This window comes from Lonchura striata, chromosome 3 (assembly GCF_046129695.1).
Source record: "Lonchura striata isolate bLonStr1 chromosome 3, bLonStr1.mat, whole genome shotgun sequence".
Lineage (NCBI taxonomy): Eukaryota > Metazoa > Chordata > Aves > Passeriformes > Estrildidae > Lonchura > Lonchura striata.
Window position 1 is genome coordinate 53,192,760 of NC_134605.1, and position 237,979 is coordinate 53,430,738.

The 237,979-nt window shown below is 40.7% G+C and overlaps 5 protein-coding genes across 10 annotated transcripts; 3 read left to right on the forward strand and 2 right to left on the reverse strand.

Annotated features, from left to right (window-relative positions):
- Positions 1-28,261: 28,261 nt before the first annotated feature.
- On the reverse strand, positions 28,262-39,005 carry ADAT2 (adenosine deaminase tRNA specific 2). Its single transcript, XM_021540413.2, has 6 exons — positions 38,916-39,005; positions 38,627-38,731; positions 32,998-33,148; positions 32,349-32,455; positions 30,594-30,666; positions 28,262-30,478 (listed from the first exon to the last, which is right to left on the reverse strand). Exons 1-6 carry the CDS (start codon positions 38,970-38,972, stop codon positions 30,438-30,440), a joined length of 534 nt encoding a protein of 177 aa, XP_021396088.1. The 5' UTR covers positions 38,973-39,005; the 3' UTR covers positions 28,262-30,437.
- An 11-nt stretch (positions 39,006-39,016) lies between these two features.
- On the forward strand, positions 39,017-59,847 carry PEX3 (peroxisomal biogenesis factor 3). The gene is made up of 12 exons (XM_021540412.3): positions 39,017-39,158; positions 47,056-47,187; positions 48,513-48,594; positions 52,225-52,268; positions 53,421-53,545; positions 54,864-54,930; positions 55,030-55,084; positions 55,350-55,506; positions 56,391-56,461; positions 57,266-57,388; positions 58,570-58,666; positions 59,046-59,847. The coding sequence occupies exons 1-12, from the start codon at positions 39,086-39,088 to the stop codon at positions 59,127-59,129; spliced, it is 1,110 nt and encodes a 369-aa protein (XP_021396087.1). The 5' UTR covers positions 39,017-39,085; the 3' UTR covers positions 59,130-59,847.
- A 796-nt stretch (positions 59,848-60,643) lies between these two features.
- Positions 60,644-70,646, reverse strand: FUCA2 (alpha-L-fucosidase 2). 2 transcript variants are annotated; one of them, XM_021540410.2, is made up of 7 exons: positions 70,432-70,646; positions 67,833-68,020; positions 66,107-66,446; positions 65,286-65,496; positions 63,713-63,903; positions 62,458-62,566; positions 60,644-61,132 (listed from the first exon to the last, which is right to left on the reverse strand). In XM_021540410.2, exons 1-7 carry the CDS (start codon positions 70,629-70,631, stop codon positions 60,992-60,994), a joined length of 1,380 nt encoding a protein of 459 aa, XP_021396085.2. In that variant the 5' UTR covers positions 70,632-70,646; the 3' UTR covers positions 60,644-60,991. The 2 variants fall into 2 exon arrangements, with proteins under 2 accessions (XP_021396085.2, XP_021396086.2); XM_021540411.3 differs by lacking the exon at positions 70,432-70,646 and adding an exon at positions 70,094-70,333.
- Positions 70,647-74,421: 3,775 nt separating this feature from the next.
- PHACTR2 (phosphatase and actin regulator 2) lies at positions 74,422-208,632 on the forward strand. Of its 5 annotated transcripts, none has more exons than XM_021540414.2 (13): positions 74,422-74,595; positions 159,875-160,042; positions 166,949-167,029; positions 169,808-169,966; positions 180,002-180,235; positions 183,782-184,331; positions 185,575-185,774; positions 187,645-187,801; positions 189,860-189,915; positions 196,165-196,226; positions 197,216-197,353; positions 199,606-199,682; positions 203,241-208,632. In XM_021540414.2, the coding sequence occupies exons 1-13, from the start codon at positions 74,451-74,453 to the stop codon at positions 203,254-203,256; spliced, it is 2,043 nt and encodes a 680-aa protein (XP_021396089.2). In that variant the 5' UTR covers positions 74,422-74,450; the 3' UTR covers positions 203,257-208,632. The 5 variants fall into 5 exon arrangements, with proteins under 5 accessions (XP_021396089.2, XP_021396094.2, XP_077638277.1 ...); XM_021540416.3 differs by lacking the exon at positions 74,422-74,595 and adding an exon at positions 102,365-102,837; XM_021540415.3 differs by lacking the exon at positions 74,422-74,595 and adding an exon at positions 132,450-132,613.
- Positions 208,633-213,147: 4,515 nt separating this feature from the next.
- LTV1 (LTV1 ribosome biogenesis factor) lies at positions 213,148-221,432 on the forward strand. Its single transcript, XM_021540420.2, has 11 exons — positions 213,148-213,253; positions 213,933-214,064; positions 214,593-214,781; positions 215,831-215,918; positions 216,820-216,940; positions 217,606-217,855; positions 218,531-218,658; positions 219,077-219,216; positions 219,416-219,468; positions 220,162-220,362; positions 220,941-221,432. The coding sequence occupies exons 1-11, from the start codon at positions 213,251-213,253 to the stop codon at positions 221,052-221,054; spliced, it is 1,419 nt and encodes a 472-aa protein (XP_021396095.2). The 5' UTR covers positions 213,148-213,250; the 3' UTR covers positions 221,055-221,432.
- The last annotated feature ends 16,547 nt before the right edge of the window (positions 221,433-237,979 follow it).

Genomic DNA, 237,979 nt, shown 5'->3' on the forward strand with positions numbered 1-237,979 from the left:
GGAAATAAGTGACCAGATGAAGAAGGAGCTCCTCTAGTGATCCTACAGAGGGAGAGGACAGGACACACAAAACCAGTAGAATTTGGAAGCAAATGGCCACAGTCGTGTGGCCTTGCATTAAGGATATTATGTTCAGCTGTTCCTGAATTCCCCATTAGATGTGCACGATCTTATTTGCAACAGGCTTTTAAAACTCAGGAAGGAAAGCAGGCATGGCTTCAGTCATGTTCAGTGAGCTAGGAACTGTTTAAAGTCGCTGCTTCTGAAAGCTGTGGTAGCACATGAAAGTAGTGGTGGACAATGAATGTTCTGGGGGATGTGGCTGTACTTTCCAACAGCAGCAACTGTGGCTTAGGGCAGGAAGCCTGAAGCACAAATCCTGTTTACTTTTTTTCATATGAAGAATTTGCATAACGTATACTCTACTGTTAAGTCTAGGACTTTTTTTTTTTTAATTTTATTTCATGGGTATTGTTTCCTTCACAGAATTCCAGAATTCATTCTGATTGGAAGAATGTGTTAAATAAAAATAAGAAGTGCCAAAATGCCACACAGCTGTACCCATTCTGCTAGAGCACACTCTGATCGTGTCTACTATATATATGGCACCACTGAGCACTGAATGTCTGAGATCTGAAAAACTGACATTGAAGGAATGATTCCTCCTTTTCAGCAAGTTTTGTACCTGCTCAAGATAGGCTTTTCTTCTAATACCATGTCATTATATGCAATATAGGAAATGTACTAAGAATATAAAGAGAACAGAACTGTCAGAGATCAAGATTGCATAGATGAATCCATAGGTAGGTGTCCAAGTGAAAGAAGGTTCCCTTTCAGAGGTATAGCATAGGCATACTTAAAGTTGTCATCCCTCATATCTGTGAATTTGTGAATATTCAGCACCTGAAAAAAATAGACACCAAGCTTAGATCTCAGTTAAGCCCCTGAGGTTGGCAATGTTAGCCAAAGGCAATATATGTGACACAAAACATGGTGGGTTCCATTTGGTTTAAGAAAATTTATAGTATTCCAAGAAGGTTTGAACTCAATTTGTCTTCTCACATCTCAAAAAGTTCTCCACCTCCTGTGAGCTTTGAATCATCATACTTAAAGTCAAAAACATTTTAGAGCATTAAATCCAGCCTCTGATGTATGAACTATGATATAAATAACTTGGGGGCCTGTGTACCCAGAGAGCACTCTTCTAGCCTGTGTTCATTCCCTTTAGGATTACACAATCCATCATTCTTAAAAAAGATGATGGATGAATGATGACTAAAATAAAAGTCACTTGTAAACTTGCCAAATTTCAACCATCTTGGCTGAAATTGTCCCTGAAAGGTATTTCTCTTGGGGGAACTATTTTTTTGGTGGAAAGCTTTTTGTCAGAACAAGTAATTTATTTCCAAGTGAAAGTCTATGAAAAAAAGTCTAGAAAACTTTTCTGTTGCTTTGCTGTGGAACTCAGTCTGAGGACAACATTTATGTTTGCAGCATTTCTGAATTTATGGGGAATATCTATTTGTCTTTGTCCAAATAATAAGCCTGCATTTCCCTATAATGCACAGGTAATTCTCCAGAGTGTTTATCAACTTTGGGAATAATTAAAGTTCTGGCAGAATAGGATTTTCCCTGCCATCCCTGGTCTGTTAATCCTCTCCATGCCTTGACTACCTAGGACACAGACCAGAATGGAGAAGCCACTTTGCTTCTCATGTATTGTCAATACTTCCCCAGAGCTGATGCAAATAAAGCTGCATAGAAACGTGAGGGAAGCCAAACTTTGATGACAACCTGAACAATGAGAATAGGTTCTAGAGGGATGAACTAAGTGAAAAAAAATAGCTCTTCCCTTGAGGACTGCAATAAAATTAGTAGTTTTGTTATGTTGTAGCTGTAATGATAAACCACATAGGAAACTAAAACTCTGCAAAGGAATCATTAGTTTTGTTGTCGGAGAAGAGCACAGTGTGCAGTAAATAAGGAAGGCTGCCACACCTTGAACCACAAGGAAAAAACAAAATACAGTTTCATCATTCAGTGAGCACCATCCATCAAGTGCTACAAATGAGGCACAGGAAAAATATTGTGTTATCATCTAATTAAAGGCACTGTCATTATTCATACTCACAAGGGGCCAAATTAAGGTTGAGCATTCAGCCTAAATGCAATTACCTCACTCTTCAATACCCAACTATTCAAACTTAGTAATATCTTTTTTTAGTAATAGAACACAAAATAGGGGGTTAGAAAAAAGGTTGGTTAGAAAGTGTAGCCACCATGTTGTCATGAATTTCATTGTGACTATTTACCCTATTTGGCTTTAGAAAGCTCATTCTTACTTTCTGCCTGCATGTAGCTGCCCCAAAACATGTATTCATAGTTCCCATACCATTCTGTTACAAAGGCTTTGCCATAATTTGCAAACTTGTGCCACAATTTCAACATTAAATTTCAATCTGTGATTTGGCTTGTGTGGGATAAAACTGTAATTTGCTGTCTTTGTGTAGTAACCATTGCCTTACTTTAAAGGAAAATGACAAATATTTTCTCTAATTTTCCTTAGTCTTTGCTTCTCTGCCCATGGGAGTAATATTAGCAAAATCACCCCTAGTGCATGTCAAAGCCACTTGGACACTGAGTAGACTGACAAATACCTCACCATTCTGCAGGCTGCAGGGAGCAGTTTGTACTGGCAGTGTGTAACTCAGGCACTTCTCAGTTCATTCTTCCTATTGAATTTGCTTTTCAAAGACTACTTCAAATCCTAACAACAATTTATTCTTCACCTTTTATTTTCTATAACGACTGGTCAGTCTACTCTGATTCGCACTTCAGTAGCCTTTGAAGACTCAGATACCATTAGACTAAACACTGGAAAGATTCATCATCTAAAATGTGAGCTGATGCATAGTCCCAAAGAGACCATCAGCCTGAGAGGAGCATCACCAAGGTTTGGTGTTCCTGCCCTGGGAGTAAAGAAGTGAACAGCAGAAAAAGTGTAGGTGAGGTTGCCTCTGAATGCAGACTTAGAGACCTGCTACTAATCCTATCTTTTAATGCCCTCTGTTGTCACGTGAGTAGGGTCAAACGTTGGTGATAGGTGTCTTCTGTTTGCAGCAGCATAAGAAAGCTCCTGATCAAAGCCTGGTGCATCCTAGTAGAGGAGGTAATCTCCACCAGCTGCTCTACTCACCTGCTGCTGTGGCCAGCTGGTTAAACTGGGGTCACAGGTGTTGCTGGGGAGGACAGAAACATGGGAGTTTGACTACTGCCAAAGTCCCAGGGAAGAAAAGAGCAACTGGAAGTTTGGCTGGTCAGCTCTCTACAATAGCAATGATCTCTCTCACCTCTTTTTAAAGCAAGAACAAAGAGAGAATGAAACTAAACTGGAAAGTAAAAGGATGGAGCTGTTGAAATCTGTTTAGAAAAGTTCTTGGGCACATCCTGAGCCCACAGCACATGCACCAGTGCTTTTGGTTGCAGGGGCTTTGCTGAATGAGGGGGCAAGTGAACTGGCAGGTGGGGCATTTTGTGTAGTGCTTCTAATGATGTAATCACAGGGGTTTGGGCTTAAGAGTGAAAATATGCATTTTGAGCATAGCTACTTCCTCTTGCTTGTATTATTTAAGTAACTAGGCAGAACTGCCCAATTTGCAGACCACAAACGTGAAATATATTTAGCGTATATTCTCCAAAATGAGCAATTTTATTTTTATCAAAAATGCACTCTGTTTTGTTCAAGTAACAGATGGAAATCAATAGGTTTTAATGTAACCCAGAAGAGCAAGTTGTCGTCTTATTATTCCCTTAAGTGCTCTTTTGTTGTTCAGACCACAGCTGTAAAGGGATTTGAACCTCATCACAATAAATGCCAGTACAGAAATTTGAAAGGTAGGCCACAGACTTTGTGGCCCACTGGAGAAGATATCTGCTGTTCCTTAGAGTTGTGTAAAATGAGACAGAAATGAAATAGCATCTTTTTCATGTTATTAATGTCATAACTAGCTATGGAGTTCAAATTCAGCATTTTATATATAGCTTATGTATTAAAAAATAAGTATCTACCATTAGGCCGGAGAAGTATCTCTGCAGTGTACATTCTAAATGTAGAGATTGCTATAGTGCAGTCAGTTCTAGAACTGAATTTCTCTTTGCTTTCTATTACGCAGATAAGCCCTCTGTATGTGTACTATGTAGATAGAAGTTAAACACACACGTGGACACATATTTATACACATATGTATACACTCAGGATCTTCTGCAGGGTCAAATGATGACAGTCGTATGTTAAATGGCAGTTACTTAGCATGGGAAGAGATCAGGCACTGTGGAAGGCATCATTCTTGACAGGGGTAGTAATGCCACCATAACTCCAAACTGACAGCCCCTTGTCCTACTTTTCTCTTGGGAATAAGGCTGGTCAGCTGCTGGCCATCCTGCCCAAAGCAGCAGTGACAGTCTGTGGCTGCAGGACTCTGCAGTTCCTGCATTTCTGCAGGCAGAACAATGCCCAGCTAGCTGTCTATATATAATTGTCTTAGCTTATTTACTATGCACAATACAGTAAGTTGTTCTTATATAATGGTTCTCAGTTTGGCTCTGAAGTTTACACCTGACAAATGTAATGGGATAAAAGAGAGGGAGGTCACCCCTCTTCTGTGACTGGTATTTAAGCTGAAAAAACATTCCCTAGAGAATGGAGTAGCTTAACAGGAGTGCTGTTAGTCTTAGAGTAGGGAGTTAGTCACACAATACTTAGTGAGGCGGCAAAATTACGTTAATGGAGGACCTCAACATGAGTATTCTGGCCAGGACTTACCATGGAACAAGTTATGAAGAGGGAATTTCTTCACTCTTCATATCTTGGAATGGGCAGGTGTGGAGTACACCAAGGCAGGGAGGGCTTTCAAACGTGGTTGAAGCTCAGGAGATGGCTCACTGGAGATGTAATCCTAGCTGAACCACTAAGCAAAACTCACCACACCATAATTACATTCACCCTGCCTGGGGTGTGATGAGGTCCTGCTTCCTTTGGTACCATGTAAGGTACCAAGTTTTGTACAGTAACCCTAAACATTGGGGAAGAGTGATGGAGAGGACAGGAATGTGGGTGGGGGAGAGACAGAAGAAGCTGTTACCATCCAAAGGTTACCTACCTCCAGCAGACAGTTGTACAAAGGAGCCCCCTTGGCACAAACAATGGCAGCTTTTGCCATCCATCAGGAATGTTTTGTAGCGGATGCTTATGAGGCAGCTCTGGGGAGCTGTACAAGAAGGCAGGCAAGACAGGATAAAGCAATATGGTTAGAAAAATTACCTGGCTCAGGTGTAGCCCACAGCTAGGTGCATACAGCCCAGGGAGAGCACTCAGTCAAAATGGGTTTTGGTGTCTTTCTGCCAAGGTCTTAGAGTTATGCAGGATTTTGAGCCCATTCCTTGGAGAAGGGGTTTACTGAGGCCAACCTGTATGCAGAAATGGTGCAATGGGCATCCTGCCAAGGACAACACAATGTGCAAAATCCCAGGTCTGAAGGGAAAGTATGCAGACATGTGACAGTATATTGTGGTACTTTTAGAACCACTGGTAGGATAGCTGTAGTTTTAGACACACATAAATACAGTGGTATCGTTATATTCCATCTCTTTCTAGCATTACAGAGTTTTTGAAAGGAGCCACAATACTGACTAGGCAGTAAGCTTAGAAAGAGGTCCACTGGATGGACCTATCATACAATTAAACCAAGAGCACTTGCAAAGTCAGGTACCTGGCTGTCACTGCTGTCAGGGTTACAGACATGGGTGGCACTGCACAGTGTTGCAGCATCCTGTTTGTAGTGGCCCACAGCTCAGCCCTGTGTGATGTGCAGTAGGAAGTCCAAAAAGCCAAAGCCATCCCAGGGGTTAGCCAGACCCTGACTGCAAACAAGTATTCTGCTCTGCGTGTGAACTCAGCTCCCACACAGAGTGGCATATATACTGGCATGTGCCATAGGAATGGTTGATGTGTGTGTCTGGAGATTTCAGGCTAACTCAAAGGAAAAATAAATAAATAAAAACCCCCAGAAGAAAAGAGATGTAAGGCTTTGCTTAATAGAGCATTAATTATGCAGGTACTGAAAGATTTCTAGTCCCTTTCAGCACTCAGAATTTAGATTCTGCTGGATATACTTAATTTTTTAAAGCCCTCTACATTTTGCAGTTTACACATTTGCATAGCGTAGGACTACTGTCAGGAACATATATCTACAGATCTGGGGCAGGATCTGTTCTCATCATTTCAGTGGGATGGAAAAGAGAAAACAGTTCAAAGGAGGAGCATGGGGGAAGGGAAGAATTTCCATGTATTTTTTAAGGAATCATAAAGACACACAGTCAAGTGTGTCAATCATGAGACACAGTTCTCTCTTTAATATTGTCAGGAACACAAAAGTTCACAGAGCACATGTGTGAGAGGGTGCTGCGCTGCCTTGACTACATGATCTGCATGATACATGTCAGAAGATGGGAATGTTGCTATGGCAATTCTTCTCTCTCCTGAATACTAAGTTGCCGAAGAAGCCAGTTCACAGTCAGGCAGGCTCACTTCTGAACTTGCCTGCTTGAAGATGCTAAATACTATTTATAGCTTCTCTTGAAAGGAGACAACATTGTTTTCTGCCCCAGCCTCTTAAGACCCTGTGCCCCAGCCCTCCAATATTCCTGATGTTTATGTGATTTGGAAGCTGCTGAGGGCAGAGATTTGACTGAATTTTGTGCTGGAGAGTGTTGGAGTTTTCCTTCGGCTTACACAGCATCCTTCAATTTTCATCTTGCTAAGAGGACAACAGACGGATGGGTCTTTCTGCATTTCCAAAAGTCATCTTGCTGGTTTTATAAAGCTCTGGATTAATTTCTCTTTACTTTCAGTCTGCAGAGGAGTAGCCTGTTCTCACTAATGCTTCTCGCTGGCAGGACAGCAAGAGGACTGGCAGCCTGTTGGCACTACCAGTTTTTTCACTGGGTGACCCTTAAAGCCCAGCCTGTCCTTCTTCTTCTACCGAGCCATTCCCTCTGTGCTGTGTGGGTGCTGCGATAGGAAAGGGATGCCTTAACTGACAGCTCTCCTATTGCACCTGTGTTTTCCCTTAGAAATAATGCTCAGTTCTGCTTCTTTCCCTAAAAACCTGCATAGCACTGCTTCATGGAAGCAAAGCAGCTTTGTTGTAGAGGTAGCAAACTTCAGTAGATGCAGGGATTCCTGTATTCCAGTGTTTCCCAATGTCTGTGTTGTATCATGTTTTCTGGTAGCAATCTCTGTTTTCAGCTATTTTCCTTTAACCAAATTTTCATTTTGTAGATTGGAATATTCCTCACTAGGAGATTCTACATGTCTGATTCATGATAAATTTTTTAAGATTGCTCAGGCACTCCAAAACCAAAGATAAGCAGAAACAGACTGCTATTAAAAAAAAAATATATATATATATCTTTCAAATTAGTAGATCATACTGGTTTTATCTTGGCCTTTTTGTCATACTTTCTTTTTTTTTTTTTTTTTTTTAATCAAGGTGATACTGCTGTAGCAAACTCTGCAGGTAGGCAGAATGTAAAATCCTGATCTTATGTGCTGTAAATCTATCAGGACAACATTGGAAGCAAAAACAGTTGCTCTGCTTAATTTTACTGGCCACCTCATAGTTGGCCAGTAATGTTTTTTATAGTTTGAAGTGTTTATTTAGCACCTCCCATGGGCTCTAAAGGTACTAAAACAAATGAGTTCTGCAAGAGCAAATGATCAAGGCAAAGATGCCATTGAAAATGATGACAATCTGTATACCAAAGTACTCCAATACCCACCTCAAACAGAGAATGTACTCGGAATCTGGATTTGGTCGTTCAGTGATCAATTAAAGAATAACAAAGCCAGCAGAAAATATAATAATCTGTCACAGAAAGAAATGTGACCAAAAGAACAGTAAAAGATAATTTTAATGTCCAATTCCAGTAAGACAATGAAACTCGCAGACAAATCACAGGTTCACGTCCAAGAAGAGACACTTGCAAATACAGGATGTCTTTGGAAACTGCAGGAGCAGATGCTCTCCAGAGAAATGTGTCTTCTTGATATAGCATGCATTTGCACCTGTAAGAAGAAATAAGTGGAAGAATTTCAAAATCAAGCCTTGACTCAGTAACGCATATACAGGCATAATTTACATCGCCCAAAAATGTCAATGACTTAATGATTTATGTCTTGTTTCTGCTGTGCTCGTCAAGAGAGCATTACTTAGTCCAGCTGGTCTGAGGATTTTGATACCCATGTGACTCAGAGGCAGGGATTCAAACCACATTGGCCAGTACAGAGATGTCAAAAAGTTTCCATAGTGCAAGGGTCACAGAAATGAAAAGTATTTGCTGGTTTAGAGAGATTAACAGAGAGAAGTCGACTAGCAGCTTGCAGCTACCCAGACCTAGGATTCTTAAACTACACTCTCCCTTCTTTCTTCTCCATCTGAGCTCATTTTGTTTCCAGGGATTTAAGGGACAAACTTGAGAAGCCACTCCTGCTGCAGGTACTTTCCATGTTTCTGAGTGAGCAGGCCAAGGAAAACAGCAGACCGAGATAATTTTCCTACAGAGTTCCACACCAGCTAGAGAAGGATGATGAAGTGCAGAAGATTTGCTGACAGTGCAGCTCTCTCTGTTGAAGGGGACTGGCATGTGCTGCTTTCTTATGGGTAGGACTGCCATACCCCCAGGTTGGAGTGTTGTGCTGTAGCAGCTTGCCCAGAGCAGCTGTAGGTGTCATGTCTGAAAGACTGAAAAGCTTAAAATTCCCTGCTCAAAGAGCAGCTTTTACCTCGTGCTGCCAGAAGCTGTCCATGACCACAAAGCCTCATCTGGGATGTGACCATGAGAGCTTCCTGAAACAGCCGTGCTGTTTGCAGGCTGCCTGCCTCTAGTGACCACAGTGTGATCCCTTTGCTTTCCCCACTGAAGCCAAGAATCACTTGCCCATCCCTGGAACAGCTCCTCTGCATTCACAGCCATGAAAAACTGCAGGAGCTGGAGTAAACCGAGATTTATTCAGAAAGAGGGTCTGAATCCAATTAGAGCAAAATAAACAGTCAACATGACACATTTCCTTCTCACCTCTGCAGAAGCTAATCTAGCTGATCCCTTTGTGTTGTAACAGGAAAATCCCTGATACCTTACAGCTCCACAGGCAGTTCTGGAGCACACGGCACAGGCAGCAAGCACCAGCTGGGCCTCCAGCCCACCCCGCTCTGCCTTTGGAGCTGCGAGCCAGCAGCTGCCTCTGGTGCCTCCTCAAACTTTCTGCTATGCTGCCTACAGGCAAGCGCTGACTTGGGGCCACATCTCATTTTCTTTTCCCAAATAAGCATTCTGCTTTGCTGCTGTGATGCAAGTTTCCTAAATAAGATATTCTGGGAAAGAGATCTTCCTGTGTGCTTTTGAGAGGAGACAGCCTTTTCTTTCGGGAGGCATGGCGTTCTCACAGGCTGCACTGACATCCTGTGGCATGACTTCCCCGCCTGGAAAGAGCGTGAAGGGACAGCTTTGTCCCCTCGCTGCAAGTCACTCTTGCCTCATCCAAACCCTTTGGGAGGGGAAGGTGCACTTAAGGGGGTCCAGCACCAGCTCCTGCCCACTGTGCCTGGCAGGCACAGCTCCTGATGTCACTCAGCTGCCACTCATCCAGCCACCAGCAGCCTGGAGCGAGGGACCGGCCCCCGCCCCTTTCTGGCGTCTGAGCCGCTGCCCGCAGCATCCGCGCTGTGCGGGGATGAGCTGTAGTGACACAGCGCTGGGTGCGGTGCTGCTGGAAGGGTGGGAGCTTTCTGAAAGGAAAAAATGATGAAAATCCCTCACACCCCACACGCCCAACCTCTGCCCACAGGCACTGAGCCCTGTGGAGTGGCCAGGGTCTGCAGCAAGCTGCATCCATCAAGCCCAGGCTAAGGCGCTGTGCAAAATAGCACCCAGCCCCTCAGAAGTCGAGTTTAATTTTACTTCCCCTTGGGGAATAGCGTTAATCCGTAACTTTTTAGGCATCACTCAATCAGCTGAATTACAGCTATTAGCTTTGGACTCTAGGCATTTTTATGAGATATTAGTTCCAGGGCTTGTGGTTTGGCATAGAAAGCATATTATTCACACACAAAACAACTGCATTAAAATAACATTAGAAATCTGGCTTAAACTGACAAAACCTAGGAAACTCAGAATTAAGGCTGAAAGTATGTCCTTAACTCACCCGCTGCGTGCCCGGTGTGGCCGCTCGGGTGGCGTGTTGGCCCCACTGCCTCCAGCTGAGCCATACTCCCATCGCTGTTCCAGGAGGGAAACTGGCTGCACCTCGACTGAGGTCCTACCACCCCTGGGAGCAGCAATCCCTCTTTGTGCCTTACAGCCCTTGTCCAGACAGACTAGTTTTAGGACTTACGTGTAATGCAAGGTTTTTTCTGCACATCTCTACCTAGAGCCAGGTTTCCTCCCCTTTCAGTGGCATCACTGTGGTCAGAGCAAAAGCTGCACGCAGCTGTGGAGGCTGGATGGAGGCAGCACCAGCCCCAAGAGAGGCAGATGGGCCTTTCTACAACCTGCCAGGGGAAAACCCTTGGCTCAGAAAATGCTTTCTTATGTTCACTTTGTAGATCACTGAGGGAGCCGAGGCCAAGAAGTAGTATGAAGACACAGGATGCTGTCACTGGAGCTGGGGAGCAGTGGGGGAAACTTGTGCAGGAATTGTCCCAAATGTCTCCCCTTTTGCAGGGCTTTTGGTCATGGGAAGTGACACTACACCCAGAGAAATTTGTGTCATAGCATCCAGTAGCTGAAAAATAAAGGAAAGTCACTAAAAGGGTCACAGGGTGGGTCAAAAAGAAGCAGTGCTGTGTGGACTCCTGGTCTGAACATCTGCTGTGCTCTGGTTTTTGTCCGAGAGCCCTGCCCTTGATCATGGGACACAAATATCCCTGGCTTTCTGGGAGGTGCATCTGAGCTGTGGAAAAGGTGATCTCAGCTGCAGCATGTTCGCTGCAAAAGCAAACAAACAAAAGCAGCAGCCGCGGCAGAATCACAGCTCACATCATCCAAGAAATAATTACCACAGGCCTCTAGGAAGGACTGATCTGCTCACTCGTGGAGCATAGCTCATTTTAAGATGTTCTTCCTCCACAGCCAAATATTTGCCTCCACATGGCAGCAAAATCAGCTGCTCTAAAGCCATGTTTGAAATAAGCTTCACTATTGCCCTACCCATTCCTTTTATTTAGGAGATCTGTTGTAGGAAACAATCCAAGATGCTCATGTGTCAGGAATCTCTCAAGAATAAACCACATTAAAGAGAAAAAACCCAGAAGGCAGCAGCTAAAGAAAAAAAACATTGTGTTGAAGTTGCAAGGTTGTCACATTGCTCTGTAAAAGGGGGTGCACCTTAACCATATTGGGTGTGATTTTTTTTCCACTCAGCGAGGTGAGAAATACATTTACTATTCCCATCTTGGAAGCAAAATAAATAGAATAATTATTTCTTTTCCCAGGGAAGGAAAATGAAGCAGAGCTTTTAAAAGCTGTGCTTTTACTTCTGTGCCTTAAACTGACACATTTTCTCACTGTCTGGCATTTGCAACAGACCACAAACACATTGCTACACGTGGCACCAAATTTGTGTTTCAGGTCAGAATTGAGATGTTCTGGTGATAAATGAGGGATACTTGTTCTGTGGACATCTCGTCCCAGAAACACTGTAGCTAAATTTACCATAGAACACTACCAGTTAAATTCTTCCTTAAGAGGTCTTTTAATGAAAAAAATGTTTTGATTGTTCTGGAATCATTCTCTAAACACAATTTGGGACCTCATTATCAGGCCACCTTGGTCTTCTTTAAAAGTTGCTGAGTGTCTCTGTGTATCTCAGAGTACAGACAGTGCTATGGATGTTTGCCACTTTCTGAAAGATGAGCCTGAAATGAGCAGGTGTTGCACAACATAGAGGTTGTGTCACTCTCGTCCTTTGGATCTCATGAGACAGACAGTCAGAGCTGGGCCAGTGTGTATAGATGCAGAGCTTTTCCAGAAAATGATGGAATATAGGCAAGGATGGGTTTTCAGGTGTCACGGGGAAGGGTCTCTTATCATATCCATGCACATCTGCAATTCCCACAAAAAAAATTTTTACCAGAAAATGAAAATAAGTTGACACTGCAGGTGTGTGCATTTTACTAATCCCATTGTGTCCCTTGCAGAAAATGGTTGAAATGGCAGGTGATTGTTTCCATATTAAGGAAGCTTTAAGCATGACTGACAAGATCCACTTTTGCAGTTCTTATTTCTGCCAATCAAATCACTGAGGACAACAGTGAATAGTACATATTTAGAAAATGTATTTTTAAAGTTGGCTCTTCATGTCTCTACTTCATGAGAAACTGAAATCTTCCCTTCCCAACAAGTTCTGACTTAAAATCAGCAAGTGAAAGAGGAAAAAAACCAAAGGTATAATGAAGAAACAAAAGTATAAAAACCCCATGGTCTTGCCAAATGGGCACCAGCACCCTACATCCTCTTTTTAAGCTTGGGAGCAAACTCGATTCTCATATGTGAGGACACAGATCAGAAGGAATAGGCGAGGAAGAAGAGACAGTGTGGTAACCCTGTACATTAGGGAGTGTTTTGATTTTCTGAAGCTTACTGATGGTGACAATAAGGTTGAGTGTTTATGGATAAGAATCTGTGTAAAGGCCAACAAGGCACTGGGCTTTTGAAAAGCAGACTTTGACCTTTCTAGGAGTCTGGTTGACAGAGTCCCATGGCAGTCAGCTCTCAAGAGCAAAGGGGTCCAGGAAGGCTGGACATTCTTCAAGATGGAAATCCTGAAGTCATGGGGGTAGGCTGAAAAATGAGCCAGTGGGGAAGAAGTTAGCTTGGCTGAGCAGAGAACTTTGGCTGGAATTTGAGGATGAAAAGAGCATTTATGACCTTTGGAAGAAGAAGCAGGCAACTCAGGAGGACTGCAAAGATGTTGTGAGGTTATGCAGGGAGAAAATTAGAAGGACCAAAACCCAACTAGAACTTAATCTGGCTACTGCAGTAAAGACAATTAAGAATGTTTCTATAAATACATCATCAACAACAGGAGGGCTAAGGAGAATCTGCAGCCTTTATTAGATGTGGGGGGAAGTAACAAAGGGTGAGGAGAAGGCTGAGGTGCTTAATGCCTTCTTTGCTTTAGTCTTTAATACAAACAGTGGTTGTTGGGGCACCCAGTGCCCTGAGGTGGAAGACAGGGCTGGGGAACTGAATGAAGCCCCCATGATCTAAGGGATACTGGTCACCATTTAGACACACACAGGTTTATAGGGCTGGATGGGATCCACCCAAGGGTACTGAGGGAGCTGGCAGAAGTGCTCACCAATCCACTTTTCATCATTCACTGGCAGTCCTGGCTGAGGAGGTGCCAGTTACCAAATGTGAAACCCCTCTACAAGAATGGAAGAGATGAGGATCCAGAGAGCAACAGGCCTGTAGGTCTTGGTCCTAAAGAAGCTTATAGAGCACATCATCATGAGTGCCATCACAGGGGACACACAGGACAACTGGGAAATCAGGCCTAGCCAGGGTGAGTTTATGAAAGGTGGTCCTGCTTGAGCAACCTGATTTAAGTTTACAACAAGGTGACCCCACTTAGTGGATGAGGGGAAAGCTATTTATACAATCTACCTAGACTTTAGTAAACCCTTAGACACCATTTCTACAGCATTCTCCTAGAGAAACTGGCTGCTTACGCCTTGGTCTGGTGCACTGTTCACTGGGTTAAAAGCTGGCTGGATGGCAGGGAGTGGTAGTGAATGGTGCTGCATCCAGCTGGCAATCTGTCCCTTATGTTCTCCAGGGATCAGTGCTGGGCCAGTTTAGTATGTGCATTGATGATCTGGATGAAGGGATTGAGACATCAAGTTGGGTGGGAGTGTTGATCTGCTGGAGGGCTGGAAGGCTCTGCAGAGGGATCTGGACAGGCTGGACCAGCAATGGTGTGGCCAGCAGGACCAGGGCAGGGATTGTCCCCCTGTTCTCAGCAGTGGTGAGGCTGTGCCTCGAATCCTGGGATCAGTTCTGGGCCCCTCATTACAGGGAGGACATTGAGGGGCTGGAGCGTGTCCAGAGAAGGGCAACAGAGCTGGGGAAGGTCTGGAGCACAAGTCCTGTTAGGAGCAGCTGAGGAGCTGGGGGTGTTTGGTCTGGAGAAAAGGAGGCTCAGGGGAGAGCTTATCACTCTACAACTATGTAAAGGAGGTTGCAGCCAGGTAGGGGTTAGCCTCTTCTCCCAGGTAACAAAAGACAGGACGGGAGGAAATGGCTTCAAATTGCACCAGGAGAGATTTAGATTAGATATTAGGAAATAAGTTTCTTCACTAAAAGGCTTGTTAAGCATTGGAACAGGCTGTTCAGGGAAGTGATTGAGTCCCCTCTCTGGCGGTATTTAAAAGACAAGTAGATGTGGTGGACTTGGCAGTGAATAGCTGAACTTGATAATTTCAGGCATCCCTTCTGATAAACAATTCTCCATTCTAACCCTTTTCTCCAACCTGGCTACCACCCACATCTCATCTTCATCAGTCCCCTCCCTTTTCATCTGCTCTTGCTGCCAGGTGGTCTGGCATTCCCTTATCACAGCCTCAAAGGACTCTGCAGTGGGGGAGATTGGAAAGACAAACCAAATTCTTCTCCTGAGATAGGCAGGTAGGTCCCCAGGTGCCTGTCCTCATTACAGATTGTGCTTTGGGAGCTGGATCCAGCTGGCAGAAATTTCTCATTAAGATGGCAAGGCTCAAAATGTGAACCTGGAGGGAAACTATGTAGTTGTGGAGCAAAGGTGGCCTTGAGGTTAGGGTTAAAGAGGTGGTGATAAGACTATTCTATTTTTATTTTAGCTTAGTATTGTGGGATTCTGTTAGTTATGGAAGTGGCAGCATATTTTGGGTATGTTCTGGCTTATTTGGATTTCCCACCCTTAAATCCTCTGCTCTAAAAATGTTATGATCTTGCAAGTGTTAAATTTTGACTAGTTCTAGCATAGGCTTGGGACAGGAAAAAGCTTGTTTTGGGACTGCTAAAGTCTGGATCTTGTACAGTGAGTGGGAGTTGTGCTCCAGCTATTTTTCTGGTACATATTTGAGGAAAAGCAGGAAGAGTAGGCAGAGCTCAGGCTCTGCTTATTTTTGTGCTAGCAAACGGCATAGCTCTGGCAGAGGAAAAAGGATTTAAAGTGTTATCTGACATATTAAAGCCACGGGCAGTTCCTGACAGCATCTTCAGACAGATGAGGTGGTCAAGGGCATGTGCTGCTACTGCCCTTTTTTACTAGAAAGAGTAAATACTAAACAATACAAACAGGAGGGGAAAAAAATAGATGTAGGGCAATCATGGAAGCTTTAAGAGTCTCAGGTGTTTGAGGTTTGGCAGCCCTGCAGACTCTGTCTCTTTTAGACAGTGCCCTACATGACAGCCCACCTGTGTGGCTTCTAAGGAGCTTTTACAAAAAGCACTTTCCATGGCCAGCCCTAAGCTCTGCAGTGCTCTTCCAGCAGTGCAGCCTGTGCTGGTTGGAAGTGTTGGGAGGCTGGACCATGGTGTGTACAGGCACACACCTTCCCAGCAGTGGGTGAGGCGTGTGTTTGCACGTCCAAGGAAGCTTTACTTGGAGCACAACTCCACTGTGATTGTTTCAGTGGCTTTTCTCCCCCCTGATTTTGTGTACAGGAGAGGTGTTCCAAGTAACTCTGCCAAAATTCATCAAACTTTGCTCCACACATGTTTCAAAGGATCAGTGGGTCTAACAGCTGCACTTTTTTAGTGATAAATGGTGATAAACACTAGCTGAGGTAGCTATCCTCTGTTAAGAAAACATCCCTGTGTCTGTTGACTCCTGTTGTCTCTTGTTCTGCTCCCTGCACTGGTGGCATCTGCCACATCCAGCGCTGTCCGGGTGCCAGCTGACCGCATGATCCAGCCCTCCAATTGCTTTTCAGTGATGAATGGCTACAGCTGCTACTGGCTGCATATGGCAGTTCAGTAGCATTGCCTGGTTACATGTGGTGAATCTGCACTGCAGCTACTGCTTGCTAAAGAATGTAGCTGAGGACAGCTCAGAAAAAAGAGGAGAGACTGAAAAATATGTGAAATAATATAGGGGAAATCTAAAGAAGTCTTTCAGTCCTCAGCTCTGTAGCCTAGTTCAGCTGAGGGCACAGGAAAGCTGGGTAAACACAAATGGACTGCCAAACTTCAAAATTAGCCCACCTAATCTGTCTCTATTTCCTTCCATTGCAAGGAGGTTTAAAATCTCCATGAAGAAAAATTACAATCATTGAGTCACTGCAATAGCAGTGATCTGGCTGCCTGCCCCTGCCAGCCTGCTACACAACTTGTGTGCTAATGTTTGGATTTTAGTGGTGGGAAACGAATGTCAGGCTGTACTCCCTCCATGCACCATTGGGCTATGCTTATGGTTGCTCTTGGCAGCACCAAATGATTAAACAGATAAAACCATCAGTCTTGTTATTTCCAAACATTAACCTAAGTGCTAATAAAGCACAACCCGCGTCTTCCTTATGGACTCTGCAGAGCTGAGTCACACTAAAAACAGGATCTCAATGCTGGAAAAAGCCTCATGCTTCTTTCCTGTGCTGAGAGGCAATACCTCTCTGTGAGCAGAGCTTGCCTTGGAGAGCTTTGCTGGGAGAAAGGTGATGGAGCTGGGCTGCCAAGGAAAGCAAGGAGGCTGTGAGCCCCACCCTTAAATGTGGTGACAGGGGTGTGCTGTGCTGGATGGATGGATGGATGGATGGACAGATGGCCATGTCCCTGCCCCTTCTCCTCCCTTCCAATGCTCAACAATGATCTCCCCTCAGCCCCCGTGCTGGGTAGGGAATCTTTCTCAGGCCCCAAGGCAGAGGAAATAAAGTGATTCTGCCTCTCAGTGGACTTTATCCTCGGTGGCTGAAGATTTTTTTTCCCAAAACATCCCCAGCAAAACCAGAGGGCTTTGTAAATTCATTATGTCACTGAGGAATCTTTTAATCAGCTGCCTTTCCCTGGAGGCACTTTACACTTGATGAGTGACATGATGGAAGGAATCAAAACTGGTTTACAAGAGTTTAGCCTCAAACCCCTCAGATGATGTGTTACTGACTGTGCTGTAATTCAGAGGAGCAAATGAAGACACTGAGTATCTCTCACCCTGTCTAGAGGGATGGTGGCAGAGGCAACACATGAAAGCCTCGAGCTCTGTATTGCATCATTCCTTTCCTAGGTGTCATCACAATGAATAGCCAAAGTCTTCCTGTTGCCAGGAGCCTGATCCATGCTCCTGGTACTACTTGGCAAGCACGCTTATTCCCCAGTTCACTGTGCCAGTTACATGATAAGGCATATCCTAATTTAGCTTATTTATATATGAAGGTACTAATTCAAAATGCAGCCAAATGAGAAACATTGCAAATATGTGAGAAGGAACTTTGTAAATGAGACGAACAGTGGGAGCACAGACATGGAATATAGAATAGTTTTCAACTTCAGATTCAAAACTCATTTTGCACGTAATCTTAACATGAAAACAAAAGGTACTTAGGTAAAGGTAGTTTTCTCTGCCTGCTTACTTTCCCCAGTTGCACATGCTATGTCTAGTTGTTTCAATTTATTTGCACCCTGCCTTCTTATTGTGATGGGATGTGATGATGGACCATCATCTTTCCCATTTTAAAGTTATGTGAACACATACAAGGTCCTCAGGAAATTTTGCTGTGAAGGACTCTCTGTGGACCTGTGTATGATGTTGTGGCCATAGAAACATGCCAGCTATTTTATTCCTGTAAAGTAACTCCCATACCCATATTTCATTAGCCTTTATCTTGTAGCTTTTAAATTTTTTCTTCTGAGTAAATAAAGACTAAGTTATTTGGAACAGGATTTTCCTGCAGTGTAATTGTGCTAGCAGCAGCTGAGGATATTCCATAGATGAAGGGAGCGGCACTCTCTGCCAGGAAGGAACAGTGATTTCATAGGGAATGGTTTGGGTTGCAAGGGACCTTTAAAGATCATCTAGTTCTAACCTCCTGCCATGGGCAGGGACATGTCTCACTAGACCAGGTTGCTCAGAGCCCCATCCAGCCTGGAATGGGGCATCCACATTTCTCTGGATAAGATATTCCAGTACTTCACCACCCTCAAGAATTTCTTCCTAATAGCTGCTCTAAACTTACCGTAAGCCATTCTCCATTGTCCTGTTAGTACACGCCCTTGCAAAAAGTACCTCTCCAGCTGTTGTGTAGCTCCCTTTAAACACTGGAAAGCTGCTGTAAGATCTCCCCAGCACCTTCTCTTTCTTCCCTAGGCTGAACAGTCTCAGCTTTTTCACCCTGATTTCACAGGAGAGATGCCCAGATCTCTGATGACTGTCCTCCTTGTGACCCTCCTCTGGACTTACTCTAACAGGTCTCATGTCCTTCTTATGCTGGGGGGCCCAGGTGATGCTCACCAGAGCAGAGCGGCAGAATCACCTCCCTTACCCTTCTGGCCACACTGGTTTTGATGGAGAAGTTTGGCTGGGCTGCAGGTGCACATTGCTGGGTCTTGCTGAGCTTCTCCTCCACCAACACCCCCGAGTCCTCCTCCTCAGGGCTGCTCTCAATCCATTCTCTGCCCAGTCTGCATCTGCATCCTGCACCTGACCCAGGTGCTGGACCTTGCACTTGGCCTCACTGAGCTTCATGAGGCTCACACAGCCCCTCCTCTGAAGCCTGCCCAGGTCTCTTTGGATGCCACCCCTTCCCTCTGTGTGACAACTGCACTGCACGGCTTTGTGTCACGGCAAAGCCACTGGGGTGCATTCAATCCCACTGTCTATGTCACCCACAAAATGTTACACAGATTTGCTCGGTTCTGTCAAGCAGTGGCTGCCAGAGCCAATGCTCACTGCAGAGATGGGCTCCTGGTGATTCCACCCTGGGAGCTGGGAAGGACCAGCACCCTTTGGCTCTCATGCACTTATTGAAAAGAGAGCCAAAAATGTGAACCTTTGAACTGTCTGATTTTTTTACCCACTCTGGGTTCCAGTGGTCTTAATGTTGAGTTGCCCTAGATTATCACACCCCAAAGATTCATCTTTGTTGAAAGAAATGCAATTTAGTGTGGGTGAGTCTATTAATTTACCTGCAAAAACATGATAAATAGAATTACACTGAGAAAAGGCCTAAAACTAATGGGTTTTATTAATTTATATATAGTTTATACTTTTTGTATACAAAAATAAATACTCAGAACACTTCTCCTTCTGTACAAAAAGTGTAATTGTGCACATTTTGAATGTAGGTATTTAGATTTTATTATTGCTGAAGTGTACAGTTTGTGATAACTTTATGAGGTATATAGCTTGGAATCACAATACCATTTCCTCAAGATGAGATCTAATACGTAGTAAAGTATATGTACAGTCATGACATTTATTTTACTTACAGCCATTATAATTGATGGTCTATATAATGTACACATATGAGGTTTTTTAGTATAAATATGGGTTTGCAAGAGTGCCGTTTACCATCAGTCTGTAACAAATTATTTAGAGATTGACTATGGGCTGTTGGTATCTTTCCCACTTTTTTTAAAATTAGCTTAAAAGGATCAAAGAGGAAAACACAATTTAGCATGGAATTGATTTTTGCATCAGCTGGTTTTACATTAAATAATAATACAGTATTAAAAATTTGCATTGTCATCTCCTCCTGTGAAGCTGCATCATGTTCTGTAGCATTGGCTCACTTATTAATCCTTCAGTAGCACGCACTTAATTGTTCAGCAAATTACACAACACGTGAAGAAATAATACCAACAATGTGATTTATATCTCTCCAGGCAAATCCATTGAGGACTGGATCATCTGCCTTCGCTTATTATACTGCAACACAGGAACAGCCTGATCTGAAAATATGTACCTTGGACACAAAAGGTAAGTCTGCTATATGAGCCAAGCACAAGTCTGAATTGCTCTTAAAACTAAAGACGTGTGGTGGTCAGAATGTTTGAGGCTCTGAGCCAGTGTGTGCAGAGCAGAACAAGCACAGTGGGACCACTAAAGCTCAGCCTGGCTGCTGGACACTCACTGGAGGGACCTGGGGGATGCAACCAAAAAAATGTGTCTGACTCCAGTGGGATACAGATACATTGAGCCTGCACGACTTCTAGGGGGAGACAGAAGGGAAAAGTGGGGAGAGAGAAGGAATTTTTATAGCTGGTGGAGCTTCCACTGAGTCCACCTGGAGTAGCAAAGCCCCTTTGCCAGCACAGGTACCAGCTCACCAGTTTCTAGGCGATGGCTAGAAGTGGTGGAGAGCAGAGTCTGCTGGACATAGTTTTCAACATCTACCTCTGCCACAGCAGAAAGATTGCCTCCAGTCCAACCCCAAGCTTTGGCATGTCATGCTCATGCTTCAAGTCTTCCAAATGCAGCATGTTTTAAAGATGAAGTAAAAAAACTGGTGTGTGTAGATTGTGTGGCTCATTATGTTTACATCTCCTTGTGTCTTGCTTTGTACTGTGGAGGATAAAGTATACAGATCCTCTGGTGCAACCAGCTATGAAGGGAAGAACCAGTTTGTTCTCCTTCAGCCTACAGAAATCCCTGAAGAGCGGAAATCTGGTGTCCACCATGTTCTGTAGGCACACAGTTAATTTTTTCCAATTGGAATTTATTTTTCCTCCAAATCCACTGCTCCCATTTCTCTTGCATTTTACCAATGTAATTAATTTAAAAACAAATATGTTTTTAGCAAAAGGAAGTTAGAAAATCAATGTATTGAAAATAGGACTGTTTTCTTTCCTTGTGAGTAAAGCAGGCTCCCATGTATGTCCTACACATTTCACAGGATCAAGGCTTCAGGGATGTTGCATATTAGCATTTTGCATTGTGGCACTCTGACTTGCCCTATATTTTGCATATTTATTTGGATTTTTCTATTCTGTCATTTTTTCCTATTCACTTCTATTTCTGACCTTTTTGTTTTGTCAGACAGAAGACAAACACAATCTACAGGCCAAAAAGAAGCATCATTTATATATTTTGTGGGTTACATGAAACACTACCCCTGGAGAGCAGTAGCTGAAAAGAGTTAAGGCAGTGGTAGCCCAATTCAACCACGTTGCTAAGAGGCAGAGTCCTCACACACAGGTGTCTGTAAGGGGGAGTCTTGTGCTGATTCCTGTTCAAACTCCATGTGCCACCTGCACAGCTCAGGGCAATTCACTGCATCCTGCCCACTGTGCCCTGGAGAGCTCTGAAGGGAGAAGCCCAGGCACACTTGCCAGCTCAGTGCCTGTCCCAGATCGTCTGGATCAGCCAGGCATGGTCAGAACACATCTCAGCCCACGAGGAGGGGCAGCAAGGCCTGCTCTTCATCTGTAGAGTGTGGGTGGCCCAAAGCACCCAGAAGTTGCACAGTGGAGTTGGAAGAAGGTGGCATAGAAGGAAGGTTGGAAGGGTGAGTCACAGAACTTGATGTGCTTTTCACCTCATGGTGCTTTAGGACTTAATAGCACTTAAAAACCTTTCCAGGATTCTTGCTTCAGTTTTGGAGAGTGTCTGAACCCCACTGAGAATCCCTTATACTGCTGAATTTGTTGTTTAATCTGCTCAGGTCCTAAATGTCCCTGTTCTAACTTTTCAAGCTGTGTGGATATGCAGAAGCAATAGAGTGAGGGTCTCTTGCTTACTGGGGCTCAGATCATAATTCCAATTCCATATGAATTAAAAGTGGATAATCCTTTGCTTAGAAAATAGTGGAAAAACAGAAAATAAGAGCCATGAGGAAAGGTCTGTGAACTGCTGGCCATACAATTCAGGAAGGAAAGCAAGCACAGGGTTATATGATTGCTGTGATGGTCATCTGTTATACAAGCTACAAACACTGCGGACCTTAAAGACATCTCTCTTGAATTCTAAAATCCCTTGACTAGTCTGAGTCATTTGTACAGCTGAACACACTCAAGGTCTCTGAAGTAAATTGGAAATACCTGTAATTCTGCAGAAAATTAGGGAAGAGTTATGTAGTCTTAAAGCAGAGGAAGAAATAAAAAGGAGTCATAAAACCTCTGGTCCCTGGGAAAGCTCTGGGTCAAGATGACTTTCTAATAGAATTTTCTAAACTCTCTCAGTCTCACTTGGCTTCTGACATATGGAAAAATTTTCAAAAGGCCAAAGCAAAAGGGTTCCATTTCAGCATTAATTGCAGCATTGGGTTTTCTTAACTCTCTCTCCTAGGAAATAACTCACCAATGCACCATTTTCAATAATTAAATTACAGGCCAATTCTTCCGACTAATGTGACTCAGAAGACGCAGGTTAAAACAGCATCTAGAAAATGTCTGAGCAGCATACCTTATGGACAAGAACTCAGCATATAACTTGAGGTTGACATTAATCAGAAAGCTGCTAGAGAGTCTTATAGGCCTGTTATTATAATTTGCTATTTTTAAATTTCTCTGAAGTAATCAGAAAATCAACCAGCTCAACATCCCTAAAGAGAGCTACTTCCCACCCACCAGCAGTGGCTGACTTCACTGTTGACATAAAAACCATGAAGATCTCAGTCTAGTATTCTGCCATGTAATTGTATCCTTAATTTTGGCCTTGTTGAAAGTCTGCTGGAAAACTGAACTTGTGTGTCCTCATTAGAAGCAATTCATATGTAAATCATTTAAGACTTTTTTTTTAACCTAAAGAAAGAAAACATTCTTGTGACTCAAACATTCTGCAGGCTCTTGCTCCTCTTGTGGCTCCTGTGTGACTGTGACTCCTAGGAAATCTGCCTCCTGGCAAATCAGAGTGAGAAGGTTCCTGGCTAGGCTCTCACCTTCTCTTGCCCTAGCTGCTGGAAAAGGCTTTATCAAGTCAAGAGACTTTATCTTTTCCCAGCCTTGGATCAGTCACTGAAGGGATGTGAGGTAAAGCTCTGCTCTCTTCTACACTGTTCTGCCTGGCATAGACCCATGGAAGGCGCTTCACTCCCTTCAGCCAATAGTAGCCATGTAATTACCAGCTTTTCTGCATATTGGAAGGCTTATTTTGCTCCTTTATGTGCAAAAATAAGTTGAAGTGGTAGTAGAGGAATGACATCCTAGTGTTAACATGGAATGACATTGAAAAGATATTAAATAAACAAGTCGGATGACTTCTCTGGGCCTTTATCAACAAAACTGATGAGGCAGTATATGAGGTAAAAGCCAAGTTCTTGTCTAAAAGTACAACTTTGATAAAGTATGAGCACCTATTTCTTCTGAGAGTTTCTGGAGCTGGAAATGGAAGTCATCATGAAAGTGTTGACAGCAATTTGAAGGTGTAAAAGAATACTGCATCTTTACCATGATTTCTATGTTTTTGATTTGGATGAGCTGAGCCCTTCACACTCTTAACTCTTCCTAAAATACAATGTCTGAGGTATTTGTCTCTAAGAAAGCTGTGTTTTTGTTGCTTAAAAAGAAATTTTCAACCACTGCTGAAGGTGTTTGGAGCTTCTCTTTGGCACCTTGTTATTATAGACACATAAAAATGTAGACGAGTGGGACTTGGTAGCAGATTATGAAATTTAAGTTGATTAAAATCTGTTTGTCAAAACCCTGTTTTTTCCCATGTAGAAGGAGTTCTACATGAAAAGGTATGAAGAGAAAAATAAAGGTAGGGTTTGAGGTAATTTGGGGTATCCTGTTCATGAATGGTCCAGTTCAATACAAAAGAAATCTTACAGCTGCTAGGAGTCTGACCTGGTGCCCAGAAATGTATAAAAGCACAGCTGGCCCTGTCTGGGCTGCAAATCAGCTTTAACACTAATGGCAACGACTTTATTTCAAGAGAGTATTTAGCTTAAAAAAATGAATTGGGGCTGCATGTTCCAAATGTCATCTGTCAATTTAACAAATGGCAGCTATATACACATCTTAATGCCAGATTGCTGTTTCATTAGGCTCCTTGTGAGTTATTCCTTCTTGGTAGCTGGCATTATTCTAGCTGGAGCAGCAGAAAGGCAGGAGGGAAGAAGCTCCTCGCCACTGCGATGCAGGGCAGTTCCTGGCTGCTTTTCAGGGGGCAGCAGGAGAGAGACGAGGGCACAAAATGAAAATATGCTAGAGGAGAACAACAGGGGGGCGAGTTCTGCGGTACAGCCGAGTTAAGCTGGTGACAGGAGCAGACACAGAGATATCTTGGAGCTCGGTCTGTGACTGAGCAGACTGCCCGAGGGCGGTCTGAAAGCTGAAGCGGCAGGCAGGTGCTCCGAACGGGAGCACTCTGCAGCTCTGTGGCAGAGTATAAAGGCAGATCAAAGGCTCGCAGGAGGGAGCAGATCAACTCCCAGTACAATATGCTGGAGTGAGTGAGTGCTGAGGGAACAGCAAAGGCACAGGGCGAAGGTAACACGGGCAGGAGTCCGAGCTGTCCCACTTTGCCCAGCTCCGACCCACTGCAATGCCATTTCCGAACTGTCCTCTGTGGCACGGCAGCACCGCAAGGACTCTCTGCATCTATAGGTCAATCCATAGGTTGACTTTCCCTGAGCTGCAGTTGCCCATACCAAAGTTGTCAGATTTCCCATGCAGTGGAAATGCTTCTGAAGTATCCTACTTTGTAAGTGATCAGGGTTTTGTGGCTACCGTGGCTGCGAGCTTTCAGCCCTCCCCCTTATCACTGGTAACTCAAGCATCCTTATGGAGCACCCTGACAGGATAAACACATTGAAATATTTAAAAGTGCAGTAAACTTGTATAATTTTGAATGATTCATTCAGGCTGCTGCCAGTACAAGTGCTGCACAGCATGACTGGAAAGAGGTTGCAGAGGGCAAGAAAAGACTTATTTTCTGTCTCTAGGGCCAGGTAATAACAGGCTGGTCAATACGGGAACAGCGGGCTCCCTTGCCGAGCAGCTCTGAATGCAGAGGTGCGACAGAAGGGCAGCTAGGTAACTGTTCACAGGATAAACTGACTTTGCTTGTACCTCAGCATCCAGGGCATTTCATGCTAGGATTCATAAACCAGAGGTAATGTGAATCACTCTCCCCCATCCCACAGTATTCCCACTAGGAACCTGCTTCTCCCCAGAAGAGTCTTGCTCGCTCAAGGGTGAGTGGCTCAGCAAATGAGCTGCTGCATTCAGCACCTTGCTGGAAAGCTTTTGAGAAGGGAAAATTGTGTTGGATCCTGACAGAGTGCTGGCGCAAGTGCTGAGACATCTGTGCATAGGCAGTGGAGGGTTCTGCTGGAGAGTTAGAAAGTGAGTCCAGCCTCCACCCAAAGCCCTCATGCTCAAACTAGTTAATAATCAAATTGTCCCCTTTTTTTTTTTTCTTTCTTTCAAGAAAAGCAGGTTTTGCAGGGAGATGGAACAGAGTTACTTGCATTCATTTTACTTTAAATGCATGGAAAAAGTTGGCAAGCTTTTGAACTCAGTGTCCGTATGGCTAGATGTTGAAAATCTTGCCTGTTGTTTCCGAGTCATTTGTTTCAATAGAAGATGTTGCCCCTCCATACAAACCTTGTTTCTCTTTTGCAATGTGACTGCACAGATAATGGCTGTTGTTTATATCCTCCCAAACTAATGTGGCTGTGATGGCTACCTCTAAGGTTTGAAAGGAGAAAATAGGAATCGAGTCACAGGAAGCATTAATTTTTATTGCACTGCCTCCTTGCATGCAGAGAAAGCTCTCAGGGTTAGAGAAGTACCATGGCAAACCTTGCCCCACAGGTAGATGTGAAATGCTGACACCATAAAAATCAGTGCCCCTCCAAGAACACTACAATCTCAGTCATAATTTCAGAAGCTGTTTCTGCTTTATCCAGCAAGACAGCACACACAAGCACCACAGAAACTGAGGAAAGTGCATCACTGCTCAGGCAGAAATCAGAGATGAGCCCAAGTTTCTGCCCCTGGCAGAGCTCTTCATTTTATTTTACCCCCCACCCTTCCCCTACCTCCACGCCCCCTGTTTCTTTTTTTAAATCACTTAGATTTTAAAAAGACAAAAGGAAGGCACCATGTGAAAACATCACTATGGAAACATCACAGGCTCGCTTGCACTTGCCTGCCAAGCAACTACCTAACTGAAGTTTTACATCCTTTTGGATCACTGTTGGCCATCTGCTCTCCTTCAAACTTCTCTGAATTCCATATTTTCCTGAAAAGTTCAATTTTAGAAAGGAGGGAGGAGGAAGCAAAGGGAGAATCCAGTATTCTTGGCCAGTGCAGAGCTATTGTGAAAAAGGAAGATAACTTACTTTGGAGCAGCCTCTTAAAAAGACAAAGATCAATGTTTTGTGAAGTAATTTCATAGAAAATACCTTGTTTCTAGATGCACTTTAATGATAAGAGTATATATTGGCAGCCACAAGGCAAAACACACAAACAGCTGCTTCTAGTAATCTTGCACTAATTGTCATCCTCGCCCTTTCTCTCATTTAGCCTCAAATGTATTTTCTTCTAAAATATAACAGTTACTGCCTACACTGGAGTTGTTGGCTGCAGGCTCCACAGCCTTGCTCCAAATAAAACACAGAAACAGATTTCCTGCCAAGCACTGAGGAAGTTTGAAGACTTTAGTTTTCAAAAATACAATCTTTTTATCAGTGCCCTAAGCCTGCCAAAGGTAATTATGGGCCATGGTGCATTTACATTAATGCATAGGACCTACAGACATTTCAAAAGCCTAATGGAGAAACTCCATAAATGTACGTATTGAAAAACAAATTAATTAAATTAAACTGTCATGTAAAGATATCACTTAATTTTGCAGAGCGGAAGGCACTCTTAATGGGAATGGAATGGATCAGTGAGCATTTCAAAACCCAAAGCTATAATTTAAATTCAGGCTCTCCTCTAGTGTGCAAGTCACAAGACATATTTATTATAGCCTTGGATTGTCAATTGTAATTGGTTTAGCAGAGACAAAGCTGTATTGTTTTGCTTCCTGCCCTCCTAGCTGGTTCAATATATTTTGATGTCAGACTATTGACAAGCAAACCAAAGGCTGAATTAAAATTATGTTTACCTGTAATGAACTGGCAAAAATGCAGTCCAAGGTGACTGAAACGCTGAAGCATAAATGCTTATTTATCAAGCAGCAAGGGGAAAATAGTAAAGCATTTGAACTTCTTTAAATAAACCAGCTGAATATATTTACTGCTGCTCTTTGAGTCCTGCTATGTGGCAATCTAGAAACAAATAGATAAAATAAATAAAAGCACTGTGAAAATGAATAGCACCATTTATATGCTGCTGTTCTTGAGTTTCCAGGTGTCAGTAACAATTAAAGTAGTTGCTTTTGACACTCCTCTAAAGCTAGAGCCAAAGCCTGACACCAGGTCCCCAGCAAACAGACAGCAATACTTCTTCCAGCATGTGCAACCCAGTTTGCTGCAGGATTTCACCTGGCAGCAGCAGTTCCAAACCCAGCCTATGCTTCTGCAGCCATGAGCAAACATCTCATTGAATAAGCCTCCAAGAATGGTTTGATTATTTTCCTAACATTCTTTCTGGATTCTCTAATTCTCTTATTAAGTTCACATTCTGATGTAGAGCACTAAAACTAGTCAGTTCCTCAGGTTATAATTGTTATGGCTTCCTCTTGCCTTTTTTCCAGCCCTTGCATTGAGCTTAGTCATGGAGAGGCTTCTCTGAGCCTGAACTTAGAACCTTCTACCCAGCATCTCTGTAATTTCTTGTGGATCTCTCAAGTTTGCAAATCTGACTCTAAAACATGCTGACAAGCTCAAAACCCATGGTTAGGAAGAGCCGTGGCACAGCAGACTGGGACACGTGTGTGAAGCACACCTCTGAGGGCAGTGGCACATGGCCGGCCGGGCTCCTGCTCTGCTGGGAGGGCCACTGGCAGCGAGGGAGGAGAGCACTGCATGGCTCTGAGGAGCAGCTGCTGCTCACACAGGAGCTGATGTCTTTATTTTATAAAAATACCTGCGTAGCTGTTTTTGTTCTTACTTGGCTAAATAGTAGGATTTTCAGGTGAATGGGTTCTGGTTTTGCTTCCACTGTAATCCTTCAGAAGTTTGTTCCCCAAACTAATTATTATGCTAAAAAACCCCAAACCCAACCAACCAACCAAAAGAGCCAAAACAAACCCCTCCCCCGATCCGAATCTGCCTCAATACTATACCATTGTTCTTTTGATTACACATTACAGTAAACAGAAGTATCTTTTATAGTCTTTCTGTAAAATGACAGTTTTTATTGTACTACCCTATTTTTCTTCCATGCCCCTGTTCCAAAATGCACATTATTAGCCTTGATTGTTCTCAAGAAAAGTTTTTGCTTTTCTCACCCTCTTCAGTCTCTTTTGGCTTTGCACAAGACTTGAACTGTTTATTAAGTGATAGGTTACCACTGACAAAAAAATTGTGTTCCAATTTAAGGGTTGAAAAATTGAACAAAGCTTTTAAAATGTGTTTTGTCCTCCTACCAGTAATCTTTCTACTTATTTACATGGCTCCTATGTCACACATGTTCCAATAACAACATCCTTCTTTGAAAGAAGGCAATGGGAAAAGAAAGTGTTCATAGCCCCTCTGAAAAAGAAATTATGTTGAGAGATTGAGGTCCTGGTTCAAAACAGTATGAAGGCTCTGATTTCTACTGTCACTGATGTCTGACAAGCCAGATGTCTGATGTCTTTAATTTGGACTTCAGTGATTTCTTCAAGGTATAAAAAAATTATGGTTCAGCTGAGATGTGAATATATCTGTAGTGATAAATTGCCATCTCCAGCTATCTCCAGCTATCACCAGCCAAATCCCATAAACATAGGCATGCCGGTTTCTTTCCAATAAAGCCATCCCAGTCATTAAAAATGGTCTTTTCCTAAATAGATTTTGCAGCTTAGCTGTATGATTCACAAGCCCTTTGAGCTCTGAAGCAGATTAAATCTACAAACACAGCCATAACTTTTGTTTATGAAATGGGAAAGACTCAAAGAGAGCTCTAAGTAATGGTCAGGAGAATAGGATAGGCTACTGACATCAGTTAAAAGGCTTAAGTCAAAGAAATATTATTTCTAAACTCTGAAAATAGCTATTATGATAAAAACATTTCTTTTCCATGTCACTTTGTAAACATTAAGTAAAAACATAAAACGTTGGAATTCCCAAAATAAAATACAAATTCTAAGTTATTAAGAGCAATGGTGACAAATTAATGCTTTTAATATTCTTCTTAAAAACACTTTTGAAAGTATTTATTTGAAATATCTAAGAATGTAATTGTATTCAGTTTTTATAGTTATAAAATTTTGAACACACTTCTGCATAAAACAAAAAAAAGCTAAATTTCTCAAATTTCTGAATAACAGCCAAATAAACTACCAAAAATTTCAACCTTCATGTAAGTATCCACTAAGAGGTATGCAATCAAGATTGAACCATACTTGTATTCTTAATTCATTAGTGGAACTTGAAGGCCCTCTTCTGGATTATAAATTACTGCATGGCCAAGCAAAGTACATGGAAATCACAAATCCAACCAACTATGAAAAGATAAATATCTTAAATATATTTTACTCATGTTATTACCAACTTCATTTCTGGGTTTTCACTTGTATCTGCCCATCTTGGTTACTATAATTTAGGAGCTGAGAACAACTTCTTAGTGGATTCTTAAAAATAAAGTATTTCTTATACTGATATTCACAAGAATGGACAGTCTAAAGAGAGTTGTGGAGGGTTTCTCCAAACTTTGTATGAAGCTGCTGTGCACCCAAGTGATATTTTCTTATTTTACTAAGCAACAGCACACACAAACAGACATGTGATTGTGTGTATGTCCCTGTCTACACAGGTATGTGACTTTCAGAAATTACCTCTGGAAATCTGGCTTGTGCTAAAGTACAAAAAAACAAGGAAACATTTGCAATGGTCCTAAGTCTTCAAGGACTGTACAATTTCTTTATATGCCTTTTGAATAAATATACACATACAGACTGTAAAGGACATACAAATGTAACCTTATAAGAGAGTTGCTTGCTTGCCTAAGCAAACATTTGCTATTGAAAAGCAAGATGCTTCTCCACACACAGAAGGAAAAAAATATACTAGAATGTGCTGTACAAAAGCACCATTTTAATGGATCTGTCTGTAAATGAGTGGACTTGAACCACGAATTTTCCTCTTTCTAAAAACAACCATTTACTCTTTTTTTTTTTTTTTGTCATGATAACAAGAAATCATAAATACAGAAATGCAGGAACAGGTACTAAGTATCCTATTAGTAAAAACTTTGTGGAGAAAATTAAACATAGTTTGATTGAACTGCACATTTTTAAAAAAACAGCTTGCTGAAGAAACTTTCACATATCATTTTTTGGTTAGTTTCTGTGTCCCACCAGTGTAGGGCTACTGACGATGATCCTTCTTCCGTACTTTTGATTTTGGTGCTGCCAAGAAACAGGAAAGGAGAAGAATCATCAGAAGTGAATTACAGTAATTCCAGTGCCAACATTCTTTTAAATTAGGTTGGGATCAAAATGGATGCATTAATGTAAAACCTACCATTGGGATTTTCTTGTCTGTAAAAAGCTTTTAACAATTCCACTGCTTCTTCAGCACGATAGCCAGAAGAGCACTGTTCAAATTAGAATGATGTTAGTGAGCACATCTGAGAATAACCTATTCCATGCTTCACAATAATGCCTTGAGTACAGAATAATTTTAAACAACTGTATTGTCAGCTTGGGGGTGAAAAAAATCTCCTTTTTAGGCTCAATACCTAATACATTTGAAAAACACTATGTTGAGTCTTAATAGAATAAGGAATTTCCCTAATAACTTACTATTAGGTAAAACAAACTTTCTTAGTAAATTATGTAAAATTTTCAAGCAATCTACAATTTCTTTCTTACTAGTGTTTCCAACCTCCCAGACTCCTCAAACACTTGGAAACATAAGAGACATACACCTATCTTATTTGCAGATAAGATTCCTGAGAGAAAACACTCATCCACATATCTATTTTTTATTCCTAACAGTCACCTTTCAGATCTTTTTGGTCCTTCTAAAATACTTTTCCATGCCATGAACACTAATGACAAAGCATTTAAATGTCACTCACAATAAATAAATCTCTATTCATGCTAGAAAATAAGTAGTTACTCCTATACATTCCACTGCAGTTGCCTACAGAAATAAAGGATTCATAGTATCAAGAACCTTCTCCTTTCTGTCTTCTGAATGTATAAAAAAACAAAATACCACATGCCAATGTTAGTAAATGAACACTTTTCCAGTACTGACTACACCAATTAATTCAGATGTTAGTCTCACTGACACACTGACAGAAAGATGCCTAATATGTTTACACTGGAGTGCCAAACAGTATTGTTTTCTTGACTGAAATTCTTTGAGCTTGAGTCTTTAGTGCTTATTTACAGCGCTGAAACACATTATTTGTTTTTTACATTCATTAAATCATTAATGTGAGATGTGGAAAAAGAACTCCAGGAATCAGTATCACTGTATAAGGCAAGATCATGTACAACTGTGAATAATGTAATAAATGAAATGCTATAAATAGTCTCCAGAGGTATGTATGGGTACACAGGTAGTATCATGTAAAGCACCTAGATTTATTTATACTCTACCTCCACTGAATGCTTGTCCAGCCTTTCTCACATGACAAAGATGCCTAAATCACCCCAGACACTGTTCAGTCTTTCAGTATCCCTACTATTCAGAAAGCTTCTTGATACCTAAACTAAATTTCCTCTGCTACTGTTGCAGTTCAGATTTGTTTTGGGATTTGCACTACATGAAGTGGGTCTAAGCTAATAGATTTTACCTCATAAACACACAGACAAAAAAAAAAAAAAAAAGAAAAAAAAAATCATTTCCAGTGGCTCAGCTAAAACCAAGTAATTTTGTAAGTTGCTGTTACTTGATATTTATTGATTACGTTTGTACATTCTGCAGCTTAAAATAAATTTCCCTCATCTCTTCCTGCAGCATATACTTACTGTTCTAAGTATTACACGTATTTTAGATATATTTAATTCTTACTTTCTTCCACATTATTCTTTCCCTTTGACACATCCTTTTAAATAATTTAAGACTGTCATCAGGGTTTCCTCAGTTTTCTTTTAGGACCTGATTTTTTTTTTACATTATTTTCTGATTAGGCCAAGTTTATTTGACTTTGATCATCTTCCATCTAAAAGCCTGGTAGCAAAGCATAACATTCTAAAAGCCTGGTAGCAAAGCCAGGCACAGTATCCCAGCTGGAAAACAAAAGGGAAACATTTTACAGCCTACTTCAAATGGGTCTCCTGAGTCCACCATATCATCAGACGAGATGCTCAAAACGGAGCCACAGCCTCCAAATCGCTCATTTCGACAGCCATACACGACCCGTGGAATTTATGGGAGTGAGTCAAGGTATTAAGTGAAAAACAAGCAGGAAGTACAGAAACCTGATCTAAGCAGTCATCAAATTTCCTTAAATGTGCTTGCACTCTTCAAGCTGAATTTGCTTGAGCTACAATTCCTCCCTCACAAAACCAGAACTTACTTTTGAATGGGGTAAGATGGTATTGCTGAGGATGCACATCCAGCCTTTCTCAGAAAAGGGGAAGCATGGGTCCCCAAAGCAGGGGCATGCAAAGACATGGTTTACTGATTGATAAAACATTCAAAACTGAACACTTAACTGCACTTAGCTCATTTCACATCCTAACAAACACCTCCAAAACATATTTTTAATCTCGTAACAGTTGTTTGTTGTAACTGAACCATCTCTTTTTCACTCTTGAGCCTCTCGCTATTCATCATGGAGGTGGGTGCAGACCCTCAAACCACCCTTCATGGCTTTCCCTGACACTCCCATGCCTTTCTTTGTGGTCTCACTTCAGAAGGAGTAATGGATCAACACAGTTTCCCAGTGTGAGTCAGCATGAAAGGATACTCATCAAGCGCACAGCAGCTGCACACATGATACAGGGCTCCACAGTTACGTACAGCACCAGCTGCGGAAACACCTCTCTGTAATCCCTCTTGTGTTGCTTGCACCAGTCAAGGACCTGGTCGATTGCCACCATTTCTGCATGCCGAGTAGCCTAGAAGATAAAAATCAGTATTTCCTTAAAAATTTGCATTTATTAACTTTTGTTGTAGAAGTAATGCTCTTTGCTGGTTTAAGTTGCAAAAGAAATTTTATAGCACCCAGACTGCAGAAAAAAAACTCAACACAAGACAGAAAACATTCAGCCACAACCTCTTGTGTGTAGCACACAAGATCCACAAGTGGCAGTTTTTTCTACTTTTTCCATGGCAGAGGAGCATGCTCAGAAGTTCTTCTCTCTCAGTCATGCCAGCACAGTGAGGCAAGACATGAAAGCTCTGCTTGTAGCTTAAGGGACACACAAAGCACACTGGCACAACTGATGTAGCCCGTAGAGTGCTTTACTTCCAAAAGCAAGAATACAGGCTGGATTACTTTCTCTGGAAATATTAACAAAGTGCTCCTCGCTGGTACCTTTATCTCTCTCTGACAATATTCCTGTGCAAGGAATGAATACATTATGAACATGCAACAATTTCAGTATGTTTCTACAACTGCCTGGTGTGCTCTGTACACACACTTTCAGTTTGCCTCAGGTGTAATGCCTCCTGGGGATACATGTACAGTAAGTCCCTCAAGCAATAGACAGGGATTTCAGTATATGACTGATTACAAAAAGACAAAGAAATATGAATTTCTCTTTTTTTATCCAAGATAACTCAATGATTAATATCTCAATGTCTATAGCACAAAAACCTGAACAAAAGTGTTTACTTTTGTGAGACCAAATCAATCAGTAATGTCCCAGTACTGCTCTGAAATGCCTGCAGCACCGTGTTAAGCCAATGAAATGTCACAGCAAAAATTTCAGGGAGTACTAGTTTCTTCAGTTAGAGCCTGATGCTTATTAATACTACTAGTATTTTCCTTCTTTTTCTATCTGTTCTGAAAAAATAGGATGTTTTTGACACAAGCATTAGAGTAAGACTTAATCAATCCAGATTATACTTGTACTTCTGTTTCATATGTGCTTATATGGCCCCTTATAGCTTCTCTCAAAACATGAACTTTTATATAATGTTTATAATGGTTTTAATGTTTTAGCATGTGAAGATCTGTGCTGATAACACTGAGATGCTTTGCAATACGTGGTAAAGGACTCATAACTTATTGCTATGTTTAATACTATTCAAAAACATTTAAAAACTCCTAAAAAGGCCATGCAGCTGGTGCAGGTGCTACCAGCTTCTGCAGTCATAGAAGACAACTGCACAAACAAGATTACACTAATATAGAACATTACTACACACCAGTGTACCCATATCTTAAGTAAAACACACTGTTTTGGTCATGTCATGTCTTGAAGAGACAGGAAAATCAGGACAAATTTACCTCAGTGTGAGAAAGGATTATCCAAGTTACAGAACAGTCTTGATTTAGAGACTAATTAGACTGTGGCTCTTAACAGATATAGTCATTAAGTTTTCCAAGTTAAGAGGACTACAGTAGAGGTTTCTAAAATAATAAAAGTGGAAAAATCACAACTATAACTGTGATTTATTATTTCTCATAACAAGTGAGCACCCAATGAAATTATCAGGCAGCAGATATATGACAAACAAAAGGAAGTACTCTTTCACAAATTACATAATTATATTGTGAAACTCATTGCCACAGGATGCTATGGAAGCCAAAAACATAAATGAGTTCAAAAAAGTTTTAGACAAATTCATGGAGGATATGTGCATGGATAGCTATCAGAAACAATGATCCAGATATAGTCTTGGACTCTGGAAGTCCCCAGGCTATTCACTTTCAGAAGTGGAAAGGATGTGCAAGGGGAAGGTTTATGCTTGTGTCTTGAGCTCCCTCCTTACACACCTATTAAAGGCCCATCTTAAAGACAAGATACAAGGGGAAAACTGACCTTCTAGGTCTGTCTTAATATTTTATTTTATATTAAGCTATGACTAGATAGTCTTTGACTTGCTGTGTATAAAATAACATGAAAGAGGTATTATTTTAATTTTGAATCACCGACTCAATTAATAAGCTTAACTTGCCAAATATTACATACTATTTTAAAGCCAAGAAAGCAAAAGCAAGTTAAGAGTAGCAAGGGAAAATGAGAATTGTTACATAGTGGCAAATGGTGTACTAAGGAAAAAAGTTGACTCGGTGGGGTAAAAGCCTTGACAGTGTCCCAAACTGTGGCAAATGTTTCACAAATAAAGGTATCATTACAGCCTTAAAAAGCTTACTTTCTACATTTTAGACCGTAACTAACAAGTGAGAGTTAAAGGAGTCCAAAGCTCAAAGTTCTGTGTAACCTTGTGACTTCATTACACAAACAATACTTCGTTTTCAATTATCCCATTCTGTGCCTGCAAGATATTTGTTACAATGACCCAACAGGACAGAACCAAGAGGAGATGTCTGTGTATATCAAAGAAGCACCTAAGACAGAGAGCATTTTACTGGGAAGTGAATGATTTTATTACATATTGGAATAAAGATGCCAAAAAAAAAACATTTCTAGATGGGAAGGGTCACATATGCTGTAAGGCAGAAAATTTTCAGGTTGGTCTGAGGCAAGACTGTGAACAAGCAAATTGGGGGGGAAGCTGCCAGAGGAAACAGCACTGGCACATGCTTGTGAAGGAATCACCAGGCTGTCTAAACCCAATGTCTTACACAGGCATTTGCAGCACTGCTGCCCAAGGAAGACAAGTAGTGTCATGCCTATTTTGAAATGCTGATGCCACAGCCATTCTCATAAAAAAAAATAAAATAAACCAAACATAGCTGTATACAAACGTCCTTCTCCCAAAAACAATTTCTGCCAGAAGAATGCAATGATCAAAAATTTTGCAATTAACTTCCATAGAGTAAGCAGCAGTATTTCTGAAAGTAATGTCCTCTGCTGTGGACATGGCAGGCAAAAAAAAAAAAAAAAATAGATGGAGGGTGACAAAAGATATTAGCCTGAAAACACTGGAGGTTTTGCAACAAAATATTTTGCCAAAATGAGCAGTCTGAAAGAGGACATAAAGAAGACACTACCTGCCCTCACTTTAGCCCATTACATCAGAGGACGCAGGGACCTGCTTAAGGAGAAGACAGAATTTATTTGACAAAAGGCTCAGAGTCATGCTGATTCCTGAGCAAAGTCAGAATTGCAGGGAAGAACTGAAGATTTAATTGGATAAATGATCACTTTCACAAAGCAGGAAAAAAGTTTTCATGAAGTTAAAAAAGTCAGTATGTTATAAAGCTGCATTTTGGAGGCCAGAAAGCTGCCAGTCTCATAGCAATCTTTTAATGCATTAAGGCAGTGTTACATGAGTGAAACCTTCAGAGGAAACAGAGTCACTGTAATAAAAACCAGGAAAGGATAAATGTCACACAATCCTGACACCTATATATCCAGGAGGGTCTTAATAGTAAAGCAGGCAAGACAACAAACCTTTAAAAGTAGTGTTATAAGGACTAGTCCTTATAAAGGGACTTAACTTTTTTGTTTAGTTTGCCCTTATAAAGGGCAAATAAACCAAAAAAATCATTAAGGTAGCTGAGACTAAATTAACCTAGTAACTTTCTTTGACAAATATTATTCCTGGACAAGAGAAAGATCAGTCTCTCTGGACATCTCCAGTGCATCTGGCACAGCACAACCTGTGAAATTATTGTGAGTGGGGAAAACAGCCTAATGCAAGAAATGCAAGGTGAGCAAGTAAAGAACAGATATTGCATTGACAGAGGAAATATTTGTCCAAAGGGAACAGACATTCAAAGATCATTTGGGTTAAATGTTTTCAGTTGTGTCACTGGCATTAACTGGAAAAACCCCTACGGAAAACAGCTGATGATGTGATGTCTTTTGTATGATGAAAGGCATCATGAGAAGTGACAGGGTGAGAGCGTGTCTTTCAGGAGGTGGATGCCCTTCATGACAGGAGTAAAAAAAAAAAAATTCAAAATAACAAATTAAGAATAACAAAGCAGCATAAAAGACCAAGGAAGCTCCAGAAAACATGGGTAGACTTTCTTCCAGGGAGAATGTGAAGTACTGTTATTATCAAACAAAGCACAAGTCCATCTGGAATACAATTCCAGTTAAGTGTTCTTAAAAGTTCTGGTTAAGTGAATTCAAGAAAAAATGAATCAAAACTGGAATGGCTATATAAAAGAATTATTCTAATGAACACAGAAAGCAAGCCCGTCTTCTGAGAGGAAATTAAATAGCTAGCTTGAGAAAAACAGAAGCTGAAAAGGAATAAGATTTTAAATACATCCAAGCTATGTAAAATAATGGATGGTGCTGGCACAAGAAGAGGGAAATATAAACAGAACATAAAAAGTTTGAAACTGGAAATCAGACATTTTTTAGACATCTGAGGAATGATGTTCTGGAGAAGTCCTTCAGTATAAGGTGGGACAATAAATCAGTTTTAAAACAGACCTTGACATTTATGATGTCTGCTGGAATACCTCAATGGCTCAAGAGGATTGTTTTTTTTTCCTCCAGGATGGTCCCTAAATAACGCCAGAAATCGTTAGGGGAAAACTGAAAACAATTTCCTATGTTGACAGTTCATAACAAGTTCTGCTTCAAGCTTAGATATTTTTTTTAGACTACATGGAGCAATTACGTATCTGATAAAAAATTTAGAAGCATTAAGTACCCAGCATTTCCAATCACTATAGTATAAACATTTATGAAAATTGAGCCACAAAAGAACTGAAACTTGAGCTGAGCAGCAATTCAAAAAAAGGCTTGGCTTTCAGAGATATTAACAGATTACTGTTTCCAAAATCCAGCTGATTTTTTTTTTAAATCAGGCTACTCATATTTTAGTATGTACCTTTAGACAGCCTTGACACCAAAAATGCCTGAAAGCTTCCCTGACATTTTTAGGTTGATTTTGATTTTGTTATCAGTCTTGTCAGTTATGTTCTGCCTGTCTAATAACATGTGATTTCTACACAATATTACTATCTCTGGCATGATTTTCCCAAGAAGGGTCTACTTCCCTAGTGTTTGCAGTGGTGTAAGATGAGACACCTAACTTCTCTGTCACCTGGCTTTCCTAAAGCTGTATTAGAATCCTCTTAATACATTACAGATTGTCCTGCAGAACAAATTATTATAATGATTCGTCTTTACTATTACATTTTTCAGCTCAGAACAGCTGAAATTTTAAATTTTTATTATGTTTTCAGATTTGAGACAATCCAATATAAATTACAGCCAGATCCTGCAGTCAGATTAAGTTATATACAACTTCCAGTTGTACAAAATCCCTGTTAGCATTAATGGGTCTCTCGGCACCAGATCTTATAGCTGATTTGATGGTTGAAGTCGCAACGGGTGTAAAATGTGCAGGAAATAGCTCTTTGTCCTGGCCCGTGCACAGAAGTGGAGCAGGAGGCCGCGCAGGCGTTTCTCGCTCAGGTGGCTTTAGGAGAGCGCGTCTGACACCAGCAGCGGGGCAGGCGCGGGGCAGGGGCTCCCGGGCCCGCCTCAACTCACGTTCTTCGTCTCGTTGACCTCGTTCCTGCCCCTGCCTATGACCTCGCCGTTGTAGACCAGCAGGCAGCCCACGGGAACCTCCCCTTTCTCCAGCGCCTCCTTAGCCTGCGGGACAGACAGACAGACTCGCCAGAGGCACGGCACAGCGGGACAGCGGGACAGCGGGACAGCGGGACAGCGGGACAGCGGCGGGGAGCTCCCGCCGGCCCCGTTCCCCCCGCGCTGCCCTGAGGGCTCCCGGCCCCCCGAGGATGCCCCGCGGGGCCGCGGCAGCCCCGGCCGCACTGACCACGTCCAGCGCCTGGTCCATCCAGCCCAGCGCGGCCGCCTCCGCCGCCTGCGCCATGCCGGCCCCGCCGCTGCTTCCGGGGCACCGCGGGCGGAGCCGCCGCCGCCGCCGCCCCTTCCGCCGCCGCTGGACCCGAGGGGCGGCCGGGCCGGGGCGGCCGGGCTCGCAGGATGCTCCGGTCGCTCTGGAGTTTCCTCAAGCGGCACAAGAAGAAGTGCCTCGTCCTTGGCACCTTTCTTGGCGGTGAGTGCCCGGTGGAGGGGCGGGGGCGATGGCGCGGCGGAAGGCGGTGCTGGCCGCGGGCCTCCCCGCGGGGCTCCCGCCGCAGAGCCCTGGAGCCCCTGGAGCCCCTGGAGCCCCTGGAGCCCCTGGAGCCTCTGGAGCCCCTGGAGCCCCTGGAGCCCCTTGAGGCCCTGGAGCCCCTGGAGCCCCTGGAGCCCCGCGGCCCGGCGGGCCCTGCCCCGCCCGGGACACCGAGTGCTCCCAGCGGGAGAGCCCGGCTGCCGGCAGGACCTCCCCCGCGGCAGGCAGGGAATCTAGCCCCGTCCCTTAAGCCCTGGAAGACTGGAATCGGCTTGCCCGGGTGCTCCTACGGCGGGTGATGGCGTTACTTTGAAACAACGTTGAAGCGCGCAAAGCGCGGGTGATGCTGCTGTTGTTTCTGGGATGGAGGCTGAAAACCTCCACTTTCTTACGTGACTTGTGCGTTGAGGTGAATTGCCAAATATCACAGAATCAATTATGTTGGAAAAAAGATCAAGGAGTCTAACCGATGAACATCACCTTGTCAACTAGACCATAGCAATAAGTGCCACATCCAGTCTTTCCTTAAACACCTCCAGGGACGGCGGCTCCACCACCTCCCTGGGCAACCCATTCCAATGTCTGATCCCTAATGTCGTACCTGAATCTCCTCTGCTGCACGTTAAGACTATGTGCTCTTGTTCTGTCGCTTGTTACCTCAAAGAAGAGAGCGACTCCACCTGGCTACAGTCTCCTTTCGGGTATTTGTAGAGAGTGATAAAGCTCCCCCTGAGCCTCCTTTTCTCCAGGCCAAACACCTCCAGCCAGCCGCTCTTTACAGGACATGCATGTGCTCCAGACCCTTCAGCGCTTACTTGCCCTTCTCTGGACAAATACAGATTAGTTGCAGACACAAAACTTTCAGAGAGAGGATTTGCATTAATTATTCAAGCAATTTCTCCCTTCAGGCTCTTGTTGAACCTGTAGGGCGGTTATGGTCTAGTAAGCTCCACCTTCCTTTGAAGTTATTTTTGGGTTGTTTTTAGTTGGAAATGGATTTAAAAGAGCACATTTGATCTGTCTCTCTGTTTAACGATGAAGTGCAGAGCTGTGCAGCTGGAGGTTAGATACTCCTCAAAATGTGCAGCCATGTCTTTGTGCACTCAGTCTTCAAGTATTCTTATATCCAGTGTAAATGACACAGAACTGGAACTTGCCTGAACAGTTGAATGTTCTGAGGGCTACAGGCTTTTGTTGTATATTTTGTTTTATATTCAGGTGAAGTCCCCTGTGAAGATGAACTGTATTTACTTACGGCTTGCCGTGGTTCTTGTGTTGTCTGCATTCCTTCATCATTAATTCCTTCTGGGGTTTTCCAAAGAGTGCCAGTTGATCCATGATAATGGGCTGGGCAAAGGTTAGTGCAGTACTGGTCAGACTGCTTCTCCAATTCACCCCCTCACCTGCAGGTTCTGTGGCTCTGTCATGTTTACCACCACACTTGCAGCCTACCACATTAAGTGAACAGATGTACTTTTACACACCAGGTTGTCACCTGGAAGATGTTCTCCCTCCCCTTCAACTGTCTGTGTGAAAATGGTGGGTGGACAAATGGGAATAGTAGAAAATCACTTCTCCCAGTTTCAACAAGAAAACATGGATCAATTCTCAAGTGGGAAAACAGGTATCTGGGAACTTGTGGCTCTCATAGCCTGAAATCTTAAATTCCTCATGTATAAACAGCCTTCTGCCTGCAAACCAATCTAGCATAACTGAGTTTGCAGTTTTTTCTTTATGATTGGTGTTGTTTATATACAGCTCAGTGAGTCCCTTTCACTAAAATGCTACTGACTGAAGTGCACTTAAAATAATAGCTATACACTAAAATAATATTATTTAAAGAATTACCAAACCAAAAAAAAAAAAAAAAAAAAACCACCAAAAAAACCAACCAAACAAAAAAAGCAACCCAAGATGCTCTTTCTCTAATAAGCATGTCAACTGCTGACTGAAAATATTAAACTATGCTATCATTTCCCTCAGCATGGATCAATTATCTATTTCTTCAGGCCATGTAGTATTTGAGGACTGTAGAGAATTGCTTTTTATGCATTTGAGGTTGAAGTAAATCTGGGCTTCTACCAGTGGCAAATTTGCAGCATGGTATTTTAAGGGAGGGAGGGAGATGGAGTGAATTACTGCAGAGTGCTGCTTTATAGGTGTTCAGCAGCTGAATCTCGAGTGCTTTGGTCATCTACCTAGGTATGGATCAGACCTTAAAAAAACTCCACGAGCTACAGTAATGCCACCACCGGTGGAAAGATGGAATGCAACTTTACACACTGCTTTTAAATGAAGACAGAATCTTTGGAAGTGGCAGAATGATTTAAGGAAAGCATCCAAATCTGCTGATTTAATAGCAGAGCCTGGAATTTACATTTCTGTGATGTATTTTTAAGAGCTACGGGTGCATATTTGGGGAAGGATGGTATAAAAAAGAAAAGAGGACATCACAAAATTTAATGATTTTAAGTCCTTAACTGGCACATGGTCAGAGATTAATGTGAATATTTAATGATTCATTAGACAGTACAGAAGAGTTTCTACATTATTACTAATACAGTATTGTATCAGTGTTGTGTTACTGAATTACTGCACTAAAATCAGAGTTGGTTGGTAGCTTTTCCTCTCTTTACTGAAGTGGATTCCATGTATGTTATCAGTGGCTGTTGTTCATGCATTTTCTTTTAATCCCAACACTACAACAGATTTTACTGCTTATGAAGATACAAATCTCATTAAATAAGAGCTCAAATTGAGGGGAAAAAGCAACTGAAAAATATGTGTAACTCCCCCTTAACCACAGAGCAGGGTTGAGAAGGCCTCACTTTAGTAAAGACCCTGTACAAACCCTTTCTTTAGAAGTTTTTTCTTTAACAATATTAAATACATTGCATACTGAAAAGACTTAAATCTCTTCTAGCAGTGGTCTGGGATCAAACCCACTGGAAATATGGAAAGTAGAGAGAGAGCATGATGGAGCTGCAAGGATACATTAGGTTCACGTGTTTATTGATATTTGATTAAAGTAGTTTTTACCTTGATGTTCAGCATTCAAGGTAGATTTCAGTAGATATTACAAAATTATTCACCACTGAAATTCTGTTGCTGCAGTGGAAGAACAAGCTCAGGGTGTGTCTGGAATGTATGGTTCTGATTTCAGTGGTGAATTAATTATTGCTGAATTTAATCTGTTGCAACCTTTGGCTTGCAGAAAAAGCATTTCAGTTCAGAAATCTCTCTGCTTAGCAGAGAAAGTTGCTTTGTGAGTAAGCACAGGGGCATTAAATATGTTCTGGTGAGACTCAGTGTTACCAAGAGAATAAGGCTTTTGTGCCTGCATGTTTTAAAGATGGTTTTCAACCATAACAAGACAATTATATGTCCCTTGATGCATGGCTTGCTTAGACATAAGGACAAAACACAACTTACAGAGCTGTTTGTGTCCTGGAAGGATACAAGCTTCTGTGTGTCAGCACAATTGCTACATAATAAAATTCTTAAAACTGAATTTTTCCCCTTTTTTAATTTTTTTTTTTCCCTGAGGTAAGTATGGCAGTGAGGGCAAAGGTTGGTTAGGGTTGTAAAAGAGGTTTCCTGAAAACTTGATCCTCCTAATTACCTATCCCATTCTTCTGCTCAGCTCTCCATTCCACCTGTGAAGAAAGGAAAGGGCTGAGGGAGAGGGAAGCCATAACGTATGAGATGCGAGGCCACTAAAGTGAGCATGTAAGAGCCTGCAGACTTTGTAAACTTCTTGCATTACTTACATTTAGGTGGGAAGAGACTATACAGTGCTACAGCCAAAGAGGGATATGGAGACAAATCAGATCATATTTATCTCAAATCAAAGTGTTGCTTCCACAGGTGCTGTAGATCCCAGGGTGCTTCCCAGCCAGCAACTAAAGCACCACAGAGCCACTCACACACACACACACCCCTTCTCCAGTGGGATGAGGGAGAGAATCAGGCCTGACCAATGCTTAGCAGCCCCTGAACAGTGCTCCCCCTTCCCCCTGTATTCCCCCCTAATTTTACTGCTCAGATGGCATCCTATGATTTGGTGTGTCCCTTTAACCTTCTGGGATCAGCTGTCCTGGCTGTGTCTCCTCCCAACTCCTTCTGACCCCCAGCCTCCTTGTGTTGGGCAGAAGAGGCCATGTCTTTGTGTAAGTCCTGTTCAGCAGCTACAAAATGTCTCTCTACTACCAACACTATTCCCAGCTGCTTCGAAGAAAATTATCCCAGGCAAATCCAGCACAGACAGCCAGTACATATGCCAATATGTTTCACTTTCTCGATCAGTTGTAAAACAGTATCAGTTGTAGTTTCAGATCCTTGCTGAGGTTCCTGTTCTTGAAGGATCTGATGCCAGGTGATGGTTTTTTGGTATCACTCTTATGTTTCTGAACCCTCCAAATCAGATGTGTTGGGACTATAGTATTTTCTATAGTTCACATTTTGATGAAGGTAGAAAAAAGTTTCAATAGGAATTACCTCCTGCACAGCCTCACTATTTCTGAATTTTCTTAATTCCTGGTTTTGTGTGAAACATGGGAAGATTCAGCATGAAGTTCCATCTATACAACAGTTTAGGTAATTAGACATAAGTATATATGGCTACTGCCACTTTTTGCAGACCTCCTATCCCATGCTGAGTGGTAAAACTAAGTTATATTAGTTATTATAAAAAGCTTATATTGGCTTTGCATGTTTATAGGAAGAGGCTTTCAAAATGTCAGCTTAGTTTTTTACAGGTTTGTTAGCTGACTTGACATCATGGCAGTTTTTGGATGTGGCTTTCTCTGATCCTGCTTCCAATTTCACATGATGATTTTGTGTGATTGTATTCATTCTAGACTTCTAAGTGCAGAATTAGTCTGGACTTAGAGTCTGTATTATTGTCAAGTCCTCTGAATTAATGCAACATATTAATATAGATACACATGGTTGTTCCTGAAGAAAAATGCAACCATCCCTGCAAGCCACCCACCCAGCTGGCAGCTCCTTGAAATGTCTCATAAGCCAGAGACTTACAGAGGCTCCACTGCTGTTCTCAGGAATGAGTGCAGTGGGCAGAAGTTCATTGTCACAGCTGAGACTGGAGTTTCACAAGTGACTTGCTGTGTCCTCCAGGCAACTTAGAGCACTCACAAGCCTCTGTGCAGTTGGTAACAGAGAGTGTCTGCTGCTGGCAGCCAGACCTCAAACTTACTGCTGTTTGCTGGGCTTGCTTAAGGTGGGCAGGTGGGTGGTGCAGCTTTTACTTGTGTTAACTTCTAATGCATCACATTCCAGAGAAGAGGATGATCCTGGATTAAGCAACGTCTGTTAACAGTGGGTTAAAGTTACACCTTAGTTCAGGGAAGGGAGGGAGAAACAATGTTGTATTGTATTGCATTGTGTAAACAATCTGTTGCATTGTTTTGGACAAGTGGTTTTATCTGGAGACTGCTTTTTAAACCTGGATGGCAGCTGCTGGGACTTTGTACCCTCCCAGGCCACAGCAGCTCTTAGTACAGAGTAGGTGCACAGCCCTAACAAGCAGGAGTTAAGCAATTAGCTGTCTCAATCTCAAAGCTGCTGCTCCTCTATAGCCCTCCAAGGCACACATGATTCTTCTTGAGCTGTTTGCATGTCTGCTATGGCATTCATGTCTGTCTACATTCTGGAAGGGTCTTTTTTTACTTAGGACTTTTCTTTTGTACAAGACCTGGAGATAAAAGGATTTATTTTGGGGTGCAGGGAAAGTAAAAAAAAAGTAGTAAATGACAAATGACTATATGTTGATGTAATGTGAAAAATATAGTGGGGTAAAATAATTGAAAAAATCTTGCATTCAAGAATTGATCACTAATGCTAAAAATATTGTTTCTATTTCAGTATGTTAGCTGAAAAAAATCAGTAACCTGAAAGTTTTATTCTAAATAGATATCCTTGGCAGGGATTGGTAACATTTTAGATGAAAATAATCTTGATTGTGAAGTCTCATTTTTGATTAACAATTAATTGGTGGAATCGCATTTTTTTTGTATATGGACCCATAATATTAAAGTTTGCATCTAATGAAGTGAATATTTCATATGGCAAATGGGCAGTCTGCCTAAAGGCTGAAGTGAGGGAGAGACTTACCCATTTCTATTTTATGAGGCTTTTTGGAAATGGAAGTGACTGTGGTGTCCCAGACTGGTCTGGCGTGTAGTTGCCTGTGAAGAAACATAAGGCCAGTATAAATAGCTGGATTTTTTTGCAGCTATGGACATTGGGGCACAAAGTTGACAAGGCTTTTCAAACACTGATTATAGTTTTGGGGAATATTTTTGAAGGTTTTAATTACCTAAAAAATGTAGCTGAATTCAATATCTTGGGAAGTGTGAGTTTGTTTATGGGATTTTGTGTTTGTTTTTGATTCGTTTTGTTTTGGTTTTTTTGTTTGTTTTTTGTTTTTGTTGGTTTTTTTTTTTTTAGTTTTTGTAGATGTGGTTTATAAAATTAGTTTTGAAACTTTCAGCTTTCAGCAACTGTTAAATTCATCATTTGTTCCGGTATTGACTTCTAAAAGTGAAAACTGGACTTTGAAGAAAACTTTGTGTTTATAACTTCAGAAAGTACTTTGAGGGAAAAGAATCAAAAATACTTGATTTTTTACTTGCATTTCTTTTGTGTGCTGTTATTGACCTGACAGATCTAGAGCTGACCCTCTGGAGAGGAGATTCAGTAATTAAAGTATTAGTCCACACAGACCGCAGATGATTAACTTGTACAATAGTCTTTTTTTGCATGAGTTTGTTCCTCCCTTATCTCTGCCCCCTCCAAATCTTTCATGAGAGATAACAGGAGGTGCTTATTGCACACCTAAGTAGGAAACTGCTGCTGCCAGTGCATACAGGAGGCAGCAGATGAGCCTGACACATGGTAGGAGCTGTAAGAAGCCCTGGGTGGAGGGGAAGAATTTAATGGAAATCAGCTTATAGTGGGAAAAGGTGCTGAGGGTAAGCCTGGAAGGTTTAGTGGAATCTTGAGGAATGGCTTAGAAAAGGGGGTAGAGATGAAGAAAGATGGGAACAGAGCTGTGGGCAGCCTGGATAGATATCTGAACCCCTGGTGGTGTGGGACAAATAGTTGGGGGAAACCTCAGAGGGATGTGTGTTGGAAGAGGTGAAAATGCAAAACAAAGATTTTTGTTTTGTCTTAATGGAAATGAAGATTCATAGTGAGAGTGATGAGGGATGGTCAGACTCTCAAGAGAAGAGTGTGGCTGGAAAGTAGAAACTGGGTATGGTAAAAAAAAAAAGAGGCACAGTCGAGCCCTATTGAAATGAAGGTTCTTCCTATGGAAGTTTCAGGACCAAATGAAGGAAGTGTTGATCTACAACATTTTTCTCATATGTGCTCTTTAGTACTTGAATTTGATTTCTTACTTCTAGTTTTAGAAAGATATCTTTTAAAAAATGTAAATTTTAATCCATCTCTAGACCTATGAATTTTTGTTTGTCTTCTCTCTTTGTTTTTCTTACCCTATGTTGCTTCTCTTCTTTCAGTCTCTTCAGTACTAGTTGTTCATATTGCAGTAGTATCAAAAATGTCTTCTCTGAATAGCAAGATACCTCTTCTCAGGAAAGTTTCTTCTACTGATTCAAGTCATAATCCTTGACATTTTAACTAATTTTGAAAACATTCTTTCTGAGTATTGCTTTGCCAATAATTATTAAAATACTCAAGACCCCCATATAAAAAAAAACCACTATACACCCTCATGCTTTAAAATTAAATAAAAGGGTTAAAGAACTGTTCTCACTTTTTAAAAGCATCTTCTAATATGCATATTTCTCTGTAGGAGTCTATTTACTGGGAAAGTATGGGCAGAAGAAAATCAGAGAAATCCAGGAACGAGAGGCAGCTGAGTACATTGCCCAAGCACGAAGGCAGTACCATTTTGAGAGTAATCAGAGGACGTGCAATATGACAGGTAAGATAAGGAAATAGCTACTGGTTTAGATAAGGGGGAGGTATTTGGGTTTATGCTACATATTGTCAGGATGGAAGAGGAATAAGAAATGTAGGTAAATTCAAAATCTTAATTAAATATTGGTTCATAAATAGAGTTGTTTGCAAATAAGGAGAGTCTGAAGAGTAGAGGATTAAAGAGATTTTAGAGGGCATCTGAACCCTTACCATCAATAAATCTACAAGTATACATGCAGGTTACAATTTTTTGTCATTCCAGGACCCTTTTGCCTTAAACTGCATGTGGTGTTGAGGTGTGAAACAGCATTTAGATTTAAACAATACTGAATTTACAGCAGGATTATTTTATTAATTATATCACATTGTTAGTAAGCTGCATGGAGAACTTGGTGGGCAATTTTTAATAAGAAGTACATCAGCCCATAAGTTTCCTACACAGTTAGGAGGTACCTGACTAGCTGGAGAGCAAAAAGCCAAAGTACTTTTTCTTAGTGCACCAGCCTTGAGATTTTTGCAAATGCAATGACAGAGAAGAATTTTAACAAATTCCTTGTCATTGTAAATGTAGGCCATTCAACACTATTTTTATTAAACAAATTAGGCAGTATTTTCTTTTTCTGTTGAAATTTGTAATGGCTTCTTGGGTGGCTGTAAGTCTAACCTGTTTACCTTGACCAATTGATATTTTATTTTCATCTTTTCCATTTTGTACTTCTGTGAGTGATCTTGCTGCAAGGATTAGGTTTTTCTTTGCCCTTCTTTGTGCAAAGTATCTTATGTTTGGCAGCGTGCATTCCTGACAAGATTTTTCATACTTTGTTCTTAGTATTTATCATGTTTTCCATTTCCTGTTCCTGTCAAGTAACAGCAGATCAGACATTGTTCTAAAACTAAAGGATCTTTTCCTACTAGCTTTTTCTCATTTATAACATACCTTTCTCCAGTTCTCTTGCTAGAAAAAAACGAACTTCAGATATTCTTCTCCCTGGGAGAAATGCAGTAGTGTAGATTTTTGTCAGATTTTCTTCTGGGGAGTTGGAGGCATGTACATAGAGGATGTGAATGCACATCTGCAGCTGGAGCCAGTAAAACCGCATGGTCATGTAAGGGCAGCATTGTGCCCCAGCTCCTGAGAGGCTCACAGGTTATTGCCCTTCTGAATACTCTCTGGGTTTCCTAATTTGTTTGTCCTCCCAGCTTTGCCTGTTGAGCAATGGGAAGTACACTCTATAGCAGCTATTGAGTGTGAGCTGAGGATGGGTTTATAATGGATTTTTTGTTGATGTTGACAGGGTTTGTTGTTTGGTTTTTTCCTTTTAATAACAGTGCTGTCAATGCTTCCAACGCTGAGGGATGCCTTAATGCATCAGTTAAACTCTGAGAGTCTCACGTCTCTTCTTAAAAATAGGTAAGACTGTCTGAAATGTGTTGAACTCCACTTGTTTTGATGACAGGTTTTTTTTAAATTATATAATGTAGAGAGTATGCAGAATTTTGGTTGAGTGTCCCATTGAATCATTAGTCTTAAGGTATTTTTAAATCACTATGTAAATATTTTGTCACATTACATGTATTTTGATATGCATGGCATTTTCCAAAAATTACAGGAAATAATAGTTCCTTTAAGGTGCTGCAGTGAGAGCCATGTTTTTTGTTAAAATGGTTATAAGATAGGTAGGTGAAAGTACTTAGAGGATCTGTTTCTCTCTTAAACAGAACAGAATATTATGACTGAGCTGTTGATGTTGTGTTTGTAAAAATGTTTATGTAATCTTACCAAGTTTAGATGTGAATAGTACTGGAAAGTATCCAAGATGAGATTGCAAATGCATGTAAGTGATGAGAAGTATTTTTTTTTAATTTTATTTTTGGAGCTGAACAAATAGGGACATGTCATACATTAACAGAAATGCTTCCCTGTCAGAAAACACCTTGGAATTCCCTACAACTGCCGGAACAAATAGGCTGGTTTTAAATACATAAGGTGCATAATAAGATATCTTAAACCTAAATTCCTTGGCATATGTCACAGAGTAAAAGTGTTATGTAGACAATTAGCCACAGGATTTCTGAGTCACTCTAGTCTGTCTTTCTAGTTTACCTGCCACTACTTTACTATTACAGCTATAACTTCAGCTGTCCAGCATTTAATAGGTTACCTATTCAGTCACTGCTTTTTTCAGTCCAAAAACTTCCACAACAGAGCAGCCTGATTTAAAGGGGGAATTGCAGCCTGAATTATCTTTTGATAATAAACTCTGAGTATTTGCAACTGTTATTGCATATTACTTACCCTAAACAGCAAGAAATTGGGTAAAGTTAATTTTAATGGAATAAATGTATTTATCATAATATAAGTCTTATTCAATGAAAAAATTAAACTAAATGAACAAAAGAGTTTATGGATCACCAGATATGTCACCTGAACTGTGCAGCAAATAGTCTGCAACAGTTTGTAATCCTTTGGTCAGTAGGGAAGACAAGTAATACCTTAGTTTGTTCTCTGTAGCAAGCATTCTTTTATCAAGACACGCCTGCTGTATCTAAATTGTTTGACCAGTTGAAACAGTGTAGGGATGTATCGATGCACCTCTGCGTTCCAACAGTCCTAGTGAAAACAGAGATAGGCATTTTTGTTGCTATTGGTATGCACTTATGAAAACAATTTTTTTTTTTAATGCTTGCCATTTGCAACATTCTGTAAGCTTGGATGGCCATTTAGAGTGTATCTTACAGTGGAATTTGTGTCTTAATACTTCTTATTTTACTTACACTGAGGATATTTTAACTGGATGCTTGAAAGTTTTGAACTGAAATGTAGGGAAGGGGTTGTGAAGGCACAGATAATTGAATCAGCCATCAAAGCTTGCTCCACTTTGAAGTGATTCTTTGAAGAAGTTCTGCTATGAATGGAGGCATAGATTTCTTTGCTTTCTACTTCCATTTGAGAAGATCAATCAAACAGCTCTGGACCCTTGAATGCTGTTGTTGAGTATACAAAAGAGCAGATGTGCAGATTTACCTTTCTTTCATGTCCCTGAAGATGTATTAGTTTTCTCACATAATCTGTGTTGTGGCTTAACATATTATACATCTATGTTATCATATGTTACAGATCATATTATGCCTTTGGTAATCTCCTTTAACTTGAAATCCACTCACTTCCCTAAATTTGAGGTGGCCAGTGGTACACTGGGAGTGTAAGGAGGCTGAAGTCTTCAGACCTCCAGAGAAATTTTTGAAGAGGGAACAGCACCCAAGACCACACATGTTCTTGCTCAATCTGTCCTCTTTTTAAAGCCCACTGATTGAATAAGATAAGGTAAAATCCCTGTTTCTGCAGCCTTGCAGATGTTGCACATCTTCCACCTCTTCAGCACTTAGCTTTATTGCAAACCTCTGGTTTCTGTTTGCATTGCCCTTTGCTTCCATAGTGAGAATGGCCTTCCAAATAAATAAATGTGAAGTAAAAGTTGAGTTTTGAGTAGCAGCTGAGTCTTAATAAATTGCAGGAGATTAATTGCAGGACATGAAGAATTGATTTCCACTCTTAGGCTTAGTACTTGCAGACTTTACTGTTATTTGGCTGCTGCCTTACGTTGTAGAGAGAAGCTCTGTAAGTATGATCTCTAGAAAATGTTTTGATGTAATAGGTGCAAGTGTAGTTGTCTGATGTATTGGCTTCTCTATATCTCTTCATTCTGCATAAAGAACTTAACCCTGATAAGTAGCTTTGAGTCCCATTATATGTTATATGTGTAGAAATACTACAGTTTTTTTTTACAAAGTCCTTTGTTTTGTTTTAGCAAAGCTTTAAGAACTTGCATAGAATAGCTTGCAAAAAGTATGTGATTTGGTTATGTTTGCCATGGATCCGTGTATCTCTTTCAGCTACTGTTTATTTAATCTGTCTTTTTAACTTTCAGTGTCGTAGATTTTAAATAGTCTATTGTATCAGTTTATTTGCATTATTTGATAGTGGTGAACATTAAAAATTTTATATATGTAAGTGATAGAATGTTCAAACTAATGCCAAAGTGCATATGTTGTGCCTGCAAAGAGAAATTTTTTCTGGTTAGAAGTGCTAGGTTTGGGTGTTTTTTTAAAAAAACTAGGTAAAGTACAGGTTAATTTGAACTCTTGGCTCTAAATATTTAAGTATTAATTCTGATCCTAAGAAATTACCAAATGTTTCCCTAAGTGACTTCTACAGTATCTATCTTCCATAATAGATATGCAGTAGCCATTCTTTACTGACAGTGCTTAACAGGTGAGAATAGCTGGTGAAAATTTTGAATGGTTTGCTTGCTCTTATTCCTGCTACTGCTGTTGTATTGCTAAGATTACCTCTGGATAGTAGTTATAAATATGCAGTGTACTTCAGGCAGTTCAGGTGTATCTATGCAATCTACAGTCTTGCTTTGTTGACTGCAGAATATAAACTTCTAGGAGTTGTCAGGTCAAAAAAGTGAACACGCCTCAACAAAAGATAAAAGATCAACATGTGTTCATGTGGATGGTGCAAGACTTCTTTTCCAAAGACAGTTGTGATCTCTTTGGTTTTGATGACCAAATATGAACTTTAAACACATCAGGCAATGGTAAATCTTGCAGGAAAGTAGGACAATGGCATTCTGATCCTGCATTTATTACACACAGAAAGTCCTGCTGAACTGAGTCAACATTAAATATAGAGAGTCAAGGCCCCAGAAAAGACCACTTTGTACCATCAGTGGCTTTTTCTGACTATATATGCTGTAGTAACTCAAAGGTGATCATGTAAGTGTGTAATTGACATCACGAAACACTACATTTATGCATTAAACTTTGAATGTCTTTTCTATGCCTTTACAATGTGATCTTTATATACTGCTTTCTTGAAAGAGGCCTTTCTTGAATGAGATATAGACCTGGGTATGATTTGAGTAATTATGGTAGCTAAATAAGTTTGCCTTAGAGCACTACTATATCATTTAACATACTTGTTAATTTCCAAGTAAAATATAATTCTTAATACTTCCATTTATTTTTTCCACAGGCCAGCAAACAAGTTAGAAATCTGGGAGGATTTAAAGATAATAAGTAAGTGGAAATGAAAGATTACATCTGCATAATTATTTAGTGTAGATTTATAATGTTTTTCACACAATTTAAAACAAACTTTACGCTGGGTTGTTTCAGTAGATATGAAGATAGTGTAACACACATGGCAAACCTCCTCCCTGCTCCTGCAGCTTCAAAGGCTTTTCATGAAGAAACTTTCCTTAGCCCCATGGGAAGTTAGAAGCTCAGAGAGCAAGATGAAGAATTTTATTTGCCTTCCTGATACTTTGCTCAATAAAACTTTGAGAGACCTTTTTGTGCCATCACAATAAAATGAAACTAGTTTCAGAGATTCTATGCTGAACGTAATGGAAATCCATTCAGAAATGTAGGTCAGCCTTTACATGGCCAGGAGTTCCCTCTTATTGAGCCTGTTGGAGAGAACCACTATAGCAGTGATCATGAAGCCTTTGGATCATCATCTTATTTGTTGGCTGATGGAAGCAGTGGAAAGGACGAAAAAGTAAACCCAGATAATTAAGCAGTGAAATTCTACCATTACTTCTTTGCTTCCTTTTTTTTTTTTTTCTCCTTTTCAAAACACCTTTACAGATCCTACTTTTGTTCTGACTCCTTTCTTCCATTCTGTATCTATTCATGATGCTTCTTCTACACACCCTCATTGCCTACTGGCTGGTATCTGATGCTTATTTTCATTTTCCTTCTTTAGATCTCAGCTACTTCTGTCTTGGGTAACACTTTTGACAAGCTGCATTTGTGTCTGAATTGCATGATGAGGACTAACATGAGCTGTGTATTTCCTGGCCTAATGAAGAAAAATTATTTGACTCAACAAACATTGGTTGAGTTTGTTGAGTCAACAAATTTTCCTTCTCAACATTTTCCTTCTGGGACAACTTGTACGATTTTTATTTTCTCAAAAATAACTTGGGTAATGTAAAATGATATTAATATAGGACTTTTAATGGGACACTTTAGATATAAGTACAGCATGTTAGACTCACAACTATCTTGGGTATGTGTTGTGAAAACACCTTATGACAACCAGTGAGAGAAATGTGACTGCATATTTAAAAGTAATCAGCACTTCTGAGTCTTGGAGAGCACTCTCTCCCCTTGACTCCTCCTTATTTCCCTGACTTGGCAGTCCCTCTGTTCTGTCTTCCCAAGGTTTCACACGCAGTATTGTTGCTGTGTACAGCACCTGCATGCTGGTGGTTCTCCTGCGAGTCCAGCTGAACATCATCGGCGGCTACATCTACCTGGATAACGCCGCGCTCAGCAAGAACGGCACGGTAAGTGTCTTGCCTTGTTTCAAAGGTAGGACTTGTACTTCCTTGGAAGGGAAAGGATTATTTGGTGAGATGGGAAGGGCATAGTTTTGGACTATTGGAATGAAACCAAGGGTCCTTACAAGAGTGTGTACATGGAAGCATTACTGGCAGTGCAATATATTGATGTCCTTTAATAGCATCTAAATTTGGATGATGTGGTGATACTGTTGCTTACCTGAATACCGGCAATATTGGATAATGCCTTTTGTCTGCATTTGTCTTCCCTGAAGAGGGCTTCTTTTCTAAACAGCAACATGAAATTACTTCTCTGCTTTGATTTTTTTGTGACATCATAATACCATGTGAATGATTCAACCTATGTAAGCAAATGTATATATAATGTTAGGTCTTCCTAGTACATACATTAATTTCTCCACTTAATTTTTTCTGAGATTAAAGAAGAAAAGTGCTGTCTTTGAAATTTTGTCTGTTTGGTTTTGCTTCAAAAGACCATCTACCTAAATGTCTGTTGGTGGGGTCAAGCAAGGTGGAAGAACTGGTTTTGGTTGATATAGTGTATCACTGCTCAGTAAAAATAGATCACTCCCACAGTAAACAAGTACCCATTGTAGAGAGTGGGACCTGCAAATTGCTGGATGTCTCATCTAAAAATAATGGATACAAGTTCTCATCTGCCCCTCTGTGATAGCTCCTGCTGAGAGTCAAGGAACAGCATGTCAATGCAGGATGGAGAAAAGCTTTCAATAGGAAGGCCAGAGTTGACTGAGGTTGTGCTTTATTTTGTAAAAGCTGAAAAAGCTGTTTTAGAATGGCAGAATGAGTTTGAGCTAGAAACATTTCCTCTCTGTTAGTTTCTCATAGAGAAGTGGGTTGACAGGGCCAAGTCTGAGACATTCCATTGGGACTAACTGGAATCCTGTCTTGGTTTCTGAAAGCTTCTTTTCTGTCAGATAAGCCTTTATTAGATTTCAGCATAAATAACTTACTCCACTAGATTTAATTTCTGGGATGGTGGAGAGTCTAGTTTCACCTGCAATGAAGGTTTTTAAGAGAGTTTCTTTTAGGTGAATGAAAAGTGAAAGCTTTTTCTATGCCACTGAAGATGGAAGAGAAATCTGTATAGGTTTGAAGAAAAGAATGCCAGAAGACTTATGACAGATCCAGGGGTTGATGGGCAAGAAGAGTCAGTACAAAGTTGAAGAGAGTGGGAGTCTGTTTGCTGAAGAGTATTACAAAGATTAAGAATTTTTGAAATTTTTTTTGTATTGTTCTCTACTGTTGACATGTTACAGAACTGTTGGGTTTTTTTCCCCCACAGACACCACTAGCACCCCCTGAAGTCCAGCAGCAATATTTATCAAGCATTCAGCACCTTTTAGGAGACGGTATGGTGCTTATTAAGAGCTAACTACACTTACAAAATTCAGCTTTTTTTTTGGGACTTGAACAAATCATTAGAATAATTTTTACTTTCTTTCTTTTAGGACTGACTGAGTTAATAACAATTGTTAAACAAGCTGTGCATAAAGTTTTTGGAAGGTAAGAGCCTGTATTTCTCTGTGGTTAGCTTTTAAGTTTTATTGTGATGACTGTTCCCAAAATAAAGAGTTTTATAAGAATTAGGGGGAAACAAAAGCAGGCATATTGACTTTTTCAAAACAATGCTTTTATTGTAGCAGGCTGTGTCTGCCAGTGCAAACCCATGTAGCTGATTGGAATTTTGTTACTTGTAAACATGTTATTGGTAGAAAGAGAAAGCAGCATTACTCATTTTGCAATCAAAACTAGTCTTTTTCCTTTCCAGTATTTCCCTTAAGCAGACGCTGTCTCTTCTGGAACTGGAACAGAAACTTAAAGATATCAGGGAAGTAGTGGAACATAAAGATTCAGATCAGATTGCATCTTATTCTCCCTTATGTCATTATCTGATGCCAGATGAAGAAAACCCTTTGGCTAGCCAGGTATTTAATTCAATTCCTTGCACCTTTTTTCATTCTGCTTTTGTGGGGCTTTTTTGGAGAAGGAAGGGTGCATAACAGTCCTCTTGTACCATGGCATCTGTGTCTTTAATAAATGGCAAAGCCTCTTCCATCATAAATCAAATGTCCTTATCTCTTTAATCTAGGCACAGCTGCATTTTCTTCAGATTTGATAGAAAACAAGTGTCACCCTCAGAATGTCAGCTTTGTGCTCAGAAATGCAGCCCAGTTACTGCCTTTACCCTGTGAAAGAAGCTGTGACTCAGCACAGTTTATCTCAGCCCTAAGATAAATTGTGTTGTTTGCACTTGTGTACCAGCAATATTCATGGAGTGTTGGAGCATCATGTTGGCTGGTGCAGAGAATGGTGTGCTGGAGTCCTTTGATGCTCTGGGCTTAAAAATGAACAGGAGTCAAGATAAAAGTGTATCTAATCTCAGTTGCAACATAAATTTCTTAAATTTTGTGAAGGTGTTTGTCTCCATCCACACCACAGGCTGGAGAAAACTCATTCTTCACTTGGCGTTACACTGGTGTAATGAGGAAACCTGGGCTTCAGCATGTGGCTACATGCATTTACTGCTTTAACTTTATTTGATACACTGGGATAATTTCAATATTGAAGGTCAGATTGGAAAAATTTCTTCCTCAAATAGTCTGGTATTTCCTGCTAGTATTGTTTTTAGTTAAAAATCCTACAGTGACCATTTAAAACACAAATTAGAAAGAATCTGATTTACAACAATATTTTCTTTTATATTTGACTTGTACCTCTTGACTTAATTTCATGATACTCAACTTTCCTATTTCTGCTCTTACGGTTGCTGATGGCACTTGCTTATAGTTGTCTGTCTTTGGTTTTTTAGGCCTGTGGACTCACAGAAAGAGACATTGCTACGATTAAATTACTGAATGAAACTAGAGATATGCTAGAAAGGTATAGAGAAATATACTGTGTTCACATTAAACTCCTCCTCAAAACTATTGTTTATGTAAGACAATTACTTTCATACAAAAAGCTGACAACTTTTCCTTTGAGAAATGTAACCATTCTCCATTAAATTTTTATATTTATCAGTTGTAGGCTGGGATTTTCAAAATTTGTGAGCTCTCAAACTTTTAAAGAAATAATGCTGCCTTAATGAGATACCCAGAATGTCCTTGGCAATCAGACCTATTATCTCTTCCTCACCCACTCTCTAGTAATGTAGGAACAGAGGAGTGCTTCTTTTCTGCTAAAGCAGGGTAAATTGAGAGTAATTTTATTGGATTTACTTGCTTTGATAAAGTGAGCACCAGTTTTAGCTTATTGGAATATATTTTTAATGCATGATTTTGAGGGTGGTTTTATGTGTCCTTTTACCAGAGAGTTGGTAAAAGTGAGGCTCCTATAATAAACATAAGATATGAGGGAATTAAAGCAAATGTCTATCTATTCTTACAGTTCAGCTGCTAGGGATGTGAGGCACTTCAAGGTTAAGTCCCTTCTATGTTATTACTTAGTAAGAAATAGAAGTGAGGAATGCTTCAGGTTTATCTGGGTTTTAGTAATCTTGGGGTAGAGTTCAGGTCGTTAAGGGAGCTGGTGTTTCAATGAGGTGGCAATGCTAGTGGCATTTGTCTGGTTCACACATCACCCATGAGGGGAGGCACACCTGTAGCACTGAATACTTGCAGGGCTTTTTTTGAAAAAAATTAAACCTAGGAATAAAATATTCTTTCTATTTTTCTTTCTTTTCAGTCCAGACTTCAGTACAGTTTTGAGCACATGTTTAAATAGAGGATTCAGTCGACTGCTGGACAATATGGCAGAATTTTTTAGACCTACTGAAAAGGACCTTTCTCAAAACAGCTCTGTAAATAGGTAAATGTTTTCTTTTGTTGTGGTTCTCATGTCAGTAATGCTTTGGATTCATAGCGAGTTCCAAAAAGGCTCTTGATTTTCCTACCTTCTTGGAGTTCTCATGCTGGAAATATTATTCTGCTTCTTGCTCTTCAAGGATCACTGGGTTCTCCTCACTTTGGCTATGTAGGCAGCTAGGAAGACTCGCATTTCCTTCCACCCTGAAATCACTAGAATTAGGTGACATTCTTTCCCACCTTTACCTGCAGACCTAGAAGTAGAGGTCAGATGACCCGTACCCACTTCTTGCCTGAACTCAGTACAGGCAGACTGCCTTTTGGGCTGGGGAGAGTTTCCCTTCTGGTGGTGACTCCTGACAGATATGCCCAGTGAGGCTGTGAGAAGGAGAGCCCTCCTTCCCCTGCAGCCCAAGAGCTCCAAGCACCCCAGCCTCCATCATTTCCTGTGGCTCTCAAGGAAGTGGGTGCAGGCATTGCCCTGATCCTCCAGTGACAGGGAGCCAAAGCTGCCATGGAGCTTTAGGTTTCACTGCTATGCAGATAAAATGCAGTAACATGCAGGATTTTCTACATCCCTCTAGAAGAATGTTTAAAAATAGCTTTTAATATGAAATTAACTTTGATTTTAAGCAGTGTGGTGAGAACATTACAAATCCAAAATCTGAGTTAAAATTCTTGAAATATTCTTTCTCAAATATTAAAATTAAAACCTGGAATGATAACTGGGTTTATATATGTTTATTGTAGTGACTTGGCTTTCAGAGAGTTATGTTTTAATTTTTTAATTTAAATATATACTATTTACATAATTTAAAATATCTCAATGTCTGTAGTTTGGCTATCTGCCAAAGCCTGGTTTAGTTTGAAATAGCATGAAATGGTAGACAGGCACTTCTATGACCTGTCTATTACATACACATGCAAAGACTGACTAAACCATAATACTCTTGCACGAGAAGCAAGTGTGAAACTGTGCAATAGGAACACAGACTGGAATTGAATTTGTACTTCTCTACATTAAAGGAAAGCCTTGATATGGAGAAAAAAAACCTTCATCCATACATTTTAGTTTGCAGTCTTTAAATTCTTACTTTTTAAGTGGTAATTATTTAGAATTCTATAATCACACTTTAGTGGCTTCATCTGTGTCTGAGCAGGTCAATATTTTTTGTTCTTTCCTAGTCTTTCCAGTGTCAGTCTTCCTTTAGCCAAGATAATTCCAATAATAAATGGACAGATCCATTCAGTATGCAGTGAAACACCCAGTCACTTTGTTCAGGTAAGAATGTACCTTATTTACAGTATCCCAGGCAAAATCTTGAAATTAATGTTGTATATTTCTTTTTAATAATTTGTTTAATTTCAGTGGCTTTAAAAAAATAAATTGAAAACAATTGCCATAACAAACTCTTTGTCAATTGGTATCTTCCAAAAACACGCTACTTTTTTAGAACTTCTTCTGCTGAATTGTGCAGAAGCACAAACTTCTGGCCTTGGTTCTACTTGCAGGTCTGCTCCTAAACCTTTCTAAAGCAAGAAGTTTGAGTTGTGCCTATGGGAATGCCAGGTGCTTTTCTTAGGAATTCTGTACTACAGTACGGGCAGAATAGCAGGGAATGTGTTTGATTAAGGAAGTTTATTTTATACATTTCTTCCAGGACCTGTTGATGATGGAACAAGTGAAAGATTTTGCAGCTAATGTTTATGAAGCTTTTAGTACTCCTCAGCAACTAGAGAAATGATCTGCACATTTTTACAAATGGATGGTGTATTTATAACAAATCCCTGGTGACTACTGATGAGACTTGGGTTAATTTTATAATGGCGTAGGAGTGGCAGACCAGCAGAAAGAGCTCTCTGAGGAAAGTGGGAGTGAGCCCCTATTTTCTTCTAACCGAAGCATACTTCACCCAGTAAAAATATCCTTGTTGAAAGAAACATTGTAAGTGAAGACTTTTCTATTTCAAAAGTGGGTAAACAATTCTGTAATTCCTTGGGTTGTTTTTTATTGCATCAAAAAGGCATCTGGTGGCAGTATTACAGCAAGGTACTAAAAAACCCTTTTTTTTTGCCTGGGGTGTCTAAGTTTGGGGAAGAGCTAATGATAGTAATCTAAGAATAGCATTGAGCAGCAGAATGAAGTAATGCTTTTTTCTTCTTCTGCTCCCAGATTTTTCTTTCTATAAAGTAAATATTTTTCTCCTTAACTTTACAAATCTTGTTCCAAAGTCTCTCATTCTTCAGAAAGCCTTTGGCAATGGATGCATGTTCCCCTTGAACAAGCTGGGGGTCTGCTCTCTCTGTTACTTAATACTAAAGGAATGTGTTTTTTTAGACATACTCTTGTTTATGCTGTTCAAACAGCTACACTGTACACATTACCTTGTAAATATTTTATCTTAATTTGTATTAATTTTGAGCCCAATTGTCTGTACTGTAATAAAATATTTTAATGTATAATTCGTGTATGTATTAACATTACTAGGGAAGAGAATAAGTTGACCTGGCCAATCAACTCAAAAACCTGACAGAGTTGAAAGAATAAATTTAATTTATACAGTACGAATTTTGCACTCATGAACATACTCAGGGAAAAGAAAAAAGTCTCTACACTGAAACAGAAATAATTCATGCTTTTTGTTATCCTTTATCTCCTCCTCTTTGCTAGTTTCACCTTGTGTCTATCCCTACAAACCGTGACACATGATGAGTTTGTAAATTTTTCAAGTTGAAGGCAGTCTACTCTCTGCTTAAAATGTTGTCTCTGCCAAAGCTGAAGATCCCTAGCAACTCCTGATTATTTCTCTTTTTCAAGAGTTAGTCACTGAAGTATATGTTTTGTTCAATAGTCCACAGAAGGCACCCTGGTAACTGTATATAAACAAAGGCTGTAAACAAGAGGCAAGTTTTACCCATGTAAAATTATACAAAATATAAAAACCTAACCCTCTCCCAGTTTACCTGTGTCCCAATAATGGATGGAGTTACTCAAGAATAGGAACATGTAAAATCAATGACTTCCATGATGAGAAATTAGGATGTACATATGCACTGCCTGTATGCATTTATGATTAATTCCTAACCTTTACAGGCCTGTTCTTGCAGACATTACGCTATTCAGATGAAATTGCCAGCTACCACTAGTTAAACACACCTGGAAAAAGTATATTCTTTTCTCTAAAACTGTCCATTTTTACTGTGCAGTTTTGTGGAAGGTAAATTTCTTGCATTAAAGAGGGTGTACAACTGACTTACATGCATTTGAACACTGGCTTGAGCTTTATTCTTTCTTTTGTCTCTGAAAGTCTAGTGCCTGTTCCCCCCCACCTCATTCTTCACATAACTTGGCCAGAAACTGACTAAACCAAGTGTAGAGGTCAAGGTAGCTGCTCAGTATTTCACACAAGTTCAGATAAACAAACTGTGTGCAGAGGATCAATTATCTAGTGCTAGACTTCGTGAGGTTTGTTCCATTCCATCCTTTAATAACAGCCCACCACTCATAGAAAAAGTGAATTGATTGGTTTTCTCAGTCAAACAAGTTTAAAACCAGTGATAAGAAAGAGCAAAAAACATCAGCACTCCCTGCTAGCCAGAGTATGGCTCAGTCTACGTCCGTCAGTTGTAAGGTCCAGCCCCACTGACATGGCATTTGCTGAGGAGTCAATTGAGGTAGAGCAATAACCATTCCCTTTTCTCCCAGGGCAACCCATTTCAGCAGTTCCCTGTATCCAGCCAGCTTCACCTGAAATAGAAACACACACTATAATTAGAACAGCACCTTTTTGAAGTACATATAAGTGCAATATTGACAAAGTAATTATTGATCCATAGCTACCTTACTCACCAAGTGTCCTAAAAATGCCACTTACTAGCCAAATGAGTGATAATTAAAGGCAATGGGGAAACATTTGCAAGTAGATATGCACGTAAAAAAGCTACTCATGTTGGGTCTTGAGAAGGACTTGGGGCTGTAGAAAGTGAATATACACCTTTTGTAAGCATTTGGAGTAGGATTTAGGTCTAAGCAGAGATCTAGCAGCCACAGTACAGAGCTTTGCATCCCATGTTTCCAAACTGCCTGCTTCCCACAATGAAACTTGTAGTCTTGAATGAGCATGACTGTTTCTTGCAGAGGGCAGCCAGGTATCTCAGCGAAAGCTGATCTGAAGAACTAAAAACCACAAATAGGTTGATGTTGTCACACCAGCTGGTGACCTGTTGGAGCGGCTGCAGACCAGTTTCTGCTGCTGAGAAACAGTACTTTCTAGCACACATAGAGTCTAGCTATCCCCCAAAAATTCCTGAGGCATGTCCATCACTTCTGAAATTGCTCCTTCTCCCATGTCATGGAGCTGTCTTGGCACCAGTCAGACTACTTTCATGTGGAACTAGACCAGAAGGGGCAGTCCAGAAACACTCCTAAATGCATTTCAGCAGCTAATGGACATGCATGAGAGCAGAACTAAGCCAAAGTGAATCCCCCCTTAAATGCACAGAGTCTGCTTCCATTGGGTTACTTGCTACTTGCAAGTGTAGGTGTGGCATCACTATCCTCAACTTCTGACCTCCACTTGGTATAAGATGCACATCTAGGGTAACACTGATTGCTCTTCAGCCTCCCTGGCAACAAAAACCACTGTGTTACGTCCCTTTCTTGCAAGGCTTTGACTTCAAACAACTGCACCACTACAGCAACTCTGGTATCACCAAAGTCATGACGATGGCTACTTCTAAAGAAAAGTCATGCTGAGTTGGGAGTCTACACAGGAAACAGGAGGGATGGTGCAGTTTTTTCCCCTGTTCCTTGGCCTCTTTGTGATTCCCAGTTTGCAAGCTAAAACATATCCCAGCAACATCTCAGTCTAACTTTGCTGGATAAGAAACATGCCACTGAGAGGACTATGACAAGGAGGTCCCAGAAAGAAAACAAACATTTTGCTGGGTCACTTCCAAAGTCCTAACAGCTATGCATTCCCAAAGATGCCAGAAACTTAAATAAACAAGATGGAACATGACACATCCTGGAAGGAGGGGAGGGGAGGGTGTGTGCATGCACTCTTATTTTACCTGTGTTTCTCCAAGCTTAGCCCGTGGCTCACCAAGTTCCAGAATCCCAGATACTGGCCAGTTAAGGAAGATAGCACTGACTTTCCCTTCTTTAGGGCTGAACGTGTACCTGGTTGGAAATGGGGACCAAAAAGGCATGTCAGCTTTTCCTTGTAAATCTTTAGAAGTGATAGATACATAAGAGTGCTTTCAAGACTGGAAAAATTGATTAGAAAATTCAGGATTAATTACATTTTCACACACATAACCACCTGGTCAGATAAATTATGCCCTTTAATAATGTGCTGTTCCTTGCAAATTTGTTTCAACAAACTAGAGGTAATGAAAACTATTAAAGAACTGAATTCAGAGGTAAACACTTGTAACTTTAGTACACTGTATCAACTCAGCCATATAGGAAGGTGATACTTGCAGGATGGAGAATCATTAACAGATAACTGTAGGTTTTCTTCAGAAAGACATGGTAACTCCCATCTATACACTAACATGCAGACTAAAAGAATTTTAAAATAGTATGAGTGACAGAGCTTCCACCTTGCATAGCTAGTTTTTAAAAATACTATTTTCATCACTATGCCAATGGAAATCTTGTGGTATACCCCTGAAACATTCCTCCCTCCTTCCTATTTAGTTACAATTTTTATTGCTCTTGAAAGGGATTTTACTAAGCAGTCAACAGTCCAGCATCTCCAGGCCAGATGGTCAAATCTTACTAGGAATGGGAGTAAAAACACCCACTGAGATAAGAGGGTCAAAACCAAAACCCTGATTGATCATGAAGGTGCTACAAGTAACAGTGGCAGAGGGGAGGGCAGAGACTGACTGTATTTAGCAATCAAATAATTGCTGTTATCTTCCCATTTTATTTCTAAACATCACGTGACATTGAGTATTCCTTTGTTCAGATAAACACTTAATAGCAATCTTGTATTTCCAGATTTTTTTTTTAATTTCTGTTGCCCACTAGAAGCAAATAGAATTACCTAACAGATTAGCCTACACCAAGAAGTAAAAGATGACCAAGGAAATGCTTTCAGCTTTCCTTTCAGCCTCAGTATAATCCCAAAACTAGTCTCTACCTACAGCTTTATATACATTTTAGATGCAGTTACTTACACTAACAAAGGCATTAATTCCTTCACCACAGACAAACCAAGATGGTGATTTCTCTAGTATCAAGTCATTAGGGATTTCAAAGCTTCGCATAACATTGGTGCTGCTTTCCAAAGCCTGCATTTTGGTTCAGTAGACTTACCAGACTCCAGGTGTGACTGTGTCGTTCTGTGCTCTCCATGGTTTCGTTCCATAGATGGCCTCTCCATTGACCTTCAGCCATGAGCCCACCTGCCTCAGGCGCTCCTCAAACACAACAGCGATGCGACCATCGTGGGTGGGCCCAATGTTCATCAGGAGATTTCCTCCACAAGACACTGTTTCTACAAGTTGCTGAAGTGTTTTTAAACACACAGAGCATACAGTTATGAGTAATGAAATCACATATCTAAAGTACTTTCTAAAGTCTGCTGTACTCCTTCAGAATGATGAACCAAATGAGTTATGCTGCTGCTGTATGCTAAGACTTTGAGGTTCATCCCTGAAGTTAATACAAAATTCAATCTCCCATAAAACAAAGCTCTGCTGTCAATTTTTACATCCAAAGAGAGACACAAATACCTTCTTGCACCAGTCTGTCTGCCTGAATCTACATTAAAATCAGACTCCACAACTCTTTTATCATTTCAACTTCTGCAAGAATGTACTGAGGGTTTTACCAATAGGACAGATGATTTCTCTGCACCAGAGTAGAATAAGGAAAATATTTGCTACTTCACCTTTATTGAATCTTAGAAAAGTAACTTCCTCCTTCCTCCTGCTTGATGATTTTCCTATTTTACAGAAACATCTGTAAAACACAAGGAAGCCTCCTACAAAGCTTATAAAATTTATGTTCACATCCACACTGCCCTCCAGATATCACAGATTGAGATGCGTAAGTGTGAGAAACAGCTGCAGACATGCTGCTGGATTAATTCAAACCTTCTGCCTCTGAAAAGAGGTTACTTCAATTTCAAATTGTCTTTTGTGAGGATAGTACTAGAAATAACAAATATTAAGCAACAGTTACTATCTTTCCCTCACTAGCTGAATTTTGCAATTAAGTACATTATTCTAAAAGACTGATCAGTCTTCCTTTCATTCCGGTTTCCTAAGCTTCAAATCTTTTTTAATACCTCAGTCTAGTAAGGGAATCAATGTTCTAACAACACCAGCTGTCTGCTTCTGGTAGTGTTTACCTGTCTGTAGGGAAAGTTTCTCACTACAAAGTAAAACTACTGCCGAGTCATAAACTGTGTTTGTCTGTAAAGGGGAACAGATGTAGCCTTGCAGCAGGAGTTCCTAAACAGGAGCTAAGAAACTGCAACTGTTTGCTTCTCATCATCTTGCATATGCAGTTACCAGAGAAACTTAGAAAAAAAGGTAATTATATTATAAGATGGTCGAGATCAGTCCGTGGCCGGTTACTCACAGGGAAAACGGCTTCTAAGAAACTGACCAAATTTTTACTAGAAATTCATTCTACAGAAACAACTGAAGAGAAAGATTAAGAAGTACATGGATTTTCCATCCTGTCAGGATTAAGGCTGGAAATTAACAAAATTATTTATTATTTCATGGATTCACTATTGAATTAAAATCATCTTATTCATAAAAATAGATACATAACCAAACAGCATAAAAATAGATACATAACCAAACAGTTAAACAGCACAATATAACAGCCAGAAGAGAGAATGGGGAGTGGCAGCAGCTCCCGTGGCCCACGGTACCTTCACCAAGTCCTCGATGGGGAGGTAGTCCCGGAGCCGCGCGTCCCTGCGGTAGCCCCAGGAGCTGCGGTCGATGGTCATGCAGTTCTCCCACTTGTGGGGCAGGAGGTGCCCGGGGTTGTAGCGGTCACTGCACGTGTAGAAGCCGCCATGGGCACAGATACTGCCAGCTCCCCAGCGGTCATTGGTCACTACTGTGTCCCGGACCGGGCTGGGAACAGAGGAGCTTTATTACTTCTATTCTATAAAACGCGGTCACAGCCAGAGTAATCCCTTCCCACACACATCCCTCCCAGGAACTAACATTTTGGATTATTTCTGTACTATTAATTTATTACAATAAGATTAAGTGCAATGCCAGGAATTCTATTCTCATGCTTTGCTAATAAAAGGTCCAGACCAGAATTTCTTAGGGAAATCAGCCCCAGACTTTTACAGGACCTCTGCCAGAAATCACTCTGCACTTCTTATCCACTACCAGATGTTCAGTCTGTGATGACAACAATGTATCCATATTCTCAAATTGTCCTGCTATCCTGTGTTTCTGTGCAACAGCAAATCCTTAGGGAAGACTATGATTAAGCAGAATAGCCAATACCATCTTAAATTATTAATTTGCAAATGTGTTTAAAAAGTACCAAACAGTCTTTTTCTAAAGCCAGTTTTCATAGTTCTAGGAAAGATCTGGATTCTGTATTTCAGGAGAATTAATAAGTCCCCTTAAGTAGAAGTAGCAGGTTCCACAAAACAAACAGAAAATGAAACAAACTAGACAGAGAGCAGAATTTCAGATAAGAAGCTAAACCAGCATCATTATGTACCTGTCATTATACAGCCAAGCCAAGAAACCAGTGCTGTTCCAGTAAGTATCTGGAGCATTTCCATCCCCATCAGACCAAATTATTTCTGGCTGGTACTTGGTCACAATTTCATAGAGTTCTGGTAACGATTTGCTGGTTGGAAACTTGCTTGTGTTAAAGGCATTGGTGGCATCCTCAAGGAAGAGAGGATTGAACCATTCAAACAGGGAATGGTATAACCCAAAATGCAAGTCAGTCCTGTTTCTAACAGATGTTGCTAATTCAGCAACAAGATCTCGCTTTGGTCCCACATCAACAGCATTCCAGTTCCAAGAATATTTGGATCCCCACAAAGTAAAGCCTAAAAAGAGAAAAATCAAAGGATAAGAAAGAAAAGAAGAGAGGACATTATAGCTCTTCTTTCTGGAAAGTGGTTGGAAGTGTTGTTTAAAATAACTAAAATTATATATGTAATAATATTGTTGTCATGGTATAAAGTGTGCCTATAACCCGTTTATGCAGAATGGTAGTAGTTTTAATATCAGAAATGTATTTTTTTATACATACACATACATTTATATTTTCCAGTTTTGTACTGCTTAGGATAATTATTCCTTCTCTTTAATTATTCACTCTATTCATATGTGCCAATTAAATTAACTAGATGACTTTTAAGGCCCCTTCCAACACAAGGCATTCTCTAACTCTATGACTCTGAAATTAACCAAAAATACAGCAGCTTTTGAGGCATCTACATCAAATGTGAACTGTAAATACACAATCTGCAAGTGGAAGATAGAATTGTTTCTCAGCTGCAGAAAGCCCAAGCTATAATTTGCATTCAAAGACTGTTCTCCTCTTTTCTGTTTCCATTGTATGCAAATGTTCACTTTTTGTTTGCCTTGATATTTATAACAGCTCAATCGGCTACTGTATATATGTATAAGGAGAGGGCAAAAACTCCTGAAACAGCTGTTAAAACATCAAGATTAAATATCAGGAGAGATTTGACCTTTCAGACATCCATCAGTCCAGCACAACCACTTATAAATACTCTGCACTGCAGACTCAGACTGCCAGAGGACCTCCACTCTCACCTTCTAACCCATTTATACTCACTGTCTAATAAATCTTGTGCTATTTCCGTGAACTGGATGCATGCGATTGTATGGACTAAACAACCTAAAAAATCATGCAGAAGGTTATTGGACAGACTAAATGAATCCTGGTTCTTTTGAAGTCATTGGGAATTTCACCGCAAGTGAAATTCAAGATCAAGAATTATGTTTGTCATCAGAGCTGAGATTAAAATTGACACATCACAAGTTGCCAGCCTTGGAGAAAGCAAGGGAGTTTGGAGAACAGCCGTTCTCCAAATGTTAAAACAGTGCAGAATTCACTTTTATAGTTTCTTCAGCAATAAATTGCACAGAAATAAAAAATAAACTATGGCCATTTGCAGGAAGCTCAGCTGCCACCACCACTTTAGGCTGTTTTACCTATGGCAAGAGAACAGTGGCACAATATTGCTTCTCCTATGCAAACTTCATGGCCACAGCTTTTGTATGAGAGTCAGTAAAACACCTGTACATTTCTTGGGTGGTTTTTGTTTCCTCTTTGGCCATGGTGGGGCAGGTAAGCCTGCCTGCTTTCCGCTGTGTCTCTTAGAAGCTAGAAAAGTGACATGCTTTTTTCATCTGTTGACAGAAATGCAGCAATTACTAACATTCACAAAGCTTCCTCTTACCCTCATGATGTTTTGAAGTTAAGACAACATATTTTGCTCCTGAAGCCTTCAGAATATCTGCCCATTGGTTGGGATCAAAGAATTCTGCTGTAAACAGAGGACCAAAATCTTCATAGCTGAAGCCAGGTGGGTAATTTGTGTCCATAAATTTCACATAGGGCTCTCTCTTTTCCTTCTGCCAGTACCACCTACAAAACAGGGACAAAGTATGTCTGCTGATGTATTTTTAGATAAAAGAGAATTTAAATTATCAGCTCCTGTTTAACACAGAGGAAGAGGCATTGGAGGTACATGACACTGGCAATAAGACAAAATTTCTCCAGAAGAGTGTTGATTAGCAAAGATTTCCTTTTTTCTGTCTTATCTGTCGCATGTTCTACATATTTGCATTCCACTTTGGAAAAGTCTCAGAATTTCATCTGAAGCAATGAAAAAAGCAGCTATACTTTGAGAATGAAAAAATTACAATCTTGGTCAATACCCAAATCTCAAAACTGTACTAGAGACCACAGACAGTCTGTGTAAGCAGCTCAGGTGGCATGAGAAATGCATTTTTCCTAGACTTGCATGCCTTACCTCCACAGGTCTCACACCTCAGCCATCAGGCATCTCTGCTCTGCCACCCACAAATATGGGGATCATCAGCTTTACCTCTCTGACAGTCCCAAGCCCTCTACACAATTGCAGCTGAGTGACCCAAGGAGCCCAGCCCCAGGGCCAGAGAGAGCTGTGACCAGGTCACTGCAGACTCTGCACACCTGAGGCTTGCAAGCAAAGACACCCTGCTAGAAGAAGGCACGTCCTCCAAACAAAACCTACCCGTGCAAGAACACCACACACTCACAAATGCACCTCTGTCACCTTTCTATGAATGAAACCAAGCAACAAAAATCCTCTTGTCAAATTTAGACTTATATGAAAATAGATGGTAAGTGAAGGAATAAAACAGGCCAGAATTTAAATGTTTGAAATTAATTTCTCTCTCTTGTCCTGAGCTGGACTCTGATCTCAGTTTTCTAAGACCATAGTGTGAATATTGTTGCAACCTTCCCAAAAGCCCTTCAGCATAAACCAACAAAATCTCTGGCAGCCAATAGGGGAAAAAAAACTTAGAAGAAAGAGGCTGAGACAGTTTTCCTTATTGAAAGAACTGGGGCAGAGGAGATAACAATAAGGCAAAACAAAAATATTTTTAAAAACAAAAAAACCCTCTGATTCCAAAGAATATTTCTTAAATTAAAAAGTAACAACCTTGCTTCTCAAAACCTTGCATAGTCACATGGTTTGCTAACATGAACACTTCCATGCTGACATGATTACATTCTAGAAACATTCTTACAGGCTGTGGAGCTCTGCGGGAAGGCACACAGGATGGGTGATAACAGTTTATGACCTTCCATTTGAAGCTGCTAACACGGGACCTCATCTGACTGCACAAGCTGTCAGAAGGCCCTGAAGCAGCTCTAGACCCACACCTGCCAAGCGACAGGAGAACACAGGAATGTAATAAGAAATTAGAGTTTTGGGGTCAAAAACCAAATGCTTGATCCTGAGTCTGTAACCACTATCAGAGTACAGCACTCTGAGCGAGGCTTGAACCCAACCTAGTTCTGTCCCACCCCTCTAAAAGTAATTTGTTAGTATATATAGTCTGCATTAAAAACCTGCTGAAATGCTTGACCTTAATTCTGAAGAGAGACGTGTCAGAAAACATTGGTTTGATTAGATACATGTTAGCTTGTTTTGCAAGTATTGTAATTAAGGTTCACCATAGCTCTGCCACAAAGCTACCCTCATCTTCATATTGTAAATAATAATGTGTCTCACTTGAAATCTCACAGGAAGTTCTTGGTAGAGCATGGAAAGGTGACAGCAGAAACATGCTTACAGCCAAAGGGCCTGTACCAGTGAACACTACAGAACAAAGATTTCATTAAGCCTGTAACTGAAATTATCTGAAGGATCAGAGCTTTAGGTTCTCTTTAGGGCAAAGCACTCATGAATAATAGCAATAACAGTAAAAAAAGAGAAGAAAACCATCAGCAGTACAAAATGTGCACAAGAAAACAGCAAGGCTGCTTGCCAAGCAAGGGTAGCGATGGGCTCCTGTGCTCCCCGCAGTGCTCCAGCGGGTGTACAAGGCTGCTCCAGAGGCTGGGAGATCCCAAACGCCTGTTCCCACAAGGGAGACCCCCTTCACCCATCCCTTCATGGTGGTCCTGGAGAGGTCTCTTTCGGCCACTCCACCAACCACCTCTCACCAGTACTGCTGTGCTGCCAGGCCCTTCTCTCAGCACTCCCAGCTCTCTGCTTAGTTTAGTCACTTCAGCCGCGGTACTCGGGAGGTGTGGGGCTGGGCAGACAGGTGCCCAGACACACCAGAAGCTCCACCTCCTCCGCAAACTGCGCCATGGAGTCCGTGGCCTCGGGTGGCGGCAGAGCTCCCGCACCCAGCTGAGCTGCACGGCCAGCCTGCAGAGGGGCTCCAGCCCACGCCGCCGCAGTGCGGGGACAGCACACCCACACCGCCCCGCCTGCCCCCAGCTGCTCCCGGCACAGCCTGGGGCGCGGCCACGGCCCGGCTCGGGCTGCCGCTCACCAGAACCACTCGCTGCCGAAGCTGGGCACCGAGAACACGCCCCAGTGGATGAACACGCCGAACTTCGCCTCGTCAAACCAGGCGGGCAGCGGCCGGGCGTCCAGCGAGCCCCAGGCGGGCTCGTAGCGGGGCCGGGCCTGCGGCAGCCCGGGCAGCCCCAGCAGCCCCAGCAGCAGCGGCAGCCCCAGCGGGCCCGACATGGCGGCGGGGCCGGAGCTCGCAGCGCCGCTCGGCCCAGCCGGGCTGGGCTGGGCCGGGCCGCGGAAAGGAAGGGAAGAGAAGCGGGGCAAGGGCAGGGCGGGCCCCGCGGCGCCCGGCCGGCACCGCTGCCCCTTCGCTCCTCCCCCGCCCCGCCCGCCGCCCCGCGGCTGTTCCCCACCGGAGCCGCTCCATCTGGTTGCTCGACCACAAGCTGCCCCCTGGATTTTAAGGATTTTAAGAAATTGAAGTCACTGGCTGATGCCTCGGCTATCCTGCCGTGCTTTCCCCCGCCCCGGGCCCCGCCAGCTCCTGCCCCGGCCGCCCGTCAGCCTCGGCCGAGAGCGGCCTGAGCACGTCTGCAGCCGGACCGGGGCCGAGCCTGGATCTGCAGCCGGACCGGGGCCGAGCCTGGATCTGCAGCCGGACCGGGGCCGAGCCTGGATCTGCAGCCGGACCGGGGCCGAGCTTGGGTCTGCAGCCGGACCGGGGCCGAGCCTGGGTCTGCAGCCGGACCGGGGCCGAGCCTGGATCTGCAGCCGGACCGGGGCCGAGCCTGGATCTGCAGCCGGACCGGGGCCGAGCCTGGATCTGCAGCCGGACCCGCGTCTGAGCCTGGATCTGCAGCCGGACCGGGGCCGAGCCTGGATCTGCAGCCGGACCGGGACCGAGCTTGGATCTACAGCCGGACCTGGGTCCGAGCTTGGGTCTACAGCCGGACCCGCGTCCGAGCTTGGATCTATAGCTGGACCCGCGTCCGAGCTTGGGTCTACAGCCGGACCCGCGTCCGAGCTTGGATCTATAGCCGGACCCGCGTCCGAGCTTGGATCTCCAGCCAGACCCGCGTCCGAGCCTTGGGTCTGCAGCCGCGCCGCCCCACAGGAGCCTCGGCAGCCTGCTGGCTTTGTCCTGCCCCCCTGCTTCCCACCAAAGGCTCAGCTTCACTCGTCCTGCCAAGGACAGGGTGTAACATCGCTCTGCATCTTCTTCCAGCCGACTTGTATGTGGAGGCTTCCCGGGCAGAGAGGTGGCCTGTCAAAGAAGCATTTCTCCCTTCGATCATTAGAATGGCCTGTGCCAAACTTCCTCAATTCCCTAGATGACACTTGGCGTTTGTGCTGCGGCTCACGGGTGGCAGGCACATAGTTTAAAAGATACATCTTCCAGCAATTTGTTGCCCGAGCTGGTGCTTCCCCAGTCTTTCCTGATGCCCGAATTTTGTGTTTTTACTTCAGCCCCCAGCTGCCATGGGACAGACTTTGTGAAATTATTTGGTTTAATGAGCAAATACTAACTTTTCATAATCAGCACCACAAACGGAGATTTCTTTGGCAATCTCATCAGAACAGCAGCAAATGAATGACCAGGCAACTGAATTTAATATCTCTCCAACTGGGAAGGGTGTATACTGCTGTTTTATGGAAATAGAGCTTCAGTTTCCAGAGCCATTAACCACAACTGTTACATGTAATTCAAAAATATTTAAAGGGCTGTGAAAACAAGATGTACATGATTTTGTAATATTTTAATTTATATACCTTGATTAATATAAGTTACAGGGAAATAAAAACCATTGTAGTATCCAGCACATTATTCTTTGTGACTGTTCACGTTACTCTGATTTACCAAAGCACTTTGATATTACAACAGGAGCCTCTTCATATCTCTTTTACATTCACTGTTGACCTACTTTATGTCTTTTTTTCCTTCACCCCTTTAGGTGTCACTTTGCTTCTCAAAGGAAACCTTTAGATGCCTTTGACCTCTTGTATGAGATCCTTTCTAGTTTATCTTTCAATTTCCTCATGTTTTCCTTTTTGATTGCACCAAAGAATTGCAGACACGGAAGCAGCTCCTTAATGTGGGAATTTTGAAGCATACATTCTGTACAGCACGACAAAGGTACAATTGCTCTGTAGCTCAAAATGTTTGGAAGAAAAAATGATGTTAAAAAAAGTCAGGGTCTGACCCAAAGCTCGCTGACCTGCCATAAACTTTGGTGAGGTTTGGAGCAGGGACTGTGTATTTCAATAATGAACTTGATCACACCTCTTGAAAGAAAGAAAGAAAGAAAGAAAGAAAGAAAGAAAGAAAGAAAGAAAGAAAGAAAGAAAGAAAGAAAGAAAGAAAGAAAGAAAGAAAGAAAGAAAGAAAGAAAGAAAGGAAAGAAAAGAAAGAAAGAAGAAAGAAAGAAAGAAAGAAAGAAAGAAAGAAAGAAAGAAAGAAAGAAAGAAAGAAAGAAAGAAAGAAAGAAAGAAAATAAAAAGGAAAAGAAAAAGAAAAGGAAAAAAGGAAGGGAAAAGAAAAGTGACAAACATTTCAGTAAACAGCAGTGATGAGTACACTTCTGATTAAAGTATAAACAGGTCCAGAAGATGTCACCAGCCCATTCGTGCCCAGGTACTGAAATCCCTGTTGGGGAAAATGGTCCTTTTTGTACTCTCACATTTGTAATGATGCAAGCTGCAAAGGGTAAATAATAAAAATAGCACATCGTCAGATTTTGTAAATAACACAGGACTGGTGTGCGCAGCTGCAAAAAGCTCTCTAAGCGTGGGTACAGCGTTCCTGCCTGTGTGAGCATGGAGCCTCCGGGCCCCGTGAGAGGGGCTGGATGGAGCTCACTGCCGTATCCTGCGAGAAGCCCGTGCCTCTCCCTCTCACAGTCCCGCTGGGAAAGCTCTGTGGCTGGGGAAGGCTGGTCTGTCAGCAGAGGGAAGGAGGAGAGGAAACAATGAAGGCAATCCCCTGAGGGAAACTGAGCAGAAAAGACCTTTCGACCTGACTAATGGCTGACATACGAGACTCCTGTGCTGGATCAATTGCTTCGACAAATGAGGAGAGTGACTGCTGGGAAGATCACAAAACCCCTACGCCTGAGGAGCTGCACGGGCTCGGCGTTGAGATGAAGACTTGGGTGGAAACAGAAACCAGAAACTGAATTTCACGTGGGCAAATTTCACGTGGACAGCTTTCAGACTCGATAGGTTTTGAATCAGACCTGAAGAGTCGTAGTTGTTAAAATGTAGCTTGAATGCAACTTTCACATAGAATAACTATGCAACTCTGGACGCATTAAAAATATAGGCTGCAGTCTTTTCTGTGTTTTCATTGTGGCTGCACGGCAGCGAGGATTTCATTCAAAGCAGTATGTGATGACTTGCCTGTAAGAAGCAGTGTGAACATAACATTTCCCTTTAAAGGTGCATTTTGTTGTAAAAGGGTTTCTGTAAAACACCAGGAAACGAAACCATGAAGCTTGATTTTGCTTCTGCCTAGGTCTGTGTGACCGATGTGAAAGGCAGCACCTTCCTGCCGAAGTTAGTTAAGTCTCCTACATGCAACCCAATCCTTAAGAAAGATGGGGAGGGAGGTGACGGGGTGGGGAGGATATTTGACTCGTCTCTCTCGCAGCTCTTCTGCAGGGATGCTGTGCCTTGTGCAACCTTCCGGCTTTGCGGGGGAGAGGGCACCCTGTTACACAAAACAGAAGTAGCGGTGTGGGTTACTCGGCTCTTTTTAACTGATTCTCTTATCCTTTTTTTCCCCTTTTTTTCCCCCGAGAGATGGCAATGGCGGGAGCATGAAGACACCCTGAGGGATGGGTGCATCCGCGCGCCCAACCCGCAAACCCACTTTGCTTTGCTCCTGTTCAAACACAAAATTTATGTTCACAGAGACCCAAAATCGCCGCCGGCGTCCCGGCGGGGCGGTCGGAGGAGAGGGGCGGCTCTTCCTCTGCAAACTTTCCCTGTCCCCTCCCTCGCCGCCTCTCTCCCTCCTCTTCTCTCCTCCCTGCCGTTCTCGGCTGCCCGTCGACGATGGCTGAAAGGCCAGGGAGCAGCGGGACAGCACCGCTGCCCGTCTGGTCCTTGCCCGGTCCCCGCGGCCGCTCCCAAAGCGACATCTCCTCCTTCTCCTTCTCCCGCAGGACCTGCCTGCTGCGGTCCAACGTGGGCGGCTCAGGTAAGGGGGAGGGAGGGAAGGGTCCTTGTGTCCGAGACCTCAGAGCCGAGCTGAATTTGGGGATTTGGGGAAAGACATCCTCGCCGATAGCCCGTTCTGCTCTCCCAGACGTAGGACTTGTCTTCTCTCGGTGGCCAGCGGTGTGGATTTCTGGGGTACGTGGTGCTTGATCTTCTCCTTGATAAGATGTTTGGAGAGTTCCAGGTTTTTTATACCCATGTTCACACAAATGTATGAATGAATCCTGGTAGCATTGTGGCTGCACACCCATTTGCCAAAGCATCTCTGACTGCAAGGGCAGAAAATTGCCAGGAAAACTTCAGGGTGTATTGAAAGGACATCAAAACCCCTCATTTTGCTGCTTCACACATTACGTTTCAACTTCGTGTCAGAATTTTATCTCGTTCCCTTGTATCTGCTTTGGGATTTTAATAAGTGAGAAAAGCCAATGTGTAAGTCAGAATCTCACCATCTTCCCTCAGGAGTCAATCCCTGTAAGTGCACACTGGATGACTGGGGGTGGAAGCTGGCCCTTTGGGACAGAGTAGGCTTCCTGCAGGATTTGGAGAAGCTTTGCTGTATAAAATGAGAGGAAGTAAGGGTCCTAGTTTACAGTGCAGAGACTTGAAAGTTGCCAGAGTGGCTGGGCTGTGCTTTACTCAGTCTGTTTCCTGAGGTAGGGCACTAAGGAAAATGAAATTCTGGTCTCCATAGGGCTTGAGCACATTTTGAAAATGTGTGCTTGCCCAGTTGCAAATCAGCCCTGCTCTGTTGATTAGAAGAAGTCTGTAGGCACACACACCCAGCGATGCTGGTATTTTGGATGCGCTCACGCACTGCTGCACAGAGGTACCCATGAAACACCACCAGGGAAGCTCCGGAGTGCACTGAGGGACCTCATCTGCTGCAGCACAGGACAGTGCAGTGTGTGGTTGGGCCTGCAATGGACCACAATGTTCTCTTATGTTTGTTCCTTAGGGAATCTTAAGATGAAGCAGAACATTTGCTTGGAGGAGATCAAGTATACAGCTATGCCTGCCTGATGAAGAGAGAGGGAAAACTTGCTTAGTCACATAGGAGCAAGTAGATTCAGCTTATGGGGCCAGAGGCCGCTAGCAAAAACAACTCTCTGCCATTTTCTGTATGATTTTCTGGTCTACCTTTTTCTGTGCCTGCTTAAAAGTTATGGTGAAGGACATTTGGAATAGGGAGGAGGGAGGAGGTTCTAGTGCTTCAGAAAGGACTACTTTTAGGTGTAAGGTGTATTTCAGCATTGCCTGGAGAGTGCTGCATGAGCAATGCCCTGTGACTGGATGAGTACACCCCTGGATCCAGAGAGATCCCCACAGAGGGATCGCCATAAAGGCTGACAAGATTGAGACCGTATCAGTGTAGACCATATCAATGTGTTGGTTTGTGGCTTAAGTACAAAGACTACTGACAATGAGCTGCGTTCATTATGAGAGACGGGCAAATCTAGTGGAGGTAAAATGACTGTTTTCAAAGATATGTTGTTATTTGTAGTTTCTTACACATGATATTTTAGCATTCTTATTGCCTGACTTGATTTTTTGTTTTAATTTTGAGAATGTGCTTCCTGCCAGTAAGGAACAAGTGTTGCTTTCTTTCTATTTTTTTTTTTTTTGGTCATATTTTCTTTAATTGTGTATTTTCTTCCTTGCTGCTTCCTGTATCTTTCTTTCCAGTTGCGCACTGGACACAACAAAAACACTTAAATATGGCCACACAACTGTCTTCAAAAAGGAAAGTATGCATTAAAGATGCAAAGCTGTTTAATTTTTAATATGGTAGTAAGAGAATTGGTTTTATACTGAGGTGCAATTAAAATAACCTGCTTTTTCATTCCCCTACTAACCTGGAGAACAGCTGTAATGGGGACAGAAATGTGAAGAAACATGAGTCATTATTTTTGCTTCTACCTTTTTCTCTAGCCATATCATTTGATTAAAGTAGGTGACTCATTTACATCAGATGTTACCTGTACTCCAACAGCTGGGTGTATAGAAGAACAATTTGCATTTTAAATAACCTGCAAAATGCTTGCTTTATGCCTGTTCTGTGACTGAGTCACTTGCAACTGTTGTCAGCTTCTGTTGCATGTTTGTTTCTATTTTCTAGAATGTGACTTGAGTTGTGCTGAGAAGATGTTGTCTCCTCATACTCCTTCAGTGATGGGTTGGTACCCCTGTAGAGGTTCACACTGTCATTTATTTTACCACCTCCTGATCCACCATTCTCAATGCAGGATCTATTAAAAGGCAATACTTTTAGAGACTCTTCTAACTAGGGGAAATATAATGGCTTTTTTAAAAGCAGCTTTGGCAGTAGTTCATAAAATGCATCTGTTTATTATTCTAGGTCAGTACTGTATGTATCTTGATAGTGCTGTGAGGCTGGTCGGGTGGTCCCCATGTTTATGCTGTCTATGCTTTCTTAGCCCCACTCCTTCTGCTGTTTTTATACACTGACAGAAGCAACTTCCTGGTATCACTTCACAGCATCTCACTTCATTAGCTGCCATCCAGTATGTGAGGACAATATATTTTCAGGATTTTCTTCTTAAAGCTGACCTTTTCTTTTAGTGCTAGTGGTAGAAGATGACTTCATTTCCCTTTCTGGCTACACCTCCATCCACTGTTTTGTCAGGCCTTTCTATTTGTGGTAAGCTCCTAGGAGGGATAAAGTAATACTCATCACGAGCATGGGTGGCATGATCAAGAATTTTGATTTAGAGAAAAAGTGTAATGTTAGCAAAGTTCCAAACCTCTGTGGCAGACATAGCTTGTGCATCACTTCAACGTTGTGGTATGCCCCAGCTGACAATTGGCTGGTTTGTCAGAACATCTGAAGGAGATGAGTGAAGAAAAACATACTCTTCTAAAATTTCAGGCCAACACCAGAGCCACTTGCAGAAAGCTGCTTGAATTATGCACCTTTAAACAGTCTTCCATGTTTAGTGACTAGATTTAAACCCACCTTAAAGGTGGATAAAGTTAGTCGAGTTTCTTAATATGTCCAACACAGATGGGGACGGAACTGCAATTGGAAAAAAAAAGACCCTATTCAAATGATTTCCCAGAACTCATCCAAAACCTAGATTTGGTGGTTATGGGGCTGAAGGTTGCTCTCAGCACGAGCTGTGGGTCCTGGGTTGCAGGGTGGAAGAGGTGCTGTTTCACATCACATCTGATGGCAAAGCAGTGGCAGTGGTTCTCTTTGTGACAGCCCTCAGGCACCAATCTCCACTGCTACGGTGCCTGCTCTTTATCTGCATTTATCTGCATGTCCGTGCAGACAGTTTCCAGTTTGCTCTCTTTTTAGTGTTGTGGGTTTTATTGTACACCCTTGCACTTTGTTCCGAAGGTGGCGAGGTCTGTGGTGAGGTACGTCTTGGTGAAAAGGGAACTTTACTGCTCAGATCAGAAGTCAGAAAACCACCCATCTCTCTGCTCTGGGATTGATGCTTTCATATTGTTGCAGTTTCTCTTGAGGTCTCACTCTCTGGCAGCAAGATAATTTGTTCCATTAGTAAGAAATGCGCCTTTCAGGTGGAGAGGTGATCTTGTCCCACATCTTTCCGTTTCTTTCATGGGGTTCTTTGAGCTCTTCTGATGACAGACAAAAAAAACCTACCTAAGAATTCAGACAGCAATTCATCAGTATCTTAGGCTATAGCCCAGATGTTGGGTTAAAGAAGAAAATTAAAGCCTGAATGTAAATGGCAGTCCTGTCTCAAAACTTGTACATCCCAGGACGATTTGGGGTATTTTTGTGGGTTAATTTATTAAAAATGATAATGATCTATGGCATCTATGATGCCATCTGCTGCTGACTCCAAATTAGAGTGAGTGAAAACATTGCTTAAAAATCCCCAGTAAGTGAAGAAATGGGTAAGTTTTCTTGTAGTGATCAGAGCATCAAAATGGCTGATACTATATGAGAAGAAAATTTATGATTTTTGACTTACTTAAGTTTTTCATTATTAGATCCCCCACTTTGCAAGCTTAACAAATGTCAGATTCTCTTTTTATTGAAAAAAAATTCTCTGGTTGATGCAAAGGACACATTTTTGACAGCCAAAGGTATGAGAATCTAGAAAGGGTAAAACCCAGAATATGCTCTAGTCATTTACCTGATTGTCTGGGAGCATGGAATCTAGGGAAAAAGGCCAATTTTGGGTGGATAGATAGGTAGCTGTTAACATGTGCCTGTATTTCCTTCTGGACTTGTATTTCCCCAAATAACTACAGATTCCAGTTTCCATATACACAAAGAAAGAGCCCTACCAAGCTCTCTGGGAGCTAGGAAAAGGTTGTTTTTCAGTCCTAAGATAGGGTTGATGAGGGAGAATATTCATGCTGTGAGAGAACACGATAAACAAAGCAGCTGATTTTAAGACATTTTATGAAAATATGGGAGTTATGAGAAAACATGATTCTCCATCATATTAGGCAGGACTTGTTTACAGCATAAATTGAAGTACAGAATTTTGCAAGAAGGCCAAGGCAGACAAGTTTTGGTAGAAATCAATAGTAGAAGTTAAGACAAATAATAATTTGGGGGTATTTAGAAACTCAACTCATCCTGACTAGGACATTTCCAAGAGTTAGTGCATCCTGTCCTAAGTTCACATTAATATTTTTGCATCAATTTTAAAATTTAAACAATCAGGAAGAGGCAGCAAGCATAACCAAATGCAATTTGACTCATACTTATAGAATTGAAGAAGCTACTTTGTAATCATCTATTTAGGCCATCATCTTGTAATGTTAAATCCCATTCTGGTTAACCTTACATGTAACTTGTAGTTTCAGAACAATGCTGAGGAAAAAAATAGGAACCATTTGTACTGCATACCCTGACAAAGTGCAACTCTTCCTGATAAATAGGTCAGTTTATAAATTAGATGGGCATATAGAGAAGAAGCATGTGTCAGAATACAGTCAGCCTTTTCTAATATGAGTTTATACCAAAATATGCAAAAATAAGAAGCTGCTTGTTTTATGCTGGACTAAAAGACATTATTCCCCACCAACTCTTGCAGAATTACTGGAGTAGGTTCTTCTTATTAGCCCAGCCTGATTAAGCATGAAAGGGGAAACCCTGGGAATACCATGGTTTACAAATATAAACCATGTGTTCTACATGCCATTTACACATGGCACAGTTTCTTTTACAATAATATATTCAGACTTGGGCTTGGGCTTGAAAAAAATAATTACATGTGATGATAATCTTCATGGTTGGCTAAGTAGAAATTTAACTCCAAACAACTGCAGCAGAGTATTTAATACATGTTTTGCAGCAGCTAGACCAGTAGCTGATGGTGAGATCTGCTCAGTGGTTTGTTTCTGAGTGTGTTTTAGTTTCTCAAGGCCCTTTGGCATTTAGCACTTCCTGCTGCTCTGTGGCTCCTAGCAAGTAACCACTTAATATCAGACCACATGTCAAGTATGAAGGCTGAAAACTGATTCAAAGAATAGCTGAAGAAAAATTATTCTTCTTCTCTTAGTGAATGTAAGCAACTTCTTCCAAAAAAGCTTTTGTGTTGGTTGTAAAAACTAAATGTTTCATTAGCCAAATCCTTCATTAGCAAAAATAGTTTATCTTTCTTTCCCACCCCACTCCTGTATGTCCTTCTCTTTTTGCTATTGTTTTCTAAAAAAGCAGGCCCAATTTAAGGTCAAAAGGTTGGGGAGAATTAGCAGGTTTTTTAAAGGTTTGTGAAGAATTTAGATGTTTTTAAAAAATTATTTAGGCTTTTTGAAATCAGAATATTTCCAGTGCCAGAAATCCTGTAAGATTTCAGCTTTCAATAACACCAGTACTAGTTATGTTTCTGAATTTTCACTAACTCTCATTGAATGTGCTTTATCATAAAGCAAACATATTTTTAGTGTTAATCTTTTATTTTTCTTCCTTTTCCCCTAGCATTTTACCTAGCATGTTGCTGCTTTTAACAAATGCAGAAATTGGTTTTCCTCAGGTACAAACTGAGTGGCACAAAAGGAAAAATATCCAGAAGGAAATAGAAAATCCTGACTTCAGTGTTCTGAGTTCATTCACTTCTCACTTTATCTTCGAAATTGTCAGTCTTAAACCCTACCACAACAAGGGTTACCCTTGCTCTTTATTCATGTGGAAAGCAGTGTGATCTTCCTGAAATGCAAGCAGAGTTTGTAGGCAGTCAACACTTCCCTTGGTGGTGAGCTGAGAAAACTTGTTCCCCATCGTGAGGTTTTGAAGATGGTGTGTTGTACAAATTCTGTTTGTGCCTTAGATGTTGTCATGATTTTTGAGTTTTGAAACAGTGAAATATTAGTAAATTTTATCAGTATCAAGGATTTAGTATAATGGGCTCAGAGGTGTTGGCTCTGCTTGAATGCAGCCTGAAGCTGCAAAGCCGCTGTGCTTCACAAGCCGGCCACGCTCTCAGGTGGACAGAGTGCTCCACAGAGGAGCTAAAGGGCAGCTGCAACCACTGCATCCTTTGCTGATGAGACACTTTTCTACCCTCTTCCATTTCTCTCATGATTCATACATGCTTCTGACACATCCTGCATTGCCCTTCACATTTCTCACACTTGGCTCTGTTCAGAGAAATACAGGAGCTAACAGAGCGGGGCTGGGAGGGAAATGTGGAAGAGGAAGCCTTCAACCACAGATGGCAGCATGGTGACACTTCACATGAGATGAAACAATTTAAAAACTATTCAAAATAATTATAATATATTTAATATATTTTTTCAGACAATGTAGCATTTAACAGTTATTTTGAATTAAATGTTTTGTAGCTTGGCCCACATTTTCTAACGTTTGCACAATTTACAGTATCCAGAGAAAATTTGTTTAGAGAGAGTGGACTCCCATTAAAATCAGTTGCTTTTTGTTTCCCTTTGACTTCAGGCATGGTTTGAGCCTCACACACAAATTGTGGTGGCTCCCACTTGGGGAATTTGCCCAGTTGCACAGCACCACATACTATTTCTCCTAGATGGATTCATCAGTCATTAGCTCTGTTTTGGCACATTTACCAGGTTGTTCCTAACTAAACTATACTGGAAATAAGAGTCTGTCTTCCTTTCTTCCTTTCACCTTATGCCCAGTTTTTCACTCCCCTCTAACTTAATTTCTGCATTCTCCATAGCTTCCAGTTAATGTAGTTTATATTGTGTTGATAGCCTACACATCACTTTAGGTGATCCTCTGTCAAGGTCTGGTTAGGTACATGTGAGGTTGTTGTATCCAGCCTATCCGTGTCTAATGCACTGATATGTGAAGGGACTAGGAACCTCAAATTAATGACATTAAGTGTATAAAATAATAATGCAATAGCCTGCAATTAATAACATCAAGTAAATAAACAGTAAGTTTATTTTCTGTCACAGAGAGATAAAGGTCAGAATTTGTACGGGCCAAGCAGAGATTCCTTCAGTGTTAAGAATTCATTGGGAAAGGGTAAAAGATCTCCTAAAAGCTCTAAAAGGATGGGTTGCTGAGTATTAGGAATTAAGGAGAAGTGCTTCACAGTCTTTCTAAGATAAAGCTCAGCACAGTGGCAAGGATCAGAAAACGTGAACTCTGGCATCATCCTTACTTTAAATAAAGTTATTAAGTTAGCCTAAGTTTCTTTGAGTACAGTTTTTTCCTGATAAAATAAAAGTTTTGTGAAAATCAACTTTTTCTTTTTTTCTGTAGAAATTATTCTGATTTCAGGCATATTTCTTAATTTTCAGGAGAAATATCTGACAAAAATTTGAAAATGGTAAATTGTCACTTCAAAAAATTAACTGAGGTTTCTGTAACTTCTCATGATACAGATTTTCAAAGTAAGGTTTTTTCTTCTAGTTTGAGGATCAGGAAGCAGAATTAAAGCAGCAGAGGAGTGCCAGAATTTCCCTACCACAGAAATGTGATTACCCTAAGGGATCCTGTCCATCATGTGTACACCATTCCAAGGCAAGGGTTAACCACTGCCAGATTCCTTTACAAATTATTGGACATCAAAAGGTTCAAATGCCTTCTTGACAGAATAAGGATTTTGAATACATCATAGGACCGGACTGTAAAGAGCATGTTGAGCAAAGCTCTCCCTCCAGAGTGTGTGTGTTTGTGGGAGGATGGATTGTGAGAGAATAGAGATAGTGCTGAAGGCAATCTCGACCCTGAGGAGTTGCAGCTGTCCTAATTACCAAAGGGTAGGAACAGCCTGCCCTTAATAGGTCACAGCTGTGTCGAATGAGATGGGTGTTAGAAGAGAGTGGATTAGCTGCTCGAGGCAGAGTTGGATGGTTGTGTTCCTGTGAGGAGTAAGGGCCAGGTGGTTGTGCTAGGAACAGCAAGGGTTAGTATGTGCTGCAGGGGACAGGAAGGAGTCAGCCAGCCGTGCAGAAGGAAGAGAAAAGGAGTCAGTGTTGTGAGGAGCTGTCCCTGAGAACTCACAGACAGAAGGTATGAAAGTTTTACAATAAGATGATAAACCAACAGTGATGCCAAGCACCGACACCAATAATTGGTGGCCCGTAAGGGGATGAATTCCAACATATGTTTGCTTTTCTTGGTTTTGGGGTAGAATTACAGCTTTTAACGTATATCTGTGACTAATACACACATTACTGAAGAAAATTACAGCCACTAAGTAGAATTGATATCGAGGTATTGTTTCGCATCATCTACAAGCGCAGTAAAGAGGGGTTGTGGTGCATTTGCAATTGAATGTGCCCTAATTGCAGACCTTCATTGTGTTCAAACACAGGCAGCTATATTTAAACTTTATGAGTGAAAGGATAATTAGCAGTCATCTGCTTGCCACTTTTTAATTTAATTCCTCTCTTGCCCAGTGTCAGGGCGGCCAGTAAATGTTGGTGGTTTAAGCCACCAATGAAACTGTGACTTTTTTATCTGAAAAAAGATTATTGATACCAAGGCGCAGCACAAAAAGGCAGAGTCTGCAAGACATAATTCTGATTTTTATTCTGATTTAAAGCAGTTTTGGCTAGCTCAGAAGAATTGGATTTGAAATACGTTATTTTGCTTAGACAGCCAGAGTAATTGATCAGGGACTAGTGGACATCCCAAACCATGATAAGAACTGCTCCAGTTCCAAGGATTCAGCATGGCAAAGCTGCCTTTGTTACACAAGTTTATGGTACCTCTGTCTGTGTTTCTGAGTAGACTCTCGCTCTATATCCTTAGGAGTGAGCCAAGAGAGAGAATTACACCTCCCCAAGGGCATGGCATCTTTCTTCCAGCTGTCTGACTTTTGAGTTCATAGCATTTTTTAAAAAATCATGGTGCCTTCCTGCAAACAAAACTGAGTGGCAAATTTCACATCATGTTAATTTTAGTGAATAGCAAATATAAACAAGTCTGCCAGCTATTTAAGTATTTGGAGACAAATCTGCTATGAATTTTGCCTTTCTTTAGAAGTTGAGATAAACAATGGCATTTGATCTACAAATAGCAAAAATCATTTTGGGAAAAGACTTAAAAAAAAAAAAATGATGCAGTCATTTCCAGTGCTTTCTCATAATTAGCTGGTCATCTTAGGATTTGTCAAATGAGATCTTCTTAAAGCAAACTGGTGAATATGTGTGCAATTTTGTAGGTGATTTCAGCTGGCAAGCCAGCAGTCTCTCTGGGGTGCAGGATGTTTATCGCTGGCCACAGGGTAAATGAGGGCATTGAACACACTCCTGCATTCAGTGGTCTGCCTGAAAGGAGCTCTGCAGGCTGCACCCTTGCAGTGCAGCACTTGCCAGGCCTGGCGGGAATGAGCAGAGCGAATGACTTCCTTTCAGCTATATGGGCAAAAGACTTCAGGATTTTGGATGTGCTGCTGCCTGCCCCTTTTTTGGCTCTGTATCAAAAAACTGTCCTGATGATCACTAGACCTTGTAAGAAAGCTTCCCCCCCTTGAAATTTCCATGGGGTTTTTTTGGTTTTTTGTTTGTTTGTTTGTTTGTGGTTTTGTTTTTTTTTTGCCCTTCACTCAGTGCCAGGTGGCTCCACAGGTTTGGCTCTCCTTGGCTGAAGGAAGATAGTACACCCGGTAATTGCCTAGCAGCAGCTAAGGCATTACTTTGAAATCACTTTTAATTCAAGCTGGGTAAAGTCAAATACAACCAAAGCACTTCTTTTTATAATTTTTAAAACAACTCAGTTGCTGGTCTTTTAAAAAGAGAAAGAAAACATCACAGACAGAGTGAGTGCTGGCAAGATATGTGTAACCAGTCTGCTAAATACAGGGGGGAAGCAGTCCATCAGACTTTACTTTGGTGTCAGCAGTTTAAAGATTTTTCCATGCTTCTTTTCCTATGTGTTCTATGAAGTTTGTAATAATGTTGTCTGTTCTAGATGGCTTTGCATTTCAGTAGAAATTTGTAATTTATTGAGATTTTAAATTATGTCTTGCTGGCAACATAGAAGTTGTTATCCCATAAATTTCTGCTGAGTCAAAGTAACTCAGTGGTGTGCACAGTTTTTGCAACTTTATTGTGTTATTATATAAACTCTATGGGGAAAAAGATATTTGTTCCACTCATGATAGGCCAAGATTGGAAAAGCACTGTAAGCACAGGAGGGATGTCTAAAATTTCTTGGGAGTGAGATTTATTGGGCTGGGGAATGGCCTCCCAGAAGGAACAGTGAAAGTTGCTCTCTCTTAAGTGCTGGAAGCACTTAAAACTAGAGCTGGAAACATACTACAAAGTAAGTGAAAGTAAACTTTTTGCAGCAATAACGAGTAGGGTCTTTGGCAGTCGTGAGTGTTTGGATTTTTTTGTTTGGTTTTTTATTGCTGTGTTTAGGCTCAGGGATGACAGCAGAGGGATAGAGGACTGAGTATACAATCCATCCATCTGGCAGACTCGCTGGGCAAAGGAAATAAAGATGGTTCTTGCTTTGTTAGTGGATAGAAGAGCCACATCCATGACCCACACTCAGTGGCAGGGTGTTCTCTCTACCTCCTTTAAAAGCAGACAGAAGTGAAAGAGATGGAAAGGAATTCTCTCAAGCAGCAAATAAATAACTGACAATTGGATAAGCAAAATGAAAGGGCAAAGCCAAATCTGCTCTTAGTATTTTGATGAGTTTTGTTTCACACAGTTTTATCCTAAGCATAAGATAAATATATATTTAGATTACTTTGTTTGAATATTTAGAATATTTAGATGAATTCCAGGCAATGGGGTTTTGCCAGTGAGAAGTACTTTAAATAAACAAGCTTAGTCTGCCTTCAAAGACCATCACCTTCTTTAAAGATATCAAAGAGATTTTAATTCAGGCACCAATTAATGAAGTGAATTCTAATATTTATTAGAACTCCACACTTCTGCTTCAATGTACTTCTCTCAGTTATATATGACCCACAGAGAAAATAAGCTCCAGAAAACTAAACTTCATGCATATAATGTATGAAAAGATATTTGATCCAAAATATTTTCATGCAAATATTGATTATCATAATAAAAGGAGAGAGGGGGAAAGTCCAGAAAGAACTCTGCAAAAGGCAGTATGCATCTCTCTCAGACTCAGAATAAGATCCTTCAAATTATGCACATTTCTAAGGAGGACTGGATTTTAAAAAAATACATTCAAATGATATCCAAGTTAATAATTTTACATGTCAATAACAGCTATCAAAATATGCACACTTTGCAGTAGTCTGTGCTTCATTTGTTAATGTGAGCTTAATCTATTAGCGTTGTAAGAGTGACCTTTTTTTCAGCAATTTAGGATTCCTGTAAAAGTAAGTTGGCCAATCTCATAATTATACCAGGGAAAAATCAGAAGCCAAATTCAATGATATTTGGTAGATGCCAGATATCTGGGGATATCTAGTGAGATTTACTCTGGTGTTGAAGATTCCTGTAGGATAAAGACTGGTATGGTTCAAGGAACCAAAATTCCTTGTTTGTCTTTTAATGAAATACTTCTCCTCTGTTCCAGTCTGAGTGATGTAATGTCCCTAAGTGGATTTCTCTGAGCCCTGGAATTTCTATAATAGCACTGAACATTGGCTGGATCATGTGGATAGCAGGCACTGAAATAAATGCTGCTGCAGAACTGCAGGATGGTTTTATTAGTGTTTTGGGTTTTTTATGTAAAATTGCGATACAGATTCTTCTGCTGGGAATTCATGGCACACAAGGAAGAAGAGCACGTCAAGGGTGCTCTGTACATAGGCACTGCAGAGCTCTTAGGTATGATAACGTGTATGTATGAAAAAATAGCTACCCAGCTTCAGTTCAGTCTGGTTCATTTAAGTGATGTTTTTCTAAATGACTGAAATATGAACATCAGACTGGTGGGGCCTTACTTTCTCTGCTAGAAAATACAGGTACCCAGCCACAGGGAAGGTAGGAGCTGCTTGGTAGCTATTGAGTATCTCCAAGAGAATGCTGAAGAAGAGGGAAACAGGTTTCTGTCACTGCACTTTGAGATTGCCATGGAAGGAGAAGGGGCTGGGCACCCTTTTCCTTTCCCTCTTGAATATATGCTGTCATCTTTCCCTCCCATTTCTATGATTTGAAGTAGTGTAATTAGATAATACAGACTTTTTGATCTCTCCACAAATGCACTGGCTTTGAGAACAGGAGGAGATGCAGTGTTTCCAGTAGACCAAGCATCCTTCAGTGGAGGATGCCACCCAGGCTAAGCCAGAGAGGTCCAGCCAAGCCATCACTGTGACTGCATCCCACCCAAGCTTCACTGTCAGGTGCTGTGCAGCCCCCTCTGAAATGCAGGAGTGCACTGCCAGTGGAGGCTACTGCCTCGTGACTTCATTGTGGCTTTCCAGTGCTTAACATTGTTTTGGTTTGGCTCTTACTGTCGCATTCTCAGTTGTGGATTTTTTTCCCTCCAGTGGCTGCTGGACTTCTTTGGTGTTGAAAACTTCTGAAAACACAATTTTCCCATGCCTGGGCATTCAGAGGTTTGGACAAAGAGGCAGAAAAACTACTGTTCTTTTTTTATTCCAAGAGAAGTTATAATATGCTTTCTATTGCATCTCCATGTTCCTGGAGGCTTGATTCATTATGTTGGTGCACTTGTGGTTGGCAGTGCAGCTATTGACTTCAAAGGGTCAAAGCAAAGGTTTGGGATGGAATGGATTGCTACAGCTTTTATCCCAGGAGGGCTTCTTTACAACACTTTTTGAAGATGAGGTGACCTGAAGTTAAATATCATAATTCTGTAGAAGGCAAAAGTCCCTTTGGGAGCAGACTGGCATTTTTCACTTCCAGCCTCTTAAGAAAATCCTGATGTAAGCAGGGATCAGATGCATTAACAGGGATGAGATGCATTAACAGGTTTTCTGATTGGCCAGGGTCAATAAGGATCAAAATAAATGTAAGATTGTTTTCCAAAGGAAATGAGACAAAGAACAAGTACAAATCCTCTACAGCAAATCCATACACAACAGCTTCTACCTTTATCCTGTGAAAGCCCTATGAAGGTTCACTTGGTGATGTGGGAGTCTACAGGCAGCCAACCTTCAGAGAAGAGGATCTCCTCATGGGAGGAGAGCCCTGCTTCAGCTCCTTGTTACTCAGGTAAGGAGAGAAAGATGATGGGATTGTTCATGATTATCTGTGACTGACTTCCTCTGCTGCATGTGAGAGGAAGAGAGAAGTACACTAGCTTTTCTTCTCTGGTGTGAGCAGTATCATCTCCCTCCACACAACTAGGCCTTTTATTATAGTACCAAGATGAGTAGGAAGGGCCAGGAGAAATCAAGATGAAAAAGTACTGACTCATATAGCAAAGAAAAATTGAAATGGTTTAAAATGTGAAAGATCCCCATCAGAAACAGAAGAAATTACTTCACTGAAATTTTTGATACCTTTTTTTTTTATGTTGGTCTTCCCTTATGTCCACAAACAGAGCAAATGATTTATATAGAAAAATCCATTGTTTTTGCTCTGCTTCTTTCACTTTATCTCCAACAAATGACCTTTTGGCTCAGCATCTTGGATTCTTGTTCAGTGGAAAATCTTTATTCTCCAGGTCTTTTGTATTATGATGTCCACCAAGTGTGGGAAAAGTAGGGATGTTCTTCATCTAGCAGCAATTACTGTAGGAGTCCATCTGTCTGTGGTGGCCAGCAGAGATGATGTGCTGGACCCTTACCAGCTCCAGTTCTGCTCTGCTATAGATACGAGAATGGTCCATAGACTGAGATTTTCCAACAGGTCTGTGGAGGAAGTGGAAAATATTGACAGAAAGCAGCAAATGACTGGGTTGGTGGCTTTAAACAATTTGTTTGCATTATAGTAATTACCTGAAAAAATAATCACCTATATGAGCAATCTTTTAATTCTTTCCCTGTGTAATGAAGGTGTAATGCAATGGAGCTTTCTTCTGCTATTGTTTGTGCTGTTTCCTGTTCTACAAGGCCAAACAGCTTCTGTGACCTTCCTGCAGGAGGATGGAAATAGGAAAAATTTGGAAAAGCCAGGCTTTTTGGGTTTTGTGAGTATGGTTATGTTCATTGATATATGGTCAAAACAGAATATATTGCCCAGGTAGATTATACCTTATGCCTCCTGTTTTGTTACATCTTCCTTACTCTAGTAATTTTTGATAGGACTTCAGGTCTAAGAGCACTCTTCATGTAATTACTGCAGCATCTTGCCTTATTACCACCCAAAAAGCTTCCCCTGAGTCCAGTCACACACCCTGCATGCCTCACACCGTGCGCTCCCAAATTCCCCCTCTGCCTTCCGACCCATCCGCTGTGCCTCCCCTCATGTCTCACCTGCACAGCTCGGTGAGGTGCCTTCCCCTGCCGGCTGCCCTGCCAGGGGCTGCTGGGGAGCGGCTCTGGGTGCCCGGGAGGAGCTGCTGTGAGAGGCTGCTGCACTAGATGGAGCGCTGGTGATGCTGAGCTGCACAGCCTGCCTCTGCGCTGGGCTTTTGCCCGGATCCGGCACCTACCCGCAGTCAGGATCTGAAATATAGGCTTGTTTATAGGCAGTGATCTGCAGCAGATTGCCCTCAGCTGGTTTTGCCTGGTTTCTGCTCCTTCCCAGAGGAAGTCACCTCTGGGTCTTCATTAATTTCAGTGCCTTAAGTGTCCTTAAAAGCACTTTAAAGCTAGAGTGGGATGGGATGGGGATGGTGTGTCAGCATTTTAAACTTCCTAATGCTCCCTTCTCCCCCCCCCCTCTTTTTTTTTTAATCTATAAAATGTCTATTTAAAAAACACAAAATGTTACTATCTGCCTTTGCTCTCCCCTCAGCCAAGGTAATGCTGCAAGCTTGGCATTATCAGTTGTGCTGGTGAAATTTGATCTCCCTGTCGTATCGATTGTGATGTACTTCGGTCAGGGCTTGTGAGTTCTGTATTGATCTGTCCAAGAAACTGCTGAGGAGCAGGGGAGCAAGGTCTGTTGTCTGTGTTGTTTGGAAACTAACAGAAGCTCTTATTTTTTTGCCAGCAGCCTGTTGCACACTTGACTATTGATCCTTTATGTAGGAATCTGGCTTTAATTAGTACCAGGTTTTCCAGTATTTGTGCAGAGTGCTTTGACCCTAGTCCACAGCCAGTTTGCAAAATCAGACTCTCAGTCTGAGTTGCACCTTTATTACGTAGTCTTCTGAGAAAGAAATCATTAAAATAATTGGATTAAAATTTCTGTGTGTGCTGAACCTGAAGTACTATTTTCTAAATCAAAAAATTGCATCTATATAAAATGTGTTCAGAAATATATTTTGGCCTTGATTAGCATCGTGCACTTAGGTACCCTGATGTCTTCCTGGCCTGGTAGGCATTTAGATTTGGTGTATGCAGCTCTAAGGGCAGATGCAGAATCCCCTGACTAGACTGAATGAGGCTGAAAATAGTCATTCCTTCTCCCAGCCTAGAAATTCCAGCATTGAAAAGACTTTCTCCAGAAGCCTAAAAGAGAGACATCAGTCATTCTTTCCAACCTCAAAACAGTTTTATGGAAGGAAAATTTTGTTTTCCTTTTTTCTTTTTTCAATTTATTTTCTTTTATTCTTGGAAGAGAAGGGCATGGTAGATTTTTCTTTTAGAGTGTATTTCATGAAAAAAACCAACCCACAGTAAGGTTAAGTGGTTCATATACAGCTGATAAGTATCAAAGATATCGTCAAAGTTTTCATGTATACCAGTCCATCTGCAACAGAAATTTTTTTCTACATGAAACAATAAAGATTATAGATAGTAAATATATGACTAAAAGTAAGCTAAAGCAGTTTTCCCATGACATATCACCAAATGAAACATGAAAAGAGCACTCTTACTCACTTATCAAAACATTTCTCTGTTATTTATTCAATACTGCCTGAAATTATAATAAAAAGTGACTCAGTGAAAAATGACTGTGTCATTTGATAGAATGTAATCCATGTCAGTAAAATTACATTTCTAAGTCCTGACCATCTCCCACATATACGTGCAGGTGAATAAGGAGAGAGAGGGAGAGTCTTTTAAAAAAAAAAAAGCCTTTAAGTAGCTCTTCTTAACCAGGTCCCAGGTGAGTACAAGTCTTGAGCTGTCACACTCTTCCTGCTATGCCTGAGCATCCACTGCAGCATCTGCAAGACTAAGGAGCCAAAGCTCCTTCACTCCACAGCATCCAAAAGAAACTCTTGGTGTGTTTCAGCTCCAGTGGCTCAAGAATACCTAGGATTGCTGCGGGTTTTCTGAAGACTTTGGAGCAGGCTCTGTTTCTAGAGCAGGGTGGTAGAAATTCTTCCTTCCTGGACTCTGGGGGAGATTTCATGGTGTAATTCCATCTAGTCTTGAAATGTGTAATTGATCATATTCTTATGCCAGGATGAAATCCACAAGGGGTTTTATCTTTTTTTTTTTTTTTTTTTTTGTGTTTTTTTTTTTTAATTTTGTGTGGGTTTTTTTTGTTGTTGCTGTTTTGGTTTGGGGATTGTTTGTTTTATTTAGGCTTTTTCATTGATTGGTTGATTGTTTGATCTGGGGTTTAAAATTAATTTTAAAATTATGCACTAATTTGGTTTGAATTCAGATAAAACATTGACCTAAAGATACAATTAAAGGGTGGTCTACTACATTGCTTGTTGCAACCTTAGAACAATGTAATACCCAAATTCTTCCTTTTAAATTGATTATTTGGCCTACTTGCAAAGGGATTTGGACTTAAAAACCTGTGGGAGATATATAGCAGAGAATCTTCATGTTCTGACTAAGCACATTAATGTTTATCTATTTCAATCAACATTTCCTTTATAAAATATCAATGTAATTATTAAACTTGTATATATATTAAACTAGACCTGTCCTGTATTTGTGGACAGGTCTAGTTCAGAAATCAGTGTCATGGAAACATGGCCTAGATGTTATCTTCATGAGGTAAGAGTACAACAGTTTGATAAATTGTTCTCAAAAATATGTGTCTGTAGTTTTCTGTCAGTTCAAAAAGGCATCTCCTGCTGGATCTTTCATGGGGCAATCCCTGGCCCAGCTTGTACTCCAGAAGAGTTGTGAGATTATGACTGCATGTGATTGTGCCATTTACCTACACTGCTAAACTGAATGCAAATTGGAGAAAGGAAATTGTTAAGAGATGGCACACCTGTGCTTTAAAATCATGATGGAAAATGAGGAATCAAGGAGGAACAATCTTCATTGTAATCCCATTGTCCAGGCTGGCCTCAGTAACAAAAAAAAAAAATACAATAGCATAAAATAGCTATCTCAAATTCATTATATTTTAATAATCAAACCACTCTTAATAAGGTAAATAAAAATATTTCAAATACTTTGTTGTCAGCTTCCTTGTATAGTAGTCTCTTTCTTATTGAAGGAAAGAAGCTTAAACTTCTCACCACCCTGCAATGCGAAGAGAAGGACAACATAGCTCTGAAATACTCAACCACCAGCTTTAGTGAGCTTTTTCTTCTTGCTCTCAAGAGGGCACCTTTCCCTGAAGTATCTAAATATGCTCTCCAGGCAAATTCAAGCATCATGTTCTTGATGAAATGTTGTTATATTTAGAAATAAATGAGGCAGGATGCATAATTTCCCTCCTTCCCCTTTGTTGGTGCTTTTATGGGAAGACTTGTGTTCAGAAGTTAATTGCAGCATCCCAGATTGTGCACAAAATAGGCACTGCAACTGCCAGTGGGTGCTATTGTACGGGGAAAAGAAAAGGAACAATGCCATACAAGTGTCACTTTGGAGTTCTTTTTACATTTATTACCACCCCAGGAAAAGAGTGCTGACTTGTTTGCCACAAAAGGGATTAAATGGCCTTGCATGACACTCTGGGAAGGGATGTCTAGGTGAAAGGCATGTTACAATAAACAGGGTGGTTTGGGCAACAGCTAAGGAAGGCAAGAAATTGCAAAAACCAATTTGCCATGTGGATTTGACCCCTTTTTGAACTTTCACACAACTTTATGTGCTGTTTTGCTTAGGATGACAAACTGATACTAGAAACAGAAATATCTTCAATTTCTTCATCTGTCAATACACCAAGTCTGTTTCCCAAAAGCAGGAGTCAAACAAAAGGGCATCATTTCATTGTTAGCAGCACAGTCTTTTTCAGCTGGTGTTTGGTCATAGTTTTCCTTGGTGTGTATTTCCACAGTTTCCCTGGCTTCCTTGTTGCCTCTTTGGTCAAGTTAGGCACATGCAGAAGGTCCTTCTACCTTTCTTCCCCAGATATGCACACTTCTGTGCAAAGTAACCAAGCAGTCTAAACCAGATTTACAACATGTTATTGGTTTCATTATAGTACACCTTTCAGCACTGGAAATTTTTATGTTGTTGTATAAGCAGTAGTTTATCCTCTTGCTCCATGCTACAGTGGAGTACAGTTGGAGTTTTGGCTCAGAATAAAAAGGTTTGGGATGCTGAATTATCAGCATTATGACCTGAACTGGCTTCAGGGTTTCACTTCTGCTATACTGGCTAGCTGTGGCCTAACAAAAGTACAGCCTATGGTGACACAGTAACATCCTGAAATGGAAAATATTTACTTTGTCTATTCATTCAGTAGAAGCAAACTCTTTCTAATGCGTGTTTTCCCAACACCTGCATGTGGCACATCTCCAGCTTGCCAGTTTGCCTGATGTACTTTGCTGATATCTGCTAGGCTCTGTGTTTGTCACACACATTTTACAGGAAGTTCTGGCAAGCACACTAGCTACCAAATAAGATTACAATAACTGGTGTTGTTTATGAGCTTCTGCAGGTAAAATATGTGTTTTAAAATAATTAAAATATGCCCATCCTTTCAGTACCTTTGAGGTGCATTTGAGCATCTGTTTTGTTGCTGGTATTAGAATATCATCAAGCTGTACAAGCTAAAGTGGTCCTCTATGTGGCACCTAAAGCAGTTCAGGACAGGTGTTGAGCAGAAGTCAAATTGATCAGACATTCCTCTAACGGATCAGAGTGCTGAGAGTTAAATTACACATACACCAGCAATCAATTCACCACACTTTCTGCACTTGAATAGGTGAAGTCAATCTCTGACTGTTAGTCATTTAAAAGAAATATCCTTTGTTGTGAGTGTGAAGCACCTTGTACAATATCTGGAGCTGTGATTTTAGTCCAGCTGGATCCCTTGAGGAGGCTGATCATGCAGACAGTTTTCAATCATAAATCTCTCCTTCCGAGTCAGGAAAGAGCAGGAGAAATAGATACAGAAAAAAAGATGTTTTGTTTCAGGGGTCTCTACTGGCAGAACACAGACAGACCCCATTCAGGCATGCTGGGCACTCTTCACAGTTACACAGACCATTCAGCTTGAGCTCCTGCCAGTGAAGGAGGAAAGCAATCATTGCAACTCCATGGAAACCCAAGGACTGAAGTAATAGTAACCCTGAGCTTGAAGAGATGAGACGTAATTCCATCAGGCATAGCTTGGACTATGACTATGTAAAGAAGTCCCTTCTATGTGTAACAGAAGTTGTGATTAATTGAGAATTCAGTCCCAATATGGTAAAATACATAGTAAATTAATAGATAAATATAGGTAAAGAGATATTTTTTTAAGTCATTTAGGAAAACCTGTTCAAGGAGTGTTTTTCACTCTGCTTTAGTTAGGCTCTTCTGCCATTCTCCTTTCCAACTATCACATAATATCTGTCAGTACCGAAGAGTGGTCTTTTATTTGATGGTCACTTCTGGATGATGGATTTTACTTTAACAATGTACATTATGGAGTTCAAAAGCAATACAAGTTTGTGGCAAGATCTGTATGATAACTAGCAGTACCAGGAGGGAAGAGACAGCAAGGTAACAAGCTGAAGTTATACTTCTTTGTAGTGCATCTTGTCAAGTGTGTGCTCTGTTTGTTTCCAGTTTATATCTGCTCAGATTTGTGTCTCAAAAATTTAGTTACAAAACATTAATCTCCAAAGAGACAGTTGAGTTTGTCTGGCTAAATGTACAGTGCATCATGTACAGCACACTAGCATTTGTTTGTCAGCCTTTGGAGTTTCAAAAACTTTTTCTCTCTTGGTATTTATTTGTTCATTTTCCTAAGGGTGGCATTTGACATTTAAGTGATTGTTATCTAGGTCTTCCTTGCCTAAATTTTACTTCAGCTGAGAGACAGGGTTAAGACAAATGCCAGTAAATATCTTAAATGCAGTCTTCTATTCCATTGCCTAAGACTTTATTGATGTATTTTCACTCACACTACTTAAAACAAACTGAAACACACAGAATCTTCCCTATCCTTAACATAGTTGTGGTCACATGTTTTATGTCCAAAATCCTGGCCTGAGTGAAGTGGAAGTTTTGCTGTCAGCTTCACTGTAAGTTGATGTCACTTCAGATCTTCAGACCAGGATATATTGTCTTTCCTTGCTTTTTTCTTTACTGGATTATCTGTTAGCAGATTTTAAGGGAAAATAGAAATAGAGCTATGTTTATGCCTCTCGGTGAGGTTAAAATCCCTCTCTTTTTATTGCACACAAGATTGCAAGAGAAAAATCTGCAGAAGAGTCGAGGAAAAGTGGGGGGGGGGGCAGAAAGTAAGAATAAGGTCCCAAGATAAAGAGTAGGGTAAAATGTTCTGTAAATCTATTATATGCAGTCATTAAGGCATGATAAAGGTCTGACATTTTACTTCAGCAAGGATAATGAAGACTGCCATTTTTACATAGATTCATGGCACTAATGCCAGAGGGGTTATTAGGTCTGACTTTGTGATACAAGCCCTTAAATTATGCCCATTAACACTTTTGTTGAGTTCAGTAACTTGTGTTTTACTGTCGTCATCCAGAAAGACATGTAGTCCTGATGCAATGACCTCCAGAGACAGAAAATCCACTGATAGCCTTGGTAACTTAATCACATTTGCTGTTGCAATAGATACATGTTTTTACTTTGAGCATGCTTAGTCTCAGTTTTCAATCAGTTTTTTATTGTAACTCCACTGACAGAGTAAAAGGCATTTTGTTTCTTCTTGGTGCCCTGGCCCCTATGACTCAAAAGTGTGTTCACTTTTCGCATTGCAGTAGAAGGCTGAAGTATTTTTGCTTCTGTTACCATCCTGATGAAGCCAAATGCTGAGATCAAGGTGCCACCACACCAGGCTCAGTATGGTCAAGACAGAGACAAACTGAGGTCCAAAATTGGCTGTCACTGTATGCAGAACTTCAGCTTGGCCTCTTTATAGCAAATCTGTTCTAAGGCAAATACTCGATCTGGTCAAATATTATAATGGTTTCAGAACATTTAAAGATGTTGTTAGATTTCCAAAGTCAGCACATTTTGTAACAGGCTCTGTAACTGTCTGGCTCAGGTGTGAAAAGCCCACAGCCCATACGATGGAGTTTGAGTGTGGAACTATTTCTGTGGACATGTGGAAGCAAATTTTTTATTCCTTGTTATAATCATATAATACTGAGGATTATAGCAGCCTGATACCTTAAAATTGCACTGAAAAATTCTTATTTTGAACTATTTTCCCTATTTTCTATAACTGATTTAGCTTAGCACTCTGGGCCTTAGCAAAGGCCATGCCGTGAGGTAAGGTTTTGATTGGAGCTCCTCTGTTTCCATAGGAATAATAACTTGTTTCAAAGCATTTGTTTGTGATATTTAAAGAGAAAGGGAGAGAGGTTATTTCGGTTTGCTTGACAGCATTAATTTATGTGAGCAATATGTTATATTAATGCATGAACACCCACGCCAGGCACTGTAAATGGCTGCCCAGGTCTTGTAGCCTTTCACCTGGAACACTTACCCAGTTTTCTGACAGAGAGGAAAATACAGCTTCTGGACCTTCACAAATCACAGCCCTAACCCCTTTGGTAGCCATTTCCTTTTCAAAGTTATTTCTAATTTTAGGAGACTGTGAAAAGCAAACAGAAGGGCATATTTTGATTCTGACAGCAAATGCTTGGCAGTTTGGGGGAAGACGTGTGGCAGTTTCAGATCTACAGAACTTCCCTCTGAAGCTGGTACATGGCACAGTTTGAGGGTCTGACTTACAGAAAGGGCAGAACACAGAGGAATAACCACAGCTTAGGTTGTGTGTGGATATGTGCTCATGAGAGGGCAAGATGACGCAAATGATGCAGAAGTAATGGCTGGCTATGAGGGAGGATGGAGCACAGACAAGTCTGCGACTTGAGGCATTTTCACCAGCATGTCAATTAGACCTGACTCTGAGTAGATGAAATTGTTTTCTGAAGGCAGACAGCCTGCCAATAGTTCTGAGCTGGTTTAATAGTAGTAAAAATGCTTCAAGCCATTAGACATCTTGTTTATGAGGCCCCATCACCAACCATGCAGCTGTGCTCATGGTGACACCAGCACATAGTTAATATATATTTACTTTTGGCCATGCCAGGCACAATTCATTCAAGCATATCCAAATCCAAGAAATCCTCTTAAGATTTCCAGGACTGGGTAGGCAGTTAGGCACATGCAAAGCCTCTGTAAAGGAAGCAGTGAGAAAGCTAAAGAGGAAAACCTTGTGTTTATTTTTTCAGGTATTTCAAACTGAACACATACCATGTTGCTTTGTAGACATGAATTCTCTAAAATCTGGGATTCCGAAAAAAAATTACAATTTTCTTAAAGAATCAGGTATTTAGAGATGTTTTTCTTGTCCATGCTTTTATCTCCTGCTGAGCTCCCCTCTCTACGATATGCCGAAAGCTTTTTCTTGACCTGTCTTCATGTCCCTGCTTTCCCCTCCCACTTCCTCTGTCTCTCCTCTCACTCAGCCCTGCCACTCTCTCTGTACCGAGCTCAACATGTGCCCAGCCCCTTCCTGCTCCCTCTGAAAACCCATCTGTGCTGTGAAACTCCCCACCTACAACGACCCCATATTGCTGTCTGGATCCCACTCTCTACTTGTTTTCTCAGTTTAAATCTGTTGACTTCAGAGGTGTTGCTTCTCCCCTTGCAGCTTTCAGCAAGAGTCAGAATCATTGCATCTGCCTGGGCTGTTCAAGGATAAAGTTTTCCTGGGGAACAAGAGGCTCCTGCTGTTTGCTCAGCAAAACAAATTGCACTCTCTGCAATTACAGCTGGTATTAACAACATTTCCAGGTTGAACTGGAGCTTCTTCCCAGGAAAAGAGCATCCTTGTAACTGTCCTGCTCTCAAATCTTCTGACTTTGTAAGGCAGGGAAAATGCATTTGGCAAAACCTTTTCCCAACAATGCTGGGAATCGTTAGTGAGGCTTAGGGAAGGCTTCTGCTAGAAGTTGCTTCTGCACTTTGCTAAATCCTCAGCCCCTACCCAGGGAAGCTTATACCATGCATACTGTCCAGCATATCCTCAAGAGGTTTTCCCTTTTGCCTAGCAATTTTCAAGAACGTGCCAGAGACAGTTTTCATATACATAAATCCTACAGAATGTGTATCTAGCAACTTTGTATTTATAGACATGTTATAGACTAATTACGGATTTGGTGCAGTTCATGAGCACCAAAGCCACTTTGTGACAAGCATCAATCTCTGTTACTGGGATATGTCTGTAGCAAAGTGCAGATCTTTTGCTGTTATTCACATACCGTCTCAAAGTGGCCTTCCTTCCCTCCCAGTGAAACCACCTCACCAGATGGACAGGCACTTCAGAGAAAGAAATACCTTCTGGAGGGCTACAGACCCTCAGCACAGCTGAGCTCAGCACAGCTGTTGCCCTGGGGCTTGGTGGATACTTACAAGAATTGCATGAAGTTGTCTATTTAGAGTATTGACGATGACTATTCAAACCCACAGCAACTAAAAACAAGTATAGCTTATCCCAGAGACACCTGCCTGATGATTTCTGTGTGGGAAGAAACAGACACAGTGAAAGGGAAGTGAAACATTTTGCCCGAAATGGCATCTCACAGAATCAGATCTTTGCAGTGACAAATGTGCACTGAACGGAGCCAGATTTCACATTTTCTAAATGTGTTCTCAGGCATCTCTGTCATGATTGGAAACACCACAGCTGAAGCTGTCCATCGATTCTGCAGGTTTGTTAACTCCAAGTGTTTTTGATGGCTGGGCACTGAGGTCTCTGTTTACCCTGATCTCTCTATTAGCTGCTTACCTGGGCAGATTTCTGTGCCTCCATGAATCCTCATTGATTTTCCAGGGAGTGAAATGTCATTGCTGCAGCAGGCTGTGTACATCAGGTATATTGGAGACGGGATCATTAGGGTTCTGTGTAATTAGCAGTGCTACGAATGTACCCTGTAATGCTTTCTTTGCCCGAGACTGGCCCTGATTATCTGGGTTAGTGACTTCATCAGCTCCTAGCTCTACACTGGGGTCTCACACAACCTCCAGCGTGTTTATCCTCACAAGCTGAGGTGTAGGAAGTGAGCAGGGTACGAGCTGTTCCTAGGTCAGATGTTGGAGGAGACTGCACAAAGTCAGGATGAACAAGGAATTGAGCCCAGGTGCCTATGGCTGAAATGGATTGTTAGACATGACCACCTCACAGGTGAAGAAAACCAGGATACTGTTTGATGGAGAATGAGATTTTTTTAAGATGAAGAGAAAGTTTGCACCTGTGCAGATCTGATTTTCTTAGCCCTTACCTAAAATTATCCTTAAAAAGACTGAGTCATTTTGGTGTCATGCAACTGTGTATTGTGATGGGGTTACTCTGTACTCACAAATTAGGTAAATGTATGCCTGGAATATATGTATATTTTACTTCTAAATAACAATCACATTCTCATGAAGAAATTTATTGTTGAATTCCTTCAATTATCTGGATCTTTCTTTTCTCCCATGTTCAGTCAGGCCAACATTGCTTTAATCCTGCAACAATGGCACCTGATCATACACACCTGTTGATTTCTATGCAATAGTCTAATTACCTATAATTTTTTTTAAATCCACCCCAATTCACATACTTTGTAAAGCTGTCTCTTTTTTGAAGTTTCCTGTTGAGATACTTTTGATTCAAATTTCATATGAAATTTCCATTTATAGTTAGCTTTCAAGAGCTAATAAATTCCAATAACAGTTAATTTCATTAATAGTTCTGTCACACAGCCATGATGAAGCACCCAAACTCAATGCTTATCAAGCTGTTCCAATTTGGACTTCCTATACTCTAGTTAGCACCTTACAATACTGATCCTTAGTTGATTTGAAGCTATGAATCTGAATTGCGTGTCAGGCAGGGACCTGGGTACACATTAGCCTCTTCCAGGGCATATTTGGAAGGAAACCTGTGCATGTGGGCAGGAAGGAAGCTGTGGTGTGCTCCTGTAGGTCTTTTCATCTGTGTGACTGAGGGACCAGCACCCTGAAGGACACCATGAAGCCCAGCTGCCCTGCAGTTGAGGTTCAGCCATGGCACGCACACTCAGAGTGCTCTGCACACAGAAATAGTCACTGTCTGGAGCTCTTCACTTCCTTGAGGTCTGTGTAGGTGCAGCTTTGCATCTTCCTTTGGGGTCTCTGGCAGGGGGAGTTGCCCACCAGTATTCCCCAGCCACAAGGACTGGTTTCCTATAGCTGCACCATTGCCTGGTGGCCTCTCAAGTGCAGAGCTGCCCAATTCCAGCTTCCAGTGAAACTCAAAGCAAACAAGTTGGATTCAAAACCAATCTCTCTTAATTTTAGTAAGCACAAGATACTTGCATACTTGGTGGGATTTAAGATATCTGTCCTTGTGCCCTGCAGTGGCTTTGTCACCATCCCTCAGTGCTGTTTGAGCACTGGCACCTGTAGGATTTGCAGTTCTGCAGAGCCCCATCTCAAACCAAGACATCTCTTCTTTTCACAAAGGCAGCTTGCTGGTCCCTTGGTTGGCTCCATAGTAGAGCAGTAGCATCCTAGCACAAAGGCACAATCCTTTGCCTTTCTCTCCTGAGCAGGCTGCCAGCTCTGCAGTACATCCCCTAGCTCTCTCCAGGACATGTGGGGCTTTAAAGACATGCCAAGAGCCTGTGCTTTTTCTCTTTTCTCCAGGAACCCAGCACTCGACAGGCAGCTCTTTCCCACAGAGGAACTGGAGAAAAGTGATTGCCTTTATCAGATGGTCATCACACAGCCTCCAGTTTAGTGCTCCTCTGCAACTGGGATTTCACCAAATGCACATTAACCAATTACCCAAATTGGCACATTAATCAATTGTCATTAACTGATACAGGATCTAGCAAATGAATAAACTCCTTACTGGTCATCTTTAACTCTTTGTGTTAGTGTGGTTGTAGCTATCTGTGACATGTACTAATGCAACATGCTTATGTTAACTTCTATTTTTTATAAGCTCTTTATAAGCCACTTATAAATAGAAGCTTAATATGAAGTGTGACAGATCTCTAATCTTTAGTCTCTCCTTAGCCCTCCAAGCGCTTCCTTTCTGGAAATACAAAATATATCCAGTATGCCCTAGATATTCTCCACTCTTGCTGATGACTTTAGCTCTCAGCCATTGATTCTTTCCACTTCTTAATCAGTGTAAAAAAATCAGGGCTGAAACAGCCTTTTTATTTAAAATTTTAAAAATACAGATTACATCAAAGGAACATTGAAGGGGTGATGAATTGAAAATATATTTTGTTGCTTATGTGATGCTGTGAGGCAGAGGGTCAATATAATGGAGACATTATATGTATTGGAGACATTATGTATTCCTTCTTCATTGCAATAATGAGGATTGGAGTGAATTATGTAATGAAAGGTCCAAATACTGAGAAAACACTGTGCAGCATTTATGAAGTGTCAGTACTTTGTGGCATTGTCTTTCACTAAAGACCATGTGTGCAATGATGTCCCTGTTACCACTGAGCAAACCCTATGGCACAAAATGCCTGACTTAGGATTACATAGCAAATCAGCTCCAAAATAGGGGATAGACCCCTAATATCTTGGTACAAGGAAATTGTTATGAGTCTATACTGAGTTTATTTGTTTGTTTACTTCTGTGGAGGAAAAGCCTGCTCTTCAGAGTCTCAGGTGATATAGAAAATTTAGAATTAGTACCTCTTCATTTCAGCATGTCACTCAGATTTTGTTGAGCCCAATCCCTCCAGCATTCAGTGTTTTTTACTTTGACTTTAAAAGAAGTAAAGCCCTGTAGTTATTTTTTACCCTGTCCTTACATTCAGTTATGATCACTATAATAATGTATGTTTCCAGGCAATTAATATATGGATATGCATTCACAGATATGCACATCTACTGTATTTCTCACAAAAAGGAGAACACCTGATGTAGAGAACATCAGGTGCAGAACTTGCAGGATTTAAAGCACAGCCAAAGCTAACGGCTCAAATTGTAGCCTAACCTAACACTTTCTCAGCCAGGGATTCCTCCCCCTTTTTTTTTCTCCCTAAAACTTTTGCTGTTGCGTCACTGATAAATAACAGCCCTGTGCTCAGCAATAAATCCCTTTTGTATTTAAGGTTTTGCCTTCCTACACATTAAACCTCTCCTCATCAGCGTTACTTTTACTGTTCAGAAACAAATATTCAGTATTATAGGCTAGGAGTTCTTTTGTTTTCCCCCCCATAGATGTAAAACCCTGGGGGATTTACGTATCTACTTGATAGGCTCACACAATCTTAATCAGCCTATAATGGAGCTAATGGCTGTTTGTCATCCTTGGAGATATAAATTTCCTGGTGATGTCTACTGCAGTCAGTACATGAAGTATGCTCTGACTGCCAGCAAGGTCTAATAACCAGGAGAAGGGCAGCCAGCTTCATTAGCGAGCCTGAGACTGTGCCGGCTGCTTTTCTGGGGAACTGTGCTTTTTGAATACCGGGAGGGAATAATGGACAATACCGGTAAGTGAAATAAAACAGATCTTCATTCTTAGTGGAGCTACGGGGTTCGTTTGTATCCTCTCTTACTTGCTGCAGGAGATGTGCTTCTTTAGCCTCTGTGGCTTCTTCCTTTTAAATGTCCTTAATTAAAGCAAATTTTTATGTCTAAAATGTGACACACTTAAATGGTTAACCCCTTAAAAGTCTGGCTTTTTCTGCTCTGTTTCCTGGAAATGTGAACCTAAACTGTAATGTAGCATCTGCCTTTTTAAGGTATTCAGTGTTATTTTGGAAGCTATATGCAGGAAATGTGGCAGGAAGGGAAAATGCATGTACTTCAGAGAGAAATATCTCTCACTTTTTGAAATAGGTGTGGATAGGTAACTAATAAAGCTAACAAGAAGTAGATAATGTTTAGCTCCCATATGTCTTATTTTAAGCTGGCTCTGTTTTCTCTGTACAATGTCTTACTCTTTCATATTTGGTACATAAAATACTGAATGTATTTGCACTTTTAATTTTCTTTGATGTTCTGACTTTAGATCATGCATTTTCATCTCAAATAATGCATTTCACGGTTTCTAAGGAGGTGCACACATCGTTACATCGGTGATGAAATGCATTATTTGCATTCCCCTTTTGCATTACCTTGTATCACAAGGCAGAGAAAAAATAGAGGTTTTTGGGACAGGTATTTTGCATGCTGCTTTAACTGCTGTGAAACTTGAACGTGTCGAGATATCACAGATTTATTGGTACTAGTGCAATACATATTAGGAGACACAATCTGCAGTCGTTTCAGTGCCCTTTGAAACCTGCTCAGATAATCAGATTTGTCTAATGTTGACCTTAAAAGTGGCAATCACCTCTACAGTGTGTGGCAGAGATTACTCTACAGTAGGTTTTGGTGATTTTCAGGAGGTTGTGCGTGTTTTGAATTGATTTTTTTTTTTTTTTTTTTTTTTTTTTTTTTTTGTAGTAGAAGCAAAACTCTTGCTTATGTCTGCTAAGCTGTCCAGGTCATTCTCATCTCACATGTATCATTATCAACTTCTGTGACAAACAGATAAAAGGGTCTTGCTGCCTTAATTTCTGTAAAGTCCAGGACAAAAAAAAAAAAAAAAAAAAAATAAAAAAAAAAAAAAAAAAAGTTTTTCTAGAATTTAAAATTAACATCATGGAAAATTACATTGCCAGCATCTAAAAAACCTGGCATGGTTCTAGTAAAATGTTCATTTTTGGAAATGAGTAAGATTAGTAATACTCTTTGCACTTGGTGCTTTGGCTAGCTTTTAAGAAGCCTTAGCATAATAAATGATAATGACTTTTGTTTGATATTGCATGACAAGGCAGAATTTTCTGCTGGAGGAGAAGGATTCCTGCTCTCTGACACAGAATGTCTGTGGGCAAGAGATACCCTGGCAGGCAGAGCTGCTAATTCCTCCGGGTTTTTACATCCTTCAGCATCAACAACTGACAGTATTCAAGTCTTGATGGAGATACCACTTTAATCCAGCTATAAGAATCTGATCTAGAATGAGTCACATTTATTTTAAAGGCCGGTTTTGGGGGGATGAAGAGGGAAGCTAGTGTCTGAAAACCGTAGAAACAGATTTTCCTTTCTGTGGGGTTTTTTCCTTGTTTAGGATTTTTTTGGGTTTTGTTTTGTTTTGTTTTATTTGCTTGTTTGTTTTTTGTCCTAAAAAGAATCCAGCTTGGTTACTATCTGAAAAAAGTTAAAATTACTAAGGATTCATATCTGCACAACTTACCAGCTATTCTCAAAGCTTCTTATAATATTAGTTTGCTGAATAACTCCAGATATTCCTTTTCTCCTGCAGAAACGGTGACTGATATTTTCCATTTTTAGAAAACAACCTATACACCATTTAAATAGCTTAAAATGATCCTTTCAGACAATAACTAAAAATCTAGTTGTTAAAAAAAAAGGCCCCAAACCAACCCAACAACAGATGAAACTAAGCCATATTGAGGACATCATGGCAGAGGGTAAGGCTGTGATCCAGTTTCTTCTTCCATGGTTACCAGTGATCTTCCTACTGCCTGTGGTCAGCTTGCTCCAAACCCCCAGAGGGCTTCAGCCCCACGTGGGTTGTAGACATGCTTCCTTCTCCAGGCTGCTCTTCCAAGAGTCCTGCCACTTCCATACTTTGAGTGTAGGTGATACATCAATTCCCGAAGAGCCTACAGGGTGCTGAGTAAACACAGCCAGGTCTGTAGAGGAATGTTTAGGGCTCATGATCCCTAATTGGGATGCCAGTGTGGGGACTGTTCAGCTGAATACCTCTGTGTATCTGGCCTGTCCCTTTGACATTTACAGGGATGGGAGAACACCTTTGAAAACCCTTGTGGTGTCATCTGGGCACTTATGAGATCAGAGAGCAGCAGGATTATTTCCATCTCTAAGTCAAACTGCCTGATTAATTTGTTCTTCAGCAGTCTGCCAACTAAAATGTAAACACACTGATGTATATAAACTGGATACCTGCCCAAATTCTTCCTGGAGAGATGCTATTTCTGGCAACACAGAACTGCAGAATATTAGCAAACCTGTGTGTTTTAGCTACTGTTAGATGTAACAATTTAGTGTCAGTGAATCAGGCCTCTGTTATTAAACTCATCATGCTGCTGAAGAGACTATCAAAGTCAGACCATGGATAATTGTTGGGCAAAACTCCATCTTCTGCTCTGCATAACAGAAATATCTCTGTAATTCATTACTCTTCTCCTTTGCCATCCGTAAAATTATTTTCTGGCCAAAACTGTCATTTAAAAAGATCAGTGTTGCTAATAGGTCACCTGCATACACTTTGAGTTGCTATGGTTGATGGCATTTTGTGGGGTTTAGAAACAATGTTTTCATTTTAAAAGTCCTTTCCTTTAAGTGTTAGATTGCTCTTATTTTTATTCTCTGCACCAAGACAACTCCACATAATTGTTGTCTCGTGTGTTCTTTTAAAAGCCTTTCCTGGAATAACAATAAAATATTTATCTGTCTGTGTAGAGCACAACATGACAGTTCTAGTTGTATTTTTTGCCTATTTTGGCATCAGCTGTTTGTGACAGGCTGTCTGCAGGTATTCAGCTGCAAGGCTGCCTGCTGCTTTGGACAGCCAGCAGCTTCCACTGGCAGGTCCTGGGCTCCAGCTTTGCTGCACACATCTACTTTGGGCCAAACACATCAAGTCTGGAGACAGCAGTGATGTAAGAAAACTAATTTTTAAAAAATAGGAAGGTTTGGAAATAACTTGTGGGGTGGGGGAAGCAAATATAAGACCAGCAAGAAACTTGGAGTAGCAGGAAGAAAGAAGCTGTGGAAACAGAAGTGCTTCCAAGTGGTGCATTTTGTGGGGGGATTTTCTTTAGGGAGTGAGACCAGCAACATCCCTTTCCCCTGGAGCTCCTAGTCATCTGTGTCCTGCTTGGACAGACATCTCACCTTAAACAGTCAAATCTTGTACACTCATTCTTACCAAGAAGGATGCCAATGTGATGTGCCAAACACCCAGAGGAATAATCTCATGGGAGTGAATGGCACCATAGTGAGGTCCTGTGTCATGCATATCATGCCAGTAGTGAACAAAACCAGGAGGCCTTGTTTCATGTTTCTTGGGGATTTATATGACTTCTTTGCACTTGAAATATTATTTTAGCAGTAATGAGCTAGCTGTGGTTAATTGTTACCTTGAATTATGTAGGTTCTGCAGCTGTGGCTGCAGGCTATGCCTTCAAGTAAAAAATGTGTTTTAAAGGGACTGGAGGTCTTGTCTGTTGTATACCCTATCTCTGAGGAATATCCAGTAGGAACAACAAACTTTACATTTGACCTATAGTAAAACTTTGAGCTTTCCATTGAGGTGAGACTTTAACTTGAAGCCTGAAATGGGATGGTGATGATAACAAGTGGTCAGTTTAGTGTTCTGCATGACATCATGTGCTCACAGGAAGGGTAAGAGACACAGGAAACCATTTGTGGATGGAAATTCCCTTGCTTTTGAAGTAACTGGTCGTTTTTGTCTTTCTGTAAGTCAATAGGACTTATTTAGCATTCCTTAAATATAAGACTGCTGGGATTGAATGCTGGCTGAGGATTTGACCTTACAAATACTATATGTCTTACCCTCTTATTTTGAGGCAAACAGGGTACATCTTTCTAAAACACAAAGGAGAAGAGAAAACCAGGCAGAAGAACAAAACTGCGGCAGGAGGATTTCAGATTATGATCCTGATTTTTTATCAATTCATAGTGTTCAAAAACCTCTGATGTAGCTGAGCTGATCTGTGTACAGAACTAGGCTAGATAACAATCTCAGTGAGTTGTAAGGTTCATTTGTTGCCCGTAAAGGGTTCTGAAATCCTTTGGCCATTTAAAGCTTAAGCTGTCTGAATCATCCCTATGAATTTGGAAACCCATTAACACAAAACCATTTGCAATGGAGACAGCAGCCGTGTTACCACAGGTTTGTGAGCCCTTGAGACAATCCCCAATTCCAGCAGCAAAATCAGTCACATCCTTCAGCAGCTTCTGTTTTGATATTTGAGAACTTTGTCCATGTTCTCCCCAAGAGTGAAGATGTTTTTAGAGGGGACAACAGCACCTCCTTTCTCTGTCCCACTCTTATGTAAATGGGGCTATCCATACCATGTTTCTTTTATTGGGTACATTTGCCATGTAAATAGTTTATTCATGAACAATAAAATAAAAAGCAATAGCAACTCCTTTATACTACATTGTGTATTCTAATTTGCCTCCTGTTTTCACCCATGCCCCCGACTGAAGTGAACACTCTAGTGTATCACAGGTCACTGTCTGCTAGAAAGTTAAATTTCTTCTTGTTGTAATTTTAGAATAATATTCATGGCTTATACCCCTTTACCCAGAAGTTGGCACAGTGTGCTTATAAATCCATGACCTTGAAAGCATTTCTGTGAGGATTAAACTTCCTTGTGATGCTGCTGCTCTCTGTGTTATTTTCAAGTCTCTCCACACATAGTGCATAGGATGACTACGTAGGAACTTGCACTAGAGGTAGCCAAACACCGTGTAGCACTAAAAGGATGGAGCATCTTCTAATGTGGAGATAGTCCACCCACCCTCCTTCAAATGGTTCTCTTTAGCTAGAGATGCTGTGGTTCCACTGTGCTGACATGGACTCGTGATATTTTAAGCAATGATTCCAGTTGCTGCAGTGCTTCTTATGGAGAAGCAGCATGAACTCTAGCTGGTTTAGAGAGATGGTATAACACTGATCTTACTTACAAATAATTTCTGATTCTTTTTTTTTCTGGTAAAAGCTAGCAAGCATCAAACCATCTGGTTCTGAGTTCATGCCTTATGTTTACATCTGCTGGTTGTGTGGCATTTTTGGCCAGCTGCCTTCAGATGTCTGTTCTGCACTCTGGATCATCACTGCCACCTATGGTGACGAAGCAAGTGCTGTGTACAGAAGTAGTAATCCAAGTTTGTGAGGCAACACTTCTCCATATGTTTCCAGCAAGGATGAAACCAAAATTGCAGGAACCAATTATTTTGGCAGTACAAGAAATCAGTCCAGACAAGGAAAGGTTGTGTTAAGAGGCACTGACACAAATCATTCCAAGAAAACCAGCCTGTGTTCCAAGGGCTTTGAACACCTCAAACTGAGATGGCTGGGAAAGCAAGATTGCATAACCAAAGAACTGGTGGCTGATAATAAAGATCTAGTCTGCTGCTGTTTCACCATCATTCATTGTCTCTAACAGTGAACCTTTTATGAAATGTGATACTTAATTGTAGGGTGACTTGCAGGGGTATTTCTTTGGGCTCAAAAAGTAGACTGGATGGAATTTTACCAAAAAAATCCTCACTTTCTCTATTTTTTCCCCCTTTGTCTCACTATTTAAGCCTTTTTTATATTTTCACATAAAACGTTTATGAGACTTCTTCCTGGAGTATAATTGGAAAACATAAGCAGCTTAGGACTATAAGAATACCTAGAAACCTTCTCCCAGCAGACAGGAGTAAATCCTGAATAAAACTGCTGAGTGTGTCTCTAATCACTCTTGCTGGCAAGTGGGGCCTGGCCATCCCTGGGTGAGTGTCGCCCTGATTCTTAAGGTTTTCTAAAGCCTTCTAAGTTTACATTCTGTTAGAAAACTTTCCCACACAATTTCTATAAACAACATATTATTTTGCATTCCTTCATAGGGGTGAAGAAACTTAATATACTAGTAGTTTGTCCAATGTCTTTGGAGAGGTGGCCCATTCACTCTCAATCCACTGTCACCTTTGGAAAAATATAAAAGTTAGAGTCAGAAAATAAACCTTCTTCTTTACCTTGCAAATAGCAGGTAGCTCGTGTTGTGCTTTCACGTGTCCTATAGCGACAGGTGAGCATTAAGGTCCCAAGGCCCAAGTGAGTGGTCCCCAGTCAGTGCCCTGTGGAGAGGCAGGGTGTTGGAGAAGACTGGGCAGCTGGATTTGTTATCCTACACCCAGGGAGCTGTGTGTGCCAGACGCTGGGCACAGCTCCATGCCAGAACAGAGGTCCCATTTGCTGCTGGAGATGCAAGAAGAAGGAAGTAGCCATATCCATTTGAGCAGATCTATCACCTTGACTGTAGATACTGGGAGTCTGAGGCTGCTGGGGTTTGTATTGGTACCTGTACAGAAGCATCCTCTCCAAGCACCCTGGGGGGCAGTGGTACTGGCAGAAGAACTTCTCGCAAAGAAGACAAAAAGGGATTATTTGTCTGCTTTCCTCCCAGAGGAGACAAACTTAACCCAGACTTGTCAGCAATGAGGTATTGAGTTGCTGGAAATACATGAGTCAAATAGTGGACTTGAGTGAATAGTTAGGTCCCTCATAACATCCAATTTTCAAAGAAAGCAAAAGTCTATGAGCAACTGAATTGGCCAGGGCCAAATGTTTTCCTCATCTTAATTTTCTCTGCAGCATCTTTCCTGTAATGTAACTATCAGAGATTGCTTATTTTACAACTTATTGTATGGGAAATTCCCTTTAGATGTATTTCTGAAAAGCGGCAGAATATTTAATGACAATGATAAAGGCAACCCTCTGTCTCTGTAGAGAGGCAGGCACAGTGGGAGACAATCCCAGAAACAATTTTTTCACCCATGGCTTGACCATTGCTAGAAGGCATGCACAATGTAGTTCCAACACAAATATGACAGCAGCTGGTATTTCCACAGAAGACAAAGTTGTGATCGATTTGTCCTAGCTCCAGCTCCTGCTGACTCACAAGTCCCTTCTGTCTTTCTCACTGGGACTTGAGTCAGTCCAAAAAAACAAGGGGTATTTCATTATGGAGGCTTGCCTGGAAACCATGTGGAGAGATGAACTGAAAATATGGCGATCTCAGGCATAAAATTTGTGCTGCTGGGAGCTGTTTATTGACATTTAAATCATAGCTCACCAAGACTTTGTTATGGCCTTACTGTCAGGGAAAACGGTTTGTTGATGGAAGAAGCCTATGGAGTTCATGACTGTGATTTTATCACAGAAACAGGCTATATATTTTAGCTGCTTTTTTTGTAGCTGCAGTTGTTATATGTTTCTTTTTTCTTCTCTTTTCTGTTTCTGTTTTTATTGTTTAATATTATTAAAATAACTAACATGACACATTATTCTGGTTTAATTTCAAGTGAAATTTGGCAACTTCTACTGGTGCGATAAGGTTTAATTGTTCTTGGCATTTTAAAAGGAAATGTTAATGACAAAGATATTAAACTGACAAATTATGACAGCTCACATAACACTTTTTAAAATGGGTTTTTCCATGCATTTTTAATACCCAGAATAGTCAGCATTAATACTACCATATTTACAATAAATCATTATTCTAATGGAGACATTTTGCTTTGTCAGGCAATACACAATCAGCAGTTTTCAATAAAGAATCTGAAAACCATTCAACATTAATTCTGTGACACAAACTCATAAAAGCCAGACAATTTATAAATGGGGCCAATATGCTACCCTTAAATTGGGATATTAAGGAATAATTAGAGCACAGTAAGGGCAGGTTGCCAAATGTAACTTTTAAATTCCACAGTTTGTATCACTTAGCACAGTCATTGCAATGTCTTATATGCCTTCTGTAAGGCATAAACATGCATTTCCTACAAAACAGCTTAAGGCGCCCGCAAGAAGTTGAAGTAGCTGTTTACTTTGGCATGAGTGGCTTCAAGAGGCATAAAGCACTACAGAATTCAGGAACAACGATGGCTTTGGGGTTAGAAAGGGAAATGGGAAGCCATGGTTGAGTCTGCTTTTCTCAGCGTTTCTGCAAAACTCAGCAATGGGGTTTTTTGTTTGTTTGTTCTCTCCTTTGGTACCCTCTGAAGGCCATGTCTGCTCTGGGTGACAGGAGGTCCCTGAGTCAGCTCTGAGCACATTGGTATGGTGTGTTGCCTTTGTTAGTGCAGAATATTAGCAATAATGTCTGCCCAGCAGACATTAATCTGAGCCCCTAAACAGCACAGCCACTTCAGCACTGGGGGCTGGACCCCGGCTGGTGATCCAGCTGGGATGAGATGGGATGCAGGGTCTCACACCTGCACAGCATCCAGCTCAGGACACAGCTGCTCTAGTTTGAGCTGGAGGATCTTTCACCACTGTGCTCTTAACTGATGCAGACAGGCTCAGAGCCTACCCCTGCCTACGGTTTTGGAGGTGCTATCCACTCTGATGAACTACCTGTCTTATTTAGAAGCTGGGGAAGGTTACACAGTGCCATGTGAGGGTGTCTTGGCAGTTCCTGAAGTTAAATAGTCTAGGTAGTGGGGAAAAAACCTTTTTTTTACCTACATGTAGGAGGTTCTAGGGCAAAACTGTGATGAAGTCTTGAGCAAGATTTTGAGGTCCCTGAAGATGAACATCTTTCAACATCATTTGCAACATCTAAGGGTGATGAGCAGTGCATTATATTATTGTATTATCCCAAAAATATTGTAGTATCTATCAATGTTCCTTGTTTTAGCTGTGGGTGTTGTCACCCCAAGACAATTCTTTAACTCGAACACTAGAGGTGATGAAGTAGCTTTGCACAAAGCTCTTAATTTTCACACAAGTTTCCGTCATGTTTGCAAACCCTCAGGTTCTCTAAGTGCTGTGTATATTCTCTTATACTGTACCTCGGGAAGCCTGACTGCAAGGAAGAGCAGGAAGGTGTAAAACTGGCAGAGGTACTGCTCAGCACCATTAGAGTCTTACTTTGAGCTCCTGGAGGAGAAAGAGTAGAGCCAGTGTTACTTCCCAGGATGTTATCTTCTCCCAGGGAGGAATAAGGATGATTATGGGGTCCCCTTCCTCTCCCAGGTGGTAGCTTGCCTACTGATTTACTCTGCACTGCAGGTGAAGAAGCCAGTGATATGCCAAGGGGGCAGTTTGTGCAGCTATGGTTTAAGAACACTTTTCTGAGGGTAGTGTTTTTCCACTCCACTAGTAATGCAGTGTGTGCATCAGTGAAGTCTTGAAGCCTGCTTCTCCCTACAGTCCCATTGCCTGTTGTGGCAGAAATGCTGTTAGCTGCTTTGTGGAATGGCTTGCAAGTCTGGGGACAAGATTGCCCAAAGTTCCCTCATCACTGCTTGCAACCCCATCTAGACTGCTTTGTCTTTTTTTAAGCAAAATTTTAAATTCTGAAGGCAAATTCAGCTTTTTTCTCCTGGTAGAGCAGATAGTTCCCAAGTGTTAGAGTTTGTGTATATCTTTCAGGTGCAGATCAGTTGTGCATCCATTTCAAAGGAGCACTCTCAGGGTGAACAAGGTGAAGGCAGGAGTCAAAATTCTTCCCAGATCAGCATTAAACTACACTTCAGTGTCATTGTTGCCTCTTGCCGTGATCTTCTTTTCCTCTGCTCTGCCTTTAAGCTTTTCCCCCAGGGCAATAAGTGCAACCTCCTGCAGTTGATCAGACTGCTAATGGAGAAGGGGGTTGCCACCATGACAGCTGATAAGTGCTTGCCTGAAAAAGCACCACAAATAAACTTCTCAGCACATGGAGGATGGAGTTGTGTGACCTCTGGCTTTCCTTTTCTCTGCTTCTGGCATGCTGCACTAGTCTTTTACACCTTTGCTTTTTACAGCTTCTCAGGAAAACACCTAAGTGTCCACAGGAAGCAAAAGTGGTATTTCCCACAGCAAAACATCTATTGCCTGCTACCATATTGGATTACTCCCCACAGCTCCTGTGGTCCCCTTCACTTTCACATTCTCATGATGCTCTGCATGCTGTGTGTGAACCTGCATGACTGGGATTTATTTTATTTTATTTTAATTTTTTTTTCCTTCTCCCCATTTTTACAGTCACAGTGTATTATGGGCAGAATGTAAAAGGAAAAAAGTATTTTGACGATATTAGTAGCTTGGCAACCATAAAGCTTTCCCATGGCTTTGCAGAGGAATTTAGAGTGCTTACGTTCTGTACTTCCCTTTATCTTGCTATGCACTGTGCACCAAAGCTCCAGTTCTGCAACTGATGCCATGAAAGTAGGTTGCTGTTCCCAAATCCAGGGTTTGTCTGAGTCTTCTGAGTCAGTTCAGTGTATGCATTGCTGATTTAGATTGCTTCCAACAGGGATCACCTATTGGCTGTCTCATACTATTTGGAAGGGGGAGTAGGGGAGGTACTAGCAGTAGCTTGGTTTCGAGGAACAGAAACAAAATTATAAGCAAACTCTTACCTGTAAAAAACTCGGCTTCTTCTCAGCTAAGGCAAAAAGCAAACAAAATTTTCACATGCTATATGATTTGCCTGCTTGCCAATTCCCTGGTCACATTGGCTGGACCCAAAAATGAGAAATTAGAGATTCTTTACACAGGTATGAAAGGACTTCCCATAGCTGAGAAGCAGCCCCTAACCTATTTCAGCTTTTGCTCTGTCAAAGGTGACTAGCCCAAGACATTTACCATTCTTAAGTATATGAACATTTCCACTTTGCTCCCAATATTTTCCTCCTATTTCATTATACTAAATCAAATTCCATTATGTGTTCATTTATAGAACAAGCTGTGTTCTCATGATATTTATGGATGGCTGCATCATGTGCTTTATGCAGGCCAAGAGACATTCCAAAAACAAAAGAACAAAGATGATTCCCAAGCACACCAATGCACTCCTCAGCATGTGGAGGACTGACTTGCACGGATGAAGCCACTGCATGGACCCCATAGAGAGTTTGCAGTGCCTAGAGACTCTCAGAGATGGAATGCTGGGCTAGGTGCATCTTTCCTGTATGTATAGGAGGGATGGTAAGGAGGCAGGGAGGTCCTAGCCTGCTGCAATATGTGTTAGTCTGTAGTAGTGGTGAGTAGGGAGAATACTGCAAAAGAGCTGCAAACAGTTGGTCACACCAAGGCACAGAGCTGACATTTATTTTGTAGCCCAGAGGTGGAGCTGGCACAGCTTTCTGGCCTTCTGTTTATGGTCTGGGAAGCCAATGAGTTGCCTGGGCTCAGGAACATTCTGAAGTTAATCAGGTAAGGTTCACAATGTACCCCATTGGTCTCCCTTGCAAGAGAACTGCATGGTCTTGAAGAAATGATTGCTAATTTGCCTTGCAACAATTTTTAAGGAGTGTAAATGAGGTAGATTCATAAGCATTAGTTAGTGAGTTTGACATCAGTCTCAGGCAAAAATGTGAATCAGATGATACAGACAGTGAGCCAGAAAGAATTAAGAGATTGAATACAAATAATTTCAATTAACATGGGTTGGAGGAAAAAGAGGTTTGAGGGAAATATTTCATACATCTATCTTCCTACAAGAGAAGATGCTTGGCTTGGTTCTGAATTGTAGAACCTAAAATGATGCAAAATCTATACACTATGTATCAGATGGGTTCCTCTATGCCCAAATGCTAGATTTCAAAATACAAGTGTATTTTGGGAATTGTTTCCACTCATCGGGTGTGATTCAGAAGGTATCCAGCAAGAACTGGTCTTTGCTCCATCTGTATGGTGCTACTGGCACTGACTGGCAAGAAAATACAAAATTATAATTAGGGAAGAAACTAATGCAATCAGTATGGACAAAGGAAAGGCCACATAATCAGGGACAAGACTAATTAGATCACAGTTACATATTGGCAGGCTCAATGTTGAGAGGCAGTCATATTCAGAAATACTTGCATAATAGCATTGTGCTGGAGGCATATGTACAGCTGACAAGCTCTGTCTCAGAGGGCTGAGACACTGCTCATGTGTATTTGCAACAATTGAAAGGTGCTGTCCTCCTCTATAGAGCACTGGAGTGACTCCTTTTGGGATACTAAGTAATCTGGTGTCCCATGTCTTCCCTGAAACACAAAAATCTGAGAAGGGTTCAGGAAGCCTTGTTACAATGTAATCTAAGTTACTGTGAAAGAAAATTTTTTAATTCTGAATCTCCTTTGCACCTAGCTCTAAAATCCCTTTGCAGCTTTCAAACTGTAATAATCCTACACATCGTACCATGATGTCTTACTGGACAATACTAATTTGGACCTCTTAGTTCCCATTTATGAATAAATATCACAAAGATCTCTCTGTAGAGGTATATTGTTGGCAACAACAACACATGTCTACTTTAACATGTCTCTGTATAGCTATACAAGATTAATATAGTGGTCATTGGTTATGCTGAATCTATTTATAATTTGAAAAAGGAAGGTGACTAGTAAGTAGCACAAGTAAAAAACAATAGTACACAACTTGAATCGGACAGACTGCTAAGAAGGCTGGAAATGAGGGGTCCCAGGCATTAAAAAAGCCTCCAGCAGGATGCTTCCTAATCAACACTCAGAATTTTTCCTTCCAGTTTTAATAATGGCTTTGTTTCCACTGGATCTTGCTGCTTCTGCCTTAGTTGCCACCTGTGGGACACAGTGTGGATTCACATTCTCTGGACTGAGAGACATAATTCTGTCTCTCAGGAGAACACAGAGAGAAGAAGAGAATCTTTATCTCTGCTCCTTTGTTTTCTCCATGTGGAATTTCATATGGAGACTGTTTACCTGAAGTGATTGCTTGATTGGATTCTGGTGAAGGTTGTTTGGGTTCAATGACCAATTGGATCCAGCTGTGTTTCAGACTCTTAGCAGAGAGTCACCAGTTGTTAGCTGTTAGGTAAGTAAGAAGTATGTATGTAGAACAGGATAGTCTCTCTTTAAATAGTATAATTAATGTAATATAGTATAGTTTTAATAAATATATCCTTCAGACTTCTGATCTGGAGCCAGACATCATCATTTCTTCCCTGCTGGGGTTGCCTTTTTTACTATAACACAACAGAACAGCATCGCTGGTACACACAAGCCTTGGCTATCCTGCCTTCTCAGCACCAGAAAAGCTTGCTGAAATGATGCCCATTATACTGCTTTTTGGTGCACAGGTAGTTAAATAAAAGATGTTTAATTCTTTCTCATCACACCAGAGCCAGCACCAGCCTGAGATCCTGTACAAAGCATTCACTCAGTTCCTTGCAGGTGGTAAGTGCTAGCAAGAGGGGTGGGTGGGTCCTTTATATCCACTCACACCAATGGAGGGGCAGATTCTGGCATTATTCCAGCATCTCTGAAATTGGGCACTGTCCTTGTTTCTCGGTGTTGCTGTCAGCCTGGCAATGTAGCTGGAACTCTTACACAGCTGTAGAGAAACCATGGTTAAACACTGCCTGGGTGTTACAACTAGCAGGAAGATTTCACTGGCTAGACCTGACTTTTATGTTACTGGTGCTGCTCTTCAAACTGCAAGGCAAGAGTTTCCAGTCTTAATACCATTGATTTGTGCAGGTGCTGTGGCTTTCTCCTGTGTACTCCAGAGAGAGATTGTTTTCTTAAATTCTTTTTAAAATCAAGTAATTTAAATAATGTTCTTCAGTTTTTGATGTCATTCTTTGTGTGGCAGCTAAGAATCCTACACCACAGGGCATCCCTGCCAGGTGGAGGCCAGAGGAGGCCTCCTGGGACAAAAGAGCTGGAAGCAACAGAGAGGGTGGTGGTGAGGGTGAATGCTGTCATTGGACCATGCAGACAGTGTCTGCAAACTGCACAGTGCCTAAAATAACAAGCAGTTAATTTTGCCTTAAATAGACTATGTATATAATAATACAGCCTGCCAATCAGGGCCCTCATCTGTCCTTCTCTGCACCTACTTAAAATGCAGAAGTTTTGTTGTTGTTTTGTTGGTTTTTTGTGGGAATTTTTTGTTGGTTTGGGGTTTTTTGGGGGGGCTGTTTTGTTTTGTTTTTGTTTGGAAGGAGAACTAGAAACAGGAGCCCAGCCCTATGCCACCGTGCTAACAGTACTTTATTCTCCATGCAAAAATATGACCAGTATTTCCCCCCAATCCCAGTTGGTAGGATAAAAGTCCTGAAAAAAGTCCAACAAAAAGATCAGATTATTTCTGTCACTGGAAAGTCAGAGAAATAGCAATTAATCCCTTCAAGCAGAAAACAATATTGAGTCAAGAACCACCCCCTAAACTGTTCTGTGTCCTGCCCAAGCTACTGTATGGATGAACAGAAAGGGTCTTTCCATCTAAATGCCGATGTTGTGTGGGATTTAGGCTGGAAATAGAGTCCCTGTAACACAGATGACAGACAGCCTCACTACCCAGCACTGTGATATCTAAGATCATCTCTTGGGAATGGGAACCCTAGGAGAGAGGATAAGCTTTTTCCCCAAACATGCCTTCTTTGGACAGCCCCATGTCACTTGAAAAGACTCCTCAGCAAGCAAGAGTCTTCAGGACACTCCAGGGCTCTTCAAAAGGGACTGGGAACTATTTCTCCACCAGTGTGAGTGCTAGCAGGTCATTGCTGGGGTGCTGACAGCTGTGGTGGTACTCCCAGGGGGATGTTTTGTTTCCAAGGAGGAAAGCTCCAGTGTGCAGGTCGTTCTGGTGCCTGTGTGGCTGGGCAGCAATGAATGAGGGGGTTGAGGACTGTGGAACTGAGAGTTTGTGGATCCAAGCAAATTTCAGTTAAAGGAAATAATTTCTCACAAAGCTATGCCTATATTAAGCCTGTTGTAGATCTGTTTGCTGGGTACTGTGGGGTACTCAAATATTGCAATGAGGACCAGGCTGAGGTTTGCTTTATGCCATAGCTGGTCACCTCTCACTGAGCACACCGGTCCAGCTACTCCATGTTTTCAGGATAAATGTGCTCTTGCTGTACCTTCTTTTCTCTTGGGATGCAGAAGAGACTGGCTGTGACAGAAATAGCTACCACACACATGTGCATTCTTCATAGCAAAGGGAATGGCAGTCAAGGAGTCAGCTCTGGGTGCAGGCTTTCCTTGTAACCTTTTGCTCACATTCACAAACAATGCCCTATTGTGGTGTTGTTTCCTGCAGATTATTCTAATAACCACTGAGCAGTGAAGCATGAGTTCAGGTTTCTTACATTGAATTCTAATGTGATAAAACATGCCAGCTTTCTAAGGGTCGATAAAAATGCACAAGAAAGAGAATGGGGTGAGACAGAGCACACAGAACTTTGTTGTAAATCTCAAAACCTGGAATTTTCCTGGAAGAAATGGATTTTATACCTAAGGACACATAATGTTTGCTTTATTTTCTGCTATTTTATAACTTGTCAATTATATTGACCCATCTCTTCTCTAGAAATGCATAGCCTGACCTAGGTAGTAGAGCTTTCGTAAAGGCTTGATTGCAATTGTAATGGAAGTAGGGGTTTTCATGTGTCTGCAAAACAGAGGACTTGGGGCTTTGCATGGTATTTGAGCCAGTACAAATGCTGATCAAGTGCCTTGCCTGGGAAAACAAGGAGTCCCAGAGCTCCTATGTGGCTGCTGCATTGCACATGTGCTTGAACATTAGAGGTCTTTACTGAACCAGCAAACTTGTAGTGTATTAGATATAAAACTTATTGTCATTGAAATACATTGTAGTGACCTGAGTGAAACAGCACCAAAGAGCAGCAGAATGATGACTGTGTTTGGCAGTTCAGTACCAGGCTGTTGGCAGCAGGCTCCTGACATGTGCACGGAAATGTTCTGTCTGTGGAGAAGGTCACCCTCCCCCATATTCTGGGTTGTCTTTTGTCCTTTAGACTGACTCAGCTTCTAGCAAGCAGTAACCTGAGAGCTATGTAATGTCTTGTCATTTGGAACAATTTGCAGTCAGAAAAATTATGTTCAGTGTAAAAATTAATACACAAGCCTAAAAAAACTTCAGAAAATTTATGGATTTTTCTTACTAAGGTGTTATGGTCCATCAGTTAACCAATGCTGCTAAACAACTTATACAAACAAAAAATGCCTTGCGTGAACTGTGGATCCAGTTGTCTCATATTACTTAATCTGATGAGCCAAATAATCTATAAATCCACCTAATATTTATCATATCATAAGGAAATGCCAGATTTGAGTAGGTTACTAGCACCATACTAGTTTAATAACACTACTAGCTTTATTAAAGTGTTTCATCTACTAGTTGAGTAATGAAATAGCTTAAAAAGCAGATTATTTTTTTTCTATTAGACTGGTAAATAGACATCTTTAATATGTCTTCCTTTCTATACCTCTTACAGTACATACATTGGAATTGCAGGAACTCTTGCTGCTGGAACTCCTATTCAGACTTCTAAAAATTTTGTAGGATTAATAGAATGGTTTAACTCAAATGCCTATGCACTCAGAAGGTTATCAGTGATGCTGGCCACACAGGAAAATTTGTGGTTTTTTACCGGAGAATGTATGCAACTGACTTGCATCTGTTTCACATATCTATACATGGATATATGCATAACTGTAAATATATTCACTTAATTAATTATTTTACTTAAGCACAACCTGCCTTGTGAGGCCAGGAGTTAGTACTGAGTGCTGAACAAGGGTTAAGTCTCCATACCTTTAAAAAAATTGACTTTTATTAGCTCAAGTTGCAAGGATCTGACCCCTGACAATGTAATGCTATTTTAAGCACACTTTGTCTCGAATTGAATGGTCATCTGCCTGCATCCCCATACTGGGACATTTAGCTTTTGTTAAATTTGGCTTCACAAAATGAAGGTGGCCCTATTTTGTCCCCTAACCAAAAGGTGATCTCTCTTAAGGGAGACTCTAGAGAGGAAGACTTTTTTCTCTGTATACATTATTAAAAAACATAAAAAAGTGCTCTGTGCTTTCCTCAAATGTTAATCTGTATACTGCACTCTGATTTATGTTCAACATGTCAGGGTAATGGGGATGGAAAGCACAGGGCACACTTTTTGGTTGTATAAAAACATTTTAAAATGTTCTGAAAGTTCTCAGTCTGTCTCCAGCGATGGACCATTAAATAAAAGGAATAAACACAGAAGGGACCATTGACCTGAGCTCTGCATAATTTACTTTATGACTGCCAGCTACATTCACAGATTTACAGGCACTGGGTTTTATCACCATGTGTGAGTCAAGGTTGTGGTTCATAATTACTGCGCAGTTCATGGGAAAACCCTAAAGACATCTTGTGTTGTATTTTAGTAATTTAAGTGAATGGGATCATGGGAAAACCCTAAAGACATGTTGTATTTCAGTAATTTAAGTGAGTGGGATCTGTGCTTGAGAATGCTTTGGAGTGCCCCTCATCCTGCTCCATCACCTGTGTAGGTGAGATTATATAGAATTCTGCTTATGATTTTGGGGGAAAAAACTGTTTACTGTGCCACACAGCTAACATACAAGGAAATGGCCCAAGTATTTTGGAAAGGGTAACTGTTTAAGAAGAAAAATGCAGTGGGTATGGGTGTCTTATGTAGGGTAACTTTTCTTTTATCACCAGCTAGCACAGTTTTCCAAGTGACTTTACAGAAAATAATGCCAATCTGGATTTTGTGGGTCATACCCCACAACCAAAGGCATTTGTCTTCCATCCAGAGAGCCCACTACCAGCTATCTGCAGTGCACATGAAGGCACTTGTGCATGGCATGAGGCTGTGCCTTGCACCCACATGAGGTTCTAGAGGGAGTTTGACATTGCCACCTTGCTCTGGTGCTACCAGGGACCATGGAAGGGACCACAAAGGCTCCCCAAGTAGGTCCTGATTTCAGAAATATGTATTTGCTTCCTTTCACAAGGGGTCTTCTTGGGTTAATGCTTTCTACAGTTAAATACTTGCAAAATGCACTGTAAAATTAAGTCCTTTTTCTCCCACTAGTTGACATACCAGTAAAGGTCTTATTACTGGCTCTCTCACATCAGCTTTGCTGTTTCTATACTGGAATGTAATTCAGTGAGCCACACGCCATGAAAACATCTAATGTACTATTTTTTAAAATGGATTTTCCTCACAGAGAAGCTATCTTCCTGAGCATTTCTTCTGTCAGCTCAATTTAATTGGATTGTAGCTGAAAACAATAATATTACATTTACATTAGCTTTAAAAGTCTCTGCATTTTTGCCCCTGCAGCCCATCTGGCTCTAATGTTGCTGAATTTTAATTTAATGAATTTTTTTTTTCATTTGAACTGACTAAATGTGCTGCATTAACAATGTGCACTATTAAAAACTAGTGAGGAAAGATGTGTAATATTGATGTTTAGTCTTGGTAAAAGCACTTTTCCCAAGAACCACTCCTGGCTTATTTAATATAATTGTTTTAGTTTCCTTATGTGTGGGTTTGCAACTGAATGAACCTGAAATAAGTCAGGACAAAAAAGAACCCCAGGAGCAGCGTGGTAAAAGCATGCTGGTTCCTCTGGCTACCAGCAAGTCAATGAATGATACAAGGATTTAAATAGCAAAATGAGCTCACAGACTCACACTTGATTTATACAGTCACCATGTAAAGACCACGTGCCACGCATACAGGAGGGGCTGGAGCAAAGCTCACCAGGCTTTCTGCCTAGATGGAAGCAGGGAGATGCCAGCAGGTTACCAGATCAGAATTCTGCTACAGCACATGGCCAAGGGTGCAAATCCCAACCCTTTTTAGCCCTCCCTCTGTACACTTGGTCATGCAGAAGTTAAAAAGGGATGATATGTTTCCCAACATCAAGAATGGCTTTATAAACAAATGGTGTGTAAAACCTACTGCAAAGACTGCTACCTCCAATTAGGAGAATGAAAGCGGCTGATTCTGAAGGTTGAAAACAAAACCCCAAACAAGCCTGGGAAGAGGAGAAAGGTCCATGGTATGCATGTTAGCATGAAATTGGATCTGAGGGTGTCTTTGAACCTTTCTGACATTGCTGCTCAAAGCACAGGGCCCAGCCACCAAGGCCAATGCCCACAGAACACCGTCCCGTTCCAGTGGTGTTACAGATTCCTGGCAGAACAGGCTGTGAGCTTTGCCAGCCACACTTGCTTGCCTCTGGCTGCTCTTTGTGAACTCTGTGGATCCGCTTTATGAGGAGCCTTGTGGGGAGCTGGAGCCAGACAGGCAGAGAAGAAGCAGCTTCAATTAGTGCTCTGCTAGTGTTGGTGTGCCTCTGCAGCCATCCAGACCATGACAGAGCCAGCAGGGAGGGGACATCCTTTCCCTGTTAGACCTCTGGGGAGCACAGGTGAAAAAGGGGATGCTCCACCAGCCCTGGGAAAAATATCAATAGTGTTTACATTTCATTGAGAAGAACTGTGAGCAAAAGCCTTAAATCTGCAGGAAAGACGGTCTGCACAAAAGCAGGAGATTCATTTTACACCTTTGTTTTGGACGCTTCCAACTGGCTGTGGGCTTTCTTACAGATCAGCAAAGATGTAGGCCAAGCTGTAATCATGGTAGGCGCAAAAAATAATCATGGAATGGGTTAGACTGGAAAGGATCTCTGAAAGGTAATTTAGTCCAACCCCCCGGCAATGAGCAGGGTCATCTTCAGCTAAATCAGGTTGCTCAGAGCTCTGTCCAGCCTTGAATATTTCTAGGGATGGGACATGTATCGGCTCTCCAGGCTACCTGTTCCAGTGTCTCACCACCCTTAGAATGAAGGATTTCTTCCCAATACAGAATCAAAATCTACTTCCTTTCAGATTCAAGCCATTCCCTCCTTGTCCCACCTCCACATACTCTTATGGAGTCTCTCTCAGCTCTTTTGTAGGCCCCCTTTAACATACTGGAAGGTGCTATAAGGTGTCCTTGAACTTTTTATTTTCCAGGTTGAACAACCCCAGATTTCTCAGCCTGTATTCATAGGAGAGGGGCTCAATTTCTCCAATAATCTACACGGCCCTCTTCTGGACTTGTTTGAACAGGTCCACGTCTTCCACGTGCTGAGTGAGTCACAGTAATCCAGGTGGGGGCACACCAGAGCAGACAAAGGGGATTTTCCATGGTAGAAAACTGTCCATGGCCAGGACAACTGCTTTGTAGCATCTGAAAGAAGCAGACAAAAGATAGGAGAAAGAGTCTGCTAAGGAGGAGCAGCTGAGCAGGATACCCTCGCACCTTTTGTAGCACACTCTCTCCTCCCATCACCCCAAATGTGGAAATGGTACCTTGGGGATAATAACACTTCCCTAGGACCAGCAAGAGGTGCTCACATGCTATAATAATAGATGCTTTGTAAGTACTGCAGATGGAAAGTAGATATTGGCTCAATATTTGCAAAATGGGAATAATAAGCCCGGGTCTTCCAGCTGACTGTTCAGTGATTGTGGTGCAGGAAAGAATGTCCACCCCCAGCTCTTTATTCTGCTACTCTGCAGCCACTGATGAATTAAGTGCACAGTGTCTTGCTGTGAAGAATAAGTGGAACAGACACGGGAAGATGTCTGACATATATTTTGAGGTGTATTTAATATTGTAGTGTTTCCGGATTCCATGAGCATGCTAGGGGTTTTGGCTTCAAACCAATGTTTGCATCAGTACCATGTGTCTCTGGAACAGCACTGCTTACTTTAGAGCTGGCTATGAAAATAGTTTCCACTATAACCCCTTGTTTTCACATGCTTCTTTTATTTTATTTTGAAAATCCTCTTTTGAGTCAAAAATTTCCATCTGTATCTTTGCCAAAAGGTGAAGTTTTTCCCCCTTCTTTTTCTTCAGCTTGAAGGGAGAATCTTTCAGATGTTTTTGAGTCATGGGAGAGTGGAAAAAATGTATTTTCCCAGTAGGATAAAAAAAAAAGTCCACATTTTCACTGTAGTAGAAACATACAGGGAAAGGAAACTGTAGGCTGAGACTTGCATTTTGGTCCAGATATTTCTGTAGTAAATCAGCTTCATAGGGAAGGACTTTGATTTGCCAAAACCAGAGATTATTCTAATTTTTGGCACTTAATCAGCCATGGGTCCAGGTTTGAAACTTTGCTGACATTCAGGATATTATTCAAGGTAGTGTCTTTACAGCTGGCCATTTAAAAAGAAAAGAGCCAGTCCTCCGTGTACTTCTGTCCTTCAGAGCTAATTATAGTCCAGCAATACATTTGAATTCATTCTAAAATCTAATTGAATGGAGAGGAACTAGAAGAATGCTGGTGCCAAACAGTTTCAAAACTTTTTCTTAATTCTCCCTCAAGTCAGCAAGAGCAAATGAATGTTGTTGAAATCATGGGCAGGCTGATGCAGTTCAAAAGGGCCAAAGTGCACAACAAGGTATGTGCGCATAACTGGCTTGAGCAAATGAAAAACTTCATTCAGTACGCCTGCCAAATTTTTTGTTGGATGTCTTTTCCCCTTCGCACAGGCTAGGAAACATCAGTGCAAAACTGCTGTGCTATGTGTAGTTACACTGAATCAGTTAAAAAGCAGAATAGAAAAATGGAAAGGGGAAGGAGAATGGAAAGGAAATAGGAAGGCATCTAACCATCATGCTGATGAGTGATCCCACACCCCTGTGCTGCTTTCTATTAATGTTTTCTCCTGCTGAGAGTTGTAGTGGATACATTACTGGTAAGTCCCTTCCATGTGTTCCAGAAAATCCACAAGATCTGAACAACCTGGGGACTGATGATACTGTTGTGACCCTCAGTTTCATATTTTCTGGCTCTTTTGAAACTTTGACTACGCAGCCTGCACATTTCATTAAACCTTTTGCTTTCTATCATTCAAAACCTGCTCCAAGTGTACATACGTTTGGCAAAGGCATCCAAAACGATGTGTTTATTTTGCTTCAGTGCCAAAAAGCAGTGATTCATTAAGGAGCTTGGAAACAGAGAGGAAAAGCCACAGCCAGCAACCACAACACGTGGCCTGAAGAGCAGAAAGCTGTGTTTTTCTAAGGAAAAGGGTTGGTGCAGCTGAATCAGTATCATGGCTGCTTCTCTCTCTCAGCTGGACAGGCTGGAGAGCACAGGAGCTCTGCTGCATAGCTGGGCTTTGCTGCAGCAGCAGCAGCCAGAAGGCAGCCAGAGGCTGCTGTGAGCCCCAGAGGGGAGACAGAAAAAATGCAAAGTGGCCAAGGGGAACTGGTCCAGCTGGTAGGAGCCCTTCCTTGAAGTGATGAATTAGGGACCTCCAGTACTGTGCCACTGCTACGGTGAACACAATGGAAGGTGCAACAGGCCTTGAGAGAAGAGGTGGAAGAGGAAAGGTGGTGACCTGAGTAAGAATAGGCCTCCAGCTGCCTTCAGCTGCCCTACTTCATTTTCTCAGCTGGGGACATGCCAGCTTGTATCAGTAAAGGGGCCTATTCATTCTGTTTATTGTAGCTACTGGTACAAACTTTAGCAAACCTGGCAGAAACCCGACTATTGAGGAACTCTACACTCCAACGTGTCATTGTTACACCACTGTTTTCCTCTTCCCCAGTGGCTTGAACTAGGACAGGCAGAATGCTATTTATAATTTCTAATGTAGAACTTTTTTGTCTTTCATCATAAATCTGGATCCCTGGACAAAATTGAAATCTGGTGACAAACACACTGTTGATTAGAAAACGTCTGATAGTTATTTTCTGCCTGGAAAGGAAATTCTGTCCTGTGCTGTCACAGTGCTGCCACACAACAGGAGGTGCTGGGATCCAGGAGTCAGTATGAGGCACAAAGGAAATGATCATGTATGAAGTACATTAATATCAAGAGTTCTTGTAACTAACAGTCATAAACATGTAGAAGAATTTTTGAAAATTCAAGGTTTAAAATTTAAACCAGGACTGTGGCATTTACAGTATTAAGTATTAGGGTGTGACCTTACAGATTTTGTGTAATATGTCATGTCACCTACTCAGGGGTTCTTAATCTGTTTTTCAGAAATATCTGATTTAGGCTTAGGGAGATAATGTGATCCAATATGCCAGCTCCCCTTGATGCTTTAAACAAAGACAGAAGGTAGCTTTTTCCAGCGTCAAGTGAACACTGCTTATCACTTCTTAAAAGAAGGCAAGAGCACACATGTCTTATAACATGTTAATTTCCAGTAACTTCAAATTTAAAAACTCCAGATGGGTCTGATTAACCTCTCATTTTTTCACTTTCATAATATTACACTATAGTAATATAGTAGTTCCCCAAACTGCCTGACACTACTTCTACTACTTATATCAGAAGTCTTTAGGCAGCTAATAATTTTTAAAACAATAGATGTGAACATAATAGTACTCCAAATAATTAGTGAAATACTCTGAATCTGTGAAAAAATGAAGGTTCCTGCATGGGCCAGGCTTGATGAAGGGAGGAAAGTGACTCCAGATAATCACAAGCAAAGTAAACAAACAGCAACAAGTGTGGCATGGAGGGAAAGGTCTAAAATCTCAGAGGGATTTAAAGTTTTAGAATTTGCCTTTAAAGAACATTAGAGAAAGAAAACACCTTTGAAAGATATTGTGGAACAGAACTGGCAGGGGATGAAGCATGTAGAAGTTGAAATGTAGGAAGAAAGCACAATGTGAGTGTAGGGCAGTTTCTGAAGCTAAGGCATATGCACAGGAGATGCACAGTAGATCTGCTCTTCACGACTCACTAAATATTTGTGTTGGGACCATTTTCTTTCTCTTTCTGCCTTTCAACCACACACAGTATGCAAATTACTTTAAAAGTCCAGTGTGTACAGTACCACAGAAACTACAATCTATTATTAAAATGACAATGGAGATTTTTCAACATACTTTCATTCTTCAAGTGTGTAGAAGTCATTCCGAGAACAACTTGCTAAGTAGCTACATAGGAAAGAGCAATGTTAAGTTAAAGGGTGCAACATAAGAAAGCCAGATACAGATCAGATAATAAAACCACACAAGCAGATCCATAAGCATTCATTACTAACCATTTAAAACCATATTGATGTGTTTTTATGCAAGTTTCTTCCAGGCACAGGTAAAATTCCTGAGTCAGAGGGCACAAAGAGACCTCCACGGCTGAGGGCACCTAGCATACAGCCTGGCTAATAAATTATTGAACTTCTGTTGCCATTAATTGTTTGCCTGCTTCCCAGTGTTCAAAATAGGCTTGCAAACCGTTATGGTGAATAATTTAGAGTAGCAAACAGGTTTGCAAGTGCAGAACTTATTTGGAGAGAATTTGTGAGCAGAAAGAAAACCCATCTGTGCCAAATCACCAGGAATGGGTTTGCCCAGCTGTGCTGTTTTTCCTGCCTCTGATGACAAAGATCTAGTAGGGATAAATAAAAACAGACATTGAAACAGGAGTAGAATACTAAACAAGTCTGAGACCCTGAGATCTTCCATAGGTGACAGCCTTGCTACCCATCGCCCAGTGCAATCTTAATGTGAACAAGCACATCTCATCCAAAAAACTTCTGCTGTATGTTTTGATCAGAATAACCCATATTTGCATATTAACTCCTGTGACCTAAAGTTCTGATCCTTTAGCTTCCAAATTTAGAGAGTGAGCAACAGAAGCTACTCTCAATTCTGTATAGTTGCCTTCCATTCTACTATGTAGACAGTATATGCAGTGGGGGTTTTTGTGGGAGGAAGACTGGTGATGATCACTCACAAAAACAACAGCCTCTTTTTTTTAAGGAGGATTTCAGGTTGTTTTTTTTTTTTCCTTATACTTGGGCACTGAAAATGGTAGGTGACACTGGTGAGGACACAGCATTGCTAAGCCATTAAATGTAAAAAAAGGATGCAAAAAATATTTTAAAATATTTTCAAAAGGGAGAAAATTCTGGGGTTATTGAAAAAGTCTCTGGTTATTAAAAGGAAATGGCCTAAATGCCCAACAAGCTGCCTGTATAATTCATAAACATGGCCTCTGATTTTGGTTTTATTGTGCCTGTTTAAGAACTGCATTGGGTTTCACAGAAAACAGAACTAGCTTTTTGCTCAACCACAGCTGATGTTTCAGTCTCAAGCAAAGAGACTGTGGTGGTACCCTCCCTAAACTCTTCCCCTGATAACTCAGGTTCTCTACAGGCAGGTACAAATTCAGTGTCATAGTTACAAACCTTGCTGTGACCATGGCTAAAAGAATGACCTAGCTTCTTGCTCGTGTTTGCTCCATGCCATGGCCTTTGCTTCGTTCATTGTATCATTCAGCTCTGCAGCTTGTCAGACACTGTGCTGATCATCTTCCAGCAGTTCTGCACACTGGCAGGAGTTGTGAGTGGGTGGACCACTTAAGAAATGACCTGTTTGGATCATTTCTGCTCTGGACTGAGTGCCATCCTCTTGGTTTTTCTTAGTAAGCACCTGGAAAACAGTGTTTTCCTGTTACATTTGCCAGCCCTGCATTATGAATCCTGGGATTAAATGTGACAAACCCTCCTCATAGCTTCAGTGATATTTAGGACCATAAATTGATCTCAGTAACCGAGAGAATAATAATACAATTTCACCTTTCTAAAATGCCTCTTGACATGAGCCTACAGAACTGTAAAACCAGGCAACAACATCCTACAAGTTGTAAGGGATCTATTGCCATCCATCATCCCAGTAGAGTAAACACACTGAAATAGACCTGTCTTTAATGTCTTATTGAGGGGAAGGAATTTACCCTTTCATATGTGAGATAGATTATTGTGTGTATTATGTCACTTTGACTTTGGAAAAATTTGGAAGTTTTACATCATCTTCCATGAATAGATCTCATATCAACCATTTCAATAAGTGAGACACTCTAGTTTTACAAATACTTCTGAAATTCAGGAAGATAATTTTTTCCCTTTTGGTAGAATATTTCCATTCTTGAGAGCCAGCAGAGTGTCTTTTCAAGAGTACTCTCCACAGTACTCAATGCAGAAACTTTGGGCGAGAAGAGAAGGGCTGGGTGTGTAGTATGAAGCAATCAGACATTATTACTCACACTGGAATCTCAAATCTAACTGGAACACAGGTTCCTGGAACCCTATTGATGCTCCTGTGTCAGAACAGTCTGGTATGACTTACTGGCTCCTCTTGTACCCATCAGGTGAATTGCTGCTTCACCACCTGATGGAAGACACACATATTTTAGCATCTTTTTGCAGAATGTCCTTCATAAATAGCCCTGGATAAAATGGCAATGGAAATTTTAATCCTGAAATTCTCGCTTTAATCTTTCCCTGCCTGTTTTTGCTTTGCTTGCAATTGTGGATTTCCAGAAAGCCCAGAAGACTAAAATACTGCAAAATGCATAGAAGTCTGTTTGTGTGTGTTGTCCTCTTAGATGTTTAGAGGCAAAGTGGAATATGCAGCTAAAGATATCGTAGGATCATCTACACCCTAAAAAACAAGTATACCAAATAAAAGTGTATTTTATCTACATAATTGTAATCTTAAATCTCTTCTAGAATAATTTGTTGTATCCTTAAACTTTCAACTGTTCTACATGCCAGTTATCAACATGGAGAGAAACTTAATGCACAGATGAGAACATCTCTATCATACTGCAGAATTAATGTCTACAGACAACCAAAAATTAAATGAGTGTATTTTGTGTGGATGCTCACATGTGAATGCCAGTATGATGTTAGAATCCCTTCTGTGTGGAGGCAATTACATAAATATAGCTCTACATATGAGAAATGCAATGTATCTTTCAACATCTCAGTTTCCATTACCATTCATAGAAAAGAAAGTCATCACCATCAGTTAACTTAGGAAGAAAAAAACAGAAACAAACACAACTAAACCAAAAGAAATTGGCAACTACTTCAATTACATGAAGGATGTGGTAACTAAATTTCATTTATTTAGCTCACAAATTGACTTTGAAGACTTTATTACGTCACGTGAATCATTGCAGACAGATGGTATACAATTTTGCATTGTAAACTGGGCTTTTACGCAGGAGGAGAACACAATTTCCTTTGATAAAATTAATGAGATTCACCAGAGGCAGTCAGGAAAACTTTTATGTTCCTGTTTACAAGTGACTCCAAAGAGGTGACTCAAGTTTCTCAAAACAAACCCTTTAAAAATAATTTTTCGACGTAAGAAGAAATGAACGTGTTAAATTGCATGCAAAAAAAAAAAAAAAAAATCCTGAGAAATTAAGGACAGAAGTTGTCTAATACAATAAGCCACCCTTCTGGAAGACTTTCCTTGGGTTGACAAAGGGACCATTAGGCCATCTACTTTGCCCTTGGCTCCCACTGCACAATTCAGCCTGGTTCTCAGCATAAGCCCCACTCAGTCATCTTCAACACCATGCTTTGTATGGAACCTGGATTTGGGGTGTCAGTCCTTTCTTCAGTGCTTGAACATCCAGGAGTGTTGCAATGCTGTTCTTTCCTTGCAAGGGCACTGTTGAGTTCAAATGCAACATCTTTCCCAAATGTATTGGCTTTTTCTGCACCTTTTGTTGGAGACCACTTTCTGCAGTTTCCATCTTATCTTGTGGATCTCTTTGCAGCTCTCTCATATCACACAACATCTTTTTAAGGGAGAGACAACAACACTGGGTATGGGACAGCACCTTTTGTCTGATAAAAAGCACAATGATGCAATGGGATTTCTACCTACCCTTTTCTACTTTCACAGCTGTATGTACATACCTGTGTCTTTTCCACCAGCACTAGCTCACTAGGAGCTCATGTTGAATTTCTCCAAGTTCCGATATGTAGTGACTTTCAAAGATACATTTCTTGGCCATGTAGGTTGTGTTGTTCCATCCTGCAAGTCTGACTTTTTTTCTCATTTTGACCCTATTAAAACTTGTGTGAAAGACCCGAGTTTGTTAAATAATCCAGATAACTCTGTGACTGCCTTGTTCTCATTACTACTCTGTTAATATTTACTCTGTCTAAAATTGCCAGTGGTGATTTATTTAGTCTTTTTAAAGCTGTTTGAAAAAATACTTCTCTAGGTTTCTGATGAAAGCTCTGAAGAGCCTCCCTGCAGCTCACCAACATCTTCATTAAATGCTGGTGCTGCTTGGACAATTGATCTGCTTTTCATTTAGCTCTTCATCTGTTTGTGCTTTATTAATTTTGTGCTGTACTCACTTTTTCTCTCTTACAAAATCAAGTACCTAGTAGAAGTCTATTACAGTCAAGCCTCTGGCAATTTAATGCATAATCATATAAAATGAGGAAATAAAAGAGCTGTTTACCAGGACCTATTTTCTATAAAAAACCATGAAGACTAGCATTAGTTGTATTCTCCACGTATTAGCTGACAATCACAATTCTTCTGCCTACCACACAGGCAGCAGCAACTCGTTGTGCTCCCTTTGTGTCCTTGGTATGGGCCTCACACTAACACACTTCTCCATCCTTGAAACACCACCACAGTGCCAACACATGCAAAGATCAGCTAGCCAGACATCACTTAAACCCCTCTAGGATTTTGTTCTAAGATTTCCAGACCACTGGGAAATTGTAATTTCACCATGTCTTGTTAATAGATGTTATTTAGGTGAGCCTCGTGTCGTCCTGTGATATATACCCATCTCCCTGCTTATTTCTAGATATTGCATAATAATAGCTATTAGGGGCTCACGGTTTTGGGGTGTTTTATTTTTTATTTTATGTTTTCTCTATTTTTTCACCAGTGGTAACAGTTACTTGTTAGCCCTAGCATTAAGCTTGTATCACTGCTTGGGTGATGTTCGTGCTTTAAGGAAAAAGAATTAATAATTTTTTAGTTTTGCCCTAGAGCTATATGCACAAAGTCCTTTTCCCCCCATCTTCCTCATAAGTTTATCCCATTGATTATCCCTTCTTGTCACCTGTTACGGCAGAGTTCTGTCTGGATACCGCTGTCTTTCTTTCTTCCAAAACCAAAAGCAGTCCTGTCTTCGATTATGTACCTGTGTGTGTGGCGAGCGTCGGGCACTTTTCCGGACCTCAGCCACAGCCAAACGAGCCTGGTCAGGATCCCATGCCCTGCCCGGTCGCTCCTCTTCCCCTCGTGACAGCAGCGCAGCCTGAAGGCTGCTCCCCGCTGCAAGGCACCTCCAGCAGGGCGATGGGTTCGCTGCTTGCGGCTGCCTCAAGTTTCCCCTGTACCTTCAGAGAGGTTGGGAATAACTCCGTGCTTGGACTAAGGCTTTGGAGCAGGGCGGGGGTAGGCAGGGACCGGGACGCCAGCAGCGCGGGAAGCGCCGCTAGTTGCGCGCCGTCCTTCCGAAACTCCGTGTAGCTAAAGGGGGCTTTTCTGTCTTTGATTTTTTTTATTTTCTAATTTATTACAGAGCCCTGCGATCCCGGCGCTGTCCCGCGCGGGGCCGGCGCGGGAGCGGCGCGCAGCCGCCGGCCGGGCGGGGCCGGGGCGGTGCCGGGGCGGGGGCGAGGGGCCGGGGCCGCGGCGGCGGCCGGGCGGCTCGGCGGGATGACGGGCGGCAGCCGCCGGCCCGCAGCCCGAGCAGCCGCCCCCCGCCAGCCGGCGGGGAGCGCGGGCCCGGCCAGCTCCGGGATGAGCCCTCGGCAGCAGCCGCGGCGGAGGCTGCGCGCCCCGCGGGCGGCGTGAGCGCCTCCCGGCCAAGCCATGGGCCAGACCTCGGTCTCCACGCTGCCCGAGCCGGCCGGCGGTGAGTACCGGAGGCGGGGCGGGGGGCTCCCGCCGGGGGTCCGCGGTGGCGGCGGGGCAGCCGCGGTCCCGGGGCGCCGCCGCTGCCCCGTTCCTCCGGAGCCAGCGGAACGGGACGGGCGGTCGCTCCCGGCGCTGCGCCGCCCGGCTCGGCGGCGCCCGGGGAGCGAGAGGCTCCGCCGTGCCTCCCGCCTTCCCCGGGGCTCAGGGCTCCTTCTTTCCCCGTTATTGAACAAATAAGTACGAAGGCTTCCCCTTCGTAGGGAAAGGGAAGGAGCTCTGGCACCTCGCCCAGGAGCGCGGCTAGTAACCCGCCCAGCTGGTCGCTTTTAGCTCCAGGACATTTTATGTGTAAGTAGACTGTTGAAAATAAATAAATAGCGTGTGAGTGGAACTGTTTCGGGTCTTCTCCCCCACCACCCCCATCCCCCAATAAAGCAGTCCTGACTGTTTGCAACTTTTTGAAGGTAGTACGAGCTCCTTGGGAATGTTGTTAAGATAACCCGGTGTGTTTTAGTTACTGAAAAACATAGTGGGTCTCTTCCCACAATAATAGGATGTAGAATGTAAATTAACTTCAGTGAGATTTGAAGTTTCCTGAGAAATTCCTGCATGCCTTTTTTTTCTTCAACGCCTGTTTCCTTTACATCCATTTAAAAACCAAAACAAACAAACAAACAAAAATCCCAACCAGCAAAATCCTATTGGACTTCAATGCTGAAGACTGAACTTTATCCTTAATTTGCTTGTTTTTGTTAATGTGGGAATGTTTGTCAAATAGGAGACATGTGACAAGTTTTCTCTTTTCCTCTTTTATTTTTCCTTCATTGCTGTTTCAGAGAATAGTTTTAGTATTAGCACATAGTTTTCAGACAAACTAGGTTATATTCTTAGTCACATCATCCCAGACAAAACCTTGATTAATTTCCTCACCTGTCAAATGTAGCATAAAAGAAAAATTGGACCATTTCCAATAAATGTTGCCATCCTGTTGAAGGCTTCACCCGGCAGCTAGTGTGTTAGGATTGTTTCAAGGTAGTCATCAGAAAGCAGATGTAAGGAAACAGATGGACCAGTTAAAAATTTTTGTTAAACTTCCTGTACAAAAAAAGTGACCAAACTTAAGTGCAAAAGACTATTGTGAGAGCTTTTTGCCTTGGGGGGGGGGGGGGGGGGGGGGGGGAGGGGAAAGCATATCTTGCCTAAGGAAAACTGTGGTTCCTATGTTTGCTTGGCTAGATGATAATGGACAATAATTGCGTTGATTTTCTAGCTTTACTTCAAAGGAAAAAAAAAAAAACACTGTTGAATTCTTTCCTGATTGAAACCAAAATTTTCCATCAGGAGCAGTAAGAGACAGGTATCTGAAGATGTATGTTATGATGATGTGGACTCAATATTGCCAAGTAAATTTTAGTTATCTTCATTTTAAGAGCACTGCAGTTTGTGATGGGACAGTGGTAGTACCTCTGGGAGGTTTCTAGAAAAGTAATTCCACTGCACTTTCATTGCTGTTGAAATTGTTGGGAGGGTACATCCTCAACAAGGAATGATAGGGGCAAGTGGGTTTCTGGGTGGCATGGTTTCTTAGGGGTGCACTCATTTGTTTTATCTAGTCTGTTTTACTGACGAGGTCTAGACACTTAATCCATTGTGAAGTCTGGGAGGCCCTGTCCATCTGTGACCAGGGCAGGAGCATGACTTCCACTGATTCCTGTTCCATGGGTTGTCCTTTAGGCAAGCAGGCCTAAAATCTTCGTTGATTTTAGTGTGCCAGGCAGCTCCAAGCCATTTAAGTCTTTGACAGCTGCTAGAGATTAGAGTTGAAGGAGATATCTGTCTTGCACACGCAGGGGCTACAAATCTGTTTTAGTGCTATGGAATCAATAGTGCATTCAGATCCCCAGTGAGCCACACAAAAGCAGCTGTGAGGAGTTGCTTGCCTGTTCGCTCCTTTTTCCCCCTGCCATGGAGGGCTCAGACCCTGTCCTAGGAGCCCTGCTCTGCGCCTGCAGGGCTCAGAGGAGCTGCTGGCTCTGTGCAGGGCAGGCACCGCTAGTAAATCACCACGGGCCTTTGGGTAGACTGGTAAAGTGAACATGGTTTGATGTAGCAAACTAAAGTAAAAGCTTTTTCCTGTAAGTCACAGGGTGGCTTAGAAGAGATAAAATAAATACATAATGCAATATACTCAGGATGGACCTCAGCCAGTGTCCTGAAGGGTTGGGTTTTTAAGATTTGCTTTAAATTAAAGGTTTTACTCTTGGAAATGTAAATATATGTTGAAGTACTTAAACAGATCAAGGTCCTAGTGTCACTTTCCCATTGAGTTAAGGGCAGGACTGCCCTTAGCCATTAAATTCAAAGTCCCTCTCGACTGGGCAGATGTAGACTCATACGAGACAGATTAGCATGCCTATAAAGAGAGGAGGAAGTTCAGATTTTCATACTCCATTGGAACTTTCCTTAGCAATACTGTCATGCTAGAGTTTGCCATCAGCTGCATATGAGTCGGTCTTGAAGTGTTTTGGACAGGAGGATCTGGGCTTTAATCATCTCTCGTAACTATGCGTGGTAGATGCGCAGCAAGGCAGGTCTTGGATTTACTGGTTGGTGTCTGTAGGCAGCTTTTCTCCTTCTTCTAGGTTTACAGCTTTCCAGCCATCTAGATAGTTTTTTAAAAGCTTGTTTCTTATTTGCCATGGTTAGAAAATGTGAACAAACGTCAATTGCAACAGGAGCTTGGGAAGACAGTAGAGACAGTACAGATATGTGGATAACAAGAAGCACGTATCCTTGTTCATTCTCTTTCCTCTTCTCTGATTTTCCCACGCCTGGCAGGACTTGATTAATGTGATCTCTCCCCCTTTACTGGCTGGAGTTGAGTGCTTTTGGGGGTTATCAGCCATTGTGTGCAAAAGCTATCACTTCTACTTTCTGATCTAGAGCTTATCAAAGGGCAGCAGAGCTGTGCACTTTTATCAGTTTGGTTTTTCTTTTTCCTTTCAGATTTCTTCTTTGGTAGTTCAGTACTAGCCATAGCACAGAGGAACAAACAGTGGAGACATGATCAGCATATTGGGAAGGTAGCATTTCAAAGCAGAACTAGTTAGGTGGGAAAAGATTTTTCTTGTTTCTTGAGTAGCAATGCCTTTTCAAGAATGAAATTTACAGTAAAAACAGACCTTGTTAGTGTTCCTAGGAATAGGTCAGGCAGCTCAGCATGGAATGTAGAGCACAGGCAAAGGGTATGGGAAGGGGTAGGACAAGTTGCAAAGGGAAGGCCCCGGGAAACTCTTGCCCCACTGGTCAGGGTGCTCACGGGCCAGCTGAAGCTCGGGGTCAGAGCCCTGTGCTGCTCTCCTGTGCCAAGGATGTGATCTGCAGGGCTGTTTACTCTGGGGTGGGGGGAGAGCCTCGCCTTGCATACGTTTTGCAGAAACAGAGCACAAACTGTCTGGCTTGCATTTCAGCCTTTTACAGACACACAGGTTTTTTTCCAAGGGCATGAAAATGTTCTTCAACAGCACAGGAAAACCATTTCCCACCCAGCTCCCCCTGTGAGATGAAAGCAGTCACTGCTAGGATCCTGTTTGTTGACCTTGGCACTCGGTGAAATGATTCTCATAGGTCAGAAGTGAACATGTTTCTCAGACTGCTGCTTTTCATCTCTCTTGGCTTTATGGGATTTCCTGTTCATGGATGAGGAAACAGCAGCTTCACCTGTGCCTGTGCAGAGGAATTGTAATTGCATTAACTGGGCAAGCTTGTCAAAATCCTGAAATGAAATGAAATGAAATGGAAAACTAATATTTACTTCAGCACTTCTAGGTGTTGGTAAACAAACTAATTGGTTATTCATGGAGAAATTCCAAGACTTGTCTAGTAGAAGAAGTTACTTCAGTAGTGCTCTGCATTAGTAGCTACTTGTGAGCCCCACTGTTGTGGAGCAAGCCCTCCTGTTCCTGAGGACATGGAGATGCTCAGTCATAGACCTAAATTCTCACCCTGACTCAGTCCACTATGACTCTGTATGTGGACAAAAGCCCTCAGAGTAATAATTCTTAAAGAGTTTAGAAAGGAAATTGTTTTTTTTTCTCTGGCTATTTTTCCTTTCTAAAGTGGAAGAACTTTGAAACTCATTGCACTTTACAGGAAGGCATTTCAAAGCACTTACAGGTGCAGTGAATTACTCAGAACACACCTGTCAGCTGGTCATTTCAGGTTTTGTTGTACTTGAAAGAGTGGAAAGCAGAACTATTGAGATGAAATGGTAAGTTTCATTTCATGTGAAGCCCTAGATGACTTGTCCACAGCCACAAAGAACACTCTTAGCAGAGAGTCTCGTCTCCCTTATTTTTTTTTTCTTTAGATTGGTTGGGGACTTTGAGGCTGAACGCTCATAAGACTATGCTGGGAATCCTATTCATTTTTCCCTGTCTTTTTTATGGTTTCGTAAGTTATGCAAGAGTCATAAGTATAATGTAGAGGTATACCATTTTCATTTGCGGCTAAATCTCTATCCAAAGCTATTCAGCTATTTTTGGGAAACTCTTCACCCTACCAGTGTTGTCAGATGAGACTACAGTTGTGACAGCTTCAGAATTTGGGTTAATTAAGTATGTAATCTGCCTTAGACTTCAGGCTGATTGAGTGGATGTTTTGGATGCCTAGTCAAAGGTATAAAAAGCCCATGTTTTCAGACAAAATGGGTAGCCATGAAGTTGCCTGCTGCTAATGGGAATTGCAGGAGCTCTTTTTAGAAGTTGGTTCTTGTGTTTATTGAGCTGAAAAGCAATGGCAACTGCTGGAAGCATAGGTCTCATCATGCTCCCAACACCATCATTCTGATTTGTGCTGTTGGTGAGGGTCTGCATGTTAGCATGTGGAATGAATCACTATTTATAGAGAAAAAATTGTGCAGCCTTTTAAGTATAGCATGTTTATGGAATATAAAGTGTACGTGCCGCTGTGATCCACCAGAGCAGAGCAGTGCCCCCGCGGCAGCAGCTCCTCAGCTGCAGCAATTCCTCACTGCAGAGGAGGCTGCAACCTGAGCCTGCACCCTGGGGCAGCCTGAGAACACGGGTCTCACAAGGACACAGGGCACCAGCCACCCCACAGCGACCACATGTGTGTGAAAACAAAGGTGTAGTGCTCAACAGGTCGGTGTCTCACCTCCTCTCCCTCTGAGGCTGCTTCAGGGATGACCAGGCTTTCTCCTCAGGGTATGTGACTTCTCATGTCAGGCATGCTGGCTGAGATATCTTCATGTGCTGATGTTTGGTAGCCACTAATCACCTGTTCGCAGCGTTAATCATCAGCTTCCTCATCTGCCATGAGGAGAATGAGAGCTCCCGGGCAGGGGGCAGAGCCTTTGCTGGCTGCTGTGTTTGTGTGGGGGTTGTCTTCTCAGATGACCACCCCGATACTTCCCCCAGATGAAAAGGTCCTGGAAGATCTTGTTTCCTGCTGAGCCCCCTGTGCTAAGCCCCACTGGCAACTGATCCCATGCTGCTGGATCCCAGCCACCCTTTGGATCAGCTGTCCTTCCTTCCTAGATCCTCTTCCTTGGCTTTCTTACTGCTCCTGAGTAATGTGGCCTCATCCTTAGCTGGTGTTTTCTGTTAGAGATTTCAAAATTCTTCTTATTTCATTCTTTGGTTTAAATGGGAAGGAAGCATGACATCACCTAAGGGAGCCAGGAGGAAACCAAAGAGCTCACAAATGCTCATCAGTGTTTGTACCATATCACAATCCAGCCTATTAAAAACAGAAAAGACTTACACATTTATATGGGTTTTTTTATATGTTTTTTTCCTTAAAGTTGTCCTTTATTCATTTTGGACACTGATGTTTTCTGAGAGTTAAAAAATGTAACATTGCAGAAAAATACTTCTGAATCAATGCTAGTATGAATATGTTTTTCATTGAATTAATTGTTTTAAAACACAGTATTGAGTGCTCTTAATGCCTTGGGTTAATCACTGATGGATTTTTAAAAATACTTCAGCAAACAGCCTGCTCCCAGAACTTATTTCTACCTATTGTATTAAAATTGTAACAGTAGCTAGAAAAATATTTCTGATATGCAGAAATACCCCAACTAGCTGCCATCCAGTCCCATACAGAGAAGTAATTTCTGTGCTGTCCATGCATTGTCTTCTCTAGCTGGCACAAAGCAGATTCCTGATTCTGCTTTTTTCTGACACAAGGATTGACTTTCGAGTAGGCCCAGTGCTAGGCATAGGAAAAAAAGAAAGGAGGTAGTTGGCTGGTAATGATAAAATTTCTCTAATAACAGGCAGTGGTAGCTCTGGTCTGTTTTACCCCTGGCTGCTGGTGCCCCTTCTGAGCCAGGAGAAACTGTGACTACAAGCCACAGGGCAGGGAAAGTGAGCAGATAATGAGGGGTGCTTTTCGTTAGCTTTTTCATGCCCCAAAGCCAAATCAAAGAGTGACACTGAGTAATCTGTATCCCTCCTGTACATGAGCTCTACAAGCCCTACACTGTCAATGTATTTTTGGGCAAATGTAAAATTACGGTGGGGTCTGGTGTAGGAACTAGATAGGAAGATCGCCATGGATATCCAGGTGATGCAGGGTATGAAGATTGTCTGTTTTTTCTTCTCACTCTGTTTGACCAAAATCACATGGGTAACAGGGCTGGGGTGTCCTCTCTTCTGAGTTTGGAGTTTTTTTCCCTGGATTTAAATATTACAATATGTGAATCAATTTAACCTTGCCTTTTTTTAGTCCACATAGTGGTTTGGAGTAGCAATCAGCACAGACCATGAAATCACCTCTGGTAATCTTATGACAGCTCATTATTAGAAAATTTGATTTAAGACTTGGGTTTTTTGGAAGGCTTGATGCAAGATTGCTGCGAAGGAATATGAATTTCTTCCATCCCTGACTTGGTTTGTGGACACTCAGAAATAAAGTCTCTGTCCAAAGAGAAAGTTTTATTTACCTTTTTGTTCTCTCACTGCTTTGTACGACTGCAATAATCAGTGTAAGTGGGAAAAAGCTAGGAAGAAATGAGGATCTATGGCTGTTCCATCGTATGGAAGTATAGTGTATGCTGTCAGGTTGCATATCAATAGAATGAGAATGACAGATCATCAGAGGGTTAACACCAAATCTGTGTCAATGATACTTTTGTGAAAATTAAGTTTCATAAGAAAAGGGCTGTGTTGCCCTTTTCTTCTGTGATTCCTGCATTGATTTCATATGTATTAGAATGCTGTTTTGACTAGCAGAGTTAGGCTGTGATACAGTTGCCCTAACATCTGAAACTGTATGAGCAAAACCAGTTCTATTTCCAAAGATCAGCCTGCATTCCTCACCCCGAGAATGTTTTTTTTTTTTTTTTAGTGTTTTAAGATGTCTTCACTCTGACCATCTGCCCAAACCATCAGCAAATCCTCATCAGGTAGATGCATCATAGTCATTTCAGTGTTATTTAATCCTTTTTGTATTTTCTGAATCTGAGCATTTTAATATGTCACCCAGTAAAAGCCCAAGAACAGCGCAGAGGCCTTGGATACTGGATGGGCTTTAGAGCCTGGGCTATTGCATGATCTGTGCAAACAGGTCATGTCATTTATGATCTAGAAATAATCTGCAAAAAACAGACAGTCTCTAATGTTTATTGATTTTAGCCAACTTAGTGATTTTCACAATTAGAATAACTGTGATATATGATGAAACTGGATGTTTTCACTGCTATTGTAATTTACACTTTCAGCTTAAAACATTGCTGACAGGACTTAGACACGCATGGGGACTCTTTTCAAACTTAAGAGCTTTTCTTTATTGCTGGAAGCTTCAGCTCAGAAAGTGAACTCTTGACTGGGGATTTGTCACCCCTGCTTTTATTTCTGGGGTTTGCAACACTGTTGATGCACACTCAAATTATTGTTGTTTCACTTGACCCTTTCTGCTGAGGAGGAAGACTCTTTGTGCCCTCTGCCTGCATGGCTGTAGAGCAAGCGCAGGCAACAGGAGGAGAGTAATTTGGATACCAGTTTCTGTTTGGTAGTCAGATCAGCTATGTAAATAGCATTTGTCATGAGTGAAGTTTGATCTGAATGCCCAAGAAGCCTCATGGGAGGGCAGCCTGTCAAGGAAGAGGATGGTGTGTTGAAGAAACAAACTACTGCAATGGGAGCCTGGAAGCCAGAACGTGGAAGGTTCCCTGCCCGTGGCAGAGGGGTTTGAAGTATATAATCCCTAAGGTCCCTTCCAACCCCAGACATTCTGTGATTCTAAGCCAGGCTTTGCATTCAGCTCAGCCTGCTGCGGTCGGGTGCACCAGTGTTCTTCCCTCTCAAGCCAGGAGCTGCGAAGCCAGTGTCCATGTGCCAGTGTCCCTGTCTGCCTTCTCAGCAGACTGCAGCCTCTGCTGGCATCTCCCAGTGTACTGTTGGAAGGATGTCTGGAGCAATAGGAGTTCATGGAGGAGCCCCAGCTGCAGCTCCTGTAGGGAGTGAGATGCCCAGGATACATCTTCCTAGCTACTGTTTGTCCATGAGGCTGTGGAAAGCCTCAGTGTGGCTTGCACATCTCTCACCTCTCTACTGTTGAAGGAATTTTAGTGAATTTCACTCAGCAGCAGCATTCTGAGTTAAAAACATGGTGTGATGTGGGTATAATAAGAGAGGGTCCTGTTTGTGACTCCTCTCCTGATTGCTCTCCTTGCTTATAACCCCCAGAATTCAACTTACATGAAGCTTTTATGTCATAACAAGCAATATAAAGTCACCCAGGCTGAAAGCTAATCTCCGTGGGCTTCTTTTCCCTCCCTTTTTTTCCCCCAAGATCTTGGATGAATCAAAAAAGAAATGACGCTTTCATTGCATGCTTATGAAAGAGATTTAGTGGGATACAATGAAGTAATTTGAGTCATGTTACAACTTAAAGTCCCTCTAAGCTGGTGGGGAATGATTCTTAGATACTAGCTGTCTTTATGAGTAGAAAAAACCCAAACAGTTCATTGCCAAGAAATTAGATGTGTTTAAATTATGCATTTATAATGTGTTATAATTTACTTAATTGTTAATAATTCAGATCTGGCTTGTGCATTTCCTTCCCTGTAAATTCATTCAATGTGTCTGAAGATTACTGGTTTGTTTCTTGGTGTTTTATAGATTTACTGCATTTCTGAGGGGAAGGAAGTGTTGGTTTTGGCACAGATGCTAAGAATATTCTTGTTCTGAAAATGTGAAGCAGTGTTTTAGTGCACTGCAAATCTGGCCTCCTTTTTGTTGATACAGAGAAGGGTGTAGTGGTTTTCCTGCCTTACACAGTTTGCCACCATGCATGATTCTCCTATTCTCATGAATTGTTCAAGTGATTGATAAAAAGAGGAGACTATTGGTATTAATAATTAGAGCTAAAAATCCATATTAGGTTTTACCCTGCAGTAATTGCAGGGTTGTTCCTGTGCTTCAATTCCTAAGGAAAAGCTTTGGAAGGCTGGTCTGACTCTTATGAGAGTACACTAGACTTGATTTCTTTGAAAAACAATTCTGTTGTTGATTCTTGCTTGAATATTGCTGCTTTTGACGCACAGAAGTAGTGTATGGAAGAAATAAGTGAGACATAATAGAAACTCTGTCCGTGCAAGGGAATGAACAGTTAAATAGACAACTAAGACTGGGGATAAAGCCAGTTTCTTGAGAGCTGGACAAAGACCAAGCAGAAATAGTATATACTTTAGTTGGAGGAGAAAGTAATAAGAGAGTAGCAAGACATGAGCCAGCAAGAAAAAGAAAGGGATATTAACTACAAAGCATTGCAGAAATTATCTGACTGTCAGTCTGCTTTAAAAGCTTTTTGTTGGGCAGTACTGTCATGTAACTGTATCATGTTACAGAGAGAACATGATTCTGAAAAGAGGAACAAAGTTTGTGTTGGAAAAGCCTAGGGAAATGCTCAGAAACCTGAAACTAAAAAAAAAAAAAAAAATCTTGGACACTTACAGCAACACGTCTCTCTTAACTCCCCCCTGCACTTCTCCTCCAGCTGATTTAATTTTCCCATTGCTACCGGAGGCGGTGGGGGGAGAAGAGGAGGAGAGCATGTTTTAGCCAGATCCAGCAAGATGAACAGTGTGTTTCTGAAATGTTTAATGCACCTGAAAACTCTGTAGCTTAGTTTGAAGTGCATAGCAAAAGACGTGTTGAAGGAAAAAAAGCATTTAATGTCACTATTGGATCTCAAGGCTTATGTATTTTTGAAAGAGAAAAAGATAAAAAAGAATGTACCTTCCTAGCTGACATCCACGAATGGTGAACAAAACCTTGAGAACACAGGTTTGGGCCACTAGAAAGTATACAAAAGCTAAGCATTATTTTCAATACATTTTAAACCATTGACCAAAGCTTGGGACTTTGCAGGTTTCTCTAGTCAATAGGAGAAGCTGCACACAAAATTTTATGTCCGTCATTGCACACTGTGTGTGTTGCATAGACCAATTTTCAGTTTGGCAGTGGCTGCAGTGGCTGCAGCTCAGCTCTGTAAGGGTACAAGCCTTTCCCAGCTGCTTCAGTGCAAAATCAGAAAGATCTGATAGCATATAAGAATAAAGGCCACAGAAAATCACTCTGGCGTGACCTGGAAGGGTTCATGTCACTCAGCTCTGAAGTCTTCCATGAGTATTAATCAGTCCTGAAGATGGATCTTGTGTGATAATTAAATATTGTTTCCCCCTCCACTTAGCTACAGATGGATCATGTCAGACCTAAAAGTCATAGACCATGGATGTAAGTGATTCAGCAAATGATTGAAGTCATGCCATGGATCTCAGTGGTTTTACCTTTTTACCAGCTGTCCTTAGGGATCTGCTTGTAGAGAAAACATCTCTCTCTCTTTCTGTAGCTCATCCTACATTGCATTCAGGATTTCCTCAACCACAGAAGAGAAACATTGCAGGAAACATCACCAGAAGGTGAGAACCAAAAAACCAAAACATCATTGCTATATAAAATCCTTTGTTAGGTGAGTTCACTGGGATGAAGAAATCAGCAGAAGACAGCTAGTGAATTATCCCACTGCTATGGTTAATTCTTTCTTTAGCTTTTGCAGGGGCGCAGGCTCCTCAGCCCCTGCCTGCCCTGCCTGCCTGTGACTTAGCAGATAACATCATTACAACCCTGACAGTCCCTGGATGGGAATGCTACTGGTTAGCATATTTAGCAACCTGTTTGTTTTTTTTTTTTTTTCCTGAGGGCCTGTATATAGCAGGAGGGCAGAAGTGAGACCAGTGTCCTTATGTCAGCAGGGAGGTGTCTGGTGGCACAGATGAGTTTTACTTAACCCCCTAAGAATTGATACATCCTCTGTATATATGGGCCCAGAGGTTTCTTTCTTTCAGTTTACATTTCTTCTTGTTTGTGTAGTAAATTCCACATAAGACTGGAGAGAAAAGGAAGAACAGATGCTACTAATTAAATTAGCCATTTCCTAAAAACAAATAGCAGGCACTTCAATCTCATAAAAAAAAATACCAGCATGGAGCCCATTCTTTCTGGTTTAAGTGATTACTTATATGTCCAGATGTCAATTCAGGGAAAACTTGCAAATGTAGAGAGGTTTATTTTGTCTTACTGTGCATATTTCCTTATAATTCAGTCTGTGCACCTACTATTTTTTTGTGCCTTTTTTTTTTTTAAATTTATTTTTTAACATATGGAGTGGTTGCAAAAGTTTTGAGACAAAAAAAGTCCTTCTTTTGGACATTTCCAAGGACTGTGTTTAAGGTGAGAGAGAAGTGGGGGAAACTGGGATAATGCTCAGGTGGTGCAAGAGATGACGCTTCAAGGAGATGGGTAGTGAAGTAGGAAGCCTTTTGTTAACACTTCCAGTAGCCCTCTTTAGTCTGGTAGCTTGCTGCAACAGTTAGGTGAGAAAGACAACCATTAGTTTATTTCGATGCATTTATTGTTGGTATCATATTGATGGCTCTTCCTCTGACATATTGGTAGGAACACTTTCCTTCTAACCCAGGAATAACACCCACTGAGTGATGCAAAGGTGTGGAGTCACATATACTCACTGAAGTTTTTACCACCAGACTAGGATTGATGGTATATTTTGCTGTAAATGTCTGTAGCACAATTTTCAAGAGAACTGACAATTTTATAAAATATTTATCGTGTCCATGAAAATAGAGAAGTCAGAGGTCTGGTAGTAGCAATTGTTTGTGGTTGTAGGAAGGGTGCATGAGAGAAGGTGAGAGATAGAGCAATGCTCCCCAGATCTCCCCAGTAGTAGAATAAGGCAGATTTAGGATATGTTATAGTAGGTTAATAGTCCCTTCAATAGTAGGGATTTGCTCTGGCCCTCCCCAGTTCTGAGTAGATGCCATAAGAATAAATTGGATCTTCCATTTTGTGGATACAGACTTGAATTTCCTTCACTGTTTCTGTATTTCCCTGAAAAAAAGAGCTCTTTGCATTAAATTGCATGTCAGTGAACTTAGTGATGAGGACTTTTCCTTGCACAAAAACCTACATGTTTTTTAGTTATAGTCCTTGCAGTATTTTCACCAATTACTCACCTGTTCCTACCAGCAGAGTTTTGTGCTTATAAAAATAACATCCAGATACACCCCAGACAAGTACTATGACTTCATATAAAATTGAGATTACATTCAACAGCTTGACTAAAGCATATCAAGGGCAATATTCTAGCAGGGTACATTTAGCCCTGGCTTTACATTCTGGCTTGTTTTAGTTGTGAAATTGCTGGGTTTATTAAAATATTATATAAAATATATGGAGTCAAAGGTCCTTTCTAAAAGCCAGCATGCAGGGCCATGGATTCCAGAGTATTTAGAAACAAGGCATTTCCCTCTGCATGAATAACAAGAGTCACTTCATATTTTATGTCTGTGTTTTTCTGTGCTCACTTGCCTCCCGGGGGAGCAGGTGCTGAGCCTGGAGTGCTGCCACTGCTGGGGAAGAGAACTGTGCATCCGTGTGAGCTCCACACTCCAGCCAGGGGGCATTCCCAGCCTGTATGCTGGCCCTTTTACTGCATAAAAGTGGGCAGTATTAGCAGCAGATAAACCATGGTATTAGTAGCACATGAGGAAATCGGGCAGATACAGTGTTTGGCTTGCTCTGAGTGTGAAGAAAATGTGTGTGTCATAGTAATCCTTCCTTTTTTTTTTTTTTTTTTTTTTCCCTTGTTATTAATTTCTTTTTTTTTTCTCCTTAGCTTTTCTCAAAGCTAAACTTCCCACAAAATTCAATTATACTCTAAAAGTCTGTGTTGTCATGAAAGATAATTAAAAGTCCACTCAAACCTTTGATTCCCACGTGGTTTAGAGAACAGAAGTTAAAAGTTAGCAGAGAGGCTGACTGAAGTGGGAAGGTGGTGTTGGTGATGGAGCTGTTTGTATTGGGAGCTTTGAGGACACATCTGAAGGTTTTTCATCCTCCTCAGAGCAGGTGTTACCTGAAATTGGATCATGTTTTCCCTGGTATCTTGACACAATCCATGGACTCTTGTCTTTAGTTGGCTGCTTCAGCATTGCTGAGCTGATTTGGCAAGGGCTGATTTACAGTGGGTCGCCAGTTTGATGCTTGGCCAGGCTGCTCCTGCTGTGCTGACATCTGTCCAAAAACTAAAGTCAGCCTTTCAAATGCAAGGCTGTGTACAGCCCTGTTGTATGGGCCATGTACATGTTCACAAACATGAGACTGAAGTGTTCTGGTTTAAGTGAAAATACTTGTGGAACTGGTTCTCAGTGACTACTATTCCTAAATGCATGAAATGTCATAATGTTTGTCAAAAAGCTTCTGAGTGGGATACATCTTGCATTTCTGTACTTTCCAGTTTAGTATGTTATTCATGATCTTAGGAATTAAAAAAAAATAAAAAGAGCCAGTTAACACTTGATTTAGTTTAATTTCATTCTTTCTACAAGAAAATATTCAGTGAAGGTTAGTGGTGCTTTTCTAGCACTTTTTTTAAACCTGACTGTGCTGCTGTGCTTACCTATATTGTATTCTTCATTTGTATTGATATACAGAAAATTGCCTACTAGATACAGAGATTTTGTGGTTTGCTTATTGTGGCTTATATACATTTCATCACAATTCCAGGTTTTTCCCTGATCTAGCATAGCTCTTGTGAGCACAGCACGTGAAAGAAATGCTTGCCCACAGCAAGGAGTTGCATGGTGTAATGCACCAGTCCCTTTTTGGGTCTCTCCTAGCGTTAAAATTACCACTCTCTCCCAAAGTTCAGCATCCAGCTAGGGTGAAAAGTGAGTACAGGTTCTAAAAATGTTGAATATGTGTGCCAAGAACTTGAATGTTAGCAAGAGTGGGAGGGAGGTTTAGGGGGAATTGTAAACCTTTGTCAAGGCAAGCAAAATGAATGAACTCTTTATCACTTCTTTTCATTTCCAGAATGTCACAGCTTCTTGCTAAGCTCAACGAAGTTGCCATCATTTATTTGTAAGCTGCTTGAAGGTGCTATTTTAAAGAATAATTATTAACCTTTCTATTTCAAAACCTGTTCTTATACAAAGCATTTTTCACTGGAGATGGAGTTACAAGGCAGTTTTTTTCAGTATGGAATTGAATTTTTTAGGAGTTATTTCCTGAGGGAGGTAAATTGCCATAGATTGCAGGAAGGCCCTCTGCTCCCTGAGGTTGGAGCTCAACAGGTTTCAAACCACACAGTGCAAGTAGTGCTGGGGAGTGGCTGTGAAGACACTTGCCTTGCAGAGGGGCTCAGGGAATGGGTTTGACTCCTGCTTGCCATTCCAGGGCTCTCCAGTGTTCCCTCTGTGCCCACTGGGCATGGGGAAAAGATCATCCATCACCTGTGGGATCTCTGCTTTCCCTTCCCTCCTTGGATCCCAACAGTGATGGTATTTTGGGTCTGCTGGCTGGGAAGAAGAGAGACCCAGGCAAGCCCTGCCTGCCAGGATGGACTGCTCACCTTTGGGCAAACCCTCGGAGAGAGACCCTGTGGAAGTGCCACCAGTGGAAACAGTGATTGCTCCTTCCTTTGTGGGACACTTTGTCCATGTGTTGATGCATTGTTAACTAAGCAGATAATTAGCCCTTTCTCTCCCCTGTTGGGTGCATCAGCTGCTGGGTGAGTTGCAGAAAGCCCAGGATGAGAAACAGTCGGGTCAGGCAGAAATTGCAAGCAGGAATTTCTGAAGTATTCCTGTGGGCTTTCCTAAGGAACGGCTCGCTTTCCCAGGGACTGATGGAAACAGACGAGCACTCTGTCACACAGTGTTCCCTCTCTAGGAAAACATTTGGTAGTAGTTTAAAAAAGAAAGCTTTGGAGAGCTTAAATAATGCCTAAGATGAATTTGGTGAAGACTGATGCTGTACATACTCTATTTGCAAGGGTTTGGAATTTCCAGTGCTGCTTGGAGTTGCTAGCAATAAGTCCAGGGCTTGCCAGTCATATTTGGGGTTTTTTTTGCACTACCTCTTTTATTTTAATCAAGTTCTTATTATGGCACTTCTAAGCACATGGTAGAGATGTTGTGCTCAATGCATCTGTATCAACAAGGTCATGGCACTCATAATCATAAAATTAAAGAAACTTGATAATTGCAAGAACAGCTTCTGTTTAATTCATTTTTTAAAGTAATCCATCAGTGTTTTGTATTCTGGCTTGTAATTACTCAAGGGTCATGTAGCCTGGTTTACCTCTAAATAAATAAGGAGTAATAAAGATATTTCTTAAATGAAAGCTACATTTTTTTAAAGGTTTAAAGAAAATACAAAATACAGTGAAGCGTGTCATTCCATACATTGGAGTGACTCCTGTCCACATTAATCTGGGTAAAATAGGCTAAATTTTTCTTGTTGTCTGTATTGGGTTTTGTACAAAGTAAAAAAAATCAATTTATTATCTGATTCACAATCAGCCTGAATGCATCTTAATGGTAATTGGAAGGCTTAAAATGTTTCACTGGGCTATGATGACTGCTAATTCTACTTAGAAAAATGAATGATTTTCCTGCACAGCAATGTATTGATGCATGGTGGAGTAATTGGGTGGGCTCAGGTGCCCCGACAGGCAAACAGGCATTTCCTCTGGTGCCCTTTGAAACTCTGTGTGCTGAAGCTAAGTACTGAATGACTATATTAGGCCATATGGTAGTGTAGTGCTGGAAGGCACTGGTGGGGAGGAGATGGGGTCTGGTAATTTTTTCTGCTGGTCCTTGCTTTCCAGCTCAAGGGATGCTCATCCAGCTCCACCTAAAGCAGTTCCGTTTAAGCTGGCACATAAAAGTTGAAGTTGGCATTTTGTTTTAGCCTACAGACAGCAAAGATGTATTTTATGATTACTTAAAATGCCAATGTTTGAATGAGAGAGGGACATGCTGGCAAACAAACTCATAGGGGCTTGTGGATAGCTAATTATTTTTTTAATGCAACAGTGTCAATGAAAATCAGAAATCTGTTGCTCAAGCTATTGTCTCTCATTTCATACTTGAAGCTGAAACAAGAATGGTTTTTTTGGTGCTCATCCATACCACTCTTTAAACAAAGAGGTTCTGATCTATGGCCAGCCCTCTTTAAGCACTGTGATAATGGTCATTCATTATTAACAGAGAGCAGAGAAGTGGGGGCCTCGAACACATCAGGAACAAGCAAGTGGGGAAATGAAGGTATCAATTATGTATCTGCCATGTTGATGGTGCTCTTGCAGAATAGTTGTTTTCCCCTACGGGAAGAATCTTCTGGGAGAGCAAAATATATTCTCAGTGCCTTCTCTGACAACAAGATGACATCTCCCCACCTGAAGCTTCAACAAGCCTCTTTCTTTAGCCCCTTTCCCTCCCAGGAGTACTTGATGCTCTGCTTTGTCCTGGACTGGTGCCTGGATCTCCAAGGAGAGTGCTGCTGGCGCTCCCGCAGGGAGGTGGGATCCTGGTTTCCAGCCCTGCCTCCACAAGTGACAGGCACCTGCAGCCCCAGGGCCAGCCGTGAGCAGGGCAGGCTCCAGCCCAGCATCCCAGCGCAATCAGCTGGAGGGCAGCAGCTTTCTCATTTGTAATTTGTTCCAACTAAGGTTTTTTTTATTGCCAGCGCCTCACTTCCGCAAACACTGACTCCATAGAAAGACTGAGGTTAAAAAAATATGTATGAATACAGCCTCAAACTTTCGTGAACATGGTACTACAATTCCACTGGGTTTTACTATAGTGCCATCACCTTTTCTGATGGAATTACTGTTTCTTGATTGTGTAGGAAAGGGAACATAATGGTTTTTAAAGTAAAACTGAATCCCACCACAGTTGCAGAGACTTGTCCTGTGGCATGAACGTGCTGCTCTGAGCAGGGCAGCTGAGCTGACAAATATGTATCAGCTTGTGCCCACCTATGTATCAGATTTTCCCCACCTTGGCCCTAGAAAGAACAAGTTACAGGGAATAAAACAGCTGTTTGCTGTGTGGCTGGGAATGAAGAGGGTAATGAAACATGATGCAGAATAAAAGTCAGCTGCAACTTGGCAGCTCCCTTTTCCTCATAGCAAAGAAGATAACTTCAACTGTGTTAAGAATTATATTATATATACAGAGTGATATGAATTCTTTTTAAAGGCTGTGGTTTTAGAGTTGGAAAATTATTATTTTGACTAAGAAGACTTTAATCATTAATAGATTGTTCTGAGTATTTTAGAGTTTCACTATTATTTTTTATTCAAGCTGGTATCTAGCAACAAAGATGAGCATTTTAAAGGCAGCTAAAAACTGAACTTAAAAATAAACACACTTCTTTCTACAAAGACAGCAGAGCTAAAAGCCTGTACAAATATTTGCAATGACAGCAACAATCAGAAATCTGTTGGTTGGGTTTAAAAGTGTTCTTGACCTCCCTGGCAGGGTTCTGAGGCCAGCAAGGTCACATAAAGAGAATATTTGCTTTGAGGTTGACTTGCACACATTTGGACAAGTGCAGTATGCTGTTTCCTGTACTAGAAAAAAAGGTGTTGAAGTGGTGCCAGTATAGAAGAAAATGGTGCTCTTGAAAGGCAGCACAATGAGCTCTGGGCTGTCCTGTTCCAGGCATTTAATTACATGACTGATCCAATTGTTCCTAAGGTTTTGGGTATATAAATGTTCTGTTATTCATAGATCAGGAACTCCTTGTCATAGTACTTAGGAGTGGGGAAGCATTGGGATGGGAGCCCACAAAACCAAACCTGCTTTCAGATATATAAATATGCTAATTGTGAAAGATTTGGCTAAAGGTAGTAATGATAAAGGAAAAAACAAATGTAATATTCACACATAATTGTGTTTGGCAAGGGCACTGGATGGTCTGGAATGAGTTGAAGTGGGTTCCCCACCTTTTTCATACCAGAGAGGTAAACAGCTGATGATGTTAGCACTTCAGGTGGTCACTGCTTCAGCACTGGATGTGGTGAAGGCATCAGAGCATCTCTCACACCTGTTGGCAGTGAGCTCAGGTGATCACTTCCTGGCAGATGCCTTCCCTTTCTTCACAGACTGCTCTTCCCTTCACTCCTGTTCTGTTCTTGCCCCAGCTCAATGGTACATTCTCCAGCTCAGGAGTAGGAGCTGACTCAATTTTAGAAGCCCAGACAAAAGGCTGTTTTGTCTCAGTGCAGTGATAACATGCAGCCTTACAAATGGTCACCATCATGGCTGGTGGCTCATCTAAGGTTCCTGTTGTGGTGGTGCTGTCTTGGTTCGACAACACAGGAGTCTGTGAAGGAGGGCAAAAAGCCTCCTGTGCAATGGAGAAGGTAAACCCCCTCCCTCCGATTTACTAGGATTTTTAAATTAAAAGGCTCTCAGGCAAAGATATGGGAATAGGAGTAACAATTCTTTACTAGGAGAAAACTAGATAACAATTTAAAAAGGCAAATGCAATCGGTACAAACAAAACTAGTGAAAAAGTTGTTTTTGCACCAAAAACACAGGCTGAGATCACTGGAAGCCCATTAGTGTGGACAGCATCTCTGTGAAGCTGTACCTGTGTGCTGCCTCTGCCTGCATTGGTGATGCCTCCTGGGAACACAGGCAGAGATCTGCAGGGAAATGCTTCTGTCTTGCTAGGTGTGTCAGAGGTATGGCTGAAAGGCACTGGAGAGGGATCAGCAGTGAGTCCTTGAGCCAGTGATGCAGTGTAGGGGAGTTAGCAGAATAATCTTCTAACATCCTACAGCATCTCCTTTAGGATGATGGACACCTCCAGAGGAACCAACTGAGACCTGTGACAGCCTCGGGCTTGCTGAGGGAGTGGAGAGGAGAGGAACTTTGGCCATGCTTTTACTCTTTTGCTAGGTTTTTGACTCAAGAGTGGACATTGAGTAGCCAGGGCCACCTGAGGGTGTGGCAAACCTACCACACCATCTTTCCTGTCAGTCAGCTGGCACTGGGGATCCTCCCTCACCTTTCCTTGCCTCAGCAGGTGCTGCTACTAAAACCAGCCATCCAGGGGCCCCTGGCCTGTTTGGGACAGATGGAGAGTCAATTGCTGCTAATTAGGGTGGTAGAAACCAGGGCCAAAGGCTTCCCTGTGACTCTCCTCACCCAGTTTTATCTCAGAATCAGTATAATGCACTACTGAAAAGGTGGTAGCTTTTAATTCCTCTTTGTCACTACACAGGAGAGGGGCCACAGGTGCTTCAGTTTATTTTCACACTTCTAGCTAATGTCTGCTGTGGAGATTTACTACTTGCCTGCAGCTAAAAAGATTCATTGTAAATTTATTACAGTTATATTTCTTCCCCATAATAAGGCTATGCCAAGAAAAGTCAGTAAAGAAGTATTTCCAGTTTTGCAGTTCTGGTTTTTTAGATGTGATGTTTTAAAACATCATACCAAATTTAATAAGATGAGTACATGCAGCTTACTCTTAGGTGAAATTACAAAATCATCCAAAAAGAATTTAAACTATAAATAGAAATATACACTGTTGTACTCCCAGGAGATTTATTCTTTAATTTTCAGACACAAGAAACATTACTTTTCAATTAGCAGTTCAGTTGTTCAAAATAGTTAGGTTCCTCTTTTATGTACAATGCTTTTAGTTGTTGTTTTTTCTGTCCCCCCACATCTCTGTTATTGTGCCTGGAATTCCCCCCCCCCCCCCCCCCCCCCGTTTTTGTGGAAGAGTTGCTTTGACCTTTGATATGATGTTTCTTATATCTGGAAAATGTAACTGTGTGGAAACTTTCCATTTGCTGATTTTTTTCTCAAGTATTGGAGTTGAAGAAGAAAGAATAAGCAACCTGCATTAAACCTATGATCCCTTTCCTTCTGTTTGGAGCCAGCTGTGTCCAGGGTGAGAGAGGAGGTAGCAAGAAGGTTTTTGGCCAGATTGCTTTCAAACCTGTATAACAGGATGGCTGAGAGCATTTGCTTGTTCCTTCTTCAGGAAGCTGGAAGTGTGGAAGTTAAGCATTTTATTGAAGAGGAGGAATAATTTGTGTAGTTGTTCCAATAAGGACTGTATGTTGCGAAAATGTCAGTGATTTACAAACACATGTTTGTGGGACTATTGCAAGCATAGGTCAGCTCTTTATTATTTTTTTCAGGTCTTAAGAGAATCCCTGATGTGTTTTGACATAAGAAAGAGTGAAGAGAGGTGGTGTGATTATAGAGGTCTGCCTGCAGTGCTCAATGCGCTGTAGAACACAGCTCAGATGCCAGTGTAGCTAGAGCAGACGAGCTCTGAACCATGAAGTTCCTGCATGGGAAGTGTAATTCAGTGAGGCTGGGTAGCCCTGACTGTCTGTGTTGCCTCTGATATTTTTAGTGTCTCTATAGAGTGTCTTACAATCATAACTTTGCTTTTTTTCCCTGTAGAATTAACCCCGTGGGAGTGAAAGCTATATTGTGAAGTAATGCTGAAGCTGGAGGTTATAAGTGTGTTATCTGCAATTGGGATGCACTAGCAAGAGACGATTTGTGGTAATTATAACCCATAACCTGACAAAAGAACAGTGCAACAGCACTTAAGTTGAGGTCAATGCAACATTTTTTTTCATTTTGCCCTAGTAATGCAGCAAGAACATGTCAAGCCCTAAAGTTAACCCTGTTTTATGTCCTGTTTCTTGTGTAATTAGTAGGAAGCCCAGGTCAGGTCTCCTGTTTGCTTGCTGAGGATCATGGTCTTGTAGGACTAGGGCATTCTACCTAGGAGACAGATAGCTAAATAAGCTTTTCCAGGCTTTCAGCCAGTTAATCCCAGGTGTACAGCTAAGAAAGTGAGAACTAGAATAAGTACATCATTGTTTGTGACTCTGGTTATATTTCTTCTCTGCACACTGCAGAAGAGAACAGTGTGGCTGAGCATCCCTCTGAGCCACATGGCTCTCTGAAACGTGGAGCCCTGAGCATCCATGCTGTGACTTTCAGGGAAGCACATGCTTCCCTCTTTTCCTTTGAAGTACCTGTGCTTTTTTGCAGAGCTTAGGGAGAGGTTCATCACAGGCAGAACAGAATGTGGTCTTTTGAGCTGAATTTTCCACTGTTGCTGGGTTTGACTTTCTGCAGCAAGGTAACATTTTGCTTGTGGAAGCAGTGGGAGTTGCAAAGTTCAGACTTTAAGCCCTTTCTGGACTTTGGCACTGCTGATCCAAGTGTGATTCCAACAACCCCAGAGGCATTTGTGTGTCTATCCATGTAGAAACCTGGAGGTATTCAGGCCATTGTCTTCATCCCTGCTGTGGTTATCATGCAAGGATTCCCTCTGGCTCTTCTAGGGCAGTAGCCAGCATCCCTATGAAGTAGCCACTACCCAGCCTGTGTAGCTGATTGCCAGTGGGAGTTCCAATTAACATTTGGCAATATTGGCATTCCATATGGAAACTACCACTCTGCCGCCCACATTTGAACTTTAGCTTTTTCCTTTCATTTAATTAAAACACAATCAAGTCAATTAGCTCATGACAGAGTTTCTCCAGAGTTAAACTCCAGATGTATGGCAAGGCAAAAGCATGCAGATGCCAATTCATTGTGCTGCCTGGAGGTAGATTATATCTCTCCCATTTACCAGGTTATCCACCATGGATTAGCTTTATATTTTTCCCCTTCCAAGTAGGTTAAAAGAAATCAACAACAACAAAAAACAAAAGAAAACAAAAACACCCACAAAACAAAAATGTGAGAGAGAAAAATTCCATCTGGTTTGGGTCAGGAAAAATAGTAATTTGAGATACTTACTGAAAATGACATTTATAGTGTCAAAATTACTTCTGATTTTTAGTGACTACGTCAAACCTTTTATCATGCAGCGTGTTGAAGTTTGCCAGTAAGCTCGAGGAATAAGCAGCTTATATTCTATAGTAAGTTGATGACTTACTGCTAATTGGGGATAATAGGCAGCTGCAAAAACATGTTCATTTTGCTGGCATAAAAACCATGATTTCCAACTCTGTGCCCTCTGGCAAGGCAGTATAGAAAATCATATTGTTGTCAGAAGAGGTTTTGAGGTCTCAATAAACCAAGATGACTTTTGCAGCACATCCCTGCAAGGCAGCAGGCTGCAGTGGGAGGAAGAAAAAAAATAACTGTACTAGCTAACTGGTGGTTAATAAGCACAGAAATTGCATCCAAATCCACATGTAAGGCAACTCTGAACTGGGGCCAAGTCATCTTCTGCTGCATTTCTTGATTCATTCATTATTAGCTGTGGCAATACCCTGAGTTACCTGTATTCTGACAGGATGAAAAGGTTTTTCTCACATGCTTTAAGAGTGATGTGGTGATGCCATGGCAATACTGCAAGAGAATTATTGCTAGTGAAATATTAGGCACCAGTGCTACCTCAGTGCCTTGATATCAGCGGGGCACTTGATTCTGTGCCTTTTCCCCTCTTGGTTATGTTGCAGCTATAGGAGGAGGACTTTTCCTTCACCTTGCCACTGTTAACCTTGCTGTATGACAAGGATCCAGAGTTGCAGTACAGGTGGCTAAGTCTTTGTTGATGTGGGTGACAGAGAGAGGATTGTGACATGAAAGGTGCAGCATGGTAGGGAAAGAAGAGAATTTGACATTCTGCTGGTACCATTTTATACTTAATAGCCCTGATGTGAGAAAGAATCCCTTATATATCTACCAATACTCCAGCAGGATTGGATTAGATCAGTTGTGTAGAAAGGTGCTGGTGAGGGGAATGCAGGTTAGGTTCTTCTGCTGGGTTTTCATTTTCACTGCCAAGAGAAAAAATATCCAGAAGTAAAAAATACAGAACATCTAATGCTATAAATATAGTCCTCTTTTCTTTTGATCATGAATTTCTTTAAGTCAAAGCTTTTAAAAAATGGTCTTGCTGCATATCAATCACAAGGCCTGCAACCAGGAGCAACACACTGTTTAGTTCACAATAATTGATATTAGACTTGCTTGAAATGATCTGGTGGGTCGCTCTTCTGTTGCATTTTGCTCTTATAAAGTTAGTTGTAAGCTCTTATCTGAAGAAAGCATTAGCGTGTGCCAGTGCTGACGTCCTAGTGTTGAAGTGTACCATGCCCTGGGAAAACTGTGATGATTTCACACACCCGCCTGAGCCACACAGCATCTCTGGAGATCATTCACAGCAGTAAAATTTTTCCTTCAGCAGCTACAGAGATCAGCACTGCTTATTGCAAGTAGCCTTCCTGGGATAAGACATGTTCAGTCATCTCTAAGCATTTGTAGGAAAGTCAGGGTCATCCACAGACTGATCTAATTTTCTCTGGCTGCCCACAAGCTTGAGGAGAGGCTGTCCTTTTTGTACGTTTCATCTGAGTGACGGCCCATGTGGCATGATTTGGCTTTGAGGTGTCTCCGCTAGCCTTGTTGTTGGCCTTCTGCAGCAAGATCTCATCGTGTGACATTGACCTGCAGGATTCATATCCTCACTTCTTGTCCTTCTTGTGCACGCAGCTGATCCTGCAGCTGGAAAATCTTCCCCTAGGGCAAAGGACTGGAATATGGTCACGTAAACTATGCAGGTACTATAGCCGGATGTCCTAGTGTCAGACTTATTAATAATGTTTATTTGAAGGCAATGAAGTGACTCACTGGCTTTTTGAAGAAGGCAGGACTTCAAGGCACTGCGTATACAGATAAAAGAGTAACACAAGTCAGCAAGCTCCTCTAAACCTCAGAAAGCTAAGATGTTTCTTTTCCCCTCAGTGAATATGTGTAATGTTAACAATGATTAATAGAAGGTAGAGAAGTTCTCTGAGGTGAAAAACACACCGCTTTATTCTTAAGTAGTGCATGACCTATAAAACAAATAGTGTGCATCTGAAGCATCAGTTTCCTGTGGAATGTTTCAAACAAGAGGAGTAATAACTTTTGTAAGGATCTTTCCATAAATGCTCTGAAATGTCATTGCTGAAACTGTTTTTTCTAAATTGTTTTTTTTCTAAATAGCTTATTAATTGATAAAATGTGCTAGCTTGTGAATATATATGTATAGATATATGTGCTTTGGAATATAAACAAATTCCTTTTTCTAGACATATTACTTTATCTTAGATTATTTCTGAAGTTAGCCTGTGATATCTGGCTATGCTTATCCCTTCTTTTCAAATACATATTTCAAATGAGGGAGTTGGTACAAGGTCAATGGATTAGTAAATTCCCTATTTTGAACACTTTTTGAACTCACTAGATAAATCCTTGCCTTTTATTGTCAGAAGGAGTTAATGTTGACATTTGTTTTCAAAAGTTTCAGTCTTCCTGAATAGAATTATTTTCCATGAATTTCATGTATTTGCTCAGTTTGAAGCAGACAGATGTCTTTGGCTAGGATGAGCATGATTATTTTGGAGTTACCAGTTTTCAGCAGAGGGCAGAACAGGGATCAATACAAATCTGTATTTCTTTGTAGGGAGCTATTGGAGCTCTAATTCTCCTCCATTTCTGCTGCTAGGCACAGAGAAAAAAAATCTAGATGAGGTTTCTGTGAAAGTGGTGGTCTTAGTAATAGCAATAGACTGTATTCCATGACTCGGGAGCATTTGAAAAGATCAGCATTCTAGTGCTTGTAAGACCATGCTGTCTGTCAGCAGGATGCAGGCTCTTCATACCAGTAGCACAGCCTTTCTGAGCCACTGGAGAGAACAACATGGGTTTTGTCCTGCTGCCTCAAGGGTGGATAGCCTCTCACTCCTGGTATCTCACTGGTATCTCACTGCTTCTGCCAGTGAGATATTGTCTGGCTCCTGTTCCAGGACAGAACTCTACAGCCAACAGATCCTGGTCTCTTTTCCTAATGACTTCAATTCTGAGTATTTGGATTTACTAGTGCTGATTTCACAGAGAAACCATGCGTTTGTGCATCCTGTAGCACCATGGGAATCTTGAGGGAGGGACTCGGGGGGGTACTTGGAGCAGGACTGTTCCTGACAATAGGTGAGGTCAGCCCACAAGTAGCTTTGTAGGTTTGCCTGTCTGAGCCTTTTAATCCTCCCAGGACATGTTCCAGTGCTGCACTACCCAACTCCTGGTTGTGTTTTCCTTACCTCTAACCTGGCTTTTCCTGGCTGCAAACTGTGGCCTTCATCCCTTCTTAGGTCATCTGAAAATACAAAGATAAATTTTGCTCTCTTGTTGTTGTACATACACTCCAAATAACTGTGATTCTCCCTTAGATCCACAGTTTCAGGCAGAGGCTTCTGCCTTCCATAGGGGTCTGCACTCCATAGGCAGTGCCTGTTAAGCCTGGACAAAAGTGTAGTCCCTAATTTCAGGCAAAGCACCCCTGCAGGGCTCCTTGTGCTGCCCTGTGCCTCTCTGCAGTGCTCACTGCCTTTGGTGATCTTCTCTTCCCCCCCCACCCCTCACCTGGCTTTTCAGGGGTAGCTGTTTAATTTTAAGGCAGTCTCATTTTAAATCTCTCTTAAGATTCACCTTGTTCTCCAGGGCACACAGATGAGAATATTTATCAGTAGTTTTAGCTTCATAGACTTCAATTAAGTTATACAATGAATCTTTCTTGTCAGTACTTTATTTAAAAACCTTTGAAATAAAGTTTCTTGGACTCTGTTTGCATTACATCAGCTTTCTCACAGAAAAGATTTTTTTTTTTTTTAGCATCCAGGATCAATCTAAAGCCTAGGATAAATATAGGACTCATTACATGTAATTTGTCTAAGAAACAGAATAATAAGATTGCACCATGATATTATGTGGCTGAATATGTATCTTTTTAGCAGCTAGGTCACAGAACCAGGATTCAGGAAGCTATTTGGCAAACATAAAATTAAGCACTTAACAATTATGTGCCTCATATTTTCCGTTTGTAAAATGGGGACATTGATATTTCTTTCTTTGAATAGCATTTCTGATTTAGTGATCTATGATTATCATTACTACTGTTCAGAGTGGCATCAACTCTATTCCAAACTGGTTATAATTAGAATGTTTAGATGAATGAAAGCAATTATAGAGCCTATAGGCCACAAACAGCCCATGATTAATTTTGTGTCTCTAAGTAATGGCAGTTACTTCATTGCTCATAGGAGTAAAATTCTGCACGTTGGAAGTGTTTGCAGGACTACAAATGGAAAGCTTTAAGAAACCTTAATTCTTAAATAGAAATAATAATTGTAGATTTCTCAGGGTAGTTTATTTTAGCTGGATGCTGCAGCATGTTGTGGGATGAGTTTTAATTCATTCACAAAACTCATAGAGTTTGCTAGATATTTGCTTTCATATAATTCAATATGTTTTTGCAGAAATAAATCCTTCTTTAAGTTTTGGCTCCAGTTCAAAAGCTTATTGTTAAATACGCTTTGTTAGTAAGAAGCCTGACTCATGGCAGGTTGTGCTGGGAAGGACTGATTACCAGGGATATCAAACAGACCTGTTCCCATTCCACTGCCAGAACAATTATCTTTAGAGTTTGTTTAAGAAAGGATTAATTTTATGCAAAAGAAACAGTTTATGTTTTCACATTGCAAGGGTTTTGTTTTCTATGTGGTGATAGCTAGTTATTCAACTATACCACAGATTGGGAAAAACTCACCCAAACATATGTTGGAAGAAATTCTCCTGTAGTGATAGAAAACCACCGGACTGTGCAAATACGCCAGATGAGCATCATGAGATGCAGGTCCTGGACAGCTGCAGTTGTGGTGCTGAGAAGCACTGAAGCCCAGGGCTGCCTTCTGGAACAGGAAAAATCCATGTTGGTGCACACACAGCCTGTTGCAATCTGGTGGTGGAGGAGTCTAGCTGTTGAGTATTATTTCATTTTCCATCCTTCAGTTATTTTTATTTCTTTTCTTTATACAGTTGATGGTTTGGACAAGGCTTCAATTGCTAACTCAGATGGACCAGCCCCAGGATCCCAAACTCCCCCCTTCAAGAGGAAGGGCAAACTCTCCAACATTGGCAAAATCTTTAAACCTTGGAAATGGCGGAAGAAGAAGACCAGTGACAAATTCAGAGAAACATCAGCAGGTATGTCTGTGGTCCTTTGGTGGCAAATACAAAACTGTGACGGTTTTGCAACGTAATATTTAAAAAGCTCTTTGAACTTGTTAGATAGCAAGGATGATTTAGGCACAGTATTTGACATACAGAAAAACAGTTTGATCCTTGGAAAAACTGAACCTTGTTCAGCTTTGTTTTGAACCTATCCCCTAAAATACACAGCTGATTTGTTTACTGTACATATCCTTAAAGATATTGGAAAATCTCTCAGTCCTCCTGGTAGTCAGTGAGTTGAATTATCAAACAAACCTTGCCTTCATGGGGACAGGAGTTTGAGGGAGAAGCAGATGTCACCATGCCCAGCAGAAGAATGGGGATCAGCTCTGCAGCCCCCACCTTCAAAGAGGCTGCTCTATCCCTTCACTTCCCCACTGACAAGGCTGAAGGTTGGTCTGAAATCAAATGCTGTGATTGAATTATATTCTGTTTGAATATTAAAGGCTGGGATTTAGTAAGCCAAACATGATTGTTTGGGGCCACCTGAGATGCTCTGGGGTGTTCTGACTGCTCTCACAGAAGGTTTGGTATCATATTTGTCATTCCTGTGCAGACAGCTCCAAAACCCTGGGGCATCTGAGGTGGCTCTAGACTCCATGTTTAGAGAACTGAATACCACCCTGCATATATATGTGTGTGTGTGTCTTTGTGTCACCGCTCTAGCCAAACTTTCCTACAAAAATCCCAAACTTCTGGTTTGGGATTCAAACATTTGATATTGTGGTTTCCTAAACTTGAGTCTAATTAGAGTCCAGTGAGCTTCTGTGAGCTCTTTAGATTCATTGCCACAGTGCAAAATGAATCTCTGTCTACTGTCTTCCAAGGCTGTAGGCAATAAAACCAACACTAGTCTCCAACAGTGTTTTCAGGAGGCACTCCGTAACTCAGAAGTACATTTTAAACCCCACCCTTACACGGCAACCCCTGGCAGTTACAGCAAGGAGCTCTATGGTTTGACAGTGAAACTTCTAAAACTTTTTTTTACATAAAAAGGAAAAGGAAGCCATTTTCTCTGGTGTCTTCATCACTCCAGATGCCAGCTGAAGTTTTGAACAGATTTCTGAGCTCTTCAAATCCTTCTTTCTCTCCTTTTTCCTTTTTTTTTTTTTGATTTTCCCACATATCCTGTAACAAAGCCCCCACAATTTCTTCTGCTACTGCAATAAAAAAAAATCCCCTCAGTCTGATATCTCCTTCATTGCTTCCCGTTTCCTTCAGCTTTCCCAGTCCTTTTATTGTATTGCTAAAGTAAAGTTATTTCTGGTTAATGACTCCTGAATGTTGTGCAGCTTCTCATGGACAGGTATGTGATTTTATATGCAATGAGTTCTTCAGAGTAATGACCGTTCATAAGCTGTATATTAAGAAATTCCCTGAACTTTCACAACCTATTAGCATGTGTTAAACTATTATGCCATTAAAAATAATGCATGTATCATTTAAAAATTATTTAAAAAAAAACTAAGATCTGGTAAATACATGTTAAAGATAGCATTTCTTATGTTGTACTGTCTTTCTTCCAAGGGCCTGAATCCAGTCTTGCAAGCAGGATGCATCAATTCTTATAATACCAAGGCAAAGTGTGTGTTCATATTTCTTTTACAAAACCAGGAAATGAAGCACAAAGAAATTAAGGTCAATATTTTCAAAAGTGCCTCTTTAGATACTCATTCTACTTAATTTGCTCATCTTGTTCATGATGTTGTGGTCCCTCAAGACACTGATTTGCTTTTGAACTGTGCATGGGATCCCTTATGTTTGTGTATGTGCTTCATGTAAGGCTGGAACTTGAATTGAGCGGTAGTTTGAACTGCATTCATCCTGCCTTAGATGGTAATTTTGTAGATTAATAAAAATAATATTCCCCATATTTCTTGAGGAAATAGACCCAGGACCAATGAAGACTGAGAAGACACATTGACGTGGCAGGCTGCCCCTTGTTGCTTGCTTAGTGACATGGCAGAAGAAACTTGCTTATCTGACTTGAGAAGGAAATGGGAAGATGTCCATTCAAAATCAAAATCCTACAGGATATCCTCTTACTCACACTACTCAGTCAGAAGTGTATTTTCATTACCAAGTGGGGGCTGTCTGTGTGCCTGCCTCTTACATGCAGGAAGCCCATTTCCTGGCCTGGGATCATGGGAGAGAGCACAATGATCCTCATTTATTGCCAGTTCTCTTAACAGGGCTTCAGCGTGGTAAATCCACATGCAGATGGAGAAAGGGTTTCTTCTAAGACAGAGTGTGGGCTATTGGAAAGAACTCTCAATACTTTCAGTAGGCTTTTTGAAATAGGTTCTTGCTACAGTCTTGCCAGGACGTGTATACCATGGAGCACATTTTGTCTTAGGAGCAGCTGGAAGATGTTCATAAAAAGCAAATACCACAAGCATCAAAAAAGGGGGGATGGTTAAATGTTAGTATCAGTGCCAATGTGGGAATGATGGTTGGAATTTTTCACTTTAGCAACGTGTTTTCCATACTCCATCTCAGAAAGTCTGTTCTTTGGGCACTGGCTGTATGCTTTTTGCCTAGAGGGCTTTCAAAATAAAGGACAGATAAACATAAAATGCCATCATCTCAAGGGTTTCTCTCCTCTGCAATGTTTTGCTGCAAAGGAAAAGACAGCAGTTTGTGTCTTGGCACAAAGTAGATGCCACTTCAAAGCTTCACTGCAGAGGTATATACAGCAATTTTAGTTCTTCCTAGGTCAGAGAAAAATTAATAATCAGAATTCTCTCAAGTTTCTCTTAGAAGAACAAAACTAAGTACTGGAGAATGTCCAGAATCTCACAGCACTCTTTGAGTCTAAGAATGGGTTTTAAGAGTGCCTGAGGTTTGCAGCTACTGACCATCACTAAGCAATCTTTTTTGTGGAGATGAAGAAGGGGGGGGGGGGAAGAGAGAGAAGCTGCTTTTTGAGGTAAACTGTTCCCATTATTAGTGTTATTATTATTTGTATTGGGCAAAACAGCAAATATTTGTGAAGAGGAGTAAGATTTACTGGAGTAAATGAGGGCTGCATACAATACAATAAATTTACATCCTTTCTGATGGTTACACCTGAAGTCAGGGCAAGATCTGCTGCTGAATTCAGCAGGGGAAGGATTTTTACCTGGGATTTTCTGATTCTTCTGGATCATGAGACTGGACACTTCCTGCCTGCCTCACCTCAGCCTTCTTCAGTAGGCAAGGACTCAGAACCAGTTACCCCCGCAGTCAGGACTGATCTGTTTGTAAAAAAATCTCAATACATACTTGTACACAGGTGGAGAAATTCTTCTTTACATTTTATTATTGGTTAAAATTAGAAACAATGTGCTGGTGCTCATGTTGAAATTTTATATTTTTGACACCTTTATATATATAAATACATATCTACATATTATATATATGACAGACATGTTGATATATATATATTCATGTAGATAGATATATACATTCTTATTTACACATATTGCAGAAAAGATTCGTGCTGATAGCATCCACTGCTCATTCAGCTTAACTGTACAGAGTTTTAAGAGTTTCCAACTAGTCTGCTGAGCTAATTACTTCTGACAAGTGTTATGTTTCAGTAAGCTCTCCTAAAATGATAGTTACAAAGTCAAGTACTCAGAAGTTGGGAAATGTTTGAACTTTCGTGCTGAGTGGCAGGATGGTACAAAATACTTGACTATGTAAATGTGAAATATATTGCATAATCTAAAATAAACCAAATATATTGCATAATCTGCAATAAATCACAAATTATTATGATGAGTCCACACTGACTAATGCCCAGTATGAGTTCCTAAGTTGACAGGCTACTCATTCCTCTTATACAAGTGGACATATTTTTGCCACTTTGATTCAAATTAAGATTCTGCCTTTTTCTTTGTAGGAATTGAAATTATGGTACTAGTAGTGAGCACTAGCTTGCTTTTTCTGCTCTTTCCATGGGGCAAATAACGTTTAAAATAAATTAGCTTTTCAAGCTGAATTAATTGAGCTTAATCAGTTTAAATAAAACCACCAATCATGGCTAGCATTTTAGAAGATGGATGACTGGGACTTAAGCTTCTTATCTGTTCACAATTTTTCTAATATGTGAAATGGAGATAGGTATGTCTCAGGGTCATTATGAAACCTGTGTAATTTATGAAATGCTTTGAGGTTTTTTTTAGAGTATAAGGGGTTCATGGCTTTTAGTGACAATTGGCATTTCCCATGATAATTAATTCAATAGTTTTTAATTCAATGTTGTAGAACTGAAAAAAAAAAAATCATCCTGAAAACTAGAGAGAGACATTGATGGGGGAAGGTCTGATCCAATGTTCTTAACTTGATGGAAAAAGCATTATTGTTTTTAGCTGGCACTGAATTGTCCCACAGACATGTAAGAGATCATCTCATTTCACTCTCTTCAAGAAAAGAGATGTAGAAATAAAACAGAGAGGAAAAAATAGTGGGAATTAAATAATATTTGTAATGCTGAAATAATAATAAAATAATATTTAGAGTGCCAGCAACAAAACAAGTATAAAGTGGGTGTCTAAGGTGTTCGTCCTTCAAGGCTGTGTCAAAGGAGATTTCACCCTGCTTGTGAATGCACCTGCTCTCTAGAAAAACCAAGACACTCCATCCATGCCTGCCCACGTAGTCTTCTGTCTTCATGACCCCCCATCTCTTTAAAAAGTCTTTGTTTGACTGCTCCCCTTTATGAAAAACTCTTTGCAAGCCTAGGGTGTGTTCCTGTGCCAATGTGTGTGACAAGACATGTGCTTTAAAAAATACAGAGGAGAAACTGGAAGAGCTTGTGAGTAATTTAGGTGTGGGACACAAGGCAGTGTAACTTGATTATAGTTCAGGCTACCACACTCTCCCCGAGGAAGCTGGCTGGTATTGAGAGTTTGCAGCCACATTCATGAGCTCCTTCATGCTGTCAAATGTGACTTGAATGCTGCAGAGGTCTGACCTTTAATGCACAGATCCCTCAAAGTACCTGAGTATATAGACACAGACTTAATGCCAGCTTACGTGTTCTTGAGCCAGTAATGCATTTGTGAGCTCTTGATCTCACGGGCATGAGTAGCTGGAGCTGGACTGGTTAAAATGTTTACTCCCTGCAGCTCTTCTGCCAGGAGTTGGTGCTCTTTTGATGGGGAAATGTGTCCTGTGTAGAGGAGTTGCTGCATCACTGCACTTTGCAGTGTGAGAAATAAACCTGGTACTGCAACTTTGGGAAGCACAGGATCTGAGGGACTTTTTAGAAGAGCATGTAACGATAAAACAAGGGGAAATGGCTTTAAACTGGAAGAGGCTGCATTTAGATTAGATATTAAGAAAAAATTCTTTACTTTGAGGGTGGTAAGGCACTGAACAAGTGCCCCAGAGTTGTTGTGGATGCCCCATTGCTGTAGGCATTCAAAACCAGGTTGGATGGGTCTTTAAGCAACTTGGATTAATGGATGGTGTCCCTGCCCATGGCAGAGGGGTTGGAATGAGATGGTCTAAATTCCCTTCCAGCTGAAATTCCAAATTCTTCCAAATTCTGTCCTTCTGTTCAACCATCCCTTTCCCTGCTGGAGAAGGGGAGTGGGAAGCTGTAAGCAGTGATGCCTTCAGGCACCTGAGTACAGCCAGTCTGGTTGTGTCAGCAGCTGAGTCCTGCTGCTGGAAAAGGTGTTTTGCTAGGCATGAAGGGAAGCTTTCTCCAGAGTCAAACTGCCTTTCTCCATGCCTTCACAGGAGCCTGTCACTTCACTGTATGGCTGAGTCACTCCAGCTGGGCTGGCATGAGTGAGATTAAACACTACATAGGGTATTATCACTCTGCATACAGCAATTAGACTGACCCTAGAGAGTGTTTGAACTGGTTGGTGAGACAAATAGCCCTATCCCATAGCATTAATAGGATGAAGTCCAGCACAGCTGAAGCTTCTCCCCATGCCCTCAGCTTGAGGTCCAAACATCACATGGATTTTGATGTATGTATGCAAACAGAATCAGGATGGGAGACTGTGAAACTACCTTTTCCTGACAGGGGAGACAGGACTTTACAAGTGATGCTCACATTTTGTGAACATTATACACCATGGTCCCATGGATCATTACAATAATCTTCCCAGATCACTGCATTGGTTTGGGGGTGGGATGTAATGTGGAGTTGTTCTATTCTAACATCTGTAAATGCTTTTCCCTATAAAACTATTCAGCATTTTTCCCATGGGAAATAAACATAATAATTAGAATGCTTCGTGCCACAGTCATGGGGTTTTTTTGTATGAGGTTTGGTTTTTTTGACCTAAAACCAGGATGCTGTATTTTTTTTCCATGAAAGTCAACCAGCATCAATCGATGAGGATGTTATTTCCTTTTAGAACACAACTTTCTGGCTTCTGATAAAGGTTGTTTTTGTTGGGTTTTTCTCCTTTAAACAGCTTGCATGTCACAAGGGCTACTCTGTGAGTTGCTTTCTCCAAGCAGGATTTGTGTCTCGCTACTCAAAACCTGTACAAAGCAGATGTAGCTATCTCCAGCTGAGCTACTCAATCTAGTCAGTGGTGGAAAAGTACTTTTTTTACATGTTAAATGCCTATGCTAGGATGAGTTCAGTTTCACCCTGAAAGTACCTTTTTCCATTGACCATGAAAGAAGCCTCAAGGAGACTTGCTGAGCTGAAGATATTGGATCATATGAGTCCCCACTTTCTGTGCCTGAAATTGCAGGGCAATATTTTCAGAGACTGTCCAAGAAAACCCAGACCACTTCTTCTGCAGAACTGGAGGAAACAAGAATTCTCTTTCTATAAAATAAAAATAGTTCTCTATGTTTTTTTTCACAATCATCAGCAGTATGAGAATAAATCTATTCTTAACTGTGCTTTTTCTTTAGTGTTGGAAAGGAAGATTTCGACAAGACAAAGCAGAGAGGAGCTGATAAGAAGGGGAGTGCTGAAGGAAATGCCTGAGCAAGGTGATAACACATTAACTAGAACTTAGCTAAGCACTAAACATGTATGAAAAAGCGACTGTTTATTGTGTCCATGTAGTATAAATAGGTATGAGGAGACCAACTGAGAAGTGTGAGAGGTTATTTGGGCCAGCTGACAAATGAAATTAAGGGATTTGTGCTCTGTAACTGCTTCTGTCATAGGTGCCCCAACTGGTCATATCCTGAAGTATTTTAATGCTCACTGTAAATAATGTGACTTCTGTGGCTACTGCTTATTGTTTGCGGGAATTTTTTCTAATTAGTGATAAATCTATTTTTGAGTCAAGGTCTGCTGTCTAAAGCCACTAGAGTATAAAATGAAAGATTTTGGCAGAAAAATTAGGGTCTTCAGAACCCAGAAAAATCAATACAATGCATTTCAGGTATCAAAAAGCATCAGTGCTGGGATCTTATGGATCCCACCGCTATAACAGGCCACAGTCACAAATGGCACCAGCATAAAACAGTGGGCAAGAAATCACTTGTTTCAAAATGCTCTAAGGTTTAGTAACTGGCATTAGCCAGAATTTACCTTTTGAAAAGCATGAGTAAGCCATGGTAGATACCTCTATCCTACATCCAATTATCTTTCTAGTGGTATTCTCTCTAATATTCTTCTATAAATATAGATCAAATAAAAGTCAAGTCAGTCAAATAATTTTCTGTAGCTTAAAATTAAACCATTTGTCATTTTATCAAGGAATCTAAGAACTCCACATTTTCAAAAAATAATTTTCTCCTAGAAACTGTATTTTTTTGTGTGATCTGAAGAATCAGTGAAATATCAGTGTGTATGAGTTGAATCATACCCATAGATATTTAGAAGTAAAGGATCTGTTTGTTGATGTCTGACATCCCTTGTCTGTACAGAGTTTGGCTAATTATCAGACTATGACATTCAGCATAGCTGGCTTCTGCACTTGTCTCTGCTACTGTCATTGTTTTAAAACAAGACTTGTAAACTCTCCATACCTCAGTTTGTCCACCTGTGGATTTGTTGTGGATTTTGCCATGTCCTTTACTGGGGACCTGTGTGACCTTGTTCTTTGAAGGTTGTAAATTGTATTTACAGTTGGGACAGTTAATGAAATGTGGTAATTTCTCAGACTGGCTACAGTCTGAACACAAATACTATCATTTGTGATAAAAATATTAATACTTTGGTTATCAGTGTCCTTGACCCTCTCTTCCATTCTTAAAGGGGATTGAACTTTAAGTTCCTTACAGGGATTGAGCAAAGTGAGAAAATGATATAAATATGAACAGTTTTCTTTTCTTCCTCTCATATCAGTCTGGTCTGTGTTATCTTCATCACATTGTGCTTCATGTTTGATGAAAATTGTAAATTGTAAGGACATTTTGAAAGAATATGGGGTTAGTTTGAAGATGCTAAAAATAGAGAGGTAGGAAAGACACTGAGTGTGTGAAGGTAGTTAGAAGGAATGACTGTGGGGATGAAAGCTAAAAGAAGAAATTACACGGAGACTTGAAATGTGAGACATAAGAAATGTGAAGAAGTGACAGCAGTTTCACATGGAGTGATGAAGAATGAAGTGGAAAGTAGCAAGTGCCACTTGGAGGCAGGAGGTGTTTGCAGAAGCAAGACGTGAGTAAGAGGTGGCAGTGTCATATGTGGAGGCGGAGTGAGTGGATTTAAGAAACCCTGGAAGAGAGAAGCTGAAGAAACTGAATGTTGCAGTTAAGGTAAGTGCAAGCGTTAGCTGTAGTAATTTAGACAAAGTTAGGAAGGCAGAACTCATTTTTTACAAATCAAGTTGATGTTAGTGTGTGGAAGGTAATGAAACAATTGCCTGAGTGGGAGCACCCAAGGTGGTAGGACAGAGGCTGCATAATTTTGTCAAAACAAGGGAAGTGCCAAACATCCAGGTCTGATAACACACAGCAAGGAAGAGAGGTGGAATTGCCACAGTTAGTGAAATGGGCAAAATCAGAAGAAATACCATGTAGATTTGCTTACTTTTTGGATTGACAGCAAGAGAATCCTGCAGAAAAAAATTACCAGAGAAGAAAATCAGCAGCAACTTTAAAGTTCATGGAACAGAGAAAGCTGTAAGCCAGCAAGAATAGCACTTTTCAGCAATATAGAGACAAATAGGAACATAAGATTTTTTCAGAATCAGAAAAACTCTGAAGCTGAGATAGTCTGGGTAAGTGAGTAAAGTATCATCAGAGCTGAGAAAGAATTTGACTTGCAGAATTTAATTATGATATGACATGTGATATGGGAAGACTTCACCTTGGTTTTTAAGGTTGGATGATGTCTTTGTTGCATATTTTTATTAAGTAAATGGGCACATACATTCTGAGGACTTCTGTCAGAATTCGTGGCTCATTTACATGCTGGGAGTGCACCACAGTAGGTCTGAAACTCTGCTCCCCCATTCTCCATTTTTGGAACATGTTACAGCTTTGTTGTAGTCCATGCACATGTTTCATTGCTATGTAAACCAAGATGCAGGGATAAGAGAACAGGATGCTCATGAACAGACATGAAGAAGTAAACCAGCATGGACTTCTGAGCTTACTACTCAGAGGTGTCTACTCAAAGAACATGAAAGCCTATAGAGTTTCTTTACAGAGTTACATTCCAGAGCAGATCTCCAGCCTGATGTTTCACATTTCAGTAAGTCTTTCTGCTTTTCTTCCACAGAAGCTTGAAAGCAGAGAAGTGTTGTGTGTTGTGTGCAGGTGCTAAGTAAGTAGTTAAACTAGGCAGTAACTTTTTAATTTTTATTTCAGATGGTGATGTAACAGTAAATTTTGAAACTTCAAATGGACACACTGTAGCCATTGGTGAAGAAACTATACAGGAAGAAAATGTGGTAAAAGCCAGTGGAAATAATGGCACTTTATCAGAGAAAGCATCGGCATCAGAAGGAAAAAAAGAAGATGAGAAAGGTAAATTAACATATTCTTCACAGATTGTTTTTTGCCTATTTTAAATATTAACATGTTCTTCCACTAGCACCTATACATACTGTGAGTTCTGTCCTGCCACAAGGATGCCAGCAGAACCTGGTGAGAAGATAAGACTTGTGAAACATCAGTATTCCGTCACTGGTAGGCATGCCTTTTCCTGTGCATATGGTAAGGAAATAAAGAGAAGCATGATCTGAACATCACAGTGCATGCAGGGCAGTTCAGTTTCTAAATTCACTGTGAGCCTTGCCTGGTAGCCGTGGCCAAGCTTTGGTGTCAAGTTTTCCTCTTATGAAAGAGCACACTGTGTACATATGCATCACCTTGCAGCATCATTGTAGAAGTGGCTCTTGCATTGAATGTCCAAAAGTGTTTAAGTCACTTTAAAACCATCTATCATTCTGAAAGTAAGTTCTGCAACTCATTCTGATAGGTTTTCATGGAATTTTAAACACTTGTAGTCTGGCACTTCACAAAGATTCAAGGGGCTGTGTCACTACTGCAAACGAAACTAGGCCCTTTATGGAAAATAAAAACTCACTTTATAGGTTTTTCTATTGATGAACTGTAGTAAATACTGGTAAATATTTAGCAGTCCCAGCGTCCATCTTAATTTTGCTACCTTTACTCTGATCTACCGGAGTTTGACTCGTAGAGGAAATAGGATTAGTAGGAATCACAGGATTTGAACCAATTTTATTTTCTTTCTCTACCATCTTGAATAATGCACCATTTTTTCCCCTGTCTAAAAGTGTTCTTAAGTAGTATTTCATTTATTGGATTTTCCTAGCAGAAAGAGCAAAGATACAAGGGATCAAGACCTTCATGGCTGGCTGAAGCCATGGAGGCAGGATGGAGCAGCATTTACAATGTCTTCTATTAAACTCTACTTAGTGATGAATGATCCTCTGGAGGTTGAGAGGGTCAGTTCAGCTAACACAAAAATTTGAATTCTTCTCAGATCTACGTAAATCACATGACTATTTAAAAAGTGGATAGATGTCCAAGGAGAATCTTATGAGATTTCTAGTACTTCCTGTCTCCCAACAAGGCAGAAATACAAGATTAGCCTTTGTCACGACATTTAAATACGGCTATCTTTTGGTGCCAACTAGAACCAGATGTGTATTCGGTCAGGGGAAAAGAGTTATAAAAGCCGTGGAAAACTCCTTTAAAATGGTTCAGTTTAACTTTGGGGTTAGATCAGACCACTTATTATTTTGTGCATCACTAAATACAGTGTTTTGGAACTGTCAGTACTTGGAAGTTCTCCTAAGGTACAGTTTATTATTTTAGAAATACACATTTCTAACTATGTTGAAATCACTTCTAGCTGACTTTGCAGAATGTAAAACTCCAGTGGGGCAGGAGAGGTTCAATATCTATTTCAACATTGTATTAGACTCTGCACTCTCTATATATTGTTTTGACCTTATGGGGATAAATTAAAAATGATTGCTGTACAGGAGTAGACTCAGAACAACAGAAAGTACAGCTATCACTCCAGTCCTTTCAGAAAATTAAGAATATATGGGGAAGGAGAAGGAAAGCAAAAACTTAGCAAAACTGGTATTCTAGGCTTCACTTAATCTCAATATGAGCGTCCAGAAGATGCAAACCCCTAAAGTATACTTTCCTCTTGCACCTAAACATGAAGTTCTCCTATGAATTAACATCTTGGGTCCCCTGAAACAAAAGGAAATAGACTTATTGCAGAGAATACTCTCCTCACAAAAGGTGTTAAGGATCACTTCCACACATCAAAAAGTGTCACGCTGTGTAAACTCAGTACAAGCCACGCCACAGTCCTTGTGAATACACTTCAGTTATTCTTTATTTATAGCACAACAAGCAAGACAGTGAGCCAGTCTGCTGAACTCAGTGGAAGAGTGACGGCCCACAGCATCTCACCTGACAGATTAATCCTGGGTGATTTTTCTATGGCAGATGCAGTAGGTTTGCATTACACCCACATCCACTGGCAGTGCAAGGAATCCACAGCTGCAGAGTGGAGGTTTGCTAATGCTCACAGAGCATCAAAATCAGAGCTGAAGCAGGAATACTCAGCTCACTATCTTCTGCTAAGACCAAAAAAATGTGCTGGTGCTTAGATCACAACCCTCCATCATGAGAACTGAGACAGGTGGATTGAACACTAGCTGACAGTCAGGAGTGATGGCTGCAAGAAGTTCATCTTTAGTGAGGCTATTGTGAGGCTTCTAAAGTCATGAACACTTTGGTGTGAATCTGGAAGGAAGATGTATACACCTGCCACATTTGTAAGACCCAAAGACATAATTAATTCCTGCTGCTTAGTAGCATGGTGTGCTGCATTTCCAACTCCCACTGAATCAAGTTTGCCAAAAAATACATCTCAGGCCCATGAAGTTATAAGTTTGTTTTAAAATGCTCTTAAGAAATAATGGTGGTCTTTATTTGGCCTCTTGTTCAACTGGGTCTTGAAAATTTTCTTCTCATAAAATGTGACGGCTGCAGGAGCCAGAAGCTTAAAAAGAGCACATGGTACAGGCACATTGAGATAGTATGGTGAGAGCTGGAAGCAACAGGTTGTAGAATGTGGAATATATTAGGAGTTAAAACAAGTTAAAGGAGGAAAGTTTTTTCAGCATGCATTATGGAAATACAGTATCCACAGGGCAAACAATAGGCTCAGCCATGCCTATAAAAATGAGTAAAGCAGAAGCAAGTGAAGAAGACAGCCCCTGAAAGCTGTTCCCCTTGCTGCTAGGCAGTTCCATAAGCTGTGTACCCATCTGCTGCCTATCAGCTCACAGGTGTCTTTTATATGTGGTGAAAAATTCTCTTGGGCAATTTAATAGTATAACTGTTACTCCTTTAGTAATGATGACAATCATACAAGCAGGGTGTTAAAAAGAAAATTTCTCTTTTATGGTAGAATGATAAGAAACAAGTGACATTTTAACATAAAGCAGGTAGTTGATGGATAAAACCTTGCTGTTGAAACATCAACTTTTTCTGAGATAATTTATTCATTTGTGCTTGCACTGGATTGACTTCTGAATTATTTTGTTTTGACTAAGGAAAGTCACTAGCATCTTTTGCAGAAAATAAAGAGCTAAACTATAGCTGTTTTATCTGTGAGCCTTGCAAGGGCTACAGAGCAGCAAGTGGACAGGCAGCAATGTCAAAGAACACCCTGAGTGTCTGGGCATCAGACTGGAATCTCCCGCTGTGCCTGGACTCCTGAGCCATTGCACTGGTCTGCAGGATCCCAGCAGTGCCCAGAGCTTCATGTTCCAAGTGAGGTGTGGGCATTGCAAAGGGGATCCAAGGAGTTTCTCTGCCTTCTGCTCCCTGTAGCAGTGTTGGACAAGATCAAAAGCCACATCAGTAGAAGAGGTGTCAGAATTGTCACTGTTTGCCTCCCTGGATATCAGGACATAGCGTGGTTATGCAGTATGCGTGCTGCAAGTGGTAAAGCCTCCAGGTACTGTGTCATAGACTATTTTCTCCTTTCAACCCTCCCAAGATGTCTCTGGAATATGAGAGAACCCCTTATTTGTATCTGAGTTCAGTTTGCAAGCTTCAGGTTTTTTTGTCAAAGCAAGCTAAATCTTTTAACGATTCTTGCAGATTGTTCTAGATTTCATAGTTAGTTTGGGCTTGAAGAAGTGAAAGACTTGGTAACCATCAGCAAGATACTGCCTGGAAAAAAGCAGTAAGAAGTTCTGTTTTGCATACCATCAGTCAGGTGTGTTAGCTGGTGCTTTAATAAATAATTGCATTGCAGAAAGCCAGGGCTCTGTTACAGGTGCTATGGGTGATATGGGACATAAGCTTCTGGAATGTTCCTGGGCCATTTATAGGAGATTGATCTTATCAGGTTTCCTTATGTCTGAAGTAAACATGAGTAAAGGAAACAGTTTTTAGTCCTGTTTCCAAATGAATTGTTGGGCTGCATGTGCATATCTTTTTCCCCAAGAGGCTAAATCTCCTATGAGAGCTGGAAAAGGTTCCAGGCCTTGTATGTTGGGTTTACGGGTTCTTTCCTCTATATTTTGCCTGCTCTGTTTAAATCTGCTATTAAATTTAATCTTCTCTTTTTGATATGGGTAACCAAAGAAAAGAAGGTTGGAGGCACAAACTCTGGTCTTACAGCCATACAGAGTTGCTCTCTAATGCTTGAGTTTGTCTACCAAGGAATTTTCTTCAAAGTCTAATTTTCTAGGTTCCTTTTCTCAGAGATATTTTCTTTATTTTCCCAAAGCAGAACAAAACCTGTTTGAATATAAGGTAGTCACCCTCATCTTCCAGGGTCTCAGACAAGAGCCTGCTTTGTCTCAGAAGATTAAACCTGCAAACCAGTCACTGTGAGAAACTAGGCAGACTTTGGTCCCTCTTGTGTGCCTAGCTGCCTTGCTATACTCCTGAGCTCTGTAGATCATTGATATGAGCAGCATACATAAAAGGTTGTGGGCTTTTTTGCCTGACTCCCTAAGAATCTCTCACTCCAGCTGAGTTATTTGCTGGCTAAAACCAGTTCTTCTAAGAATAGTATATCTTCAATTAATCACCTGAACTATGTAAATGAGGCTGAATCCAAGTATTCTTAAAGGGAAAACTACTCTAGATAATGCTGTGTTTGGCCAGAGCCTGTCCAGTAAGTCAGCAGGGCTGGCTCATGCTGGTAGAGTGACAAGAGAGGCACAGGCTTTCACTCGCAAAAACTGAAGTGCCAGAAGAAAGCTTCTGACTTGTAAAGCTGGTTTGTTTTGTTCAGTTTTTCTCTTTTATAGGAAAGATATCCTAATGTGGCTCCAGAATTAAGATTGTGTACATTATTTTTAAGAACTAACTATTCAATTATTTGAATGTATATATTTAAGGAAAGGATAAGAGAATGTAGAAGCCCACATGCCCTCCACCTTCCAAGAATCTCACAGATCAGCTCACGGTGAATGTATCTTAGGCATTTTCTCTTTTTTTTTTTTAGCTGTTTACTTCTTACACAAAGATTGAGCAGATAAAAATGTAAAATTATAGGGTTTTTTTACCTTTTTTATCTTTAAACTAATACCTGAATGTGGTTGCTTTAGGTGAGATGTTACACCTGTCCCTTTCTCCCATCTCCTGTTTTCTACACTGTCTCTGTTTTAAGGCCTCTTGCACTTAGTGCTGTTGAAATTATGGAGTCAGTAAGATCTAAAAGTCTGCAGATGTGCAGATCTGCTTATCCATGTTCAAGAAAGAGGAATTCAAAATAGCAGAGAGAGCTGGAAACAGCATTGTGAGACAGCTGTCCTGGTTCAGTGTAGCAAAACAGAGCCCAAGAGCCTGAGTGCATTAGATGAATGCTTCAAGTTGGTAAACAGCCAGAAGACAGCATGGCTAAAGGACAATGCTGGCACAGGTAGAAAGGAATAAAGAGTGGCTTGAAATGCAGTTAGAGTGGAAATTAAAGGAAGCTTTCTAACAAACAGAATGGGTCTTTTCTTGAACAGAATTTTATTAGCAATAGCAGGAACAAAAAAATGGAACTGGTTAAATATGAAGTTTATGAAAGGATTTGTCTGAGTTGACCACCTGCATCAGCACAATCAGTGAGTCCAAAAAAGTGACAAAAGACACCTTGTCTTGTCCTGTGTCCCATGTTCCTGACTGACAACTTCCTGGATTTTGATTAATCAAAACATAGCTCTCTGCATAGTCTGGAAAGAAAACTCATGATCTGCAAAACTCTTACAGAGTTTCATTGTGCAGGGAGTCATCCTACAGAAGACAGCAAACATACATTATTTCCAACTTTCATTTTACATAGTTTTTCTCCAATGTATGTGTTCATCCTCCAGGAAGAGGGTGCTTTGCAGTTGATGGAGATCATACACTTCTGCTGCAGCACTGCTGCTTTTCTGTAAGGTAAAAATGTCTCCACGACACTGCTCGAGCTCTAGAAACAAAAATACCAGTGCTGCAGGATAAAATCCTCGGGTCAAAAAGCTCTGGCTTTCTGTTCCTTAGAAATTCACAGAACAAATTGCTGTATTTTACAACCTATTGTCTGAAAGTATGCCCAGGATTTTCATAGGTTCATTTGGTCCAGAATTTGCAAAAGGTCCCACTTGTAGTTTGCAAAATAAGTAATCTGATTTTCTAGTGCACATGGCACACTGGCATCTCTCTGAAAGTCTTTCCTATTTGATGAGTCCCCACAAGAGCTGTTGTATACTGAGTACTTTGTAAATCTGATCATCATTTAGGTGTTTAGATGAGAACAGAACTTTGTTAAGAAGCTGGCCCCAGTAACAATTTCTGGAAACAAGAAAATCTGTTTTGAAAGTGAAGTTTCTTGAAAATCTGGCCTTCGGAAAACATATTCTAAACATAAACATATAATCAATCCAAATGCTTAATGAGATATTAACATTTGCTTTCCTGTTAAAGAGGTAATTTATAAGTAAGTTGCAGCAAGTTGCAATAAGTTGTAACTTATAAGTAAGTTACAGCAGATATTTCCATCAGGGCAGCAGTGGATAAAAGATATTCCTCTCTGATGTGTTTTGGAGACCTTTTGTTAAAAGGTCAGATCTTGATAAACAGAATTCTAAATTAAGAAAAACAACAGCAATAAAAGTGTGTTGCAGCTGGTACTGAGGTACCTGGGGGATTGGTTTGAACAAATAGATGAGTCTGAACTGATTCAGATGCCTCCTTGTTTTGGCAAAAGAAAGAGCAGGCATGAAGACCAAGGGGCCATGTTCAAGCAGAATCATGTTAGGGAGGTACAATTACAACATAATTGTATCTGTAGCCATTTACAGACATCAGACCATCTCTGTCACTGTTCAAGATTAGGCCCCTGTTGCAATTATTAGTTATTCGTATTACTACAGTGTTACTGTATGTACCAGACATTTATTATAGCATCTTACATAGATGCAGAAAACCACAAGAATTTTCCAACAGACTTGCAGTAAAAGAAAGGATATTATGATTAGGCACTGGAAAACAAGAGGACACCAGACCAGGAAAAAAAAGCACAATAATGGCAGTCTAAATATTGTCAGCTTTGGCACCACAGCAGAGGGGAGTTTGAGGGAGGACAGTCACAAAGCCTGAGGGTCAGCAGAGGAAAAGCAATGAAAAGCATCTGCTTCAAACTTGGCTTGTCACTGTCAAAAGCTGATCTAATGGACTGGTCAGGTAGGAACTGGAAATCTGTCTCAAGTAAATGGGAAATCGTACCATGAGCAAAATCAGACTGACAACGAGATAAAAAATGAAGCTTACAAAGGTAAAAGTAACAAAGCCAATAAGATGCCAGGAGGAACAATATGATCAAAGAAATAAACTTCACCACAGATTTCCTCCTGGCTGTGAGTAAGAAGAAGGTTTGCTGGTAATCAAGAGGTAGTCAAGACTGGATGAGAGGTGTAACTATCTGAGCAAGTAGGATGCAGCTGTGCAGGAGTCTGCCAGTCTTTGGAATGAGGTATATAACACTATGAAAAGAATTGTGTTAGACAAAGATAGTGTTCCAGTAATGGCAAGGCATTTCTGGTAAAATAAATGCTATATAAATTGCCAATTTTAATCACAGTTGAAGTCTGCAAGCAAGAACATTGATGTGAATGAACTGCCAGAGTTTTGGTTTCCATTTATAGTTTTTAGTTATTTGTCTAAAGAAAAATTGAAAATTATAGGTTGTCACTAGGATGTGTTTATTTGCAACTAAATAAAATTTTAGCCTTATATTTTATTTTGTACCTTTTTTCCTGATTGAGAAGATAATTTGATATACATTATTTAATCAGTTATATAGCTTAGTGTAGATTGTATTATTTCAGAATATGGTGAATGCTGTATTACTTTTTCTAGGTTATCATTCCTTTTTTAACATTTTCTCCACTAATGACCTGAAACAAAACAGTAATGGTATATAAGTAAACAAGTTTTAAATCCTTTCTTACTAGTTAATAAAATTTTTAGCCTCATGGATTTTTAGTTAATACATATAATAAAAGAAGGAATTGCTTACACTTATAATTAGTTCTGATAATCATGTCCTTTAGGATCTTCAAAATACAAAATCATATCTTCTCTTGCCATGTTTGTTATTAATGGACTTCAAATTTTAAAATGTCCTGCTTTTTCAGAATTATATCACCATTTCAACTTTGAATGAAGGTAGGTAGAATTTCACAAGGAGACTGTAAAAGATAAGGTCAAAATATAACAAATAAGCATGTTTCTTTCTCCATCCAAAGTCTTTCTGTGGAAAACAAAGAGATGCTGCAACAATCTGTGCTCAAAAAATCTGTTTGAAAGTTGTAAAAGGTTTCTATGAAATGGTTCTTTCAAAGAACCATTATACTCAAAAGTGTATGAGTATATAATAGGCTGGAAATAAAGGAGGAAGACACTTGACATTTCATTCCTTCAGTTCATGAAGACACGTGTGCATGTTGCTTTTAATAACTGCTGGTGATGCATTAAGTTCATGTTAACAAGCCTTAAGCTAGAAGTTGGAAAGGCTTTGTTTCTGAGAGGAATAATGTCTTTTGTTGTCTAGCACATTATTTCCTTTTCATCTACTAATCTTAAAATGTGTTGCTTATCTCTTGGGAATCTTTAACATGGGAAAGAAGAGAGATGAAAATGTCCATTTATTGTGTGTTAAGAGTGAGGCTCTAATAGGAACATAATGCAAGAAATGAAATGGTTTTCTCTTGAGTGATAGAAGAGACTGTTAAAAGTATTTGCATTATTTGCTTGTCTCCTTTCTTCCTCAGTCACAGTTTTCAGTAATATGCTAACAAAGCCTATATGATTCTGATGGAATGCTCTTGCTATAATACCCTTTTTTAGAAAGGTTTGAGAAGGCTATCTTGAGACAAAATGGGCATAGAATTGGTTTAATTGAATAGGAAAAGGTTCCCATCTGGGAACTCCAGCTCTTCCCACCTGGGAACACCAAGTTTTACAGCTGTAGTGATTATGTTGCAAAATTGTATGTTGACTGTAAATGACTCACCTACATTAACATTACAGATGGTATTAGGCATATCCTTTTGAAATTAATTTCCTGGTCATCCCCACTTACCCTTCTTTGGTTTGCAGGCTGCAAACAAACCAGGGTTTTTTGGATGAAACTAAGCCAAAAGATGCACTTAGAAACTTGTACTCCCTTCACCACTAGTCATGCAATCTACAGAGATAGCCTGAAGAAAATCCAAAGTCTCCTGATAGATTATGCGGATTATGGATATTGGGTTTTCAGTGCTACCTCTTTCACTCTGCAGAGCCATTCCTATTGCACAGCACAATGTAGATAAAGACCAAATTCCTGCTGTCTAATGAGCTCTGGACTCTTGAAAGTGCAGTTGTGTAACAGTACCCAAAGAACCTGCAGGAGGGGAGAGCATTTCTATGACAAATGATAACCTATCTTACTTAGCTTCATTTGTTTCTGATGAGTAAAAATACTCTTGAGGAAGTTACCCAAAATAAAGCTGCTAAGAGCAAGCAGTGTGTAGTTCAGAAGAATGAGTTGGTTCCGGGGAAAACTGGGAAAATTTCTGCTGTGTAGCCGTGTGCAAGCCTGTGGCTGGGAGAATGGCCCTGTTCACATTCAGGTTCACATGAATCTGAGTTTTACAGCTTGTTGATCTTCTGGTGGGTAAAGCTGAAAAGAAGCTGAGGAGATTTGTTAGAGAAGTAAATAGCATTCCCTCATTTAGTTTGGAGCCAGCACTCTAGTTTGGGATACTGAATGCAAAGGCTGATCGTTGGAGGTCTAGAAGAGATGAGTCTGAGAGAGAAGTTCCAGGTTATTATTTTCCAGGAGAATATCCTGAATTGAGGTGAGCAGTAATTTTCTTCTGAGGTAACACTGCATTAAGAGGCAGAAGATGAAGTCTATCCTGATTCCCAAGAGCTCAAGCAGCGGAAGTAGTCACTGTTGTGAAGCTTACTGTTGAATTTACATGGTGTATGTCTGTGTCAGTTGGCTTCTGTTCACTTTCTTATCCATAGAGAGCACTGGTCATTGCCCAGAAATACCGACATCCCATGTTCCACCACTACCTAAGCCTAAGCCTAAACCTAAAAAAGCTCCGCTACCACCAAAAAATGCCATTGCCACTTCCACCGCCAGCAGCCATAAGGGTAACGAAGCACCTCATGCTAAAAAAAAGGGAAAGGCTCCTGCTAAGCAGCCTCCTCTCCCGCCGCCCAAGCCAACAGGCGCCAGTGCAAATCGAGAAGCTGGTGAGTACTGCCCGTGCAGTGCAGTTACGTGGGTGCATGTGCATGGGGCTGCTTGCCTTGCTCTTACGGTGCCTTGTGCCTTCAGACGTAGCAGAGTTACTGAGGAGCATGCCGTGGATGTTTGTAGAGAGCTTCCTGCTGGTTCTGCTGGCCACAAACACCCCAGACAACACACAGACGTCCTCGCTGTTGAGTGAACCTATGTACAACACCGAGCACATCAGAGACAACCCTGAATTCCTAGTTCAAGTGTGAAAGCTGGCAAAAGAATTACCCAGAGAATCAGCTCAAGAATTAGCAGGGAAGAAATTGACTTCTGAAATCAAGGACAAGTTACTCCTTAGTAAAATTAATGTGGTATTGCTGTAACTTTCAACTAGAAGTATCAACTATTCCAGTTAATTTGACAATATTACAAGATCACAAAGACGTTAAAAATAAAACCATGAAGACATCTTAAAAGACTGTTGAATAGCTGTTGGTTTAGCTGACAAAAAAAATTACAACCATTAGAAATTACCAGGCTTCTCTCAGGTGCTGTGATTTTAAGTACATACTGGAAATGCAAAATATCAATCATCAGGCACATAGCACATGTATTTATCACCACACTATTACATCAAAATTCAGCAGTGATGCAAGATTAAAGATTATATAGATGCATGGATGCTCTTAAGGTACTGATTGTGAGTTTGAATGGTTGCAGTGTAGACAATGACCAAAACCAAAACGTCCACACATAATTTGAACACAAGCAGTATTGTGATGAATGGGCTTCATATATGTATTGACAAACTTATACAAGCTGTGTGTTTTCAGTCTCTGTCTTCAAAGCCCTCCAGTCCCTCCAGTTTCCTCTGCAAGTATTTCTCTTCACAGCTTGTACATTTTGCCACATTTTGTATTTGAAGCATACAGAAGAGGACTATTTGAAAACATTGCAAGACTTCTAGAATGACAATAATAACTTTGCCATAAAATGTCCATTAACTTGGTAATAACTGTCCCTACTACATCAGACTACTACATTTTGAAAATCCAGAATTTGCTGCTTGTATTTCACATGCAGCTGGAAAACTTAGCTCTCCGTAGGTGAAGCAGCCTTGTAACAGCAGACCTTTCAGAAGTAAAGCAATCCATCACAAAAAGAACAGTTTATACCTGTGGTTGGTAACAACCTGTCAGGTACCTGACTTTTTAGACTAAAATACATTCAGGTTCCAGATTTGTCTTCTATTAGGCTTGCTGAAATGTCAGCCAGTGCTTCAGACCATATGACATCCACGTATATCCCTTATTCTACTGGTAATTTCTTCCAACATTAAAAATACATTGTGTTCATTCAAAGTGGGGCAGTACTTAGTAAGTAGAGCTGGTTTGGAACAGTGTTAGTACAAGTGTTTTGTCAGATCTCCATGAAAGTGAACAGATGATGCAGCCCGTGATCAAGTCTCATGAAGGAGGACAGGGATATGAGTAACAACTGAGCCATGGCTCTCCTGAGGGCAGCACAGCAGGTTTCCATACTGAAGTAGTCGTACTGGGAGAATGGGACTTAAATGTAGGCATGGATGTATGCCAAAAGGCAAACAACAGCCATTAAATTTTTAATTTAATCAGAATTCAAATCTTCTACTGAAAAAGAGGCATGACAGAAAGTTGTCAGCCAGCCCAGTCAAAAACAAAACAGCATTAGCACTTTTGACCCATGTGAACACGTAGGGGTTTTCTGTGGGAGAAATCTTTTAAGTTTCCATATCTTATTGCAGGTTCTGAGAATAACATAAAGATTTTTACAATGGAAACATGTTTTGACATTTTCCCAGCCACAATTGTGTGGCCATATATTTGTACTATGCTGCAGTTCTTAAGTGCAAGCATGTAACTGGCTCTGTTGACCTCCAGCCTGCACTGAAGGGGATCAGAACCAGAGCCTTTTCTTTCTACCATCCACCTACACAGTAAGATTTTTGTTAAATAATATACAGCTTGGAACCACCATCTATTTCTACTGTAATTATGAACTTCTGCCAATGCCATTTTTCTGCTTCATTCTGTTTTGCATGTAAATTGAGTGATTTGTACCTGATGTGGGAAGATAAGTGCAGTATCAGTTGATGCAGGACAGTGCCCGTTACAGTCACCTGGGAGCACAAAGAGGAACAGGGAATTGCCTGAAGTTTCTATAAATTTTTTCAGATATACAGAAAGCTTCACAACTCTCTAAATGTTTTTAAACCGTAACAGCTACAGAAGAGAACAGTAAAGTGTCTTTTGAATTAGTTTCCATCTCCTTTGAGAACAGACTCACTGTGAAAACTGTTTTTATATAGTGAACTTATTATGGCCAGTATCTGCACTTTGATTCTCTCCCAGTCTGCCAAGGGTTGTTTTTTACTTAAATGCTTATAAGTAAAGTAAGCCTTCCAGCAGATTTCTGTTACAGCTTTCTGTTTTACTCAGTAAGCTTAGCCAGAAGGCTGCTATGTAATTTTATAATCTTTCATTTGTTCTCTGGAAGTTAATGAATTTTTAGAATTACATCAGAAGTATATGAGTCTGATGCATTTTGATGAAAAGGACTGAACCATTAGATGTTTGTCATTTTTATTACTTTTTACATGGAAGTCAGAAGTTTGAAGCTCCCATCTCAGGTGATAGGTACATTGACACAGCAATTGGAAATGTGACTGGAATGCATATGGAAATGCAGGCTAGCTGAAATCTCTAGTGAGATTCATTATACGTATATGCTTCAATATGATGAGCATCACAAGATTAAACAGCCAGTTTGGCCAGCTTGTACAGCTACTGTCAAAACCTTGTTTCACTACATTTTCAAGACTGCCCAAGTTGGTCAGTGGTAAAATGAAGGCCTCCAGTACATACAAGAGTCCTTCAGTGCCCTCTCCCTTCTGAAGGTCATTTAAGCAGAGTGACAGCAGTGGTTTCTGTCTCTCTTTTGTGGACAGACCCAGCTGGACCTTAAAGTACTCCTTGTTTTGCTGTCCCTCTGCTGTTTGTCATTACATAGGAGGACATCAATTGCAGTAACATTGTGAAAGATAATTGACTGATACTCAGTAACAGTCCTCAGATGTTCACTGAAAAGTATAAGGAAAATCACAGGGTTTTCACAGTGATCAGACCAAACATTCACATAGTACGAAAGGTCAGGCAATTTTCTCTGCCAGGGACCTTTTTTTTTTTTTTTAAGCTAAGTCACTACACATATTTTTAGAATAAGTAGTGGACTTCTTAGATGATGTCCAGACCAAGTGTAATGGGCCAATTCAGAATGCTCCTACCCATTTGTAAGGTTGGTCCTCTCTGCTGTTCTTGGGCAAGTATTCATAATTTCAGTGTCTCCCACACAGAGGTGAAATCAGAACTGCAACATTTATTCATCTCAAGCATTTACATGAAGTATTGTAGAAGAATTGTGTATCTTTTTTTGAAGACCAGCACAAATCAATTCATGCAGAAAATACAGTGTAAAAATCATAATTGCAAGACTGTAAAATGCCTTTTATTTTCTTGTTTTAGCCAGTTCCTCTCATGCAAAAAAACTACCAGTCTCCAAGTCTTCTTCATCACCATCTCCTTCGTCCACATCATCTCATCCCAAAGCCTCTAAGGAGACTTCCAGCAAATCTGGCACATCAGGGACTCCCAGGGGCAAGAAAAAACCTGGGAAGCAGTCAGCCCCACGAACAGCACCAGACGGGGCTGCTTCTTCCCCCTCAGGTGCAACAGCCAACAGTTTGGAAGCAAAGGCAGAAAAACCCAAGCCTGAGCAAACTTCCATAGTAATTTTTGAAATGGAGAACGCAGACCAGTCCATCAAGCTTGTCGTGCCCCCTCCTCCCAGTGCTGCCCCTCCTCCACCTCCACTTCCACCTCCTTTTCCCGCTGCAGCTAGTCAGCCTGCTGGCTCCTCAGATGTCCAGGATGTGTCAGACAGCTGCGTGGCAGGGCCATGCAGCCCTGGGTCAGACACAAAGCCTCTTCTCCCAGCTGAGCGTGGCGCAGACCAGAGTAAGAGCAGCGGAGCCCTAGGCAGCGCTCCAGATGCCGGAGGAGAAGCCACGGAAAGGTGAGACAGTACAGCTGTCCTGGGGGAGCGGAAGGACCACATTTGTTTGCACTGTAGGCATGTGGGGATCTCTTCTGGCTCTTCTGCTGGCTGGGAACAGTTTGTGTGGCAGCCCAGCACAGTTTGTTCCTTCCCAGAGTCTTTGAGCCTGTCACCTGCAGTACCTCATGTTTCCCCAGAAGGTCATTGGTCATGACCTGTCTCTTACTTCATTGTGTGGCTGGCACTTGCGTCAGCAGTCCAGCTCAAAGCTGATGACACTTTTATTTATCTCTCATAAAGGCAAACAAGAAATGATGCTGAATTATAATGGGGTTCTTTACGGTAGATGTCTTTATTTTCTGTAGCTATCATTAAATATCTCACTGTTAAAGTTCTCAATTCAATAAATAAAGTTCTCAATTTCAGTCCCAGCTGAATTTACTTGAACACTTGAAAATGAGGTTTTTTTCAGGCTTCAGTTAGTAGGTGTTTGGTTTTTTACTGCCTATTGACTTGTCTGAATCTCAGGTACTGTAAAAACTGGTCAAGAGAAAAGTCATAATTACATTTTTTAGGCAAAATAGTTAGCAGAAAAATTAAACTGGCTTATTAATTTGTCTTTTCTCTGCCACAAAAAATCAGCATCTTTTATATGAATACAAGAGGGTTTAGTCTAGATGTCAGTAGCCTAGAGACCTTCCTTTAAATTCTTGCTAGTACATCTGTTGCCAGCTCTACATTCTAGTGGTACATCTTCCTTTACATAAAAATTTTCCTAAGGCTAAGGGCAATCTGCTGTTGATCCTCAGGTTCGTCAGTGATGAGCATGAACATTTTGAACTCAACTGCAGTGAGACTGTATTTACAGTGAATAGGGTTAGGTTTCCAGAACAGAAAACTTTGCACTCCCATCTGTTCTCCAGCTTGCTCCTCTCACCCCCAGCTTTGTGAATTGTTTTCTCTCTTGGTCCCACTCCACCAAAAAAAACCAAAAAAAAAAACCAACAAAAACTATTAGGATTTGTCTTAATGCAATCTTTACAGCACATCATTTGGGATTGTTTGCATCCTTTTTCCTAACACAAATATGTAGATACATATCTGCATATGTTTAAAATGTCTTATATATGTATGGTTTTTAGAAATTAATTACTTTGATCAACAGAACTTTTATTTTCATCCTTGCTTATTCAATTGCTTCTCATTTGTGTTTTGTTCTGCTTAAAATAATGTGTCACCCTATCTGCTCATGAATAAACAGCTTGGCTACCAAAGAAGACCAGGAAGGGGAGGCTCCGGATCAAGCATTCTCTGAACTAGTGGAGGAGGCTTCTGATGCTGCTGCCCCTCCTGAGAGTGAAAGCAGCAGAGAGAGCCATGGCAGTGACTCGGACTCGGACGGGCCGATCCTGTACACAGATGATGACGATGATGATGATGACGAGAATGCAAGTACTGAAAGTAAGCACGCTGCCCAGAAAGCTGCAGGCTGCCCTTCACAGATCGCATTTTATCAGCACGCCTGACCCATGCTGGTGTGAGGCAGAGAGAGGAATGGCTGTAGAGAGTGCTTTTAGGGAATTTAGTATTTTGTTACTACTGAGAAATGAGTGTCCTTTTTCTCCCAGGCAATCACAATCAGAAACCTGTGCGTGGGTGACAGCAGATCAATCATTGCATGGAGGAGAGAGGAGGTGGGAGGAACAGGCTCAGGAGGACATGAGGGTGGAACAAGGTGGAGACCTTAGGGCATCACAAGCCATTCATTTGGCTTGCCCACATCATCAGTTCCTTGTGGGAGTTACAGGTGTGGTGAATGACAGAGGAGGCCCATCAGTCAGCAGCTTCACTGTCTGAAAGCCACTTCTTCCTCTTTGATCAGGATTTTTAAAGCATTGGAGCAACCATAACAGACAGAGCAGATCACAGTAGATTACATCTAAGTTTTACAGCTTTGAAATTTCATCTGGGGTCATGACTCTATCATCACCTTAAGTGGTCAGAAGCTCTGCTGTGCTGAAGGAGTTGTCCTGCCCCCATTCTGCCTAATCCCTGCTCCCAGCTGTTTTTCCTTAGGCTGGAGTTCATGTTTATTTTTGTAGGAGCAGCTGTTGTTGAGCTGATTTTCAATAGCATTGGTGGTTCTGTGATCCAGCTCACCCCAAGGCTTCTCTTTTGCTTGGGCAAAGAAGGTGGCAGCAACAGACCGTCAGGAGCATGAAGGAGGGCAGCCCTCCCTCTACCTCCTCCAGGGTGGCCTTACATCAGTATAAAATCACCATCAAGCCATTGTTTGAGAGCCTTGCTCACTGCTTTTTTGGAGGTGTTTCACCATGCTCAACAAAGGTTTGAATGCCAAGGTTCAGTGTACCAAAGTGGCATGAGGCAAAATGAACATGTTTTTTTGGTTTATTTTTTTTCCTTGGCCACTGGTGCAGGAGAAGGTGAAGTGCTAGGTAGTTCAAGAGGCTGAAGTCTTCTGCAGTTCTTTGTTGGGTTTGAATACAACCCAAATTTATAGAAACCAAAAGTTCTTGTGTTCACACAACAGCACAATGTTTTATGAAAAGTGAGCTGGAAGCTTGTGGTCTTACCAAACTGCCTGACACAGTGAAAATCTGCCAACCTAAGGCATATGTAGCCCACCTAAGTCAGAATGTCAAGAAACAAGGGAATACCATAAAGGCTGTGAAAAATGCCTTTCCTTCCACAGCTGGCTGAAACTAATGCTGGCCGAGCTGCAGAGCTCTTGTCCCTACAGTGTCAGTTTTATGGAGAACAGATTGCTTCAGTGCCTGGGGGTTGCTTCCTAAGTTACTTTACAGACACTCAGATCACTTTTCTAAGCTGTATTTTTTAGTTTAGTTTACAAATAACTTAGAGATGGAAAGCACTATAAAAGAACTAAGTGGTAATTGATTGGAAAGAAAGCTGAAAGGATGAGAGAAATTATGATAGAATGAGACTAAGCCATTTAAGGCTGAAGAAAAAGAGCAGCAGGTTCCTAAATATACTAAGTAGATAAATAAGCCAACCTGTAATGTATTAGACTTCAAAGACATTTTAGTATAGATTTCTCATTTTTATCCTATCACTTCACACATGACAAGTGATGTTTGTATCAATTTGGCTCGTAGCTTTTCCCTCCAAGCCTTTTAGCTTTTTATTTTCATGAACTGAGCTAAAATTTTTCTTTTGATGTTAATTAAAATTCCTCTCCTGCATGTGGGAACAAGGCTGCTTTGGGGAAGTATTAAAGTTCTTACTCGGAGTTTGTGTCTGTAACCTGAGCATGAATGAACTAAATCTACCCTGCTCCTCCTTTCCTCAGGCTCTTTGGCAAGTAAAATTCGTCGTAGGGATACTCTTGCTATCAAACTTGGCAACAGACCATCTAAGAAAGAGTTAGAAGACAAAAACATCTTGCAGCGTACATCCGAAGAGGAGAGGCAGGAAATCAGACATCAGATTGGAACAAAGCTTGTGAGGTATCAGCTGCAGGGTCAATGTGGTTTCACTGGGTGGAGGTGGAGGAAGAGAAGTGAGAACACTCGGTTCATGTTTTAAATGCAGCCCAATGTGAGCTGAAGGATCTTTGTGGTACAACTATCTGGAAAATGGTGTTTTAATTTCTCACAAAACTTTAAACTCTCAATAATGGATTTTTTGTCCTGCAAGAAACAAAATCTGAGAGCTTTTGGGGTTTTGGGTACTTTGGTTATAAAAAGAAAGAAGAGGAAGAGGGTAAGAATGAGTCCACAATAATCAATGCCGTAGTTCTGGTTCTTTCTCCAATTTTTTAGCAGAACTTCCACTTGTATAACCATCTCAGACAGAGCACTAGTTTCTGACCCACAGAATATGCCTATGCATGTTGTCCCTTCTGAACCTTCTCCTTTTCCCCTGGCTCTCCAAGTCCTTCATTATCATATACTGATCCCAGCAAAAGAAGTTGAGCCAGTCAGTGTTTGTGTTTTACTGCACCCAGCTCTGAGGCACGTCTTTCTCAAGCTGTTAAACTGCTATGGGATGTATGTTACTTTCTTCTTCTGGACTTGAGAACATTGTATTAAAATATTCAGTTGCCTTTTATAGGTTTTTTAAAAGAAATCTTCACATTTATTTAGGCTTTTGTGGTCTCTGAGAATAAACTACAGCATGCCTGTATTTTGCTAGACCTGTCCATGTTTCTGTTTGGCTCAGGAACGTTGTTCAGATTTGGAGGATGTCCTGTGTTTTTTTGAGATTCCTAGATACAGGGTAGTCCTGTCAGTACTGCTCCAGTACAGAGTACACAGTTCTGCATCAAAACCCAGAAAAGCTGACTTGCTCTGTGAACTGCGTGTCTGGCCAAGGCAGCTATTTCATTACTGAACTGTAAGAGTGATACATCTACTGTGCAGAGCCCAAGGGTCATTTTTCTTCTGCTAATGAAGAGGCATGGTTGTTATCATTGCTTTCCTGAACAAATCCCAGATCTGGTGATCACATCCTGCTTGTCAGTCCTCCCTTGGGGGCTGGAACTACAGAAGCTACTTTGTGGGTTCTGCTGGAGAGCTGAAAGCAATGCACACAGCTGTGCTTTGGTGGCAGGAGACTATCTGCATACATCAGGGCTGTGCTCATATCCAAAATGACAGCCAAGTTTGATGCAAGTTTCATAAAAGCACTGGCAGCATCAAGGTCTGGTGGAAAATCTGTTCCCACAGCTCAGTCAGGGTTGAATTGGGTTCCCACCTGGGACTTCCTACAGCTGATACTGGTCACTTATGGTAAACCTGCCAGTCCTCTGGGAGAAATCTGTAAGTCCAAGAGTGATTTGAATTGGATGAGTTTCACAAGCCTTGTAGTGTCACAGTTTGTAGTGAACTGTGTGAGTGTTGATGAACAAAGAAATACTTATCTTGAACACACCTGCAAAATAAGTTTTACTCCTGAAATTCTTCTGTCTTCTTTCCTCAAGTGGACTTGTTTAGTAAACACAGAGACAACATCAACCATGTTCTTCCCAGTACAAATAAGAAAATTAATATCTCAGTTTGAGGTTTTTGTAATGACAGTTGTTATATTTAGGTAACTAAATAAAATTAGGTTTCAGGTAAAGCTCCCAGTTGTATTGTACATACAAATTAATGAGGAATTAACAGCTTACATGTCTTGTTGGTTTTGGTTTCTTAAAAAAATTTAGTCAGACTTCAAAATATCAAAAATACCAGAATTCATTCAAAATACCTGAGAATAATCTAACAATTGCACAATTGATTATAATGATGAGATGATGCTTGGGAACAAAGAAGGTATATGGATTTATTAATAAAATTATACCTGTGAGGACTTTAAATTTGCTGGTACAAATTCTGTAATATTTTTCAAGTATCAGTTACTCATGTGTTCAAATGGCAAACACTACATCTTTTAAAACAAACAGCAGTTATTATAACTGCCTGGAAATGGCTTCCAGAAATTACATTTTTTAAGCTGTATTACAAATCCTAATGTGTCATTTAGATCTAGTTTTAAATCAGTCACTTACTTTGTTCTCACAGGAGACTTAGCCAGAGGCCCACAACTGAAGAGCTGGAGCAAAGAAATATCCTGAAGCGTAAGTATTTCTTTCAGGTTTCATATAGTATTTGCTTAGAAAGGGAGCATGTGTTGGATTCATATGGAAGCCTGTCAATGTTGCTCCAGTATTAGAACCATAACTAGAGGGAAATGATGTTCTAGAAAATAATGTGTCATCACTTCATTTATACCCTAACCTGTAATTGTAGCTTTGAAAGTTCCATTTATTGAATATGCCAAATTTTACTTGTCACAATCTCACTTCTTGAAGCTGGTCCCAAAGACCAGGAATGACTTGGATACCCTTCAGAAATAGTTCTAGGCTGGTTAACCTTCCACCTGTTTTTCATGAGGAGGAGGAGAAAGGAGTATCAGTTGGAGGTGGGATGGAAAGCAGAGGATAGAAGGAGGAGTAGAAAGAGGAAAGGCAAAGTGTTCAGCAAAAACTCAATAGGTATATGCCAACTACTTCAGCATGCTGGCCTTCCCATTAACTTCTGACATAAATGTCTTCTGTACTGAAACCTGCATGAGATTCTCACTGAGTATCTTCCCATTGATTAAATCCTACCTCATATCCCTGCTTAAAAAAAAGTCTGTAATTCAAATAGTCAGGGGTGGAGGAAGTACATTAGATGTTTACCCTTTATACCTATTCTGCCATTTACTTATGTTGCTTCTGTTCTTTGGCTCGCAAACTCTTCAGAACAAGCATTGTTTTGTCTTCCTTTATGAATCTTTCCATAATAAAGATGTTACCTAAACACAAAGTGCAACAGTTGCCATGCCCAGCTCCACCTAGTCCTGTGTTCATCTTGCAGAAGTGGTTAGTACTTGATGGTTTAGAATAAATAAATGAAGAAAAGACACTTTATAGCAATAACTCAAAAATCACACAAGTAGCAAACAAAAAACCTCTTAAGGCATGAGAACTTCTCACACCTGATCAAAGAGTTGGTATGATGCTGTTATTTCCAGCAATTGTTCAGTAAAGTTTTACTTCATCTGTGCAACTGTGTTCTCAGCCCTGATGTGTAGCACGTTAATGGGAAGGGGAGAGAGGAAAACAGGATGTTTACCTGACAGCATCCATGGACTGATGATTCTGTCACTTGCTCAGGCTAGCAAATCAGGGAGAGGGCAATTATTGGCTTTCAGGCAAACCATCCTGATAATAAAATGCTAATAAAATCTTCCTGGTGTTGTTTGAGCTTTCAAATGCCAAATAGTGTCATGTCTTACTGAAAAAGGAAGCTGCAGTTCATGCTTGCACAGGACAGGGATCAGGGGACTCCTGTCTGGCACATAATGTGAATAGGCTTCCTAAAACTGTAATTTCCAAACCTATAAATGTCATAGATAAATAAAAATAAAATTGGAAATAAGAACTTTTTTATATATATATGACAAACTGCTTATGCTGGACAGTGTGAGAAAGGTAAATCCAAAACGTCTTTGGTGGGCCAGGATATGGCCACTGAGCTGGGAGCACCCGCTGGGCTCCCTTATTGCCCTTTCTCACTTATCTTGAGGTAACCAACCCAGCAGTGAACCTGTGATGTATTTAATATCCCCTTTTGCCAGTGTTTATTCCATTGACTGCTTTTGCAATAAGTAGCTCAAGACTGGAAAGCAATTCATAGATTTCCTCTCCTGTTTCAGCTTGTTTACTTTAAGCTTTTGGCAGTGCACCAGGCTTTGCACTCAGTGCCTCCTGCCATCCTCCCCTGCTGCTGCTGGGGGGGTGTCTTAAAGAGGCCAGGGAAAGCAAAAAATAAAGACTGGGAAGCAGAACTGTAAATCACAAAAAAAAAATCACAAAGACCCTTGTGAGCATGTGGAGGAACTGCTTTTTGCTCATCACTGAGCTATAAAATATTTCAAGTTGAAAGTGATCTATTAAAACCAAAGCAAACCAAAAGCAAGACAGGGTTTGTGATGAGAGTCTGACTCAGAGTCCTTTCAGGGTGCAACTTCTCTCTAAGCCACTTACATTTTGCATCAAAATTATTGCCATTCCTTCCTGCGGATCATTTGAAAATGTTTACACATCTTAAATGCCTTTGTTAGTGTAGAGAGTTTTTGTGAGTAAGTTGGGATTTCTTTCATAAAGTTTCCTTCCTCATATTTTTTAAGCAGTAGATGGGGAGAAAGAGTTATATTATTGTGGGTATGTAAACTGCAGCTAAGGGGATGTATTGTTTTAAGTAATATTTATCAGACTTCGAGGTTACATTGAGTGGTAAAGGTCCAAATGTTTACTTCAGGATAAAGTTCAGCCCAAATCTTCTAAGAGGTTCAGAAAAAAAATCCCTACTTTTTTTCTTTTTTGTATTTCCAGTTAGTGAGCAACTCTGTTTTGCAAGAAGCTTTGTTTTGATAATATTTCCAGATAAACCAGTTACTGAAAATCCCGTTTCCAAGTACAATCACAAGATATTGCAGGCAGATTTGTACAAAAACTGTTTGGATAAAACTATCCAGGCTTCTGAGACTTCCCACACTAAAACAAAGTTAATGACAACTCAGGAGTCCACTTGAAGGAATACATAAAGCCCTGTGTTTTTTATAAAGGCAGGCTTCTTGTACACTGGATTTGAACCAACAATATTTATAGTATTGCATTATGGCAAAGAAACATTTTTTAGTCTTCCAAGAATTTCAGATTAACATAACTGTATTCTTTTTCCCTGTATTTGTAAGGGACAGTGAATTTCTTGTACAGTGCACCTGCATGCCTGCCAGTAATGGCTTTGTAAAAAATGGAGTTTAGCTCTCAATACTTGCTAAGGAATATTAATCGTTATCTTTACTTGTAAAACCAGGAGAGAGAAACAGCTTCGTGCATTTGAGAGCAAATGCACTGCAAGAAGCAAGTGCTTTGTTTGGCTTCTCTTTCTCTTTCCTTAGCAAGTCCACAGAGAAGTCTAAACATAGCTAATCCCATAGGGACACAATGGAAAGTTCAGTTTTATGCTCCAAGAGTACTTTTTGGTCAAGAATGGAGCAGTCCTCAGGCAGGACAATTTGTCTCTTTTCTTCTCCCCTTCTGCTACAAAGCAAATGTCCCACAGAACAGAAGGTGACCAGATTTAATGTGGTAAAAGTTGCAAGAGCAATAATGTATAGATGACAGGGAAGCTGCTTGTTTGGCTTTGACTGGTGAATTATTTAACTTGATGGCCACAATAACTGATGCTAAACAAAATTGTTTCAATTAGGAGTCATATCCCAGTTTGACCTCCTAGGAATTGCAGGCAGGGAAGGAGTGAAGCCATAGTTTTGCTGGGATCTAATCAGAGACTTCTGCAAGTAAAGGGTGCTCACTGGGCTGGTTCTTCGCCAGTAGGGCAGCAGCAGGACATCTGAGGAGGGGACTTGCAGCTGAGAATGCTGTGTTTATATTTTCTCTCTCCACATCACACAGATTAGATCTGCTTTTAAGGTGGAAAGCTGTGATAAGTGTGTTCCTGTGCATTAATGTGTTCCTGTTTGACCAATGAGTCACTTCATACCTGCAGCCAAATCTTGGCCCTCTGGCTGGAATTTTCCACAACACCTACAGGAACCAGGAGCACCAGACCTATTATTTTTAGCACCACACATCTTCTTAACTCCCTATAGCAACTTTCAAAACTTTTACCTTAAAAGACCAAAAACACAGCGTAGTTCTACTGTTTGTAGGAATTTGTATCCAGGCAGCATTTCTGTAGCACCAGGCTTAAAGCAAGTTCTGCCCAGCAGTCTGGAGGTGGGAAATTGGTCCTTTAGGTACAAGTCAGTGCCAGAGACAGGGTCCCATGTGCCAAACAGCAGATTCAGTATATTACTAGCAGCCACATTATTTCAGTCCATTTCCTTTACCTCTTGAGTTTTATTCATAGAAGTAAACCAACTTGAATGTTTAAATCCTGTCCCCAACCTTTCAGCAGAAGAGTGTCAGTTCCTCATGGGTTTGATCCCCCCTCTTTTTCCCAGGATTTAAGGAAGCTCATGGTGCCTCCTGTTGGAATTATCCTCCAGAAGATGGCATGCTCCAAGGGGTAACTCTGCCCAGTCACTAAGATGCTTGCCCTTTTTCAGAGGTTTTCCCTTGTCTAGCTATTCTGCTGTGCGGTCATCTGCTCTCCACAGGGATGTGGCTTCACAGCTTGGGATAGGCAGCTGACCTTTGACCTTCCTAAATGTCTAGAGCAAGTTTTTTAAGGTATTTTATCTTCCTCCGAAGTACAGAGAAACAGTATTTCAGGTGGCCATGCTGTTGGTAGTTCTTCCTTAAGGTATGCATTAAGCAGCATGAGCCCCTGTTTCTTACATGAAGTATCTTATTGCTGCTTCTTAGGAGACACTGTGGTTTAGATAGCAAGGAAATGCCAAGATATGAATTATGCACACTATACTTTACAAACTAAAGTAAGAAAAGGACAGTACAGTGATGTGTACATTCATCTGCCTTTTTTCCTGCTATGTCTGCTATGGGAGATTGCCTGAAGTAGGACTTAAGCAATTCCATTCATGAGGGGACAAATTTTTTTATATTAAATGATTCTCAAGTGAATGGAACCCCAAAGTAATAGTTTGTGTTTAATTACGTCAGCTCTTGTGTCTATTAATTGCAAAGACAGAATGTTTAGACAAAAGTATACAGGTGATTTATCTGTCCTAAAAGAGACCATTTGACTTTTTCAGATGAGGAGATTATGAAGTAAGTTATACTTTAAAGTTATAAGTCCTTAAATATACCCAACTTATTTATTGATAGATACATTAATTTAAAAATTTAAATGTAGATTAATCTATAACTCCCCAGTTATAGGTATTCTTCAGTTTGAATCCATTTACAGTTCCTCTACTGAAACAGGCTATCCATTTCTTTTCCATTTAAGAGAAAAGCAATTAATAAACCATAAATAACATCCATATTTCAGTATCTCAGTAACATCACTATCAACCTGAAATCCAACTTAATCCTGGCAGCAAGCCTGTGCAATTGCACCTTGCTCTTGGAAACCTGATGTTGGTGTTGAAGTCTTCTCACAGAGGAGATCTTAGGCAAGCATTGCCTTTTTCCTACTTTTTCCCTTACTTTTTCATTTTTATAATTTGTCCTCTCCTCCTTTCCCTGATATTCTTCCTATATGAAAGCATTTGAGTAAGCAAAGGATATCTGCAAGTACCATGACGTGTCCTGTCGTAGCATTTTCTCCAGTGTAAAAGTCATTGTACAGAAATTCTCCTTAGGCCAGGTCACCTCTACTAAGACAGCAGGCTGGCCACAGGAAACAGGACAAATACAACTAAACCAGGATTTTAAACTCCCTTTTCATCTATACAAATTGGCTGCATCCAGAACAAATTAATTTCTGTAGATTTATAGTTAGCCTTGAACTGTAATGCAGAGTCTGTAATCCTCAACCATTAATAAAACAGGACCAGAACTTTATGTATTTCTCTAGGTGGGATATTTCAGCCACAAAACTTTGCATATAACCATCAGAGTTGGACTGAAAGGGCAAATACTGTCCTTCAAACCATACATCAATTTAAAAATATGCTGAGCCCACATGAACATGTGTGCTTTTCACTGGCAGTTGAGAAATCAAATTTAGTTAGAACATAAATTTGTTAAAAGGAAATTGTTTCATTCATATGCCCAAATACATTTTAAGAATGGACATAATTTTCTTCTGTACTGGTTCATTTGGTCCAGCCAGTGGCCCTTAACCAAGAGGGCTTGAGTGTTGGATCATATGCCTCCATTATAAAACCAGAAAAAAATTATATAACAAAACCAATTTGCTATCAAATGACAGTGAAACAAATGTCATTGATTCATGTCCTGTAGCAGTAGGAGAAACTTGGGTAATTCAAATACTCAGAGCAAAATTTTCATTTGGCATTTATAAATGAGACTCTTATTCTAAAATCAATGTTTTAGAAGTAAAAGCAACAATGTTGGAATGTTAAAATAAGTAACTGAAACATCAAGCAACTATTTCAGGGTACTTGTTTGCTGGTACACAGAAAAGAAATGACAGGCACCTTCTCTTTGCTGTGCTCGTGACCCACAGTTGACTTGAGATGTCTACAGAATCAGGGGAAATGCGGATAGGGAAAAGAATGAGAGCATACAAAAACCAAAAAGCAGACAACACATGCGGCATCATCCAGAAATAAGAGGAAACATGAGCCAGGACTTGGCGTTCTGAAGCTTTCAACCAAGAGAATACAGTATGTGCGTTATAATACTTAAATTTTCACTCCTTTTTATCTCTTCTGAAAACAGAGAAGAATGAAGAAGAGGAACAGGAAGCCAAAAGAGAAATAAAACGTAGACTCAGTAGAAAGGTGATGATGTGCTTTTTTGTATTGTGTATTTTTGTACATAGAATTATGTTCCATAAGAATCTAAAAATCAGTGTATAGACATTGCTGCAAATGTCCATCAGTTATTTTCCCAAATTAGAAATCTGCTTAAAAAGCAGTACAAGCAAAGTCCATGTTGGGGGCAGCCCCATCCTGTCCAGTTCCCCACACCTGGAGAAGCATACCCAGTCTGGCCGTATTTGTGTTTCTAAGCAGGGAGCTTAAGTGACAGTTTTCCTCTATAGCATGACCACCCCTGTCACATATGATCAAGAGCAGCCACACCTGTAGATCCACTCTTCCCTAGAGCAGTAGAGAGGGCAGCAAAACAATGTCACCCCTATGAAATCCCTTCAGTGCTTTTCTAACCACATCAGTGGTCTTAGCTTCTGCAGGTGGGATCATGCTCATTGTCCCTGGAAATGGAGCAGTTACAAATCTGTTTTGGGAGAGGATGGGAGGAGTTTTCATAAGTATCCTTGGTCTGCCTGTCTCTGCAAAAATACAGTTTCCTTAATATGATCATCCTTATTTAATTAAAGTGAATATTGTTTGAGGTGACTAAAACAATTTGGCATTATAATGACCCCTAGATGGTCAAAACCAATTTTTTTTGTTAGGCAGATACTTCCAAATGTCATGTATTTTTGGTATTTTAACACAGTATAACCGTTAATGCAGATGGCCTAGTGGGGTAGTGCCAGTTGCAAAGTCACAATTAACATTCCAGGGATAACTGTCATGATTCTCTGTGACCTGCCCGACAAAGACTATTTTTATAATTGAAGAAATCAGGTTAGGCTGCCTCCCCATTCCTGCACAGTGCTCCCAGGATGGTGCCTTTTTTTAGACACCTGAAAGTGACCCTATTTAGAAATACCATTAAAGTTCTCTTGAGATTACATCATACCCTCCCTCTTTTATTTTATTTCATCTTATTAAGCATACTATTTTCTGCCTCCCGCTTACAGCTCAGTCTGAGGCCTACAGTGGCTGAACTTCAAGCGAGAAGAATCCTTCGATTTAACGAGTACGTGGAGGTTACGGAATCTCCGGATTACGACCGTCGTGCTGACAAGCCTTGGGCCAGGTTAACTCCTGCAGACAAGGCAAGGCACAAATATAAATTATAAGAAAATGCTTTCATCTGTCACTTTTGGGGAGCTTTCCTCTGGTTTACATTCTCTTGATGCCAGCATCACAAATGACATCTGCTGGTGACAGCAAGATTGTCATGGTGCAACTGTGCACCTACTGCCTGCAGCTAAGAAAACCCACTCAGGTGCCTACTATGAGCATATTTTCCACCTCCATTATGACAGTTTAGGCCAGAATTTCTATTTTTTTTTTTTTCCTAATTTTTAAATCCTTGCTAAGACAGATACAAGTTTACCAAAGGTGGCCATGATCTGTGGGAATTCAGGCAGGAGTTGGAAGGCAAAAGTCTGTGTCACTGCTACCAGGAGTTGCTTTTGCCACTCATTTGAGTGAAAAAAAGGTAGAAGCTGCTCCATCCTCCTCCAGGTTCTTGGCCATAACCACCAGTGTGGGAACTGACCACGTGCATGCAGCACAGCTTCTTGGGAAATTTGCCCCTAACATCCTACAGTTAATATAGCCCTGGTGCCTGAGTACAAAGGATGAGACAAATGATCCTGTGATTGTCATTTAAAAAAATATTAGTCAAATATTACCACAAAGTATTCTTATATTTCCCTCCTATACTACTTAATGAAGGGAGAGCTGTAAGATTCAGGTAGCCTGAAGTACTAGCTCTTAAAGCACTCTTAAAGACCTATGGACTTTATGGAACTCCTGTGAGATGTGCTTGTCTTGAAAAGTGGTGTGCAAGAACCCACTCTATTTTAGCTAAGGGTAGTGAAGCACTGATTTTATTCCAGCTTATTTATTGTAATATTAATATTTAAAAATTGTCAGCTCATCTGACAGTTGTATCAGGTCAAGGTGAAATAGTTAAAAATGTAGTCAGAAGTGTTTGTAGATGTTGGTTATGGGAGATGATGAGCACTATCTAGTCCTCACAGAGTATGTGGGAGGTTAGAGGACCCAGCACCTCCACTTTGACAGAGGTCTAACCAGGGTAAACTGCACTAGAAAAAAAACAATGGAGTTTCCTACCTACTTTTTTTCCTGGAAAATCCCTTGTCCTTTTTTTTTTTTTTTTTTTTTTTTTCCCAGAGAAATTGTTCATCTTATTCCAGTAGGAGCAGAAAATTCTGCTGCAGCTATATTACAGAGCTGGAGCTCTGCTGTCTTTGCTGCTGAGTTCATGCTCAGAAATCACTGTCTCTTTACTAGCTTCACAGCAGCCTCATGTAAGCATGCTGTTGTGGCTAAACACAACCACCCCTGCTTAAAACAAAGTTTCTTATTTATAAGACTGCAACCTGGTGATGCTATAATTTTATCATGCTGCTTGTCTGCTCTGCACTGAGAGGTATGCACACTAGATGACATTTCTTTAGGGATTAATGAAATGGTACTGTCTTTATTTAAAGTGGTGAAAGAAAAGAATCAGTAAGAATAAACTGTTGTTTCCTTTAACAGTGAAGGTAGGAAGGTGTGTGGCATAGAAATAAACCTCCTTATAGTATATATTAGAATATTTCAGAAACTGTATTTATTACTTGATGCAGTAAATTGCCTATCAGTCTCTTAACATAAGCAACAAGGCATTTACAAACTGTACTGAATTTCTGCTGTTCTTTAGTATCTGCCAACTGAAAACCCAAGCCTGAAAGGTCCAAATAATTCATGTCATTTTACATAAAACTAATCAAACCTAGTGACTAATTCCACTTAAGAAAAAAAAAAAAAAAAAAAAAAAAAAAAAAAAAAAAAAGCTGTTCATCTTGCATTTCTGAAGTCCTGTCTCCAGAGGGGAAATATAAGGACCCTGCTGTGCACATAGTGCCTGTGCTGGCAGAGTGACTCACCAGCTCCTCAGGGCTGTGCCTGGAGATAGAATCACCTCCTGTCTGCCTACTCAGCAAGTATTTGTCAGGGTAATCCAACCCCTTGCCCATTTTTGTCAGTAGGAGTGGTCTGTTTCAGTGTGGGCTTGGTTCACCCATTGCAGTTGATTTGGTGTTTCTTGGTTTACTACTGGTGCTGGATGCTTTGAGTTTCTTTGTAGTGGATGAGTACTTTGAACAGCTGTAATTGAAAAGTCATTCCTGTTGATGATCAGAAATGTGTGAGTGCTGTGGATTACAATGAGGGAAAATAAAAATGGGAACTGTAAAGTACCTGCAATAGTAGGGCCACGTTTCTTTCAGACTCTTTATTTTCCTGAAAATTCATACTTCTTATGGTTGCATATATCATTATTGTTTATTAGGCAGCAATACGGAAAGAACTGAATGAATTTAAAAGCACAGAAATGGAAGTACATGAGGAAAGTCGGCAATTTACCAGGTGGGTGAATCCCTCTTCTTGTGTGAGAAATGAGTATGAGAGCAACCCTCTGCTTTTCTGCAAGTTCTCTGCAAGTTGTGTCATGATTTGTTTGGATTCCTATCATGAGTCCCCTTGAATCCCACCACTGATTCTGTTGGAATTCCCAGTACTGCTGATGCCATCTCTGGCTGATACAGTAGTGCAGGCAACTGCAATGGATGGGTCACTATGTAGAAAAAACTTGTCTGGGGAATCTAAAAAAATAATCCTGCGCAAGAACCTGTCAGCTCTTAGAGATTAAGTCAGTAATCTTCAAGCTCATGAAATAAGAGTTTTCCTTCTCTGGCAGCACTCCCTTGCTCATTAAAGTATACATTTGTGTAGATGCATTTCCTAAGTGAAAATTAGCTGATGTTTTGAACTTCAGAAAAGCTCACCAGTGTGAGCTTTTTTGGTGAGCTTTTTAAGGGTCATTTAAGCTCCTGGCAGCAGTTTCTGGGGAACAAGATAGATTCCCTTGTTTCCACTTCTAATGTGTTAATGTGGATTTGTTTTTTTGTTCTCCGCTTTGGATCAAACACCAAGATGTTGTCTGAAGCATTGTTATTTTTAAGGAGCTCTGAAGTGTCCACAGATTTTAGCAGGCCTTCATATTTGGCAGAATTATTCCTAGGGGGAGGGACACACTTTCTGAAATCTCCATGGCATGTGTTCATTTTTCTTGGAAGCTACAAAGGCTGAAAATTGCCACCAGCAATCAGAACTTGATGTTAGGGTTGGCCAACATTGTGTACATAGTACATTTTGCTTCTGCAGAAAATTAAGTCAAACCAAAACAATTGTCTAAGACTGGGTCCCTTCTGTTTCCTGCTACTGTTTCAACCAGAATCAGGATCTGAACTAGTGAGTGGGAATCGCCTAATTAAAGAATGTGTCGCAAAGAAAATTCATGATGGGTGTTTTATGTATATGCTTCACTGTTTGATTTCACAACTTCAGTGATTTCTTTCTCACCAAAACATGGAAGCTTTTAAAAAAATAATAATTTAAAGTCACTTCTGTGTAGATACAACATAAACAAATCCATTTTAAAAAATTCAAACCATTTTCACAGACAGCAAACATAAGCCAGAAGATGAACCAGGATGCAGGGTTTTAATGGAGCATTGCATTCTGACCACTAGAAAATGTCTTTTTCAAACATGGAGAAGTATTTTTTCATTTGGCTTCTGATGTGTTTTCTCTTTTGGTAGCACATAATATATCTTTTTCAGAATATATAAAAATACTACTTCTAAAAAAAGAGCATCGCAAGGGAGAGAGTAAAAATAGCAGGTATAGAAACCAACCACTTGCTTACATTGTTGTGCTTCTTGAGCTGCATTGCAATATTGAAGCCAAAGTACTGACAGGCATGATTCATACAAAAAAAAAATGGATATTTTTTCATGAGCTTTGAGAACAGTTGATGCTGATTACAACTGGATTCTTGAAAGCTGAACCAGGAATCTTGTGGAGTAACAAACCAGTAAAAAAGTGAATTTTTTTTTTCAAAGAGGGCCTTTGAAAATGGAGTAAAAAATAGGCACAGCCAAACTGTGATAAACACAGGCAATGATTCTATAGAGAGCTGAAAGAATTTTAACCTGAGGGAAACCAGTTTTTTTATGTTCCCTATCCATGCTCTTTTGTTTCACTGGTCATGTTGCAGAGTTACTACACAGAAGTCAGAAGCGTAACACTAGAAAAAGCTAATTAAGAGCAGAATAATATGCAGATGTTTTAAGTCAATTGCAATTTTGAAAGTAAAAAGAGATCCCCTTTTCTCTGAGACATCTCATTAAAAATTATGTTCTTTCTGCTATGTAATATTGGATTGATACAACGAAAGTGATTTAAGAAAACCATAGACAGAAGTCTCTAGCCAGAGAATTAACTTATCATACGTTAATTATTTTCAGGATTGTTGAAATAATGCAACCAAAAGGCACTTGCATTGGCACCTTAGCAAAGGCTATTCTGTGATAGACTGAGACAAGGAAGCTGTTTACTAAACAAAAATAGTTTATAGTATATGGTTTTCTATATTATTGCAGATTAAATATAGATTATTTAATATTATAGTCAGTTCTTACAATATATTCAAAATGTTGAAAATTTATATCAAACTTGGAAAAGAAAGAACAATGGGTTTCATTGTTCATAATTTACTGTAATGGTTGTCAATTGACTGGTTTTCTAGTCCTAGTAATTTAGACTGATTCTTTCTGTTATTTCATAACAAAATCCAAGAAAATTAGTTTCTAAAAATAGAGAAGTCAATATAAGTTTGGGAGGGGCATATTAGCAGGTGTTCATTAAGTGTTTCTAATGAAAATGCTATATATAGTCCAGTATATTGTTTTTCCACAAAATACAAAACCCCAGTGTCTTTTTAGCAATCCTCTGTACCCTCTTTTAGCAGATGAGCTGTATAATCGTGAATGTCAGGCTTTGTGCACACGTCCTTCATTTGAGAAATGCATCCCTGTACTGTATTGAATCAACTTACAGGGATAATGTGTGGGACTATTAAGAGAAAATGTATCAAACATAAACTTAGGTAAACTTATTGTGTAGATGCATCAAGCTGTTGCATCTTTTACTACTTCATGGACAGATGCATTTTGAAAGCCATTTAAACAGAGATATATGTCTATACACTGAAAACCTGATACTGGTGCCCTCCTTACCCTTTTCCTTGGATTCATTAACATTTAACATGATTTAGAATTTCAATTGCTGTAGGTTTCTAACTTATTATAGAAAGGGTTGGTGACACCTTTTGGAGCAACCCACTTCTCTAGTCATCATAGAGGCAATGTGGAGTGATGTACATGCCCTACCTAAAAGCCTAAAAAAGTGAGGTATATTTGGGTCTTCATGTACCTCAGTTCACTGCTGTTAATAAGAAAGCATCTGAAATGCTGTAAAATTTGCTGCTTACTTAAAAGAAAATACAAAATTTTTGTTAGCCTCATTTCACACAAGCATTAAAACCCCAGAATTTTAATTTTTATGGTTTAGCAAAGCTTTTCTGATAATACTTACTGGCAGCATCTCCAAATAATGGATGCAATTGTAGCTCAATCTGTATTGGCAAACAGACTGGTGACTCTTCTCTGGCCCTGAGGCCAGCAAGCTTGGCACAGCTTGAATCCATGCAGTTAACCTGTTCCTCTCACCTCAAAACAGGGTGATGTCCCCCCATACCCAGCCTGCCTACTGTCCTTTGCTAACCCCAACCATGCCCAGGCAGTACCTGAAAGCACTGGCTGACCCAAGCAAAACTCTGCCAGGGACCACACTGGCAGACAGACAGCAACACCCCAGTGCTTGAGCCACACCAAATGTCTGGTTTTCTAAGTAGCGAGAGATGGACAGCAGGAAATAACAGGTCTGACTCTAAACCAACACAGATCAGGAAAATCAGGAATAATTGGCCCTCAAAAGGAAACAAGTATGAGAGCAGGATGAGGATCAGTGTCACTGTCAGTTGAAATAACATAATTATAAGATTTTAATTTATCTTTTCAGGTTTCATCGTCCATAACTGTTTGACCACATCCCATATTTCAAGTAACAGTTTTCTTTGGGAAAATCATTGCATCCTGAAGACCTGAAATTGCACTGGAACTTGATTGAGTATGAGTGTGTGCTACAGCTTACCCTGAGGCTAATGAAGAAAGTGGCCCTTGTTCTTGTCAATGGACAAATGATTAGTCTAGGAGGAGAACCCACAGGAAGCGTTAGTCCATGTCCAGACAAACCACGGTTCTGTGGCCAGCCCACATGGACAAGCCAGTGGACTTGTTTGTCAAGAGCTCCACGAGTCAGGAAGTGCTGAAGACAATCGCTGGAGAGCCTGCTGCCAGGATCTCATTGGGCTTCATGGGGTTGGGACTGAGGGCAACAAAGAGGGTGTGGGGGGGGTGACAAAAGAACGGAGAGCTGGGGGAAAAGAGGCTTTGTTTGTCAGTCCACAGAGATAAGTGGAATGGATGGGACTGCCCAACAATGCACTTGGCCAGTGGAAATAATTATTTTTAAAAAGAAACAGAGTGTAAGCAACTGTGCATGTAGGTTTTTTAGTGGCTGCAGCCTGTCTTAATAAGATAGCAAGCCATAAGTCCTTGTGTCATCAGTACTTTAGGAAGAGCTATCATTTTCTTTGGTGCCAGTACATACAGTTGCCAGAAATTAGTTTTAGTATAACTCAACTGTCTTTTTTTAAATCCCAGTGCGCATGCTTCAGGAAAACACATGGAACATTCATACAGAACAAGTAATATATTTTTTGGTTTTTTAATGTTGACATATTCTGGATCTTCAAAGATACATAAGCAGGATTTGAAGGACAAATAATGTGACACTATGAATGCAACGAAATGCTTTGTGTTTAGAAGCACTCCTTGCTGTCTGTCACTTGCCATTCAAACCAGAGGGATCATTATCTTTGTCATCCATGGCAGGCAGTGGTGACAACTTTGACATCATGCTAGTGTGAACCCAAAGTCAGAATTGAAATTAGGCACAGAAGTCTTTATTAATAGGCCTGAGCAGTGATTCCTAATGTAACTTTTTACATTTAAGGACTCTTGCACTGCTTTGAGGAAGAACTCCCAGACGAATCAGTATGTCTTCAGCTAGTAGTCCTTTAAAAGTGAAAGAAAAATCCTTGGATTATCTCCAGCCTGTTTTTGTTGAGTGTGAAGAATGCTTCTTAGATTCCTAATTTTTTATACTATCTTGAAATTGTACATGTGAATAGAGTACTATTAAAATTAAGTGGTATGGAGTGTGAAAGGCAATACATGTTTTTTCTAAGTTGGCCCAAAGGCCTATTAAAAAGCCTGTGGCATTGTTTACACTAAGAAATTCTCTGTCCTATATTAGCACTTATTTATCCTTTGAATTAGTGTACACAACATTGGGGGAGGAGGCTCTGGAATTCACATATGCATACATTTAATGCAGTATTACAATATATTTGCTATTTATCCTTTCTAATGTGTGTACATAGTACAATTTATTTTTGTCTTTTATGTGTCCAGTTCAGTTTTTAATTATGAAGTGTAAGTATTTCTTTTTCTGGCAATAAAAGGTCTGTGTAGATGTGATTTTTACCTCAAAACCTGTGATAGATTCTTGTGGAATGTGTTTAGTTTATAAAATTAAAGGTTGTTGTTAGAGATGTCAGCCTAAAGGCAGGAAGGCAATTTGGTGGCTAAAATTAGATATCCCTCTTTAGAGCTATTTACAACAAGACCAGGTTTGCATAAATTAGGTGGATTATTTTAATGAAGAGCGCTTCTAGTAACAGAAGAGTGCTTTCTAACAGTCACTCTCTGTAACTCTTGTTATTTTTAAAGACATTGGGAAACCTTTTTTTAAAAAGGTAAGATTTAAATGACTGTTAGGATCCATTACATTTTTGTGAAAATCTAGTGATGCACAAGCTACAAAATATCAATAACCAAATAAAAAAAGCCATCTACATGCTTGTAGCAAAGAAAAGGAAGCAGCACCTTCCTTTTTTAATGGAATCAATAAGAGCCATTAGGATTCCATTTGCAGAAAATAAGCTTCTGGGAAGTCCATCATTTTATAAATATAGAAATACCACTTTGACATCAAGGAAGCAGTGAAAATGTCTTCTTTGGCACTAAATCATACAGGAATTAGGAGGGCATTAGATTTGTCAGCAATTCTGGTAGAATGCTAATTTTTATTTTTAGAATTTGAAGAGTAAACTTAAAGTTACACTAGAATAATTCCACTTAAATTTCTTTTTGCTGATGTTGCCAAATTTGGGAATGTGTGTCCAAAATCATACAAAGGTCTACTATGTTGGCTTTGAAATATAAAACACAGTATTTCACATCAAAGGAAATGAGTGGAGCAATTAAATAGATCTCAGTGTTGCATTAATCACATTGAAACATTTGAAAGCAGCCAAGATGCTAAAGACAGAAAGACAGCTGTTGCATAGGCAGAATAACTTGGACAAAGGTAAGGTCAGACTATAAATATTTTATATAAGACAGCAGCTCCACCATCATGCCAAGGTACACACAGGTTACACAAGCAAACTAAAATTCATTAAACTCTTAGGATGAAGTGAAAAAATTTACTTTGCAAGAAGACTTCTCTATACTAGGCCTGGGTCATGGATGGAAAGTCATGTGCCAATCTTACTGTTTTAAAAGCAAGAACACAAAGATGAGGATACAACCTCTGGCTCAGACTTCTTCAAGCTGAAGCTATGTAGGTGAGGTATCACTTAGGCTTTCCCTATCTTCCTTTCAGGGTTGGAGGGGTTTTTTCAAAGTATTGCCTCCAAGCCATTTCTAGTTGCATGACTCTAGCCTTGGTAGAGATGCTGAGTTAATTTTTAATTTCTTACTATTTTGATAATAATCAGATGCACTGTGCAGCCCACAGTTCAGCAAACTAATTAAGCACATTTATGTAACTGGACAAAAAGAGTTACCTTTATGGGAACTTATGTAGTATACTACATAAGATTATTATAAGATGTAGCAGAACTAGAACTCCAAACTAGACATAGTGTATTGTATCCACACAGAGACATAGAATTGAATATACTATTTTTGTATTCTAAACATCACCTGGCAGAAAAAAAAAAAAAGCTGTAAAGTGTTGTCCATGCAACAAAAAACAATGAGAATTTAGTATGTCACCATGTGCAGCGAAGCAAATTTGCTATAAGAAGCCTGAAGTCAATTTCTGCTGCCTCTCCTAGTCCTCTGTATTGATAATTTCAAATGTTTTCCAGTTGCATCAACAACCCATTGGAAATATTACACCATATACCTGTTATGGTGTTGCCTACCTTCTAGAAGAGAAAAATCAGGGTAAGTCCTGAGAAATTCATGAGTTAAAAATTCTAGAGTTAAAAAGAAAAATATGTTAAACATGCAAATTAAAAATGGCACTTTTCATGCAAAGTATAGTACAGTCCAGTTGGCTAAGAGGGATCAGGATGATAATTTTTATCAAGTTGGATGAATCACTTAAATGTCATCCATAATATATGACAAATCTTACATACACGATACCTCTGTTCCACCATCCACAGAAAGAGAAAATGAGCAGCTTGAAGTAGTGGTTTCTGAAATGATTTCACATGTAATATTTATTAGTATAATCACAGATCACAGCATGTTGCTGTGGGTGAAAAAGAAGGAATGCTTAATCAAATCCTATTTTCTTCTTCACATAAAAATTTGAAATGGTTCTGGAGTGTCTCATCTCTCTCTTCTTTCAGGTAATACATATTAGTCTTTATAACTCAGATACAGTATATCTGGATTTTTTTTTAATTGTGCTATATATTCTCAACAAGTACAAAAAAAATTAAATGCTAATGATTATTTAAGCTAATACCATTTCAGCTGGTGATTTGAAACATGTTAGGACCAGAAGCAACATCTCTTCAAAATCGTTGTAAGTATTCATGGCTATTTGTAGTTCTACAAGACTGCATTTATTTGTTGGGTTTATCATTTACCTACAGTTGTGCATGTCCCTTGCTGTGGTGAACTTCACCAACCTCTGATGTGGTGTGGGGCAGGACAGCCCCACCATTTGCTTGGGCCAACCTGAGCACTTCTTGGAGAAGCACCACAACCTCAGTGCTGACATGGAAAAACCACATCACACAAGCACCCATTTTTTAACTTGAAATCCAAATGAAAGCTGTGAAATGAAGAAGTATCCCTGATATTATAGACATTAGACCTCTCCTTCCAGGTGAAATGAGTGGTTGGTTTCCTGCAGAGATCCTTCAAACTCAGACCTGTATTAATAATACGACAGCTACATGAGAGAATTTGTTTCAAATTAACAGCTACTTAACTTGACTATAAAACACAGTCTGAGTCCTGATTTTGTATCATCATAAAGCACAAGAAGATCCAGCCAGCAACAGACTGAAAACACAGTCTGGCAGCCTGGGAATCAACCAAAACTCCCTGTCTGAGCACTGCTGACAACCCAAGCAGAGATCAGAATATTGACCCCTGTCTTAATGTCTGTTAATGCTTTAATGATGAACCAAGCTAAAAGCCTACATTTGCATGAGACTGTCAGGTGCACATGAACCGTGTGTTTAACACATTCACGTCCTCTGGTTTTAATGATCTTCAGGAGTTAAGACCTGTGCCATTGTTGTAAACTAAACTGGAAACACTCAGGGTGAAAAAACAGATATGAGTAAACTTGCCTCCTGCCTTTAGGTTCTTCCACATTTAGTTCCATTATTGTTGCTATCTGTATTCTTATTATACCAAGGTCACTGCAATATTCACTGATGGGACATAGATTATGATTAAAAGAAAAAAATATATTCTGAAAGATTTTATAAGGTTGATACAAAAATATTTTGAAGGTCAAATAAAAAAAAAAGTCTCCAGAATAGCTTGAAACTTCTTTTTTAACAGAAATCGGAACAAAAAGCCCCACCAAAACTTATTAAACTGTATCTATAGAGAGAAAGGGAGAAATGGAGTGAAATTAACATATATTTGCTGTAATGTTCAAACAGGTTTCTATTTATGAACTTTAATAATTACTTGTTTCACTTCATGTTCCCATTTAGTTTCAAGATTTTAATGGAAATAAAGCTCATATAAACTAGATACAGCATTTCACCAATATTTTCTAGAAGCTATGTATTACATTGGATAGAAACAAAGAAAGCAATGGCATTATCTGTATCTTGTTGTTCAAGCATAAATTCTTTATATTTAAAAAATTTTTGCAATACTATGTCAAATTTAACAATATTTGAACATTGTTATGATACAGTAAAATGTTAAAATGTTGCTAAACATCTTCTCTTCCTTTCACTTTGTGTGGTGGTATATTGATTTGAAAACTTGTATAAATTTTGGAATTAAAGAAATACTGTGTTTTGGATTATTATTATTTTAGTTGGTATGAAACAAAAATATCATTGGCTTGTTTGAATGAGCATTCGACTGTATCAGCAGTGGGGGGAGGGTGTGAGGATGGCACATGCTTAATTGCCTGCAACTGTTAAAATAGCTCTTAAGTTTTGCGGGGAAGAGAGGGTTTCCTTAAAAATACCCCCAGAATAACATTTACAACCAAACTGAAATCTGGGAGAGGCACGAGAACACTGCAGAGCTCAGACCCCATTGTGGACACAGGAGCTGATAAAGCTGGTAAGTTTGTGTCCCTTCCTGGCATTCTGGGGCACAATAGCTCAAACAGTAAATCATGGTCACATTTGTGCCGTGCTTTGGACCCAGCTGCACCTTAAACACTGGGAGATCACAAACCTCTATTTCTCTGGCAGAGCTGCAGCACACCAGGACAGGTTGAGCAGTAGGAATCATTGCACTCCTTCCAAGCAAGTCCGCACGGCCACTGCGGAGCGATGACTCCAGTAAGGCGGGCTCCATCACACATCCACACCAGTGCGGGTTGCTGAGCTCCAGTACAGTCTCCCAAGGGTCCAGTACAGCCAGAAGATTCTTACTTGCTGAATAGACTCTACGGCAGCCACAATCACCTGAAATGGAATTTTCACATTAATTCATTGGAAAAAAAATTTTGCATCCAGAGTGTCACCTATTCATACACACTGGGCCAGTTCTTAGACTTTATTTTTTCTAGAAATTTGATGAAAAATAATGAAAAATTATTCTTTAAGTAACTTCCTTTGATTTCATTAAATGTTCCCATTTTCAAGACAAGTAAGGCAAATAAAATTCAAGCCTTGTTCCCCATTGCCTGTCATGCTAAATAGTTACTGGTAACTGCAAAAAATGTATCTGAAACATTATCAGCTTAGAATTGCTGCCCCTTTAAAATGTACTTTCCACATGTTTCATTACTTTCAAAAGATGGAAGGCTGTGGAGAATCAATACTGACAAGTTTTCAGCTTATGCAGGGCAGATTTTATGTAACAATTATAAAATGAATGCATCTATTTGGTTCAGTGTGATTGAACAGGGTAACTCTAAAGAAGTGGCAGATCTGATACTGTGTTTTACAGAGGTGTGTAATCTCTGTGAATGCAAATTAATGACAGCTGCTTCTTGAGGTTTTATCTATAATGTAATATGTGTGTGTGTGTACACACACACACACACACACACACACATGCAAATATATTCCAGTATCATCCCCTGGAAAACATAAAGAATGTATTGGGGGTATATACAGCACATATGTTATGCTTGTCTTACGGTGTTTGTATTAAACAAGGAAACTGAAAGTGTGCTGCCTAGTTGTACAGTACTGTAGGAAACTCTGCTGGGCACAGTTCCAAGTGCCTTAGACAATTGTTTAGCTCTTTGAATTATAGATATATATTAATGAATATTTATAAGTAGAAAATGTTATAAATCACCTCTATAAAATTGTTCAGAAAATCTTTACTGAAAGTACTTTCTTCTTGACTCTCTAGCATGTACATAGGCACACATAGTAGAGTTAAATTCAGAGAGCCTTCAGAGGCCAAATTAAGCTCCCTCCTCATGAAAATGAAAAAAGGTAGCTGAAACCTTCCTTTGAATTCTGGCAATCCTTCAAACACATCTGGTAAATTCCATGTGTGTGGTGTATTCATGGAGAGGTGTGTTCAAAGAGGTGACACTTGGTTTAAAAAAACAAAGTTAGGGTTGTAGCTCAATGGTTTGGAGACATAATCCATGCTCCCAGTTTCCCCTTTTTTTTATCAGCAAGAAGCGTTTCTTACCAGTTTCATTGACAGCAGATTTACAGTGGAAATACACCCTCTGCACAGGAACAAAACTGATCTGCACAGCTGAGGGTTCAGCCTAGTCAGCAGTGCATCTGCCAATCTTTTAACTCTCAATGTGACTGACAATAACTTTTGATTTTAATTACTTTGAAATAATTTCTTCTTTGCAAGAACTAAGGGAAAAAGTGAGTATAAATTTCCTCACACAGAAGGCAAGTTGATGATTATGTTAAGGATGTGCTTCCAGCATATTATCTTTTAAGTGGCTGCCTTGACAGTGAGACTCAACACTGACCATTTTTCTTCTGCAAGCATAAAAGAAGTGGTCAGTGACCTCAGCACTTACCCCCTCAGTCTCTGTAGATGCTCTTTGCTGAGTTCTGTTTGTAGTCTCTGCAAAGAACCCAGTGAGAGAATGCAGTGAGATGGATGGCCTTGTAAGGCTCAGATGAAATGAGAAGCCTAAGCAGTCTCTGAGAGACTCTCTCATACAAACTTCACATATATGTAATACTAAATATTGAATTTTTATATAAATCAAGAGATGAGTCACCTTCAGGTATCAACAAAGAAGGTAATGTGGTGCATATTGCTGCTAATCCAAAATTCAAACTCATCCCCAGATGTATTCCTGTAGTATACAGATGTATTACTGTTAGTATAAATGAGCAATCTTCTGTGATATGGAAAGGAACCTGTTTTAATCTCTGTGTGAACATATAATACATATCCTTCCCCTAAACACTTAAGAATCTAACCAGGAAATTCAGGGAAAGTATATAAATTAAAGAAAGATAGAAAACACTGAGGCTTAACAGGTAAATTTATCTTACACTTAGGAAACAGCTGACTAACAGCAGAGCTGAGAGCAAAAGTTAATTTTTTCTCACATCCAAACTGATACAATGCTCCTAGATCAGATTTGGGGTGTGTGGAATGACAGTACTGCCACCACCAGATATGGAGGTGCCAGGTTTAGAGGATTGTGAAGTGTAATCCTGTCAGCAAGTCTATGTACATGCACTTCTGTGGATGCCAGAGAGGCATGTCAGGAACTTGGAAGCAATAAGGAGTAATCTATCCTACATCATTACCCCACAAATAAATGCTAAGTACTGTGTTTTCAACAGCTGACTGAGTCTGTTCTTAATTACCTTGTGAAAATCCAGCTCTGCCATTCCAGCTGTCGCTGGGTTGGCAGTACAGACATAATGCAAGGAGTTGTTGCTGTTGGGTGCAGACATGAAAAATCCATTCGCAGGCTGCGGTCCAGGAGGGGTCATTGCTGCTCTCCTCTTGCCGCGGGGTGTGCACCACACCCGCACACGGCTGACAGCAACGAGACACTCACCGGGCACTTCTCACAAGGAAGAGGAAAGTCCAGCCTTTGCACAGATATATGCAGAGATAATCTGAATCCTCCGGGTACATCCGAATACTCCGGATAGAGTGGATCAGATTAGATTGTGCACTTCTGCAAGAGTGGTGTGATGAAACTTGGTAAAGATTCAAAACTTCAGAAAACAGCCAGAAGAATGAAAATCTGGATTCTTTTGGAGCTTTAGTGACACCTACTGAAAACAAATGAAATCCACCCAAATGTGACTAAAGCTAATACTTTTAAGGTACATGCATGTATCTATATTTAGCTGCATCCATACACACATGATGTGGATAATTTTTCTGAATTTTCAGTAAAAACCTCTTCTTAGCTGTTACTGTTTTATTTGCCTGTAAATACACGGGGAAAAAATCCTCCCCTCTGTGTTTTACACTTTCTTTTGAAAAGTCACAAAGCAGATTTTAAAATACCAAGCATACTTCTCTTTTTCTTAGCAAGGAGCCTGTACGTGAGTACGTGTGTTTGTGCACAGCCTTGCTACATGGTGTAGGTAAAATTTATACAGCTAAAGTCATCGTGCAGAACGGTTCAGGTTGGAAAGGACCATAGTGGAACATCTGGTCCAACCTCCCTGCTCACGCAGGTTTATCCTAAGGCACATGGCACTCGATTGTGTCCAGACGGTTCTCGAGTATTTCCAGCGAGGGAGACTCCACAGCCTCTCTGGACAATTACTCCACTGTGTGATCACCTGCATAATAAAAGAGATTCGTCCTTCTACTCAGGCGGAACTTCCCGTGCACCAGTTTCTGCCTGCTGCCTCGTGTCCTATTGCTGGGCACCATCAAGCAGAGCCTGGATCCCAACTCTTGATACCCTCCCTTCCGCTACTCATGGACATGGATGAGGTCTCCCCCTTAGTCTCTCTCCTCTGACCAGACCCAGTTCCCCCAGCCATTCCTCGTCAGAAATAAGAACTGAAATATTTGTGAGTTATTAACAGGCCAAACAGTGTGTTATACCCGCGTTATTCACTCCCAGTTCTCCAGGCTCAGCGCCCACGGCCCGCCCGCCCCTCACCGGCCCGGGCCCGGCTGCTGCGCACGCGCGCTGCCGCTGGGGACGCTGCCGGCCCGAACCATTCCTCACTATTTTGAGGGGAGAACTGAGAAAATATGTCTCCGACGAGCATCCTGCTTAGGTCCACTGGGCTTCTCTTTTACCAAAATATTATTTCAGTCTGATAAAAGGCTCATTGTTTGTTGGGTTTTTTTTAACTGGGAAACAAAAGCTGCCAGACGTGGCCGGACTGGCCGCTTATCCCCTTCCCCCCGCTGGTCAGTGGTGTGTGCCAAGATGGAGGGCGCAGCCCGGGGGCGCTGAGGCCCGGCCCGCGTGGGAGCGAGCGGGGTTGGGGACGCCGGGAGCGGCCGGGGCGCAGCGCCATGGTGAGTGTGCCGTGTTGGGACTCGGAATTGCCGGGGGGAAGGCAGGTTAGAGCAATAGGGTCGCCCCCATGTATCCTATATGGGCTGTCACGCCGTTTGTGAGGTAGGTAAAGCCTTGCTAGAAGTGTTTTTCCGGGTCAGATGTGATAACTCGAAGGAAAGGCTTTCAGCCAGTTGAGAATACCTGGGGGGTTTGTTGGCCCGGGCCGCATGTGTATTTCGAAGTTAGAGCTGTGCCTGGGTAGTGTGCTGCGCACGGTGCTCGTGACTGAGGCTGAATTGCTGCTCCAGGAGCAGCCGCCTGAAGAACTCTCACGAAGCAAGATGCGTCCAGATGAATTCCCTTACCAGTTTCCCGTGTTTCTTGGATGAAGTGTGTTGCAGAATTCCTTTCTAGGGCTGTATGTTAAACGGTGTGTGCTGTTATCAGATGTTTAGTGTTCGATGTATTGCCATTTTGCAGCTGAATAAGCTGCGTTTGCTGTTAGAACATTCGAAATGTCTGTTGTGCGTGTGGGGAGATGAGTTGATCTCCCGCTGGTCTCCTTATGCTTTGCCTCCAAGCCTGTGTTTATAAGGCATTGCCTTAAAATTAATATAGCAGCACACTACATGTTCTCTTTAGGTGCATTTGATATTTAATTTTTTTGTTAACAGTTAATGAAATTTCCTTTTGCAGCCTCACAAGAAGAAAAAGCCCTTCATAGAGAAGAAGAAAGCAGTAACATTTCACTTAGTCCACCGAAGTCAGAGGGATCCTCTTGCTGCTGATGATACTGCACCCCAGAGAGTTCTGCTGCCCACACAGAAAGTAAATACTCACTCTTAATACTGAGGTTTATTTAGATAAGAAACACCATGGGGGAAAAAAGTTGATGCGCAATTATATGGTTCAAAAACATAGCCCGACAGAGGGTAATTTTTAGTTTGGCTTATTTAAAAAAAAAAAAGTGGCTATTGTAGGGAATTTCATAGTTGTGAGTTACTGCCAGATGGTTGAAGGATGACTTAACAGGCATTAGAGTAAATGTATTAAATGTAGTAAATATATTAAAAACAACAACAACAACAAAATTTGCCCGAGTCACTGTGATAAAATAGGCATTGTTGGTTATGGTTGCTGATGGGAAGGTTCTGCTCAGACAGCACCCAGACATGGAACCAGCTGATTACAACATTGTAATTGGCTGTGACTTACGGTAAGGAGTGCAGAGAGGACTTGAACAGTCAGACACTCTCAGTTGATGTGTTGCTTTTCCTTTTGCTAGTAAGTTTTAAGTGGACTTGAGTAACTAAATGTATTCTTTTTGATTATTTTCTTCTCCCCCCCGCTTCCTAGGGACATGAGGAGCAAAGAAGGGAAGAGCAGCGCAAGTATGGTGTCTTCTTTGATGATGACTATGACTATTTGCAGCACCTCAAAGAAGCCTCTGGTCCCTCTGAGCTTGTCCCATCTGTGCGTGGACAGCAAAGCAGAATTGTCATCACAAGTGAGGGCCACATAGAGGATGAAATTCAGAGAATTTCAGTGAGTAGTACTTTTGTTAAAAGCTAGTACTGTTCTTTGGAGCATTAACATTCTCTAGACACATTAATTGTGTGTGTGTGTGTGTGTATATGTATATTTATATTTATGTATAAGGATCCTTTTGACTCACAACCAGCTTGACTTTCCTACAAGTAAACCCAGAAGCCAACAAACCAGAGTTTACTGATGAACATTATTTTGCTAGCACGGTGTTGAAACACTTCAGATACCCATGACAAACTTTTTTCTACAGAGATGGCTTGCAAAGGTGTTTGTTTGAGCAAGTCATGTGTTTTTCTGGGGTGGGTATTTGTGTTTAACGTTTTTTAGAACTTTTGAATGCTCTGGGAGTTACGAATATACCAGGTTGGATTATCAGCACACCATGTTTTTAAAGGGGAATGTAATAGAAGCCAGATGGAATAAAGCCAAACTTTTCAATTGCTGGCATAACATGTAGAAGTTGACGATGCTGGATCACATTGGAGTGGAAAAGCAGTAAATGCTTTGAAACAATGAAGCATGCCACTGTCAGTCACTTGTAGCTGAGGGTGTTTGATTTAACCAAATACTGTAATTTTAGTCAATACTAATTGCTTTGGTCAGAAGTACCCTTCAGATACAGCTTGGTGATACTACATAAGGTTTAAAGTTAGGTTAGATGTGCTTGTTGTGAAGCTTTCAACAAGCCTTTCAGTCAGGGGGTGAATTCAAATATGTGTTAGTGTTCTCCAAAACAAGCCAAAAAAACTTTCAACATTTCAGTGTGTCTACTGTACAACCATTTTCTAAAAAGCTTTAGAGATGTAAAAAAAATACTGTTTCTCTACTGGAGAATAATGACATGAGAATTGATGCTGCCAGCACTTTACGTAGCTATCATTGTGTAACTCTGAAATTTTGCCATGGGTAACACAGCACTTGTTGTAACATTTAAGTAGTGCTCACAGAGTTTCTCTTGCTCACAGGAGTGTCTGCATGATTTTGTTAATGTGAGCTTAAATAAGAAACTGAGAACAAATACATGTTTTTCTGTTTCTTTTTCTAAGGCTCCATCCATTAAGTTGCCTTCCTCAGTATTTGCCACAGAGTTTGAAGAGGATGTGGGCTTGCTAAATAAAGCTGCTCCTGTTTCAGGTATTTTTCACCTTTCTGTGATGTGAATTGCCATCTAGGAAGTAGGTTGTAATTAAGGCTTCTGTTGTGATGTCATGTTTTTTGTTTGGCTTAGAACAGGCTCAGTAACAGACATAAGGAATGATCTGTGAGAGGCCCACGTTTCAGTTTGAGACTTAATTCTGTGATTGACTAGCAAGAGTTCTTTAGCTTTGCTTGAAGAGGGTGAATCCATGAGCTCTTACTATTACATAGCAAATAAAAACTAATAACAGGGGGAACTGTAGATAATACTAGTAATTTATTCTGTGTCTTTGAATCGAAGTCTGGGACTGGATTTTCAGTCAGTTTATTTTCAAATGCCAAGTAATGTTTACATTCCTTCATTAGTGTTATTTCAGTGTTTCAGGCTGTGAGTAGGTTTTTGTTATGTATCCATATTTGCACTGGACATTGACTCCACAGCCATCTCCATATTTCACAACAGTAAGGAACTGCAGCAGTTGTCTCTGTCCTGACAGAAGGATACTAAAGACAATTCTGCTAATTGCAGCAGAGAAACACTTTTTAACCTTTTGTAATGTAGGGAATTTTAGGGTTGGAGCTAATGCTGGGCATTGATCATGTGGTACTTTAACCTGGATATTTTTTCTTTATAATATTCTATATTAAAATGCATTTATGGAAGCTTAAGACCTCTGGGAAATGTTTATTTCTGAGTGATAAAAATTGACAAGAGATTGGTGACATGCCCTGGCTTCTATCTGATCTACAAATATTCTTGAGGGATTTTTTGATTCTTTGAGTTAAGCTTTCCTTACTGCAAATTAACAGTCCAGCTGGATTGTTTTTTATCCAGGGAAGTAGCTTTATATTGTCAGAGAAATATAAATATTTATGTTTTGTTTTTTCAACTTTCTAGGACCACGGCTAGATTTTGACCCAGATATTGTTGCAGCTCTTGATGATGATTTTGACTTTGACAATCCAGAAAATATCCTGGAAGATGATTTTGTTCTACAAGCAAATAAACCACAGAAGCGGTAGATAGAGCTTTGTTGAAATATTTGTTATGTAAATAGGAGAGATGCTATTTGATATTGCATGTGGTGGTATGGGAAGCCACAGTGGTTTCAGATTTCAAATTAAATATGTTAGTGTGTTGAAAAAAGTATTACCTTGTGTTACTTGGATAAGAAATGAAGTTTCTTATATTATTCAAGAGATGGGTTTCAGTTGTTACTTTGAGGTCATGGATTATATGCCATGTTTGGAATAATAGTGTTCCTGAACTGTTTAAAATGTTGTCATCTATTACATGTAACATACATCACTAATAATATTGATGAAGGCTAATGGGTGTTTCTGAAATGTTTACAAATGCTTCATGTGATATGCCACCGCATTTTATCTACTTAGGTTTTGGTATCATTCTCATAATTTCATGAACAGTAAGACATTTTGCTTCTTTTAATAGTCAAGAGTGCAGCTGATATTTTTCTGCTCTGACATGTACAGCTGAATATAAAAATAACTTCAGTCTCAGAGCACAGATGCATGATCCAGCTAGCAATGCTTTCAGCTCTCAGACAAGTGTCTCACTCAATATTTAAATCTGTTATTGCCACATTGTTTCAGATAACCCAGCACAGGTAAGAGATGTAAAGGTCCGTGTATTATTCTAAACCCGTTTTGTGCTTCTGTTCAGGGGACCAGATGCTGGGGATGAAGATGAATGGGAAGATATGGAAGATGATAGTGATGAAAAGGATAGCTGCAGTACTGATAAAGACTATGATTCAGACGGTCCTTTGTCAGATGGTGAGGTTAATGGACAGACAAAAGAATTCCTTTTTATGCAAGAAGAAACCAGGAGTCGTTTCACAGAATATTCTATGACATCTTCAGTAATAAGACGGAATGAGCAGTTGACCCTGTTGGATGACAGATTTGAGAAGGTGAGGCTGCTCCAGAGTGTAACTGTGAAGGGTATTAAATGCTTCCTTGTCTATTTATTCCTCTCATCAGGCAGTGTCCTGTGTACCTGTGCAGATTTTACCGCTTCTAGCAGTCAGGGTGTCAGGCTACTGCTCTTTGCATGTATTTTTCATTTAATACTGGATACATTTAGAGACTTGTATCACCTAGGCTGTAGTATTAATTGCTATGGCAAGGCCTAGCACTGATGGAGATAAACAAAATTACTCCTGTGGCTGTATGAGCATTCATAATTAGTGTTGCACTTTTGTCTGAGAGGCTGAGTTCAACACAGCAAGCCATTTTCAGGTCCCTGGTGAAGTACACATTCATGAACAGAGCATGGAAATAGAGTGTAACTTTTGTTCTGAGCAGTGACAGGCTTCTTAAGGCATAGATTGAAATAATGCCTCAGAATAAAAAACGTTTTCTAGAAGCTGGTTTATATATTATTATAAGATAACTGTGAGTCCCATGTGGAAAGAGTATTCACAGTAAGGAGTAAATCCTACTGCAGATGTGTTTGGCAGTTCAGCAAATTGAGAGGGGAGAGGAAAAAGAGGCATATAAAAAGAAATGTGTGGCTCTTCTTTAAGCTATCAAGAAGTTGTGTGACAAATGTGGTCTAATTACAGATATCCACTTCTTTATTTCAGTTTTATGAACAATTTGATGAAGATGAGATTGGAGCCTTAGATAATGTGGAGTTAGAAGGCTACATTAACACAGACAATGCTCGGCTGCAGGAAGTCCTGGATGATTACTACAAAGAGAAGGCAAAGAAGTATGTATTCTCAGAAGTACTGCTTCACAGAAGTAGTTCTGTAATCCTCTGTTTATATGGAAGTTTTGGGTGTGTTATTTCAAGTTCATGTGCTCAAAAGAATGCATCCCACAACAAAAGCAGCTGCATACAAGTATTATCCATTTGCATGATAAAATTAAGTGGAGAAATCATGTTGAACTTAATGTAAGCAGCATCATTTGTCCTCTTGGAAAGCAGAAATACTTCTATTGTTGACTGTGTCTTTTGTCCTTTAGTTTATTTTGAGGAGGCTTACTTAAGGAAACTTCATTTTTGCTGCAAATTTAATTGGAAATAGCTTTATTGGGATTGACTTAAGGGAGTCTAGGCATGCATAATTTTACATTTTCAATAGGAGATAAAACGTATTTTTTTTGTTCTCTGAACTTCGAAAAAGTTGTGTGAAATTGGATGCACTTGAACCTGATGAAGATTTGGACTCTCTTGCAAATGAAGAAAGTGAGGAGGAAAAGGAAGAAATAGTAACTGTAGTTATTGAGGAGCCGAAAGAAAAGTGGGATTGTGAATCCATTTTGAGTGAGTATTTTGGAGTTTATTTGTTTGTAGGATTTCAAAGTAAATGATAGGTGATTTCAGAACTTCTCTGATAGTGCTTCAGGTAAAATGGTTTATTCTCTGAGCACAAAAGGAGGCACTTCCAAAACCTAGCAATACAATTCATAATTTTGATTTGCAAGCCTTTCTTGATACTTTCTTTTTTCTTTGTGTGACTTAGGTACCTATTCAAACTTATATAACCACCCAACACTTATTAAGGAGCCATCAAAGGTAAAATTATTAAACTTACTCCGATGAATAACACTGGAAAACTTGAGATAAATGTGTTTGTTTTCTCAATGGGTATCTATTTTAAAAGATGGAGCAGAAATAAGGTGGGGGAGGGCTCTGGTATTATTTCTTCACTAAAGAAGAGTTTGGATATATTTTTTCTTATTAGAAGGAAAACAGTCAGTTCAGAGTCTCTATAATAGCTAGGCAGGAGCAGAGAAAGGAATTTCACTTGTTATCTGTGAGAGACCTTTCTGTAATCTGTGTCTCACAGCCATGTATTTGCTCAGGTTTATTTTCCTATGGTCTGGAGCAATTTATTCTAGTTCTTTGGTCTTCCATTTGTTCCCCATCATTAGAGCACAGCTTGATATCCCCAAATTTGAAATTAAACCTTTTTCTTGCAAGCTTATAAAGGAAGTGACTACTTCAGTTCTTTATTTTTTCAGTAATATTTAAATAGAAGGGAAAAATGTTTTTCTTGTTCTGGAAGGTCAGATTTTGTCACAGATGTTTTGATTTCATACTTTGGGATTAATGTGTGCTTTTGTGGGGGTGTTAAATAGTATGAGGAGACTTAACATTTATTACTGTTAAATCTGGATCTGAAATTTTTATGCTAATAAGGCAGTGCCATATGCACTTCTTGGAGAGAAAACTAGGGGCCACTAATTTGTATGCACTCTATTTTAGCCCAAACCAATAAAAATTTCTCAGAAGACTGGAATTCCCCTACACATCCTGCCTCAGAAGGGTCTCACTGCTAAGCAGGTGGAACGCATGCAAATGATAAATGGCAGTGACCTGCCAAAAGTATCAACACAACCTCGTTCCAAAGCTGAGAGTAAAGAGGATCGCAAAGCCAGAAAACAGGCAATAAGAGAGGAGCGGAAGGTACGCCTTACCGCAAATGAAACCTTGCAACATGTTACCTGAATTCTGTCTTACAAACTTTGTTTAAAACTCACTTGTCTTGTCTGAAGGTAATGGGAAAAACTTGCTGGTCTCAAAGGACTAATTATTGCTTCTTTAAAAAAAACCAAATTACTGGAAAGAAAGTTAACATCACACTTTTGCCTTACTGATTTCCAGTATCAAAACTTTGGTTCTGTTACTGTTACTGAAGGAACATCAGATTTCCTTGCAATCTAGAGTAGCTAAAGAGTTACTTTTCACTTTGTGTGATCTGAAACATCCTATCTGAAAGAAATGTGGAAAATCCTAATTGGCCACAGTGAAATCCTGTCTGTTTTATTTAGGAACAGAAATTGCCAACATATTAGAAGCTTTGGCTAACTAAAGATGTTTATCCTGGTGGTACATGTATTAATTTGACTACTAATAATTAGTGCCATAAATAATATTATTGTCCAGATTGCTCTTATTTTCATGATCTAGAAGACTTTATTGGAATGGTTTGATTTTGCATGTTAATTCCTATTTTGTAAATTTCTCATTACTTCTATGTACAGGAGCGCAGAATGGAGAAGAAAGCCAACAAGCTGATCTTCAAACAGGAGAAAACAAGACAAGAAAAAGAGTTGCTCAATCTGAAACAAAATGTGCAAGGTCTGAAGCTGTCCTGATGAAACTGAGAAACTTACTGTGGAAATATCCCTAATTTTTCCTTTGTGTTGAAAAGGGAACAGCTAACTCACACCTTTGCTAGTCCTGCTCGAAGAGGGTTGTTCAAATCTCACTGTAGCAAAACCCAGTAACTTGTCATTTTTCCTGAAGTGAAATTCTATATAAAATGATGTATTGGTGATATCTATTCTGTCATGAGTGACATGGCAATTGCTGCAAAGTTTCATTACAGTAGAAATGTATTAAAATTACGAATATTTTTCTTACAAGTTATCACTGAACAGTTATATATTTGTTGAATGTATTTAACAAATCAGCAGAATACTACAGATTTGATCTGATTAGATTCTTCTATTAAATTATTTCAGTTTACAAAACTGTCTTTTCATTTATGTCTTTTCTCTCTTGTATTGACTGTTGAATATAGTTCCTTGGTATAATACAGTTTTGTAAGTCAAGAAGTTTACACCCACTCCTTCTTGGTTCTTTTTTTTTTTTTTGGGTAGATTATTTATTGTTTTGGTACTATAATGGGAGCCTTTTGAAAGTAAAGGTGTCTCAGAAGCTTTTCTGCAGCCAGACATTGCTTTTACCTAACCTGAGTTTTACATTCCCATAAAATCTGTCACAAGGAGTGTTGCAGTTACAGTAGTCAGTGGCCCTTAATGTTGCCATTGGAATTGGCTTTGCTGGAAGTACTCAGTCTGAGTAGGATGACAGAGAAACAGCAGATTGGACAAAAAGTGTATGTTACGGAAAGTCACTGTCTTGGTGTTTCTGGAGTACTCTTCTTCAGGTCTTGTGTTAAACTTAGTTTAATTGGAATACAAACTTAATGCCCACTACTATTGTTATAAAAACTTCCTAAAGATGAGCTGAGGGCCAAAATCTGTAGGTTTGGTGTGAACTTAAATGTTTATACTGTGAACATTAATTATTTTGATAGTGACTGGTCCTTAAACTGAATGAAGTGAATAGGATTTTTAGTCAGCCCTGAATCTTTCTGTATTCATAAGAGAACCCTCAGGTTTATGTCTGTATGTTAAAGACAGAGCAATCTTCTGCCTCTATGTGAAAAGTTAACCTTTTACTGGAAGGGACGTGGTAACAAACATCAGTGGAGTGGCCTGACTACTGGTGAATTCAAAGCATCTTTAATATTCCTTCAATAGTTTTGTGAATACTAGATGGAGACAAGCTAACAGTTGAAAACAAGCTAACAGATGAAGTCTTTTAATGTACAGAAAATTCAAAACACTTGTTTTTATTGGAAGAAGGCTTTTATAATGTATTTTAATTGGTAAATTAACGTGATTTTGGAGAAGGGAATAAAGAAGTATTTGAATATGCAAGTCTTGATCACTGCTCAGAAAGCTTAAGTACCAATACAGTATACACATCTAGATTAAGCCTTCATTTTCTAGAATTGTCTGTTAACAGAATTAATAGAAATAATCTGTAAGATTAAAAAAAGTTTCAGCATTTTCCTTTAGCTGTACTAGTTTTCATGTGTTTGACAAGCTTAAGCAGGATCTGCCTGTGTCATAATTGTGTAATCACTGATTCGGTGCTAACTGGAACACTGACCACCCAGTACTCATGACTCCTGACAGCAAAACAGAAAAGGAAATCTGAGAAGCAAGTCTGTTGAGGTGAGTCAGTACCAGGAAATTAGGTCAATGGAATAAGTAAGTAACAGATACTGTTCAGTGCTTTGGGGTGGAATATGATTTTGAGGTTTACCAAAAAGGACAGTCATACTAAAGCCAGCACACACGTTCTTTGCTAGGTTTCTCATCACTGATTAAGTGGTACTGTGCTTATACCTAAAGTCCTTAAAAAAAGGAAAAACAAAAAAGCCCCAAACATCTATAGGGGATGAGAGCAGAATAAAGAGGAGGCAGAGGAAGGCACTTGAAGGAGTGGTCTGGACTAAGGACAGACACAGCTGTTGCTTGGAAACTAAAGAGGAAAGACATTTAAACAGAGGCAATGGGAAAGGAGTCAAAAAGATTTCAGAATTGCTTTGTTCCTCTTATAATCGGTGAAACACTGCAGTAACCTTAACAGTGCTTTGGAGTGTAGTAAAATTCCAAGGAAAAGATAAAAAACAAAAGCAGTCATTCATCTGCTTAGCAAGACAAGGATTTCTTTTGTTTTAGCAAGAGGAGGTAAAGAGAACTTACATGAGAAGTCCTTACAGAAGTTAATTTAATGAAGTACCTGTAGGTTGCAAGTCAGATGAAAAGGGCTCTCTTTTTCCTGAAGTTTTTCTAAAGGCTGTTTTTTGTTTAATAGAAGTCATGTCCTTGCTCTGAAATGAGTGTGATTGTCTTTGGAGTTAGAAGGACCTGAAACTACTTTCCATGTAATTTTAACACCTACTTTTTCAAAAAAAAAAAAAAAAAATTTAAATGCAAATCTCAACAAATTTAGTATCTACAAAGATCATCTTAGAATGCTGTTTGGCATATCATGGAAGCATTCCACCTTAACAAGGAAGATTGTGCCACAGTTTGTGTGTCATTTTCTATCTAAGCCATTACTGGGTATCCACTAGCTGACATCCAAATCATAAATCTGGGTGGGTGCAAGTCACCTGCCCTTAATTTAGGCAGTGATGAACTTCAGTATTGTTCCACCATGTCCTCAGCCAACTGTGATGTCATTGTGAAAGCACACACCTAAGCAGTCATGTGAAAAACAGAATGCTGCCTGTCATAGCAAAGGAGAGCTTGTGCTTTGTTGGAACAGGATAAATGAGGAGGGAGTTCTGCAAAAGGGAACCCTGGTATGCAACAGGAGAGTTGGATTTGATAATTCTTGGGTCCTTTCTGGTTCAGGATATTCTGTAATTCTATGGAGATGTCCCTTTCTAATGGTGAAGTACTGTTCCAGCAAGAGCCTTGTCCAAGTGCCAACTCTGGCGCAGTCATGACATCCTGTGCTGTCTAACTGAGGCTCTTGCATGCTTTGCATTTTACACAGCTGCCTGAAGTCAAGGTCTGGCTCCTTCTACAACCCGTGGAAAACACTTTGCATATTTTGTGGTAAAAACTCCTTATTTTTAATGAGAATTTCATGCATTTAGCTGAAATGGGTAATGAGCACTGAGGAAGGAGGAGGTGACTGCTGGTAGAGAAGTGGGTTGAAGAAGTTTAAACAGCAAATTACCTAGTAACTGCTTTCATTAGTGAACTTGACTAGAGAATTTATTGTGCACAGACACACTGTGATTCATCTTTAGTCTTGCACTGTCTTCATTTACCTGCTTGTCCAAAACCATGTTTACTATACACTGAATTTAAAATAATTTCTTTTCTCTTGGTGAGGCATAAATTACTAACTTGCAGCTTCCTTTTTTTGTTCCAGGGTTTTAGGCTGAATTTGTTATTTCAGTCTTCTTGGAAAAAATAGACGAATAAACCATCTGATAAGTAGTCCCTTTGACAGCACAATGTGGGCACCAGGCTCTGTTCCAAAGCCTGCTGAAGTGAATAAAAAGATTCCCCCTGACCTCCTTGATCCCTGGATTACAAACTGAACACATGACTGCACAGTTTGCCTGGCACAACCCAAATGCGGGGGTTTTCTGCAAGGGGTGGGGCTCTGCACGTACTCCTCTGCTCTTCAGTTTGTGTTACTGGTCCTGTGTCTCTGTGGTAGATCTGGTCAGCCCTGCAATAGTGCTAAAACCTGATTTGGCAAGGAAAAAACCCAAACAAAACAAAAATAAAATACACTAAAATCAGAGTGACTGCAAGAACCAAGACAAAGGTACAATAACTTTCCATTAGTAGTTCCATGTTTGATATCTCAAGATTCATGAAAAACATAACAGTTTCATCGAGCAAAATAGTTTGAAAAGAGAGAGTTCTGCGTTATGAGAGGTGAGAAGTTTTGTGTCACCGTGACTAGTGCGAGATCCAAGTACTATGATGGCTCTCCATGCCCTGGTGATGTAGAACTGGTTTGCTCCTCAGTGAGCAAAGGCACAGGTGTCTGCTGCTTTTCCAGTACTGCAGAGGAGTAATCTCCAATTTGCTGTTAAAAATGTCTAGAACAGAAAGAAGGTAAGGATCTGAGTCATAGGAGTAGAAGGTTCAAAGGGAAATGAGGATTTGGAAGCGTGTTTTAGTCCAGCTGAGCTGTATCCAAAATGCCTTGCTTAGGTATCTGCTTAATTCCCATGTAAAGAGAGTGGACAGCATAGGGAAATTATTAAGGCGATCAAGAGAATTACTGAGAACTAGAAAGAGGGAGTAAGCAAAATAAGATAACAACAGGGTCTTTAATTTGCCAGCTGTGGATGGACTCATGTGACTCACAGTGCAGGAAAGAGGCTTTAGTTTGATCCTTGTTTTCATGGTGTTCCTCACAAAGGGCATTGCCTATCCTGTTGCAGAAAAGTGAGTGATGCTAAAATCTGAGACGTTTCTGAACCTTACAACCTCATTTGTTGTGAGGCATGGTCCTTATACAAATTTGGCACTGGATATCATATCTACCTGAAATTTCCAGTGCTTCCAGCTGTAGGTGCTATCCCAAATTTTCCTTCTGTGTTGTCAGGTTACAGGTGCTGGTAAGCAGCTGCTCCCATTCAGCCTGGGGCTGTGGCTCTTTCAGTGGTGTTGGTGGGATGGGTAGCACTGCTGTTTGTCAGAGGAGACCCCACTCTGGAATACATCTAAACTCAGAGAACTAAAAATGAAATATTGGCCCCTTGAACAGGATCAGACTGTTCTCTGTCTTAATTAAGAAAGAAAGAAAACCAGGTGTGTGTGGGCGGGAGTCCAATGGGACAGCTTCTGTTCACAGACCAAATCTGTTCTTGTCTGCATGTCATCATTTGGACTGCTCTCCAGCCCATCCCTGAGCAGAACACACTGGAAATGGCTTCAATTTCTTATTTGTGTTGAACCACAGCTGTACTTGGACAGTTTTGAAAGTTTTGATGAAGTCCTTCAGGAGTTGAACTGTACCCAAAACAAATACTGCAGCAGCTTTCTGCTCCTGCATATAAGTAATTTTAAAGCCTGGGTAAGAAAGCATCATTAACAAAGCATCACTCCAACTTGTAAGCAACAGTTTTTCTTTGCATCCCAGCTGATCCAGTGTCCCAAGGAAGCCTTCCACAGGAAGTGCAAGCCCTTCAGCATTTTGAGACAGAGGCTATAGGCAAGAGAAACCACCACTGTGAAGAAGCAGCCCCTGGAAACGGCATAGTGAAAACTGAAGTGTGTGTTATCTCCATATGAAGTCTTTAATCCAGCAACATTATTGTTTCCTCCAAGGACAAAGCCTGGATGTTGTGGATGAGTCTCACATATGTGCTTGACTGGGTGCCAAATTCTTTCCTCCCCCTCCCTGTGCTGCTAGTGTTTGGGAATATTTCTCTGTTGAAAAGTCAGATCAGTAGATGTCATGCCTGCCCTGGGCACATAAGTGTTTCTGCTCTTCAAGTAAATGTTCAAATATGTATTTTAAAGACAATATGAATCTCTAATAGATTTATCTTCACCTAAATCTGAAAGAAAGCATGATTCAAGATAGTTGATGCAGTTGATGCATGACTGCCAAAAGTTGAACCTGAGAGCTGCCCTTTCACAGAAGAAGTTTCGGAGATTCACTGCCGTTTTACTGAAGGGTTTAAAAATGTGTTTGGGTTGAACTTATTTACAGAGATGGAGGAAAAGGTGCTTAAAGCTCTTACTGGAACAAGTGATTTTGCTAGGGAGGAGGTGAGTACTCATGAACATGCATGGATATTATTTTATCCAGAGATGCCAATTCACTACCGATTTGGTTGGCTGCAGTTGTAAAATGTTCTTTAAAATCAGTTGTGGAAAGAAAGAGAAGTGCACAAAGGTTTAAAGTTAAAAGAATATGACAAAGGGAGAAGAGAAGGTGTCTTTTCTAATAGTGTCTTTTCTAATTCTTCCTAAGGGCTCTTAGGTCTGCCATGACCATGGTATTTTGTTGGAGTGCACTGCATTTTTTATCCTTTTCCTTGTGCTGTCAATAGACAGTGAAGGGCTGAACCAGCTTCCCTGTGCCTTTCAAAAAAAGCAAATTTCTTTTTCCCTCAGAAAAAAGAACCCTTGCTCTAAGGTATTTCTGTCCCTTGCAAGAGGGAAGTGTAGTTTGTGCCTTCTCCTGTTTCCATTACAGAAATCTAGGGAAGAAATCTAACTGGAAGCAGCATTATGAGTATTTTCTTAATACTATTCAATCAGCCAAGCAGGTCACAAAAGCTGTGAAGAAGGGCCACCTTCTTCCATCTTCTCTCCCAGCAAGAACCAATCCAGATTTATGGTCTTCTTTCTTATTGTGGTTCTTGTACTGGTCTTTGATAAGGCAGTGACATCTTATTAATCGCAGATGGGATTCAGTTTTGCACCCCTGGCACAACAGAATGTTAATATTATTTCCCTTCATAGACTCTAATTTTCAGCTCTATTTTTTTTGCTTGAATTGAGTAGGAATGTAAGGCAGAGGCAATGGAAGAGGCAGAGGAAGAGAAAACTAACAATACATTTTAAACTTAAAGGCAGTAAATCTGGGGTCTGATATTAACACTTCATGAGGAGAGACAGGATAGCTGTACTATCCTGTAACAGAGGATGAAATACATTCAAAACAAGTGGTGTACACAGGCTCCCCCACTCCCACGGGGTGCCTTTTCCACTGTCCCCTTCTCCAGCCAGCTTTGCAGACAGAGAAAGGCATTTAGAAAAGGACAGGTCTGGTTTACTACTTAATACCAAGTTCATGCTCTGCACAGAGCTCCCTGTGTTAAAAGTTACAGATCCAGGAAGATGCACAAACAGATGATATCTCATGATAGTGTGATTTATAAAATGTGGGAGCAATCTTGAAAAGGTGTCACTGGAGTCCTGCCTGCCTTAGGAAGGCAGAGGGCAGAAGGGACAAGGGGGGCTCTTTGGGCTCCCTTCCGGAGCAGGAATTCACGACTGATAGCAAAAGCAGCTGCCATGATTCCAGCCTCTCTCCTCTCCTAGATGACAGCAATGCAATATAAGCAGCAGGACACATCTTCCTTCCTTGATTGGGGTCAAGCTCCTCTCTGAATTTTCACTGCTGAGTTCTTTAATGACTTCATTATTTCTGTGAGCAGACCCTCCCTTTCCTTCTCCCTCTTGGAGGAAACCAAGTTGTGTGAGAGCAGCAGAGTTGTGGAGAAAGGAACTCGAGAATTGCTTTTTAGGAAGGACAAATTACTGAGTGGCCTAGTGAGGATAGATATCCTACACTACAGGACTGTATAACCTGTACTATGGGACTGGCGAGAAAGTACATGGATTGTGGAAGGAGAGAAAGATTTAGTTTTTGTCTCATCCTCCTTCAAATAGAGCCCAAAACTCCTCATTCTCCCCTGAAGTTCCAGGTGTGTCTCTGCTGCACCCCTGAAGCCAGGTGTCTGCCCTGTCTCATCCTCCTCTCCCCTCCCCTGTGCTCAGAACCATTTTGCCCACACTACTGGTCTGGAACACGCTTCTGGTGGCTGCTTGGGCCATATTTTCAGTATTGTTACTGAGAGAAATAATTTGTAAATGCACTGTATCTTTAATATTAAGGTAAGGGCACTTGGGCTGCTTTTGTAAAAGGCACTGGACAGGGAGGAAAGGTCTGAGAACATCAAGGTCAGTGGGATGGTTGAATGTGCTGTTGATGTTCATTGCAATGAGTTGGATTGTATGTGCTATAACAGTTGATGAAGAGGTTTTAGCAGAATAAGGATGGAAATATTGTCAAAAAAGATTTTAGAAAGAACCACTTAATGTTCTTCACAATGCTGCTTCACACCCAGAAATGTGGCTCTTGGACATGCCTCAGCTGATGGGGCACAACTGCTTCAGCAGTGTTTTACTAAATCACGGGATCAATTAGATTGGAAAAAACTATGAGTTCATTGATTCCAACCTATGATCAAATGTCCTTGTCACTGCCCATCTGGACAATCATTGGTGTGTAGTAATCTGTGTTCTGAATTAGTCCAGAGAGTGTCCTGGTAATATCCCCTACCCAGTCTCCAGCAAGGAGCAGACTCCCATGTGGCATGAGTCTGGTTGGCACACAGGACGCTCAGTGCCCCTCAGAAGCAAGGCACCCACAACAACCACCCTTCTTTTATACCTGTACTTGTTACCCCTCTGGTTGACTGCACTAATCTGGGACACCCCCAGACAAAGATCCTTCTCCACTGTTGTCTGCCTGACCCTCGGGATCCAAGGCTTCACACCTATTCTGTAAGGGCCCCTGGGAAGGCAAGCGAAGCCAACAGGGAATTCTTATGCCTCCCTGAGCAGGGACCTGCTTCCATTTCCCTGCTTCTAAGTCTCCTTCTTCAGCTTGATGGCAAGAGAGGCAGAGCTCCTCAGACTCCTGCTGATCTTCCATCCACTGCATTTCTCTCAGGGACAGAAGGGCGCAATTCTACAAGTGTACTTCTCTTTTGCACTCTCTGGTACTTCTCAGCCTCCCCGCTTCTCTTTAAGCTCTGCCAGAGCAGATCACTCACCTGTTCACAGTGCATGCAGGTGTCTTTCCCACTACCCTCCAGCACCTAACACCAGGCTCAGCCACTCCCTGCAGCCAGAGGCCTGGATATTTGCATGCTTCTTCAGGAGCTCTGCTCAGACTAGTTAATTGTGAGGTTGGGAATGGGTAGGACTAGGACAAAGATGATAAAATCTGCTTTTATTAATCCCCAGGATTTATTCCTGAAAGCAATTACTGTTTGTAGGGTTAATACCATAAGCATGCATTTTAGTGTTCCAAGTATTTTTCTGGAGGAAGGTTTTGTAGTTGTTTGTACTTTGGAAGCTGATGCGAATTCATCATGGACACCTGCTGGTGGGGCCAGGTGTTGAACTGCATCTTGAGTGTTCCAGAAAAACAGGGGAATTTTTCTCCTGGAGTGTATAAACTGCGACACAAGTTGTTCCTTTCTTTCTGTCAGACAATATTCAATGTCCATTATGCTCTCAAAGGTTTCCTGAGGCTCCACAACAGGGGGACATGGAGTGTTATGGAAAACAGGGTGTTGGCCATGCTGCAAACTCCACCAGACAGGCTTTGGTAAGCAAACCCAGTCACACTTGTCCTGTCCTGGAAGCAGCTGTGCTAAACTATAGTTCGTGGTCAGTGAAGGCCTATGTTAATATAAGAATTGAAATTCCAGGGAAACTGATAAATTCTTATAACAAAAAACACATGCTGAATATCATCTGGGAGTTGCCCATAACTGAATCTCTTTTTCTGATTAAAAAAGTGACAGAATAGGATACTACAAAAAACTTGGGACAAGAACTTCTTCAGGCTCTTCTGCAGTTATATTCCAGGGTAACAGCTGTAGAGAATCAGAAACCTGGCAGCTTTTTCAGTACATTGAGAAAGCTCTTCCTGTTCTTTAGGGCTCCCTGCTGTTGGAAGGTTTGCTATTCCCTGGTGACTAGACACAAAGGGCAGAGCCCCTTGGTGGAATCAGAAAAGTAGAGCTAATCATCAGTGTCTTGAAGTGAGATTCCGTTTTGTTATAGAAAAGAGAATAATATAAACAGTTCCTTTAGGAGAGTACTGCTGGTTTGGGTGATTTTGTTTATTTTCTTTTTTTTTAAAGATGTTGAAAAATCTTATTACTCTTTCACCTATTTGGAGAAGGAAAAATGTCTTGCAAATGTGAGAGGGTGGACCTTTGGCCTGTTTCTTTTAGCACTGCTTCAACAGCAATTTGGAGAGGGTCTATAAGCTCGTTGCTAGAGTTGAGTGAAGATTGTGCATCTTGTTTTACTAGGACAAGCAACCATTGACTGAGACAAAAACTCCAACATTAACACCTGCTGTGTTAGCACTTCTGGAGAGAGTACAAAAAGAGAAACATAAACCAGGCAAAGAGTTCATTAAGTCATATTTATGTATTTCATATAACAAACCATGAGGTATTTGAGGTGGGGCAGGCATTTTTTAAAGCAGATCCTAGGCTTTGGAATCTGTTTTGTAGAATTATAAAGTTTGACTTTTTTTGCTGGGCTTTTTTTTGCAAGTCCTGACATGAAATACTAAACTTATTTCTGCACAATACTTGCTATAAATGAGAAAGGACAAACATTTCCAAGCAGATGTTGCTGATAGTGAATGGCTTTCCTGGTCATTATCTTGATCCTTTGTGTGGACTCTTTGCACAGAGATTTTCATTTGTGTCCTCAGAAGGGAACCAAATGTGTTTTTAGGTAGAGGTCCTCAAACAGAAATATCTATATAGACCTAAAATATAGAGTCTGGCTTTGAGGTTCTTTTTGCCCATAAAGAACTCCATAACCTTTACTCTTCAACTTTAAGATTTATTCTATCCTTTTTACCTTAAGTCCATTCAGATGAGGTACAAAGCTTTGTGTGTTTGTTCCAAATGCCCTTGTTGATTCAGCCTTAAAATTAACATCACCACTTCCCTAAAATAGTTCCCTTTAAGCAGGATACCACATAATATGTTTTCTGGGCCCCATTGCTACTGGTAACCATGACCTGTATCAGTTTGTGTTTAGAAGTTTTTTTAAAAGTTATTTTAAAGATTATTTGTAGTATAACCTGTGAATGATAATACACACTGCTGTTTGTATCAGTATCTTTGATCCCTACATTTCTAAGGTTTGAGAATTTATGTATATTATCATGTTTTATGGCAAGTAAATTTCAAAAATAATGATCTGCAGAGACCTCTTCAGAAACACTGAAGAAAACAGGAAAATCTATGGTTGTATTTGCTGTGAAAATTTCCTCAGGAAAGTTTCGGTAAGAAATTATGATTATTTTTTATTTCAATATTATGATTTAAAAAATAACTTGTTTGCTTTTTTATATAGAATATCCTGTTGCAGTGTTTGCAGTATGAGCTCCTTTGTATTAATTGAAATAATCAATTTCACTGAAACCTGTAGCATACCTCCTCAGGGCCCCGGTATAGGCTGAAAATACTAATTTTGTTGTTGAATGTTCTTTGATTTGGAACAGCCCCATCCCAAGCAGGCAGTGACTGTGCTCTGCTGTACCAGACATCTCGAGAGGATTTGCTACTCGACAGTGCAAACCTCTCCAGCAGATCTTGTGCACTTACAGTGTGCTTCCATTGTCCAAGTGTGGAAGATGCCAGCATTGATTTCAGTAACAACTATGCCAAGATGACAGTGTCTCCTTAACATTTCATTTCCCAGACCATGATGTTTGGTGGTCCTGCTCCTCAGACCATGCAGTCACTGGGGTTCCCATCTCTGAACATGCCAAGACGTGTCAGAGCAGCAAGAAGTCCTTCCAGCCCCTGTTTATATTGGTTGTGGTGCTGTTGCTCAAGAGGGTCAGATGGTCTTGCACCCCTCTGAAATATTTACAACTGCAGAACATGAGTCCTTAGCAGGAAATATGGCCCTGTAGCTGGCAAGGTATTTTGAGCCTGGGAGAGATGCTTGTGAGAGTCCTTGGAGCGTGGGATGAAAAGGAACATGCACAAAACAGTCAGTTGCATAGACTTACAGTCAGAGTTGCTGCAGGGTTCCTCTGTGTGCAGTTTTACTGTCCTTGGTTGCTGCTGGTCAGTGGCTGGATTCCTCAGCTGCAGTGAAGACTGCAATGGGCATGGGAGAATCCAGCCCACAGTGCCATTACCAGCTTTACCCACCTCCTTGACTTTGCCAGCTACAGGAAAACTGCTGTCAGTACCCAGTGCTGTCATCTGTGTTACCTGGGACTATGTTAACAGCACAGTAACTCCTGCGGTTATCACACAGGGTCTTGGAGACCACCAACATGGATTTATTAATACCATCACCATTCTCAAGGTTTAGCCACTGAATTCTGAAATCTGGGACTTGACACCTCCTTTCCCTAGGGATACTGCCTAGTCCAGGTATCACTGGGGTTGTAGTTGCAGCCAGTTTGCAGAGGCTTGGGACAGCCACTGCCCCCAACAGGTCCCTGGGACATTCATCCACAGTCACATCTGAAATAGAGGACAGTGGAATGGTGGAAAAGACTGGTCTAGGTGAGCTTGCAGGTGCTGGGTGTTGGCAACTGCTGCTGCATTCTGTAAAACTTGAGCTTTGCCAAGTGCTTTCTCACTTTGGGCAGGTGAGAAATCAGTTTCAGTGCTACCCATGACCATTTTTAAGCTGAGAAAGGAGGTGTGAGAAACTGGCTTTGAGTGGTACAAATGAATGGTCTCATCCTTAACATGCTTGGAAATGGTTTCCAGGATGAGCTGCTCCATCACCTTCCCATGAATACAGGTTTAATCTTCTTGGAGAAAATAAAGTAATATATAAAATCTCTTTTTATAATAAGAAATAACAAGTGTATGGCTTGTTGCTGCTTTTAGGTCACAAGCAGACAACAGAAGATAAGAGTGACTGGCTGGCAAGGATGTGTTAAGGCTTTCTGCTGACACATTATGGAAGATCTTAAGCAACCCAATTTTTCAGCACCACTTCACCCTGAAATGCTACAACTACCCAATAAAATAAGAAAACTGCAATTAATTGGCTCAGGTTTGGTTGGGTTTTTTCCTCTAGGCTACATATCTTATTATGCTATCCTGTTTAAAAAGTTGTGAAATTATTTGTATCCGTTGCCAAGATTTAATTAAATGATTGCCTAGTGGGTGGACATTACCAGCAGTTTATTCAACAGTTTTAAGAAAATGTAGGAAGATCCAGTACCACGTGATTTTCTTTTTCTTTCCCCTAATGCTTTGATATATTGAACAAGACAAGTGAACATTGTGGAACTTCATGTGAATATTTAACAGAATCTTCCAGTAAACAATAAATTAGAGTGATTGATATATGACAAATGGCCATGTATGCTGTGCATCTCTTCAAAGCACTTTGAGTTCAGACTAAGACCAAATCTCATTCTTGTATTAAACACATTAATTGCTTTTAAAAATTGATCAACAAAACAGAAATGTAGAGGAATTGCCCTTCTTATTTTTTTTGGTCACTTGATCCACTCTCAGCCTTGGATCACCTTCCATAAACTTTCAGTGATGCGACAAGGTAGGGGTTTTTTAGCCCAAAAATTTTCAGTAAGGCTTTCAATTAAAATCCATAAGGAATTTTCTTACCTATTAAATGCTCAATAATAAATGAAGATGAAAATTAGTTGGACACAGCAATAATAAATATCGTATTTTAAACAGTTTAATTAAACTAGTTAGACTCTAGTTAATAATTATTAGATGGATACAGAAAGGATAACACTGAAGCAACTGTAACTCCTAGAACTAGAAAAAGCAGGCATGACAGTAGCCCCAGTATATTAAAGCAGTGCTGCTTATCCTTTCTTTCAGTCCAGGAGGAAGAGGGAAAAAACCCCAAACCCATTCCAAACTATAGTGTTCAATGTTACCACAGCTGCTTTCTTTAACAACCAAATAATTGAACCCTCAAATTTAGAGCAAGTTTTATGTATTTGTTGTTGTGTGTGTGTCCCCACTGTTTTCTGTCTGTGTATAGAAGTGTAGGATTTCCTTAGTTTCCAGTATCTTACAAAAATATATATATACCTATAAGGGCAGGAATGGTGTATTGAGGAAAAGCATTTTAAACATTCCACTAGAAATGAACCAATCATTAATATATGGAATGTATCACCCCAGTTCAGACTGGCTATGAAACACTCTCTGAAACTAACAGCAACCCATTGACTAAGAAAATGGAAAGTTCCAACAGGGGAAGTTGATAAATAAAACTGAAGGAAAAAGAAATTAGCTTGGTTTCTGATAGAGAAGGGGAATTTAGCAATAGGTCTATTTGTGTTTACATAGAGGATGCAGTCTTTTCTTCCATGTAGTGTAATTCTAGCTTCATGACATTATTTCAGCAGGTTCAGGTCTTTTATTCCTTCTTTCATAAAAAGAATACTTTTTTTATGAGGCCAAATGTTTACTAAATTTTGTTCTTTTACAGTATTATTTGATTATAGTAATTGTGTTTATTTATCACATACTGCTCTGCTTCTACAGGTTTTCAAGCAGAGTTCAGATAAAAGAGTGTTTTTATCTCTATTTGAATGTGAGGTAAAATATCCTAAGATATCCAAATCTCTTACCTGATATGCCATGGCCTATCCCACCTTCTCCATGGCAGTTCTCTGCCCTTGCATCCACTTCTCCCATTTGGAGGAGGAATGGGCTGTGCCAGAGAGGGAGGAGTGGTCAGTGCTTGGGCTGCTGCCTTCCTCCACGATACCCACAGTGGATGTGGGGCTGCCTCTCCCCACACTGGTGCTGTCACAGCCCTGCGTGAGCCAAAGGCAGTGCCACCAGAGAGGTGTCCTGCAGCTTGAGCCTCACCTACTGAGGGCCTCTGAGAAATGTGCACAGAGGTCTCCCTAAAAACACTCAGAAAGTCCAGTCCCACTTATGGTATTAGATGACTTGGGGGTATCTCTAGTCTCTTGAGTTATGAGAATTTTAAACAAAACAATTTTTTTTTGACAACATAACTTTTTAAAATAACTTGCCTTTCTTTGTCATGGGACCTCATCAGCTTCTCCTACATTTATGATGTGAAGAATCTGGAAAAAGAAAACTGAATGGGCTGATGGGTTTAAGCAGCATTGCACATTTAAGTTTTTTGCTTCTGTGCTCTACTTGCAGACACCATTGCTGTGTTTTTAAATTCTTCAAAAGTGGCTATTTTCTTTTTATTTTAATGAGACAGCCTTTAATCTGTAGTTACATATGCATTGCTGAAAAATGCTTATCATCTTTCCATATTTTGGTAGAAGCTGAGATCAGGCAGCAGCACCTTTCTTGGCAGTCCAGAGCTCACGTACCTTGCTCCAGGGCTGAAAGAGCAGCTGGAAGAATGTGCTCAGTGTCTGCATAATGTTTTCTTGTTAACATCACATTCAAGGACAAGTATTTCAGTAATTACTGACACCTCTTCTAAAAGCACAAACCAAAATGACAAAATGTGTATGATCAGGCAGTGCTACAGATTTTTTTGTAGCAAAGACTTTTTTGTTGTAGTTTAGTTTTTTGGGGTTTTCTACAAGTACATAAGCCTGCTTGAAGCCAAGTGAACACAATTTACGCAAACAAGGAAAAAAATACAGTTAAGTGAATATACACACACACACTTTTCCAAGTCCAGATGAAAATACAAGCCAAGCTGGAGAATGTGCATATAACACTGCAATCTTTTCCCACTCTGGAACTCATAATTTAAATAACTACTCACTAGACATGACTCTGCAGTACCTATTCGCCTTCTCCTGTTGCCATTACAGGAATTACTTTAAAATTCCTTTTGGTTTGTCTTATGACAAAAATTTTTATAACAAAAAATACTCCTCAGCACTGCATCTAGAGAACATGTTATTTCAGGAGCTACAATAAGACTATCCTTAATCCGAGTACCGATCAACTTGTAAGAATATTTAATTACATTGTACAACTACAATGAAATACAGCTCACTAACAGCAAAACAGCAATAATTTTAAAATTATTTTTTATTTGAAGCTCTCCAGAAATATTTCTGTGATTAATGAGGGAGTGGAGAATATGCTTGCTCCATGTTATATTACTTATGGCTATTAGGTACTATGAACTCTTTTTGGATTTAATGGAAGAGTAGCTCTTGGGATTTGAGAATTTACTCAGATTCAGAAATTCTGTGTCTGTTTTAGATGAAACAAAATCCATTAGTAACTGAGCCACCCACTAAAACCTTGATTGTTATTTGTAATTATGAGTTAGGCAACAAACTAAATTGTGAAGAGTTTGTTTCTTTGTTTAGTAATGTCATCTACTGGAAAATGTGATCTTAACAATTTCTGCTTGTTCATACATCAGGTGATAGGACCGTCACACCAACACACTGTCCACAGGAACTGTTCGTGGACAATTCACCCCAGGAAAAGAAGAGAAGTCCCCATGGTTCTAGTCTGCAAGAAACGAAGGCTGAAGTCCAGCTGCAGCACTTCCAATGTTTCTGAGCAGAACTCCCATGAGTAAAATGGCCTCAACCATTATCAGACCCGCTAATTTCAGTTGGCATGTGTAAGGCAGGTTCAGAACCTGGTTCTGAACTGAGCCCAGTGTTAGCTCACCACCCACAGCCCCTCTGTGCATGGATCTGCCCTTGGCTCCACAGGGGCTCCTCCTGGGCGCAAGCTGCCCTGGGCCAGGGTTGGATTTCTGTGAAAGCCCATTTTCAGATGGTTACAATTATTAATCATTTCCCAGACTAAACAATGGCCATTTTTATCAACAAAAGGTGAATAAAGGCCCCTTAGGTAGGATGCATTATTTTTTATTAAGTGTTGAATTAATAAAGCTGTTGACCCAACAGGATAACATAAGCTTAAATTTAAGCAAATGCTCAAGTGCTTAACTAGAAAGAGAGAGAGAGAAGTGTCTGATGTCTTGACAGATCCAGCTCCAAACGAAAATTAATGTTTTGTTCTAACTTGAGACAATTCACTTCCCATTCTGAAAACTGCATGTATCCAAGACAGCAGTTCTTACACAATCGTTAAGAAGTGGTAGTTATTTCCAGCTCTAGGAAAAAGACACACAGCTGAACTGCCTGCCAGAAAGCAAAATCTAGTTTAACATAATCATAATAGTGATGATCTTCATTGAAGAAAGTGAAACAAGGACATAAGGTTTACTCTTGGAATGATTCTGATTTAAATTAAGGATTAATAAAGTTCATTAATTAAGTGCTTAACAGAAATCTAACCGATGCTGATAAATCATTTGTTACATTTGCCATGTGTACAAATTTGCTGTGATTTATGGCTCACTAACTTGATTTCTTTGTGATTTCCCCCCACTTCCCATTCACCCTAACCATATTTTTCCTATTGCAGTAGCCATAGTTTTATTGTGCCTGTTGTCAC

Bases quoted from the DNA above. Each gene is read 5' to 3' on its own strand.
- ADAT2 (XM_021540413.2), bottom strand. From the start codon at position 38,972: ATGGCGCAGGCGGCGGAGGCGGCCGCGCTGGGCTGGATGGACCAGGCG. The intron at 32,456-32,997 runs GTATCCTTTCAT...ACTCACTCCCAT, and splicing joins AGCTGCTGTGCGCTTGATGA to AAATTCCACGGGTCGTGTAT. The intron at 30,667-32,348 runs GTAGGCTGTAAA...TAATTTGAACAG, and splicing joins ACTCAGGAGACCCATTTGAA to TGCTCTTCTGGCTATCGTGC.
- PEX3 (XM_021540412.3), top strand. From the start codon at position 39,086: ATGCTCCGGTCGCTCTGGAGTTTCCTCAAGCGGCACAAGAAGAAGTGC. The intron at 39,159-47,055 runs GTGAGTGCCCGG...ATTTCTCTGTAG, and splicing joins CCTTGGCACCTTTCTTGGCG to GAGTCTATTTACTGGGAAAG. The intron at 56,462-57,265 runs GTATAGAGAAAT...CTTTCTTTTCAG, and splicing joins ACTAGAGATATGCTAGAAAG to TCCAGACTTCAGTACAGTTT.
- FUCA2 (XM_021540410.2), bottom strand. From the start codon at position 70,631: ATGTCGGGCCCGCTGGGGCTGCCGCTGCTGCTGGGGCTGCTGGGGCTG. The intron at 68,021-70,431 runs GTGAGCGGCAGC...CCTGTTTTGTAG, and splicing joins TTCGGCAGCGAGTGGTTCTG to GTGGTACTGGCAGAAGGAAA. The intron at 65,497-66,106 runs GTACATAATGAT...CTCTGTTCCCAG, and splicing joins GCTTGGCTGTATAATGACAG to CCCGGTCCGGGACACAGTAG.
- PHACTR2 (XM_021540414.2), top strand. From the start codon at position 74,451: ATGGCTGAAAGGCCAGGGAGCAGCGGGACAGCACCGCTGCCCGTCTGG. The intron at 169,967-180,001 runs GTAAATTAACAT...TCTTATCCATAG, and splicing joins AAAAAAAGAAGATGAGAAAG to AGAGCACTGGTCATTGCCCA. The intron at 196,227-197,215 runs GTGATGATGTGC...TCCCGCTTACAG, and splicing joins AACGTAGACTCAGTAGAAAG to CTCAGTCTGAGGCCTACAGT.
- LTV1 (XM_021540420.2), top strand. The intron at 215,919-216,819 runs GTATTTTTCACC...TCAACTTTCTAG, and splicing joins TAAAGCTGCTCCTGTTTCAG to GACCACGGCTAGATTTTGAC. The intron at 218,659-219,076 runs GTATGTATTCTC...ACTTCGAAAAAG, and splicing joins TACAAAGAGAAGGCAAAGAA to TTGTGTGAAATTGGATGCAC.